Source organism: Balaenoptera acutorostrata, chromosome 15 (assembly GCF_949987535.1).
Source record: "Balaenoptera acutorostrata chromosome 15, mBalAcu1.1, whole genome shotgun sequence".
NCBI classification, from domain to species: domain Eukaryota; kingdom Metazoa; phylum Chordata; class Mammalia; order Artiodactyla; family Balaenopteridae; genus Balaenoptera; species Balaenoptera acutorostrata.
In genome coordinates this window covers 3,571,010-3,842,368 of record NC_080078.1, presented here as the reverse complement: position 1 = coordinate 3,842,368, position 271,359 = coordinate 3,571,010, and the positions used below count along the sequence as shown (strand labels likewise).

The following is a 271,359-nucleotide window of genomic DNA, read 5'->3' as shown; positions in this document are numbered from 1 at the left end:
CTAAAGACATGAAGAAGGAACCACAACGAGACAGTTAAGAGGGGTGGACTTGCCGTATAGTCGGGCCCACATCCCCAGGTGGGTGACCCACACACTGGAGAAAAACTAACATGGCAGAGGTTCTCCCACAGGAGGGAGTTCTGAGCCCCATATCAGGCCCCCCTGCTCAGGGGTCCTACCCTGGAAAATGCGCCCCCAGAGCATTTGGCTTTGAAGGCCAGTGGGGCTTAATTTCGGGAGTTCCACAGGACTGGGGGAAAGAAAGACTTCCCTCTTAAAGGGCACACACACAGTCTCCCACGCTCCGGGACCCGGGGCAAAAGCTGTAATTCCCTGGGATCTCGGACCAGACCTACCTGCTGGTCTTCGAAAGTCTCCTGGAGAGGCAGGAAGCAGCTACGGCTCGCCCTGGGGACACAGACGCTGGCAGCAGCCATTCCTGGGCCTCCGGCGTGTGTATGCTGGTGCTGGCAGGTGCAGTTGTGGGATCCTCCCTCTAGCTCCTGGCGCCAAGACCGGGCCCCACCCCGCAGCCTGTAGGCACCGGTGCTGGGACCCCTCGGGCCGAACAACTGGCTTGGGACGCAGCCCCACCCAGCAGCAGACAGGCCACCTGGAGACCGCCTGAGGCCACAGCCGCACAGAGACACAACCCTGCCCACCAGACGGCCCAGGACTCAGCTCCACCCCCCAGTGAGCAGGCACCAGCCTCGGGCCCTGCCACCCCCACCAGGGGGCACACGCCAGATGCAAGAGAACCACAGTCCCTCAGCCTGCCCACGGCACGCCAGACCTTGCCCCGGGACGAGCTGGGCCAGCACCTTGCCCCGCTAGCAGGCCAGCACACGCTTCAGGACACCCCGCACCCAACTGTGTTAGGGACAACCTGACCGCCCCCAGCCCAGTGATCTTACACCAGCTCTGGGACCTCTGGGTCCTGCAACCAGGCTTAGGACCCAGCTCTGCCTGCCAGTAGTCTGGCACTAACCCCAGGACCCACCAGTGGGCAAGCAACCGCCCTGGAGTCTCCTGGACTCTGACTCCACCACCAGTGAGCCAGCACTAGCCCTGGGGCCCCCTGGGGCTCTGCAGTCAGCCACCTTGTGACCTGGCCCTGCCAAGCAGCAGCCAGCAGCCTCCACGCGAGGCAGAGCCTGGCAACCAACCGGGCGAGGGCCAAGCGAGCCTGCCCACATAGCCCGCCGCAACAGAAAGACCCACACAGCCTTCACAGGGGAAACGCTAGAGCATGTAGCTTGGGTGACGAGGGGAGTGCACTGCTGGGATGTCTGGGATATCTCCTACGAAAGGCCACTTCCCCAAGGTCGGGAAACATAAGCAACCTACCAGATACATAAAAATACAAACAGCAGCTTAGGCAAAATGAGGCAACAGAGGCACATGTTCCAGGTGAAGGAACAAGATAAAAGCCCAGAAGAAGAACTAAGTGAAGTGGAGATACGCAATCTACCCGAGAAGGAGTTCAGGGTAGTGACTGTAACGATCAAAACACTCAGGAGAAGAATGGATGGATGCACAGTGCGAGAAATTCGAAGTTTTTAACAGAAAATATAAAGAACCACCAGAGATGAAGAATAACTGAAATGAAAAATATACTAGAAGGAATCAACAGTAGACTAAATGATACAGAGGAACAGATCAACGAGCTGGAAGACAAGAGTAGTGGAAACCACTGATGCTGAGAGAAAAAACAATGAAAAGAAATGAGGTCAGTTTAAGAGACCTCTGGGACAACATCAAGCATGTTAACATTCGCATTACAGGGGTCCCAGAAGGAGAAGGGAGAGAAAGGGGTTGAGAACATATCCGAATACACAATAGCTGAAAACTTCCCTAACCTGGAAAAGGAAACAGTCATCCAAGTCCAGAAAGCACAGAGAGTCCAACACAGGATTAACCCAAAGAGGAACACACCAAGACACACTGTAATTAAAACAGCAAAAATTAAAGATAGATTATTAAAAGCAGCAAGGGAAAAACAACATACAAGGGAACTCCCATAAGGCTATCAGCTGACTTTTCAGCCGAACCCCTACAGGCCAGAAGGGAGTGGCACAATATATTTACAGTGAACGAGAAAAACCTACAGCCAAGAAGACTCTACCTAGCAAGGCTCTTGTTCAGACTGGATGGAGAAACAAAGCTTTACAGACAAGCAAAAGCTAAAAGAGTTCAGCACCACCAAACAAGCTTTATAACAAATGTTAAAGAAACCTCTAAATGAACAAGAAAAGGCCACAACTAGAAACGTGAAAATTATGAAAGGAAAAAACTCATCAGTAAAGGCAAACATACAGTAAAGGTAGGAAATCATTCACGCACCAAACTAGTAGGAAGGTTAAAAGAAGTAGTAAGGCCACCTATACCCACAATAAGTAGTTAAGGGATACACAAAATAATTAGATGTAAAATATGATATCAAAAACAGTAATCGGAAAATAAAATAAAATAAAATATATTTAAATAAATAAATAAATAAATAAAAAACAGTAATCGGGGACTTTCCTGGTGGTGCAGTGGTTAAGAATCTGCCTGCCAATGCATGGGACATGGGTTCGAGCCCTGGTCCAGGAAGATCCCACATGCCGTGAACGAAGCCCATGTGCCACAACTACTGAGCCAGCGCATTAGAGCCCGCGTGCCACAACTACTGAGCCCGCGTGCCACAGCTACTGAAGCCCGTGTGCCTAGAGCCTGTGCTCCGCAACAAGAGAAGCCACCGCAACAAGAAGCCTGTGCACCGCAATTAAGAGTAGCCCCTGCTCACTGCAACTAGAGAAAGCCTGTGCGCAGCAATGAAGATCCAACGCAGCCAAAACAAAAGATAATATAAATAAAAATAACTTTATAAAAAAAATCAGTAATCGTGAGGGGAGGAGGGTACAAATGTAGGGTATTTAAAATGCATTTAAAGTTAAGAGGTTGGCAACTTAAAACAATTACGTATATATATAGACTGCTACATAAAAACCTCATGGTAACCACAAACCAAAAATCTCAGAGGCATAACCCTCTCAGACTTCAGAAAATACTACAAAGCTACAGTAATCAAAACAGTGTGGTATTGGCACAAAAACAGACATATGCATCAATGCAACAGAATAGAGAGCCCAGAAATAAACCCACACATTTATGGTCAATTAATCTTTGACAAAGGAGGCAAGAATATACAATGGAAAAAGACAGTCTCTTCAGCAAGTGCTGAAAAGACTGCCACCATACACAAAAATAAACTCACCATACACAAAAATAAACTCAAAATGGCTTAAAGACTTAAATATAAGACATGACACCATAAAACTCCTAGAAGAGATCATAAGCAAAACATTCTCTGACATAAATTGTACCAATGTTTCCTTAAGTCAGTCTCCCAAGGCAATAGAAATAAAACCAAAAATAAACAAATGGGACCTTATCAAACTTACAAGCTTTTGCACAGCCAAGGAAACCATTAAAAAAAAAAAAAAAAAAGACAACCTACAGAACGGGAGTAAATATTTGCAAACTATGTAACCAACAAGGGCTTAATTTCCAAAATATACACACAGCTCATACAACTCAACAACAAAAAAACAATCCAATCGAAAAATGGGCAGAAGACCTAAATAGACATTTCTCCAAAGAAGACATTCAGATGGCCAATAGGCACATGAAAAGGTGCTCTATATTGCTAATTATTAGAGAAATGCAAATCAAAACTACAATGAGGTACCACCTCAAACCAGTCAGAATGGTCATCATTAAAGTCTACAAGTAACAAACGCTGGAGAGGATGTGGAGAAAAGGGAATCCTCCTAACACTGTTGGTGGGAATGTAAGTTGGTGCAGCCATTGTGGAAAACAGTATGGAGGTTTCTCAGAAAACTAAAAATAGAATTACCATATGATCCAGCAATTCCACTCCTGGGCATATATCCAGACAAAACTATGATTCAAAAAGATACGTACATCCCTATGTTCGTAGCAGCACTATTCACAATAGCCAAGACATGGAAACAACCTAAATGTCCATCAACAGATAAATGGATAAAGAAGATGTGGTATATGTATACAACGGAATACTACTCAGCTATGAAAAAGAATGAAATAATGCCATTTGCAGCAACATGGATGCAACTAGAGATTAGTATACTAAGTGAAGTCAGACAAAGACAAATACCATAATGATATCACTTATATATGAAATCTAAAATATGACACAAATGAACCTATCTATGAAACAGAATCACAGACATAGAGAACAGACTGGTGGTTGCCAAGGGCGAGGGGGTTAGGGGAGGGATGGAGTGGGAGGCTGGGGTTAGCAGATCTAAGCTTTTATATATAGAGAATGGATAAACAACAAGGTCTTACTGTATAGCACAGAGAACTATATTCAATATCCTATGATAAACTATAATGGAAAAGAATATTTTAAAAATGTATATATGTGTAAAACCGAGTCACTTTGCTGTACAGCAGAAATTAACACAACACTGCAAATCAACTATATTTCAGTAAAAATATTAAAACAAAAAAACACATAAAAATCTATAATAGATACACATACAAAAAGAAAAAGGAATACAATCAACACTAAAGACAGTCATCAAATCACAAGGGAACAAAAGAAGAAAGGAAAAAAAGACCTACAAACACAACCCCCAAACAATTAGCAAAATGGCAATAAAAACATACATATCAATAATTACCTTAAATGTAAATAAATGGACTGAATGCTCCAATCAAAAGACAGAGAGTGGCTGAATTGATTAAAAAAAAAGACCTGCATATATGTTGCCTATGAGAGACTCACTTCAGATTTAGAGACACATAACAGACTGAAAGTGAGGGGATGGAAAAAGATATTCCATGCAAATGGAAATCAAAACTAAGCTGGAGTAGCAATACTTTTCAGACAAAATAGACTTCAGGATTTTTTTTTTTTTTTGGCCACACCGTGCAGCTTGTGGGATCTTAGCTCCTTCCCTGACCAGGGATCAAACCCAGGCCTCCTGCAGTGAAAGTGTGGAGTCCTAACCACTGGACCGCCAGGGAATTCCCCAAAATAGAGTTTAAATAAAGACTGTTGTTACAAGAGACAAAGAAGCACACTACAAAGAAGGATCAAGGGATCAATCCAAGAAGAAAATATAACAGTTGTAAATATATATGCAAACAACACAGGAGTACATAAAATACATAAGGAAAACATTAACAGACATAAAGAAAGAAATTGACAGTAACATAATAATAGTAAGGGACTTTAACACCCCACTTACATCAATGGACAGATCATCCGTTGATAGAAAATACACCCCACTTACATCAATGGGCAGATCATCCATTGATAGAAAATCAGTAAGGAAACAATGGCCTTAAATGACACATTAGACCAGATGGACTTAATTGATATACATAGAACATGCCATCTGAAAGCAGCAGAATACAAATTCAAGTGCACATAGAACATTCTCCAGGATAGATCACATGCTGGGCCACAAAACAAGCTTCAGTAAACTTAAGAAAATTAAAATTATATGAAGCATCTTTTCCGACCACAATGCTATGAAACTAGAAATCAACTATAAAGAAAAAACTGCAAAAAACACAAACGTGGAGGCTAAACAATATGTTACTGAACAACCAATGGATCACTGAAGAAATCAAAGAGGGAATAAAGAAATACTTAGAGACAAGTCGAAACGAAAAAAATGATGATCCAAAATCTATGGGACACAGCAAAGGCAGTTCTAAGAGGGAAGTTTATAGTGATACAAGCTTACCTCAGGAAACAAGAAAAATCTCAAACAATCTAACCTTACACCTGAAGGAACTACAAAAAGAAGAACAAACAAAACCCAGAGTTAGTAGAAGGAAAGACGTCATAAAGATCAGAACAGAAATAAATGAAATAGAGACAAAAAAAAGAAAGAAAGAAAGAAAAGAAAAAGAAAAAGATCTAAAAGCTGAAACTAAAAGTTGGTTCTTAGAAAAGATAAACAAATTTGATAAACCTTTAGCCAGACTTACCAAGAAAAAAAAAAAAAAAAAAAGGGGGAGCAGGCCCAAATCAATAAAATCAGAAATGAAAAAGAAGTACAACTGACACCACAGAAATACAAAAGATCTTAAGAGACTACTACAAGCAACTATATGCCAATAAAATGGACAACCTAGAAGAAATGGACAAATTCTTAGAAATACACAATCCCCCAAGACTGAACTAGGAAGAAATAGAAAATATGAACAGACCAATTACCAGTAATGAAACTGAATCAGTAATTTAGAAACTCCCAACAAACAAAAGTCCGGAACCAGATGGCTTCACTGGTGAATACTATCAAACATTTAGAAAAGAGTTAACACCCATTCTCCTCCAACTATTCCAAAAAATTGCAGAGGAAGGAACACTTCCAAGTACATTCTATGAGGCAAGCATCACCCTGATACCAAAACCAGACAAAGCTATCTCAAAAAACAAAATTACAGGCCAATATCACTTTTGACACACATGCAAAAATCCTCAAAAATATTAGCAAACCAAATCCAACAGTACATTAAAAGGATCATACACCATGATCAAGTGGGACATCCGAGGAATGTAAGGACTTTTTTCAATATCTGCAAATCAATCAATGTGATACACCAAATTACAAATTGAAGAATAAAAACCATATGATCATCTCAATAAATGCAGAAAAAGCTTTTGACACAATTCCACATCCACTATGATAAAAAAACTCTCCATAAAGTGGGCATAGAAGGAACATACCTCAACATAATAAAGGCCATATATGACAAACCCACAGCTAAAATCATTCTCAATGGTGAAAAACTGAAAGCATTCCCTCTAAGATTAGGGACAAGAATGCCCACTCTCGCCACTTTTATTCAACATAGTATTGAAAGTCCTAGCCACAGCAATTAGGCAAGAAAAAGATAAAGGAATCCAAACTGGAAAGGAAGAAGTAAAACTATCACTGTTTGCAAATAACATGATACTATATATAGAAAATCTTAAAGATACCACCAGAAAACTACTAGACCTCATCAGTGAATTTGGTAAAATTGGAGGATACAAAATTAATATACAAAAATTGGCTGCATCTCTAATCACTAACAATGAACTATCAGAAAGAGAAATCAAGGAACAATCCTATTTACCATCACATCAAAAATAATAAAATACCTAGGGGAAAAAACCTGTACTCTGAAAACTGTAAGACATTAATGAAAGAAATTGAAGACAACACAAACAGATGGAAATATACACTGTCTTCTTGGACTGGAAGAATTGATATTGTTAAAATGCCCATACTATCCAAGGTAATCTACAGATTCAGTGCAATCCCAATCAAAATACCAATGGCATTTTTCACAGAAATAGAACAAATAATTTTAAAATTTGTATGGAAACACAAAATAGACAAAACAGTCTCAAAAAAGAAGAACAGAGCTGAAGGAATCATGCTCCCTGACTTCAGACTATACTACAAAGCTACAATAATCAAAACACTAAGGTACTGACACAAAAACATACAAATAGATCAATAGAACAGAATAGAGAGCCCACAAATAAACTTGTGCACTTATGGCCAATTAATCTATAACAAAGTAGACAAGACTATACAGTGGAGAAGACAGTCTCTTCAACAAGTGGTGCTAGGAAGACTGGACAGCTACATGTAAAAGAATGAAATTGGAACACTCTCTAACACCATATACAAAAATAAACTCAAAATGGATTAAAGACCTAAATGTTAAGACCGGAAACCATAAAAATCCTAGAAGAAAACATAGGCAGAACACTCTTTGACATAAATCGTAGCAGTATTTTTTTGGATCTGTTTCCTAAAGCAAAGAAAATAAAAGCAAAAACAAACAAATGGGACCTAATTAAACTTAAAAGCTTTTTGCGCAACAAAGGAAATCATCAACAAAACGAAAAGACATCCTACTGGATGGGAGAAAATATTTGCTAACAATATGACCAATGAGGGGTTAGTATCCAGAATATCAATATATAGTTCATACAACTCAACATAAAAAAAAAAAAAAACCCTGATTAAAAAACGGGCAGAAGACCTGAATAGACATTTTTCCAAAGAGGACATACAGATAGCCAACAGGCACATGAAAAGACGCTCAACATCACCAATCATCAGGGAAATGCACATCGAAACCACAATGAGATATCACCTCATACCTGTCAGAATGGCTATCATCAAAAAAAACATAAATAATAAATACTGGCAAGGATGTAGAGAAAAGGGAACCCTTGTACACTGTTGGAATGTAAACTGGTGCAGCCACTGTGGAAAACAGTATGGAGGTTTCTCAAAAAACTAAAAATTGAACTACCATATGACCCAGCAATTCCACTCCTGGGTATATATACAAAAAAAAACCCCAAAACACTAATTCAAAAAGATACATGCAACCCACCGTTCACTGCAGCATTATTTACAACTGCCAAGATGTGGAAGCAACCTAAGTGTCCAACAACAGATGAATGGATAAAGAAGGTGTGGAACATATATACAATGGATACTACTCAGCCATAAAAAAGAACGAAATGTTGCCATATGCAACAACATGGATGGACTTGGAGGGCATTATGCTAAGTAAAATAAGTCAGACAGAGAAAGACAAATACTGTGATATCACCTATATGTGGAATCTAAAAAATACAACAAACTAGTGAATATAACGTAAAAAAAACAGATTCACAGATAGAACAAACTAGTGGTGACCAGTGGGGAGAGGAAAAGGAGGAAGGGAAAGATAGGGGTAGGGGAGTAAGAGGTACAAGCTATTAGGTGTAAAATTAGCTACAAGGATATATTGTACAACATGGGGAATATAGCCAATATTTTATAACTATAAATGAAGTTCAATCCTTAAAAACTGTGAATCACCATACTATACACCTGTAACTCATATGATATCGTACATCAATCACACTTCAAAAAAAAAGGAGGAGAGTGGAGGAGGCTACAACTGGGATTGCTGCTAAGAAGAGCAAGGCAGTAACAGAACAAAAACACATGGAGCGGAGCCCTCCCAGCCTCTCCCACGCTGGAAGAAATGACAGCAGTGCTGCCGGTCTGAGTGGCCCTGAGCCAGTGTGCAGTGGAGGGGCGGCGGCCCTGCCGGGACTGAGGAGGCTGGGCCCAGGTCCTGGTGTTGCCACCCGCCCCCTACCCAGGGCAGCTCGGGCCGGACCCCACGGGCACCTGCCCAGCGACCCAGCGCACTGGGCGTGGATGGGACACGGATGGCCATCCGGCTTTGCTATTTGAGGGCGGTGTGCGGAGGGAATGGTGAGGCCATGACGAAGGCAGTCAGCTCAGAGTGTGCCCGGGGAAGGGTTCGTACGGTCCTCCCGCTTCAGAGAAACTGAGTCACGAGGTAGTGCGTGCCCCGCCCCCCCATACCCGGAGTCTCGGAAGGAGTGGCGCGTTGGCGCCACCAAGCAGCCCCTGTGGCGGCGCCCCGCGTGGTCTTGACCCAAGTGGCTGCCGGGGGCGGTGCCTGTCTGGAGGTGGGTGGGGGGGTCCCCAAGGTCGCGGGCCTGCCTGGAGCACAGGCCACCCTCAGGCAGCCGGCCCCCTCCTCCCCAACCCTCCTCCAAGGAACCCACGTCGAAGAGCGGAGCAACCCCTGTCTTGGGGAAACTGAAACACAGGATAGTGGAGGAATTTGTCCAAACCACACACATCAGCAACAGAGCCGGGCCGGGACCCCAGAACGCTCAGCCTCCGGTCCTGGCTCTGATCCCTCAGGGCAGGGGGCAAGCTGTCTCCCCTCCTTTTCTCCCCCTTCAAGTGGGCGCGATGCAGCCACTGTCTCTGACTGTTCTGAGGGCCAAAGGGGCACCAAGGTGCCCTTCAAACCCCAAATGCTTCCTCTCCCCACCCCGACCGTCCGCCCCTCCACACAAATCTGTCCTGGGCCTACCAGGTGCCTGGAGGGAAGACTGGGTTCCCAGTCGTGGGCCGTGTCCCGCCAGGACCCGTCCTCCCACCCCAGGGGCTGAGATGGCGGCACAGATGCAACTTGGAGGCGGCGGTGGGGCAGTCGCTCTGCCTTCATCTTTAATGGCCAGTGCGGTACAGTTAGTGGACAGACGGGTGGACACCGGACGCAGAGGGGCAGGGTGGTCACAGCGGTGCCGTGGGTACCTGTCCTCCCCGTGGAGAAGCCCGTCTTTGGCAGGATGCTCTGGGAACGCCCCCAGCTCGGGGCACCGAGCTAGCCTGGACCTCTGGGGGGACCCCACCCCTTCCTACTTGCCAGGGACTCCGGTATGTCTGTTCCTTCTTGGGCCTCCCCGGACAGGACTCAAGGCCTAGGTCACAGGTTGACTTTAGCCAGGGTGTGGGCCCTGCTCTGTGGCCCCCAAACTGTCCCCCTCCTGTATCACAGGTGGAGAATCCGGAGAAGTCATCCGGGGTCCCCAGGCAGGCACAGACCCCCAGGCCTGTGGCATCAGGTGGGTACCAGGGTGCACGGGGGGTGCTGGCGTGGGGTGGGTGCACCCAGGCCAGCACCAAAGCTGGGGCTGCAGAAAGGCCAGCGCAGACCGTGGTCTGAAACCATTCAGACGTAGAGCTACAGCTCCTTCACGGCAAACGCGTTTTGCTGGGGAGACCCAGCGTTTAAGAACGGGGACAGGGGAGGCCTGGGGGCGAGGGGTCCCCAGTGAAGGAGGTGCTGAGGACGGTGTGGTTGGGGCCATGGGGCCCTCAAAGCAGAGCCAGGTGAGGGTCACCAGAAGGGGACACCAACTGGTGGTCTGTCACTGTCCTGGCTGGCGCTGGGGCCACCAGACACACGCAGGTGGCAAAGGGCGGCGTGAGACGCAACGCGGAGCACAGTGCTGGCGGGACCCTGTGGCAGCCACACGTCCAGGCCTCCGAGAACTTGGCAGAACCTTGGGGCTGGAGTGAGGGCAAGTGGGCCCAGAGAGGGTGGCGGTATTGGCACGGGGAGGAGGCCGGGGCCCCGCAGGCACTGCAGGCAGGGGTGGGGAAGGGCCCCGGCAGCCCTCCCTGGGCAGGGCTGGGGGCCCAGGCCTGGCTCAGAGGCCAGTGGGGAAGGAGGCGTTGGCGGCGGAGCGGTCGGGGCAGCTGCCGTGGGCATCCCGTGTGAGGCTGTAGGTGCAGTAGGCCACGGCCGAGCCCAGCGTCAGCCCCGTCATGTAGGACACGGTCATGGTGTTCCCTGCGGACAGGACCGGACCTCAGCTGGCGGGAGGGGCCCTGGGGGGAGGGGGGCCACAGCGAGGGCTGGAGCCGAAGCCCTAGCTTCTCAGGTGTGAAGCAGTGACCACGGCCAGCTCCCGCCTGGGAGGTGGCCGCCCCAGGACTGTTCCACCGACTAAAAGTGCCGGGCGCTCCAGGCCTCACCTGCTTCTCTTTCTCTCCAGCCTCCTACCTCCAACTGCTTCCTCGTCATGGACCACTTAGGATGTCTACTGGGCTTCCTGAACCTACTGTGTCCAGAACCCCCCTCCAGTGCCCCTTCCCACACGGCCCCCTCCCCATCTCACTTGACGGCAATCCAACCTTCTTGCCGTGAGCAGCAGGCCCCCCTTGGGAGTCCTTCTTGATCTCCCCCCTCGCCACACCCCCCATCCTTTTCTCACACTCCGTCTCCCAGTCCATCAGCTGGCCCCGTGGGCCCTGCAGTCAAAACGGATCCAGAATCCAGCACTTTCTTCCAGGTCCCTCCCACCTGTTTACTACTCCACTGCTGCCCCCTGCCCCAGGGCCTTTGCACATGCTATCCCTGCCACTCCGAACACTCTTCCCTTGCATTGTCACGTGGCCCCTCACTACTTCCGCCAGGTCTCTACTCAAGTCACCTCCTCAGTGAAGCCTTCCCAGACTGCTCTGCTTCCATTGTGAACCCCCTACCGCGACTCCCTCGTCCCATTACTCTGTTTTACATTCCTCAACCACGCTCATCACCATCCAACACATTACATCTTTTTGTTGTCTCTTTGTCACCTCTGGACTGTCAACCCCACAAACATAGAGATCACTGTTTTGTCACCACTGTGTCCCCAGAACGTAGAACAGTACCAGGCGCACAGTAGGGGCTCGCCAAGTAGCTGTGAGATGAATGAGGGGATAAGTGGTTGGCGAACGTCCCCAAGCTACGAGCTCCGAGGCTGACTTGACCCTGGGACCCAAAGGTAGCTTCTCGCTGTGTGATCTTGACTTCTACGGGCCTGGGTTTCCCTGCCTGGCAGCGGACAGTCCTGCAGACAAGCCGGGCGCGGGCCGAGCAGGGCCTTACCTGCTAGCTCCCGCTGCTTGGGGCTCACTTTGCCCGCCGCCAGGATCATGGGCACGCTGCCGAAGTAGCCGTTGCTGATGCCCATGAGTAGGGAGAGGACGCAGGGCCAGGCCGGGTGGCGGAGGGCGGGCGTGCTGCTGGGGTAGACGCACAGGATGAAGAGGGGGATGAAGACCACACGGAGGCAGGAGCAGGCCAGCAGGTGCGTGCCCCGCCATTCCACGGGCAGCGCCGCCAGGATCTGTGGGGAGACAGACGTGTGGGCCCCTGCCACTCCCCGAGCCCTCTCCCCAAGCCCACTCCCCTCGCGTCTTCCCGGCAGCCTCCAGACACACCCCTATCCCTGGACACTCCCGGCTCAGGCTGTGTCCCCGTCCTTTCCCACCTTTGTCCACGAAACCCCACCAAACCCCTCATATGGCAACACATAGTCCTTGCTGTTTGCCCAGCACCCAGCGAAATACGACACACGTGCCCCTGTTCAGCCTGCACGGCACCCTCGCTGGGTGGGGCTCTTGACGTTATTTGAGAAACGAGGATACAGAGGCCCAGAGGATCAGGCCCACCTGCATCAACACGTATGAAGTGGCAGCAACTGAACCCATTAACTAAGCTTTGCTCCCTTGGGAAGCACAGACTCGAGTTTCTCAGACCTCCCAGCTGTGTGACCCCAAGCAGATGGCTTTCCCTCTCTGAGCCTTGCGTTCTTCTACAGAAGACCAACGACAGGCCGGCCATTTCTGGGTGCCCTCCTTCGTGTGCCCACACCTGTGCTCAACTAGTGAGTGTGGGGCAAGCGCCGCCTCCCCCCACTCCTCCCAGCTGCGGTCTGGACCATGGCCCGGCTCCCGCCCTCCCCACCAGGAGCCACGTGCATCCTCAGCTTGGGGCCTGCGCCTCCCCGGGGACCCTCCCCGCAGCTCCCGCAGTGACCCTGGCGTCGGCTGCCCCCACCCACGGCGTCCTCCCCCAGGGCCGGGAGGGTTGGCGGGGCGCCCACCTTGCCCACGAAGTCAGAGAGGTTGAACACGGCCATGATGAGAATGGGCAGCCACTCGCCCAGGATGCAGTGGCGGATCTCGGACTCGAGACCCGGAAACAGGCACAGCGTGATGAAGTAGGTCACGGCGATGGAGAGCATGTCCGCCCAGATGACGCGGGCCACCACGTAGCGGTGCAGCAGCAGGGCTGTGGGCGGCCGGCGGGGTCAGGGGGCGGCACCCGTAAGGGGCCCCAGCCCGCCGGAACACCCCCTGCCCTCCGCGCGCAGCCGAGACACGGGACGCCGGGGCCCAGCCCGCCCCACCTCGGAAGGAGGGCCAGCTGCGCCTGATTCTCGGCCGAGGCACATCAAAGCGCGTGTAGGCTCCGCCGCCGCCGGCCACCTCGTGGGCTGGGCTGTCCTTCGGGGACCCGCCGTTGGCCAGGCCTGGGCCCTGGTGCTCCTGGAGGGGGACCGGGTGGGACGCGTTTGGGTGAGGGCCCCCGCAGGCTCCTGCCGGCCGCTTCCTCGCTGTCCCGCGAACACGCCAAGCTCCTCCCACGCCGCGGAGCCTCTGCGCGTGCGCTCCCCTTTGCCCCACCCCACGCCTTTCGTGTGGGTCCTCACGCCCCTCCGCACGGCTCAGGTCTCAGCCCAGAGCCACTCGCGGACCCTCCGTGAGCATTAAGGGGGCCCCGGTTTCTGACGTGGGCCTTGTCACAGCCGGCCTCCCTTTGCCCGGTCTCTGGCTCCGCGCAGTGTCCCCAGCCGAGGGCCCAGCGAGGGTGACTCGCTGGAACGTCTTCGAGAACATTCTGGCTCCCCCTGCCCTGCCCTCCTCGTGGCCCGGCTCCCCGGCGTCTCAGCCTCCACACCTGCGCTATGTGGTCCTGCCGCCACCAGAGGGCGCCCCAGCTCCCCAGGATGGCTCCGGGCGGGCCTGCGGGGAGGCCACAGGTGTGGGCCATCACAGCGGGGGTGGGGCGGTTAAGGCCTCAGGTGTGGGCTGTCACAGCCAGGGGGCCTCAGGCCTCAGGTGTGTGGTGCCACCAAGGGATGAAACCTTGGTCCACAGAACGAAGGAGGGCCCGTGGGTAGGAGCCTCGGGCCACAGGAGGAGCTGGAGCCTGAGACGACAGCGACAGCGGGGCGCGGCTGGAGGAGCTTGGCTGGGACGGGGCGGCGGCCGTGCCGGGCCTCCCGGCTCCCTCCGCCGACCTCGCGACTTACAAAGTGCACGTCCTCGGCGGCCACGTCGTGGTGCACGCGGTAGCCGGCCCTGCGGCCGGGGCGGGGCCGCGCCGTGTGGTAGAGCACGAAGCGGCTGCCCCGCACCAGCAGGTGCAGCAGGAAGCAGAGCAGCTCCAGGCCCGCGGAGACCAGGAAGAAGATGAGCGTGCCGGCCCGCTCGTCGGGCAGCAGCAGCTTCGTGAGGATGCGGCTCAGGGAGACCATCACGCCCGCCGTGCCTGCGGAGGGAGGGGCCGTGACGCGGGCGACCCCGCCCACTCGGCCCCGCCCCCGCCCCGCCCCGCCCCGCCTGGCCCCCCAGCAGCCCTGGGACACGGACACGGCGTGGCTGCCCACAGGATGCGCCCGCGCAGACCGCCCCTCTCTGGCCCCTGCGCCGGCACACACACACACACACACACACACACACACACACACACACACACACACACACACACACACACACACACACACACACACACACACACACACACACACACACACACACACACACACACACACACACACACACACACACACCGCCCCCAGATGCACTGATCGCATGCCTGCTGTGTGCCCGGCACCGTCCGCCCTGAGGACCCAGTGGGGACGACGCACGCGGGCCCTTCCTTCTGGGGCTCGTTGGGGAGAGGCCCCAAACAGATCGCAGAAAAACACCAACGATTGTGCAGGATTTGGGGGGACAGGCAGAGACGAGGGGGCGAGCATCCATTGGCAGGGGGCGGGCATGAGCTCTACGTGTTTGTGTTTGCGGAGCTGAAAGGAAGTGGTGGGCTTGGAACCAGGTGGGTGGGGTCCTAAGGTCACAGGGGAAGGTGGTGGGGGTCACGGCAAGCGGGGTACCTTCCTGGAACCAAACTCCACAGATGCGAGGCTTGGAGCCTGGTCGGCCTCACCGTGTGTAGAGGGTACAGAGTACCCCAAAGGGGAGAAATGGGGCCCAGAGGCCACATGAGTCCTGCCCCACGGCACGGCTGAGCCTGGCCCATCCAGGCCCGGAAGGAAGACTGAGGACATCTGGACGAGGTGCTCCGAAGTGCTTGCGGCTGGGCTGAGGGTGGGGCGGCCCCTGTGCTGGAGGGCAGCAAGACAAGAGGGGGAGTCGGCTGCTCGGACCGGGGCTGGGGCGCAGGGAGCACCCCGGAGGGCAGGTCCACACGACCTGCAGGGTCTTGGAGCACTGGGTGTCGGGTAGGTCTCAGGTTTGAGCAAGGGGGTGCCCTTCACTGAGCAGGGGCCGGTGGGATGACGTGTTGGGCTTGGGAAAGGGAGTCTGAGTTGCCAAGTGGGGTGGGGCTCTCAGGAGAGCTTGATGCTGAGGGCCGGCACTTGGCGTGATCACGGGTGTAGATGAGCTGCCCCTGCACACACGTGCACACACGAAACGCGCGCCTTGCACACACGCTGCGAGACACTCGAGACCCATGCTCAGAGTGTGGCATGTCCTCCTCACGTCACAAAGGGCTCTGCACCCGAAGAGACCACGCCTATCACAGCCCCATCCCTCCTGTCTGGGAGTCCGGCCCCCCACCAGCCAGGCGATCCCCAGCCCCGCATACCCAGGGCTCCTGAGCCCCGCCTCGGTCCCAGGAAGAGGGTCCCAGAGCCCAGGCAGCCCGGCGCCCCGCTCCGGGGGTCTGCAGATACTCACTCTCCCCCGTCATCACCCCCTGCGTGTACCTCTTGGGCAGCATCCCCGTGTACCCGTAGAAGCTGGATTGCTGCACTTGAGAGAGAGAGAGAGAAGTGACCGTGAGACACCACTTATCACCTGTTTGCTTGGAGCAGAATTCAGAAGTTTGAGAACACTGTTGGCAAGGGTTGCTGGGAAAAGACATTAACACCACTGGGGGCAGAGGGACCTTGTCCAGTCCCCTCGCGGGGCGTGGTGGAAACAGCACCGCCCCCTGCATAGCACAGTCCTGCCTTCCACGTCCCCGCCCCGGGGCTGGCCAGGCTCCCCGACCTCCTCTGGTCATTGACACCCAAGCAGAAATGACACGCGTCACTCCTGGACCAGGGAGGAAAAGCCCACATGGTCTTCCGGTCTGTCTTTCCCCAGGGGCGGCCGCAGAAGAGGCCACGTGTTACAGACGGGGAACCACCGTCAGTCCGAGTGAGTGTGGAAATAACCCCACCGACACGCTGGACGTGCAGCAAGAGCCAGAAATAAGGCTGGTTCTGAGAAGCCACTGAGATCTCTGGGCTCGTTTGTTACCACAGCATAATGTCTCATCCTGACCAACAAGACAGAAGTGCAGCAGTATCTGGGGAAAATGAAAACGTACTGGCTCAAGCCCTACGGTCTAGCGACTCCACGCCTAGAAGTAAACCCTGAGCAGGGCTGACAAACTAGGATCTCCCGGTGGTTACCAGCATTTTTTTTTTTTAAACGGAATAGAACAGAGCAGACCTGAGTACAAAGCCTGGATTGAGAATATTATTTCACGAAGCCTTGATTTCATTTACAAACACACACACATACACATGCACACATGTGTGCTGGGTCATAATGTGAAATGTATCTCTTTCTGGAAGTCACGATCAACAGAACAATTGGCCTGGACCTTTGCAAACATCATTGCCACAAAAGACAGAGAAAGGCTGAGGACCATTCGGATTAAAGGAGACTAAAGACGTGACTAGTGATGCAACGTGTGATCCTGGGCTGGGTCCTGGGTCAGAAAAACCAAACGCTGTACAGGACATTACCACGACAAACAGTGAAATGATTATGGATTGTAGATCTGATAATAGTATTGTATCAATGTTAAATGTCCCGATTTTGGCAATTGTAAATGTGGTTCTAGAAGAGATGCCTTAGGTTTAGCTGTTAAACACCCTGAACTGTTACCATTTAGGCAAAGAAGCATGATGATGTCTGCAAGTAATTCCCAAACGGTTTAAGGACAAAACATACATTTTCTATTTATATATATTTAGGGGAAATTTTATATATATACATATACTTTAGAAGGTGGAGGAGGGGGACATCCCTGGTGGTCCAGTGGTTAAGACTCCACGCTCCCAGTGCAGGGGGCCCGGCTTCAATCCCTGTTCAGGGAACTAGATCCCACATGCCGCAACTAAAGATCCTGCACTCAGCAACGAAGATCCTGCATGCCACAACTAAGACCCAGCACAGCCAAATAAATAAATACATATTTTTTAAAAAAGATTCTTTTTAAAAAAAAAAAAAAGAAGGTGGCGGCAGGGAAGGGGAACAGAGAAGCCAGCGAAGGAAAGAAAGCGTATGTGGCAAAATGTTAACAATTGGTGAATCTAGGTGAAAGGTATATGGGAACTCATTATATTATTCTTAACTTTCCATAGGTTTGAAATAGTTTCAAAATAAAAAGTTAAAAAAAAAAATTTTGAAAGCTACCGCCCAGGAGAAACACAGTGACACAGTGACATGGGCAGGAGAGGTTGTGAAGTCCAGTTTATACCTGAGAAAACCAGGGAACTGCCTCGATGTCCACATGGCATGTGGGCATGTGGGCATGTGTGTGGAGTGTGTGCTCTGACACTGTGTGTGACCAGCGCACGCAGCCCTTTGGGTGTGCAGTGTGTGTGCACGTGTGAAAGTAGACACGCCATGTGCACATGGACACGTACTGGCACTGAGTCTGGCTCACCCTGCATTAACATGCCCCCAGCACACGAACAGGGCCGGTGGGACGGCCCGCAGTGGGCACCCAGGGGCTCAGCCCACCCCGGGCCCTGGCCCTACCTGTGCAGCCGAAGGCCACAGTGCCCACCGCAGCCAGGTTGATGGCATAAGCCTGGTCACGAGAGAAGAGCTGCAGCCACACGTCGCAGATGCTGATGAAGAGGAGGGGGCCCAAGGCTAAGAGGTAGCCTGTGTGGAGAGAGGTCAGAGAGGCGGCAATCGGTGGTGGGCTGGGGGAGCCCCCCACCCCCCCAACATAGAGCCAGGTCTGAGGTGCCCTCTCTCTGCCTTTTTCCCCTTAATACTGGGAGGGCGGGGACATCTTAGAGTTCTAGGAGGGGCACCCAGAAGGCTTCCTGGAGGAGGTGCCTCTTGAGCTGGGTTTTGAAGCTGAATGTTACCATGGAGACAAAGGGGAGAGGAAGAGCAGGGAAGAGCAAGGGCCCCGGGACACATGTGGGGCGCACAGCAGCCTCGCCAGGCGCAGGCATCATGCCAGCATGTGTTACACGCACATGGGCCTGACACTGTTTTCATAGTTGAACCCCATGACATTCCTAGGAGGTGCGCCCATCTTACAGACAAGGAGAGTGCGGCGCACGCAGGGAATGGAGGGGCATGTGACGGACAGGTGTGAGGGCTGGGAGCCGGGTGGGCAGCGGGCAGCGTACCCGCGGTGATCCTCGTGTGCAGGCTCAGTCTCTCCACCAGCGCGTTGTTCAGGAGCACAGCCACCAGTGCCACCAGGATGTAGGTGAGGCTCATGTCAAACACAATCGAGGTCCCTGGGGGGGGGAGGGTAACAGGGGTTCAGGGGAGCCCCACCCTCTGCACCTGCCCCCACCGGGCACTGCTTCCTCCCTCTGCCCCAAAGGGGCTGACAGCCCAGAGAGGGTGAGTGGCTGCCCTCGGGGTCACACAGCAATTCACAGCCGAGCTAGGGTTTGCAAAAAATGGGCTCCCCGAGTGGGGTCCTGCCCCAGGGGTTTCTGGAACGTGGCAGGCCAGAGCCAAGTGTGCAGGGCAGCACGCGATGGCAGGATGTGGCTGCGGGGGACCCACCTGGGTACTTGTGGTGCAGGAGGGTGGCAGGCCTGAGCCAAGTGTGCGGGGCGGCACGCGATGGCAGGACGCGGCTGCGGGGGACCCACCTGGGTACTTGTGGTGCAGGAGGGTGGCAGGCCTGAGCCAAGTGTGTGGGGTGGCACGCGATGGCAGGACGTGGCGGCGGGGGACCCACCTGGGTACTTGTGGTGCAGGTAGTCTACGTCGGTGATGAAGCTGTTGTACGGCAGCAGGAAGCCCACGCCAGCCAGGAGCATTGCAAAGTAGATGGCGTGGTAGCGGTCATCAGGCACCGGCTCCTCTGCCAGTAAACCCAGACACCAGGTGAGACGTGGACAAGCCCATTCACAGCCACGACCACCACATCAGGGCTGCAGCCCGCCACCGTGGCCACAGCCCACCACGGCACCCTCCGTCATGACCACCCGTAGCCACAGCCACGCCGGCTGCCACCCGAACCACAGACACGGCATCCCACCATTCATCTGTCACTGCCACCGGAAGCACTGCCACCTTAGCCACCATCACCATGGCCACTCTCACCATATCCAAGCCACCAAAGCCATCATGACCGTGGCTACTCTCCATCACTATGGCCACAGCTGCCCACGCCACCACCATCATGGCCATTATCAAAAGTCACCAAACACCATGGCCACTGTCACCATCGTACCCACCATCGTGACCACCATCACCATACCCACGGTCCACCATCACTGTGGCCACTGCCACTGTACCCACCAGCATCACGGCTGCCGTCACCCTGGCCACCATCCACCCCCATAGCCATGGTGGCCAAAGCCGCTGCATCACAGCTGGTATCATCACCTTACAGCCACTGTAACCATGGTCACTGTCACTGTGGCCGCTCTCCACCTTCATGGCCCCAGCTGCCCCAGTCACCACAGTCATGGCTGCTACACATACAGCCACCAAGACCGCGGCCACTGCAGCCATCACCACAGCCACTGTCCGTTACCAAGAGGCTGCTGCCACCGTGACTCTCACCACCATGGCCACTGAAGCAGCTGGCTGGAGAGAACAGTGAAATGGCCTTTTGGAGACTCAGCTCCGGGACCAGCTGGGTGGCCAGACCTGGTGGGGCTGAGGCAGTGTCCTCTGGGAGGCTACCTATGCTCTAAACCAGCATCCAATAGACAGGGCTGATTCTCCTATAGTTTGCGTTCACATATCCAGGAACCACGCGCGGAAGTGGGAGTGGGACCACTCACTATGACCCTTAGAGATCCACCAGCAAAATGTCTGCTTCCCACCCCCATGACTTGAGGCTCCGCTGGTCCAGAGGGCTTCGCTCCAAAGGGAGGAATGGCTCCACCCCGAGACACAGTGATTGATCCTGCAGAGAACAGGGTTGCTGCACTGGCCGCGGGGACTGATCCTGACCATCACGGGGAAATCAGGTTGCTCCCATGTGTGGGAATAAGAGAGTAGGTCTGCAAGACGGGAGATTCCTTATGGCCTCTCTCAGGACATCCAATCCCTGTGATACAGTCAATGGAAAACGATACCAACCCAAGCCCAGCAGGACTGCTAGTGATCCAGAGCCTTCAAGAATGAAGGTTGGGGGAATTCCCTGGCGGTCCGGTGGTTAGGAGTTGGCACTCTCACTGCTGGGGCCCCAGGTTTGATCCCTGGTCGGGGAACTAAAATCCCATAAGCCACATGGCGCGGCCAAGAAAAAAAAAAAAAAAAGAACGAAGCTTGGGTCACCCACCGGGCAAAGAACCATGACCAGTTAAGATGCTTGTGGTGGGCAAATGGACTATGGGATGGGTGGTGGGAGAAGGTAGTTATAAATACCAGCTACAATCATGTGACTAGTCACAGACACGAGGACTAATATTGTTGTGAGTACTGCTTCCTCTTTTTGATATGAATATGTGTGTGTATGTATTAATCAAATGCTTTTATTTTATTCACTTTCTCACCTCTGTATCATCTAACGTAGGATGTGTTCGTAACAGTTAACGCTGTATCTCAGTATTGAAGTTCGGGGCATCAAAGGAGAAGTGTGAACATCAACATACAAGGACTTCGCATCCTTTGGGGAAAGGGTTAGTGTGTTTTTGTTCGTATGGGGGTCAGTTATGTCCTGGTAGGTGGGGGGTTGACTGTTAGTGTCTTTATCTGGAGACTAAGTATGGTTTAGGGAGCTGTGTATAGGAGGCAAGCTGGTAAGGGGTGGACTTTAATGGTCAGTTTGTAGGTCAACTTGGAGGCTGAACCACAGTCCTCAGTTGTTCAAACACTGACCAAGGTGCTGCTGTGAAAAGATTTTTCTTTCACAGAAAAATCACACAAAGCCCCTCCTTAGTTACTTTAAGTTTGATCAAAAGGGAATTTACCCTGGGTGGGCCTGACCTAATCAGGTAAGACCTTGAGGCCTTCCCAGAACGCAGGGACCCCAAACGGCTCGTGCCCCTGGGATTCTAGACTGCTTGTGATCTTCCGTCCTGACCACCTGCCTGATGGACTTCAGACTGGCTTAGCCAGCCTCCTCTTTAGTCAGGCAATGTCCTGTAATAAATCCATATGGATATCTATACATCTATATCTGTATTGCACCTTTAACTCTCTTTCTAGCTTTGTCTATCTCCTACTGGCTCTGGTAGAACCTTGACTGATGCAGCCACTGTCACCATAGCCATTACAGCTAAAATCACCACTGCCCTGGTCACCATGGCCACCATCCACTTCTATGGCCACAGTGACGTGGCATCCACTACCTGGCCAGGAGAAGCCTGGGGATGGGCCCCGAGCTGACTCTGTCCATACACACGGGTGCAGGGAGATTATCCCAACCCAGCATGGGTCTCAGCCAGCAGAATCTCCACTCCCCATCTGCAAAGAGGGGACGGAAGCTGAGAATAAGTCTCCATGTCAGAGCCTGAAGTGGTCCTAGTATAACCTGTAGCCGGCCCCCAAACGAGCTATCACTTACAGGGGGCCTCCTGAGTGCCGGGAAACATCTTAAGCCACGTTTTGTGGATCCAGTTGCAAGCACATTAGGGTGGCCCCAGGATCATTCCCCTTTTCCAGATGAAGAAACTGAGGCCCAGAGAACAGTGACTTACTCAAGGTCCCTGAGTGGACAGAGATAGGAGCTTGGGTTGAATCCAAATCTGCCCGACTCCAGACCTGCACACTGCCCACTCTGCAAGTCTGATCTCACAGGCAACTGGCCTATTTCCTCCATGTAGGGAACCTGAGGCTCCGAGAGGTTGAGGCACTTGCCCTAGGACACACAGCCAGGTAGAAAACCGGGTATTTGTTTCTTGGGGTTTTTTTTTTTTTTTTGGGCTGTGCTGTGCAGCTTGTGGGATTTTAGTTCCCTGACCAGGGATTGAATCTGGACCCTCGGCAGTGAAAGTGCAGAGTCCTAACCACTGGACCGCCAGGGAAGTCCCCAAAACTGGGGTGTTTGAACCTCACATCAGTCTTCTTTTCGGACACTTTCCCATCTCCACTGAAGTGAGGCATGGCTTGCTCTGACCCAAAAATGCAGCCAACACAATATGCATCAGTCACAGACAGAAGTTTACATACAGGTCAGGGCATGATTCGCCGTGTGCCCTCCCACCTCCTCAGTGGTCGTGGAAACCCACGTTAAGATGGAGCCTTCCCTGGGCACACGGCATTAGTGAAGGCACTGGGCCGGTGGGCTCGTTTGTTACTGCAGCAGATCTAATCCATCCTGACCGACGCTGCCTCCCGGGTTCAGTGACCCCCCCAAGGTTCCCCATCCCGGGAAGGCTCCTGAGGGCTCCCACAGCCGTCCCTGCTTTGGGGCAGAGGCGTACCCTGGCCGCACCCTCACTCACCAGAGTCCGTGGAAATCGGGATGCCCCTGGCCCTACTGCCCTGGGCCTGGGCCACCCCTGCCACCACCTCCTCCAGCTGGCCGCTGTCGAAGCTGAAGCTCATCACCACGCTCCTGTGCGGCGTGCTCGCCACGCTGGGCTCCTGGAGTTGCTGGCTGCCCACCGAGCCCATGGCAGCCCTGCTGCGGGGAAAGCAGATGACGCAGGCTGGGGAGGCCAGGAGGGGATCCCCGCCCCACTGCCACTCGGCCAAGCCTGCACCCCCGGGGGACCACCACCCTCTCTATCCATCCCACCCACTTTGAAACAGCGCGCAGGAGCACACAAACCTAAGTGGACGAGTGATGTCACGTGACTTGTGTCTTAAGATGCTCCCTGGCTGCAGCGGAGAGCAAGGCTGGAGGCCTGCGTGAGGGCGGCGGCAGTGGGCACAGCGGAGAGAAAGAGACGGGGGGAGAAATATTCTGAACACTTTGTGTGCCAGCACCGTGCTTGAGTGTCCCACGAACCATTTCCCTCTGGGAGGAGGTTCCGACATTCACTCATTTGACAGCCGATGTTAGAGCGTGAACGTCCCCCCGGCCCACCACCCCGATCTCACAGGCAGTAAGGGGTGGGGTGTTGGGGGGGGTCTAGTTTTTTCCCTGAAACATTGATCAGTTTGTTTTTCTGACAACCTTTATTAATTTATCTGATTGCCAAAAGGATACAAATTCGCTGTAGAGAATTTGAGACAAAGATGGGACACGGAAGCACCGGGTACTGAGCGTAGCACTTCTGCTTCCTGGGCCGCCCCCAGCACGTATGGGGGAACCCACGGAAGAAGCCGGGAGACAGACCGCTTCCCGAGGGATCCCACGTGCCTGGCGCTACTCCGAGTCTCTCTGAGGATGGCGCTGGCCACGCCCAGCTCCCCCACCTCTGCTTGTCCTATCTAACGTCCTTCCTGCCTCAGTTTACCTGCTCCCCCGCCTCCAGATGGGTGTGCTAACCAGTTACGGAGTGCCTCCCCTGGGCTTCCCCCCTTCCTCGCTCCCCATAGAGTTTTAGTGGGGGTCTGAGAGCCTGGAACCATCCCTGCTTCCAGGTGGGCCCTAGGGACTGGGTAAATTCCGGTCTTGCCAGCTGGGGGCTGACCCGGCTGGTGGGCACCCAGGAGCAGTGGAGAAGAGGGTTGCAGGCTTCTCCTTCTGGGGCCTGGGAAGCCAGGCGTGACCCCCTCTGGTCTCGGTGGTCTTCCTGTTGCCCCCAGCCCCGGGCGTCCTGCCACATCTGGAGCTGGGGGGCCGAACAAGACACAGGACAGAGCTTGGCCTGGGTTTGAATGACTGTGGCCTTCGGCAGGATCCTGAACTGGAGGCTTGGACACCCTGGGTCCCCAACCACCCAGCGTCCTGGGTGGGGCCGGGGATGGGGCCAGCGGCGGAGCGGCGGTCTACAACAACGGACACTCCTCCCTCCAGCCCTGGAGGATGTGCACCCCCGACCCCCTGGCCCGTGTTCCCCACAGAGACGCGGCGCCCCAAACCTGCCGGGCCTCCCCGCTGAGGTCTCCGCCCCGCCCAGAGGCCACGCCCCCCGGGAAGGCGGACGTGTTCCGCATCAAGCCAGGAGGCCGCCCAACTGCTCCCTCCCGCTCCGCGGTGAGGCGGGCAGCTGCCACCCGCGCTGCCACCCGCACGGCCCCCCTCAGCCACTGTCCCCACGTGCTCCTCCAGTCCGCCTCCCGGGAGGGGCTCTGGCTCCCCCTGCGGCGGCCCCATGACCCCTGATACGACCTTCCACGGTGGCAGGGCAGCGGGTGCCCCGAGGCTGCCCCCCCCCTCTCCTGGGCTGCAGGTCTCAAGCCGCCCCGCCAGAACACCCCCTCCAACTCCACACCCGCGGCCCAGAGCCCCAGCTCTTCCCCCAATCCGCTCCTCCTCCTGCCGGGTCCCCCTTTAATGAAAATTTAAGGACAGACAGGTCAGGGATCTTCTCCTGACCCCAGCAGTCCTGAAGGCCCGGCTCATGCCCCCACTTTGCAGAAAGAGAAACTGAGGCACAGAGAGCCAGGTCCAGGGGTCCAGCTTCTATTGGGAGCCCCGCCAGGCCGACCACCTTTGGCTCCCCCCATTTCAGAGGCAACTGAGTGGACAAGCGTTCTAACTGTGCCCCCAGGGCATTGTGAAGACGCTGGGTGTCTGAACCCCAAGGCCAGCATGATCCCTCTCAGGGGCTGCGCTCCAGCCGGAGGGCACAAGGGAGCCTGAATTCTATCTGGAAAGCCAGCCTGTTGGCTCTCCGCGAGCCTCAGGCTCCTCATGAGCCCCAAGCCCTGGCTGGCTGGACGCCCTTGGATGGCCCTGGCCCCCTGTGCCTGGGCCAGCTTATGAGCTCTGCTGCTCTTTCCCCAGCCAAGCTTTCTGGCCCAACTCCTCCCTGTTGGTTCTGCCCACAGAAAAGTGGGTTTCAAGACCCTTGGGCCACCCGCTTCCTGGATCCCGGGGAGGGTGCATGAATGCACTGGCCACAGGCGCTGGCCACAGGAGCTGGCTGGCTCCTCGGGTGCCCGGCCCCAGGCCCTGGCCCCTGGCCTTGGTGCTGCAGTTCCCCCACCCGCAGGCTCTTTCTGCGAGACCAGCCCCTTCGGCAACAAAGTTGGTTACCAGGCCTGCGCTCCTAGGCGAAGGGCAGACTCCAGGACCACCCGGAGGTGACCGCTGGGCACAGGCCACACCTCTTCCAGACCTTTCCCAAGAGCTGGGAGGGGACCGGCAGGGGGAAGGGGTGAGGGGGGGGCGGAGGAGGTCCCAGGAGGGAACTTCGGATGGAAGGACGCTTAGGGTGTGCCCGGGGAGGAGGAGGCGCCTGGCGCCGAGCAGGGCCTGGAGCCGCCGGCCACTCTCCCCCTTCCCGGGTCTGGGTCCTGCGCTCGCAGATGGGCTGGTGGGGGGCTGCTCCGGTCTAGATGCTGGATAGGGTGGGGGTGGGAGCCCGCTCATTCCGGGATGGGGGTGGGAGGGTGGGGAACTCGGGGTCCCCGGGGTCACGTGCCCCCATCCCTGGACTCGGCGGCCGGAGCCGGCGCGGAGCCGGACCACGCGCGCCTCAGACAAAGGCTCCGACAGGTCCCCGCGTCCCAGCCGTTCCCCCCCCACCCCCGCCCGCCTCCCCCGCGGTGACCGCTTACCTCAGCCCGGTCGGGTCCTGGGGTCCTCCACGCTCCCAGCCCCGCCCGCGCCCAACGCCCCCGCGCCGGGACCCCTGGGCGCCCGCGCCCCACACCGCTGCGCCCCGCTCCCTGCACCCCTCCTCGGGCCGAGCGCGGCCGGCGTCCTCCGCGGGTCCCGGGTCTGCCGGCCCCCGGGTCGGCGACCGCGTCCGGGGGTGCAGCAGCAGCGGCAGCGGCGAGCACAGTGAGGGGCTCCCGCGCTCCGCCCCGGCCCGCCCCCCGCGCGGAGCCCCGCCCCTTTCTCCCCTCCTCCTTCCCCGCCCTCCTCCTCCGTCTCCCGCCCGCTGCGCCCGCAGAGGCGGGGGAGGGGCGGAGGCTGAGGTCGGGGCCCCAGACGCCCCGGGGGACGTGGTGGCCCCGGCGACCCTGGGGTGACCTGTGGCTGATCTAGCCGCCATCCCCCATGCCCACCTCCCCGCCTGGGTGCCCAGGACTACTGCCCCCCTCCCCGCACCCCGTCCACCCCTACCAACCCTTGTCCCCTCGCGGGGGAGACCTGCGGTGCTCGAAGGGTGGGTGGGACAGGTTACCCGGTGAGCTGATCCAAGTTTTGAAGGATGAGTAGGATTCCGCGGACAGGAGAAACGTGTGGATTCCAAACAGGTCTAGGGGCTGCCGCAGCACCCTGTGCCGCTCCTTCGCCTGGTCCCCACCCCTGCCCGCGGTCCCCCTGCTCGCCGCTTGGGATCAGACCCTGACGAGGTCGCTTGCTATCACTGAGCCTCAGTTTTCTCCCAGGAAGGTGGAATTATAACCCTCCCCAGGGCTGTTAGTCCCGGCGCGCACCTCTCCCAGCCTCCGATTGCTCATCCGTAACCTGGCGCTAAGAGAAGAGACCTGTGCTAGGCTCAGAAAACATGCCCTGGGAGGAGTCCACGATGAGGGGAGGGGGTGTTCCTTGCCCGGAAAGGGGTCCAGCCTCAAGCGGAGAACAGGAACCAGGTGGGAGGTAGATGAGCCTGCCCATGGGAAGCCCCCCAACCAGGGCTGAGCCCTCCAGGTGGGATCAACAGAGGTGCCTGCCAGGACTCGTGCCAAGCCCCTACCTGGATGCCCTCCCCTCACTTTCCACCAGACTAGCCCCTCTTCCTGCCTGGAGACCCACCCCTGGTGCGTGAGGGTGGGCCAGGGAGAAGTGGCCAGTTGTTCAAAGTAATTAATCTCAAAGTTAATGAGCCTGATGCTTCCCACGGCCCTAGAGCTTTGAAAGGGCCAGTGCAGGAAACCATGCGGAGCTGCCCTGGGTGTAAATAAAAATTATTCGGTGCCTGTGAGACATTGTTCTGGATTCAGGGGACACATCAGGGTCCCTGCCCCCATGCGGTTTCGTAGGCAATAAACAGGTACAATCATTTGCGGAAGCATCAGATGGCAGACAGTGGTGGGACAGACAACGGCATGTGTCTATGGGAATGGGTGGGCATTATTGTCTAGTGGTCAGGGAAGGCCACTCTGAGAAGGTGACGCTGGACCTGAGAGACTAGCCCCTGGTGGGGAGGTTTGTGGGAAGGGGCTTCTAGGCAGAGGGACAGCCAGGGCAAAGTCCTGAGGCCAGAGAAAGCTCATTCTATTCGGGAACAGAAAGAAGGCTGGTGGATCTGGGACAGAGGAAGGGAGAAGCCATTCCGGGGAGAAGAAGCGGGCAGAGGGCTGGAGCCAGCCTGGGGGAGGGGGTCTTGTTGGAGTCCCTGGAGTGTTTTAGTCGGAGTAGGTTTTTAAACTTAGATTCCAGTTGGGAGTGCAGATTGGAACAACCCCTCTGGAAAGTAAGTTAGCCTTAAAAAAAAAAAAAAAAAAAAAGCCTTTGATCCAGAAAATCTAGCCTAAGGAAATAATTCTAAATACAGAAAGGGCCTTATATACAAAAATGTTCATCATATTGTAATAGCCAAACATTGCAAATAGCCTGATTACCCAAGAAGAGATGATAAGGAATATTCATCACGGTGGGAGACAGATGACATGATTGTTATATTTGAAAAAAAAACCAAGAAAACTAATGGAATAACCTGTCACCACTAGGATGTACAGTTATGAAGGATTGATAATAATGTGGAAAACTGGCAGTGTGAAAGCAAGTGACACAGAAACAGGAAGAAATGGGAAGAAATACAAAAGATACTTTGCACTTTGTGCCCCCAAATTGGAAACACCAGGTAAAAGGATTTTCTGGGAAAATAAAAATGAGCAGACAAGCTGTCATCAGACGAGAAATAAAATCTAAGTAGAACACATACTGGGGAGGAAATAGAGAATTTTGTTAAAGAACTACTTCGCCTCTGCTCCCAAACCCCAGGTGTGAGCAGTTCCACAGAATTACAGAATTCTACCCAACTTTTAAAGAACAGAGAGCCACGGTGCAACTTAATCATTCCAGAGCACAGGAAAAAAGAAAGAACATCCTAAACCTGATAAAGTTTTCTCTAAGAAAACAACAGACCGGTCTGGCCTGTGAATATCAGTATAAGACCCTAAATACAATATTAGCAAATAGTGATTGCTTCAGAGAAAGGAGATGGGGGGCGGGGGCGGGGGTCAGAGAAAGGACACATTTTTTACTGTAGCCTTTTGTACATTTTGAATTTTTTAATATTAAGTGGACAAGCCCGATACACAATTATGCATAGAAGGAAATGTAGCAAAATGTTAAACTGTGGTCGTCATTGAATGTGGGGACAGGAGAGACATCATTATCTTCTCTGTTTTTCCGCCTTTTCTATACAAAGCCCATCGGTTTGCTAAGTCGGCTGAGAAACTTTGGGGTTTAGATTAGGGTCAAGGTCTGGGAGGGTGATGGATTTCTCCCAGTGTCCAAAGGACCTTATAGCAAGGGCTGGTGATGTGATGGGGAGTTCAGGGCTGTGTCCTGGGGGCTTGGAGGGGCCTGGTGGCAGCAGGTGCGTTTGAGGTGGGCTCAGAACTGAGAGGGGCAGGCCACCCCCACAGCCAGCTGTGTCAGGACCCTTCCTCAGGGCCAGTCCAGCCGTGAGCTCCGCAGGGCCACCTGAGATGTGAAAACCACACACGCTTACCGTCTATGCCACTGACCTTTGGTGCGTGTGTGTTACGCAGCATAGTCGTGGCTGTGATAACAGATACACTGGTTGATTGACTTGTCCTGTGCCCTGGTGTTGAATGTCGACTCCTTGCCCTGCACCATGCCGTGGGTCTCATGCACGAGGACCTCGCTTCACCCTCTAAGGGAGATAGCATGCCTTCATTTCCCCACGGGGACCCTCAGCCCTCCGGCAGCTCAGCAGCTGGTAAGAGCTCAGCCTTCCTGCTATGTGACCCTGGGCCACTCCCCACCCCTCTCTGAGTCTCACATGGAAAAGGGGCACTGAAAGGACTATTGTGAGGAGTAAAAGACATAACACACTTCCCAGGGGGGCTGACACTTGCTAAGTCCTCAGGAAACACTTTACAGACATCCTTCCATTGACTTCTCCCAGCTGCCCTGTGCTGGGAGACCGCTCCTGTCATCACCCATTTTACGTGTGAGCAAACTGAGGCCCAGAAGGCCCAAACTGACCTCCCCAGCTGGCAGGTCAAAGCTGAGTCTTGCGGCTCTGCATCCTGCGTATTTGCCGCTAGCCGTGGATTCCTCTGTTGGGGGGTGAGTGGCAGGCCCAGGAAATGGTTCTCTGGGGGGGTGCCAGGGTGGGTGCCAGGCTTGGGGCCAGCCCTGCTGTCACTCCGATGACACCCAAGCCTCACTGACAGCAGCAAGGACTCTGCTAATCGATGCCTGTTCCCCCGTCCCTGTTAGCAATCTTCCCTTGGAGAAAAGCCTCCTGCCAGGATGAAAAACGCAGCCAGTGAAGGCCTCGTGGAATAAGCAGGTGACGGGCCATGGCAGGACTGAGGGACAGGCCTGCAGCTCCCGCTGTTCTGTCACCCGGGCTCACGAAGGCAGCTGGGTTAGCGCAGGGAGGGGCTGGGGTGGGGTCTGCACCATGCGCAGAGTGACCAGGGGGCTGCCAACGCCAGGGACTAAGGCCCCTGCTCGGCCCTCACTTGGCAAGTGCTGGGTGCTGTTCTCAATGGCCTCAGATGCTCCCCCAAAGGTCATCTTTCAGTAGGATGGCTACCGGGGCCTCCTCCTTGGTCTCTTGTCCTCCCCCACTCTGCCCTCTGACCCAGCCCCCTAGGCAGACAGAGCGAGCTTTCTGAAAGGTGTCCTTCTTCCACTAACCCTCTCCCATGATTCCTCAGGGCCTGCAGGGGTCGCACCCAAAGCCCAGAGCTTTCTGACCCCAGCTGACCTCTCCCTGTTTCCTCCTGCACACTCACTTCTGAGGAATGGGCGGGAAGGGTGGGTGGCCTCGTGGGTTCTTATGCCTCAGGTCCCACCAGAAGGGATGTGGTTCAGCTCCTCAGTCCAAGCTGATATAATTGCTTTAAAAACTTTGTGGGGACTTCCCTGGTGGCACAGTGGATATCTCCCCGCTCCCAATGCAGGGGGCCCGGGTTGGATCCCTGGTCAGGAACTAGATCCCACACGCATGCCGCAACAAAGAGTTCGCCTGCCACAACTAAGGAGCCGGCAAGCCGCAGCTAAGGAGCCCGCCTGCCACAACGGAGACCCGGCGCAACCAAATAAATAAATAGTTAAAAAATAATAATAATAAAATAAATAAAAACTTTGTGGGCTTCCTGTGTATCAGATTATAATACAATCCACTAGGTAAAAGCCGCACCCACACATCTATCTGTACTGGGTTGTGGAACAAGGCCCCTATGATTTTTAGAGGCTCTCTCGTCTAATAGAGAAAGTCTAAGATGCATGCTTTTAAGATTCTTAGAAGCCTTTTCATCTAGCCGAGGGCATTTCAAGACACTACCTTAAATATTTCTTAACCATGCCCTTTACTCCCGACAATGATATCTTGAGAGTTTGCTTGACCTGAGACTATGTTTTATCGACAATACTCTACATTTGATCTTTGTCTTAGGGTGACTCCTTTCCTGGGGGCTCTTGGGTTTGTTACTCCTGGTGGCCCCTCTAAGCAACCCTCCAGGTGGGTGCCCTTGTGCACGAATCTTAGAGGAGGCACTTTGGGCCCAAGGTAGACTTTTTAGAATAATTCCCACTGTCGCAGTGACAACAGCTTCCAGCCTGCCCACCCACTGTCCATCCCTTCTCAGGGAGTAGGCACCACCCCAGAGCACCATGGCCCACCAAGGTGACTCTGTGGGGCGACCTGCCCACCCAAAGACCAGCAGGTGTGCTGAGGTATTTTCCTGTCCCCTCCAGCTACAGAGTGGGCTTGGCTTGTTTGAGGGGGAGGGAGGGAGGAAGACAATCTTAAAAATAAACTAAGTGTCCACAAAAAGACATACACAGATTTTATGCATAATTAGAAACCTGGAAACAGCCCAGGGCCCTTCAAGGGGAGATGGTTAAACAGACTGTGGTCCATCCCTACCATGGAATACTACTCGGCAATGAAAAGGAACACGCTGCTGGTACCCCCAAAACTGGATGAATGTCAAGTGCATTATGCTGAGTGGAAAAGACAGACACAGAACACGTGTCACATGGTTCCATTCACGTGAAATTCTAGAATAGGCGAGATGAATCCAAGGTAATCAAGATGGTGATTACCCTTGGGGTGGGTGCAGGGGTGGGGCGTAAGGAGTGAGCAATGCTCTATATTTTGATAGAGATTTGGCTAATCCAGTGTGTCCATCTGTCAAAACTCAGCAAATGTTCACTTCAGATTTGTGCCTTTCACTGTTGGTAAATTGTGTCTAAAAAAATCCCTCAACCCAAACCAAACAATGACCTCTAGCTAACACCATGCAGGTTTAGGGGTGAAGCGTCCTGATGTCTGCAACTGATTTTGAACTGCATGTAGAAAAGGAAGGTGGGCTGGTGGATGGCGAGGGTGGTGGAGAGATGGACTGCTCTCTCAGAGCAAAATGTAGGCAGGGGGCCTCTGGGGGTTCCCTGAATAATTCTTCCGACTCTCCTTTATGTTGAAAATGTTCACGATAAAATGTCGGGGGTAGGGGGAGAAGAAAGAGAGCCCAGTGGTCCGTCCCGCCCTCACCCCACCTCCACCCCTGCTCCGACCGGGCTGTCCCAGGCCACCGTGGCTCTGCCATCTGCTTCCTGCCGAGCTCAAACCTAATTTATTCCCAACTTATTAACTTAAAGCCCATTAGAATCTTCCCATCAACCTGTGCATGCAGCCAAGAGCCAGACAGAGGCAGGAGTGCGGAGCCTGCCTAGGACACAGCCGGGGGGGGGGGGCAGCTGGCTGGTGGGGTCCGGAGGCCCCGGCCGGGCAGAGGTGGGGCACCGGGCAGGGCCAGGCCTCAGCAGATGGTGGAGGGGTGAGGGTCTCCCCCCGGCACAGGGAGCAACCTTCATCTGCGTCACCTGCTCTAATTCTTACAGGGACCGGGGTACCCTGGGAGCCCCCTTTTAGAGCTGAGGAAGCCAGCGGGGGCGTGGCGATGCTGGGATGAGGGGGATGGTGGGTCTCGTAACCGTGACCCTGGTCACAGTCATAGCCATACGTGAACCAGATTTCGCGCTCACAGTGACCCCAGGACACGGGTATTGTCGGTCACCTTAGGGCGGGTGCAGGGACCAGGCTTCTGACCTGGACAGAGAGGCCCCCTGGGAATGCTTGGAGCACCCCCCCCGGCCCCCGCCGCCCAGCTCAAGGGGAGCAGGCCGGCAGCATCACAGGCCAGGATGCCGTCGGCCCCATCCCTGCCTGTATCCCTGCATCTGAGCACCGTGGCATCAAACTCGAGAGAAAATGAGACCCAACCGTCTGGGCAAAAAAAGGCAAATTGCATAAACAAAACCCCAGGATTCTCTCCAAGAGGACACGGATGGTGCGTGAGGTGCTGAGTGGGACGCGGTGGGGGGAGGGGGTTGGCGCTGACGGACACCCGCTGCGAGCCAGGCCCCGGGCCGAGGTCATCAGCGTCTGCTCAGATCCTCCCAGTGACTCTGCGAGGGGAGGGCCCGAGGCTCAGAGAGGTGACTTGCCTCAGCCAAGTCACACAGCAAGGCCAGGCCGGTGCCGCTCTCTCCTCAGCCACCCTGCCTGTCCTGGGGGCCGTGCTGTCCCCCAGAAGCCCACCCCCCAGGCCCCTAAACCTGGAGGTGAGAGGGAGTCGCGCCCCGAGCCAGGTTTCCGGGACTGGGGCCTCCGCCCCTCCGGACACCCCAGGCCAGCCAGCGAGCGGGCAGGAAGGCCCCCAGGAGCCGCTGTGGGAGGCTGGCCAGGACGGCGGCAGCTGCTGGCCTGGCTCCAGGGGCGTTTAGCTGGAAGAGCTCTTCATCACCGCCTTGGAGGATGCGGTGGGGGGATGGGAGCCCCGGGGAACCCTGGGCTGCTGCACCTGGAGCCGATCTCCCTCCCCGCTCCAGGCTCCCACGCGCTCCCCCCACCCCCCAGCCCCTCCCTTGAGGCAGCGGCCGCACCCAGTTTCCTTCGGCTTCCCCTCCCCCAACAACGAGGCGATTCCTCCCAAGCTTTTACCCACATCGTTGCCTCCACCTGGAGGGCCTGCCCATCGGCACACCCTCCCCGGCTCCCACCGACGGCTACTCATCCGCGAAGGCTCAGCACCAGTGTCCCCTCCTCCAGGGAGTTCCCCCTGAGGTTGGCATGCTAGGGGTGGCCCTGGTGCCCAGAGTGGCACAGCCAAGAAGCCTCGAGAAGTCAGCTCCTCTCCGGGCCTCGGGGCCGGGCCAGGTCTGGAGGAGTTCTCGGTCAGTGAAAGCGGCTGGGTGAACCAGCTACCGTCGGGGTCGGGGGCACGGTGGCACTGGACCCAGGGCCACCATGCTGATCTCAGAGGATGGCATTATGGCAGGGTGACCAGGCTCTTACCAATACTCCGATTCCCAGAGCACCCAAATAATAGCTCACGTCCGGCTCCTTTGCAATTAGCGTGCCCATTTCAGAGATGAGAAAACAGATGCCAGAGGCTGGCCCAAGTTTTCCCAGCCAGACTCCTGGGAGCGACAGAACCAGGACTGGAACCCAGACTGGCCGACGCTCCTGGCCACACCTGGGCCACACCTGGGCCACACCTGGGCCTTACCTGAGGCTTACCTGGGACTTTCCTGTGCTCCCTCTGAGGCTTCTCCCCGTGGAGTCAGAATTTGCTGTCAGACACGCGGTGCGAAGGAGCCTTTGTACTCTCTATTTACAAGAGGAGGCTTGTGAGCAAATTAGCAGGGTAACCAGGGAAAATGTTTGGCTTCCGTGGGTGGGAGCTGAAGCCATCTGTTCCCAAGTGCTGAGAGAACACCAGAGCAGTCACCGGAGCCGCCGTGCCCAGCAGAGCGGCAGAGGGCGCTACCGGACCCCGCAGGCTGTGTGCCCCAGGGCAGGGCCCTCACCCTCTCTGGGCCTCAGGATCTGCCCCTGTAAAGCTGAGGGGGCCTGTCCAGCCTTGGGGCTCCAGAACGCTCCCTGCCCCGCCCCTCTCGTCCTCACTGCCCACCCCCTACTGTGTAGACGTGCCCCTCCCCGGCAGGGGGAGGCTGCCAGCCACGAGGAGGACAGCGCCGGCCTCCCCAGCACCGGCCTTTGGGGTTTTATTTACCATTGGACTCATATGTTCTCAAGCTGAGAATAGCTTTATTGTTTCCTCTGATTATAAAGATGATAATTCGCCAACCCAGAAATTTATGCCATAGAATAGTCAACCGAGAGATACACCTGTCCTTGCGGATGGAGAGCATCTGTCCAGAGACCTCTCTCTAAGCAGTGGGGGTCCCTGTAGGGGGTGAGATTGACTAGGATATTTCAGAGATGGAGATGGAGAGAGAGGTTTACCACCCTCATCTGAGGACTCTCGCTCCTTGTCAAGGTCCCCAGAGACTGTGGTCTTGTTCTTGTCCCCACTCGGGAGAGCAGAAAGGTTGAGTTTGAGCCTTGCCATCGGACAAATCTGGGTTTGACCTGAGCCTTCCACCTCCCAGCCGTATGACCTGTGACGTTCCTTAGCCTCGCTGAGCTGAGCTCTGTTGCCTCATCTGTAAAATGGGGTAACAACGGTAGCTGTGTCATTACAGCTAATCACATTAATAACGTGTGACAGTCATCGATCCCGGACTGGTACTCTGGCCGTTGGCCTGTGGTTGGCAGGGTCAACAATCAATGCCCGGGGCATCTTGCCAGTCAGTAATAATTGATCGTTGGGGGGCTGGTACCAGGCGGGCAGGACTTCTTGGTGAGTCTGGACTGTCCCACCTGAGGGTGGACTTGGCCATCCAGGTCGTTTCCCCCGGGCCGCTTTGTTGAAGGGAAAAGCTTCAGCTGCAGGGGGTTCTGTGACAGCTGACCAGTGACCCGCGTGGTCTGGTGGTGGTGGACGCCCCTCCCCCTGGGCAGTTCCAGATCATCCAGCCTGCAGGGTAGGGGGACCAGCGGCCAGGGCAGACCCCAGCTGGGGTTCCCCTCCTCTTGCGGTGGGGCAGGTGGGGAGAGGAGCTGGGGCTCCTCAGAATGCTTAGGGCGTGTGGGCTGGGATGCAGGGCGGACACAGGACGTCTCCACCAGGGATGTGCGTCGGGATCAGGGGGTGTGGTTGGCATCTGGGGCCAGGCTGCCCTCAGGCTGAGAACGAGGCTGGACGTGGCCCTTGGGGGCAGTGGGCACAGTTCCCCCGTATCCTCCCATCCCACGGTGCACTTAATGAGGGAACATTCTAGATGCCACACTCTGCCTTCCCACTGCTGTGTGGGAGCTGTTCCTGCCAGCCCTGAGAGCTGATTATTACATTCTTAGGAAATTTTGCTAGACAGTTGTTAAACTCAGCCATTGTTAAAAATTAAATAAACTTACCAAGGTAATACATACTCAGAACTCACGGCGTCCTAATTATTTTACTATTATCTATGCTTTCGAGGTCACGTCCACTGTATCGAGATGGTGGGAATACCATGTGTAGGTGGGCTACCTCATTTCTCTTCCCAACTCTGTTCCATGACATCATGCTGGCGTCTTGAAATCAGCCAGGGTTGGGAGTATTTACACCAGGGAAATCAGCCGAGGCTACAAATCAGGGCTTTTCCCACCAGAGGGCCAGTTGTTAAGGGCTTACCAGCACACCACTGTTTCTCCCCAACGCCCACTCCACATCTAGGGTCCTGCAGTCCTCTCCTCCGAGGGTCCCTCAAGCACATCCCAGACTCCCGTGCCCTGGACTCCAGCCTGGGGTCACCTCTCCATCCTGTCTCCTTGGCACTGCTCTGCCCCCTCCAACCTCCTCCGCCCATGGTGTCCAGAGGCATGTCTCCCAGCACGGAGCTGACTATGCCCCCCGTGGCTCCCAGCTGCCCTCAGGATAAACCCGAGCTCCTGAGCCAAGCTCCTGAGGTCCTGCAGGGGTGGCTGCCACCAGCTTTGTCTGCCTCACTGTTCGCTCCCGGATTCTGCCAGACGGACACTGCCAAGTGGAACCACTCTTAAGCCCTGGTCAGGGGCCCCTTCCCGAGGCCCCACTCCGGTCCTCCTCGGCACCCTGGGCTTCCCCATCCCAGCAGGCCCAAGCCCCTGAGGGCCGGCCACACGGCTGGCGTGTGCAGCCCGAGACCGAGGGTGACCAAGGGGGCGTGCGTGTACACGCAGGATGCGACGTCCGTGCTCACGCACATGTGACGTTTCCCCCTGCCAGAGTTGGCCGGGATCTGGGACCAGAGGTCAGAGGTCGGCAGAGTGCCACCTGCCACCCCCGCATCCTGACAGGGAGTTCAGCTCATCCCTGGCCTTCCAGGTTCTCAGACAGGTGAAGACAGGACACATTTGCTTAATATTGGCTCTATTTCTAACTCTCAAACATCTAGACCTACGGCGTGTGGGCTTTTCCCCATTTGACCATTGCCCCAGGCCCTGCCAATTTAGGAGCAGATCTGATCCTAAGTTCCAGACTCCACACCTTTGTTCGTGCAGTTTTCCCACCCAGAATCCCTGCCCCCTGGGAAGCCTTCCTGGGCTGTCAGCACAGCACTGATGTAATCACAGGCTGTAGCATCATTAGGTGGAGACGTCCGAGGCCCAGGGGTGTTTGCTGCGGGGCCCACTCTATCCTCCAGGGGCTGGTCCCAGTTCCGGAGAAGCACAGTGCTGGGGGAAGGTGGCTGGCTGTTTCGTCCCTGGAAGGAGCTTATCTTGGCTGAATTCTCCTAATCCTCTCGGAGGATTAAGGAAACAATGCACGTATGTCCTCTGATAATGCGTTTAAGGATTTAATAGGCTTCAGGCTTTCTCAGAGAAAGCCCAGACGACTTTGTTCTCAACGCTCTGGGTGACCTTGATCTGTAGCTCCATTCCTCCACCTGTAAAGGGAAGGAGTTGATGGTGGTCTGCGGGCCCTGAAACGGTGGGGGTGAGCTGGGGTTGCCATAGTGAGTGTTGGTTTGGAAATCCTCCACTGGAACACTGTGGCTGGTTGGGGACGGGCATACGGCTTGAGGCTGGCCTACCAGAGTCTTCCTTGGAACAGACAATAAACATCTGTTGTGTATTAGTTTGCTCGGGCTGCCGTAACAAAGTACTACAGTCAGGGTGGCTTAAATAACAGAAATTTGTGATCTCCCAGTTCTGGAGGTTGGAAGTCCAAGATCAAGGTGTTTGTAGGGTCGGTGTCTCCTGAGGCCTCTCTCCTTGGCTTGCAGATGGCCGTCTTCTCCCTGTGTCCTCCCACGGTCCTCCCTCTGTGTCTGTGTCCTAGTCTCCTGCTGGAAGGGTCCCTCTCCCACCTTCATGACCTCATTTTTCCTTAATTACCCCTTTAAAGGCCCCATCTCCCGATACAGTCACATTCTGAAGGGCTGGGGGTTCGGACTTCAACATATGAATTTGGGGGGACACAGTTCAGCCAGTATGATGTTTTCGTAAGTCGCCCAGCTTGTGGAACTTTGCTCTAGCCGCCACAGGAAACTCATACGTGATAGCTCAGGGCTCACAGGCCGGGTTTCTCAAGAGACCCTGCGTGGCCTTTTCTGACACAGCCTCCGTTGTCATCAATTCCGCCTCGTTCTGTTCTTTCTTATTTTTTATTTTTGGCCGCACGGCATGTAGGATCTTAGTTCCCCAACCGGGATCGAACCCGTGCCCCCTGCAGTGGAAGCTCGGAATCCTAACCACTGGACCACCAGGGAAGTCCCAGGGACGCCCCCTCTTGATGGGCGAATGGCAAAGAATTTGCAGATGCCCTTGGACTCCCACTTCGGGGTGGATGGGTTGGGAGAAAAAGTTGGTGGTAAGAAAGGAAAGAGGGAGAAGGAAGTTTATTAAAAAGAAAGATGGAGGACTTCCCTGGTGGTCCAGTGGTTAAGACTCTGCGCTTCCACTGCAGACGGGGGCGGGTTCGATCCCTGGTCAGGGAACTAAGATCCCACATGCCACGCGGCACAGCCAAAAAAATTAAATTAAAAAAATTTAAAAACTAAAAAATAAAAGAAAGAGGAAGATGGTAGTGAAATGAAATAATATACACAATAGAACATCCAGGGGAAATGCAGAAAGTGCATCGCCTTATGACATACGTGTAAGCCACGTTTTACAGGGCTTCATAAATAAATCTGTAGGGGAAAAGAAAGAGCCGTGCCCTTGGCCAAACGTTCGCCTCTGGGTTCTTGAGCATCTGTCTGTGGAGCCCAGGAGGGTGGAGAATTCGAACGATATGCCTCCTCCATCCCTCCGTGTTGCTGACACGGAGTCACACGTCACAGTGCCCCTGTCCCCAAGGCGTCCCAGGGACGCAGCCTACTCGAAGACCCTCCCGTGGTTTGCAAAATCTCGTTCTCAGCGGGGGTTTGTCCTTCTCCCGGGGAGCCTCAAACTTGGGAGCTCTGGGCTCCTGAGACTGCGGGTTGACACCCCACTCCCACCCCGACCTAATTCTCCCTTTTTAGCCAAAGGCTGGGAGGGGGCTGATGGCTTCCAGCCTATCCCATCTCAGCCCATCTCAGTTTTCTTGGGCTTTTAAGGGATATTTAATAATTGATGGCATGGCTGCCTTTTGAGCCACGGGGAGCCCAGGGAGCTTTGGGTTTCTCCACTTTGACCCGTAAGAGGAGGAGAAGCGGCAGCCATCCAGAAGCTTCTCTGGGACTCTGTCTCCCAACACCCCAGCCGTGTGACCTCGGGCAGGTCCCACCTCGACCCCGGGCCTGGTCATCACGTCCCGTGAGAAGGGCGTGTTGTCGGGCCAGGGCAGGTGGAGTCCTGATTCTCTGAATCACCAACCAGTGACGTCTTACGGGCCAAAAGCTGCTCGTGTGCCCGTGTGCTTTCCACCCACGGCTCCCCGTCCCCAGACGCCTCCGCCGGGCCTGCCCGGGGCCCTCTTCCCTGCAAAGCGCTCGCCCTGCTGGCGGATCGGGACCTGGGGAGTTGCGGGGAGCACAAGCCCAGCTCAGGTAACCAAACTGGTGCCAGGGTGGGGCTGGGCCTCAGAAGCAGCTGGACTCAGGGACAAGAATGCTGGCGGTGGGGGTGAGGGTCTCTGTCTCTGGCCACCCACAGCTCCTGGTCCACCACTACCACTGCCACCTCCCAGGACGCCTGACCCTTCTCCGTCGGGCCAGGAACGCTGGTTGGTCCAGTGCTGGTCACAGGGCCACCGGTGGCTAGGAGTAGGACAGTCAGAGGGTCAGACACAAGGCTGGGAGTGCTGGAGGCTCTCCTCTAGAAGGGGTGCTCTTTCAGGACGGCGGAGGGTGCCGGCGTTCAGCACTGTAGCATCTAGAATCTTCTGCGGAGGGAGGAGAGAGGCTGAAGTTTAGGGGAGAAAAGCTTCTCAGAGTTAAGTGGAAACAGAGCCCTTGAGTCTGTTCTGGTCCCTTTGATCTTCATCGGTATTGTCAGTTCCATGACAACGGGGTCATGAACGCTCTTAAGCCTCCAGTGATTTTTTGTAAGCAACAATGTTTATATTTTTATCTCTATGAATCCTCTCCAGTGGTTGTGTTCTCAAGAGCTGGGGTCGGGCATGGAAGGGTCCCGGGGCCCACGGTGCCCCCGGGGGTGGGGGACACTCTGCCCAGGCTCTGACCAAGGGGGCTGGCTCGGACTCTGTTGTGTGACTTCATTTCTCGTTTCTGCCTTGAGCCTGGCCTCTGTCTGGCTCTCGCACCCTTCCCCCTCCCCACCTCCTGGCTGCGGCCCAGCTGTGTGTCCTTTGCCTCTTCAGGGACATTTGCAAGCAAATTGGAGAGTGTCAGCTACTCGCTCAGACTGGATTTCACTTGAAACTGCAATCTTCAGCTTGAGAGGCGAGATACATGGTGACACGCACACAATGACACACAGTGACACAGACACAGTGACACACACAGTGACACACAGACACACATGTAAACACCCCCAACACACAGAGACATGCACGTACACTCTGACACACACACAGATAACACATAGACACCCACAGACGTACACATGCACACATAGACACACACACTCAGACACACTGACATGCATGAACCACGCACAGACACATGCACAGACACATGCACAGACACAAACCTACAAAGACACCCACGCACAAACACACACACTGTCAACAGTGGGCAGGTGCACAGCCAACAACCAGCTCTCTGATTTGTAGCCATTGCCAATTCCTGTGGTGTAAATGGTCGCACCATGGCTGGTGTCCAGCTACCCTTGTGATGTTGCTGGATGTGGAGCTGGGAAGAGGGCACATAATCAGCTCCTGAGCTGGTAGGAGCTGCTCCTGTACCCCAGTGACACTGATGGACCATCACACACACACACACACACACACACACACACACACACACGCTCCCTTCCTCCCTCTCTCTGCTGGCCAGTCTCTCCATGCTGGTGTCAAGGCAGCCCTGGATTCAAACCTTGGCTCTGCTGTGTGTCTTTGATCACATTTCTCAACCTCTCTGAGCCTCAGATTTCTTGTAAAATGGGAAAAACCCATCTGGTGCTGATGTAAGGACCAGTGGTCACTTGGGAATGCCTCACATGGAGCCTGGTGCCTGGGCGGGGGTGGGGGGGGTGCTCAGCAAAAACGGAGCTCAGTTTGCAAGGAAGAGAGAGCTCTCTGTGAGGTCCGCATGCTCCTGGAGCCCACGGCCCTGGGCCAGTGCCACCCTCAGTCCAACTGCTACAGTCCCAGGGCCATGCTGGGCGTGTGCCCGCCAGCCCCTTCGTGGCTTGGGCTGTGGATCTCTGCTGCTTGTGAGCAGGACTCGGGGTACGTCCAGGGGTGGAATTTGGGGTCCTACCAGCCCCCACAGCCTTGTCCCCTCCCTCGCTGTCCCCCACGCTGCCCAGAGCACCTTACACACCAGTGATCTGTGCCTCGGGACCTTGGCACAGCTGGCCCTCTGCCTGCCCACCCTCTCCTTTCTGGACCATCAAAGCCCCGTCGTCTGCTCCCCCTCGTGGGTGTTAATCCCTGACACCCGCCTGCTGGCCTCAAAGCAGGACCTGGGGCGACACGCACGTCGCAAACTGGGCTGGGGTTGTCTCTTTTGTGTGTGTCTTTCCACGAAACTGCCAGCTCCAGGGCACAGAGGCTGGGCCCGCTCCCATCCCCAGAAACCGACACTCTGCTTGGCATGTAGCAGGAGATCAAGGTTCTCGGGCGGGACCGAATGGGATCAAAGACATGGTGACCTGAGCAGCTGCCAGCAGGCTGCTTTGGAGCTGGCGGGAATGATTTCTTCTGAGGTTTTAGAGGTAAAAGAGATTTCTCACCCTCCCGAGAGGGCGTCCCAGGCCTGTGAGGTGGCCCCAGCTGCCGTGGCCCAGGGTGGGGACCTCGGAGGTGGCCCGGCCCGGCCCCTGGCCCCTGGGCAGGCGGGCATCCCCCATAGCCTCTCCTGGGAGCCCCCGTGATGCAGGAGCCGGAAAGGCCCCCCCACCTCTCGGCTCTGCCCCCAGGGCGGCTGAGAGGCTCATCCTTCTGCAAACACTTCACGCTTCCTGAGACCGTGAACCCTGAGCTCTGCTGGAGGCCAGGCTGCCCGGTAAGTGGCTCTTGCAGACTCTCCACGGGCCCCTGACCTCAGGAGAGGGCTCGGCAGCGCTGGCTCGGGAAGAAATGAGCACGTGCTGTGCAGACGGAACAGCCTGCCGCGGGGGCACGGGGGGCACGGGAGCACAGGAGGCACAGGGGGCACAGGGGGCACATGGGAGCACATGGGGCACGGGAGCACAGGGGACACACGGGAGCACAGGGGGCACAGGGGGCACATGGGAGCACAGGGGGCACGGGAGCACAGGGGGCACACGGGAGCACAGGGGGCACACGGGAGCACAGGGGGAATGGGGGCACAGGGGGCACGGGAGCACGGGAGGCACAGGGGGCACAGGGGGCACATGGGAGCACATGGGGCACGGGAGCACAGGGGGCACACGGGAGCACAGGGGGAATGGGGGCACAGGGGGCACGGGGGCACAGGGGGCACGGGGGGCACACGGGGGCACAGGGGTCGTGTCCTGCCCCCTCCAGCCCGCTGACCTCGCCTCTGCGGCGGGGAGGGAATAGCTCAGTTCGACTGGCTGTGATGAGGGATAACCAGTCTGCTGCCGGCGCCTGTCACGCCCTCCAGACACCTTGGCCCCGCCAGCCCTGGAGGCGGACACCGGGCAGAGGGCTTAGGACACCAGCGGGAGCGGAGGGGACCGGGTGGCTGGGGGTCAGGCCGCCAGGCGACCTCTTCTGCCCACAGACCCCGGGAAGCAGAACTTTGGTCTGGTGGACGGGTGACCAGGGATGACAGGACAGCAGGGTTCAGTGACCAGAGCCAGGGTCAATGCTGGGACTCGGAGGGTGTGTTTCGTTTGCCAGGGTGGCAAACAGATCACCCGCTTCTGTCTCTCTCCTTGTCTCTCTCCCCCTCGCCCATTCTGTCTCCTCCATCTCTCCACCGTCAACCCCTACAGCTGGGGGTACAAGCCCCCTACATCTTAACTTACCTATCTACCTGCAAATGCCTGCACCCTCCACCTGAGGGCGCTCCCGGCCCAGACACACAGGAGAACCTGCTGTCCCAGGAGCCGCCTGTCCTGGGAGGGGCCCCAGCCCGAGATGGGTGGCAGTTGGTGGATAAATCTCCCAGGTTCCTTGTCCCTGGGGTGGGAGAGCTCAGAGGCCCCCCCAGGCTGAGCTCTGTGGCGCTGACACCCTCTAGCCCCCAGGGACATTCTTCTCTCTGGTTCTGCCTCTAGGGCAGCCTAAGACAAGCCGCAAGTCACTCTTACAAAATGTTGAAAGAGGGAATTCCCTGGTGGTCCAGTGGTTAGGACTCTGAACTCCCAGGTTCAATCCCTGGTTAGGGAACCAAGATCCTGCATGCCGCGTGGCGCAAGAACAGGGCAGTGAAAACCTATAGGCCCTTCCCCTCGAGTCACAAGTTGTTAAGATCACCATCTTGCATTATTGATGTCCAGTGTTTTATTATTGGGTGCACATCAATTTTTTTTTTTTCCGCACCGTGAGGCTTGCAGGATCTTGGCTCCCTGACCGGGGATTGAACCCAAGCCACAGCAGTGAAAGCATGGAGTCCTAACCACTGGACCACCAGGGAAGTCCCAGGTGCACATCATTTTAAATAATTAATTAATTTATTTATTTATTTATTTTTGGCTGTGGCGGGTCTTTGTTGCTGCATGCGGGCTTTCTCTAGATGTGGTGAGCAGGGGCTACTCTTCCTTGTGGTGCACAGGCTTCTCATTGCGGTGGCTTCTCTTGTTGCGGAGCATGGGCTCTAGGCACGGGCTTCAGTAGTTGTGGCACGTGGGCTCAGTAGTTGTGGCTCACGGGCTCTAGAACGCAGGCTCAGTAGTTGTGGCACATGGGCTTAGTTGCTCCGCAGCATGTGGGATCTTCCCGAACCAGGGTTCAAACCCGTGTCCCCTGCATTGGCAGGCGGATTCTTAACCACTGCGCCACCTGGGGTAGTCCCCAGGTGCACATCATTGTAAACCATCCCCAACAAATTATTACTGTTTTTATTTTTCTGTAATCATCAGTATGTCTTTATATCCACCAACAGATTTTCCATGTCTTTGCTCATCATTCCTTTTTTTTTTTTTTTTTAGAACATAAGCTTTTTTAGTACCGGGAATTGAAATTGAGTTGGTAGTAAATGGGATGTCTTTTTTTTTTTTTAATTTATTTATTACTTATTTATTACTTATTTATTTTTGGCTGTGTTGGGTCTTCGCCTCTGTGCGAGGGCTTCCTCCAGTTGCGGCAAGCGGGGGCCACTCTTCATCGCGGTGTGCGGGCCCCTCACCATCGCGGCCTCTCCCGTTGCGGAGCACAGGCTCCAGACGCGCAGGTTCAGCAGTTGTGGCTCACGGGCCCAGCCGCTCCGCGGCATGCGGGATCCTCCCAGACCAGGGCTCGAACCCGTGTCCCCTGCACTGGCAGGCAGATTCTCAACCACTGCGCCACCAGGGAAGCCCCCCCCCCCCTTTTTTTTTAATGGGATACATTTTTTTTCGTTTATTCTTGTTTTTTTTTTAATATCTTTCTGGAGAAATATATAATTGTTCACTCACTCAACAAGGATTTCTTGGGCAGCTCCAGACATTGTAGCCCTTTCCCTAGAAATCCTACTCATTTCTCATCACATTAAATTAATTACTCAGTGTTTTATATCTTTGCTGCTACTGTGAGTGACAGCCTATTGTAGTGGGTTTCTGTCACCGTTCTATTTTCTAACTAAGTATCCCCCGGTCTGTAGAAAACCACTGACTTGTGAGTATTCCTTTCGTAACCACACACCTAGTTGAACATCCTTATTGGTCCTAACACATTCCCATGGTTTTCCAGGTAGACAGTCACATTGTTTGAGGATAAAGATAATTCTGTCTCCTCCTTTCCAATACTTTTTGGCTTTTTTTGTTTTTATATTTTATAGTAAAATATACATAACAGAATTTCCCACCTGAGCCATTTTTAAGTGCACCGATCCGTGGCATTAAGCATATTCACACGCTGTGTAACCAGCACCGCAATCTATTTCCAGAACCTTTTGATCACTCCACACAGAAACTCTGTCCCCCTTATGCAGTCACTCCCCACCACCCCTGCCCCGGGCCCTGGCACCCACCCCAGGCCCCCTGGGCGTTGCAAGCGTCCTGAGTCTTCCTCAGGGCTGGTGGCCGGGGCTGTCTTGTCCCTTTTCCCTGGGCAGCTCCTAGTGATTTGTGTTTGGGAAAGCAGCCTCTTTTCCTGTCTCCAGGCTCAAACGGATTCAAGGTCCAGCCCCGAGTGGGGGTCTGCCCCTGGGGTCCGTACCCCAGGCCCCTGTCCCGGAAACCCAGTCTCACTGCTTTGCCTTTGAATCTCTCAACCTGAGAATTTCTCCGTCTTTCTTTGGAGCTCAGTTATGCATTTGCGTTTACAGCAGGGAGCAGGGGTGTCTGTGTCCACAAGTTTATTCCTGTTGCTAAAACCCTCCACCGGACCACACAGCCTCCTGCTGCCGCCAGCCTTCCATTCACGGAGCAGGACCGACGGAGCCTACATCCCCGCCGTCCGTACACCCCCAGGACACGAGCTGAGGCTCTCAGGGCCTCTCTCTGGACAAGTGAATAGTGTATCTATTCAACGACCCGTCTAAAAACAAAGTAAGGCAAACCCTTGAGAGGATTTGAGGGCCGAACACGAATTCTAGATGATGCCGGCTGGGTAATCACACCTCTTAACAGGCCTGTTTCTTTACCAGGTTTTATTTTAAGCGCGTCAGAGCATTTGTGTTGCTATTGCGAACATTTGCTCAGAGCTCGTTGGCGGCCCAGCCCTCCCCCAGCTTATGCAGATATCAATCCCCCCACAAGGCGGCTCCCACGAGACTGCAAAGGACAGAGACAGCACATTCCACAAAGCTCTGGGTCCTCAACCGTCGGGGGCCATGGCGGGGGTGGGGGGTCGGGGGTGGGTAGTCAGGGCTTGGGGGCGGGGGCAGCCTCTCGCCGGCCCCAGAGCCTCGATTCAGCTCTCCTGCAATGGAGTTGGTGCAGACTTCTGGACACAGGGCTGCTGTGAAAGGCTCCTTTTCTTGTGTTTTAAAAATATGAATGTATCACAGATGTTCAGCGTAGTACGGGGTTGGGGAAGATGTGAATCAATCAAAAGTCTCACATGCTGCAAGTGAGAATTGGTGCAATCCTGGGGTTTCCTCCAAAGGCGTTGACCATCACCCCTTCCTTCCTGCAGGTAACTGCCGGTCAAGGGAGTGGATTTCCCTCCCTTAAACCTGCCCTGATCTCCTGACTGGTTTTGGCCAAGAGAATGAAGTCAAAGTGACACTGCCACTTATTATACTATTATGATTATTAATTTATATTTTTGGCCGTGTCGCGTGGCATGCAGGATCTTCATTCCCCCACCAGGGTTCGAACCCGTGCCCCCTACAGTGGAAGCGTGGAGTCCTAACCACTGGACTGCCAGGGAAGTCCCTATTATTACTATTTTTAAAGAAACCTGGCAGCTCCCACTTCCACTCTTGGGAAGTCAGCCACGGGGTAAGAAGTCTGGTGCCTGGGGCCCGCCATGCTGTGAGGAAGCTCAGGCAGCCACGCGGAGGGGGAGGGGCTGGCATCTCAGGGCTATTCCAGCCAAGTGGGTGAAGATGCTTCCAGGATGTTCCGGAGAGTGGGGAGCGGCGGGGCCCAGCCAGATTGCAGAGAAACAAGAAATCGTCTTAAGCCAAGTTTGGGGTGATTCGTCATGCCACAGGAGAGCTCTGCGACAACCATTTTGGACAACAGTTTGGCGCTGTCTTCTAAAGCTGGACATTTGCATACCTCGTGCCCCAGACCCCCCACTCCTCGGCATTAACCCCACAGGAATGCCCCAAAAGATGAACACAAGAATGTTCGCAGGGACACAGTTTGTAATAGCCCAAACTGAAAAAACCCACCTGTCCGTCCACAGGACAAACGCTGCTGCTTTCACACGACGGAGAAATACACAGCAAGGAGAACACGCAAATTCCTGCCACGTACCAGGATGGGCCTCACAGATGTAACGCTGAGTGAAAGAACCAGACACAAGAGCGTGGCGTTGGGTCTCAGTTTCTAGCAACCGGACGCAGTTCCTCATGGACCGGGGGCAGCATGCAGGCGGGGAGGCGGCCCCAGAGGCCTCTGCAGTGCCCAGGAGGGTGGAGAGGAAGGTTTGCCAGGACGAGCCTGTCTGTCACTACCCCCTGGAGGCCTTCCTGGCCACTGGGCCCCCACCGCACCCCGCATTGTGGAGCACCGGGCACGAGGATGAAGGTGCCCATCCTGAAGAGTTCGGGGGGCCGTGAGCACCTCACTGGCGCCAGAGCCGGCCTGACCCCCGACTGTGTCCAAAAGCTGGCCCTGCCCCCCGACTTTTCTGAGCTTAAGGCTCGCTCTCTGGCCCGAGACCGGCAGCGTCAGCATCTCCTGGGAACTTGGCTAAGGCACAGGCTGGGCCCCAGGCCAGCCACGGCATCAGACTCGCTCGGGTGGGGACTTCCCCGGCGGTCCAGTGGTTAAGACTCCGCGCTTCCACCGCAGGGGACGGGGGTTCGACCCCTGGTTGGGGAAGTAAGATCCCACATGCCGTGCGGCGAGGCCAAAACAAAAACCAAAAAAACCCCAGAACTCTGGGGTGGGTTCTGATGAGCCCTCTGGGCGGCTCTGGTTCATCCTCACCTTCTGAGGTCAGTCTCGGGGGCGGGGGTCCCACAGAGAGAAGGAAAAATGCAACCAGCTTCCCCCGGTACATTGTCTTGGTTCAGGAAGCTTTGTGGGAAAGGAAAGTAACGTTTGCCGAAAGCTGAGGGCCGAGGGCTGGACCAGGTGCTTTCAGTAAGTTATTTCGCCTAATGGATGAGCTACAGGTGTGAAGGAGGTCTACTACCCTCGTTTCACCTGTGGGGAAACCGACGCCGCGGGGTTAATAACCTCCACAGCAACCTATGGGAGGGGTTTGGATAGTGTCCTCCCCCAAATCCATGTCCATCTGGAACCTGAGTTTATTTGGAAAAAGGGTCATTGCAGATGTGATTAATTAAGGATCTTGAGAAGGATCATGCTGGACTTAGGGCCGGCCTTCTCTCCAGCGACCAGTGTCCTCAGGAGAAGAGGAGAGGACACAGACACACCCAGAGAAGCCATGTGAGGAGGGAGGCGGAGGCTGGAGGGACGTGGCCACAGCCAAGGGACGCGGGGGCCACCAGAAGCTGGAAGAGACAGGCCCCTCCCCTAGAGCCTTTGAGGGAGCGTGGCCCTGTTGACACCCTGACTTTGGACTGCCGGCCTCCAGAACCGCTAGAGAATAAACGTCTGTGGTTTAAGCCGCCCAGTCTGTGGTGCTTGGTTAAGGCCACGCTGTGATGCCACCCCAGCTGGCAAGCGGCCCAGCTGGGATTTGAACCCGGGTTCGCCGCATCGGAATAGACACGAGTCCTGCGCTGCTAAGAAAGGAGATGCCTGCCTCCTTGGTACTTCGTGCAAAGTTCTCCTCATTCTCCAAATAGCCCAGGGCCCCCACTGGGCACGGTCCCTCAGGGCACAGGCCCGGGCGCCCAGGGTTGGGGGCTGCCTAGGGCCCATCTGGGCCTGTCTTTACTGGCAGGGGCCCAGCCTGGACAGAGGGGCGGGGAGGCTTGGGACATGTTTGGTTTTTCTTTGCAATTCAGACGAAGGTCTGGATTCCCCCTGGCTGCACCTGTGATGCTGTCTGCCACAGGCCACGTGATGGGGCCAGTGGGCTGTTAGGTGGTCCTTCAGTGAATGATGGAGAGGACATGTTTTTCGATCCCGCCTGTGGCCTGACTGAATGGGAACTTCTGGGAGCTTGGGGTGCTGTCGCCGGCCTGGACCCAGACAGCAGCCACGGCAGGGAAGCCCCCAGGCCCCGGCGTGCTTGTGCTCAAGCCACCAGCCTTCCTAGCCCGACGAGGTTCCCCCCGTGCTGTCTTTTGCAGACTCAGAGCACAGATCAGCGGCCCTGCTCTGCCCGGCTCTAGGACAGCCCTCTCCAAGCGGGACCAAGCAGGGAAATGCATCCCTGCCCTTTCTCGTTCTTTTTTTTAAAAATTTATTTATTTTATTTATTTATTATTTTTGGCTGCATTGGGTCTTCATTGCTGCACGCGGGCTGTCTCCAGTTGCGGCGAGCGGGGGCTACTCTTCATTGTGGTGCGTGGGCTTCTCATTGCGGTGGCTTCTCTTGTTGCGGAGCACGGGCTCTAGGTGCGCGGGCTTCAGTAGTTGCAGCACACAGGCTCAGTAGTTGTGGCTCGCAGGCTCTAGAGCGCAGGCTCAGTAGTTGTGGCGCACGGGCTTAGTTGCTCCGCGGCATGTGGGATCTTCCCGGACCAGGGAATCGAACCCGTGTGCCCTGCACTGGCAGGCGGGTTCTTAACCACTGCGCCACCAGGGAAGTCCCTTTTTCTCTCTTTTTAAGAAGAGCTTTATTGAGATGGAATTCACACACCATGCAATTTGGTGGGTTTTTTTTGGCGTATTCACAGATATCAGCAACCCTCGCCAGTTGATTTTAGAGCTTTTTTATCATTGCAAAAAGAACCTCCCTCCCTTTAGCTGTCAAGCCCATCTCCCTGCTCCTAGGCAACCACGGGTGTACCTTCTGTCTCTGTGGATCTGCCCCTTCTGGACTTTTCCTATAAATGGGATCACACCGCACATGGCCTCTGTGTCTGGCTTCTCTCACTTTGTAGCGTTTTCAGGGTTCATCCACGCTGTCAGTACTGCCTGCCTTTTGACGGCTGAATGATACTCCTGGCTGCGGATGGACTGCATCTTGTTGTCCGATCATCACTGACCCGCCCGCCGGGCCACTCACCGTCCTCCTCCCTCCCCCTCCATCCTCCCACGGCGCCAGAGGCTGGCCTGAAATTTATCCTTGCGAGGCTCAGGCCACACCTGACTTTTCTGGCTCCATTTTGACATTTACGTATCTGAGCCTAGCAAGGCTCTGCTTTCCTGCAGGGAACATTATTATGGGAGAAACAGAAAGTGGAAACAGAAAGGGGAGGAACTGAGCGTCTGTGGGGAGCTGCCTGGCAGGGCCGTGGACCAGCCACGGTGACCTCGAGTTTGGTCTTTAGAGTCCTACTGAGCATTGGCTGGTCTCCACTAGGATGAAAATGTAATCGAATCACCATTTATTCAACTATTACCTCCCTATATGGGTGTCCCCAGGCTCAGAAAAGTCAAGGGGAGCTAAATATGGAAATAATGCGAAGAAACACAAATCAGGTGTGGTCCCTGATGATTTGCTATTAAACAGAGTGAGACCACAGGGCATGGAGGGGGCACCCATGGGGGTCGTGTCCTCTATTTTCTCAATAAGGAAGGTTCAGCCCAAACAGAAGATGCAGAAAATTCCCAGGGTTCCCGGGCAGTGACTGCATTCAAAATAAAACAAACAACCCTGGTCAGAAAAGAGGAGAGAGGGCACTGGATAGGGCCGGGCTTTGAAAGGCAATGAGGAAAGCACTTTCAGAGTTTGTCTGAGCAAATGGATGTGAGAATTTATAGGCAAACTGAGTTCATTTGGTTCTATATGGCAGATAATAGGACTTTCCTGAAAAGCCCAAGAGAAAAATGTACTTAGGTGTCATTTTCCAAATTTATCCTCTGAGGTAGCATGGCTGTGTCTGCAAAACCTGACAAAACCCTTTTAATTCCTTTCATCCACTCTCGGAACCTACCGAATGTTTACGGACCGTAAAGGAAATAGCCTGTTCTCGAGGAAACTGCAGGCTGCAAGGGAAGCAGCAGCGCGCAGGGCGGGAGGCCTGAAGCGGGACTGGAGGAAAAAGACAGCAAACATGTCCCCACAACCGGCCATTAGCCCTGAGGCTGCTAAGGGGACCCGCCTGACTTTGGGGACATTGACCAGGTGATGGAGGAGGTGGCCTGCCGGCTTCCACGTCCAACTGCCCATGGCCACACGGCCACTGAGAGCCCAGACCAGAGTCCCAGTGGCTGGGACACCACACATGCAAACGCACACGTGTGCAGACGGACACGCACGGCTACCCACCACGTGTCCCAAATTCTCCTACGTTCAGTCCTAACCCCAAGCAGGTGGGGCTCTGGGAGGTGATTAGGTCACGTGGGCAGAGCCCTCATGACGGGATTAGTGCCCCTAAGGAAAGAGACCCCAGGGAGCTCCCCACCCCCTCCGCTGCGTGAGGACACAGTGAGAACCAGGACGAGGGTCCTCGCCAGACACGGAGCCCCCGGCGCCTTCCAGCCTCCAGAACTGTGAGTAGTAAACGTCTGTTTATGAGCTGCCCGGTGTCTGGTATTTTTTTAACAGCAGCCTGAATGGACTGACCCATAGACATGCACACATGCACGCACACGTGACTCACACACACATACACACAGGTGCACAAACACATCCCTCACACACTTTAATCACATACATCACAGACACGTTACACATGTGTGCGCACACACCATGCACACGTGAACCACACACAACGCGCACGTGCACGATCGTGCACACACCCAGCATCACTCGCACGAGTCCCACCCACATGCATGCACACTTGTGGTTTCAGACTCCCCACCCCTGCTCTGTGGCCCCAAACCTCTGAACGCCCTGTGCGCCCACCACAGAGAAGGCACTGTTTCCAGGCCTTGGTGTCCAACCCACATGTCCTTTGTCAGAGAGCACATTCCAGTTTGGGCGGGGCTGGAAAAATAAGACCCCCACTACTAATGCAGGGAGAACATGGGGTTGCTGCAGAGCTGCACGGTAATTTAGAGAAATCAACTTATAAAGTGACCTCTCCGTTGGAAGGAAACACACTACAACGTTAGCCCTGAGTTACCTGGGGGGATTGGAGGTGACCTGGATCCTCTTGATGGCATCCCTATTTTTTCGGAATGTTCCACGTTGAGCCTCTACGTTTATAGTCAGAAAATGGTTACTGAAGTTTATGTTTGAACCAGGGATCAGCTGAAATGTGCTTGTCTTCAACCAAGACGACCCCTCGTGTTCCTTGTGAATCTGTCCCTACGTGGCCCCCCTGCCCCAAGTGTTCAGTTGGGAACCTGCTTCAAATCAGGAGGCGGCTGGAGAGGCACATTGCTCCGGGACGCCAAGACCAGCACGAGCCGATCACGGTGGTCCGGAGGCAAACTGCCCCAGTGGAGGTGGACAGACCGGGAGTCAGAGCCCTTAGAAGCCCTCACGGCGGCTTCCCTGGTGGCGCAGTGTTAAGAATCCGCCTGCCAATGCAGGGGACATGGGTTCGAGTCCTGGTCCGGGAAGATCCCACATGCCATGGAGCAACTAAGCCCATGCGCCACAACTACTGAGCCTGAGCTTAGAGCCCGTGAGCCACAGTTACTGAACCCGCGTGCCACAACTACTGAAGCCTGCGCACCTAGAGCCCACGCCCTGCAACAAGAGAAGCCACTGCAATGAGAAGCCCGCACTCAACAACGAAGAGTAGTCCCCACTCGCGGCTACTAGAGAAAGCCCGCGCGCAGCAACGAAGACCCAACACAGCCAAATGCTAAATAAATAAATAAACAAATAAACAAACAAACAAACAAATTTTAAAAATAAATTAAAAAAAAAAGAAAAAAGAAACTCTCACAGCCTCAGATCTCGTCTAGTCCAGCTGGACCCAAGCCTCATGTCACGGACTGAACCGTGTCCCCTTCCTGCAAACTTGCACGTCGAAGCCCTAACCCCCACATGATAGTATTTGGACATGGGGCCCTCGGGGTCGATCAGGTTCAGATCAGGTCAGGAGGGGGGGGCCCTGGTCTGATGTGATTAGTGCCCTTATTAGAGGAAGAAGACACCAGAGATCTCTCTCTTTGCCACGTGAGAATGTAATGAAGAGGCTGGCCTGCAAGCCAGAGTCCTCCCCAGCAACTGAGTCGGTGGGCACCTTGATCTTGGACTCCCAGCCTCCAGAGTCGTGAGAATAAATGTCTGTTGTTTAAGCCACCCCCGTCTGTGGTACCCTGTTGTGACAGCCTGAGCTAAGACAGCCCATAGAGTGAGTCATCCCCACCAGGGGTCACCCAGCCCTGCTTGACCCCACCAGAAATGGGGCCTCTCTGTCTCCCCAACACTGGCTGTTACTTATTAACATCGAGGTGAAATTCATGTAACACAAAATGAACAATGTTAAAGTGAACAATGTAGTACTTTCACAATGTTGTGGAACTGCTATCTCTTTCTAGTTCCAAAATGCTTTCATCTTTCCGGAAGGAAATCCATCCCCATCAGCAGTTGTTCCCCACCCTCACCCCACCCCCTCAGGCCCTGGCAACCTGCTGCCTGTCTCTGGGGGTTTCCTAAAAATGGAATCACACGATATGCAGTCTTTGTGTCTGGCTTCTCTCTCTAGCATCGTGTTTTTGAGGTCTTTTTTTTTTTTTTAATTTATTTATTTATTTTTAGCTGTGTTGGGTCTTTGTTTCTGTGCGAGGGCTTTCTCTAGTTGCGGCGAGCGAGGGCCACTCCTCATCGCGGTGCGCCGGCCTCTCACTATCGCGGCCTCTCTTGTTGCGGAGCACAGGCTCCAGACGCGCAGGCTCAGTAATTGTGGCTCACGGGCCCAGCTGCTCCGCGGCATGTGGGATCTTCCCAGACCAGGGCTCGAACCCGTGTCCCCCGCATTGGCAGGCAGATTCTCAACCACTGCGCCACCAGGGAAGCCCTTGAGGTCTTTTTTTATGGCTGAATAATATTCTATCGTGTGGATGTACCATCTTTTGCTTACCCATCCATCCGCCTGCGGACATGTGGGTTGTTTCACTTTTGGAACATTGTGAATAACGCTCCCGAAACCGTTCGTGTACGACCACCTGAGTACCGGTTTCCAGTGCTCCGGGTACACACGCATGAGTGGGGTCGCTGGGTTGTGTGATCCTGCGTTGTGCGTGTTGAGGAACCGCCAGGCTTTCCATGGCGAGGGTCCTGCCTGGCGCTGCCCCCAGCCCTGCATGAGGGGTCCCGTGTCTCTGCATCCTGGCCAGCAATGTCACCGTCACTGGTTTTGATGACCGCCCTATCCCAACACGTATGAAGTGGTTGTTTTTAAACGGGTCAAATTATCAGGATTCCAGGACTGATGAGAAAAACGATGGCTTACTGAACCTCTTCCCGCCAGTGGGGTGACAGGGGACCCTCTTGGGACAGCCCTTTGGGTCTCTGACGGGAGGGTGCAGACGCCTCTCGGCTGCGTCTACCTTCCCCGCCAAGTTCCGGTTCCCTCATCACCTTCGGGGCTTGCGTTCCGTGTGAGGACGGCCCGTCTACACACAGGTATGACCAGCCCGGCAGCGCAGGCCAGCGCCTACCCCTCAGCTCAGCCCCTCACTCGGCGGCCGGCAGGGCTGAGTCACGCGCTGTCCCGCTGGGTTTCTCCTGGGTCTTGGCCAGCAGGCCTGCGACCACACTTGGGGATGCTGGCCCAGGACCCAGTCGGTCACAGGCTTCCTAGGGACCCCAGCTCGCGCTCTCTGCTGTCACCAGGCCCAGGAAATCACGTCCCAGGAGTATCACTCTGCTCCAGCCTCCACCCAGCCCCAGGCTCCTGGCCTCCCCGCCCCAGGCCGACTCAAGGACAGACTCAGGACAGAGGCGACCACGGAGCAGGGCCGCAGAGCCACTTTCCTGGCCCCGGGGGGCACTGAGGCCCCTCCCCACCAGCAATGACATCTCCCTTCCACTCCCCCGGCCCCAGGGATCCTTCTCCTGCCATGGGCTGTGGGCCGTGGTGACCAGTTGGAAGGCTGACGGGCCTCTTCCCTCCCCGTCCCCACATCAATCCTGCCAGTGGGACAGGAGGGTGGAGAAGGGAGGCCCCACACAGGCCTCTGAGTGCCCATTGCTGCCTCTCAGGGGCTAACTGGGGAGAGTGGAGGGGTCTTCCAGGGAGAACCAGCCCCCCGAGGCAGCCACCTGCTGCCTTTGGGGAGGGTGGGATTGGGTTCTGCCCTGGGGGGTGGGGTGAAGGGAAGCAGGGCTGGCAGGGAAGGAGAAGTGGTGCCCAGAGGAGGCCTGGCCTTACAGACCGGATCAGCAACCCCACCTGGCACTTATGGCTGTGTGTCCTCACACAGGTTGCTCAACCTCTCTGAGTCTGTTCCCACAACAGGGACAGCAATGCCTCCCGCTCGTGACAGCTGAACGAGGAAACATACCTAGTGCCAGCAAGTGCGTTGCACATAGTAGGTGCTCAGTAAGTGGAGGCTGGTGTCGTCGGGGTGTCACCGGTTGGTCCCTTCAGTCCATGCTCAGTCCAAGGTCTTGCTGGGGTGGTCGGGGCAGTGGCCCTGCGAAGGGCAGGGTGGGTCCTGGGTCTCGCAGCCGGGCTGGGCTGCAGGGGCCTCTGCGTTCAGGGTGGGGCAGCCCACGTCCCCTGCCCAGGCTGTGTCTGGGGAGCTCCTGACGGTGGCCCTGCAGCGGTGCCCGCCCGCCAGCTGGGTTGACTCAGCTTCAAGGCACACGCAACCCCCTGGCCCCGGGACGGCTCTCCGCGTTCCCATCCTCTCTGTGCTCCTGGGGCAGATGGGGCTGGTCATCAGACCAGCCCTGAAGCAGGTGGACGGAGACGCCCACACCCAAATTCCTCACAATGAGGCCGAATTCTCATGGGCCTCTGGGATAGAAATTACCCAATTATCATGTCACGGCGTCATCATCTCCCCCAGGAGCCTGGTGGCTTTTACAGATTTAGGAACATTTCCTCCACCCCCGCCAAGCCCTCCCTCTATGTGTGGGACCCCAGAACCTGGGAACTCATCCCGCCTGCTGGAGATGGGAGGGAGGGGGCTGATCACACACTCGGATCATGGGCAAAAGGAGCAGGAACTAACCTACGCTAACCAGAACTGAGCTGTGTAAGAGAAAATGAACCAGAAAAGACTCCCCACACCCCTCAAGCAACGGGACTTGGAACAAAGCAAAGTTTCTCCGCTCAACGGGTGAGGCTCTGGCTTCACCGCCTTCCCAGCCCACCTGCTGTGCCCGCTTTGCTGGCACTGCGACAGGTTGCACCTCAGGAGCTGGCAGGATGGACTGGAGTTTCCCAGGATGCATCTGCTCACGGAACCCAAGATGTAAATGACCACCGAGCCGGCGAGGAGCCAGGATGCAGGGCTGGCGTCAGGCTCCGTGTGGCCAAGCTGTCTCCTGGGGCCTCTCATCAGCAGCCAGAGGCAGCACAGGGCTGGCTGCGAGGGGGAGCCTGGACCTCGGCCACGCTGAGGCCTCACCCTGGGAGAGGGTGCAGCTGGCTGCGGGTCCCCGGGGGGTGGGTGAGCTGGGCTGGGGGCGGACAGCAGAGGCTCTGCATCCTGTAAGGGGCTCAGGGAAGCCCGAGTGGGTGGGGAGTGGGGAGGGTGCCTCAACTAAGGCTCTGGCCTCCTTCTCCAGACACTGCACCCCACTTTCCCAGGGTGCCCGGCCCCCCAGAACAGCAGCAGGGGAGCAGCAGCGGAGCCCCAGAGGGAGGCCCCCTGCTGGGGGCACTTCACACAGCATTTCCTGGGGGGTTTGCACAGGGCAGGGGGCGCGCTGTCTGCCTCCAGTCTGAGGTCACAGCAGCCAGCCACGGTGACAATTGGAGGTGTCCTCCTTCATCTGAGGGGCTGGGACCCACGCACCACATTGCATTTTTAAGTGGCAACAGATCAGGTCCTCTCTCGGGAAGGGCAGGAGTGGAGACAGATCACGGTGACGTGAAGGCCACCACAAGCTTCCACGTGGCCCCTGCCAGCTGCAGGGACAAGGGCGGGGGTGGGGTAACAGCCAGTGGAATGAAGTGACCCTCTCTCAGCCCCGTGGGGGAGGGGAGGGCCGCCTTCAGGAGTACGGTGATGCCCAGGCGGCAAGGAGAACAAAGCCGGGTTTCCTCCTGCACGTTGGAAAGCCGGGCACCTCCCGTAGCTCCCACTGTGAGTTCTCCCAAACAGGCACCCCGCCCAGTGCGTCACCCCAGGCAGCCCCACAGACGGGCCACCCCGTGTCCCGCAGCCTGGGGGCCGAGAGGAGGAGGAAGGTGGCGAGGCGGCCTCCCCCTGTGCTTCTCGTGTTGGGATCTGCACCGCGGAGGACGTAAGGGCGAGCGGCTGGGAGATTGCATCAGGCCCAGCCTCACCGAGGGGTTGGGGGTCCACGGGGTGCCGGGCGCGGTGGCTTCTGTTGCAGCCGCTGCCCAGAGGATTCCAAGGAAGAGCCCTTAACTGTAGCCTAACTGTGAACCAGGAGATTTTCATAGTTTCAAATATATTCGCACTTTTTATTTGGAAAAGAGCACAGCAACCGCAGAACTAGAGAACTCTGCACGCTGCCCTCGCAGGTGAACGGAGCGGGCCGAGGGGGGAACTGCGAGGCTGCGGGACCCCTAAACACACGGGGGCGCAGCCGAGCCCCAAACCCACAGGGTAAGGACACGCGTTTCTCCTCCTGTGACGAGGCCCGGGCCCGGTGGAAGGGAAGGGAGGCAGAAGCAGGTTCCCTTGGAAAGCACGGGTGGCGGGGACCTGCCCACGGCAGCATCGCTCCTTCTGCTTCCCGCACTGGCTGTTCCCCCCGACGGGTCACAGCCTCCAGATCCCCACGCCCTCGCGGGCCCAGCTGGTGACAACGCCCACCTGTCCTGGCACCGCCTCCCGGGAGGCCACGCGACGAGCAAGAACGAGCTGGGAGAGACGGTGACCAGCATCACGGGGGCTGCACGTCGGCGGAAGCGCGGCTGCTTGAAAGCCGCCCTGTTGTTATTCCCGTTACTGCGGGAACCGCGGTGATGACGCGGGCAGGGGACCTGCCAAGGGCTTCTGGCTTAAAACTCACTTGATTTTACTGAAGGGCTTATTCTAGAGCTCTGTCTCTGAAAAGCTGGTTTGAACAGAGCATCCCAAGGGCACCATCTCAAAAGACGGTGGTTGGAGTTCGTAACACCCTCCGCTTAGGACGCATTCGCCTTGTTGTGCCAGGTGCTCTATTCCCTGCAGGCCCAGCTCCCAGCCGTGTGCAGATGGCAGTGGGACCCCCACCGGCCCGTGCCCATGGGGATGAGGCGCTACCTCCATCGGGGAAGGTGCACAGTGGGGGCAACGGGACCTCCTCCAGGGAGAAGGGCGCCCTCCTCCCCCCTCCCCCCGTCACCCGCCTTCACGCTCCCTTGAGGAAAACACCTGGCTGGTCTAAAGGAACTCGGGTACCTCTTTGTGTTAAGCCTCTAAAAAAAATAATTTAGTACAGTAGGAGGAAAATCACAAATGCTCTCCCTTCGACAGGAACCAAAATCAGCACATCAGGAAATCAGGAAAGACTCACGGGGTCTCGTAAGAAGTAAAGGCTGCCCCCCGTGTCTCCTCCAAGAGGATGGCGGCCACGAGGGCAGCCTCGAAGGTCTCAGGCACGGACGCAACTCCAGCAGCTACGAGCAGCTGGCCTGTCAATCTCCCCGGCTGGTGTCACTGATGCCTTATGCAGTAACGGACACGACACACAGACGTTTCTTGGTTTTGATATAAAAGGAATGGATTCTCCAACCCGGAGGGAGATTTGTGACAGAGCAATTCCGTGACATAAGGATCTGCTCCAGGGACTTCCCTGGTGGTCCAGTGGTCAGGACTCGGTGCTTCCACTGACAGGGCCTGGGTTCAATCCCTGGTCGGGGAACTAAGATCCTGCAAGCCACACGGCACAACCACACAAAAAAAGGATGTGCTCCTAAAGGAAGCCACCAAACCAGCCCTTTTAATCGTAACACAGACGTGAGCAGAGCGGGTTCATCTTGTTTCCGCCCCATCACTCACAGGCTGATGATTTCCACCAACAAAGTCACGCTGCCTCAGGGACACCAGGAGCACATACCTGCTTAATCCCACCATCCTGTGAGACTCGGGTTGGTTTTTTTTTTTTTATCATCTTTCAGACAAGGCCAAGAATTCCAGTAGAAAGCAGCCTATAACCTATTTCACAGAGGACAAAAATCAATTCTGGATGAATAACTTTATAAGATTTCAGTTGGGCTGCAGGATTCTGCTATTTTGCTATAATATTCTAGGTAGAGTGACAGTGCATTTAAATATGGTACAAATGAACCGTATGGCCTGTGAGTACGCAATGAATTGATGAAAAAAAACAACACAGGTTTTTTTTTTTTGAAAGCCAAGAATGACAGTCAAGTCATTCCTGCCTTTTTTAAAAAAAATATTTATTTATTTATTTATTTGGTTGCACTGGGTCTTAGTTGCGGCATGCGAACTCTTAGCTGTGGCATGCATGTGGGATCTAAAGTTCCCTGAGCAGGGATTGAACCTGGTCCCCCCGCATTGGGAGCGCGGGGTCTTAACCACTGCGCCACCAGGGGAGTCCTAGGTTTTAATTTCTTAATGCAGTTATAAAATGCTACCAGCATTAATGGGCTTTCTGGTCCAAGTGGTATGGAATGTTATCAGTAAGCACAACTGTGGCTTAGACACGTACAATCGCACACATATAAACACACACACCCCCCTCCCCCATACATACTGGCAGTGCATACGACAGGCTCACTGATAAAGGAAATGTAAGAAGGAATAATTAAATTACATCTCAGGAAAGAAGGAAAATACAGGGCTGAGGAATCAAAACAGTCTCTTTAAACTCTGAGCTTCAAAAAGATTTAATTCTCCCAAATTAAAGACTTTTCTGGTTAGATACCTTAGGGAAGGCTAAGGGCTGGTCACGTCTCAAAATCCAATTTTTTTTTGTGCTTCACAAAATCCACAGAATAAAAAGGTACAACACGGGCGAAGGATTTTGACCTGTTAAGAACTAAAATATACAGCAGTGAAATCTGTCTGCTTGGCTATGAGCGATCATTACATATTTTCAGTAAGAAATAAGTTACTCACGAAGAGAATCCTGTGTAAAGCGTCCCCCCAAACCCAATGCCAATGGCTTGCGTGCACTTTGTTTTCACATTTCTGACACCCAAACCCAAGCCCAAGTTTTCAGCCCACCCACCTTGAGTTTAAGAATGATTAAGTACACTTGTAAAATAACGTATTTGGATTTTCAGCTGTGTCACCTACGGTTTCACATGTACGTTTAAAACCAGAGATCCCGTCATTCCCTGCATGCAGAAGAGGATCTACGGAGATTGTTTTTTGGGGGGGGGGGACAAACACCACCCCTAAGCATGGCTCGCGGGCAGCCCTGCGCCAGCGCGTCACTGGAACAGCAGCTGCCGGCAGGCGACAGGCCGGGAAGATGACCCCACTGCTGGCCGTCCTGTGTTCCTTTGCTAAGCAGGGACCTGGGCACTTCGTCTCTTCAGCACGTGGTCACTGTTGGCCGTGGGGGAGACGAGATTCTCTCTCTTCTCTCCTCCCCAGACGAACCCGTGAGCAGGCAGGGCTCGGTCGCCCACTCCTGGGCTGGGAGCCCTGACAGAGGGCAGGGCTGGAGGCTCCAGGCGACACCAGGAAGGCAGGCGTTCACGTCCCGTCTGGGCCGGAAGGGGGTTCGTGCTGGGACGAGCGCGCAGGCCCCAGGGTCTGGTGGCGAACTGTAGCCACAGGGGTGGTACCAGCGTCCGAGCCTCAGCAAGTCTCCAGGCCGCTGCCCACGCCCCCCACTGCTCTGGGCGTCCAGGGGACGAAAGGGAACCGCACAGAGCCCGGTGTGTGAAAGTGGTTTATACCGATTCCCACCAGCTTTGTGCTCAGGAGCCAGAGCTGAAGGAAAACGACGCGTTCAGTTCCGTAAGACGGGTTTCTGTTTCAGTGCTGGCTGGGTGCCCACGTCGAGTTACACTTCACGAGAGCTGTGAGGCAGGGACGGCTCCCGCTGTCCAGCCCAGAGCCCGAGGCTCCAGGCGCCACCGCCAGCAGTGGTAGAATCGGGGGCTGGATTCAGTCCTTAACTCCAGGTTCAAGCTGACGCTCGGCCCCATCACTTAGAAAGTACAAAAGATCTGGTCCCGATCCACGCAAGTCCATTAAGTTTCCCGGCAGTGACAAGTAACCTTAAGTTTGGAGAACTATGACATAAAAAATTAACACTGGTGTGTAGTTTGGGGGTTCAGCCAACCAGGACACGTGCTCTGCTGGGTCTGGCTGAGTCCCCTCTCGCCCTGGCAGAGTCCTGCCGTTGACCACTGAGCAGCCTCTGCCCCTCCTGTCCGAGCCTCCTGCAGGGGCCTCAGGCTGGTGACGTTGGGACTCAGGCCCACGTGGAGCAGAGGGAGGACGCTCGGGCAATGGAACAGGCGAAGGGAAGTGCAGGGGCGCTCACGCCTCCAGAGGCTGCTCAGCAAACACCCACCCGTCCTTTCAGTTCTCCTCAACCAAGAGTCCTCGGACCCCCTCTCGGCGGCGCGCAGGTTACAGTGACCCGGGCGAGCAAAGGGCTCTCACGTCCGAGAAGACAGCGCCTGGGCCGGCCGGGCCCCACGGCAGGGGGAAACTGACGCTGACCCCGTCTGCTGGGATGACTGACCCCAGAGAACGACGAAACCACGTGCCTTTCACAAGAGAAACTCGGCGAAGCAGATCTGACTCCCCCAATCACCCCAAGCGTGGAGTCGACCAGCGGGGCCGGGACCAGTCGACAGGGAGGCGGCTCTCTTCCTGGGCGTCACAGAGGCCACAGACGCTCCTGACGCTACGGAGACGGACCCCGAGCCCGCTTCCAGAGACACGGAGAGAGGGAGCTCCACGCACGGCCGGGTGAACGGGGCTGCCGAGCGCCTCTGTCCTCGCTCAGGGCTCAGCAGGGGCCCGGGTACCAGACCCATCGCAGGGGCTCCTGTTTAGTCAGGGATCCAGGACAGATGCACGGAGGCTTTGGGGGAAAGCTATGTTCCCACCTTCTCCTCTAACATAGCACTCCACATCGCTGCCACAACGAGCGTTTCTGCAGATTTCTGCTGCGGTCACATGCGCCCCGGGCACCCCTTGCACCGGGCAACCACTGGGCGAGCAGCCTGAGGCTCGGGGACTGACCTTGGAGCTGGGCACTGGAGGGGGGCAGTTTGACAACTGCTTCCCCGTCACGAGCCACTCGACCGCCACAACCCAGGTACACACACAACCCGCAACAGACACCGCAGACCCTTCCTCTGTTCAAAGAAAAGGGAAGGCAGATACTGTCGCTTTTCCGCTTCCATCCTTAACCGTCACCGTCCCCAAGAAGCCAGAACCAACTTTCATGCCGCCAACTCCTCTTAAAATCCCTCAAAACTTTAACTGCTACGTGTCTTGGTTTGGAATGCAGAGTTCGAGGTATTTGAGGTTGTTTAAATTCTATGAGAATGAGAAGGGAAGCCAGGCAAACACTGAGCTTGTGACCACCATCTCTCGTCACTTTTGCTGAACAATTTTGAAGATGAAAACAGACAGGCCCAGGTCACCCTGTAAGCGAGGTGTCCCCAGCCAGCTTCCTCTCTCCTCCTCCTGACACAGGTAAGAAGGCCCCCCCCACCGCCCCAGACAGTGGAGCTCGAGCTAAGAGCACAATTCAGGTGCCTATCACATTTGAATTCTGTGCTTTATGGGCAAAGCAGCAGCTACAAACGTTCCTTAAAAAAACAAACACAAAAACACACACACAGTTGTTCAACAGGAAGATCAGCGAAGACCAGATGATTTACCTACACGGCCTTCCCTCACCCTGCTGTTCCTCGGCCGTCTTTCAAGCTCATGTGCTATCAGAGAAAAAGGTTTTCAATGTCGGGGAAGAACCTCTCTCTTCTAACACCCACATGGAAAACAAGACCAGAAACAAAAATCCACCGCAGAAGAAACCCCAGAAAAATCCAATTTGGAAAGAATTTAATTAACAAAATAAAACGGGGAAAATGGTCCCGGAGGGGCTCTAGGGAGAGAGGACCCCCCCCTCCAGGTCGCCACCCGGCCCCGCCTGACCCGCTCCGCTCGCTGCTGCCTTCTCGGGGCCGCTCATTCTGTACAGACTGAAAACCCAAACGCCTGCAGGTTGTTAGGAAGTGGCTCTAGCTCTCCCAGGCTGGATGGGCACATTAATACATGCAAAGCAAGGCGGTTTCAAGGGCTTCACCAAACAGTTAATTTTGGCAAAATGAGAAAACCAACAAAAAGCTAAAATTCATAAGCAGGATTAAAAGCCGCTGAAGTGAAACCAATGTATTTCTCGACAGTATGGAATGAGACCACAGCTACAGTCTTTTTTTCGCCTCTTGAAGTCTCTGCCACTCTCTCCCCCAGCTCGGGTCAAAGCTCACAGCAGCACGGCGCGCAGCCCTCTGTCAGCCAGCGCGCAGCCCGGGGCCCGAAGAGCTCCCAGGCCGCGGTCAGTCCGTCCGGAGAATCATGGGGGGGTGCTCGCTGTCCTCCAGCCGCAGGGCGCTGGCCTCGTCCTCCAGGCCCGCGCCGCCCGCCGCGCCCAGCTCGTCCGTGTAGGCTGCGGAGAGAGCGGGCGCTTCAGCGGGCAGGAAGACCCCGAGGCCGCGCCCAAGGCGGAGCTCAGAGCCCACAAGGCTGGGGACTCTCGCCTCTCCCCCGACCAGCAAGCTCTCTGCAGCCTCAGGCACCTCAAGAGGAAGTCGCTGACCTTCCAAGACCCACGAAGGTCAGAAGGGAGCCGGCACAGTAACAGGGCCCCGGTGGGCAGGCTGCAGACCACCCCTGGTGAGCGGGGGCGCGCTGAGGACAGGGCCACTCAGCCTCCCGGAGCTGTAAGAGGCCTTCCTCTCCAAGAGCAGAGCAGTGAGCAAGGGCACCGCCAGACGGGGGAGGTCCCGGCGAGCCCGGGCGGGGACAGCTCACAGGGTGCCCGCGGTCTTGCCCGAGGGCCTCCCCACTCCTCCTGCCCCCTCCCGGCAGGGCCAGCTTGCTGAATGATTCCACAGCCGGGACGGTGAAGACTGAGGGTTGAGGGCAGCTTTTCAGCTGAGGGGTGGCAAGCGGGGAACAATCCACATGCATCCAAAACCACGAGGACTGCTGCTTCTTCAAAGATGAAGAAAACGAACTCAGCCTCGAGAGGTCTTGAAAACCGCACTTTACAACAGCTGGCCTGTCTCAGTGCCCCTGCCCTGTCCCCGCGGCAAGAGGCAGGCGGGCAGCCCCGGTGAGAGTGACAGCAGGAAGCACGAGACCCACGGGCCTGGCGCGATCTGCCTTCCAGGCCCGTCCGCAACCCTTACCCAGTGCCGTTGGGGACGAAGGCACGTGAGGACCCTTGGCCACAGCCGTGCTGTACGTCTGCGTCACCAAGGGGCAGTCGTGGGACGTGGAGTCTAGGATCTCGTTGGTCGTCTCCATGCTGCCATCCAACCTGGAAGGGGAGAGAAACAATGACAGCAGGGACAGTCGGGCACAAGGACAACACAGCCCGTGGGCCAGCTGGGATGGACCTGCAGCCACAGGGCAAAGGCCCCTCACGGGAGGGACACACGTGCGCTCGTCACGCTGCGCTGACCGCGGAGTGATCCCCGCCAGTCTGTTCACGGGGATTTCTACACGTTGAGTCTGATGAAAAAGGTTGTACCCAGGAAGGCAATCTCATCACGTTTTTAAAGACTGAACATAAACAGAATACACTATGCAAAAAACAAAATCACCCCCATGTTCACCCTGACTGTAAGAGTATTACGGTATCGCTGTTTAAGAAAAAAAGCAAAAACAGAAAATCCAACTGCACTACCTTCCAATTGACTAATATTAATTCCTTCTTTTCAAAGAGAAAAGCTGCATCTCAGTGAGACAGCAGGCTCTCAGAGAACATGCCCTACGTTGTGGACAGCACCCTGGGGCCATCCCTTTCATGCGCAACACTGAGCTGCGTCCTCAGCGGATCTGGTTCCAAGGAAGAGGGCCCGCAGGCCCCTCCACAGGGAGAACAGTGCCCACTGGCCGCTCCTGTCTCTGCCCGGCTACTGAGCCGGAAACGGGCAGAGGCGTGGAGAGCGGGGTCCGTACCCACAAGGAATTCTGCCTGGCAGAGAGAAGCTCCCACACAGCGCAGGCGGCTGCACTGGGACACGTCCCTTTGCGTCCCCAGCTTCCCCCCAAGAGGCGCCCAGCAGCGGCCTGACCACTTGGAGGAGGTGTGGCCGGGGTGTAGCCGACTCACTTGTGCTGTTTCATCAAGGTGCACTCGCCTCCCTCCTGGGGGTCCAGATTGTACATGTATAAGTACCCGTCCGAGGCTCCCACCAGCAATCGGGGAATCTTCTGGATTCTGGTGAGAATAAAAAGCAACCGAATTCTAAGACTGAAACTTTCACAAAGTTCTTATTAAACTAGCAGCTTTTAGCCTGGCCAGGGAAGAACCCCCCTGCCCAAAACGAGCAGATTTAGTTTCATAAACTCGACATACTGTCCATGCGTAAGAGAATAAGGATCGCTTCTGCTGTGCTACCTGAGGCCGTAACACCAAGGCCAAGGGGAACTTGGTGTGAATAAACACTGAGGCCCACAGGAGAACAGGTGGAAACAAAATCAGTTTCGTGGTTTCTGTGATTACTAACAGTAGACATTTTCATAAACTTTTCAACGATGCTAAGTGGATAAAAAGGATGTAGAAGATCGTTTCTAAGATCCGTGGAATCGTGCAGCTGTGCCCTCACTGAACTTTCAGGACCGTCTTTCCTTGCATGGCTGTACTTGGCCTATCGCACTGAGGCTCAGGGAGGCCCTGTGCGGCCTGTGGCTGACTCGGCTGCACGGGGCCTTGAGCCTCGCCAGGCTGCTGGCGTTGGAGGACCCAAGGCTTAAACACTGGCACTCTCACGTGGTCTTGACCTAATGATGTTTTTCTAAACATTCTCAACAAAAACAGAGAGAGGAAGATGTGAGGATCAGACACCGCAGAGACAGCACCGGGGTCCACGAATGGCACAGGCCCACCTACGGTTCCCTCCGCTCCTGTGACTCTTGCCTAAACCCAAGGTCTAAGTTTGCAGGTTATCCCGGCGCCAGGCCGCCACAGTCCCCGGTGCCCCGCAACCTGGCTCCCAGCTGCATGCGCGGGGGATGGCGGTGGGCCCAGAGGCGGCGCCCACTCTACTCACGTGGCCAGCGCGCAGATGTTCTTGTGGCCACAGAAAGGCAGGCGGACTGTGGCAAAGGCCCTGCCCTGGTTGAACATTTCCGTCACTTGGGAGGGCAGGTAGCTGGTGGACGCCATGAGCACCTTCCCGAAGTAGCCGGTCCAGGTGGTGGGCTCCTCCTGAGGCCTGGAAGGAGGAAACGCTGTCACACACAAGGCTGGGTCCTTCACGGGGAACGACCACGTCCCACTCTCGCCGAGGCAAGGATCAGCCCCCAAACTCAAGAGAAATTTCCCAGACTTCAGGGAAGAGGGGGCACAGGAAGCGACGACCTCTCGGGACCCTGGGGACACTACAGAGCGTGCCCTCCGAGGGGCCCCTCGGCCCCTCCCCAGTGGCCCCCTTAGATGACGGCAAGCGATAACTCCCTGCTCCGCAGCCTATGTGAGGACGCGAGGGACCAGTCCAGCCCCCGCCCCGACCTTTCTGACGGGAAGTCTCCAAAACCTCAGCAGCACAAACCCCAACTGCTACTTCCCCGTAGCCCATCTTTGCTGTTACTCATCTTGTATGTACGCGTGTAAGTCACCCTAGACGTCCCTGAGGGTGAGACCCACTATCAACAAGCAATACTGACCCTAGTGGACGCTCATCCAGTGTAAGAGAGAAGGTAAGGACCACGCCCTGTGCCGTGCACGCCCACTGCAGCAATACATAACTTAAACCAACCGCTTCACCAATGGACGCGGCCTCTGTGCAGCAGCGGGGCCAGCACCCCTCTCAGAAGGGCTGCGGGAAAAGGCGCCGAGGGGACCGCCCTCGGAGCCTCACGGTCGCCGGCCCGCCCACCGCGCACCCCACACTCCACCTGCCCCGCTGCGGAGCCCGGACGTGCGCTGCTCACTCCAGAGCCAGCAGGACAGCGCGCACGTGCCCACCCGGTCGGCGCACAGACTGCTCTGCGCTGCCCTGAACAGATGCACCTCTGCGACTCACTTTTCTTTCACGGTCTCGAGCTTAAAGATGTGCACGGTCTCTGTGTTGCTGGAGGTGGACAGGAACACGCCGTCCGTGCTGAAGGCCAGCGAGCAGATGCTCACACACCTAGGGTGAGGGGGAGGCCCGAGTCACACTGCCTTCTGGGCACAGAGGGCAGCCAGCAGCGCCCCAGGGACTTCACCGAAGTCACAGCGAAGGAAGGGCCCCGTGACAGGCGCATGTGGGGCTACTGGTATCTTCCTTATTCCCTCCTAGTCACCCCCTCAAAACATGTGCTCAAGGAAGGAGAATGTCTCAAAGATGACACCAAGTACGAGTCACCCTTTAATAGATCCTTACGTGGTTAACTCTCTGAGATTTCACGTACCTAAGGGAATCAGGACTTCACTAAACCATTTTTAGCTGAATGAGGCTGGCTTTATAGCACTAAGCTTAGTAAAAGAACCCAATAGTTGAGACTATAGCAATTCTTAACACGGAAGAGGGTAAACTGGCAACATTGATAATGTTTAAAAGCAAACTTTCGATAAACTAAGACTCTACAGTTTACCTTTAAAATCACTGTTAAAATCCCAAAGCCACCAAACAAACCTACATTTCCTCGTAACCCTAGAAATACAAGATGTATTTAGCCCTGTCAATCGTTAAGGGGCTTTATTCAATTCAATACATATTTACGGGAGCTCACGATGCACCCAGCGTTGTGCTGAAGCTCAGGATATGTATGATTCTCGCCTCAGTGGAGCCTGGAGGGAGGTGTGAGCAGGAACTAAATTCACTGCACGCAGGGGACTAAGAAGTTAAGTGGAAGGTGCTACAGGAGCTCGGAGGGAAATGCTATTTCCGCAGGAGGGCGGGAAAGGCCTCCCCAGGGACACTCAACAGGCTCAGAGGTTAAGGAGTCGGCAGGTCACAGCCATGACCTCCATGGAGACAGAGGTTCCGCTCCTGAGGAGCTGGGAGCAACGGGGAAGGGAAACAAACCACAGCTGGAAAGGAAGGATGCTGGGAGGCCTCGAAATCCAAGGCCTTTCGGGGTCTGGAGCCAATCCCAGGGGCAAGAAGACGACCCTGAGAGGCTCCAAACAGGGCTGTGCTCCCATGATACTACCATCTTCAAAGAACGGCAGACGGGGCTCAGGTCTGAAGGATGGAGCCCAGGGAACAAGAGCAGAGCCCAAGGTGAGTGCGAGGCTGGATGGTGACGCCGGTGGGGCTGCACGGGGGAGAGGCCGGCCCTGCTGCCTGACCGGTGCGCCGGCCCCTGAGCCCCTCTGGCCGGGGCACCGGGTCAAAGGCCGGGATGTTCACTAGGACAAGGTGTGTTCGGGATGGTGAGCAGTCGGGGCCACATCCTGGCCGGTGGCTGGAGCACCTGGCACCCCGCGGGCAGGAGAAACGCGGGAGACCTCGGCAGACGGCCTGGGCAACACGGGAGGGTCACCGGTGGCACACAGACAGGCGTCTAGGCTAAGGAGAGCGCGGGCTGCACAGAGCGGGGTGGGAGAGGATCCGGGGCAGACGCGGAGACAGGAGGGAGAAATGAGCAGTGAACGGCGAGGGCTGCAGCGTGTGGCACTGAAGCCCAAGCATCAGCGGTGGGAGGGATCCGGAGGAGAGGGCGCGAGGCCCCCGGAGAAGGGTGGTCCCTGGTCCGAGGAGACAGGTAGGACAGATGGGGAAGCGGACGGACCGCCGCACGGTGACTGTGGCTTGGTGTTTCTTTAGAAAAAAGGAAACTACTTTAAGGGCCAAAGCTATTTGCCGGAGTGCTGGGGAGCCGGGGGCCGGTTACAGGTTTCAGAGCCGAGCCTGAGGGAGGAGCTGCTGACCAGGTCAGGAGCCCCGGGCTGCGCCCGCCCCGCCCATCCCGCCCACCTGGGCGAGCTCATCCTTCCACAACCCCGGGCCATCGGCCACCGCTGTGTTCGGGGGAATCACGGACAAACAAAACCCAGTTTGCTCCGATAAAAATGTCCCTCTAACCTCCCACGACAAGACTTCCAAACCCCACCTGACTGCTCGGCTGGGCTGAAGATGCTGGTCACTGAACTGGGATCCTCAGTGTTTGAGTTTCCATTGTTGGTCACAGAGAGTATAAAACTGAAATCTGAACTGAAGCTCCAGAATCAGTTTTGGAGATTTATGTACGTTACCTCTTCACTCCTCTCCGGAACTCGAAGAGTTTTTGTCCTTCTGGAATGGAAAATACCCTAATCACGGTCCCCTGTGATAGGGAAAGAAGGAAAGAAAAAGGAATTTTAGCTGGGTAGAATCAGGTTTGTATTTCCTGCACATCAGACCTTAGTGGACGGAGTGATGACAGCTGCCCTGGGCCGGGTGGCCTCGGGGGCCCCTGCACCCCCTTCACACTTGACAGGCACTCACCAGAACACGCCCTGTTCCACTGTTCACACGATAATATGACGTCAACCCACTTTAACTCACTACTTCTTCTAAACACTAAGGGCCTTGAAGTCAAAGCTGGAATACAATAGTTCTATTTTCCCTAAGCCATCTGAGGTTTAAACTATTAAAAATCCACCCTGGGAATTCCCTGGCAGTCCAGCAGTTAAGACTCGGCGCTTTCACTGCCGTGGACCTGAGTTCGATCCCTGGTCGGGGAATTAAGATCCCACAAGCTGCGTGGTGTGGCCAAAAATACCCAAACCCCCCCCCCCCCCAAAAACAAAAAGACCAAAAACACCCTTAAGCATTACTTGGAGGCCCCTCTGACGCCCCTTCCTCCCACTTTAAGCAGAGCCACTGATCAAGGGCTGATTAGCAACTGAATACCTGGAAATGTTACTTAATTGCCTAAAAAGGAATAAAGCCAAACTTACAAAATGGAAGACCTACACCAAGAAAAGATCTACAACCAGGACAAAAGAAAATGTGACTAAACGGGGAGCTGCAGCACATCACATCAGGCAGGGGAATGAAATGCTGTTAACATGCAGATCTCCCTACCCCTCCCCCCAAATTCCCAGGGCATGTGTGGATGCGGGGCAGGACCTGGGCATCTGGGAGAGTTGATGAGACAGAACAGCCAAGTTCGTGAAAATGAGTGGTACTTTCAACATCTAAATATTAAAAAAAACTACAAGCTACAGTAATAGACTAACACAAAGAGACACAGTCTGACAGAGCAGAACGGAAACACCTTAAAACAGGCAGCATCTTGAATCTATGGGGTAGGAGAGTTATTAGACATTTAACCTCATACTGTACAAATTTTAGAAGGTTCAAGCTGTTAAATATAAGAACCATTGAGATTATCTGACATGTTTATAAATAGGAAAACAAAAACAAAAACCCCAACCTATAAACAACCCAAATGTACAGCACCAGGAATTGTTAAATAAATTGTGATAAATTCATATAACAGGACACTACACAGCCAGTAGAAATCAAGCTGGAAATAAAATGGGTCCCTTTTGGAAAATATTAATAAAAATGATTCTCTGGACAGAAGGACACCAAGTTTGTAATTTTGGTTATCCAAAAATAACCACGGCAAAGGTTTTGTCCTTTGCAGCCTAAACTTTTAGATTTAGATATATTCTTAATGGCATACCTACTGTGTAAAACTAATTAATTAAGAGCTGTGGGTCACAGCTTGACTGCAGTTCCTCGAGAACAGGATTAAGCCACACACCTCGGCAAAGCCCCAGCACCTAGTACACAGCAGCGCTGAGAAGGCCACCGGTGGTCTAAGGTCACAAACTGAAATTTGTGAAATTAAGCGTTTGCTCTTTAAAGTCCCCCCAAAAAAATGTTCTATTTTTACTAGCCTTGAAATCCCATGAAGTGCTTTAGGGCCTCTTAATACCTAATAAAAGGTCATAAAGATTAAGACTGATTAATCGAGGGATAACAGAGTTTCGTAGCTGTCGTGATCCTCCCAGGGGAGAAGAAAAGGACAAGGTGACGCTGTGATCACCCAGCACAGTGTTCAACAGTCAGGCTTGGAGTCCAGTTCCTCTGTCGCTGCCCAGCTGGGTGACCCTGGACCGACGACTTAACCTCTCTGAGCCCTCAATACGAAGTAGGGAAAGGTTTACCTTAGCGAGGGGGTCCACGCGGTAAATGAACATCAAGGGTCTAGCGAGTGACCCATAAACAGTAGCGTCGTTATCACGGAAAGTGGGCGTGAGGGTCGAGACCCACACGGGAAGGGCAGAGAAGTGAGCCCACGTTTATGTACCTCATTTGGCGGCTGGTTCCAGGGGAGAGGTGACTTAGGAGGGGGCTGCTTTAGGTTTTCAGTGAGAAAGCATCCAAGTAAATTAGGCAGTGGGCACTGAGAAGAGAGGAATGAGCCAGGAGGACGTCGAGCAGAGAAGGGGGGAGACACAGCAGCTGAGCTGGGAGAGGACAAGGGCCCACCAGGGTCCCGGGGCCAAGAGAAGGGGGCAAACGGAAGGGATGCCCAAGCCATTTTGTCCCCCGTGCAGGGAGCTTAAAAAGGGCCACGTCCCCTTACCCCGAAATCCTTCTCACTGGAAACTCATGTTAATGTTTAGAGATGACCGTGAAAAGTTTATATGTAAGACTTACATACACTAACTATATTCAAATTACTACTATAAATATATATTAATACAGCTGAAATACTAGAAACACTAAACCATCCCAGAAGGATGGCTAAAGAAATGACAGCTGAACACGCACAGCACGACATGGGCTCCACTGAGGCGGGCGCGGCCGCGGCGCCCTGCCCTGTCTCTCCCCGCACCCGCCCTCCAGGCCGTGGGCCGTGCCTGGCTGTGAGCTAGCTGGTACAAAACTGCTTGGCTGGTTAGCAAGCTAACCGTGTGAACAGAGGTGCCCTGGTTTCCCACAGGGCTGCAGCAGCCTTACCTTCTCGGAAGCAGTGGCGAGCTTGGTTCCGCTGGCGTCGAAGGCCAGTGCGGCTAAAGGGCTGTCATGAGCCGGGATCATGTTTGCAGCTCTCTGGAAGGAAGGGTAAAGTGACACCATGACCGCCGTGCCCTGCGCTGGCCACCGGCTGTTACCAGAACACCAGCACGGTTAACACAGACGCCAAATCCCCGATTAACCAGGGGTGAGGGGTCTGAGCAAATGCTGCTCAAAACCTTTTAAAAATAAGCAAAGCAATGTCTCCATGGAGTTCTACGGTTTTCTCCACTGCTTCTAGCACTTGTGCCGCTAGGCGCGCAGCACCGCGGGGACAGGAACACGTCCGGAGGCAGGATGACTCGGACCTGCTTGGCCACGGAGAGGGTGGCAGCGGAAACCACGCCCGGGAAACGAGGAGGGCAGAGGCTCCTCGGCCCTCCTTTTAGGAAGAAGGGGTGTTGTAAAGAGCTCTCCAAGGACCAAAGAACCTCACCAGATTGATGGTGTCGAAGACCTGCACCTCCCCAATGGTCGCGCTGCCCGGATACGCCAGGTAACAGTTGTCGTTGCTGATCGACAGCGCACACAGGCCTGCGAGCAACACACGGGGAAGAAACGCAGGTCAGGTCCCCAGGTGTCACCAGAACTCGGTACTTACGCAAGAACACGGAAAGCAAGGGGAGCGCTGATGCGACCTTGGTCGTCGTATCACTGGGTTTTAAGTTCCACATGCCCCAAACCACCACCATAGGGGACAGCAGGACTGTAAAAACAGACTAAAGCCCTTTGGTTGGAACTGGTTAGAAACCTCAAAACTGGAGGCTGACCCAACCAACAATTTATGTGGTCACAAGACCAGCGTCAGGACGGTAGCTTGCTTTAAGATCAATACTTTTAAAATCTGTGGAACCTAAAAAGAGAAGAAAATCTCTCTCACCGACAGCTCTTAGAAAGGCAGACCAGTCCGGTCCCCACGCGCTCACCTGCGGGGTTTGGGGGCGTCTCCCGGATGGTGTGCAGAACCTTCATGTCCCGGATGTTGTGTATGTACAGAGACTCCTCCAGGCACACAATCAGCCTCTGCAAAAGACACAGCAAAGCACGGAAAACCAAACGTAAGGCAGAGCCAGTACGACGCTCGCTCCCGACCTCCGGGTAGCGGACTCCCGCACTAAGACGCCGCGTCCCTTCCGGAACCCTTGCGCCGGGTGCTCATGGCACAGTCCCCGCTCGCCCAGGGTGGCGTCTGTACCCACGACCGCTTCCGCCAGCTCTACCAGGACTTCTAACTGTACGATTTAATTCAACCTCATAGAAACCGGTCTCCAGCTAAGAAAACCATGGTTTGCTTTTGTTGCACTCTCGGCCCTCCCCCCACGAACACCAGGTCTAGAGCCTGGGACAGGTTTGGTGAAGGTTTCAAAAACTGATGCTGTATGAGGCACGGCAGGATGAAAGTGAAAACGAGGGCTTTTAAAAAAGTGTAAAATTCTGCACCCAGACTCCTTCGCAGGTGTCGAAGTTCTCGCTCCATTTTAAGGAGGATGGGTGTGTAGCTGATGCACCAAGGGGATGGTTTATGTAACAGAGACAAGCGGCCGCCCTCGGCTCTGCAGGAGCTGGTACGTGAATGGTCACTTGCATGTTACAAGTATAAAAAAAGTTCAACGTGTTACACTTTGTAATTTACCATCTTAACCCATCTTTCTGTCAACAGACCCAGTTTCCACCACGTCAGTGGTGTCCACTTCACCAGTCAGGACGTTTCAGAACCCACTAGCTGCAGTCATGCATGGGCCACCCGAGGCCACGTAACAACTGGTTGTTGACAGAATGTGGTGACAGCCCTTAAGGACAAGGCTGTATTTTGTGAGTAAGCCAAAGCCATGTGACCATCGCATGGAATAAACTCAAGTGCCAGCCACCAGGTCTACACTCCAGGCCAGACATTCTTGTGGGTTTTGGGAGAGACACAAAAAAGTAATAAATCCTTCATCTTAAAAGTTAAATTGACAGTTAAAGGGACAGAGAATTTCCTGGCCGTCCAGAGGTTAGGACACGGTGCTTTCAACTGCCAGAGCCCGGCTTCAGTCCCTGGTCAGGGTAGCTAAGACCCTGCAAGCCACAAGGGGTGGCAAAAAAAAAAAAAAAAAAAGATAAAGATGCTCACAGATTTTTTTTAAAAGTAACATTTATAAAAAGCAAAAGAAGGTTCATGTCTTGAGGGATGAGTAAAGCAATCGGGAGAGGCCAGGGAATCGTCAGGAATGGGGCTATTTGGGCAAAACTGTTGAGACGAGAAAACAGAGTTGAGTCCAGGTGGGGGCTCAGGTGAGCAGGAGCGTGGCCGGAGGGACCAGAAGCGCCGCCTGGGGACGGTCGCTGTGTCCGAGGGGCGCCACTGAGAACTCGGAGACACAGCCGGAGCCCCCGGCAGCTGAGCGGGGTGAGAGCGCGGCCCACCTGCCTGTTCAGCTTCACAGCCAGGATGGTGTTGGAGTAGCTGTAGTTGCAGATCTCGGTCCCCTTCTTAAAGTGGCAAACCTTCAGCTTCCTGGGGGCTTTGAGGCTAACGATGGCCACTAAGCTGCTTGAGAACAATCTTTCCACGATGCACACATCTTCAGTGTCAGCTGAAAGGAGGAAAAAACCCCACATCTGTGTGTATCCCTGTCAAGAGGCACAACGCGCTCGTGCGTGCAAACACGCGTCTACGGGCGGGCTCCCCACTGCGAGCTCTGGGGCCAGCAGAGCGGGTCAAGTTCGCTGCTTGTGAGGCCTGGACGAGCCGCCGGCAGGTCGCCCTGCACCCCCCGAGGAGGACCCACTCCTCAGAGGCCCCCCCATTCCACACGTGGCACCCTGTCACTGCCCCCCGGGGGGTCACCCGTAACTGCCTCATCTGCTCCCTGGCTGCTCTCTGAACTCACCGGAATGTGAGCCCTGCCCAGACACAGGCCTCATTTTCGGGCTCACAGCTGTAACCCCGGCACTTACAACTGAACCTGACATGTGACGGCCCCCAAGCGTTCCCTGAATGACTGCATCTCTGGAGGCCTTGCTTTCCTGCCTGTAAAGGGGGCTCACGGCTACCCTGGTGTGAGGAGGGACTTACAGACTCCAGCACGCAGTCAGCCCTCGGTCCCCTTCGCTCCCTGCTCCCCACCCCCGCTCAGAAGACGGGGGGCTGGGAACTGAGTGCACAGCAGCCCCCACAGACAAGAAGAGACGGTGGACCCTGCGCGGCTGTTACTCCACCCCCGTCTCCCTGGGAGGCCCCCACACCCGCACTCTCTCCTTACTCCCCCCTTGGTTTCATTGGTAATTGCCTGGGGTTAAGTTCAGATGGAGGAGCAAAGAGAATTCTGGAATGCAGGAAGAGCCCAGAGCCAAGAATCTAGATGATTTTCACAGGCAGCCTGTCTCGACCTGAGCTACGGGAAGTACCGCTGAGCCGGGGTTCAGCACACACCCGTTCACCACCCTAACAATGATCTGAGGCCACACTCTGTCTGGAGCTGAGCGGAGCACAGAGGACAGCGCCACCCAGATGGATCACAGCCCAGGGGACCTGGGAGGCCCGATTAGCCAGAGCCTCAAGAGCAGCTCCACCGTGAACAGGAGCGCCCGCGTGAAAGTCCGCACACCAGACCAGGTGCACGGCCACTCGAGAGGGTCCCTTCCCCTCAGCTGTCGCTGACCTTAACGGTGTAACTTAAAAACACACGTAGGTTAGTTTCGAAACCAAACTACTACAGTGAGCAAGTGAGCTCTAAAGGTCCCCGAAGAAAGACACAAACTGTTCTAGGAAAACGCGTGGTATCAGTCATCTCAATATGGGTTTGACAGCCCAACGTGCTCAGCACAGGGCCCAACTACTGGGTGTCAGCCAAGAGTCATAGCCAAAGTGACGCGACTCACATCTGTGGGAAACAATTAAGATATCGCTATTATATAGACTGGAATAGGCAATAAAATCAAGTGCATGATTCCAAGCTCTTTACAGTAGTTTAATCATAGCTGCTTTTACACAAATGAGAATCACTTCTCTTGCCTGCAGCTACGAACTAACCTTCCTTCGAAAAGAACCACACAAGCCGGAAGCTTGTCTGTCCGGCAGCATCTCAGGGGAGCTGCCTACCCCTTCCAGGATCTGACCCTGGACTGAAGGGCACAACCATGCGTGACCTCCAGCACAGGGAGACGCGGCCTCGGCCTGTTTTCATCGGCTGATTCGACTCCAGCACCTGCACAGGCAGTGTTCCAACATCAGGCCGACCCAACTCGGGAGAGACCAACCGCCACCCAGAACGGCAATGATGTGCAGTAAAGATAACCTCCCTCGGGCCCAGATCCTCACCTTCTCCCGTCAGCCCCCTTCCCGCAGGAAGCCGATGGGGAGACCTAAGCGCAACCTGAGCAGGACCCGTGGGCCGGGAGGGGCAGGGTCTGGGGCCGGGAGGGGCAGGGAGGGCCGTCTCCACAGCCACGCTTGCTCCCACGAGGCTCAGGCCCATCCTGCCCGGCGTCTCACCTTTCAGGCCCCCACCTCCGAGTCACCTCACTCTCTCAAGATCCGACGACGGTTTGGAGGCACACGGCCCTGATGGATCGCACCCTGCACTTCTCACACAGCGCTGTCCTGTCATCCCTGGGAACCCGGACGCCGGCTCAGCAGTGGTGACCCTCCCACCCCCGCCCAGGCCCAGTTTCCAAGGACAGGAGTGTGTCTGCCTGGGCACACTGCCCCCTATCGGGTCTGACGCTGGCTGGCACACTGAATCTGGTAACACGGACGCCGTCCGGAGACCCCGGCAGATTCTGATGGCGAGGCAGAACAAAATGTGACAGGGAGGTGAGTGAGGAAGTGGACAAAGAACTCTGGCAGCTGGCAGGAGGAGCCGTGTAACGAGGAGATGCAGAGATGGGGGAGGGATGGATGGTCACGTGTGGGACACGTACGGCCAAAGAAAGTGCCTGTCTTGAGATAAATGAGCAACTAGAGGCACTGATGGAGAGACAGACAACGCAGTAGAGACAGGATGACGTCTGAGCAACTGGAAGGCATGAGACCCAGCAGGACTGGTTCCAACAGACAGGCACCCCCTTTCCTGCATTTGAAAGGGGGGAGAGGAGAAGACGGCACAGATCGGGGTGAGGGGGGCGGTCATCTGAGGGAGGAAATACTAGGGAGTTCCACGCTGAAAGCGTCCGTTTCTCCTTGAGGCATGCGAGCGGTCATCAGCTCTGAGGGGCACAGAGGCGGGAGGTTTAATGAGGGAGGCCAGTATGAACAATCCCCTCGCAGGGTAAGCAAACAGTTACTAGAAAAACGTCGGATCATCAGCAGGCACCGCCAGTCTCCCGCTGAGGCTGCGGCAATCAATTAAAATTCAACCAGTCAGAGGAAAATCGTATCGATGCAAGCGATGCAGAAGCAGCACGAGAATGTTCACTGCCTATTCACAGTAAAAACTCAGAAACCTAAGGATCAGAAGAAACTTCTTCAGTCAATAAAGGACTTCTGTGAAAAACGTCACAGCTAGCACCACACTTCACGGTGGACTTAATACTGAACTCTCTTCCTTCTAAGACTGGAACCAGGGCAGGGCTGCGCCCTCCTCACTCCGGACTGGAAGCTGGCAGATGGCCACAGGCAGGAAGACACCAAAGGCACAAGGACCAGAAAGGAAGGCAGGAAACTACTACTCTGCAAGCTCATGGACCCTACTAAGCAACTATTAAAAGTAATGAATGAATTTAGCAAAGTCACAGGACACAAGGTTAGAATACAAGAATCAACCATATTTTTATACACTCTTAGCAAACAACTGGGAAGTAAAATGAAGAAATTCCATTTACAACACTCTCAAAAACCAAAACATCAGGACAAAATTTAACAAAAGATGTAAGACCTCCATACCAAAACCCACAGAATATTACTAAGAGAAATTAAGGAAGAGCTTCATAAATGGAGAGATATACCACGTTCACAGACTGGAATACTCAACATTATATGTTAAGATACCAATTCTCACCCAACTGACATCTAGGTCCAACGCAACCCCAATCACAATCCCAGCAGACTTTTTTTGTAGACACTGACAAGCTGATTTTAAAGTCAGAAAGGCAAAGGATCTAGAATATCCAAGGCTATCTTGAAAAAGAACAAAGTTGAAGGGCTTACACATCACGTGACTTCAAACCTCAGTATACAAACAAAGTGACAGGAAACAAGACAGTATGTTTCCAACATAAAAACTAACCAACAGACCAACAGAAGAGAATGAAGAGCAGGGACAGACTCACACTTACAGGACTGTTTTTAGGCACCAGAGCAGTTCAGTGAGGGAAGAACAATCTTTTCGACAAATGGTGGAGCAGGAATTCCTAAGGAGAAGCTTAACGTGACTCATAGCTCATACCACACACCAGAATTAATCTGAGAAGGAACCACTGAGCTAAACGTAAAAGCTGAAACTATGAAGCTTTCAAAGAAAACATAGGAAAAGATCTTTATGACTTGACAGTAGGCAAAGGTTTCTTAGGACAGAAAAGGCAAAAATTGTAAATGAAAAAAATAAATCAGACTTCATCAAAATTCAAAATATTTGCTCAAAAGACAAGTCAAGCCACAGATTGGGAAAAAATATTTACAAAACGTATGTGACAAAGGTCTGGTATCCAGAATATCTAAAGAACTCTGACAACTCGACAATAAAAAGACAAAACGGGGGCTTCCCTGGTGGCGCAGTGGCTGAGAATCTGCCTGCCAATGCAGGGGACACGGGTTCGAGCCCTGGTCTGGGAGGATCCCACATGCCACGGAGCAACTGGGCCCGTGAGCCACAACTACTGAGCCTGCGCGTCTGGAGCCTGTGCCCCGCAACGGGAGGGGCCGCGATAGTGAAAGGCCCGCGCACCGCGATGAAGAGCGGCCCCCGCACCGCGATGAAGAGTGGCCCCCACTTGCCGCAACTAGAGAAAGCCCTCACACGAAAACTAAGAGACCCAACACAGTCATAAATAAATAAATTAAATAAATAAATAAAGTATTAAAAACTATTAAAAAAAAAAAAAGACAAAACAATCAAATTTTAAAAGGGACGAAAGATCTGAACAGATATTTCACAAACGATACACAGAGGGCCAACAAGGACATCAATGTGTCCAACATCATTAGCCATTGGGGGAATTTAAACTAAAACCGCAATGAGATATTATTAGACACACATCAGAACGCCCAAAATGAAAAAGCCCGATATCGCCAAGTGCTGGTGAGAACGCAGAGCCACCAGACCGTCACACAGCGCTGGTGGAAATGCACAACGGACAGCCACTAGGAGGACCTGAGAGCTTCCTGTAGAACGAAACACAGGTTCCACTCCTATTTACCTAAGACAAATGAAAACATGTGTCCACAAAAAGATTTCTACAAGAATGTTCACAGCAGCTTTATTCGTAGTAAATGAGTGATAGCTAAAAACTGGAAAAAGCCCAGATTCCCCTCAATAGGAGAATGAATATACAGTCAGTAGTATACTCATATATTGGACAACGGAGATGCAACAATATGGACAAACCTCAAAAACATTCCTCTGAGCAAAAGAAACCTTACTAAGAGGGCATATGCTGCATTTATATGATGCAGAACAGGCGAAACTAACTGCTTGACTCTTGGCAGGTGGAAGGGAGCTGGGAGTAATGGGGGAAGGGGTATGAGAGAACTTTCTGGAGTGATGGTAAACCTTGATAGGAGTTCAGGTTACACAGATGTCTGTGCATTTGTCAGAACACAGAATGTTGACTTAAGATCTGTGCATTCCACTGTATGTAAATATTACCTCAAAAGGAAAAAATGAAAACAATGCTAGTTACTAATATTCATGGTATGGTATTTCAGGGAATGTGTACTGATGTCTGCAAGGTACTTAGAAATGCAGACACAAAAAATAGGATGGATGGACGGATGGACAGATGGACGGAGAGATGGGTAAGTATGGTAAAGTGCTAACAATAGACTCTAAATGCTAGGTACATGGGTACTGGCTGTAAAATACTTTCAACCTTTCTGTGTGTTTGAAAATTTCGATTAACAAAATGGTGGAAAAAGAAAAGGGATGTATCCTTCATTTGCTTAAACCAGGTGTAGAGAAAGTAAAGAAGATGGGTTCAGGGTGTTGCCATCCAACTATAAGTTTGAAATTTCTTTGTTTAACCTTTAATGGAAACAGGCAGAAGAGACTCCTTTTAGAATTTTAACAACAGGGGAAGTGTGGTGGGGAGGCAGCAAAGCTGTTTTCAGCTGCAAACATTCATAAAAGAAAACATTAGGGCTTCCCTGGTGGCGCAGTGGTTGAGAATCTGCCTGCTAATGCAGGGGACACGGGTTCGAGCCCTGGTCTGGGAAGATCCCACATGCCACGGAGCAGCTGGGCCCGTGAGCCACAACTACTGAGCCTGCGCATCTGGAGCCTGTGCCCCGCAATGGGAGGGGCCGCGATAGTGAAAGACCCGCGCACCGCGATGAAGAGCGGCCCCCGCTTGCCGCAACTAGAGAAAGCCCTCGCACGAACCGAAGACCCAACACAGCCAAAAATAAATAAATAAAGTAGCTATAAAATTAAAAATAATAATAATAATAATAATACGGCATTTCCCATATAATCATTTCTGTAAAAAAAAAAAAAAAAAAAAAGAAGACATTATAATGAACCTCCATAGACCTGCATCACCTGGATTTCACAAATGTTATCTTTCTGCCATTTAGCTTCCGCTTTTTCTTTGCTGAAGTTTCAGAGAGGTGCATCATCTTGACATTTCACCCCTAAATACTTCAGTAAGCCCCTCTAAATAGATCAAGACATAGGAAAAATGTCTTTTCCAGCTCATGAGTAAAGTGGAAAATTTCTTACATCAAAATCAATTGCAAGTAGACAAGTATTTAACGTAAAACACAAACCCAAAGAACCAGAAGATGACACGAGAGACTATTCATGCACCCCCGGAACAGGGAGAGCCTTCCTAGCACTCAGAAGCCTTACGAGAAAAGATGGATACATCTGAATATACAGAAAGTCAAGACGTCAGAATGGCAAGGAGACCATAAGCAAGGTTAAAGAGCAAACAACCCAGAAGAAATATTAGCAACCCACACCAAATGGCTAATTTGCTTTAAATCTGTAAGAGACAATCCAACAGAAGAGCAGGCAAAGGGGGAAAAAAAGCAATCAAGAAAAAAAAAAAGCAAATGACTACCAGCAATTCCACTCCTACAGTCTCTATCTACTCAAAGAGAAATGAAAACACACGTCCACACGATAACACAAACATGCACAGCAGCACTATTTACAACAGCCAAAAAGGGGAAACAACCCAAGTGTCCACTGACAAAACACAGAATGTCCACACGCTGTAACAGCAATGAGCAACAAAAAGAAAAGAAGTGCTCATCCACGCTCCAACACGGGTGAACCCTGAGAACATTCCAAGTGAAGGAAGCCACTCACCCGTGATTCCATTTATCTGAAACGTCCAGAGCAGCGAATGGACAGTGGGAGAAAGGAGGTTAGTGGTGGCCAAGGGCTGAGGGGTTGGGGGTGGGATGCAGTCGCCCTGCTAATGGACTGAGGGGCTCTTTGGGGAGTGATACAAATGTTTTAAAATTAGCTTAAGGTAGGCTGCACAACTCAGTAAATATACTGGAACCCACTGAATTGTACACTTTAAACAGGTGATTTTTATGGCGTCCAAATTACATCTCAAAAAAGCTATTAAAAAAAAATAACCCACACAGGCAGACAACTGAATGGATTTGAATTCTGGCCAATATATTGAGATCTGATGTATGAAGGACAGGGCAGCAGGGCCCTGAGACATCAAGCTGTGCTCCTATGAGCACGTGAGTGATAGAGGGCCCTTCACCGTGATCCCCTCCAAGACCACGCGGCCCTGGGCCTGGGAACACACAGAGGCTTCCAGGGGTCTCTCAAACTGCCGAAATCATACACTAAATATTGGGTTTTCTCTGGGAAATACCTGCAACTTCCAGCAGATGTCCAAAGGAGATAGGAACCAGAGAACAGCTGAGGCTGCCTGCAAAAGGCAGATGAACTGCCGGTCACCCCGGAGTTACCGCATTTTTGTCACTACTTAAGTAAAAAACAACCAACAGGATTCACCTCAGAGACCCTTTAAGCCCGAGGAAGCAATGTGCTTAGATCTTTTCAGGAATACACCTTCATAAAGCAACCTACTTTTACACATTGCTAGTGGTTTAGGTTTGTTATTCTTCTGCTGCATTGTTTCCAGCTCTTTAACGTTTTTACGTTACACCTCACTCCCAAGAGAACTTTTAAAAACAAGCATCCACAGAACCCACAGACCCAGAGCAGTCCCTTTCCATCACACTGAGGCGCGCACAGCTCAGCCCTCCCGAGAAATACCAGCGCACAGGAATCAGGCTGGTAACTGAGGAGCAGGGCGCCCAAGTGAAAAGATGCAGGGCGGTCGCACGCAGGGCGACCACGGAGAAAGCCTGAGCGCAAACCCCAGCGGCCTCTGGCGTCTAAGGCCTTTGCTTCCACGGCCCTTCGATGTGGCCTCGGCCACAGTTTCTGCCACACTTTCTTCCTAGAGAGTGCCTATGCAAAATTTAATTTAAGAAACTACTTCATTTAAGAAAGAATGTTGTTGGGACTTCCATGGTGGCGCAGTGGTTAAGAATCCGCCTGCCAATGCAGGGCACACGGGTTCCAGCCCTGGTCTGGGAAGATCCCACATGCCACGGAGTAAGTAAGCCCATGCGTCACAACTACTGAGCCTGCGCTCTAGAGCCCGCGTGCCACAACTACTGAAGCCCGCGTGCCTAGAGCCCGTGCTGTGCAACAAGAGAAGCCACCGCAATGAGAAGCCCGCGCACCACCATGAAGAGTAGCCCCCGCTCGCCGCAACTAGAGAAAGCCCGCGCGCAGCAACGAAGACCCAACACAGCCAAAAATAAAAGAAAAAAGAAAGAATGTTGTTTTGCTTCTGCTGGTGCTGTTCAGAGCTGGCGATGGTAAAACTTCCCATGGTGGGAAGAGGGGAGGGACAAAGCCATGAACTAACACGGCACACTCCCCAACCAGGCATGTCTGCGGACGCCCGGGGCTCTGAAGAGACGCACGTGTACAGCCCACCCGATCTTCCATCACAACAGACTCAAGCAGAGAGGCTACTGGATTTCTCCCCTGGAAGATCCATTCGTGTAAATCTCACTGAGGTGAATGTTCCAGCCAGCGCAAGGTCTGCCGAATCAGAACCTAGCCGGCCAGCCTGCTTATGCTGAGTTTCAGAACTAAATGCTTTGTGAGGTATGATTTCCTAGCTCAGAAGCATAAAACGCAAAGATGACACACGAAGTAGAATCTGAAAAGGCCAACTTTTCCTTCTGAACTTCTGTGATATTTTATAAGTAATAAAACTACAACCTTTATTTATATTGCCTAACAGGGTAGGATTTCGTTTCAGTAATGTTTCAGGGAAGAGAGACCACATATTTGCACTTGTAAGGACACACAGAGAGGGAAAGAGAATGATAAAACAAACAGGGCACACACAGGGGGCAAAGCACACGTGGGAGTTCCTGCTACTTTCCTTACGTTTGAAACTATAATACAGAGAGTTGAAAAACAAAAATCTTCCAGTGCTGCTGGGCAAAGATTTTTGTTTGTTAAGTAAATGAGACAGAACAAATAGCTGTCAATCTTGCTTCTCCCAAGACCAGCTCTGGCTCATTCTTTCTGTACCAGCAGCAGTGACCGACAGCAAAGACCTGACGTTACAAGGGACAGTCAAGAGTCACGAGGGGGCAAGCCAACTGAGCCGGGCTGAATATGGAGGCGTTAAGTACTCCTCTGCTAGAATCTACATGTAGGAAAATACTGGAAAGTGATCTTAACTCAGTAGCTAACCTGTTTTCTAAGAGATGTTCTTCTATCTACTTAATGATGTTCTAGGGGCAAAAGAATTTTGCAGCTTCGGTGTCACGTGCTAACCCTGAAAGAGTTCTCTGTCCATTCCCACCTATTTTAAGGGCCGAAGCTCACTAACAACAACAAAGAAATCTATATACCACCTCAACATGCTGGTCAGTTTAAACACCCACTCTTTCATGATGCTATCAAGGCATCACATTTTGTTCCATCAAAAACCTCTGAAAAATGAGGCACCAAAACCCACTTGATAAACTTCAAGGAAACAAATTAGTCACTGAACTGATTCAAACTGAGAAGGTGTCAAGACAAGGTTTTGGTATTCTGATACCCTATCTAAGCACTGGGTCTCCATTCTGTGGTTGTCAAACCAGTTGACCCTAATCACCAAAGCAACAATTTAACAGCACGGTTCAGGCGCTCATGGGCATGTAGATTTAATAAATGTTTCAGTCATACATAAAAGCCCAATGGAATCTTGTTTCCAGAGATCAGGCGACCCTTCTTTGAAGGAATTCCCTACAGGAAACAATCCTATGTGCGATCAAGTGAAGGCAGCCAATTTGGGGATTCCAGAAGCACCCTCTTGAGATAAGCAAGCACTGTAGTTCAGAGAGATTTTATCACCCAGATCACCCCTTCCAGCTACACGATAGGAGAAAGGCTTTTTTAGAAGATTTAGTACGCATCAGGAGGCAAGTCTGAGGACAAAAAAGGAGTAAACTCTAAGGCAGGAGCCGTGAGTTAGGGACACTTACTTTAAGAATCCCGCTTCCAGCCATCTCCCCGTAAAGGGCCCGGGTGCTGGCCTTCAGGGGCAGCAACAAACAGGGGGCTTGGTGGGGAATGTCAGACACCATCTGCTGATGGAGGTGAGGGACACCAGAGGGCGGACCTGGAGAGGGGAGGCCAAGGCCTGGAGGGAGCCTGGCGAGCCTCTGAGCCCCAGTGGGCCACAAGAACTCTGCAACCGCAAGTACTGGGCACAAAGAAAGGACTTTTCTCCTGGGTCCTCACCTTATGTTAATGCAGGAAGGGTGGGGGCGGTATTTACATCTGTGTTCGCTCCACACTGTGTCCCCAGCCTAACATCCGACACAAATGTATTTCCTTGTTCTTTGTCTGCCTCCATTTAAACATAAGTGTCATGAGAGCAGAAAGTTTCTCACCACCGTGTCTCCACAGCCAGAACAGGGCTGGCACGTAGCAGGTCCTCAATAAATGTTTACGGAGTGAATGGAACCAGAAATGAATATGAGATGTCTCTTCATATCAGCTCACTGAAACTCTCCCTTCTTAAGAGATATTAACAGGCAAAGGAGAATTCCAAAATGGAACACCAAACCACAGTGAAAGCAAAGTTCATAAGAGTGGAACATTCAGCAAGGAGATACTGGCATCATTAATAAGGAGAAAACTCAATCCCCCCAAACTGCATGCTCATGTAGATAATTAAAATGATAAATATTAAATCTCTCCTTGAATCCATACCCTAGTGTGACTAATTACAAGAATACTGACCTCCTCAATCCTCCGTAACAAGAATTCTTAATTAGATCACGCCACAGGCAGGCTTCAGGGCTATCATTATGTACAGAGAAAATATTTACAAACCACGTATATGACAAAGGACTAGTATCTAGAATATATAAAGAACTCTCAAAACTCAACATTAAAAAACTCCAAGTAATCCAATCAAAAAGTGGTCCAAAACATGAACAGACATTTCACTGAAGAGAATGGCAAATAAGCACATGAAAAAATGTTCAACATCATTAGCCATTAGGGAATTACAAAGTAAAACCATGAGATAGCACTGCACACATCCATAAGAACGGCTAAAGGAAAAAACACTGGTAACACCAAATGCTGGCAAGGATTCTGAGGAACTGGCTCACTCATACACTACTGGGGGGGATGTAAAATGGTACAGCCACCCTGTAAAACAGTTCAGCACTTAAAAAAGACAAAGACAGAACACCACACATACAACCCAGCAACTACACTTAGACATTAATCCCAGAGTGAAAAGTTACATCCACACAAAACCCCATACACAGCAGCTATATTTTTAACAGCCCAAATCTGGAATCAGCCCAGATGTGCTTCGCTGGGTGAGGGTCAAACAGCTGGGCTGCGTCCGCACGTGCAACCAGCTTTAGCAACAGAAAAGACGGCGCTACTGACACCCAGCAACTTGGGTGAACTTCCAGGGAAAGATGCTGAGCGAAAACAGCCAATCTCAAAAGGTTACATACTTCTATTTATGTAACATTTGTGAAAAAACAATATTCTGGAACCAGAGAACAGATCAGTGGCTGCCAGGGATTAGGGACGGTGGGGTGGCAGTGGGGGAGGGGAGGCAGGTGTGGTTACAAGGGCAACAGGAAGGACCCTGCGGTGTCAGACGGCCCAGTGTCTTCACTGTGGTGGACGCGGGAAGCTAGATGGGTGTTCGGACTGTACAGAACTTCACACACACAGGTGGACCACATCCATGTAGCCTTCCCGGCTGTGATACTGTACTGCGCTTCCGCGAAACGTTACCACTGGGGGAAACTGGGAGAAGGGTACAGGGATCTGTACTGCTTCTTACAACTACAGCAATGAAAAAAAAAGATGTATGTGCAGAGAGTCAAAGCTTTCCATCCCATTCTCACTGCGGGAGGGTCTGTACCTACTACTTACTATTTATTCAGCAAGTACTCTCGCTTGCTCTCTCTCTCACACACACACACACACACACACACACACACGAAAAACAAAGAAACTGAGGTCCATGAAGCGATCTATGTAAAGTCACAGTAGGTGACTTAGCAAGGTATCGAAGCTCACGGCCCTCCTGCAACCACACAGGTATCTGACACACAGCCACTCAAACACCATAAAATGCCAAATGGAGAAAATAAATCACTCCTAGGGGGATGTAAACTTTTCAAATTCTGGAAGCCCTCTGTGACAGAAATCTAAGTGGTTTAAATGGCATTAAAAAAGGGGAGAAATTATAGAATAATGCATATAGTATGGTATCATGCATTGGAAATGGCAACCCATAAAGTATTTCCACATGTACATTTATAAGTATGCAAATGCACAGAAAAAGATCTGGGAGAACACATAATCGTTCAGTCATAGCCATCACCTCTCAGTAAGACTAAGGTGAAAGAAGATTATTAGTCAAGGGGTATTTGGATTTTAACCATAATGTGTGAATTTAAGAATGCAACCTAATTCAAGTATAACTTGTCTATTTTAAGAAGGGGGAAAAATAAAGCAAACACTTACTGCATTCATAGATCTGTTCCAGTTTATCCACAGAAGAAAGGGAGAAAAATTTATAACCGGATTTACTACCAACAGCTAGAGACCTGCAAAAAAGCCAAATTCAGAAATAAGAGCTGATACGTGTAGGCAGTGATAACGCACAAACTAGCTCCATGTTACCAAACAGTCACCATCATCTCTACCCATAATTAGCACAAATAAGTTCATGTAGTTTGTACCAGGTGAGTGGTGGCAGAGCAGAAAAGAGAGTGGCGTGGAAGATGCCACACCTCACAGCCAGGACAAGGTGAATGCCAATAAAATAAAGATAGACAATGTTCTTATTGAAAAAACTTTAAAGTTTGACATACAAATAAAAGTAATCAGCCCTAAATTAATGATCCCCTCAAAACACAGTGCGGTTTCTCAGGTGATCTGATATACATGCCTGGTGTACGGGAGAGTCCAAAAGTTAGGATAACATTGTAAATATTAAACAAAGATATTTACACCTTTGGTGGATGATGGCGTCTTTCTGCACTGCAGTAAGGCCATAACAAATGCAGCTCAGTCACTTACGTTATGCTATGGCTCAGCAGTAGGACGGAAATCAAACAGACTAAAGCGCTAACTCAGAGCCTGAAATGGCAAGACTACATTAACATAGTTGGCCTTGTGTGTAAGATTCCGTATTCATCACCCAACACTGCTGCTTTTGCTAAGAGGCTTGGAGGGAACTCTGAGCTCTCCAGATCCCCAGCGCGGGAGAGCTGTGATGCTAAATGAGGTGCTTCCTCATAGAAGATGACTACCGTCCAGAACGTAACTGACCGAGGGGGGGGGGGGGTAAAAAGAAGCAAGCACGGCTTTCAGAAACAGAGAGGACAGAGAATAAAGCAAGAAGTGGTGGGACGTGCAAAGAATCAGATCCTGGGATCATTCTGGTATTTAATGTCTGGGAGAACAAGTGGAAACAGAAGGTAAACCAGAAGCCTAGAAATAATGAAGACTGACATTTCATATGATGAGTACGTGTACGCCAAGATAAAAAATTAGGGCTACTTTAATGACCGTTTCATCTATTAGAAGCTTGAGCTTTCCAACCTCTTTCACACTTACGTAGAAGAAATACATTCCAAGAACAGAGCTGCTATAAGCACTACTAAACACTGAAATTGCAATTGGTTCATCCTAGAAGTATAAACAGAAATGGAACTCCTACCAGTTTATATAATTTTTCTCTAAAAAAATGCTTCACTATATTGAATTAATCACATCAGTGAAGTAATTAGGCATTGTTACCTGTAAATTTTTTGAAAAGCAATAAGGAGCCAACAAAAACACAAGAATATCCAAGAAAGCTAAAAATAAAACAAAATCTCAACAATTCATAACTTCTGGAAAATTGATGTTCAGGAAAATGTTTTCCAGATAACTAAGGGTTGCTATTTTAAGCACCAAAACCTTATATCCCACCATTTCTGATTTAAATAAAAGTCGCCCTCATACAGTTTTCCGTATAGGACGGCAAATCCTCACCATGTGACTGGACTCACATTGTGAAACAACTTTACTATCATCACCAAGCGGCGCTCTCAGACCCTAAGAAGGAGCTGAGGGTGCTGTGCGCCTACGTCAAGCAGCAGTCTGCCGTGCTGGGCTATAAAACACCCTCTACCTTCTGTTTTGCTGACAGCTGTCACGGCTCCCCAAGCATCCTGCTAGCATTAGCAGCCCCTCCCGCTTTCAAATTTGTTGACTAGGAAACCAAGCTTATTAGTTTTATATATAAAATAAGCTTAGAAGGGCTTTTTCTACAGGCAAAATTAATGAGTTGAATTAATTAATGAGGACCTGGATTTTGATACACCCAGGATTTTGGCTGTGCTCCAAACGGGCAGGATTTGTTAAAACTGATCAAATATTAGCTCTCTGATGTTCTTCCAGATATCCAGAAACTGATTTAGGATATTAAATACTTTTGCTAGAGTTTTAATCACATGGCTTCCTACTTGCGCACCCCAATCAGTAGGAAATGTAAGCAAAAATACACCAAGTATTTTTTGATATGTACATGTGGTATAGTGTAAGCATATACTTTATCAATAAAGGCAGACATTTTTAAAGGATGATATGAAATACAAATAGGTTTGATATTTACATCTCGAATATCAACGGTCAGGTTCACACACCCCTCTTTGGAGATTCTGCTTTTGATAACATCTCATGATTTGCCTGACCATATGATATATTAATGGGAGAAGTACAGTAACACATAAGCATGAGATTCCCCTAATAAATAATCTCACTCCCCATTAAGTGTTTATATGGTAAGGTTTGTTTTTTTGTTTTTTAAGGTAATGAGATCTTTTATTGACAAAGGGAAAACCCAGCAATAACAGAAAAAAGCATATATTTACTTAATCCCCCACTTCACTACCATACCCCTGCCTTCAACTGTGCGTGGCATTAAAATCCAGAGACCCTGCTGTACCCTCTGGAGACAAGGCCCAAGTCCTGCACCAGGTAGGAACAGTGACTGCTTCTGAAACATACTCTGGGCCAGTCCTCTTGATCTTCGCCACACGCGACTTCGCTCCACTGCAGAGCTCCCGAGACAGCCCATCCTGAGCCTTTGGGGGATTCCGTGGTTTCAAGTAGGTTGGTTCTCTGCTTTCCCCACTAGCAATGGAGGATCCACTTTCCTTTACCACTTGCTGGCTTCCAAAATTTTGTTGCCAGTGTCTCCTCGTTCTATGGGTTTAAGCCTTTTTAAGTATCTTTTTGATATTTCATTGACTGACATTTTATTAGGGTTCTGAGAGGGAGCCAAAATAAATGCTTGTGTTTAATCCACCATCTTTAACTGCAAGTCTCTGTCACTGAATTTAAACTTGAGTGCTCAGTATCTAAAAGACAGTGATTTCCATTAAAAAACAAAAAAAAAATTTTAAGAAAATTTTATGTTAAAAACATTTTAACAGAAAAAAAATCATTTTCTTAACTCTCTTTTTTTACCCTCTTACCCACGATCAGCCCATTAATGTTCTCCCTTTTCATTATCTTCATCAAAGAGCCATACTCGAGGATAGGGTGAAGTGGAAACAGTCGCACCCATAAAAAGGAAGCCACCTGAACTGCTGCTGAGACCTGGCAGGCCCTGGGGCCCTACTCAGTAAGCTCATGGCCATCCCAGACCTCCACCTGGACATCCCTAAGGCCTTTCAAACTCAGTAATATCCAAAGCAGAGTTCATCTTTCTCCCTAAACTGAATCCCCCTCTCATCTTTCTCCCATAATGTGCTGTCACTGCGCATCTAGAATCTAGGCTGGAGACTTGGGAGTAACCTTAACTTCTCCCTTAAGTGCATAATGCACGTCCCATGGGTCACAGCAAATCCTGATGGCTCACCAGTCTCCTTTCTACTGGCCACTGCCGCTGGACAATACCCTCCCCAGTGACTGCCCTGCTTCCTCAAAACACATCCTCCACACGGCAGGCAGAACAACCTAGAACTTTAAGGTGGAAGAATCCTTACTTCCAAGCCCCTCGATTTACTGATGAGGGAAAAGGAAAGAAGTGACCTTCCAGGACAGTTGCTGTAACCTTAGAAGAAACCCGGTGCAAGAAAGCAATCAGTTCAGACCACTGCCTTACTGTCTCTATGCCCATAACTTTTAGACACTAACAACATCAATGTTACAAACAGAAGACTTCAGAAGTCAAGTCCCTTATTCTACTTCTTTTAGAAATGTAGTTTCTATACGATGTAGACATTGCCCAATCAATGACTTCCACAAGCTGAGTGGGGTCCCCTGCAAGTACTTAAGTCCCTGATATTTCCGTTGAAGGTCCAAGTGATACTCTGCACTTCCATTAGTTTCTTAACTTCGATATCAAAAAACCAAAAATTCCTCAAGATAAGCCTTCCAAAGTGTTACTTTCAGAAACCAGGATTGGAACTAACCAGCCAGGAAGGAGACGACAGGGACCAGCTTTTCTTGATGCCTTTTTCCCAATTCTAATTAAACAAACAAACAAACAAAAACAAACAGTAAAAACAAAGCAAAACAAAAAAACCCCAAATAAAACATTCACACTTTTAGAATAAGAATCACAGAAAAAAATACTACAGTATTTGAAACCATATTACCAGGAAAAACAGAAAGACAGGACAGATACAGTTTGTTATGAAAGGAACACTGTTGTTCAAGCATTACTGTATAACGTAGAATATATATTCTATTAAGTGAAACGGCTTCCAGGTTTTCTCACTGAATACTGTGAATGTGGATCCAATATTCTTTGCCTTGTGAAAAACTGTGTTCCTCTATCAAAGTAAATGCTGGAGATGGACAAGGGAGGGAAAGGAGTGAACTGTCAAACCTCTCCCCAGAACTTCTGTATTTCTTTCAGGTGTAGATTTAAAACAAATTAGTCACTTTAATCAATAAACTTTTAGTATAATCCTAACTTACTATTCCTTACAATTTATGCTCATACTATATCAAGGTCTCTTTAGCAAGTCAAAATTATGACACACAAATCTTGTCTTGAACTAATAACTTCAGGACTCACGGAGGAGTGGGAAAGCACGATTTCCAAGTACAAAAAGACCTTATTTCAGGCCAGAGTGACATTCTTCTATTATATAGGGAAAGTGGTATTTGAATGCCATTTAAAATAAGAGCAAAAGAGAATGCTTTCTCATATTTGATTTCCTTTCAATATAAATGATGAGCAATGAAAAACTTAAAGAATGGCAGAAAATGTTTTGGAAATTCTCTAATTTATACAGGACATAAAAAGCCATAAAGCTACCATTCTCACTGGTCTCAAAATACTAAGGGCATAAAAACGGAATCACAGTTGGTTTGCAAATGTCCTCTTGCCTACTTGGATTAGTAAAACATAGCTCATCTCAGTTATAACCTCCTGCAACAGGTGGTCCAAATTGTTTTTGTTGGACTGGCTTTCGGTCATACAGAACGCTAGTATTCGGTAGTTTTCACCTTTAAAGATTGCTACGGTCTGCTTTCTACATTCACTGTCCTCCAGATCCTACTCTGGAGGTAGAAACAACAGCATGGCAGATTGGAAAGGACACTGGAAGACAAGTCGGGAGAGCTGCCCCCACTCCACTGTCAACTGAGGGTAAGATCCAGGCACTGCTCTGAACCTTCCTCAACTTCGGTTTCCTCTCCCTGTAGTTGGAGGAGGTGATCTGCTCCCTTCCAAGTCCCAACAGAGGCCCACTGTGGGGCTGTCTGCACTACTTCCCCAACTTTGGAAGGTGCTATCAAGCACCCACTGCACGCCACTGACTTGGTGGCTTGCCATTCTACAACTGACTTTTAATTTTTTAAAAGATCTCATGTTCTACTTTGCTGATTCCATTCAGCCAGGAACAACTCAACCTACTACTTGGTACGAAGCCAATGACCCACTCCTCCACCCCTCTTACATCACTTCCTCTTACTCACTTCCCAAGATGGCTTTCCTCCCTTCCAGTCCCACAACTTATCCTTCCTTCTCCAGAAACCTCATCTAGTAACTATCCTCACACGTTCATATAAAGGTTCATATAAACGTTCACTAAACCCATATGGGTTGGGACAAACAGCGTCCCAAATCCAAGGGCTGGCATCATGGGCCTCTCCTACCCTATAAGGATGGCCCATGCCCCGAAGCACCGAGACCTCTCAGAGGGGTTTCTCTGTCACATCCCCCTTGGCTCAGTTTCTCCCCAGGTCAGAGACCACGTTTACTGCTAAGTTTGTTTCTTGCTCGAAGAGGACATCAAAGTTACCTGTCAAAAAGAACAGCGAGACGGGAAGAAAAGGAAATCAAAGGGACCCTAAGATGACAAGGAGATGAGGAGAAGGGCCTGAAGAAAGAAAAGACTGGAGCAAGAGAGCTGAGGAACGAGAGGGAGGCGGGTTATAAGGGAGAAACCCACCCCCACCGCTCCAGAGGCGGCCGAGACAACAGGTCAGGCCACAAAGTTCTGCCCCAACTTTGTGAGAAGTGAGGTCCGAAAAAACAAAGCCTTCCCGTGGTGGGTAAAATACCTCCCCTACCTCCATCGCTCTCCCGGCTCAGAGATCGCAGCTCCAGGGCAGAGCCTGCAGGGTCCCCAGGGAGGGCGCCCCTCCCTCCCTGCACGCGCCGGGCCCGCCCCGAGGATGCCTCCGCCCTCCCCGGCCCCGCGGCCCCCGGCTCCGACCCCGGCCCACGCCCGTCCTTACGTGACGTCCTGGTTGAAGTTGGCGAAGAGCAGCTGGCTGGCGCCAGCCTCGCCACTCTGACTCGCCAGGTTCATGGTGGGCGCGCGGCGGGTGGGCCCGGCCCGGGGCTCGCGCGCGGGAGGGCAGGTCGGGGTGAGCTCAGGGTCGGCGCCGGGCCCCGCTCGCCGCCACTCGCCGCTCGGATATCAACCGCCGCCTCATCCCGACCCCGCTCTTGTTTATGCTCCAGAGCCGGGCTGCCAGGCGCGCCTGCGCGGCCCCGCCTCCTCGGCGCACGGCCTCCCATGGCGCAGGCGTACTGCGGAGGTCCGCCCCTTCACCTCCGGCCTGGCCCCGGGTTCCGGTCGAACACGCGCACGCGTGGGGACGCGCGGGGGCGCAATGGGCTGGCCTTGCGGGCGGGTCAGGGGCCGCGCAAGCGCGTTGTAAAGAGTAGGCGTTCCGTGCCCCCCGCCCCCATCTTTTTATTAATATTAAAAGAGCCCGTCGCGTGCCAATCATTGTGCCAGATACGTGCGTTCTCATTTGGTGCTTGTAGCAATGCTTTGTAGGGAATGTTGCATTCCCATTTTATGAATTTGAGAACTGAGGCTCAGAAATATTAACTTATTTGCTAAGTGTTAGATCTGAGAACGGAAACCCCGTTGTTTCTCCAAGGCCCACACGTTTTGGGTCTCTGGGGAGGATTCTATTTTACACGTATTCATTCATTCAGTAATATTTAGGGAGTGCCTTCCATGTGAGCTAAACAGGCCTCCTCCTTTCCTTCAGCGAAGTTACAGTGGGAAAGGTAAACACAATTACAAAGCCGGGGTTCAGTGAAAGCACATAATGAGGTCGCTTAACCTAGACTTAAGGGACAGGGACTGTGCAGCCCGGAAGGCTTCCTGGAGGAGATGAGGCCTGAAGTTTGAGTAGCAGGTAACCGACCTCAGGAACGGAAGCGTTCTGTATGTCCAAGGTCCACGGATGACAGTGTGACCTGGCCAAAGAACTCTATGGTGTGTGTCTGAGCTTGGAGTGGGACGGTACACATGACACAAGATTTGGCTTGAGAAATAGGAGGTGTCCGGATTAGGCTGGGTGTTAAGGGACTTCCCTGGTGGTCCAATGACTAAGGCTTCACCTTCCAGTGCAAGGGCATGCTGGTTCCATCCCTGGCGGGGGAGCTAAGGTCCCACATGCCTCCTGACCAAAAAACCAAAAAAAAAAAAAAAAAAAAAAAAGAAGCAGTATTGTAACAAATTCAATAAAGACTTTAAAAATGGTCAAAAAACCCCCCCAAGAAAACAATCTTAAAAAAAAAGGTACATTAGGCAAGAGACTGATCTTTGTACCAAGAGCAATATGCCACCATTGAAAATACAGAATGGTGTGATCAAGTTTGTTAATTCTAGCCACGGAGTCAAGAATGCATTGAAAGTCACTGAGGAAAGTAGATCAACTATACTTCAATTTAAAACAAAACAAAACAAAAAAACCTTGGACTGAAAAAATTTTTTTAATCCAAAAAAAAGAAAAAAGAAAAAAAATCATTGAGGAAAGAATGGTCTTTTCCATAAAATATGCAGACCCTCCTACCACATACCGTACTCAAGCATTCATTTGAGATGGATTGTAGACCTAAATGTTGAAAGGTAAAACAATAAAGCTGCTAGAAGAAAACACAGGAGAATGCCTTAATGTCTTTGGTGTAAACAAAGTCATCTAAACAGGTACTTTAAAAAGTACTAACCACAGGGCTTCCCTGGTGGCACAGTGGTTAAGAATCTGCCTGCCAATGCAGGAGACATGTGTTCGAACCCTGGTGCGGGAAGATCCCACATGCCTTGGAGCAACTACGTGCGTGCACCACAACAACTGATCCTGCGCTCGAGAGCCCGCAAGCCACAATTACTGAACCCACGTGCCACAACTACTGAGCCCATGTGCCACAACTACTGAAGCCTGCATACCTAGAGTCCGTGCTCCGCAGCAAGAGAAGCCACCACAATGAGAAGTCCTCGCACCACAACGAAGAGGAGCCCCTACTCACCTCAACTAGAGAAAGCTTGCACACAGCAATGAAGACCCAATGCAGCCAAAAATAAATAAAATTTAAAAAAAAATTTTTTAAAGTACTAACCACAAAATAAAAGATTGGTCTTCATCAAAATTAAGAACATCTGCTCATCAAAAGAAACCATTAAGAGAGGTTGGAATGGGATACATATGTTTGCAATACATATTTTTTTGACAAAGGACTTATTTCCAGAATATTTGAAGAACTTGTACAAATCAATGAGGAAAATACTGACAACTCATTTTTTTAGTGGGTAAAATACTTGAGCACAGACACTTCACAGAAGAGGATATCAAATGGTGAATGAGCACCTGCAAAAGTGGTCATCATCAATACTCATCAAGGAAATGCAAATTAAGAGCAAACAAGATACTACCAAGCATCTGCTAAGTTGGATAAAATTAAAACGACTGACAGTACCAAGTGCAGGCAACAATGTGGAGCAACTGGAACTCTGATACACTGTAAGTTGAAGTCTAAATTGTTAAAACTACTTTGGAAACGTGTTTGACAGTATCTGCTAGTGTTAAACATGCATATTCCCTATGACTCAGCCATTTCACTTCTACGTATATACTCAAAGAAATGAGTGCATATTACCCCCAAAAGACAGGTGTAAAAATATTCATAGCTGCTTTATTCATAACCCCAAACTGGAAATAACCCAAACATTCATCTACAACAGAATGAATAAGTAAATTGTGGTACATTCATATAAAGGAATACTATGCAGCAATGAAAAAGACATACACCCATGGATAATCTCACAGATGTAATATTGAGTGAAAAAAGCTAGACACAATATAGACCATATGAGTCCGTTTATATGAAGTCAAAAGCAGGCAGCATAGTGGTTACTTCTGGTGGGGAATTGTTTGGGAGGGGACATGAGGGGGCTGGAGCTATTTTAGTGGTTGGCTGTATGGGCATATACGTATGTAAATGTATAAATATATGTACATGTGAATGCCTGTCAAGATATAGGGCAGGAGCAATGTCTTTAAGTGGTTCTGTATTAGTTGGCACAGTTTCCTTTGGACCATTATTATTGAACAAAGGCACATAAAGGGGTCCCCAAGTGAATCCCCTGGGCTCTGGACACAGTCCTTGACTTCATTTTGAAATGCCACCCAGTTTCCCCTTGTCTGTCAGAATCTATCTGTCCATTCAGGATAGTAACTCCTTCTCTCTCTACTGGTTCAGCAAGTGAAGATCCCTGAATGGCCAGGGGTTTGACTGTTTCCAATTTACCAGAACCGTGACTCTATTCCCTGGAGTAATAGGTGACTGGATCTCAAAATCTAGTGAACATAGGGTTGCGTGGATGGAAACGAAAATTTCTTAAGTGAATAATTAGATGTAATATGCAAGAAAACACTACCCCTTCCACTCCTAGTTTGCAGCCGTGTACTGCGTGTTGTAGAATGACACCCTGACCTCACAGGGTGTGGTCTCTTAGCTGGTACCACAACTGAACATGCAGTAAGCCATTCCATCTTCTACTGAGTAACAGGGCTCATGATAAGGGTGGTGAATTCCAAGGACAAGAGCTCACTGTCAAGCTTCCTTCACCTGTACGTAAATTACTTGGTCAGAAGACATGTGGTATGGACACCTGAATATCCTTGAAAACAGTAACCTCTGCCCTTCTACACATTCCTTATCTCTTTCCTTGCGTTATATTTCTATACAGCACGTATCACATCCAATGTGTCATATAATGCCCCCTCCCAATTAGAACATAAGCTCCATGAAGGCAGAATTTTTGTCAGTGTTGTTCACTCTGCGTTCCCAGAGAACTAAATTCTAGGCCCCCATTCCTTTTTTAAAAAATTTTTTTATTGGAGTGTAGTTGATTTACAATGTTGTGTTAGTTTCTGCTGTACAGCAAAGTGAATCAGTTATACATATACATATACCCACTCTTCTTTTTTTTAACAATTAGGTGTTAGATTTTATTTTATTTATTTATTTTGGCTGCGCAGCACAGCATGAAGGATCTTAGTTCCCCGACCAGGGATTGAACCTGTGCACCCTGCAGTGGAAGCTCGGAGTCTTAACCACCGGACCACCAGGGAACTCCCCTATCCACTCTTTTTTGGATTCTTTTTTTTTTTTTTTAATTTTATTTATTTATTTATTTATTTATGGTTGTGTTGGGTCTTCATTTCTATGCGAGGACTTTCTCTAGTTGTGGCAAGCAGGGGCCACTCTTCATCGCGATGCGCAGGCCTCTCATCATCGCGTTGCCTCTCTCGTTGCGGAGCACAGGCTCCAGACGCGCAGGCTCAGTAATTGTGGCTCACGGGCCTAGTTGCTCCGCGGCATGTGGGATCTTCCCAGACCAGGGCTCGAACCCGTGTCCCCTGCATTGGCAGGCAGATTCTCAACCACTGCGCCACCAGGGAAGCCCCTTTTTTGGATTCTTTTCGCATATACGTCATTATAGAGTACTGAGTAGGGTTCCCTGTGCTATACAGTAGGTCCTTATCAGTTATCTATTGTATATATAGTAGTGTGTGTACGTCAATCCCAATCTCCCGATTTATCTCTCCCCTCCCCCCACCCCAGGCCTCCATTCCTGATGACTGGGAGGGGCTGGAGCTGAGGGCTGTGGCCCACTCACTCAGTTTTTGTTTCACTGCTCTATTATCTGTTTGGTATTGGGATACGCTGACAAATGTTGTTGGAGAGCAGGCTGGATTTGTGCCAGAGAGCTTGACCCGCGTGTGACTCAGTCATACACCCTCGTGTTCCAGCTCAACTTGGGACAGCATGGGCTGCCATTCCTGATGGCATGTAGGGCAGGAAGGATGCTAAGGGGTTTCTGTCGTCACTTCAGCATTCCTCTAGGTGACTGGCCTGATGCCAACCCCAGGGAGAGGAGCTTCCCTTCCTCTTATCAACCATAGAACAGAACCGTCATCTGCAAGTGCTTAGAACATTCCTCAAGTATTCTTCTTACGTGCAACATTGAGAGATCAGCAATCCTCCCACAAGCAAGTTCCTAAACAAACTCGTAGGATAAACAGCTGGCATGGAGGGGGGAACAAAGGGCTGGAGAGAAAGGATGGTGGAGTGCACCTTGCATGAGGTGAGGCAGTGGGAGAGAGGTCAGGATGTACGGAACACTGAAATCAGACAATGGCTCAGATTCTTACCAGGTATATGCCCTTAGGTAAGTCACCTAACCTCTGTGAGCATCAGTTTCCTCAGTAATCACAAGGGCTAAAATAACTCACCTCCTGAGAATGCTATGAAGAAAGAGTGAATGGATGGGAGAAGCACTTCCAGAATAGTGGAGCGAGAATCTCTGAAAACCATTCCTCCATAAAAGCAAAGAGAACACTGACAAAAATTGTCAAAAATCAACTTTTTCAGAACTCTGGATATTAACTAAAGGCTTGCAACAAGCTAAGAAGCATTTATTCAAGTAACACAACTGAATGTCAGTAAAAAACAGTAAGCTGGGACTTCCCTGGTGGCGCAGTGGGTAAGAATCCGCCTGCCAATGCAGGGGACACGGGTTCGAGCCCTTGTCCGGGAAGATCCCACATGCCACGGAGCAGCTAAGCCCGTGTGCCAAAATTACCTGAGCCTGCGCTCTAGGGTCCGCATGCCACAACTACTGAGCCCGTGAGCCACAGCTACTGAAGCCCATGCACCTAGAGCCCATGCTCTGCAACAAGAGAAGCTACCACATTGAGAAGTGCACGCACCACAACAAGGAGTAGCCCCCACTCGCTGCAACTAGAGAAAGCCCGCACGCAGCAACAAAGACCCAACACAGCCAAAAAAACAAAAAAAAAAACCACAAAAAAACCCAAAGAAAACAAACACCAGTAAACTTTGTGGCATTGTGGTTTGCCCTAACCTCCTCTGTCTTTCTTAGATCCACAGTAGCCTTGAAAACCATCAGCCATGCATCTATGATAGATGTGAAAACAAGCAGCCTAGCAGCTGCTGGAGGGGGCAGGATAGGCTTGGGGCTCCCCCAAATCCCCATCCCCAGAGAATGGTCACTATCTAACCTGTCTGGCAGTTTGCTGAAAAACTCAATTCTCAAAGCTTGTGTTTGATTTGAGTAAGAGTTTACCAGTACCTGTGTGGATAGCTTGATCTGCAGGATATTTGTCTATAACAATCAGTGGCAATTGTTTAATAATTGCAATTGCCTGAGGTAGTGTTACAAACTGGGGCTAAAAAGAGGCGCCCCCCCCCCCCAAAAAAGAAAAACAACAACTTAAAGGAATAACTGGGAAATGAGATGTGCATAGGAGACTTTGAAAGGCTCCTGGAATATTCCTGAGAATCTAGAGGGTTATGTGTATGTGCAGGACTGTGCACATGCCCAAGAAAGACTTGAGAAGGTCCTAGAATCTCACCTATGGCTGATCTTGAGGCCCTGCACAAGTAGGAAGTGAAGGCTAAGGCAGAATTGTAAAATGCCTGCAGCAGTGTTGAAGGCATACCCCAACATGCACATAGAGCCTCTTGGCAAAGGCTGGGAGACATATTGATTCAAGGCACTTAAAGAAATCTCCATTCAATTGTTATCTGACCACTAAGATAAACGAGCAGAGACTTCACTGGTTGCACACAACAAAGAATACAGACTTTACCAAATTAGTACAGAAAAGTCACTAAACAAACAAACAAAAACAAGAACCTGAAAGCTTAGGTTGGGAAAGGGGATCTGATTTCCAGAGTTGCTGTATTATTTTAAATGTCTAACTTTCAACAACAAAAAAAACTATGACACACAAATAAACAGGAAAATACGGCCCCAAAACAGGGAAAAGCAATTGCCTATGAAGGGGCCCATAAGTTCTCATAAGTTCTCTGGAAAACTGGACATTTTATATAATATATCGTAGCGATTTTGGCTACTAATCCTCCCCACACCCCCACCCCTACCCCCTGGGTCGTTGTCATTGTTGTTTGCTTGGTCATTTGCTTATTTGTTCAGTGACTTGGCTGAACTAAGTCTGAGAAGTCACTTCCACACCCCATCCCCCAATCCCACAGCGTGAAACCTCTGATGTCCCTGCTCAGCTTTTTTCCTCTTATTTTTGCCTTTTAACCTGGCTACCTAGGGTCGCCCCTGGATCAGCATAAGCCACTTACAGGTCAAAGGTTGTGCGTAACCCTCTTGGCCAGTTAGATTTTTGCCCTTTACTGTTGTGTGTGTGGCGTGGAAGCTGCCACCGCAGTTTGGAGAGTTTACTTGTTTCTGCCCTTTGTTCAGCCAGACACTAGTAGCTTGGGGGTCTCTCTACGATCTCTCCTGGGAGGGCGCGGCCCTGGCACAGGATCTGTCTTCCAGATGGCCAGGGCTGACTGGGCTGTCATCTTAAAGCCTGGCTTCCAAGAGCAGCCACTGAGTGGGAGCAGCTTGCTGTGCAGTGGCTGTAGGTCAGGAGCTCTGGCGAGCCCCCTGGGCCAAGGAGGCTTCCACCTGTTTGGATGGGGCTGGATGCGCGTGGGGAATGCTTTCAAGTTGACCTCGCCTGTTGCTCTGAATGCTCCTGAGTGGGTACAGTCTTCCTGCCCCCAGGGTTGTCTATGATCCCAGGAGGGCTTTTCTTGGCTGTCTTTCCCTCTGGCTCTCTCTCTTAAACTTCGAGATGTTCTGCACGTCTCCACCAAGATGTGCAAGCTCTCCCTTTAGGTGGGGCATGTTCAGCTCCAGGTTTCCAGTAGAGCCAGTCCCCTCAGCCACAGCAGCCGAGCTCCTCATCCTCAAGTCTTGCCTCTTCCTTCATGCAGATCCCTGGACCAGCCTTTCTTGGAGTGACACGCATGTCACTCCAAGCTCTTCAAGTGAGCACAGGAGGGGGGGCGGTGGCAGCCCCTGGTTTCCTCCACAGGCACCTCTGGGGTGGAGAGTGGACCGGGGTGGGGGCAAGGGGGCCTCAGTGATCTCAGCGATGCCATGCACGCAGCTCCCACCTGGTGAGGACTGGGTGGAGAAGGGAGATGGAGTCCTCTGGGCTGGTCACATCGGCCGGGGCCAGAGCTTCTGCAGCATGGGGTGATGAGAAACGCTGGCAGTCCTCCCCTCCCAGGGTGAAACCATAGCCCTAGACTGAGCTGGCAGGAGAAGGAGCCGGTTTTCTTGACACCACCAGCCCTCGGTAGAGCTTCTGTAACGTGGCGCTGGGGGTGGGTGATATAGGGGTTCCTGGCTCAAAAGCCGCAGACTGCTGCTTTTCCATAGATTTCGTAGATTTTCTTGAAAGAATGTTGCTCTATTTGCTGCATGCCCTGAGGACCATTCCCAGAGATGTTGAATGACTGTTCTGGAATATTTTCACAGTTAAATTGTTGCTTTCCTGGAGAAGGGGTCTGCTGAGTTCCCTACTCCATCACTATGGAAGTACCACCTCTACCTCTTGCTTTTCCACTTAACCATGTACCCTGGGGACATTTCCAGGTCACTTCAGATTGAAGGCATTCTTTTCTACAAGTTGCTCCGGATTCCACTCTACGGCTGTCCTACCATGTTTAACACAGCAATGCCGAGTTGATGGGTGTCTAGGACGTTTCCAGTTTTTCACTATTTCAGGATATGTCATCCCTTCTCTCGTACCATCCTGTTTTTGACTCCCAGATTTATTCCTTCTGCCCTGACCTCTCCCCCGGGGCTCTAGAATGTTGCAGCTAACTCTTCCCTTGACAGGGACTCCACATGGAGCATCTCCAACTTAAAAACTCAAAGCACATTCTGGGTTTCCCTGAAGCCATTCCTCCCCTAGGCCTTCACCACCTCAGTCAGTGGCGCCTGTCTCTCTCTCACAACTGTGGGAGTGAACAAAAACCACGCAAATGAGAACAAGCAGAGGCTATTTATTCTGCACTTGCTATAGCAAGAGAGTTGCCCACCATCACTTGGGTTTGGCAGAGACTCAAAGGCAGGCAGAGGCAGGGAAGCTTCATGGTGAAAAAAGAGAAGGTTTCAGGTGGGTCCTGCCTGGAGGCCATCACCTGGCAAGGCTGGAGGTGGGCTCACTGGAAGTGGGGCATCCCATGTCAGTGGTTAGGGGAGCGTATTTGGTTTTCCCTGGTTGGTCCTAAGTTGGAAGTGGGGACACAACTGAGGGCAGTTGTCAGTTATTGATCAAGTCCCAGTGTTTGGGGCTGATGGCTGCAGGGGTGGTTGTTTGGGGTCCTGGACTTACTGGTCTGGCTATGGTATGTTTGTGTATCCAGTCTGCCACACCCTCAGGAAACAGGGCAGATTCTACTTCCAAAGTACAGTTAGAAACTAACCGCTTCTCCCTCTCCACCCCCATCAATGTCCTGGGTACCATCATCTCTCACTTTAGAGTGAGAATAGGCTTCCGTCTGGTTTCCACATTTCCACCCTCACCTCATTTCAAACTATCGGAAGCATCACTCAGAGGAATCCTAAAAGGCAACGGGATCATAGACACTCTCCCCACCCTACCTCCCAACAAAATCCAATTCCTCACCACGGTCTACAAGGGCCTGTTCTGGACAGCCTCTGCTCACCTCTTCCATCTCGCCTGGGACTACTTGCCCTCTCCCACCACTCTCCAGCCCCATCATTCTTCTTCCAAACCCTTTCTTCTCTCTTTCCCACCTTGAAGACTTTCCCTTTGCCTTGAATCTGCCCCACCCCCACCTCCCATCTTTCAAGTCTTGGCTTAAATGGAACCCCTTGGGACCAAGGCCAACCAACCTCCCTGACTGTAACTGAGCACAACCCTATGAGGACTTCCAGAACAGGACCGGCCCCCCATCCCCCCAACCCCGTCCTCCGCCTGCCTCTTGTCTGTAGAAAAACTTTAGCTTCCTAGGCCTTCCCTGAGTTCCAAAGAGTAAATCTAATCAGAGAAGTGAGAAAATGCAGAAAGAAAGGAAAACAGTCAAACAAGACAAAATAAGATTAGTTTAGCCATTAAACAAAGTCAAAGGTGTGTTAAAGCTGGGCTTTAATTAATAAATGAAAACTGAAAGTAAAAAAAAAAAAAAATAGTCAAGGACCTTTAGTTCCTCCTCAATGGCTGTAGATACTGTTCTGAGCCACGTCCTTGGAGCTGTTTTGCAGAGACTGAAACCCCCAGCAGGTGGGAGAAATTAACTACATGCTGCCCACAAGCACGTAGACCCCAGACCAGCTGGAACCAGAAGTTTGATGATGTTGACCTCAAATTACCTCACCACCAACCAATCAGAAGAATGCCCACGAGCTGATCACACCCCCCCCACACCCCACCTCCCTCAGCTGGTCTTCAAAAACATTTCCCTGAAAGCCACTGGGGAGTTCAGGCCTTTGAGCACTTAGCTACCTGGACTCCTTGCTTGGCACCCTGCAGTAAATGCTGCACTTTCCTTCACCTGACCGAGTGTCAATAGATTGGCTTTACTGTGTGTGGGCGAGCAGACCCAAGTTTGGTGTCGTAACATGACCCTGTCCAGCTGTCTTCTCTGTTCCCCTTTTATTTATTTATTTATTTTGGCTGCACCACACAGTTTACGGGATCTTAGTTCCCTGAACAGGGATGGAACCTGGGCCCTCGGCAGTGAAAGCACGGAGTCCTAACCACTGGACCACCAGGGAATTCCTCTGTTCCCCTTTAAGGGCTTAATTTTTTTTAAAGTTATGGATATTTTCACATACACCAAAAGCAGAGAGGAAAGCACAGTGCATTTCCACACACCCCTAACCCAGCTTTGATGATGATCAACACTTCACCCCTGTTTCAGCTACACTCCTCGACATCTGGTAGAAATACTTGAGAGGTAAATCCCAGACATGATTTCATTTCACCCATAGGTGCCTCAGTATACACCTCAGAAAACCCCTTTTTTTCTTTAACATGGCCGTAAAGCCATTGTCTCACCTCACAAAATGAACGCTTATTCCTTAATATCATCAAGCACGCTGTCCAGTCTCCATCTCTCCTGACTGTCTCACAAAAGTCTTTTTTTACAGTGGTTTCCTTAGAACCAGGATCCAAACAACGGCTCTGCATTACATTCATGATGAGCCTGAAAGTCTCATTTTAATCAAAAGAGTCTTCCCCCTCCCCGTTTTTATGCCAGGGGTTTGTTGAAGAGACAGGATCACTTTTCCTGCAGGCACTCCACGTTCTGGGTTCTGTAGTTTCTTTGACCTCGACATTGAGAATGTTCCTCTTAACTTTTTACTGAGAGCCAGAGGAAGTATGTTTTGGTAAGAAAATATCATCGGTGATTCCCAGAGCTGGGGTCAATGGGTCGAAGAGTCTTCGCATTTCAAATTTCGAGGTGTACCGCTGAGAAGGTTTTCTCAATTTACACTCCCCCCGCGTCCCCCTCACGCCCACTCTCTACCCCAACCCCAATAAGAGTCAACTTCCAGACTGTCATACTTTTTAACGTGTGATAATTCTACTGGCCACAAGAGGCCAGCAAGGCCCAGATTTTGGACCCAAGACACCCTCCAAGTCTGGATCCTGGGCTTTGGATCCTCTTGAGGGGCCCGGGATCAGGGGTGTCCAGTAACCAGGAGGTGGGTAAGTGGGGAGGATGGAGCAGGTATGGATGAGGGGCTAAGCATGTCAGAGAGGCCTGGATGAGAGAAGGGCTGACCTGGCCATCAAGGCTAGTGGTCAGCTCCTGGGAATTTGAGCACTGAACATTTCCGTGGTTAAAAACACATGTAAGTTAAAGTTGATAACCATCAGTTACAGCAGCAAATGGGCGCAAGAGCACCACATATTTGCTCTCTACCTTTCACACACACACACACACACACACACACACACACACACAGCAGGTACAAAGATGTGGTTTTTTTTCCCCCTGTACCATTATATGTATTTTAAAGTCTTTTCAGTCTAATTACAGTATAATTTACATACAGCAAAATTCACTTGCATGAAGTGTTCAGTTCTATGAGTTTTGACAGATTTATACAGTTGTGTAACCACCCTCACAAGTGAGATACAGAACAGTTCCATTGCCCCCCAAAATTCCCTTGTGTCCCTTGGTCATCAACTTTGGCTACCCTTGCCCCCAGCCCCTGGAAACCACTGACACCTATGAGTTAATTTCTGTATATGATGTGAGATATGGAAGCAACAATTTTTTTTGCATATGGATGTCCAATTTTTCCCAGCACCATTTGTTGAAGAGACTATCCTGTGTATCCATTAAATTGCCTTGACATCTTTCTTAAAAATCGAAGGGTCTGTTTTATCCCATTGATCCGTATGTTTGTTCTTTCCTCGTATTCATAATGTCTTTTTAAAAATATTTATTTATTTATTTTTGGCTGTGTTGGGTCTTCGTTGCTGTGTGTGGGCTTTCTCTAGTTGAGGCGAGCGGGGGCTACTCTCCGTTGTGGTGTGTGCGGGCTTCTCACTGCGGTGGCTCTTGTTGCAGAGCACGGGCTCTAGGCACACGAGCTTCAGTAGTTGTGGCACGCGGGCTCTAGAGCGCAGGCTCAGTAGTTGTGGTGCACGGGCTTAGTTGCTCCACTGCATGTGGGATCTTCCCGGACCAGGGAACGAACCCGTGTCCCCTGCATTGGCAGGTGGATTCTTAACCCGTGTGCCACCAGGGAAGTCCTCTTAATGTTTTGATTACTGTAGCTTTACAGTACATGGAAATCACATAGTATGATTATTCCAATTTTGTTCTTCTTTTGCTGTTGCTATATTTTAATTTGACAGTTTTAGAGCTGGAATACCTTCTCCTTCTCCCCCCGCTCCCCCTCCCCATCTCCCTCGCCCTCCTCCTCCTCCTCCTCCATCTAAGCCCCCAGGTCATTGGAGAACATAGGTTTGAGTTTGGCTTTATCCTCTCAGGAGGTCTCTCCAGCCCTAGTGCCCTCTTTGAAAAAGAGACCGGTTTCACTTGAATTAGTGCCCTTGCGCACTTTGCAAACTGAGATGTAATACTACCGAGTCTCTCCTTCTACAGGATTTGGGCAGTAACTCCTGGGCACAGGTACACTGTGCAGAGACAACAGGTGTCTGGAGGACAAAGACCAGATCCATGATGGGATCCAGACCCACGCACCTCCTCCTGTCCTGGTCTCTGCTGCTTGGGAAGTTTGGAGTTTGGATTCCCAGCTAAGTCAGGAGTGGAGCAGATGTGTTTGGAGGAGGTGGGAGTCTGGGAAGAGAGTCAAGGGGACTCAGGAAGAGCCGGACAGCTTGGAGCAGTAAGGTTCCCAATCAGAGGACGCTCTCGGCAGGAACGAGGGGAGTTACCCTCCAGACTGTCGGCCCTCCGAGGTTGCCTCGCCCACCCCTGCCCCTTCCTGCAGCTGCACCCGATGACTGACGGATAGGGTGTAAAGGCCCAACTCCCTCACTCCTGGAGGGTCTCCCCAGCTCCAGAACTCACCTGAGATCTGCGGAAGCCACTGTCAAGAGTGCCCTGCAAGAAAGTGAGGGAGTGGTACGGACACATATACACTACCACGTGTAAAATAGATAGCTGGTGGGAAGCAGCCGCATAGCACAGGGAGATCAGCTCCGTGCTTTGTGACCACCTAGAGGCGTGGGATAGGGAGGGTGGGAGGGAGACGCAAGAGGGAGGGGATATGGGGATATATGTATACATACAGCTGATTCACTTTGTTATACAGCAGAAACTAACACACCACTGTAAAGCAATTATACTCCAATAAAGATGTTAAAAAAAAATAGACTGAGATGCAAAAAAAAAAAAAAAAAAGTGCCCTGCAGCCCAACCGCTCACTCTGCCCCTTCCGGCCTCTTCCCCCGCCCCTGCTGCCCACCCCAAAAATAGTCCCTTAATAAATCCCCTCAGGCTAATCTCATCTCAGAGCCTGCTTCCGGGGAACCCAACCAGCGCAGAGCTGGCTGGCTCCTGGGAGCTGCTCTTTTCCTTTCTGGGAAGATCTGAAGCTGGCTGGTGAGGGAGGGGAGTCAAGGGTGTAAAGGAGGAAGACTCACCCACCTCCCCTCGCCCCCCGACCCTGGCTTCCCTGGCCCAGCAGTTCCATCAGGCTCAGGGCCCTGGCACGTGGTAGCCTGAACAAGGAATGAGTGGTCGGGGTCCCAGCTGTGGGCGATGACAGAGGACGGAGGACCCTGGCCAGACTAATGCTCCAGTAGTTACATACACGCGTATAAAATAAAATCTGGAACATGTACGTGGTTAAATCTGTAATACGTTATAAAATCTGAGAGATATATGTATATATAAACCATTTTTATATAGTTTCATCCATATGCATGTATATACATACACATGTATATATACATATACATGTATATACGCATACATACACATACACACGTACACACACTCATATACATATACACATACATGTATACATACACATGTATACACACATGCACACACATACATGTATATACACATATACACACATACATATATATAGATAAGATATGCGTGGCTCAAAGGTGGCACAAAAGGAAGAAGAAGCTATTTTCCCAAAAGCTCTGGCAGAGCCCTTTGCTCTCAGTCTAAATCTGGAAAAGCAAATAGAGGCCTGCCAGGCAGGCTAGGGTGGAAAGGCATTCCAGGCAGGGGAACAGCATCTGCATAGTCACAGAGTGGGAGAAAGCACGAGTGTTTGGGGGAGTTTAGAGTCATCTACCCGTTGTGATGGTGGTGAGGCCCTTTTATCCTGATTCCACCCTGAGGGCCATGGGGAGAGTGTCTTGATCAGGTTTGCATTTTAGAGAGACTGCTCTGGTAGGGAGGGGGTGGACGGGAGGGAGGGGTCGTGGCCTGGCAGGGACTTTGCTAGGCCCTTGAAGCCCTGGTTGGGGAGGGACAGGTCCCGGGCCCCCTGTTCTTCCCCTGTCTCTGCTCCTGGGGCGCTGGGATGGGCCTGTGAATTCTGCCCCAGGAGGCTTCCGAGTCTTCCCTCCACTCTAGGGCCCGCCTGGCCCACCTGGGGTCTATAGCAGCCCTCATCAGGCCTGGATCTTTGCAGGGCCCTGAGGAAACAAGTGATCAGCAGTGGTGCCCTCTTGGGGTAGGACCCAGGCACACTAGGCAGCCCCACTCTCGCCTCCAGGGCGGCTGGCACAGAAGTTAAGCCCTGGACCCATCCTCCCCGGATTTGACTCCTGACTCCAACTCTGTTTGCTGTTTGACTTCAGGCATGTGATTTAACCTCTTTCTGCCTCAGTTTCCCCCTTTGTAAAATGGGGAGAAACCTACCAAGGGATGCTGGAAGGATGAAATGAGCGAATATGTGCAAAGCACACACCTTGCAGGTAATAAATGCTCAATTCACAGTGGCTTGAACTGTAGTTCCCATCTTAGCCCCGAAATCAGGATGTGTCTTAACATTTGATGACCTCTTAGTGGCAATAAGAGCCAAACACTGGAAACAGCCCAGGTGTCAATCAACAGTGGAATGGCTGCACGAACCCTGGTACGCCCACACGCTGGGGAACGACTCAGTGATAAAAGGAATGAATTACTGATCCACGAAACAACTTGGATGGATCTCAAAGGCATTATGCTGAGGATCAAAGGATATCAAAAGACATCAAAGGCATTATGTTGAATACAGACTGTATGATTCCATTTATAGGAAGTTCTAGAACAGGCAAAACTAACCAGAAGAGTGGTATTCTCTGGGAGTGGGGATGGGGGTTGACTGGCACAGGGCATGAAGGGACTTTCTGGGGTTCTATATCTTTATAGGATTTTGCTTACATACGTGTATGCATTTGTCAAATATCAGTGAATGTGTTTTTTTTTTTTTGAAGTATAGTTGATTTACAATGTTGTGTTAATTTTTGTTGTACAGCAGTGACTCAGTTATACACATATATACATTCTTTTTAATATTCTTTTCCAGGGAACTTCCCTGCTGGTCACGTGGTTAAGACTCCACACTTCCACTGCATGGGGCACGGGTCTAATACCTGGTTGGGGAACTAAGATCCCGCGTGCCGCGTAGCGTGGCCAAAAAATAAGTTAAAAAAGAATTCTTTTCCCTTATGGTTTATCCCAGGATATTGAATAGGTTTCCTGTGCTATACAGTAGGGCCTTGTTGTTTATCCATTCTGTATATAAAAGCTTACATCTGCTAACCCCAGCCCCTCACGCCATCCCTCTCCCAACCCTCTCCCCCTTGGCAACCACAAGCCCGTTCTCTATGTCTGTGAGTCTGTTTCTGTTTGGCAGATAGGTTCATTTGTGTCATAGTTTAGATTCCACATATAAGTGATATCATACAGTATTTTTCTTTCTCTTTTGAGTTACTTCACTTAGTATGAAATATCAGTGAATATTTGCTCAAGACTTGTATTTCACTCTTTGTAGATTTCCTCCTAAAAAATAGAGGACCGTAATAGATATGTACGCTAGTGTTTATTATGATGTCTCCAAGCTACTTTGAAATGCACTCAAAAAAAAAGAAGGTGGAATGATGGATGGATCAAGGCATAGATTCGCGATAGGACCAAATGTTAGCAGTAGATTCCGGGTGGTGTTTATATGCGTGTTCACCGTACAATTCTCTGAACTTCTCTGTGTGCTTGAAAAAGTTCACAATACCATGTCGGCAGACTTAACTGCCAGCGATTTATCTTTCTGAGTGGTACACAAAAGTGCACCTTACATGGATGGCGTCTTGGATTTGATGAAATCTGGTATTGTCATTAAGAAGCTGGGCCTCAGCTGGGAATTGGGGGGCCACCTCCAATGCCTTCCTTCCCCCCATTTCCACTTGAAGACACGTAGATTCTGTCTCCCCGCATCTCTAGTCTCTGCTCCCTCAGCTCAGCTGGGCGTCTCTGCTCCTGCCCTAAATGGCAGCCCATCTTCCGCGAGCAGCAGAGCTTCTGTAGCGAGGAGAGTGCCGCTCGCCTACCCCCTTGCTTAAAACCCTTTGCTTCTCCAATGCCTAGAGGGTAGAGTCCAGTCCCCTCACTCAAGCTGTTCCATGCCACTGAGCCTTTGCAGATGCTGTTCCCTCTGCCTGGAAGACGCTTCCTCCGCTGGCTGCGCCTCGTCCTCCTGGCTACCTTCCAGCCATCGTACAGCCTCAGCTGAGAAAGCTTCCCCCACTTCCTCCCAGCCCTGAGCCCCCAGGCAAAGTTGCTCCCCGTTCTTGGTCCCCAACCCCCCAAGACTTTGTCTGCCCCTGGGTTGTTGCTTTCATCAGGCCTGCCCCCCATTCACCTGTGTGTCCCAAGCAGGGAGGCTGGGATACTGAAAGAGAAATTCTGGAAACAAGCAGGGGGTTTGCTGTGAGGTCAGCCTGGGTTTGAAACCCGGCTCCACCCTTCCTACCTGTCACCAGCCGCCTCTTCAAGCCTTAGCCGGTCAGCTGAATGGGAATCCTCGTCTGGCTGTTGAAAGGATTCATGAGGTGATTTACGTGAAGAATCAGGCACGTGCCATTTACTCAAATTCACCGACGGAGCGAATGAACAGATGGTGCTTTGCAATTGTCCCACGTCCCTTCTGTCACACCAGACCCCAAGCTCTAGGCGGCCAGGCCTGTGCCTCCTTCTGGCTCCCACACCCTGCTAGGCGCATAGTAGGTGCCCATTTCACCCCTACTGTTGGAGATCGACGCCAGCAAGAGGGAGGAGGAGGAGGATCCGGTCAGGGCTTGCTGTGGGGTCCCAGGGAGAGATGGCCCTGTGGGGCAGGGAGAGCCTGGTGGTGTGGCCAGGGCTCCAGGGAAGGGGACAGGAGCATGGGAGGTTGGGCAGCCTTTATGTCGCCCACCTACTTCCCGCTCTGCACCTCCAAAGAGCCAGGAATGCGGTAAGTGCATAATCAACGTCTGTTCAATAGTGCAGGGGCTTCAGGCTTAGACAGACCCGGGTTTGATTTTCAATCTAGCCGTGAGGCTTGCTGCGTGGCTTAGCCTGGCTGAGCCGGTTTCCTCACCTGCATATTAGCAATGCCAACGCCTGCCACGCAGAGTTACAGAGAGGATTAAAGGGGAAGCAAACTTTCCATAATCATGTCAGGCCCAGGCCACCTTTGCTCCTCGGCGATCTTGCAAGGTGGGCGCTGTTACCCCGATTTTACAAGTGACGGGACGGAGGCTTGAGTGCTAGCCCCTCGCCTTGAGTCCCAGGGAGGCCACTTCAGAGCTTCCCAACCCCTGTCCAACTTGGCCCAGTGGGGTGATGCTGGTACCACCTCGGGGAGATAGGGGACCAGGGGAGAAGCAGCAGAGAGGGAGGGGGGAATCGCGAGTGGGGTCTTGGCTGGGTGAGGTCGAGGATCTGATCTTCTCTGCCCAAGAGTTGTCACTGTGGCGGGGCCGCAGGTGGAGATGAGGCATGTCACCCAGTCCCAGGATTGGTGAAGTCAGGCTCTGGGGACAAGGCTGGGCCGAGTCTGGGACCACAGCGCTAGTAGGAGGTGGGCTTGCACCAAAGGGAGAAGATGTTAGAACCACCTGCCATGGTGAGGTGGGTCAGCGGCGAGCGGGGCTGGACTTCCGATCGGGGGGTCGGGTGGGGCAGACCTGGACCCCAGGCAGGCCCCAAGGTCGGGGGCCTGAGGCTTGTCCCCCAGCCCCTGCTGCCCCCGGAGCCCACCTGTCTTCTCTCTCACACGCAGTCCAACCCTGACTCCCGCGCAGGAGTCAGGCCCTCGGTTGCTATAACAACTGGATCCCAGATGTAAAAATAGTAACTTATTTTTTATTCAACTTCTATTGCTCTTGGAGGAAAAGAAAATCCATTTCTAGGGTTCTGTTTCCTTTCAGGGGTCTCCTCCGGGGCCCTGCTGAGCCCACAGCCAAGACCTGCTTGAAGGTCGACCACAGGTGTGGGCTGGGAGGAGGCCAGCGGACCAGGAGCCCGGGGAGGCCCAGGAGCCGGGGGGAGGCCCAGGAGCCGGGGGAGGCCCAGGAGCCGGGGGAGGCCCAGGAGCGGGGGAGGCCCAGGAGCCGGGGGAGGCCCAGGAATGGGGGAGGCCCAGGAGCGGGGCAGGCCCAGGAATGGGGGAGGCCCAGGAGCGGGGGGAGGCCCAGGAGCGGGGCAGGCCCAGGAATGGGGGAGGCCCAGGAGCGGGGGGAGGCCCAGGAGCGGGGGGAGGCCCAGGCCACCGCTCTGTGTGTCTCTGCTTGGCCTCTGGGGAGCTGTGGTTACCTGCGGACCCCCCGAGCCTGGCCTGGCCACCCCAGAAAGTGGGGGGCTCTCACCTTTGAAAAGCCAGCAGGGCTCTTTTTTTGGAAGTTGGGGTTGAGGGCTTTGGAGGAGGTCTGGCTTGTGCCTGGGGACAGGTGTGTCCTGGTGCGGCTGACAGTGTGGCTGGGGGCAGAGTTTGGGGGTCAGAGCAATGGCGATGGAGGTCAAGGTCAGGAAAGAAGCCATGATATGCAGGGCTCGGCCTTACCTGACTCAGTTGGACTTTGGGCTCCTGGAGCTCTAAGAACTCATTAGAACAGGGGTTTTGTGGTGGGCAACGAGCTCAGAGCCTGCAGAGCTGGGTTCTGGGGCAGGCCCTGCTCCTCAGGCTGTGCGACCTTGGGAGGGTGCCCTGGTCCCTCTCAGCCTCACTTTCCCTCCTCTATATGAGGGGACAGGAGGCGCTAGCCACCACAGCTGTGAGCCTCGCCCTTTTTTTTTTTCCTTCGTCCTTCTTAACCACGACTCCCAGTAAGAAATAGATCTTCCATCCCAACCAGGACCCAGATGCATACAAACAAAAGTTTCTTGAACATGACTTGTTCTCATTGCATCTTTTCGACTTCACTTTCTTTTTAAATGCTGCTTACCATCCCCTAGGTTGACTCCGCGATCTTCTGGTGTCGTGCTGTCCCATGGAACTTTCCATGATGTTGGCAATGGTCCGATAAGGTAGCCCCTTGAAATACGGCTAGTAACCAGGGCACTGAATTTTCAATTTTATTTCGATTAACTCAACGCAGATGTAAGTAGTTGCACGAGGCTGGTGGTTATTGTATTGGAAGTCACAGCCCTAGCAAGTCCAGACAGCAATTCGAAACCCACGGCGCTAAGGGATCTTTCCAGCTTGGCCCTCCCAGCCCCTCCTCACCGGCTGCGCTGGGACCCTGCCAGACCCTCTGGCCCACATGTCCATCCCTTGGCCTTCCACTCACGCCAACCTTGACCTCAAGCTCACCTGGCCAAAACCCGACTCGTGATCTCCCCTGGTCCGCCTACTCCTGTCACCGCCCCCCTCCCTAGGTGGCACCAGTACCCACCCAGCAGGGCCAGCCAGAAACCCAGGGGTCACCCCCCACTTCTAGTCCTCCATCAACAGGGTCTGGTGGATTTTTACCTCTTAAGCGTCCCTGGATCGCTTCTCTTGACCATCCCACCCCCGGCCCTGCAGTGGCCTCTGAACGCATCTACCTGCAACCCTTCTGGTCCTCACCAATTCCAGGTGTGTGTGCCCACCATGTGCCCAGCATCTGGAGTGCAGAAATGAATTTGATGGAGTCCTTTTGTCTTTCTCCTTCATCTTGTTCTAGCTACCTTGGGGCACAGGACGTGGGTGGGATTATTTTCTGACTGTGTAGTAGGATCTCAAATAAAGCTTGTTATAAAAAGTAGCAGGGAGCTGGGGCTTGGGAAGGGAAGGGAGGAGAGGGAAGGAGGGGGAGGTGTGTGCGTGGGAAGGAGGGACCTGCCCTTCTATTTGGGGACCTGTCTTTCCACATTAAAGGCTGTCCTGCCTTCCAGCAGCCCCCAGGGTATCACCTTTTCCAGTAGGTGGTTTCGCACAGCCCATCACCCAGGCCAAGGTCCCCTAATGGAGAAAGCTGAATTTTGTAAAGATGCGGGGCAGGGGTTGGGGGCTGGGGTGGTGGTGGGCACATCCTGGGTACCTGGAGACCAAACGCCCAAATGCGTGTGCCCCTGTCTCAGGGTCGCGAGGGTCCCCAGAGTCACAGCCTCTGGGAATTAGGGGGTTCCCCAGAGACTGCACCATCCTCTTGGTGCCGTCGCACCTTGCAGGGACGCAAGGCGAGGGCGGAGGGGGTAGCGTGAGCCACAGGTACCCTCTGGGGCTGGCCACGCGAGGGGCCGCAGGGCGGGCGCGCGGGCAGGGTCCGCCCCCCCTTGCGTCCCAGCCCCCGCCGCGGGGGACAGCGGGGCTCCGTCTAACAGGCCGTCTTCTCGCTGGAAAAACTACGGGAGGAGGGCGCCCGGGGAGCAAGGAAGAAGGGGCTGCTTTCGGAAGCCGCCCCCCCCCCCCCCGCCCAGGCCTCCATCCCTCCCCCAGGGTTCCTTTCCCGCAGCGAGGCTGGGAGGGGTCCGCCCCGCGCGGGGAGGGGGCCGGGGCTGCGGGGACTCAGGCGATTGGCCCGGAGCCCCCCCCCGCCCCGCCCGCCACCAGCTGCTCGGGATTTGGCGTCTGCGGCTCTGGGCTCCGCTCCAGCTCGGCTCCGCGCGCCCCCGGCCGCCCCCGCCCCGCGGCCGCCGACCTGCTGCTCCGGCCCCGCGGCCTCTGCAAGTTGCCGCGGTCGGAGCCCCGGGCTGGAGGCTGATGGAACCGCCGCGATGTTCGCTCCGCGGCTCCTGGATTTCCAGAAGACGAAGTACGCGAGGTGAGCGGGGGCGGGGAGCCCGGGCGGCGGGTCCGGCTCCCTGCGCCGCCGGCGCGCTCCCCCCGCCGCCCCGAGAATTAAGGTGATAAACGGACCCTGTCCCCGGCCGGAAGAAACCGGACACGAGACGTCGTGGTCTTTGTGAGTCTCCGCGCGCAGCTCTGCGCCCTGGACCCGGGAGGAGCGCGGGTTCCCCGCGCCTCCGACTTAGCGTGGTGCCCTGGGGCGAGTCGCTTCACCTCTCTGAACCTCAATTCCCAGGTCTCTAAGGCGGGGATAATGAGAGTCCCCACCCCTGGGGTCCCCGCGAGGATTAAGTGAGATGATCCCTTGAAAGCACTTTGCACGGGCTCAATCGCTATTCGGCGCTTTTGTTAATGATGAAAGGCGTTGGCCCGCACCGCCCCAGCGAACCCCCGCACCAACCGTGTCCCCCCGACCACCCCTGTCCCCCGCACCACCCCTGACCGCCCTCATAGCAAGCAGGAGGAATGGGTAAGGAAACTGAGGCACAGGACCAGGACCTATACATCTTGGCCTTTTCATAGTGTGAAGTCTGTGGTCCCACCTGAATCTCAGTTTCTTCTTCTAAAGTGATTTCAGATTGCTGAGTGGAAGCCAAGGTCTTGTCGCTTTGATTCCCAATTAAGGGGCTGGGGGGAGGGGAGGGAATATTAAGTTTCTCTAAGATTTTGGCGGGGTGGGCTTGCCTGAAAGCTGGATGAAAACCCTTTTCTAGGATTGCCCCTTCACACCCAGGGGTCCTGGGGGAGGACCCACTGCTCTGGGTGTGCAGCCCTAGGCGTCGGCCTCCTGCCCGCGGGAGCCCGCCTTCACCTGCTCTTACCCTCCCGCCAAGCCTCCTGCCTCCGTGGGTGGAGTGGGCAGGTTGGCATTGAGCTGGGTTGGCATCCTTTTTGCTGTCACACCTACACAGCTCATTGTCTCCTGGCAATTGTTGAGGGTCCCTGGTCCCATGAAGTCTCCGCAAGTTGCTGTCAGATGGAGCACAGCTTGTCCCCAGAGGCTGGGCTGAGCTCGGCTTCAGGGCGGGAAAGTGGGGAGGCAGGACTGGGTCCTTTCCCTCTCAGTCTCATCTCTGTTTCCTCTGTGGGGGGGGGCATTGTGTCTCCTTCATGAAGTTGGGGAGCCCCGCTGGAAAAGGGTTGCTGGTGGGAAGGCCCGGAGGAATTCCTGTGGTGTTTCTCTTGGCGGGAAGGTGGGAGGGGCTGGCTGCACAAATCTGCGAGGTCTCGTCTGGTGTGGGCACTTGGACTTTCAGAGGCTTGTTCTCGAGGGTCCTGTGTGCTGGTGTGAGATGTAAGTTGGTGGAGTGTTCACTCGAAGGGAAGGGAGAATCCCGGGGCTGGAGACTTCAGATGCGGGGAAGGAGCTGTGTCCCACACCTGCTGTGTGACCTTGGGTAGGCGTCTCAACCTCTCTGGACTTCTACTGGTTAATCCGTTAGACAGGAGGGTTGGTCTAAATGATCTCTAGATTTAGACACCGGTGCTGCTCCCGCTGTAACTGGAATAGAGCTCTCCAGCTGGGCTGAGGGCTGGACCACGAACCCTTTCTTTCATGCTTGGGCTGATGACGCTTCTACGGGTGATGAGTCCAGTGAGGAAATGGAATGCATTGATTAGAACTATTTCTGTTCCCTTCCTCCTTGTGCGGCCCTTACTACCGTCCAGCCCACATATTAGGTCCTTAATCAAGGCTTTGTGATTGAGTGAATTTAACAGTATGACCCAGATCTGTCCAATAGAAATAGCATACAAGCCACAGAGGTAGTTTTAAATTTTCTCGTAGCCATTCAGGTTAATGTGTGGCTAATTTCCCACCTCACTGTCATAAGAAGGTGAAAAGAAACAGGTGAAATTAATTATGAGAATATATTTTAGTTAACACTTTATAGCCAAAGGATATTCAATGTGTAATCAATATAAACAAATTATTCATAAGATATTTTACAGTTTTTTTTCAACCACAAGTCTTCAAAATCTGGTGTGTTTTATACTTACAGCCCATCCCAATTTGAACTAGCTATATTTCAAGTGCTCGATATACACATGTGGTCAGTGATTGTCGTATTGAACAGGACAAGAATGTCCTCCAGGGTGAGAGGTGGGTGTTTGTCTTAGTCCATTCAGGCTGCCATAACAAAGTACCATAGACTGGGTGCCTTATAGACAGCAGAAAATTATTTCTCACAGTTCTAGAGGCTGGAGGTCTGAGATCAGGGTACCAGCATGGTCGGGTTCTGGTGAGGGCCCTCTTCCAGGTTACAGACTGCCAACTTCTTGTATCCTCATAGGTCAGAAAGAGGCGGAGCTAGCTCTTTGGCTTCTTCATATAAGGGCAGTAATTCCATTCATGAGGGCTCCACCCTTATGACCTAATTATGCCCCGAGGGTTCTACCTCCAAATGCCATCACACTGAGGGTTAGATTTCAACATATGAATTTTTTTTGGAGGAGGGACACAAACATTCCACTCTTAACACTACTCCTGGTTAAATGCTGTGTGACATTGCAAAAGATGCTTTCTATCTCTGAGCCTCTGTTTCTCAGTGGGTGGTTGGACCAGCTGATCTTTAAGGTTCTAACCTCAAGTCCTTGAATGGTTTATCTACATCCAGAAACATACTTATCATCAAGCTATAGGAATTAAAGACTGTAGTGTTGGTTCAGGGCTAGGCAAATTGACCAGTGGAATGGAACAGAGAGGCCAGAAACAGATTCATGCATATAAAGGCATTTGACTTTTGACAGAGGTGGCCTTGCTGATCAACCCAGTTAAGGATGGTCTATTGAATAAATGTTACTGAGACAATAATCCAGATGGAAACAACGAAACTGGAGCCCTACCTCACACCATACAGAAAAAGCATTTCTAGATGGATTAAAGATTTGCAAGTGAAATTTTTTTAAAAAATTGAAAACTTTTTGAAAATTTGAAACAATATCTTTTGGATATCATGCTAGGTAAAGATTTCTGAAGGCACAAAAGGTTCAAACCATAAAAGATTGATAAACTCAACTACATTAAAAATTATGAATTTTTATTTACCCAAAAATGCCAGGAAGACAAGAGAAGACAAGCCACGAACTGGAAGGACATATTTGCAACATATTTAACCAACAAGTAATTAATATCCAGAATCGGGAATTCCCTGGTGGTCCAGTGGTTAGGACTCAGCACTTTCACTGCAGGGGGCACGGGTTCAATCCCTAGTCAGGGGACTAAGATCCCAAAAGCTGCATGGCACGGCCAAAAAAAATTAAATAAATAATAATATCCAGAATCTATAAAGCACTACAATAAGGAAAAGACAACCCAATAGAAAATGTAAAAAGAGAGTCATTTCAGGAAGGAGGACACAGATGAGCAATAAGCATGTGAAAAGTTGCTCACTTGCATTGGTGATCAAGGAAATGCAAAATAAGAGTCCATGGGGGCTTCCCTGGTGGCGCAGTGGTTGAGAGTCTGCCTGCCAATGCAGGGCACACGGGTTCGAGCCCTGGTCTGGGAAGATCCCACATGCCGCGGAGCAACTCGGCCCGTGAGCCACAATTACTGAGCCTGCGCGTCTGGAGCCTGTGCTCGGCAACGAGAGGCCGCGATAGTGAGAGGCCCGCGCACCGCGATGAAGAGTGGCCCCCGCTTGCCACAACTAGAGAAAGCCCTCGCACAGAAACGAAGACCCAACACAGCCATACATACATACATACATACATAAAAAGAATGTAAGCAGACAAGAATAGCATTAAAAAAAAAATAAAAAAAAAATAAAAAAATTAAAAATTAAAAAAAAAAAAAAGAGTCCATGGGACGCCATTCTTGTATTCAATATAGAAGAAGTCTGACAATACTGTTATAACTACTTTGGAAACCAGAAATTGTCATGTAAACTTGGACGCGGCCACTCTCTTCTGGGTGTCTACCCTAGAGAAACTCTCCACATGTGTGCCGGGGGAGATGGCCCAGAATCTTCTCAGCAGCACTGTTCAAGGTAAGCAAGAGCTGGAATCAGCCCAGAGGTCCACGTTGATGGAACAGTATGTATCCCTGCAATGGAGTAGTAATCCTGCAAGGAAAACAAGTCCAGTCCCAGGCAATGTATGGATGAATATTACAGACGTGTTGAACAGTAGCAAAACACAGAAGAAAGCATGACTCCAATCATGTTAACACTCAAATCCCAGTCAACTGTGTTGTTAAGGAATGTAGAGAAAAGTACGTGAAAAGTGAGACAATGATGATTCCAAAATCAGGTTAGTGGCTACCCGTTAAGGGAGGGAGGGAAAGATACACAGGGTGCTTGTGGGTCCTTGTCATTCTTAACTGGAGAAGAAAAATAAACTGGGTTCTACGCGTCCTAGAAGGCAGCGAGGTCTCACGTTTCCTGGGCGAGCCCCACGTGGCGCCGCCTCACTGCAAGGAAGCTGGGAAGTGTAGTCCTCCTGTCTGCGTGTGCCCCTGCTGCTTCCATGTCCAGAACAGCACCTGGCACCTGAGCGGTTACCGATCAAAATCCGTTGCATACAGGGAGATCAGCTCGGTGCTTTGTGACCACCTAGAGGGGTGGGATGGGGAGGGTGGGAGGGAGGGAGATGCAAGAGGGAAGAGAAATGGGAACATATTGTATATGTATAACTGATTCACTTTGTTATAAAGCAGAAGCTAACACACCATTGTAAGGCAATTATACTTCAATAAAGATGTTTAAAAAAAATCGCATAATACTGGCTGTGTGACTTTGGATGAGCGAATTAACCTCTGAAGACGTAGGTGCCCTCTTTTGCTTAATGCAATGTGACCTTAAACACGGGCCATTGTAAAATAACATTATGGTTATAAATGTAGCACATGCTCCTTGGAGAAAAGTTTTTAAATCATGGGAAGTAGGTATAAAGATGAAAGCAGCAGACCTTTAATCCCATGGTCTGGAGATCATCACTGTTAAATGTGTTGACTTTTCTTCCGGTCTTTTTCTGTAGCTACTCTATAGCTAGCGTTGTATTCTAATTTTTAAAAACTGACCTGCCATAATCCCGTCTCCTTTGTCTTTCATAATTGCTTGCAGCCTCAGCTTAAAGGGGGCTTTTGCTTAATATTCCATCTCGTCATCACAGCCTGCTTTATTTTATTATTTCCCACTTTGGGACACTCAGGTTGTTTTCTGGATTCTGCTTCTGTGCACAACGCTGCAGGAGCATCTCTGCAGCACATACCTGATCCATTGTCAGTTCTGGGTGTTGGCCTGGTGCCGTGGGTCACCAGGTCCATGTGAGGCTCACCGCCGGCCCAGACTACAGTGACTTGGTTGGGGACCCGCCCCTCCCAGCGCAGTTCCTGCCATGGTGTTTGGAGTTGCTCCTAAGGCCAAAGATCGGGTCCCACTCCTTCCATGGTGGGGTCCTTAGGAAATATAGAAGGAGTCAGGAGCCTGTGCTGTGATTCCGCTCTCCTCTTTGTTGGCTTCTCTTGTGCAGGGGACTTTTTCCCTGAGCCTTGCTTTCCTCCTCGTAAGTGAGCTTAACAGATGGGGGTGGTGGCAGTGGCCCTGGGAGGCCTTCTGTAGGTTTAGTCCCCGTCCTGCTATCTGAGGTCCCTTCACAGCCACTTAGGGCCAGTCCTGCTCCAGCCAGGACTCTGAAATTCTGAAGGTCACCGGTTTCGTAAACGTTTGTGGTTCTTAAGGTGATTAAGATAAGGTATGTGAAACATCTGGCGAGGTACCTGGTCTACAGCTGGTGCTCCAGAGCAGTGGCTATTTATGTCATAGTTATAGTTATTCAGTCTGTCTCTTTCCAGAGAGGATTTGAGGCAGTTTGTAACAAGCAAGTTTTTCAAGATCCATGGGGCTGTCGGAGAAACCCTTCCATCTTGGCAGAGCTTTCTCTGACGTCAGCAGGTGTCTGCCTGGCTGGAGAAGGGGTGGGAGGGGAGATGGGGCTCATGGGCGCTTCTGCCTTGCTGGGCTACCTGGGACACGGCCGGCCCAGGGCTTCATGGAGGAGGGGGAGATCGATGACCCACACTTCCTGTACATCGGCTCCTCTGATCCTTGGCCGTCCTGGGAGTAGCTGCAGTTTCTAGTCCTGTTTGGTTTGCCCGAGGCCGTAGAGCAGTTGGTAGGATTCACACCTGGGTTTGTCTGGACCCTGCTTGTCTGCCGCCCCACCACGACCCTGGGGAATAATCATCGTCATCACCCGCAGCTGCAGGGTACGTGTCTCACACGCCGAGTCTCTACTCCCCACTGGACGCGGGGATTAGAGTTCCGAGTCCTCCCTGCTGCCTGCACCCTTGCCGAGAACACATCGTGTGTCTGTGCGCCGGCCTCCTTCGTTCATTCACTGACGGCCCCGCCCCAAACGCAGTCGGGCCAGAGCAATGTCCCCGCGGAAGCCCACCTGCCGTATGTCTGGTTATTTCAAGTAAAAAATCAAGCTAACAAGCTTCTCAACAAAATGGGTTCTGTCCTCTTTCCGACAACTATACTTCTATGGTGACAACACTGAACACCCTGTAAAATGGTGGCCGTCATCTGATTGAAGACTGGCTAGCGTCAAAGACAGCTGAGGGGGCTTCCCTGGCGGTCCAGTGGTTAAGACTCCACGCTTCTGCTGCAGGGGGCATGGGTTCGATTCCTGGTCGGGGAACTAAGATCCCGCATGCCGAGTGGCGAGGCCAAAAAAAAAAAAAAAAAAAATAGAAAGGCAGCTGAGTGTAGTTAATTTTTACACACGTCTTTGGCATTTGTTGCTGGGCAGCCTTGCTTGGATGAGTAATAAAGACATACATAGTTTATTAATTATTATGTATGTCATATGATTTATTTGATTGACTTCATTGCAGCAAAATCATTATTTATAGTCAAGATTTTCACTTATATTTGGGTTCTGTTAACAGTAATAATCTAAAGGTGTTCTGTCTGGGACTGTAGCCCTTGCCACCTGTGGCTATTTAAAAGTAAATCTTGGACCTTCCCTGGCGGTCCAGTGGTTAAGACTCTGTGCTCCCAATGCAGGGGGCATGGGTTTGATGCCTGGTCGGGGAACTAAGAGCCCATATGCCATGCGGCCAAAAAAAAAGAAAAAAAGAAAAGAAAAAAAAGGTAAATCTAAATTTATTAAAATAAAATTAAAAAGCTAGTTCCTCAGTCACACCAGCCACATTTCAAGTCCTCTATAGTCACATGTGGCCAGCGCCGCTGTATGGGACGACACAGACATTTAACATTTCCATCATTGCAGAAATTTCTCTGGAAGAGCCCTAGTCTAAAGGATTCAAATGAAAAATGTAATTTGAAAAACCCCACAAATGTAAATTAAAGCAAATGTCAGAAACTGAAAAAAGTTAAATGATTCTTAATTCTAAAATATTCAAAAACTTCTATTAAATTGAAAAGGCAAAATACAAATTAAGATGAATAAGTATAACATTTTAAAGTCGAACAGTATTTAAGTAAAGCTGAAATATTTTATTTGATTTTTTGGAAAATGTAATTGAAATCTATCATATGAAAATGAAACTGCTCACATCTGGAGTTCAATGTCCACCTCGTTGCCAACATAAAGAATAGGTAGAGAGCAGGCTGATGATTGCCAAGGGGTTGGGGGGAGGGAGAGGGATGGACTGAGAATTTGGGGTTGGTAGATGCAAACTATCAACATTTAGAATGGGTGAACAGCAAGGTCCTACTGTATAGCACAGGGAGCTATATCCAGTGTCCTGGGATAAACCATAATGGAAAAGGATATTAAAAAATGTCTATATGTGTAAAACTGAGTCACTTTGCTGTACAGCAGAGCCTGGCACACATTGTAAGTCAGCTATACTGTACTTCAGTTAAAAAGAAAAGAATAGGAATTATGTCTTATGCAAGTTACCTCTGGTCCTGCACATATACAAGTTCAGGAGAGATATGAATTCATTAATATTTCACATGTTCCTCAGCTGCCATGTGCACGTACTGGGAATTCCAAGGCAATTCATGAGTGTCTTTGAAACCTGGAAATGAAACAGGAAGAGAAACAAATTGATGCTTGAGGTTACTGGGCTGTGACTGTTTCTCGGGCATCAGCCTATGGCGTTCATGCTGTCTTCAGAGCAAGGCTTTCGCGGATGAATGACAGTCGTCCCTCGTCCCTCCGTACCCGCGGGGGCGGGGAGCGGGGATCAGGGAGCCGATTTAGTTCCAGGACTCCCGCGAATGCTGGGATGTCCGCGGATGCTCATATCTCTTGCAGGTGTTCCTCCGTATTCGCGGGTTCTGCATCCGTGGATTCAACCATCCTCGGATTCAATCAGCAGCGGATCACGTAGTAGTTTCCATCCGAGGTTGGTCGAATCCCTGGGATGTGTAACCCACCGATGGGGAGAGTGACTGTAGTTTGTCTTTTCTCTTACGCAAGCCTGCCTGCCGCTCGCATCTTTCTGGTTGCCGGTGCCAGCAGTGGCATCACCCACAAACCTTCACAGCATTTGGATGCAGTTCGTTTTTAAAAAATTATGGTAAAATATGCATAATGTAAAATTTGCTATTTTGACCATTTTTCAGTGTACACTTCGGTGGCATTAAGTACATTCACCTTGTGCAGCCATCACCACCATCCATCTCCAGGAGTTTTTCATCTTCACAAACCGAGACTCTGTCCCCGTTAAACACGAACTCCCCCGTCCCCCTCCTCCAGCCCTTGACACACACGCTTCTACTTTCTGTCCCTATGGATATGATTACTCTAGGGACCTTGTATGAGCGGAATCCTGCAATACTTGTCCTTTTTATGTCTGGCTCCTTTCACTCAGCATAATGTCTTCAAGGTTCATCCATGTTGGAGCAAGTGTCAGAATTTTCTTCCTCTTTAAAAAAAATGAATTTTATTGAAGTATTGTTGATTTACAATGTTGTATTAATTTCTGCTGTACAGCACAGTGATTCAGTTATACATATATATATATACACCTTCTTTTTCATATTCTTTTCCGTTATAGTTTATCACAGGACATTGAATATAGTTCCATGTGCTATACAGTAGGACCTTGTTGTTTATCCATCCTATATGTAATAGTTTGCATCTGCTAATCTCAAACTCCCACTCCATCCCTCCCCCACCCACTGTCCCCCTTGGCAACCACAAGTCTGTTCTCTATGTCTGTGAGTCTGTTTCTGTTTTGTAGATACGTTCACTTGTGTCATATTTTAGATTCCACATATGAGTGATATCATATGGTAAATGATAGGGTCTTTCTCTTTCTTTTCTCTTACTTCACTTAGTATGATAATCTCTAGGTCCATCCATGTTGCTGCAAATGGCGTTATTTCATTCTTTTTATGGCTGAGTAATATTCCATTGTATATATGTCCCACATCTTTATCCATTCATCTGTCGATGGACATTTAGGTTGTTTCCATGTCTTGGCTATTGTAAATAGTGCTGCTGTGAACATAAGGGTGCATGTATCTCTTTGAATTATAGTTTTGTCCAGATATGCCAAGGAGTGGGACTGCTGGATCATATGGTAACTCTGTTTTTACTTTTTTGAGGAACCTCCATACTGTTTTCTACAGTGGCTGCACCAACTTAAATTCCCTCCCACAGTGTAGGAGGGTTCTCTTTTTTCTGTGTCCTCTCCAGCGTTTGTTATTTGTAGACTTTTTAATGGTGGCCATTCTGACCGGTGTGAGGTGATACCTCGTTGTAGTACCTTCCTTTTTAAGGCTGAATGATGTTCCGTTGTATGGATTTGCACCCACCTTTTGTTCTAAGGACACAGGACAGGAGATGTGAAGCAGTACTTGCCTGGTCCTGCCCGTGTTATTCACAAAGTGAACATCCAGGGTGACAGCTCACACTGCCAGCAATGAGTGCTGGATCCCCCGTGACCAAGGTGCTCAAAGTCTCCTTAACAAATTAGTCTGCGTTTGTGAGAGCAGGAACTCTAAACGCTGATCCACACATACTCCACAGATCCATAGCATTGGCATCAGCTAGCACTTGTTAGAAATGCAGAATCTTGGGCTCCACCCCAGACCTATGGAATCAGAATCTTTATTTTCATAAGATCCTTCAGTGATTCATGTGTGCATGAAAGTTGGTGGAGTAATGGATCTAAAGGGACAGGCTTAGGGACAGAGTCCCTCTTGTTTAAGGGTAGTACTGCCTGAACATTACTCTAATAGGATTATTAGGGTAGGATACATAGCACACCTACTGTCATCCTTCCCTTGTGCCCAGGGCAGACATCACTAATCGATCATGGGATTCAAAATCATTCTTCCCATTGAGCAGAGGGAGCCTCTGATGCCTCAACCCGGGACTCCTGGCCCACAGAGAAGCAAATCAAGAACACGGCCAGGTATGTGCAATAAGAAGTGTGGATCGAGATTTGGGTGGACTAATTCCCAGTGTCCCAGACTGCCTCTCTGCCACTAATTTTTTCTTGTTAATTGCCACCACAATAACGACATCCACCATTTGCTGAGCATTTTGTATGTTGCAAGCTTTGCTCTAGATGCCGTGTGCATTGATTCTAATCAATTCTGGACCCTGCCAGGTAAGTGTTATTGGCCCCATGTTACAGATGAGGCTGACAGGGAGGCTGGTCTGATGGCAGGTGAGAGGGCCAGCCGGCTCTAAAGTTTTTTTTTTTTTTTTTTTTTTTAACTTTTTGGGTTTTTATTTATTTATTTATTTTTGGCTGTGTTGGGTCTTCGTTTCTGTGCGAGGGCTTTCTCTAGTTGCGGCAAGTGGGGGCCACTCTTCATCGCGGTGCGCGGGCCTCTCATTATCGCGGCCTCTCTTGTTGCGGAGCACAGGCTCCAGACGCGCAGGCTCAGTAATTGTGGCTCACGGGCCTAGTTGCTCCGTGGCATGTGGGATCTTCCCAGACCAGGGCTCGAACCCGTGTCCCCTGCATTGGCAGGCGGATTCTCAACCGCTGCGCCACCAGGGAAGCCCCAGCCGGCTCTAAACTCAGATCTGTCTGACCTCCAGTCTGAGCTTTTGCCGATTCCTCCCTGCGGGGAACCCAGCCCTCCCTGCAAGGATCGCCATGCTGCCAGAGCTCCCAGGCTGAGGTCCAGACCTCTTCAGCCTCCTCCCTGGCAGGCCCGGGGATCCGTAGCCAGATGAGTGGAAGGGCCACTGGAGTTGACCACAGAGTGCTGGCTTAGCTCACAGAAAGTGTGAGTGTGGACGGTGCTCACCGTGACTAAGTGAAGTCGTTTCTTAAACAGCAGGGCACCTGAGCTTGTTACAGAGTTTAGTGCGTTTAGGGCTCCAAGGGAGCCAGAGCCGGAGGCCAGGTGCCCCCACAGATGCCTCAGTGACTCTCTGGGTGTTTACCCCATTCTCCGCGTTCACCATCTCCCTTCCTCACCCTTGTCTCTGTTGGTTTTCTTTGCCTCACAGTTTCTGCTTTCTCATAACCTCAGTTCCTTCACCTCTGTTGCTTGCTGTCTCCATCCTGCCCCACATTTGAATTGCTCCCTTGGCTGTCTCCCCACGAACCTGGGGCAGTGGAGAGAGCAGGTGTGTCCTCTCCACGTTACCTGGGAGTGGATGGCACGTAGTAAATACAGTAAGTCCCTTACGTAAGAATAAGTCCCGTTCCGAGAGTGTGTTTGTAAGTCCAATTTGTTCATAAGTCCAACAAAGTTAGCCTAGGTACCCAACTAGCAATCAGCTACATGGTACCGTACTGTAATAGGTTTATAATACTTTTCACACAAATAGTACATAAAAAACAAACACAAAAAATAAAGAAAACTTTTGAAAATATTTATTTATTTGGTTGTGCTGGGTCTTAGTTGCAGCAGGCGGGCTCCTTAGTTGTGGAATGGAGACTCTTAGTTGCGGCATGGAGACTCTTAGTTGCGGCATGCATGTGGGATCTAGTTTCCTGAGCAGGGATCGAACCCAGGCCCCCTGCATTGGGAGCACGGAGTCTTATCCGCTGCGCCACCAGGAAAGTCCCAAGAGAACATTTTAAATCTTACAGTACAGTACCTTGAAAAGTACAGTAGTACAGCACAACAGCTGGCATACAGGGGCTGGCATCGAGTGAACAGGCAGGAAGAGTTACTGACTGGAGGAGGGAGAGGAGGTGGGAGATGGTAGAGCTGAAGGATCGTCAGCAGTAGGAGACGGAGGGCGAGCTGCAATTTCACTCACGCCTGACATTGATGGCGCAGGTTCTGGTTCCTTGCTGGATTCAGTTCTGTCTACCCCCTTGAAAAAACGATCCAGTGATGTCTGGGTGGTAGCACATTCGCACCTTTGGAAGTTCGCAACTTGAAGGTTCGTATGTAGGGGACTTACTGTACTTGAGAACTGGAAAGTAGAATTTCACCACGGGTGACTTCTGTTGTCGGACCACCTGGGTCTGCCTCAGGGCCCCGCCCCTTAATGGCTGTGTGATCTCGGGCATGTTACATGGCCTCTCTGTGCCTTGGCTTCCTCTTCTGAAAGACGGGAGATAATAGTAGTACTAATCTCACAGGGTTGATTGAGTCTCTGAGCTTCCGTTTCCTCATCTGTAAAATGGACAAAATAATTGACCCTCATCAGAGAGTTGTTGCAGAACTAAATGCCGAGCATGGCAAGTGCTTGGCCCAGAGCCCAGCGTGGACTGAGTGTTCTGACGGTGTATCGTTTGTCTTGGTCCCATCGCTCACCCACCGGGCACCCTTGGGCTGGTCACTTAGCTTCCCTGGGACTCAGGTCCTCCATCGCTGCAGGAGGGGTGGCCCAGGTGCATACACGTGTCAGGGTGTGGGGTGTGTCCCTCTGGCCGCAGAATGAACAGTGAATAAGTCTGAATGAAGCAGAGTCATTAGGGTTAGACTAAGAGGGTGACTTGTCTTGGGACCAGGTCCCTGCACCTTCAGTCCTGCTTTTCTGGGAAGCAGGAGCTGCAAGATGGTGAAGGTCAGACCTGCGGGGTGTGGTCTGCCCTTGAGCTCCCTTCTTCCACCCGATGATGAAGTTCCCCCTCCTCCCCAAATGTCCAACTGAAGGAGTCACCAAGGGCACAAGGGCATCTGGGCTGGGGTTGTCTGGAAGTCGCCGCGACTCTGCCATGTGGGCGGATCTCACCAACCAGAAGGCGGGAGCACTGGAGGCCAAGAGGGGGCTTGAGGGGATCGGGAGCCCTGGGGGTTGTGTGGCTCTGATTTTAATAATTACCGCTTGGGTGGAAGTCTGGAGTTGGAGGTGGGGCAGGAGAGGGAGGGGAGGGAGGTTGGGTCTGTAGTGTGGTGTTGGGCCACAGCGAGGACAGCCAGGAACACGTTCCCCGCCCTTGCCGTGGACACCTGGCTGCACCACATAGAAATCTGTTTCATTTGTTCGTTGATGAAGCAATAATTGCCGCGTGCTGTGGTGTGCTGGGCGCTGTCCTGGGTGCTGGGGATACAGGGCTGACCCTGTCCTCGTGGAGCTCACATTCTGGTGTGAGAAACAGACAATAGACGGATAACTGTATGATAGAATTTCAGGTGGTGACGTGGCCAGGCGAGGGTGTGAGGGGCAGGGTCGGGTGACACAGGGATAGTGATGCTTCCCTCATAGGATTGTTTGGAGGAAATGCATGTAAACTGGCACACAGTGGGTGCCGATTGAATGACAGGTTGGTACAGCGGGATTGGGGTGCCAGCAGCTGTGCTGGGCTCCCAGGGGAGCTGTCCTTTCAGCACCCGCCGGTCTCAGCTTATTGCCCTCTGCCTGGGCTGCAAACCTAAGCTGACAGATGTGCAGGGAGACTTAGGAAGTGACAGTTGTCCAGAAACCCCACTCCAGCAGCAGTGCAGACACGCACCTTCAGATTCATCCAGACACAGCCCACCCCTCCAGGTTTGTCCTAAGTCCCCGTCCCAAGCAGGGGAGAGTCTGGCAGGCCCCGTGTCATTGATCGCCCTTCCCCAGCCAGACCGCAAACTGCTTGGAGCAGACGTGGGCTGGGGGCTGTTCAGACCTCCTGTGTCCCCTGAGGGGCCAGCGTGGTCTGGCATGTGGTGGGCATGCCTGACTTGTCCACTGGTTGGGCACCCACAGTTGTTTAGATGGTTCACTGATTCATTCAGAAACCTTGTTGAGGGACTTCCCTGGTGGTGCAGTGGTTAAGAATACACGTGCAAATGCAGGGGACACGGGTTCGAGCCCTGGTCCGGGAAGATCCCACTTGCTCTGGAGCAACTAAGCCCATGTGACACAACTACTGAGCCTGCGCTCTAGAGCCTGCGAGCCACAACTACTGAGCCCGCGTTCCACAACTACTGAAGCCCGTGCGCCTAGAGCCTGTGCTCCGCAACAAGAGAAGCCACCGCAATGAGAAGGCTGCACACCGCAACGAAGAGTAGCCCCTGCTCACAGCAACTAGAGAAAGCCCGCGTGCAGCAACGAAGACCCAACGCAGCCAAAAATGAGTAAATAAATAAATAAATAAATTTAAAAAACAACAACAACCTTGTTGAGAGCCAGGGCTGGGGCACCAAAATGAATCCTATGCAAAGCTTGCTCCCTCCCCTCCAGAAGCTCATAGTTTAGGGGAGGACTCAGTCTGCTAATAATATGTGAACAAGTGCATAACTGAGATATTGATAAATATGCTGGAAATGTAGGTATGGTTTCTGCTTGAATGCCTGGGTAAGAAAGGGTTTGAGGGTGACTTTGGGACTTTTCAGTTATAAGTAACAGAAGCCTCAGTTTGAACTGGCTTAAAGCAAAGAGTGAGAGAAGGAGAAAGAGGAGGAAGGGGCAGTGGGGGAGTGAAAAGAAGAGAAAAAAGGTCGGTACTCAGAAATGAAAGGTATGTGGGTTCAGGTACAGCTGGATCTAGGGTCTCAAAGACGACCAGGCTGTCTCTCTCCGTCTCTGGGCTCTGTTTCCTCTGGTGGCCCCATTCTCTGGACTGCCCACAGTGCTTACGAATGGAGAGTTTCCTGCGGAATCCTTGGGGATCACCATAGCCCTGGAATTGAGTCTTCTTGTCCTGGCTTGGATTTCATGCCCATTCTCGGACCTGTTGCTGAGGTCAGGGGAAAGACTATGCCAGATCTAGGTCGCAACCCCTCTTTTGGAGCTTGGAGATGAGGAGTCAGGCATGACTTGGGGTCAAGGTGGGGTGCAGCTCCACCTGAACCTGATGGAGTGAGAGCAGGGAAGGGATGGCCCCAAACGAAAGTGGGGCCATTGACTGCGTGAGGGATAGACGCTAGACAGGCAGAAGCCACCCGTACCCACCAGGAGAGGAGAGACTGCAGAGAGGTTGGGGCATTTGGGTGGGCCCTTCAGAATGAATAGGAGTTCTCCAGGGAGGCAGAGGAGGTGAGGAAGGGGGAGGCCATTCCTGGAAGAGGGCAGAGCATGGAGGGGGATGTTCAGGGACACCAGGGAAGGTTGGTGAGGCTGGCCCTCAGGCCATGTGGTGGGGAGGATGCCAGCTCTGGTCCCCAAGGGCCCTGGGGTGCGCCCAGCAGCTGGCCTTTCTCCAGTGGGCTCCATGGCACCGTTGAGGCTGATTTATGCTGAGAGTGTCATGACTTGGGTTCCAGAAGGGGAAGAACTCAAGGGAGGGAGGCTACTTCAGAGAGTGCCGTGGCGATAAAAGTGGGGAGCTTCCTGGGATTCCCAAGGGACTGGGCTGCCGGAGCTCACTGCGGGGGGGGCTGCTCATCTCATTTCCTGGCTACAGGCAGGTTACTCGCCCATATGCCCCTTTACCCCAAAGCCTTGAGTGCGTATTTCCTCAGTCCCAGGGTACTCTCTAATGGAATGAGGTTAAAAAATGAAATCTAACCTTGAAAAGGAAGGGCATTCTTTCTTTTTAAAATTTATTTATTTATTTTATTTTTGCCTGCGTTGGGTCTTCGTTGCTGCACAGAGGCTTCTCTAGTTGCGGCGAGCGGGGGCTACTCTTCGTTGTAGTGCGCAGGCTTCTCACTGCGGTGGCTTCTCTTGTTGCGGAGCACGGGCTCTAGGCATGCAGGCTTCAGTAGTTGTGGCGCGCGGGCTTAGTTGCTCCGCGGCATGTGGAATCTTCCCGGACCAGGGTTCGAACCCGTGTCCCCTGCATTGGCAGGCGGATTCTTAACCACTGCGCCACCAGGGAGGTCCCAGGAAGGGCATTCTGATACAGGCTGTAACATGAATGAACCTTGAGGACATTTTGCTAGTGAGCATAATAAACAAAGTGCTATTACTGCCTTCTGCTAATACGCTAACAAACAAAAGGACAAATCTTGTGTGATTCCATTTACATGAGGTCCCTGGAGTCAGTTTCATGGAGACGGAAAGTAGAAGGCTGGGTGTCAGGGGCTGGGGGAGGGGGCTGGGGAGTCAGAGTTTAATGGGGACAGAGCCTCAGTTGGGGAAGACGGAAAGGTTCTGGAGGTGGAATGTGGTGATGTTTGCACAGCAGTGTGAATGTGCTTAATGCCGCAAAAAGACACCCTTAAAAATGGTTAAAATGGTAAATTTTATGTTATGAGTATTTTACCACAATTAGAAAATTTGTGAAAAATAAAAGCTAGTTGAAAATGGTGGGCTTGGGACTTCCCTGGTGGCGCAGTGGTTAAGAATCCGCCTGCCAATGCAGGAGACACGGGTTCGAGCCCTGGTCCGGGAAGATCCCACATGCCACGGAGCAACTAAGCCTGTGCCCCACAACTGCTGAGCCCACGTGCCACAACTACTGAAGCCCGAGCGCCTAGAGCCCGTGCTCCGCAACAAGAGAAGCCACCGCAATGAGAAGCCTGTGCACCGCAACGAAGAGTAACCCCTGCTCGCCGCAACTAGAGAAAGCCCGCGCGCAGCGACGAAGACCCAAGCAGCCAGAAATAAATAAATAAATTAATTAATTAATTAAAATAAAAGAAAATGGTGACATAAGCAGGTCATTTATTAAGTGTAAGAGGAAACAGAAAAATATAAAGGAACATTAGCATTGATGCAGTGTTATTTAATAAGTGTCCCGCAGACTTTACCAGTTGCCGTATCACTGTTTCAATGGCCGCTTGCCGGCAGCAGGATGACCGTCCTGTCACTGTGGTGTTTGAACCTTGACCCTTGGTTCAGTCGGCATCCACCACGTTGCTCTCTGTAAAGTTACCATTTCTTTGGTGATGAAGAGCATTGCGGGGAGGGGAGTGTTTTGAGATCATGCAAATATTGCCTTCCTCCTGTTATGAAAGCTTCCGTTCAAAGAGTAGAGAGACTAGTATAATGTATCCCATAGCCTAACAGTGACCGACAATTTCTAATTAATAGTTACGACCGTTTTGCCACACTTGCTTCATCTCTTTGCTTTTTCTCTGCCAATAGTTGAAGACAAATCCCAGATGATGCGTCGGTCCACGTCTCTAACTGGCGAGGGTTAATTCTTCCGTAACCACCAGACCCCATCACGCCTGACGACATGGGCAAAACTTCCTAGCGCTGTCGAGCACTTGATACGTGGCTAGCGTGGCTGAGGAACTGAATCGTACATCTTATTTAGTTTTAGCGAGTTTCCGTTGACGTGACCACATACGGCCCGTGGCTGCCAGAGTACCCTGCACAGCTGCAGAGCCTTATGACGCTCCAGATCGGCGATCTTGGCAAGAGAGGCGAGAAGCTTCGCATTGCATCTCCCCAGGAGGCAGGAGACATCTGACTGTCCCGTTTCTGGTGGTGCTGTGGTTGATCTTGGGGCCAAGAAAGCCACGCTGGGTTCCCCGGATTTGACCACCCCCTTGCTCAGCAGCCTCTCACCAGCCTTCTCCGCATCCCTTGGTCACCCTTGTCTGAATCAGTGATTTCATTAGCGGTTACAGTTTTGTGATTTTCAGGAGCCGCTCTTAAGGAAAAAGACCCTCACCCCAAGCACGTCTGCACTTGGTGTACCAAAGTTGTGGGATCTTCATTATTATCTAAGACAAAACCAAGGGGTTTATTTCTTACAAAGAAAGGCCTTGGGGGAAGGAATGGATCAGTACCTGTTCGTAGTGGAGATATTCTTAGGATGTGCGGATGGTATTTCAGGGTTGTGTGCACAGTGTATGTGCGTGTGTGTGCACACGTGTGCATTTTGCTCCAGAAAGGTGTAGGTCTCTGGGGGAATCTGTTTCTCCCTGAAGGCAGCTGCCTTGCTCAAGAGTTGGTCCCTGAATCCTGGTCACGGGAGATGGAGTTGGGCTGGGAACCAGCTTTGGGGGATCCCAGGGCCCTTTGCTTTGGAATTTGGCTCAAACCTGCCCCGTGATGGCACCTTGGATGCTTGGCCATGGGCAGGGCTGGGCTATGCCAGGCTGTGTGTGGCACTGTGTCGGCGGGGATGGGACATTCCCAGGCCTCTTGCACGTTCCACGAGCCCTCGAGCGGCCCCTGCTTTCACGGAGGATAGTACTAGCGTGGAGAAAATGATTCCCTGGGAGAGGATCTGCCATTCCAGTGTGCCCTGCCGTGCTGGCGGACGGATGGAATGGCTCATCTGTTGGGTGGTCCCCCTCGTCTCTGGAGTTAGAGCTGCTTTGGGCTCCTTATGGTGAGCCAAGGGCTGAAGGTCCCTTGGGAGTGGTGGGGGTGGGGAGGGGGAGGTATTTGCTGAGTTTCCCTCCTGGTGGATTCGGGTTCGGGGTGTGTCTCCTAGAAGGCGTGTTCCGGGTGTGGCCCCTGCAGGATGAGGGAGGTGGTTGTAACCCCATCCTGGCATCGGGGAGGGGAAAGCTGCAGACATGAGATGTGGCGGGGTGGCCACGGCGCCCCTGGTTTAGAGGGTCGTGGGTGGACAGGTCAGCGGCCTGTCCCTTTCAGAGGCGGTGGAAGCCAGGGGGTGTGAGTGAGCCTTGCAAACTGTGAAGTGCTGTGCAGATAAGCCTTCTGGGATCAGCAGGGACCTCAGCTGGGACTGGGGTCATTCAGAAACAATGTTGTTTCTTGCCCAGAGCACTTGTGGCTGGTCTCTTCGGGGTTTTACTCTCAGCTGCCGAGAATCTGCCCTCATGTGGGTTTCCCCAGAGTCAGACCCGGGGACAAGGATGCAAGGACAAGGGGTGTATCTGGGAGCTGAGCCCAAGACACAGCAATAGGAGAGTGCGGGAGTGAGAACAGGGAAGGGTGTGCAGCCGCTAAGGGGTTTGTAAGAAGTGGCTTGCACTTTAGGCACTTGGAGCTTAATTAATTCTGCTTGGGGGACAGTGGGGGACATGGCTCGGGGTCATCTCCGCTGGGGGCAGAGGAGCGGGGGCGTCCGTCATCTCCCCCCTGAGTCACTGGTGGAGGCTGATTTCTCGGAGCACTAGCTTCCAGGCTCCTGCAGCTGCAGCGCAAATCCCCCGGGTCAGAGCTCTCGGGCTTGGGGTCTGCACGCTGGGGAGGGGGTTGGACATTCACAGCGTTGAGGCAGTGGGTCGACCACCAGGCTTGCATCAGCCCCTGGTTACAAAGATCGTGGAGATGGAGGCCCACCCCGGGCTTCTGGTTCAGAAGGTCTGGGTTCCCATGGCATCTCCTCATCTTGTTATCTTCTGGGAGCTTCCGGTGAGGCAGGGAGGATGGGGTGGTCCCTGCTTCAGAGGGGTGGACCCTCATTATGCCAGAGGAGAAGTGATTCCCCAGGGAGCCCTGGGGAGGGTGCAGGGCTAGGGGTCTGGCCCCAGCTGTGTTGCGTCAGTACCACCAGGCACGCACCTCCAGGGGGTGCCGTTCACGTGGAATGCCGCGTGTTCTCTGCTCCCGACCTGCCAGAGACCCTGACCCTTTCCCCTCCTTCCTCGGCTTCCCCTCCTGTTCCCCTCCTGTCTCCCCCCTGGGATTTTGATCTCACAACAGTTCTGAGCTGGCCCCAGCCCATGGACTGTTTCTCCCCGACTCTGTTTCCCAAAGACGGAGCCAAGATGCTGTCTGCCGTCCAGGAGGAGTTGTGAATTCGTGAATGGACACAAAGATGTAGCCCGGGACCAAGCTGGAGAAAGGGAGAGGCTCAGAGGGCCCGGGGCCAGCTCTGCCCTTGGCTGCCCTTGCTTCTGTGGGACAGACCCCCCCTTTGTCTCCTGGACAAATCTCTTTAGTCCTCTGTCCTGGGGATTCAGGGCTGCCACTGCCAGGCACTGGCCCAGCCCGGAAGGGGTGGCCGCAGCAGTTTTCCTGAGCCTGGGCTCATTTGGGAGAGCAGGCCTGCTTCTCTCTGGGGGCTATGCACCCCAGCCTGGCCCAGGCCAGAAGGGGAGGGAGAAATTGCAGAAGCTCTGAGCCTGGGCCTGGCTGCTTCAGACTGCAAGCCGGGGAGCAGGAGGGGAGAGGAGCATCTGGGGTGCGCTCGGCTTGGAGGGAGGCCCAGGTGGTGGGGACAGGGCAGGTGGTCAGCAAGCTTAGGCCCTGCCCGGGGCTGCCCATAGAGGCCCCAGGGAGTGGTGTAGGAAGCACACCTTTTACAGACCCCTCCCAGGCCTGGCTGGTAGGGGCCTGGGGCAACTCTATCTTTTAACCTTTTATCGAAGTGTAATTACAGGAAAGTGTGCGCCTTTCCATTGCGGCTGGAAAACTGAACACACCCCTGGCACCAGCACCCACAGCAAATCACTCAGTGTCGCCAGTTGCCAGGAACCCCGTCACACCCCCTGGTCACTGCCTCCCCGCTTCCAAGGGTAGCCACTGTCCTGGCTTTTATCCTCAAAGACTCCTGGTGCCGGTTCTTGAAGTTTATATTAATGGAGTCAGAGAGCCCGTCCTGTTTGGTACCATGGCTGTGATGCACCCTTGTCTCTGAGTGCAGGGCGTTCGCTGCTTCTCTCTGCAGTCTGGTTCCGTGTGGGACCCTCCGCAGTGTGTTTCCTTCCTACCCTGGACGGGCAGTTGGGTGGTTTCCAGAACTCTCTTTGGGACCAGCCTCTCCCCTCTCCCAACTTGAATGCTGTAGGTTGGAGAACGTCTGGTCTCAAATATTGATTTCAAACATAGACCTGCATATTTAAAACATTTTGTTTTATTAGATTTTAACAAAATCATTGAAGTAGTAAATGAACATTGTAGCCAGTCAAGCAGCACAGAAATAGAAAGAAAAGAAATAATATTTCCTCCCTTCTCCCCAGGCTCTCCAGTGGGGTTTCCATTCATACCTCCTGCTTTTCTAAAGCAGCAAACTGGCCCTGCCCCTGGAATCGTGTGACCTTGGGCGGCCAAGGTCCTGGCTGGATTAACCCATGTCTCTGGAGTCTGTCTATTCCAAAAATTCTGAAGGTTTTAAAAGACTGGAACTGTTCCCAACTTGTTACCTCGAGTCTAAACAACTTAGTAAATGCTCGGAGATGATTGATTATAAGGTTGTTTGCCGAGCATCACCTGTTGCGTGCAGGCTCTGCATTGGGTCCAGGAAGATGAAGCAGAATCAGGGCCAGTCCCCTGGTTTGCAGTCTCGGGGCCGAGGCAGACCCAGAACGCCCAAATATGTATAATTGTGCTACAGTAGGGGTCGCACAGGCAGCTGTGGGAGTCCAAAGGGGAGAGCCACTCTCTCTGCCTAGGAATGCTCCAGGAAGAGAAAAGAGGGAAGGAGATTCCAAACAGGCAACTTAAGCAGTGGCGTTGAGGTGAGAGAAGGCAGTTTACAACCCATCTGGATGGGGTGTGAAGGTAGGGATCAAGGAAGAATTTTCAGGGGAAGGGCCTTTTGACCTGGGCTCTGAAGGCTGAATAGGAGTTTGCCACCTGGAGAAGAGGGAAAGGGACTTTTAAGCAGAAGGAACAATGTGTGGAAGGCCCAGAGGTGTGATGACTGTGGGCCACAGGGAGAGCTTTCCTGGGGTGAGGAGAAACTGAAGGGAGTGCGTCAGGGATAGGAAACAAAGGAAGCAGATCCCCCTGGAACACAGGGTCTTTGAGCCCATGCAGAAGCTGCCTGGCATTTCTGTTCTTGGCCTTGGCACAGGCGTTTATGCTCTGGGTCTGCCAGGGCTTTGCCTTGGTCATTGGGATCTGGAAGTCTTGGTGTGGACTGTCCAGCATGGGAGGGATTGACAAAGCCAGGGTTCAGGGGGACTGGGGGTCACGGATAACTTGTGGCCAGGGCTGCTCTGACCACTGGCCAATGAGGTGCGGGTTTCAGGAGCTGGGAAAGGGCTCTGTCCCTTCTCTTCCTTCGCCTCCAGCTCCACAGCCAGTCCTCCATCCTGGAGAGGATGGTCAGATACTTTACACTCTCATGTGAGAGACTGATGGCAGAACCTTTCCCATCAGAACCATGGACAGGGCTGAAAGGGGAAGCGAGTGCACGGTCTCACCAGGAGTCAGAAGGTCTGGGTTGCCATCTTAGCTGCACCACTTCTAACTCGTGGCTTCGCTTCTCTGAATCCCTGTATAAAACGACAAGCGTCATCTCGGCTCTGCTCAGTTTACAGCGTCCTCGTGAGGCTCCGAGAGGAGGAGGGAGTGAAAGCATTTGGGTAGCTCTTACACCAGGGACGGCTGCCTCTCGCCTGCCTGGTGCCCGTGGCAGACATTGCTAATTCATCATCTAGATTCGTTCGCAGAATCCTTTTAGCACTCCAGGCAGCCTCTTATCAGCGGACCAGAATTGCCGTGTGAGTTGAAGCCCGTTTGCTGCCCCTGCTGAGCCCGGTGTTCATTTTGTGGTCCTGGGGTCCGGGGACAGTCCTGCTGTGTACCACCTGACACCACCTGGGGGGGCCCATCATCCCCTCCCTGCTGGGCTCTTCCGCCCAGCCCACTGCTTCTCAGGCTTGCCTGTGCACTGGAATCGCGTGGGAAGTTTAAAAAATACCAATTCCTGGACACCACTCCCCACACCGTGATTCTGTTTTAATTGTCAGGGATGTGGTCTGGCCATTGGGATTTTTCAGATCTCCCCGGTGATCCTTTTTCTTTTTTTAAAATAAATTTATTTATTTATTTATTCATTTTTGGCTGCATTGGGTCTTCGTTGCTGCGCACGGGTTTTCTCTAGTTGCAGTGAGCGGGGGCTACTCTTCGTTGCGGTGCACGGGCTTCTCATTGCGGTGGCTTCTCTTGTTGCGGAGCACGGGCTCTAGGTGTGTGGGCTTCAGTAGTTGTGGCTCGTGGGCTCTAGAGCTCAGGCTCCATAGTTGTGGCACACGGGCTTAGTTGCTCCGCGGCATGTGGAATCTTCCCCGACCAGGGCTCGACCCCGTGTCCCCTGCATTGGCAGGCGGACTGTTAACCACTGCGTCACCGGGGAAGTCCCTCCCCGGTGATTATGTGCAATAACGTTTGCTCTGGCCCCTTTCTCCAACCTGCTAGGTGCCGATGTCGCTGTTGTCCTGGGCAGCGCAGGATTCTGGGGAGAGGGTAACGATTGCACAACCCGAGACTCAGCTCGTGTCACTTTTTTGCTGGCATGTTAACAGAGGGTCTTCGTACGCACGTAGCTTTGCCTGTGGCCTGATTTTTTTTTTTTTTGTAAACTATACATAACATAAAACTTACTCTTTCAACCATTTTTAAGTGTACAAATCAGTGGGATTAAGCACATTCACATTGTTGTGCAACCATCACCACTATCATCTCCAGAACTTTTTCTTTTTCCCAAACTAAAGCTCTGTCCCCATTAAACACGGACACCCCCGTCCCCCTCCCCCAGCCCCTGGCATCTGCCATGCTACTTCCTGTCTCTATGAATCTAACTCCTTCAAGTACCTCGTACAAGTGGAATCCTACAGTGTTTGTCTTTTTGTGACTGGCTTATTTCACTCAGCATCATGTCCTCAAGGTTCATCCATATCATAGTACGTGTCAGAATTGCATTTCCTTTTAAGGCTGAGTCATATTCCATTGTGTGGATGAACCACATTCTGTTTATCTGCTCAGCTGTCAACGGACACTTGGGTGACTTCCACCTTTTGGCTGCTGTGAGTAATGCTGCTCTGAAAATGGGTGTGCAAGTATCTCTTCAAATCTCTGCTTTCAGTTCTTTTTTGGGTGTAGAACCAGGAGTGGAATTGCTGGTCATTCTATGTTCAGTTTTTTGAGGAACCTCCATACTGTTCTCCACAGCAGCTGCACCATTTTACATTCCTATCAGCAGTGCACAGGGGTTCCCACTTCTCCACATCCTCACCAACATGTGTTTTCTGTTTGTTTCTTTTTAAATAATAGCCACCCTAATGGGTGTGAAGTGATGAGGCCTGATTTTTAAAGCAAAGCTTCTTCTTTCCTTACTTAGACATGTCATAGCATCTCTTCCAGAGGTAATGGAGGAGGCAGAGAGGGATCAACATGTACAAGTGCCTACTGTGCGTGGGGCACTTCGCACATCATGTCTTCTCCTCTGTGAGACAGGTGTTATTACCTCCCTGGAGCCTAGGTCTCAAGGTTGGACAATCCCGGGCTGAAATCCTGGCTCCATCCTTCCCTAGCTGTCATGTGATAGGCAGGTGATTTGACTTTTCAGGACCTCAGTTTTTTCAGCTGTAAAATGGGTTCAATAATAGGATGGAGGATTTATAGTAACAGAATCATCAATTTCGGTCATGTATCAACATGTGCTGAGTGCTGTGCACAGATTAACCCATTTCATCCTTTTAGAATCCCCCTGGGTGGAGGCTGATAACATCCCCATTGCTCAGATAAGAAAACTGAGGCCCAAAAAGCTTGAGTAACTTGTCCATGGACACGCGGCTGGTAAGGAGTGGAGCTGGGATTGAAGGAGTATAGACTGGGAGGGTCTTGAAGTTCGTGCCAGAAAAAGCCGAGAAGGGACTTTTAAAGGTGATTCTGGTGTGGACTCAGCAAGAGGAGAGTGGTAGAGAAAGCTTCCATCTTCTTGGAGAATTTGTAACAATCGGTAACAGAATGTTGACAGAAATATGGACCGTAAAGGCCAGTGTGGTGTGGTCTCAGGTGGAAATGAGGAGCATGTTATTGGACAATGGAGAGACTATCCTTGGTATAGAGCAGCTGAGAACTTGCCCGAGTTGTGTTCATGTTCTGGGGAAGGTAGGACTTGCACGTGGTGGGATTGGATGATGCGTTGAGAAGACTCCCTAAGCCCGGTGTTGATGGAGCGGCTTGGTCCTCCCAGCTGCTTATAGTGAGATGCGGGAGGAGAGAAATGAATCGAAGAAGGAATTGTTAAGCAAAAAGGAACTGGAATGTAAAGATTTGGAGAATTCTCAGCCTACCCATAGTGTAAAAACGAGCACGTGTTCAGAAGGGAACATCACGGGTGTGGCCCACAGACCATTCATAAGGAGACTAGTGCTGATGTGGACCATGGACCAAATCAGCCTCCCTCTGAAGCCAGGAGCAGAAATGGGATCATCCCAGCCGGGACCAGAGGAATGGAGGAGGGCTGCACACATGTGCTATTTCCCTGGAAAAGGGAAGGATGATAATGAAGGCAGTTTCTAGATCTCAGGGCGGGGCTGGCTGCTCCTGTTTCAAAGGTTGAGGCCCTGCCCAGTGTCTCAGAGGTGGGGTGACCTGCCGAGCTGTGGAGGTTATGCTGTCGCCCCAGGGGGCCTGGAGGGCAGGGCATCGGACCAAAGAGGACTATTCTTGAGCCTTAAGATCTCGAGGAACTTGCCTTGCTACGTTTTGGACTTCATTGGGACCCATCACCCCTTCCTTCTTTTTGGTATATTTTCTTTTTTTTCAGAATGGGAATGTCTGTATGTCTGTCCTGTGCCTGTCCCACCATTGTATTTTGGAAGCACATAGTTTATTTGGGTTCCCAGGCTCACAGCTGGAGAGGAATTTTGCCTCAGAATAAATTGTACCTTGAGTCTCACGCATGTCTGATTTAGATGATGTTTAGATGAGACTTTGAATTTTGGACTTCAGAGGTAATGCTGGATTGAGTTGAGACTTTTGGGCTTGTTGGGATGGAATGAATGCATTTTACATTCAAGAAGTACATAAATTTGAGAGACCAGTGGTGGCATGCTATGGACAGAATGTTTGTGTTTCCCTAAAATCCGTATGTTGAAGTCCCAACCCCCAGTGTGGTATTTGGAAGTGGGGCCTTTGGGAAGTAATTAAGGTTAGATCAGGTCATGAGGGTGGGACCCTCATGATGGGATTAGTGCCCTTACAGGAAGAGGAAGAGACATCAGAACTATCTTTCCACTTTGTGAGGACACAGCAACAAGGCGGCCGTCTGCACCAGACACCGAATCTGCTGGCACCTTGATCTTGGACTTCTGAGCCTCCAGAACTCTTAGAAATAAATGTATCTTGTTTAAGCCACCCAATCTATGGTATTTTGTTATAGCACCCCAAATGACAGACACCTCCACTCATCTCACCAATCTCCATCCTCCACCCATGCTTCTATCCATCCCAACTTCCCCCATCCCTGATCCATCCATCCATCCATCCATCCATCCATCCGTCCATCCATCCATCCTTCCTTGCTTCCTTCGTTCCATCCATCCATCCAGACATCCAGACATCTATCCAACTATCCACTTATTTGTCTAGAAAGCTATTCGCCTGCCTTCTCTCTACTTACCTACCCCACCTACCCATCCATCTAGTGGCACCATCAATAAATTGGAAGCATATTGGAAAGTATGGCTGTTGTCCTGTGGGCAACGGGAGAGTCGATGAAAAAGCTTAATTGATCATGAAAAGTAGAAAATAAAGTCATATTATTTTCTGCTTTTCATGATCAGTTAAGAAATTTCAAATTGTGGGATCTGTAAAACCAAGGTACATCAATGATGTCTTCAGGGAGTTATGGGCATAAGCTTGAAGTTCCCCTGCTGCCAGAAAGCTCGATGGTCCTACTGTACTTGGGTGATGGTAGGAAGACAGCCTACCTCCAGATGTTTTCCTCCGGCGACTTCCTTTATTCTGGGCATCTGTGTGCCAAGTTAAAGGTCAGCGTTCCCAGGGAAGGAGGGGAGAATGGGTGCTGGGAGATGACTGTCCCCCTGCCCCTTCTGGAAAGCTGGAACCTTGGGATATAGGAACTGGTGTTGCCTCGTGACCCCCTGCCCCTCCCCAGCTCCCACTCCAGCCTCGTGGGTTCCCTCCCAGCCTCGAAACATACCTCCTCCTTCCAGCCACCAAGCTTTTCCTGATGCCCTTCTGGCTTCCAGAAGTTTCCTCTCCGGTCTTCAGTGCCTCTGACCATCATGTCTCTGGGACGCCTCCCACCCCTTCCTTCTTGCCTTTTCTGGCAACAGTCATGTGCGATTAAATCTTTATATTGTAAAAGCATTAGCATAATGACAGGAAAAGAATTCCACCCCCAACTTTTTATTTTGAAAAATTTCAAACTAACATAGAAAGGTTGCGAGAAAAGTTCAGTGAACACCCAGGTGCCAATCATTCACTTAGTCACCAGATGTTAACATTTTGCAATGTTGGCTTTGCTGCTTTCTCTTCTTTTTGAACCTTTTGAGGATAAGTTGCAGACATCTGGACACTTCATCCTTAAACACGGCAGCGTGTATTTCCTAAAGCAAAGACGTTCTCCCGTGTAACCGCAGTATGCTTACTTCTCCCAGAAATTCAGCCCTTGATACGGTACTGTGATCTGATAGGCAGTCCACCTTTATCTCCCCTCAACTCCCTTAAAAGAATTTTTAAGAAGAAGTATGTCATCAAAAATGAATTCTACTAAAAAAAAAAAAAAGAATCCTACTGCCTCACCTCAAATCTGTATTTCATTTATGTGTGTTTTCTTCCATCCACAACATAGTTTGACCTTATAATCATAATGAATTACAGATTCTCTCTTTCTCACTTCGTATTATATGGCAAACATTTCCCATGTCATTATACAGTTTTTTTTCTTTTTTCTTTCAGTTTTCTTTTTTTCCCCTTTTTTCTTCATTATACAGTTTTGAAGACTTATTTTCAGTTATGCAAGGAAAATTTGAATACAATCTCATAAAAAGTCAAACAATACAGGTCAAATTATCTTCTACCTCATCCTGAAAATTAAAATATGAGGGAAGTCCTCTGTGACCAGCACCCCCAAATCCACCCATCTCTCCTTTTTTTTTTCAGGCCTCTTCTTCTGCATTTACCTCTCACCTGTTGTTAAACATTCGGGTCAATTCCTGTTACTAGTTTTTGTACAGGTCTGTGTAACGTTTAGTCACAGACCAGTTTAGCATCTTGGGTTTTTAATGAACCTACCTCAGTGCTTCTCAGCCTGGGAATTTTATTTATTTTTATATATTTATTTATTTATTTGGCTGCTCCGGGTCTTAGTTTTCGGCACACGGGATCTTTGTTGTGGCATGCGGACTGTCAGCTGCCGCATGCGGGATCTAGTTCCCTGACCAGGGATGGAACCTGGGCCCCCTGCATTGGGAGCTCGGAGCCTTAGCCACTGGACCACCAGGGAAATCCCACCCTGGGAACTTTAGAAATATCCATGCCTGGGTTCCAGCCCCAGAGATTCCAGTCTGTTTGGTCTGGGGTGTAGCCTGGGCATGGACATATTTAAAAGCTTCCCAGGTGATTCATTTTCTTAGCTTTTAAAAACATCGAGGTAAAATTGACACGACATAAAATGAACCGTTTAAAAGTGAACAGTTCAGTGGCATGTAGTACATTCACAGTGCTGTACAACCAACATCTCCATCACCCCAAAAGGAACCCCCGTACCCATTAAATAGTTTCTCCCCCTGCCCCCAGCCCTTGGTAACCACTGATCTGCTGTCTGTCTCTATGGATTTGCCTGACTGGATATTTCATATAAATGGGGCCATGCAATGTGGAACCTTCTGTGTCTGGCTTCTTCCACTTAGCGTCATGTGTTTGAGGTTTATCCTCATTGTAGCAGGTATGATGGCTGAATAATATTCTATTGTATGGCTGGACTGCGTTTTGTTTATCCACCCATCCATTTCCCGGATGATTCTTAATGTGTGGCCAAGATTGAGAAACGCTGGTCTGACCTCTTCTCTTCTCTTCAGATTGGAATAATAGTAACTACTTTGCAAGGATGTTGTGGGCTTTAATGGGGCGCTCTTTGTGAAGTACCGGGATGGGTCCAATAAGAAAACGGTGCCTGGGCTCCTTAGGGGAGCTCCCCAGGGAGAGGGGGAAAGAACATTTATTCTCCGAGCACCGCTGTATGTCAGTCATCCCCGTATGGGCTCTTGAACCGTATCATTTCATGGTACCTGCAGGCTAGGTAATATTATCTCCTTTAACACACAAGGAAGTTGCAGCCCAGAGACGTTAAGACATTTCCCCTATGTCACACAGCAGCTAAGTGATCATACAGGGACTTGCCACCCAGCTGTGCCTGGCTCCAAAGCCCTGCCCCCTCCAGTTCAGGGTGGAAGGCGACCTTCTGTCCTTGTCTCCCTGCCAGCTCAGTTTGGGAGCCCTCCACGTGGAGTTGCCCTCCGCACCCCCATCAGATGCAGTGGCCACATGGTTATCTAAGTGGCAAGGGTTGGCCACAGAATGGGGATTCTGTTCTCCAGAAAGCAGGCCAAAGACCCATTTCCCTCCTTTAGTTGAACCAGCGGCAGCTTGCTAGAAATGTCGACTCTTTGAAACTTCCCACAATCTTGAAGGCTGCCTAGCTGACTGTCAGCCCTGTTGCAGACAGTCTCAACTTTCTCTCTGCATGTCAGCTGTTCAGAATGACTCCCTTGTCCCTCTGCCGGGGAATGGATAAACAAGTCATTACACATCCCTATGATGGAACAGTTCTCAACGATAAAAAGGAAGGAACCATTGACCCGGGCAACAGCATGGATGAATCTCACCTGCATTAAGCTGAGTGAAAAAAGCCAAACTCAAAAGGCTGTGCCGGGGCGGGGGGGTGGGTGGGGGGACGGAAGCCTGGGAGGGTTGAGATGACAGCCAAGAATAGTAATGTTAGGAGGGTTCATCATTTTCTTCTTATAGAAAACAAGAGATAATAAGGAAGTCCCTGTTTGGCATTCAAAGCACAGTTTCTTTTCACCTAAGAATACACTTGACTTTGTGCAATCAGTTCTCTTTAGACATTAAAAAAAAGGTCTGTAGAGCTTCTATATGATCCCGTTTATATGATGTTCTGGAAAAGGCAAAGCTATGGGGACAGAGAACAGAGCAGTGGTTACTGGGCTGCGGGAGGGTTAGGGTACCAGGGGGCAGGAGGGCAACTGGGGGGGGTGATGGACCTTTTATTTATCTTGATTAGGGTGGCAGTTATACAACTCTCTCCACTTGTCAAAACTCATAAAAATGTGTAGCAAAAAGGGAAATTTTACTGAATATAAATTAAAAGGAAAATTAAAAACAAACAGTGAATTCATTGTCCTCTTCAAACGCCTGCCTCGAGGTTTATGAAGAAAGAAATTAGGCTACAAGGAGTTAAAGAAAAAGTTCTCCGTTCTTGAGGGCTGTGGGAACTCTATTTCTTGGGCATTTGCCCCTGGCCCTGGGGCCCTGGCCCCCGACCCCTGTCTCTCTCTCTCTCTCTCTCTCATTCAATAGCTGCAGCGCTGGGTGAGAGACAAGGAAAGTTTTGTGGAACCCAGAAATAAATAAATAACTGCCCATCCAGGTCGCCATGGCAACCATGACATCACCCTCAGACCCGAGGGGTTTGGCACCACGGGTGGCTTGTTGGTGTTTGTTAAAGGAGCAGGGGAGAGGGCAGCCCAGTAACAGGTGGAGGAGACTTGGTTTCCCGCTGGGGAGAAAGGCGTCCATTGCACCGCTTCACGGTTGGCCTCAGACCCCCGCCCCCAGCCCTAGTGGAGGGAGCGTAAATTAGCACCGCCTCTTTGGGGGGCTTTTGGGCAGAATCTATCAAAGCTAACACCGTATGTACCTGTGTTAGTGTCTCCGGGGTTGTGGTAACAAACGAACACACACTTAGCGGCTTAAAATAATGGAAATCTGGTCTCTCTCCATTCTGGAGGCCAGAAGTCCAAAGTCAAGATGTCTGCAGGGTTGGTTCCTTCTGGAGGCTTGAGGGAGAGTCTGCTCCAGGCCTCCCTCCCGGCTTCTGGTGGCTGCCAGCATCCTTGGCATGAAGCTGCATCACTCCAACCTCTGCCTTTGTCTTCATTCTGTGTCTCTCCTCTTCTTATAAGGACACCTGTCATACTGGATTAGGGGCTCACTGCCCCCCCTCCAGTATGACCTCATCTTAACTAATTACATCTGCAACGACTCTTTTCAAATAAGTCCCACATTCTCAGGTCCTCGGGGTTAGGACTTCAGCATAGGAATTTTGGGAGGACACAATTCAACCCATGACCCTATTTTTGTTGTTATTGTGTTTGCTTTATTGGCATAGATCCAGCATACAGAAGGTACTCAAGAAATGCTAAGTGGACGGCCCCTAGCACGGACACAGCATACAGTGGGCACTTAATAAATGCTTTGTGCACTGTACTGCATTGTACCCTTTGTTCTGAACCATACACCCATTTCTCATTTGTGTCGGTCTTTATAGTAATAATCGGGTTCCTGGGGGATGGGGGAAGGTTTTTGGTGTTTCAGTGGAGTTTAACCCCACCTGGTGGATGGTTCTTGGCAAAGTCCAAGGTGAACTGTCCACTTACCTGACTCTGAGCCAGTGTGGTCCTGCCTGCCGCCCGAGAGCCAGGTGTTTGCAGATCTCACCTCCCCCACCACCAGCCTGACCTGAAGACCCCTGCAGAGAGTCCGGTCAGCCAGGTGTGGCCATGTCCCATCCCACCTGGGTGATGTCACTTCCTAACTCTGCACTGGAGCTTCCCCTCCGTAAACCCGGCGTGGTGGTGGCTCTGTGGGGCGGTGGAGCTCCCGTGAGGATCAGGTGAGAGAACGGGGCGGAGGCAGTGGATGGGGCTTGGAAGATTCCAAGACACCAGAGCATCAGGAATGCTTATTGTCGGGACTTCCCTGGTGGTCCAGTGGTTAGGACTCTGTGCTTCCACTGCAAGGGGCATGGGTTCGATCCCTGGTCCGGGAACAAAGATCCCTCAGGCTGCACGGTGCAGCCAAAAAAAGTTAAGAAAAAAAAGGAATGTGCATTGTCAAGATAAAGTCACCTGGCCATTCCACGTGTGGATCCACGCACAGCAGAAATGAATGCATATGTTCACTACAATGAAGGCTCATAGCAGAGTTACCATAACAGCTCCAAGCTGGAACGTCCGCGTCCAGTAGACGGGATAAATAACTTGTGGTTCACTCACCCTGTGCAATACTCTACTGCAACGAAAACAGCCAATTACTGAGGCCGGCAAAAGTCATGCTGAGCCCAAGGAGTCAGACCCAGAGGGTGTGTGCTGTGTGATCCCACTGATGGGAAGTTCAAGAATAGGCAAAACTAGTCTACGGTGACAGTGTCAGAGGGGGGTGTCCTTGGGGGGCAGTACCCCTGGGAAGGTGTATAAAGGTGAAATGAAGCAGGACACTATGGTCCTTGCCCCCCCCCACCATGTCCTCTGTCTGCCTTTTGTCTGTGGAAAAAATTTAGCCAAAGAATAAGTTTAATCAGAGAACTGAGAAAATGCAGAAACAGAGGAACACAGTCAAAGGAGACCAAATAATAATAGTTTAGTCACTAAGCAAAGTCAAGGACCTTTAGTTCTTCCTTAGGGGCAATAGGTAATATTCTGAGCCGTATCCTGTGAGCTGGCTTATAGATACTGAAACCCCACCAGGTGGAAGAAGTTAACTACATGATGACCAGACTGTAGCCATGACATAAGCTGCCACAATTCCGAGAACTGGCCCCAAAGAAATGGAAACAAACCGACCCTGGAACTGAAGATTAACTGTACCTAAAATAATCGAGATGACGCTGGTCAGACCACTGATGGCCAATTTCAGGATGATGGTCAGAGCTGACTGCGCTGTTCCTGCATGCAGCCCCTCCCTCTGTCTGTAAAAGCTCTTGCCCCCTGATTGTCGGGGGGGTGGAGTCGGCCTTTGGGCAGGCGTCCGCCCTCCCCGCTGATTGCCGGCCTCCAAAATAAAGCAACGTTTCCTTTCCTACCAACACTTGTCTCTCGAGAACTGGCTTTCGAGCGGCGAGCAGCCGGACCTGGGTTCGGTAACAAAGGCGCTTTCTAGGGTGTGGGAAAGAGGCTCTGGCTCGTCTGGTGGTGGTCACGTGGGCGTGTGTCTACGTCGAAATCCATCCAGCTGTACCTTGGGGAGCTATATTGTATGTCTGTTATGCTTAAAGAAAATTAAAAGTAAGAAATGAAGAGGACGCTGCAACCCAATATTTATTTATTTATTTTGGCCGCACCGCGCAGCTTGCGGGATCTTAGTTCCCCGACCAGGGATCGAACCCAGACCACAGCAGTGAAAGCGCCGAGTCTTAACCGCTGGGCCGCCAGGGAATTCCCTGCAACCCGATATGTAGCAAACACCACTTTGGGGATTAAGCACAAAATGTTGGATAGTCCAAAAAAAGTGTAATAGAAAGAGGGAGGGAGGGAGGGAGGGAGGGGCGCGTGAGGAGGAGGGGAGAGGAGGAGGGAAAGGGGACGGGAGGGGAGGGGGAGGGGAGGGGAGGGGACCCTCTTCCCACCAGCAGGGGCCGACGTCCTCAGGCCTCCTGGGAATTCTGTGGCCCGGGCCGCTCCCGGCTTCCCAGCCAAGCTTCCGGGAATTGTGTGTCTCCCTCCAGGTTCATGAACCACCGAGTCCCTGCCCACCGGAGGTACCAGCCCACGGAGTACGAGCATGCCGCCAACTGCGCCACCCATGCTGTGAGTCTTGGGGGGCTGACAGCTAAAGAGGGGGGCTGGGGACGCAGCCTCTTTGCCCTTGGAGAGATTGTGTGTCCGTTCCATGGCAATGTCCCGAGTGGCCTGTTCTCAAGTCTTCCATGGCCCTTGGAAGAGCGTGTGGGATCTCGAGGGAAGGTCATTTGGGGAAATTGGAGGCGCCGAGCGTGCCTCTCTTTTACTTTAAGAACCTTCAATGGCTCCCTAGTACCTTGTACAGCATCCAGGCTCGGTAGCAAGCTCCCGGATAGGTCTTAGCCTTTGTCTTATGTTGGCCCACCTTCCACTGCCATGATCTTGCCCCCAGGCTCCAGCGCCCTGAGCCACCTGCTGTTTCCGAAATAGAAGGCATGACCCCGTGCCTTTGCACATGCTGTTCCCTCTGCCTGGAATACTTGCCATCTCCCCCCACCCCAGCCTTGTCTAAGAAATCCTTCTCTGGGCAGTGGTCCTTAACCCTTTGGCGCATGGGCCCCTTTGAGGATTTAATGAAGCTCTAGACCTACACTGTCCAGCTTGGTAGCCACTGGCCTCATACAACTGAAATGCAGCTTGTCTGAATTGACATGTGCTGTGAGTATAAAATACACACCAGCTTTTAAACACTTAGCATGGAAAGAAAAGAATGTAAGGTATCTTCTTAATACTTTTCATATTAATTACACGTTGAAATGACATTTTGGATATATTGGACTAAGCAAAATATTAAAATTAATTTCACCTATAAATAATTTCCTTTTCAAAACGTGGTGACTACAAAATCTAAAATTACCTGCGCCACCCACGTTATAGTTCTGTTGGCCGGGGCTGCTGTAGAATCTCTCTCCAGATAAAGTGCTCCTAACACACGAAATTGGGCAAACCCTTGCAGGGACCCTGTACCCCCAGTGCTTTGGAGAGTTCTGAGACTTCTCAGAGGGAACGATGGAGAAACCAAGATTCGAAGAGTGAGGAGTTTTCCAGGTAGACATGGTAGGGAGGGATGCCTTCTTCAGAGAGACCCACAGGTGCAACAGCACAGAGGCATGAAGCTGTGTGCCCTGACTGGGAGGCTGGGGTATCAGTGGACCCAGGGGGTGGGGGGCAGTGGCCAGAGATGCTTCTTGAAGACAGGAGATCTTGGCTTCCTGTTTTACCACGATATTCTCTAGAGTTATGCTGTCCAGTGTGGTAGCCTCTGGCCTCGTGTAGCTGTTGGAATTGAAATTGAAACCAATTAAAATGAAAACTTCAAGTCCTCAGTGGTACAAGTCACATTTCAAGTGCTCAGTAGCTGTGTGTGCCTAGTGGCTCCCATACTGGACAGTGCAAATCTAGAATGTTTCCACCATTGTAGGAAGTTCTGTTGGGCAGTCCAGGGTCTAGAGGCTTCCCTCCATCATGGGAAGTTCTGTTGGACAGTACAGGCCTAGAACCTTCCCACCATCACAGGAAGTTCTCCTGGATGGTGCAGGCCTAGAACCTTCCCTCCATCATGGGAAGTTCTGTTGGACAGTACAGGCCTAGAACCTTCCCACCATCACAGGAAGTTCTCCTGGATGGTGCAGGTCTAGAACCTTCCCTCCATCATGGGAAGTTCTGTTGGACAGTACAGGTCTAGAACCTTCCCACCATCACAGGAAGTTCTTCTGGATGGTGCAGGTCTAGAACCTTCCCACCATCACGGGAAGTTCTATTGGACAGTGCAGGTCTAGAACCTTCCCTCCATCACGGGAAGTTCTTTTGGACAGTGCAGGTCTGGAGAAAAGGCTCGGGTTGCTCAGGGGCTCTGTATTTGCCTGGACCCCACTCCAAAGGCTGGTCCTGCAGCACCTCTCCCCACCCTGCTTCCAGCTCTGGATCATTCCCAGCATCCTCGGCAGCTCCAACCTCTACTTCCTGTCGGACGACGACTGGGAGACCATCTCTGCCTGGATCTACGGCCTCGGGCTCTGTGGGCTCTTTGTGGTGTCCACCGTGTTCCACACGATCTCCTGGAAGAAGAGCCACCTCAGGTACCTGCTGCCTAGCCCATGGGAGGGGGCGAGTGCCTGGCAGGGTGACCAGGGCTGGGGCCCACGGTGGGCTGAGGGGTGAGGCAGGATGCCTCAGGCCATGCTTGGCTGAGCCAGGAGGGGCCCTGGATGGAAGGCCTTGTGCCGTCTTTGCCTCGGGCCGGCAGGATTGAGTCCCACATGGGTGGACCACCTCACCCTCATTTGCCTCGTTTGCTCACTTCTACGAGTCCAGAAGAACAAGCCCCTCGCTCCCAGGGTCATTGTGAGGGACCCTCATAATCGTCATAATAATCGCCCCCTTCTGGGCACCCCCTAGTAGGTTCCGGGCATTCTGCAGATGTCCCTCTGCATCTTTCCAGTAATTCTGCAATGTAGGCATTAGAACCCTGGATTTTAATTTTGATTTGTTTTGTTTTTAATTTTTTAAAAATTGTGATAAATACACATGACATAAAATTTACCATCTTGACCATTTTAAGTATACAGTTCAGTAGTGCTAACTACATTCACATTGTTGTGCAGCTATCACCACCATCATCTCCAGAACTTCTTCATCTTCCCAAATTGAAACTCTGTCCCCATTAAACACTAACTCCCCATTCCCCCTTCCCCAGCCCCTGGCACCCACCCTCCTACTTTCTGTCTCTATGAATTTGACTGCTCTGTGTACCCCATGTAAGTGGAATCGTATAATATTTATCCTTTCATGAGCACAATGTCCTCAGGGTTCATCCATGTTGTAGCAGGTGTCAGAATCGCCTTCCTTTTCAAGGCTGAATCATATTCCATTGTATGGATGGACCACACGTTGTTTATCGCTTCATCTGTTGATGGACCCTTGAGATGCTTCTGCCTTTTGTGACTGGCTTCTTTCACTGACCGTGATGTCCCGGGCTCATCCAGGTTGCAGCTTGTAGAATCCCTGTTTTGTGCCTGATGACACTGAATCTGGAACGTGACTTGCTCAAGGTCACATAGTTGTGTCCAAGCCAGTGTTGATTCTAGGTTTCCAGGGCCCCCATAAAGTGAGGGGACGCTCTGGTCCATTGTAGCAGCTGCAGTGACCACTGGTCCCCATGTCCAATGCCCCTCTTGCCCCCAGAAGCCCTGTGACTCTGCTGTATCCCACCCCCTCCTGTCCCCATTCTTTCCTCTCTGTGGCTCCTGGTTGCTGTAATGAATTACAACACACTGGGGGGCTTGAAACCACAGGAACTTAGCATCTCATAGTTTAGGAGGCCAGAAGCCTGAGATCAGGGTATCAGGAGGGCCATGTCTCTACGGGAGGACCCTTCCCTGCCTCTTCCAGCTTCTGGTGGTTCCCATGGTTCCTTGGCTTGTGGCAGCATCACTCCAATCTCTGCCTCTGTCTTCACAGGCCTTCCTCCCCGTGTGTCTCTGTGTCCAGATCTCCCTCTCCTTTTTCTTCTAAAGACAGCAGTCATTGGGTTTGGGGCCCACTTACCAGTGGTGTGACGCTGCTGCCCTTTCGTGTCCTCATCTGTGACGCGGTGGATGAAAAGTATGGTCCCTCCCTCCTAGGTGGGATTAAAGAGTTAATGCTCGTAAAGATCTTAGAACGGTGCTCTGATTATAGAATGTGCTCTGTATGTATCAGCTGTGGTTATTCCTTTCATTTCTAGGAAGACTTGCAGTTAGCCCAGCATCAGAGAGAAACACGGCCAAATTTAATGAAGGCTGCAGTCGCTAGATAGAATCACAGTTTGTACTAGTTATCCACTGCTGCATAACAAATAACCCTGAATCATAGAGGCTTCAAATAACGGTAAAACCTGATTCTTTCTCAAAGCTTCAGAGAGGCAGGAATTTGGGAGCTTAGATGTGTGTTTCTGGTTCAAGGTCGCTGATGTAGTCATGATGCTGCCCGGGGCTGCCATCACCTGAAGGCTGGACCTGGGCTGGAGAAGCCACTTCCAAGGTGTCTCCCTCCCAGGCCTGGCATGTCGGTGCTGGATGCTTGGGGGTGCTCAGTCCTTCCCACGTGGACCTCCCCTCGGCCACATGGCTCGTCCCCCCCCAAAGTTAGTGATTCAAGAGAACAAGGCAGAGGCTGTGATATCTTTTATGATCTAGCCTTAGAAACCACACACACCATCATTTCTGCAACCTCCTATTGGTTCCATATGTTTGCCATATTTGTTGTGGGAGGGGCCGCACACAGGTGTGAGGACCAGAAAGTGGGGCTCCTTGGGTACCATTTTGGAGGCTGGCTACCACGCTGGTCAGGTGTATTGATGACTGTAATTTGTTCTTCAAGGGGAGGTCATAACGGAAACAGTAACGTTTATGAGCACTTCCTGTTACGCGTTGTGCTGAGTCCTGACCCTCTTAGTCCTCACAGCGACCCCGATAGGTGGCCAGTATCCTCCCTGTTTTACAGCTGAGGGAGCTGAGACCAGGGAGGGTACGTAACTTGCTCAAGGTCCTAGTCTCTCTGTGGTAGGGTTGGGATTCGAACCCAGGTCTTATGACTTCAGAGCCTGGACCTGAACCAGAATGCCAGAACCCAGAGGGTCTTCAGGGGGCACCTAGGTTTGTTAGTTTTGCACTTATTTTTTTTTTAATGAAAGGAGAATAGAATAGAATTAATAAACATTTAATTTTCCATATTTTCTTCTGCTTGCTAGACTTCTCTTGAGTATGCATTTTTAAGTTCATTTTTTCCATTTTTATTTTTATTTTCTTAATTGAAGTATAGTTGATTTACAATGTTGTATTAGTTAACAGGTACACAGCAAAGTGATTCAGTTATACATACATACATATATATGTATATGTATGTGTATTTGTATATATATATATTCTTTTTCAGATTCTTTTCCAATATAGGTTATTACAAAATATTGAGTATAGTTCCCTGTGCTATACAGTAGGTCCTTGAATTTCTTTCATTGTTTAATTGAAGTATAGTTGATGTACAGTATTATATAAGTTACAGGTGTACAACGTGGTGATTCACAATTTTTTTAAAGGTTATATTCCATTTATAGTTACTGCAAAATACTGGCTATATTCCCTGGATTGTACAATACATCCTTGTAGCTTATTTTATTATTTATTCATTTATTTTTTTGGCCATGCTGCACAGCTTGTGGAATCTTAGTTCCCCGACCAGGGATCGAACCCAGGCCACCGCAATGAAAGCGCCGAGTCCTAACCACTGGACCGCCAGGGAATCCCCCTTGTAGCCTATTTTATATGTAATGGTTTGTGCCTCTTCATCCCCTCCCCCATGTTGCCCCTCCCCCTTTCCCTCTCCCCACTGGTAACCACTAGTTTGTCCTCTGTATTTGTGAGTCTGTGTCTCACACTTTTTTTTCAAGCTACTGAATTCTTTATCATTTGAAATCTTTCAAAAAGCCCAGTATATAAAACAGAATGCCGACTTCCTCTGATTAAAGTATGGGAGGAGGCTGTCAGAGGGAGGAGGGTCCTCGGTGGTACCCCCGAGGTGTCTCCATTCAACTCCTAGGGTGACAGGGAGCCTGGTTGGAAAACCATTGCTCTGGTCACTCACAGATGGGGACATCGAGGCCCGAGGGGTCATGGTGGATGGAGGTGCGTCAGCCCTGAGCCCAGGCTCCCCCAAAGCCCGTTGGTCCAGGGCAGGGCCCGTAACCCGCCTTCTCTGCCACAGGGCGGTGGAGCACTGTCTGCACATGTCCGACCGCATGGTCATCTATTTCTTCATCGCGGCCTCCTACGCGCCCTGGTGAGTGTCTCTGCGGGTCCCCGGGAGGGCTGGCGTCCTCTCTCTCCTTTGTTTGAATTTCTTCGTGTTTGGCTGGGTGATATGTCGGCACAAAAGCATGTAGGTAAAAAGACGCCCACCACCCATTCTCCTTCCTAGAAGCAACTACTTAGTACCAGTTTCCTGTGTATCCTTCCGGAGTGCTTTTGTGTAGGAAAGAGCAAACGTGTATGTATGAGTATATGTACAGACACACATTTGCATATATGCATATGTATATATGCAAAGACATGCACAGACATACCTATATTTTATATGTTTATATTTATACTTATACTTTCCTACTTTAATACAAAAGGAAGGATACTGTACAAACTCGGCAGTTTGCTTTCATTCTCTTAGTCATGGACTTGGGGACATCTTTCCATATTAGTACCTTGAACATTTCCCCACTCCTTTTTCTTTCTTTCTTTTTTTTTTTACAGCAGTATAATGTTCCCTGGCCACCCCTATTTATGAATATTTATGATGTTGGCACTCCCCCTTCCTTTGCTATAACAAACAGGGCTGCAGTGAAAGTCCTTGCTGTTGTACCACTCAGCATAGGTGCTTGGTTCTGTTGGCTCGAATCAGGTGAAATTGTTGAGGCAACCTTTTCTGATCTACAGAAACAGCAGGTTCATATGGCCAAGCCTGATCTTTGTGGGGTAAATTAGAGGCTTGGACGGCTGGGGGGCAGGAGTGGGCCTTACTCATTGTTGCCAAGTCACCCTCCACAGATCGTACCAGTTTAAACTCCCCCAGCAAGGGGCTTCCCTGGTGGCGCAGTGGTTAAGAATCCGCCTGCCAGTGCAGGGGACACGGGTTCCAGCCCTGGTCCGGGAAGATCCCACATGCCGCCTGTGAGCCACAACTACTGAGCCTGTGCTCTAGAGCCTGTGAGCCACAACTACTGAGCCCACGTGCCACAACTACTGAAGCCTCCTCACCTAGAGCCCGTGCTCCGCAACAAAGAGAAGCCACCGCAATGAGAAGCCCGTGCACCGCAACGAGGAGTAGCCCCTGCTCACTGCAACTAGAGAAAGCCCGCGCACAGCAGCAAAGACCCAACGCAGCCAAAAATAAATAAATAAATAAATAAATTAAAAAACAAAAAAAAATAAACTCCCCCGGCAAGTGCCTCAGGGTTTTCGAAAGTTCTGGAATAAAGAAACACTCAGGTCACACACGAAAAGCCGGGAAGCCTGCAGAGCCCCTGTGAGGGGAGAAGGGCCGTTCCAGTCACACTTGTTGAATGTGTCTGGGTGGCCGGGCAGTGCTGGGGGTCAGGACGCTAAGGTTCTGGCTGGCAGAGGGGCTCTGTGACAGGACAGTGACAGCACGGTGACACGGGCCTGTGCGCATGCAGCCGTGGAGCTCAGAGGAGGCACCGCCCTGCAGAGGTGGCCTCAGGAGGGCTTCCTGGAGGAGGTGTGCCTCTCTGAGAATCTGCACGTTGGCCTCTGAGGAGTGGGAGCCACAGAGGTTTGTTCCATTTTTGCCTGGGGAATTCCCATTTTTGGCTGTCGTAAACGGAGCGTTCTTTTTCATCATCTCAACTAATCAATGGGTTTTGTCGGTACGCACAAAGACGACTGCTTTTGAAACACATTTTATTGAGACGTGCCTGGGGGATACGCACAGTGAGTTCCCACACGCTGCAGCCAGCACCCAGGTGGAGAAACAAAACATCTCCAGCCCCTCCCCAGTCTGCTGCCCCCCAGAGGTAACCACAGTCCTGACGTCTGCCATCATAGGGCAGTTTTGCCTGATTTCTTACTTCATGTTAATGAGATCATCGTTCTTTCGGATCTTGCTTCTTTCGGGCAACATTATGTGGTGAGAGTCATGGAGTCATGATTGCAGGAGTCACCATCCAGTCTGCTTGCTGGACAGCGTTCTGGGCGAATAAACCACAGGTCTCCACCTCCTGTGACCAGCGTTTGAGGGTGATTATTGCTACACGGTCCTCTGGTCATTGTAGTGCGGGTGTGGTGGTGAACAGGGTACAGACGGGGGCTGCTGGTCTACACTGAGGAGTGGTTGGGGGTTTGAAACAGGATATTGATGTATTTTTATTTTTTGGACTGAAAGGTGATGCCTTGGGAGCAGGGAGGTGTGAGGAGGCTGGTGCAAGGACCTGGGAGAGAGATTGTGATGGCTGGGGCCCTGGTAGTGGCCTTGGAGTCAAGAGGACGGATAGATGGATGGGTGGGTGGATGGATGGATGGATGGAAAATATATTTACAGGAAACTGAGTGGACTGAGTGACTGAAGGTGGGGGAGAGGGGATGTAGAGCGGGGGATGCCAGGGTTTCCGGCAACAGCTTTCCCCAGGAAATCAGTGACTCTCGGGAGTGTTAGGAAATCAGCCCTGCTGCCGTCAGCCTGGAGACATCGTCAGAGGCAGCCCTACGCCCAACTGGGCTTTGCGGGAGGAGGGGACATGCTTCTGTCCTGCCAACCAGGATGCTTCTGGTTGTTGGATGCCAGGTGGGCAGGCGTATGGAGGCTCCGAGAAGAAGTGTTGGTCCTGGATGAGGGGCTGCTGCTGGAGTGGGTAGGTGGGAGCCACGGGAGAAGCTGAGAGCAGGAGGGAGAAGCCAGAAGACGTGGCTGGGCACTCAGTCCACAAGGCCGCCTCCTGATGGCCCCATGTCACCCCCAGGCACCACCTGTAGTTGTTGGGAGCCAAGTGATCTCAGGTTTCTTTTTGGATGTTGCCAATTAGAGTAAAGCTAGGTTTTGTGTTCAGCTGCCGTAACTATCCTTGATGTAGATTTCTAGAGTAGCCCTCTGACTCTCCCCCGCTTGGCTGATTCAGTGCCTGGATTTCTACTCTTTATCCCTGGCTGTGACCACTTGGGCACCAGCTCTGTGCCCATCCCGTGCTGGTGTCTGAGGATACGGCTGTGAGCAAAGACACAGACTCTCTCTCCTCATGGGACTTACAGTCTCACGGAGGATGCAGACGTTGACTGTCCCAAGGATACTGACACAAGGAATGAACCACAACTGTGCCGTGAAGGAGGGGTACAGGTGCCGAGGTGGGGAGGTGTGCCCTGGCTTGCGGGCTTTGTAGGAGGAAGAGTCAGCAGAACTTGGCGGTTGCTTGGATGTGGGGTTGAGAGAGAGAGAATCAGAGGACACAGACGTCATTCACGTGATTCATGAGGCCGGCAGAACCATGTCACGAAGGATGGAAAAACCTGGCAGGATCAAGTGTGACACAGAATCTTCCTTCCCCAGTGCTTCAGAAAACAAACACGATAGACTTATAAACATCGAGGTGGGCAAAAGAAAAATCACCATCTTCTGGAACCAGAGTCCCTCTCTGCAGGAATCTGGAGCGTTTCCGTGCAGTTTCGTTGTGCAGACGGCTGCACAGGCTGAAGACAGTCCGCGTGCTGGACAGGAACGCATGTGTGTGGGGCTGCAGAGAGGGTGCGGGGGCAGCTCCCTGGCCTGGGGCACAGGCCTGCACTGTCCGGGGCCCCCGACTGTGTACCTAAGCCAACAGCTGGAGGAAACACACAGAGGCCAAAGGCTGGAGAAGGCTGGGACCTGCAGACGCCTGGCCCTGGAGACACCACCTGTGCCAAGCAGTGGAGAGAAAAGCCCACTTTCCGGGAGCCTGGGGAGAGAGTCACAGGAATCCGGAAGGAAGGAAGGAATTCCTTCTGCAAAGTCTCCACCACCCTCTACTGACAGACTTGACGCTGTGCTAGCTGCAAAGGAAGAAATTCACGAGGCCCAGCTCTGTTGAAAACCCAGCCGGCAAAAAGGGTGAATGTAGAGCTGAGAGTCAATACGTTAGTAACCAGCCTGGAGGGATACTCACCTTATATTCCCGTCCCCTTTTGGTGGCCAGTTTGAGGGGTTTTCAGGCGTTTCCTACAGGGACTGATGCTGGGACGAAGGTCCTTTTCTGTGCCTCTGTGTGCTCGCAAAACAGCGTTCCTCTGGCCAGCCCCTGAACTTGGAGTGCCCGGGCCACGGGATACGTGCCCTTCAGAGTCTGATACATTCTCCAAACAGGCTTCACTTGTTTATATGCCCGCTGGCTTGAGACGCCCTTTTCTTTCAATGCTTGGACATGATCAGTGGTGCTAATTTTGCTCTAATCACTGCCTGTGGTTTCAGTTTCTCTGTCTCTCCACGTGTCCTCCGTGAGAGGCCACATCCCACACGTGGAGCCATGGGGACGGGGCTTCTCTGGGGTCGGTGTTCCTGGGACGGGCTGGCTGTGGAGGGCTAGATCCCAGTGCCCCCCTCAGGCTGTGCCCGTGGCCCTCCCTCCCAGGCTGAACCTTCGCGAGCTGGGCCCCTGGGCCTCCCACATGCGGTGGCTGGTCTGGATCATGGCCTCCGTGGGTACCATCTATGTCTTCTTCTTCCATGAGCGGTAAGCCAGGGCTTGCGGGAGCGGCCTCAGGTTGGGGGGGGGTGCCTCCTCCCTGCCCCCAGTGAGACGAGACCCCCCGATAACCCTAGAAGCACGAGGGCGCCGCTGTGCCTGGCATCCCTGTGTTCGGGTCCATTGATGGCCACCAGGTCCACAGCCCACAGGATCAATCTGAAGAGTTAAAAAAAAAAAAAAAAAAAAAGGGCATTGTAGGTTCCTAGACCCACTGAATGATGTCAGGTATTACCTGCCTTCCCGAAGCTGTGTTAGCAGATAAGGGGGAGAGGCTCTCAGGGCTGCCCACTCCCTTCCATCCTGCTGAGTGACAGGCTGCGAATGATTAAGTGTGGGAAAGAAACAGAGCTAGAGAAGCCAAAGGGAATAACAGACTCCTGGAATCTCCAGGGACAGCAAACAGGTGTCAGTTGGTGCAGCCACTCAGATGGATGGAGAGTGGCTGCTTGGGCCTTGTGTGGAAAGGTGCTGGGATCGAATAGTAATGTCTGCCCTGGGTTGAGCATGGGAAGCACCCATAGGCATGCTACACCCAGCATTTGCAATCCTCAAATGTCATTTCATGGATGTGGAAACCAAGTCTCAGAGAGGGAAAGAGACCCTCCCATGGCCACCCAACTCTGCCAGCACCTGCTGGGTGTAGCTGGATGAAATCTGGGCCCAGGAGTGCTGAGCAGAGGGCAGAGTCCCTTTCTCTTACGCTTCCGGCCAGGGTGTCCCCTCCTAACCCGAGCGGGGAGCTATCCCTCGTGGGGAGGCTGTCCTGAGGCCAAGATGGCTTGTCTTCCTGGCAGGTACAAGCTCGTGGAGCTGCTCTGCTACGTCGTCATGGGCTTCTTCCCCGCCCTGGTCATCCTTTCCATGGTAAGTTGCCCCCACCCGGCGTGGGGCCTCCCGTCTGGCTGGAGGGGACCCACAGTGACTCTGGAGATTGTCAGGTTGAACCTCCTCCTCTGGCAGACGAGGGAACTGAGGCCCGGGGTCAGTGTGACTTGCGGGCTGAGGCAGCAGAACGTGCAGGTCACCCCAGGGCTCGGCTCCCCGGTTCTACGGCACCTCCTCTCTCTGCTTCACCTCCAATGAATTCGTTAGTCCCTCGGGGCTCCAGTTCCCGCCTATTTAGGGATCAAGTAAGAAAAACCCATGGACAGTGCTTAGAATGGTGCCTGGAACAGAGTAAGTACCCGATCGCTAAATTAAACCTATAATAATAACATAGGTGGCCACGGAGGCAGAGCCGAGTCTCAGACTTCTGACACCCCCTCTGATGCTTCCACACCCTAAACTGCTTCTTGGCACGTGAAGGTTGACCTCTTTACCGTGCGTCCTGACCCCTTGTGACGTGCAGGAAGCTTACTTACAGGACCTTACTTCCCCGCCCCAGGCGTCCTTGGAGATGGATGTGACCACCTCCGTTTTATGAACAAGGATGCTCAGGCTCTGAGAGAGAAGGTGACTGGCCCAAGGACATGCAGCCCTCGAGGGGCTGAGCTGGGATGTGGCCCTGTAACCTCCAACCCCGAGTACTGGGCTCTTTGGGCTGCACCACCTCGCCCTGCGAGCGGGAGAGCCTTGCAGGGAGAGGCCTCAGGGCCCCAGCCATGGAAGAGCAGCAGCTTGTGTGGCCGTGGGTGGATCCCCTTTCCTCTCTGAGCCTCAGTTGTCCCTTCTGTCAAATGGGCACGGTCAACTCAGCCTGCTGGTACCTCCCTAGGCCAGGTAACAGTTTCTTACTTTTAAATGATTATTGTTGGCAGATGTTAAAAATTTATGTAGTCGAGAAGCCACTAGATTGTGAACTTTAAAAGGGTGAATTTTATGGTGTGTCAATTATAGCTAATAAAATTATTTCAAAAGAAGAAAGGACGTATGTCCTATAGATCTTGCTGGAGGAATTTGTGTTTAAATAGATATTTCTTTTTTTTCCCAAAAATTAAAATTGACTGTTATCTGTTTGAAATGACCAATAAATAACTTATCCTATAAATTTAAATGACATTACATTATATATATTTGAGGCATTGATCTTTGTCTAAATTAATCTCTTATCTATGAGTAGCGGTTTATTTTAAAGTTGAAAATATTTTGAAGTGAAAAATTTCTGAGTGTGTTAGTATCCATACATAGCTCTTTTTTTTTTTTTTTTTTTAATTTTATGGCTTTACCTTAAGTGTTATGGTTAGGAAGGTCTTCCCTTTCCCAAGTTTATATAAGTATTTACCTATATTTTCTCCTGTTTCTTTTACGGTTTAACTTCTAATTTTAAACTCTGTATTCCCACCGCCGTTTCTTATGTATATGGTGATTCCTCCCCAAATGATTAGGCAGTTATTTATCTACCATATAAAAATGTTCCTTTTATCGTATGTTAGCTTCACATACGTATATGTGGGTCTGTTTCACAAGTTGGCCTATTCTTATACTAGTACCAAACCGTGTTACTTACTGTAGCTTTTGTTGCATCTTAATACTTGGCAGTGAAATCTCTCCCCATTAGTTTTCCTACTCAACATTTTCCCTGTGATTTGTATTTATTTTTACAGATTAACCTTCCCCCCGCCAAGTTTACTTGTTTAAATATGTATGTTTAAGTTATATCTATTAATTATATAATATCCATCAAATTATGTATTACATAATTTAAATACATATATACATATATTGTAAGTGTATATTTAAATACATACTCACTGCAAAAAATAAGTCCTGTCTGAAAATGTATAAAAGAGCTGAAATCCCCCTCTCACCCCCTCCCCAATGTGATGCCCTAGCTGCAACCACCATTAATGGTTCATTGTGTATCTTTTACATTTTTTTTTTTTTTTTTGGCTGCACCACTTGGCTTTTGCGATGTTAGTTCCCTGACCAGGGACTGAACCCGGGCAGTGAAAGCGCCAAGTCCTAACCACTGGACCGTCAGAGAATTCCTCCATTTTTTATTTATAGGCAAGTCTGTGTGGCTATGCGGACATATTGACTTGTTTGTTCTTCTTTTACAAAAATGGGATCACACTGTTAAACAACATGCTTTTCTCACTTGGCATGTTGTCGTGGGCGTGTGTCCATGCCTGTCACATAGTCATCCTGCCTCGTGAGATTGCTGTGAAGGTGGCATTAGATACCTCACGTACGGCCCCTTGTGCTGTGTACAAGGCCTGGCACATAGTAAGCGCTGGGAAGTGTTACTGTAATATGTCCTTAATACTCAGGTATCACCTCTTGAGAACTGGGTGCGTGACTATATATATGTGCAATGAAATACTACCCAGCTGTTCCAAAGACTGGCGTGGATCTCCACGTGGGGATGTAGTCTGATCTCCACAAGACTGTGTCGTGGAACTGATGTCTCAGGACGGCAGGGATGGTGTGAGCCCCCTTTTCTAAAGTGATTAGTTCCCCTGCACATGTACATGTATATGAAGTGCAGACCGAATATCGTGTGTGTCTAGACAATTCTGGAAGGATACCGTCAGGCACCGTTATTGGTGGTAAGCAGTGATACCTGTGGGAAGTGGGCTCAGGGAGAGGGGGCAGTGGGTTCTTCTTACTCCCTGTTCCCTCTGTCCCTCCTGTTCTTCGAGCCCCCATAACCAACAAAAACCCAGGTGTTAATAATGCTCACCTCGGGGGGCTGGGACTGCTGCTTTTTTTCTTGCTGTTCTTCATTTTTCTCTAAAATTTTTCGCCATGAGTATGTATTACTTTAAAAAATTGTGATAAAATATGCATAGAATTTATGATTTTAACCATTTTTAAGTGTACAATTCAGGGGCACGAAGTACATTCACCTTGTTGTGCATCCATCGCCACCATCCGTCCACAGAAGTTCCTCATCTTCCCAAACTGAAACTCTGTCCCCGTTACACACTAACTCCCCTCCCCCATCCTCAGCCCCCAGGAGCCACCCTTCTACTTTTTGACTATGATTTTGACTCCTCCAGGGACCTCACATACATGGAATCCTACAGGATCTGTCCTTTTGTGGCTGGCTTATTGCACTTTGCATAACATCCTTGAGGTTCCTCCATGTCGTATCATCGTGTGTCAGAGTTTCCTTCCTTTTTAAGGCTGCATAATATTCCATTGTATAAAGTAACATGAATAACACTTTGTTTATCCATTCTTCTCTTGATGGACACTTGGGTTACTTCCACCTTTTGGCTACTGTGAATAATGCTGCTGTGAACTTGGATGTACAAGTACCTGTCTGAGTCTCTGCTTTCATTTCTTTTGGGATACACTCAGATATATTGCTTTTTAGAAAAGATAACAAAGCTATAAGATATTCTTTGAGATTTTGATAGAAACGTGTTACCCTGGAGAATGAATCTGGGGAGAACTGATGGCGTCACTGTGTAGAGACGCCCCGCCTAGGACTCTGGGCTGCCTCACCATCCACATATCTTCTCGCCCCTCTGGGTCGGGGGGGGAACGGCTGGGTGATCCTGGTCTTGCTGGCTGCTCATCTGACCTGTGCTCACCCTTGTCCTTGCCGACAGCCCAACACCGAGGGCATCTGGGAGCTGGTGACCGGAGGGGTCTTCTACTGCTTGGGCATGGTGTTCTTCAAGAGTGACGGGAGGATCCCCTTTGCCCACGCCATCTGGCATCTCTTTGTGGCATTTGGTGCTGGTACCCACTACTATGCCATCTGGAGGTACCTGTATCTGCCCAGCACCCTACAGGCCAAGGTGTCCAAATGAGGTGGCTCAGCCTGCACAGGACATTTAGGCTTTTGGAGCAGAGCATCACAGGGGAGTGTTTCTGCGAACTTGAGCCCAGAGCCCAGCGCCCAGGCCCCCCCGTCTTCCCTCCTATGGGTAGAGCTTTTTGATGGGTCCAAGGTTACTTCTGGTGACAGTCAGACCACCCCTTGGGTCCTAGGTGAGAAAGAAAGCATTTAGTCATTTTTACAGAGGAGAAATTAACCCTGTAATGTGTTTCTATTCTAGACAAATGTTTCCTAATACAACCAACGTTAACATAGTCAGAAAAGAGGGCAGACGTGGTCCTGGCCAACTGAGGAATGATGGGCCAATATGAGCTTCCTAAGGTCCTGAGAAATCTATCAGGGAGTCTAGTGGGTTATTTATACCTGGGTGGCCAGGGCCTCCTTCTCTGCTACCAAAGTCCTGGCTGGGGAATTGTCCCCTGCTCAGGGAAAGTCACCCAGCTTGTAGATCAGGGATGGTGAACATCCACGACCGTGGCAGACATCACCAATCAACTGCAGCATGGTGTGGTATCCGGATCCTTCCCGAGACTGCTCTGGGCAGCCACTACCAATCGACTTGGCACTCACGATGCCACCTCTTTGCCTTGCTTGCCCCGTGTGCTCTGCACTGGGGTCATGCCCAGACCAGTTCAGTGTTTCCATGTTGGGGAGCAGGCTTATCCCCTAGAGGGGGCAGTTTGGGGCCGTGGGGGGAGACCGAGTGTACCCAGAGCAGCCCCTGTCGTTCTACTGCACCGTAGCTGGTTCTCAGTGCAGAGGAATGAGTGGTTGCAGATGGGAAAGCTGTCACTTGGCCATTTCTTCTCATGCCGATAAATCCAGAGAAATTATGAGAGCCATTCATTGGGGGTGGGGTGGGGAGGGGGAGGGTCAAGCAGATCCCAGGAACTTGCCTGCTTGCTCCCGACTTAGGGTTTGTGATTCAGATTCTTACTGGGTGCCAATCAGCGGCCCTTGGAGGCTCCTGCGATGAGCCCTAGAGAGAAGCCCTCGGCTAATTTGATAGGGGTCTGGGCAGAGTGGCTGGGATACCCCAACCTCTGAAGCCCCCAGGAGCCCAAAGAAAAGGCTTCCAAGGGCCTATCCTCGGCCCCCTCCCAGGGCTGGGCCAGCGATCTGTACCCGGCACACGGACATTTACTGGGAGGGATCCAGGCCTAGATCCAGGGTCTGATCTGGAATCTCAGACTCTCTGGGTCAAGATCTGTCTCATTCTACAGGCTTCATTCTACGACTCCCAACCAGAGTCAAGTGGGCAAAGACAAGATGCCTTATGCTTAGTTCTCGTCCATTCCAGGGTATTTCAGGACTCCGGCATCTGGAATCCCATATCCAAGCCGGTATTAAATCATCCGACACATTCCTCAGGCAGGCAGGTTCCGAGCTGGGAGATGCCTTGGGGATGTTTTGTCCTCTTGCGTGCGTGTGCGTGTGTGTGTGTGTGTGTGTGTGTGTGTGTGTCTATACTGACACTCCCAGACCCTCTGTTCTGCACACCTGCCCTGTGGAGCCCACCAAGTATCTCCCATCAGTTGGGGTCAGGGTTGGAGTTGCGGGGGAGGGGAAGCTTTGCGGGGGGAAGGGCAGGCTGGAGGGCAAGGCTTGCCCCTGGTTGGGGGCAGGGACACTGTGACCTGGCCTCTGCCTGAGCCCGAGGTTTGGAGGGGTCACGTGGGTTCTGGGATGCTGTTTAGGAAAGCTCCCAAAGCATGGTACCATGGCAGGCCGAGATGACAGTCCCGTCATCAAGGGGTTGATGGGGACCAAAGCCCTGTGACAGGGCCAATGCTGGGTGCTTGGGACACTGACCCGGGGCTCTCTTTACTGGTCCCCCAGCCCCTGCTGAACTCCTCTGATACGTGCGTCTCCTCGTGCTCCTCCTGGGTGTTGGGTCTGACATTTTCCCCTAGACAGCCTGCCCTGTTATCTCCCACACCTTTTGAGGTGCCGGTTCCTCTGATGGGGACTCTGTTTACCCCTCATTCACCCAACTCGCTCCTACACATCCTTCAAAGCCCTACTCGGGCATTAGCACTGAAGAACTTCCGACCTTCCTCTGACCTAGGGGCTCCCCCCTCTGCTTACCAAAACCCCCTGTGCTCACCTGCCCACACTCGGAGCCCTGTCCTTTGTCACCCTGGTACTTGCACCTGCCACCCAACCCAGGAGCTCCTGGAGGGAGGGACCGCGTCTTGCTAGACTTGGGACCAATTGCGGCATCCCCCCCTTTCTGAGGGCTTGGGCCAATTCCTTAACCTCTCTGGGCCTCAGTGTCCTCTGCTGTAAGATGGGTGTGATTAGGCTACACCTTGCAGGGTTGCTTGAAGATTCAGCAAGATAATGACTGTAAAACACTCGGCCTGGTATCCTAATTAGCTCCCTTGGTTGGAAAGCAACCCCTGATAATGATAATGAGGGGACAGAGCCTGTGCTGCCCAAAGGAATGAATCACTAATGGTGGAATTTCTGACTGTGGACAGGCCGGTGAGGACACTGGAGGGTATTCTGGGTATTCTGTGCAGCCTTGACCACACTCCTCCACCCCCATTCCAATTCAGGACCTGCTTCCCGTGAACTGTCTCTCTTCCCCAGCATCATTCTGAGAGTGAATTTCCCAGGATTCCATTTAATCCAAGCCTAGACCCTGGACCTCCTCCAAATATATCACGAACATTGCAGGAAAGGAAAAGATGTTCCTTAGGCCAGTCTCTTCTTAGGTAAGGCCTTGTCCCAGGAGCATTCTAGGCTGTGCCCTGGGCATGTGGAGTGGAGAGGGCACGACACTGGAAATTCAGATGCCCGCCAGCTCCCTCTTCTTTGAAGCTGTCATGTGCCAGGATGACCCAGCATGGCGGCTGTTTTGCCCCAAGGAGCCAGGGGAGCAGTTGGCAGCAGACTGGCCTGTTTGACACTCCGGGCACTTTAGCGAGTGCTCCTGAGTTGGGCACTGCCGGGGCGCGGTGAGGGGTGGGAGCTGATGCGGAGGCTGGAGGTGAAGCGGGTGGGCAGAGGCTCACATTTCCACAGCGCACCTCCCATAGCACCCCGTGCTGGCGGACAGGCCTGCAGTTGACCCCCTGCTTAGTTAGTCCGTTGGCCATCGTCGGGACAAACCAGAGCAGGCACGCTTGCTGGTGGAGGCCTGGTCCCCAGCTGGCAGGGTTTCCCTGAAAGGCCCAGAGCAGAACTTACTCAGGGCTGTCCCTGGGGCCACCAGCCCCTCAGGCCAGGGAGGGATTTAAACCAGAGCTGCCTTTCTGTCTTGATTGGAAATTGAACGTATGGTGGGAACAGGGCTGAGCATTCTTCCTTCCATCAGCCTCGGGCTCAGGCTGGGGAAGAATCCTAGGAAAGCACTGGCGGGGAGGGGGACAGAGATGGGACTTACAGGTGGGCCTGGATCTGAAGCTCTACGTGCTCCACACAGTGCGGTGATTTAGAAGGTGGCAGTCCTGGGCTTCAGCTCACCCAGCTCTTTTCCATACCTGTCTGCCAAAGCTGAAGTGCTCTGAATGTTTTCCTGCAGCTCTGCCTGAGCCCCGGCATTGGGGCCCAGGCCTCCATGGCGAACACGGGGAGGGGCTGCTCAGGCAGCCCACAGACCCCGCCCTGGCTTCAGGCACCACGGGTGCTCAGAGGGGCAGGTGGAGCTCAGAGGCTGGGAGATGGGTCTAGTGACCTGGTCAGAAAGGCACCTGTCAAATTTGCTGCCACGTACTGTGTAATCAGATGCTGAGACGTGGGCTCTGGGAATAGTATCGTGGTGTCTGTGGGGTCCGGAAGGTGCCTGTGGAAACCCCAGCAGCCACTTCCACATGTGCACACCTGCTCAGGTGTACTCACAGGTGCGGGGGAAGGAGCAGGAAGCTGAGGGAGGCGGGGCGTACCTGCAGGGCGCTCCTCCCGGGGACCGGTCTCTGTGCCAGTGGCTTTAGAGGTGCTCTCTCCACTGACGGACATGCGCCCTCACTCCCACCCCGTGAGGCGAGGATTACTGGCTGGTCTTACAAAGCAGGAAACCAAAGCACAGGGAAGTTTGGCGACTTTCCCAAGGGCACCCAGCTTTGAACCGGCAGAGTGAAGCTTTGAAGCCAGGACTCTCTAACCCCCAACCGTCATGTCCCTTGACCAGATCTCCTGCTTCCAAGGAAACCCACTACCCCCAAGTCTTTCCTCCAGGGAGGAAAGCCACACTCAAAATTTTTAACAATAGTTAAAAACAAACAAAAAACCCCACACCCTGGCCTGCAGCCAATTTCCATGGTGTAAATACCAACCTCCCTTCCCCCACAATGGCCAGTTTCACCCTACCAGAGTGACATTCCTGAAGATGCATTGGGAAGAAATGCGTACAATCCAGGCCCAGCACACCACTGCCCCCTGCTTCCCAGTGGTGCCCCTCTCGGAGGCTGGCCAGGGATGCAGCTCTGGAGGATCCTGGGGTCAGGCCTGTCACCGAGACACACAGAAATTTTGTCTCAGGAATCTGGAGCCAGTCCAGCCCTACACTGGCCTGCGTGCAAGGCCCCCGGCCAGTCCTCATTCTTTCTGTGCCTCAGTTTCCTCATCTGTAAAATGGAGCTTGCGATCGGTGTATGGAACCCCTCTGTCCTGTTCACTGCAGGGCCAAGGAAGGCCACGTCTTTGCTGGAAGAAGTCAGAGCAGCTGTTCTCAGCCCTAGGGTCTGGCCAGAAAACCACCCAGGGCGATGCTAAACTGCAGGTCCCAGATCCCCACCCCCTCCCCGGAATGCTGAGCCAGCGGGTCATGGTGGAAGGGTAGTTGGAACTCTGGAGTCTGAACTTCCAGCAAACTCCCGGGTGGTTTGGACACTGGTTCCAGAAGCCCTGCTCTGGAGCTCATCTTCTCTGAGGCCGGGCCCTGCTTGTTAGTGGTGAGGTTCTCCAGGGGACAGAACTCATGTCCAGGGGCTGGGGACCTAACCACTGCTCTTGCTTTTTGCTGTCTCTTTTTCATGTGGTTTCACATTAACCCCCCCAGCAGCCTGCGTTTATACACAAGGCCATTCCTTAAATTGGGCCCTGTCACTGATTTTTCCTAAGCTCAGTCCCAAGTCCTGTGTGATTTCTGTGGTCTTTACCGTCACTCTGAGAGGTAGGTATGAGCCCATTTTACTGATTTGGAGACTGTGGCTCAGAGAGGTTAAGTAACTTGTGAAGGGAAAGTAAAAATAAAGCATCCCGAATGGACAGAGAAATATGAGACATCGTCAACAGCAACGCTGTCCGGTATGGTAGCTGTTAAATGCAGGTGGCTCTTTAAATTTAAGGCAATTAAAATGAAATAAAACAAAGAATTCAGTGCCTCAGTCACACTACCCGCATCATAAGTACTCAATAGCCCCACGGGGCCAGTGGCTACCTTTTTGGACAGCCTAGCCATAGATCATTTCCATCATGGCAGAAAGTTCTATTGGATGGTGCTGGTAGATCAGTGGTTCTCAAACTGTTTGGTCTTGGAACCCCTTTGAACTCTTAAAAACCATTGAGGACACCAGAGAACTTTTGTTTATGGGCTCTATCTGTGAACATTCATCATACGGGATGAGAAATTAAACCTGACAGTGTTCTAAAATGCCTATTAATTCATAAACTCATTACACATTAACATAAGTAACATTTTTCTATTAAAGATAACGGTATTGTTTCCAAACACAAGAAGATTTAGGGGGAAGAGTGGCATCATTTTATGTTTTTGCAAATCTCTTGAATGTCTGGCTTAACGGAGGGCACCGGAGTCTCCCGTCTGCTTTTGCATTTGGCTTCTGACATCACCCGTCCTGTAGCCTCTGGAGAGCTTTGCATGAAAGCATGAGCGGGAAAGCAGCAAATAATGTCGGATCATGATGAAAACAGGTTGACTTTGGGGACCCCTGGAAGGGTCTTGGGGGGCCCGTGGGCCCAGACTAAACGTTGTTAAGAACCAGGGCTGGATCCAGAGTTGTCCCCTTTGTTTACGTCTGGAGACGCTCTGTCAGCGGTAGTTATCATAGACCGATGCTATCTAATTTTCGCCCATTTTAGCTGAACCTGGAGACGTGGGCAGGACAGAGAGGCAGGAGGGGTGAGAGCAGTGGTCTGGGGTACCCTCTCGATGTTGAGGGCAGGCCCCGTGGCCATCGATTGTTGGCAATGCCCAGTGCCCAGCAGAGCGCCCAGCACTTAGTAGGTGCTCAGACACATGTTTGGAAGGAACGGGCGACTTTGAGCTTGGTCTGGCTTGGTGTCCGCCTCCTCCTCCTCTCTGAGGCTGGGAAGACTTGGCGAGGGAGCCTCCTGTGAGTCTTGGTCCCTTTACATCTGGGGCCGGAAGAGGCAAGTTCACTACCAGGGTCTGCGGGGACACTGACCGCCCAGGCCTTTACTCTTGGTGTCTCTGCACATCGGAAGATACCTCGGAGCGCTCCCGGGAGGCTCTCGGGCTAGTTTTTCCAACTCAAGTTTGTAGCGAGCTTTGCCTCTGCCCTGAGTGGGTCTGCAGCCCCCAGGGTGAAGGAGACGGGACCCCGGTGAAACAGACAAGGTCTTCACATGTCAGGGTGGCCTTGAGGAGGGACCCTGAGACTCATTTGCGGGAGTGTGTATCCAAGTGACTTGGAAGGGGGTTGTTTCCTTAAAGATGTTTTCATTATAAAAATAGATGCTTACTGGACTTCCCTGGTGGTGGTTAAGAATCCGCCTGCCAATGCAGGGGGCACGGGTTTGATCCCTGGTCCGGGAAGATCCCACATGCTGCGGAGCAACTAAGCCCGTGCACCACAACTACTGAGCCTGCGCTCTAGAGCCCGTGAGCCACAACTACTGAGCCCACGTGCCACAACTACTGAAGCCCATGCGCCTAGAGCCCGTGCTCCACAACAAAGAGAAGCCACTGAAATGAGAAGCCTGCAACGAAGAGTAGCCCCTGCTTGCTGCTACTAGAGAAAGCCCGCGCACAGCAACGAAGACCCAATGCAGCCAAAAATAAATAAATACATTAAAACTAAAGTATCAATAAAAGCTTTGGAAAAAATATATGCTTACTATAAAAATTTCAGAAAATGCTAGACTGGTAGAAAATATTTGGCAGTGTCCGCCTCAGGTAACCAACCACTCCTCACCTTTTTCTTTCTGTTCTCTTCACTCAATGTGTACTTTTAAACTTTGGTGTTTTCTTCTCTTGCTATAGACACCTTTACACCCTACCTTTTTTTTAACTTTCTGAGTATTTTTTCTTATTATTTCAAGCCCTTTATAAACATTATTTTAAAAGTCTACATTGAGCGGGTGTACCACAATTTCTTTAATCATGTTTTTAATTCAGGTGATAAACATAGCTCTGTGATGAGGATCTTTCGACATAAAGTTTTCCCTCATATTGAGCATGTTTTCTTTAGGCCACACGAAGACGATAGGTGAAATTTGCTTCCTGCTCTCAGGCTGCCCAATCCTGGCCGCCACCTTCCTGCTGTCATTGGGCTGATGATTTCCTACAATTGGCCACTGTCCCTGTCCCCCAGGGAGTCTGGGCATCCAGGAACCTCCTGCCTGGGTGCTGCCAGAGAGCTGGATTATCTGGGAGGTTAGGAAAAGTCAACGCTGGCGTGAGGTGTGAGGTGTGGAGGAGGGAGGGGGCGTGTGTCTGTCCTACAGGTGGTCTGGTTGGTGGCACCAGAGGGAGACGCATGCGGGTTGTGGGGGGGATGCTGCGGGATGCAGACGCCACCCTGTTTGACACTGTCAACCGCTGGTGGGAGGTGAGACGTCATTGAGGGCACCGGTGTGCTTTACACGCGTGCGGTGTCCTGGAGACCGAACGTTAGGTATTCAGGAACTTGGAAAGTCCTTAAACCATGGCTAGTGTGAGACTGGCCAGGGTGGGAATATTTACACCGTGGAAATCGGCAAAGGCTGCACATCAGAGCTTGACGTTTTTGGAAGCTGGTTTACCAGCGGGCTGCAGCCTTCACCCCATGTACGCTTTTCTGTGTTCCGTCCCCTCTTCATAATTAACAGGTCAGATACACACAGTTACCAACATGTGCTCATTCTCATCCGTGTTCTCGTATATTTCTCCCCGTAAAACCTGGCAAGATGAAATTACTGTTTGCATATTACACGGGGAGACTGAGACTGCTCAGAGAGGTTAAGTGATTTGCCCAGGGCGGTCCAGCGGGGCAGGGCCTGGGATCCAGGTCGTGGTCCTTGGGTGTTGAATCTTCCTCCTCCCATGGTGCTGGGCTGTTTTGCTCCCGAGGGCTGAGCTCTGGGGCAGCAGGTGAAGGCATCCTCTTAATGTCCTTCTGGGGCCTCGTTGCCACCAGGTTTCAAGAGGAATCTGCCTACTTCTGTGCAGGTGTAGATCCTGCTGCTTGTGAAGGCCTTTCTTGAGGGGGAAACAGGAGCTCTGATTGTCTTTCCTACTGACTTTTATATACCTATCATGTCTAGAGTGTTGAGATTGGCATTTGTGGCATGACTTTTAAAAACTGTCCTGCTGGTATTGGACCCTTTCTGTGGTTGTGAGATTGCCGTTTTTGTATTAACAAGATATTTGATAAACATTTGTATTAAGAAGAATAATCCTGCTGGTGAATGTGATTGTCTCCAGTGGAGTAGAAAGAACTTAAATAAATAAAAATTCAAGATGCCTCACGCTTGCCCAGTTGTCTTCTTAAAAATAACATTAGTCGAATCTTTTTATAAAAGCAGCCACTGTTCATGTAGAAAACTTGGAATATTTAGAAAAGTATAAAGTAAAAACCCTGTATTAGCTGTCTATTGCTGTATAACAAATTATCCTAAAATACAGTCTTAAAAGAACAAATCATCATCAATGTCTCTCATGGCTTCTGTCAGTCAGGAATTCAGAATCTGTGCTTCAGCTGGAGCGGAGAGTCATCTGAAGGTGTATCCGCTCACGTGGTGGTTGATGCCGGGAGCCAACTATAGCCCTCACTGGGGAGGTTGGCCAAACACCCTGCTTTAAAACGTAGATTTTACTATTATTCAGGTATGGTGAGGCCAAAAGATCAGGAGATGACTGCCACTGAAAAGATAGTTTGTTACTCACAGATTCCCAAGAGAAGGGGGCCTGTGATACCAGGCAGGGCCACACAGGGAAGCACCAGGGTGGGTCAGGAGGCAGAGGGAGGGGGGAAAATGTGGGCCAGAGCCTTTATTGTGGTTTTCCTGGGAAGGAATGGGAGAGGCAGTATAAGTAGTCTTGGTATTGGCTAGTTTGAATCATTTCAGTGGGCTCTGGGGCGTAGTGGCTGTCCCCAGTCGTGTGGTACTTTTACTGGGGTGATGAGGACAGGGCATACTAGCCTAGGGTATAAAAGTCCAATAGAGAAGGTGGGGAGGTGTGGTCTCCAGGTGGGTTGATTTGCATATGAAAGGTGTGCTCACAGGTGAATTGCTTACTAGCTCTAGGGATGGTTTACCATCTCCACTCTGCAAGGGGCAGTCTCCCCATGGTCCAAAAGGCCCCAGATGTCAAAACATCAGAAGAAAAGACATACTTAATACACACCCACAAGCGTCTTCCTCATGTGGCCTGGGCTTCCTTACAACGTTGTGGCTGGGTCCCAAGAATGAGGCAGGTGGGAGACCTAATGTCTTTTATGACCTAGCTTTGGAAGTTTGCATCGTCCATGCTGCCATGTTCTGTTGTTGGACACAGCCAAAAAGATCCTGCCAAGACCAAGGGGAGGGAAGGCAGACCTCCTGCCCACCACCTGGTTCAGGAGAGTCCTGAGTAAGAAGACTGTGTGGGATGGGGTATGTACTACTGTGGGTGTGTTGACGTGGCTATCTTTGGAAATTGCAATCTGCCACAAGCTCCATCGCCCAGAAATAATCACTGTGAATATTTCCTACTATCCTGCTTGCCCACGTTTTTGAATGTGATATTACAAGGGAGGAATAATCTGTTGTTAATGAAATTCTGTGATCTTGGACAAGTCCCTTAGCCTCTCTTGGCTCCTGTTCCACGTCAGTGCAGACGGTGGATTAAATTAGGGGCTCTCACATTTCTTTCCTTGGGTACTAGAAAAAGATCTCCAGCTGGACCAAGCTCTTTCACCCCAAATTTGAAAAATGGCCACTTGTTCTCAATTCTCAGTTAAAAATAGAAGTTAATATGTAGTATTTTCTCCATCTTAATTATTTTTTGCAGACATACATCATAAGCCAAATGGTACCTTCTAAAACATGCTTCCAGGTAACAAATCAAGTAAACAATAAAAAAATTAATTTTCATGGAAATGTCAGACCCAACCAAGGGTCTGACATTTGGTTCTTCAACAATATGTTTTCTTGAGGCCATATTTGCTCGTATTTGTGATTTTGTGTTTATCACATGGTCATGTTTTTGGCTAATGAAATTAATCCTGATTCCTACATGGCTTGAAATATAACTTTTCAACATACTCCAGTCCCAAGAGCACGAGAAACTAGAACTGAATAGTTTCAGAATCACTGGGGTAGATGATTTCTTAAATCCCACCCAGCCTAAAATTTTTAACAGTTAATTAAATGTGACTCAAGGTTCTTTACAACAGACCTGGCATTAAAAGGTAAAGTAACTTGACGTGATCTATTTTAGTGGTGTGGTCCTGGCAACCTGCACGTTACTCTGTAGCTCTGGCATCCCACACTGAGCTAGGCTGGGACCCTCCGCTGCAGGGCTGGCACCTGGACAAAGGTCTCCTCAAGCAACAGAACACAAAGAAACTAAAAGGGACTAAAAATAACTGCAGGCATGCGCAAATGGGGCAAATTAGGAACAATGAGATACAAAAAGGCCACAAACCACCTGCCACTTCTGAGGTGCCTGGAGCAAAAGCAGGGTCCTGTGCATGATCCCTGCACCACCAAGGGGGTGGGTAGACCCCCTAAGCCGCCCCTTCGGCCGCCCCTCTGCCCCTCCCCCAACCGTTACTTGCTTTCACTCCCTTGTGCTGCAGCCTGGCCTGAACTCCTCGTCTGGCCTCTTATCAATTTCTGTTGATGAAAGAGCCCAAGGCCCCGGGTGGGTAACAATACAACTCTGAAGTCCTGGCATCCCATACGTTACCAGTGCCGGGAGGTACTCACTGTCAACTGGAAGTTGTTCAGCAGAGGACGTGGGACGAAAAATAACACTTGCAGAGCTTTTGGCTGATGAGCCTATGGGGAATGACCAGACCCGAATCACTGCTATTATGGGTAGTGGTGCCGACATCACTGAGAATGAAATCTGAGCGTTAAACTACTTGTTTCCAGCCCCTTCTAGGGATAGGGATGTAACAGTCTCTGAAAGAAAGGCTGGGATCTAACGTCCTCCCTGTGCCTGCTGCCTCCTTCCCTTCCTCTCTCCTGGCCTCCGAGAGCCCAGTCTCTCTGCCCCTGGACCGGCCATCCCGTGGGAACCTGCCCTTTGACCTTAACCAGATGCTTTTCCTTTGGGCTCATTTGGTTTTTTCCTAGAGTGAGTCCCAGGACTCTGCCGCCCTCTGGTGGCCACAGAGGGCGGCTCAACACTCCATTTTTGTCCCATGGATTTCCAAAGATATTTAACCCCCCAGTTCAAAAACTTGTTTTGCTCACCTGCCAGTGGGGCAGGTGCATGAATAGAAAGATGAATAAAATTCAGTACTTGCCCTTGAGAAGCTTCCAGTTGAGGGAGGCGGTGAGAGGTTGAGATGGGTGGAAATCTATTCATTCCTTTGTTTATTCTTATAACAAATATTTATGGAGGCCCTATTTGGTGCCAAGTGTAGCAGTAGACAGACGAGGCGCCTGCCTTTACAGAACTCAAATCCTAGCCTGTGTTAAATACACAGACAAATAGTGATAAAGGCCTGTGAATTAAACGAGACAGGTTATGAGACAGAGAATGGCCACAGGGGTGACCACCGTGAGAATGGTCAGGAGACGATAGCGGAGATGGGTTTTGATGAGAGGAAAATAGCACCATGCCAACACAACGGGACAAGCATTTGGGGAAGAGGACACAGCAAGGGGAAAGGTTTCAGAGGAGAGAACGAGCTTAGAGTGTTCGAAAACAGAAGTTTGTCGTGCTGGGGCTCTGTGGTGGAGGGAGAGAGCAGGTGGAGTGGTCCGCAGGGGCCAGCTGGAGCAAGGGTAGTGATTAGAGGACTACAGCCCAAGCAAGAGCAACATCTGATCTGCATTTAAGGAACATGGTTCGATATAGTGTGGACTTGGTTAATAAAAAGGTAAAAAATAAAAGTCTGTGGGAGCACAGAGGAGGGGCATGTAGCCAAGTCTGGGGGTCAGGGAGGCCTTTCTGGATAAGGGGTGTTCGTTTGTCTATTGCTGCATAACAAATTGCCCCAAAACTTAGTGGTGCAAATCAGTAATAAACATTTATCATCTCACGTAGTTTCTGAGGGTTGGGAATGTGGAAGCAGCTTTGCTGGGTGGTCCTGGCTGAGGGTCCCTCATTAGATGCAGTCAGGATGTTGGTCAGGGTTGCAGCCCTCTGAAGGTTTTGCTGGGGCTGGGGGACCTGCATCCAGGATGGCTCACGCCGACAGCAAGTTGGTGATGTCTGTTTGCGGGAGGCATTGGTTTTCTCACCACGTGGACTTCTCTAGGGCTGCTTGAGTGTCCTCCCAACATGACGGCTGGCTTCCTCTAGAGGGAATGGTCCAAGAGAGAGCAAGGGCAGAAGCCAAGTCTTTTTTTTTTTAATTTATCAATTAATTAATTAATTAATTTTTATTTTTGGCTGCGTTGGGTCTTCGTTGATGTGCGCGGGCTTTCTCTAGTCACAGCAAGCGGGGGCTACTCTTCGTTGCGGTGCGGGGGCTTCTCATTGCGGTGGCTTCTCTTGTTGTGGAGCACGGGCTCTAGGTGCGCGGGCTTCAGTAGTTGTGGCACGTGGGCTCAGTAGTTGTGGCTCGCGGGCTGTAGAGCGCAGGCTCAGTAGTTGTGGTGCACGGGCTTAGTGGCTTCGCGCCATGTGGGATCTTCGAACACGGGATCGAACCCGTGTCCCCTGCCTTGGCAGGCGGATTCTTAACCATTACGCCATCAGGGAAGCCCAGCGAAGTCTTTTATAATTTATAATGACACTGTCATTTTGACAACGTCTTACTGTTTACACAGGTTAGCCCTGTTCAACCTGGGAGGGGACTACACCCAGGTGTGAAAACTAGAAGGTGTGAATCACTGTGGGCCACTTTGGAGGGGAGCAACTACATAAGTAACACCTAACCTGAGTCTTAAAGGATGAATAGAAATTAGCCAGGTGATGAAGATTGGTGTTAGGGGCTGAATTGTGTTTCCTTAAAGTCCGTACGTTGAAGCTCTAACCCCTAGCACCTCCGAATGTGACTGTATTTGGAGATGGGGCCTTTAAAGAAGTGATTAAGTTAAAATGAGGTCATTAGGGTGGGCCCTAATCCAGTCTGACTGGTGTCCTTATAAGAGGAGATTAGAACACAGACACACACATAGGAAAGGCTGTGTGAGGACGCAGGGAGAAGCTGACCGTCTACAAGCCAAGGAGAGAGGCCTCAGAAGAAATCAACCCTGCCAGCATCTTGATCTCGGACTTCTAGGCTCCAGAACCGTGAGAAAATAAATTTCCACCGTTTAAGCCCCCAGTCTGTGTTATTTTGTTATGGCAGCCTTGGAAAAGGCAGAGGGGTTGGCCTGAGCAAAGATAGAGATGTGTGAAACAGCATAGTAAAAGCAAATAGTTGGCATCACTAGATCCTGAAGAGCAGGGGCCCGTGAATTTTTCTGTAAAGGGCCAGATAGTAAATATTTTAGGCTTTGGGGGCTGTAAAGTCTCTGTTGCATGAAAGCAGTTTAGACAATACGCAAACAAAAGGGTGTGGCTGTGTTCCAATAAAACTTTATTTACAGAAACAGCAGCTCAGATTTGGCCCACAGGTGGGAGTTTGCCAACCCATGCTGAAGAGGGATGCTGGGAGGGGTGGGCTTTGTGACGGGATCATGGTGAGGAATGCCTTAGGAGGAAAACACAGGTTTAAACCGAGGCTCTCCTTCCAGCTCTGATATTTGCCTGTTTGGGGTCAGAGTGGGGTAGGTTGTACATGTTTATGGGGAGTCCTGAAAGGATTTTTTTTAATCGCACAGTCCAAGGCTCAATTCTTGGCTCTACCTCTAGCTGTTTGACCTCTCTGGGTGTAACAACATCTGCTTCACAAGAGTTGATGTGAGCTTTAGATGAGATGACCAATGTAAAGCCCCCGGCATAGAGTCTGGCATACAGTAGGTGGTCAATAAATGTCTGTTCCCTCCTCCCCACTTTCCCCTTCGCACATTTGGCGTCATTACCATATAACTTTATACCCCAATCGCTGTCAACAAAAAGATTCACTCTCAGGGTCAGAATTCAAGAATTCATCTTTTTATCCGAGGCCACGTGAATCCCCCAGGTCTAGACCATGAGCAGACAAAGGGAGCTGTCTGTGAGAAGCCTTTCTCCAAGGCGAAACCCCAGCCCGACGACCGGTGCCAAAGTGAGCTCTAAGGACACAAACTTCTTTTAAAACAAGTTACCCGAGGAGGGCCGTTGGGCCAGAGCCCCGGAGCTGACCTGGCCCCGTTTTGCATCGTTTTAAGCAGAAGAGTGCCATGATCTGATTTGTCATTTAAAACGCTGGCTGCTGGGTGGGGGACAGATTGTAAGGGAGATGGAACCTGCCACCCTTGTCCTCTTTCTGTGTTTTGGATGTTCATATATGTCACAGCTCTGTACCGCCCCCTTCTCATCAGCGATTGCCTTACCCTGCTTCCTCTTTTCCTTGGCCTTGTCCGCCTAGGGACTAGAAGGTGGGGACAAAACAATTTGCCAGTCCCCGCCCCCAGCCTGAGGCTGGCACGTGGCCCCGGAGCTTAGCACTGGCCCCGCCCCCTGCATAGGCCCCGCCCCTTGAGCTGAAGCTTAGGGGTGCGCCGCACAGCCCCGCCTCTCCGCAGCCAACCCCGCCCTTCCCTGCCTTCAAGGCCACGCTCACACCCATTAATTGGTTGGCCGGTGGTGCAGGCGCTCAGCCCTACCCCTCATCAGCTCCGCCCCCGATAGGCCCCGCCCCTTCCAGGCCTTGTGTACGTCCGTTGGGTGGCCGCAGGAGGAGCCAGGGCCCAGCCCTTTTCTTATCGCCCCGCCCACCCGGAGGCCCCGCCCCCTCGAGGTCTCATCCACGTCCATTGGGCCTGTAGCTCGTCCCTCGGAGGCCCCGCCCCTCCCCGAGGCCTCGCTCCATCTATTGGGTGGCCGCAGGAGGAGCCCGCGCTCTCCTCTTCCAGCCGCCGGCTCCGCCCAGCACGAGGCACCGCCCACATAGGCCCCGCCCTCCCGAGGGCCCGCCTGGTCTTTTGGGCTGCCGGCAGGAGGCGCCGCGCCATGCGCCGGTCCGGAGCACGGGCTCCAGCTGACGGCGGGTGTGGGAGCCGCTCGGGAACGCGGCGGCGGCGGCGGGCTGTGTTGGAGGTGAGTGCGGGGTGCGAGAGGAGCGGCGGCGGCGGCAGAGGCGGGGGTCGCTCCGTGGCGTACGGGGCTCCCGGGCGCAGAGGCTGGCCGGGCGGGGAGGCCGCGGGCGCGCGCTGGGGCAGCTGGGCCCGCACGGGGCATTTCTCTGGCCACCCAGGCTCCGCTTGTCCGGCTGCCGTGGAAACAGGCGGCTCTCCTGGTGGGGGGGACCCGGGTGCGGCCTCGGGGGGCGGGTCCCACAGGCTGGCTACATGGGCGAGGGCGGCCCAGCCTGCGGGTTCCAGGGGGTCAGCTGCGGCCACCCCCCCTGCGACCCCTGGAGCCTGGCACCTCAACGGCGGGGTCCCCCGGGCCTCAGTCTCTCTGGCCCCCTTGGAGAGAGGTCTGCAGGTGGGCACAAGGCGCCGGAGTCCGTACGTTCCCTCCAGGGTTGGGGGGACATCCCCCGGCCCACAGCCTGTCCCGGTTTTCCTGTTCACACAGCAGCGCGTTCCCCACTCGTGTGCCAGCTGAAAGCGTTGTCTCCCAGCTATTTCTGTACCACTTCCAGCCGCTCGACAAATAGTGCATCTAAGGAAACATGCAGAGCTGGGGCTCCTGGGGACCCCTGCAGAAGAAACTGGATTCTTTCCCATTAGGGACCCAGTCCCTGGGGCTCGGGAGGGGTTGCAGACCCAGACACTCGGGCTCCCAGCACCTGGTCAAGTGTTTGATTAATCTGAATTGCTGAAAAGAACTTTCCGAGTCCCAGCCCACCAGTGATTACAGGTGTCTCTGGTTAGTTACAGGTGTCTCCCGTTAGCATGGGCCACCTCTCCTTCATTCCAGAGAGGAGCCAGCCCTTAATCCTGCTGGCAGAAAAAGTCTGTCCTCTCTCAAGAGTCTAGCATGTCAGATTTAAGTCTGATTAAATTATTTTTGTATTTAAAAGCGTTGCTCTGACTGGAGTTGTCAAGATAGGATTTATGGCCGGTGGGGATAAAGCAGAGCCTGTGAATCTACCCTCTTCCCTTCCTGCCCTGGTGGAAATTCTAATGGATTCCACATTGCTGTGTTGGAATGGCCATGTCCCTCCACCCATTTGGTCAGCCCCACACTGACCTCACTCGCTGCTGTGACTTGAGCTTGTTTTCATCAGAAATCGGACTCTTCTTTGAGAACATGAGAAAAACATTCTCCAGGAGAAGCAACAGCAAGCGACCTACAGCCTTGGGCCCCTGTTTCTCCAAGTATTTGTGTGAAAGAGGAGAGAACTGAGCAGAAAAGGAAAAGGCAGGTCATGCTTCCGAAAAAACAGATCTGGTGACCCCGGGTGTGCTCCGCTCTGTAGGAAACTCCTGCACTCCTCTTGCCCTTTGCACAAACGCATCTGGCCCATTTTGACGGAGAGGCCGTACTCTGCATTTTGTGATTGTGGAGGAAGGGCACACGTGAGCAAGTGGCCACGCTCTGTGGTTACTCTCTGAAGATGGCCACAGAGGGAGTGACCGTGAGAAGAGAGCCTCCTGATAAAACTGATCGAGTAGATCAGGGTCTGTGTTTACTGTGACTTCTTTGGGCTTATGAAGCAGTTAGTGGAAGGGAGTGAGTCACAGTCTGTCCTACATTTTCTACCCCCTTTTCGTGATGCTGCTAACTTTGCCCTAGAAAAGGAGGGAGTGGGCTCTCTTCCAAGGCCCTGGGAGGGGACCTAGCAGCGGTGTATTTGTAATTTTCTATTTCTTTGTTAATTAAAGCAGAATTGAATAAGCTTCAGACCTTACAGAACCTGTAAGGTTCACCCCTGGGTGCAAAACAGCATTTTACTTCTCCGTTGTATCTGAGGGCCTTTTAAATCCCCGTGTTTACTTCGTGACTTTTCTGGGAGTTGGGCTTCTGCTGAGACCTGGTTTTTCTACTGTTTCCGCCGTTTTCCGCATTGTATTTAAATTTACACTCAGCATTATCTCCAAAGGCAGAGGTTTCCCAGCCAGACGCTGCCTGGTGGCAGGGGCTGCCCTGGGGGCCCCTGTGGGTTTGGCTTGGGACCCCCGGGGCTGTGCCTGACGTGAGCCAGGTGTCCGTGGAGGGGTCAGGTCCGCCGAGAATGCGTGGTGGCGAGAGGCACGTGCTGGAAATTTCTGAGGCGGGTCATGTGACTTTCAGACGGCGCCGTGGTTTGAAGCTGCCTTTGCGGTGTGCGAACCCAAGCCATGTGCTTGTCACGTGAGGACTACTGGAAACGCTTCTGTTGTGAGTTCGGCCGGGGCCTTGGACGGGTCCAAGGGGGGAGGCACAAGCAGCTCTGGGCTCCGCAGCGTCTGACGGGGAGGCCTGTGCACCTTCCTCGGGGGAGGGGAAACGGCCTCCGGCTGGATACTCCTTTGTAGCTTGACTCCCCGAGCCCGGAGGCCCTCGTATGCTCCTCTGCTTAGGACACTTGGCTGCTCTCAGCAGGCTCAGGCTTCCGAAGGCTGGTCCACAGTAAAAGGCTCTGCGTGGTAAACGGTGAGCTGCCGGCTGCAGGCACAGGAGGAGTGCCGCCCACCCTCCCCCCACCGTGGGGTGGACCTTAGTGTTTGGAACCGAGTCTTTGGTGCGTGAAGTTGTCAGAGCATTTTGAAGAGTGCAGGGTTCGCCGAGGATGTCTGGTGGCTGGTTCTAGAGGAACTGAAGGGCGGGTCCGCCGCTCGTTCCCGACAGCCCTGGTGGGAGTGATGACGTCGCAGATGTGACCGAGGCCCAGGGGCCAGCCAGGAAGCACCCAGTTCAGTGTCCGTGTCGAGGCTGGGCCACTTGCCCTGTTGGGTCCCTCGGGGTCGGGTCGGTCCTTTTCTTTGGGGGGCTCCCTAGACATTTTTCCCGCCCTGGGCAGTCCCCTCCCCTTCCCGAAAGCCTCTCCCAGTGCCTGTGACCACGAGTGAGTCAGAGCTGAAGAGAGGACCATAGCGGAGTTCAGTGCTGACGTTCGTCCATGGCAGGTGCCCAGAGCTGCTCTCACCAGGTCCTGGGCCACTGTTTCCAGAGCCTTCTAGAGAATGGACCTTTCTTCTTTGGTCTGTCTGCCTGGAAGTGGGGCACAGAGTCGGGAGATGGGCGGTGTTCAGCCTCCAACTCGTTGTGAAGCCTTAGTTTTTGTGAAGCAGGACATCTTCCTTTTACTCTGCCCGCCTGCTCCCCCAGAGCTTTGGGTTGGGGGGATCTGATGAACTATCTCTCCGTAACCCTGCGCCTTTGGGGCACTAAGTGCACGAGAGTCATGACTTTATGACGCACCTTGTTGTCCCAGAGCTGTTTTCTAATTTCCCCGGCAAGACTGCCTCTCCGGCCTGGCCAGCGCCCGACAGCCAGGCTGGACGCTGTGGGTGGACACGTGCATTCCAGCCATGCCTCCGCTGCTTCTGGAAGGGCCCTTTTGTGTGCATTGTGGTCATGTGTCCCTTCTAGTGCTGCCGTCCCAGGGAAGTGGCTCCTCCAAGCCAGGACCAATCATCCGGGAGCAGCGTCCTGGGGGGTTTGTGTTTTGAATGCCTGGTCGCTTACTGCCCTGCTCATGTGGCTGCGACTTGGCCTGATTGCCTAGTTCCACTGCTGTTTGTGATGAATTTTCTGTAGCATAGGCTGTGGTGCGGGGGAGGTGGAGTTTAGGAAGACGGGGCTTTGTGCGCTCTGAGTTGTTTATAACTTTTCTCTGGGTGCGATGGGATAGGTGGGGGCTGACTCAGATGAGGCCGGGCAACCCCGCCGGGACTCTGCCCTGCGAGCACCACCCAGCCCCACCCTGGCCGGCCCTGTTTCTTGGCAGCTTGCTGCGCGGAGTGCGTGGTGCCCAGGCTTCTCGTGTCTTGCTTTTGGGTGACCTCACTGTGCTTCCTAGTAATGGCTTTCCTTGAAGGGTGTTTCAGCCCCTTCAAACCTGCTTTGTCCCCCGCGGTCCCGCCGGCTTCGGCTGTATCCTCACTGTTGTACCCGGCCGAGGTGCTGCGTCCGCGGCTTCTGCTGGGGCTCCGGGCCCTAGACGGCCGGTCCAGGCTGTTGATGTTCCCCTGAGTCTCATGGTCTCCCGCTGCCCTGCTGGTCGATGGTAACCCGCCTTTCGTTTTCTCCCAGGACGCGGCCTCTTCCCTGCCGTTGGCCAGAGCCCTCGGTGCTCGTCCGTGAAGACGGGCCCACCATGTTCTATGGGACCCACTTCATCATGTCCCCACCCACCAAGAGCAAGCTGAAGCGGCAGGGCCAGCTGCTGTCCAGCGTTCTGTCCCGGACGCTGAGCTACAAGTACCGTGACCTGGACGCCACCTGCTCCAGCCTGGGCACCGGCGACGACCCGGCCGAGCTCTCCACCCAGCTCTCGGCCCCTGGGGTCCTGAAGGTGTTCGGGGACAGCGTGTGCACGGGCACCCACTACAAGAGCGTCCTGGCCACCGGCACGTCCAGCGCCCGGGAGCTGGTGAAGGAGGCCCTGGAGCGCTACGCCCTGAGCCCCGAGCGCGCCGGCCAGTACGTGCTGTGCGACGTGGTGGGCCAGGCCGGCGACTCCGGGCGGCAGTGGCAGGCCGAGGGCTTCCGGGTGTTCGGCGACAACGAGAAGCCCCTCCTGATCCAGGAGTTATGGAAACCCCGAGAAGGCTTGTCCCGGAGGTTTGAGCTGAGAAAGAGGTCGGAGATGGAGGAGCTGGCAGCCAGGGACGTGGACACCGTGACGGCAGGTGAGGAGGGGCGAGGAGAAGGCGCGGGCGCCGCTCCGGGAAGCGCTGGGAAGGCGTGTTTGTTGGAGGAGGACAGTCGGCCTCTGCCTCGGCGGCGGCGTTTGGGGACTGACTCTTCTGCCCCCCCCCCCCCCGCGGGGCTGTCTTGGCCGTGCGGTTTGTGTACACTGCAGGGCGCCTGCTGGTGGTCGTTCCGCGCTCCTCATGGCGTCTTGCAGTGCCGTGGGGCGATTTCTCCTTTCGGTTGAAGATGACCGTCCAAGGGTCTGGCAAGTGTGTCATTGGCCGCAGAGAGGACCTTGTCCCCTGCAGGCGGCACACGCGGTACAGAAAGCCCCTCAGTGCCCGAGGCGCCGGGGCAATCTCAGGGGCAAGCGGATGCGAAGCCGGTGGGGGAAGCGGGTCTCCGGAGGTGCGGTGCGTTGGGGGGCGCACCGGGGCAGTGGAGGTCGTGCTGGGGGCAGCGCTGAGTCCCTGCCCTGGGCCGGGGCGCTCCAGGCCCTGCGGGCCGCTGCTCTGCATCTGGCTTTTATTCACTTGGTGGAAAGACACTCATTATCTTAATAGGGAAGCGGCATAAAAAATGGGTTTTTTTCCAAATGCCAAAGACTCTTAAGTGTATCTCGGGTCACACTTGACTTTTCCTTAGTTTCCTAGAGAAAATGGTGGCTTTACATGAGCAAGTGCACTGGTCTTACGTGTGGCTCAGAGCAGAGGACGTTCAGTGGCCTCCGGAGACTTGTCACTCGGTTTCGTGGTGCTGCGGGGTCGAGGGGCTTGAGCCCTCACTGACGTTTTGTGTGTGTCCCCAGGTGTCGCGAATGCTCATGTTCTCTGGTTCTCCTCTGGTGCGAAACCCACCTTGTGCCTTTAGGGTGTGAAGACGAGGTGTGGCAGGCCAGGGCCTGACGGGGCCACTGCGGTTGGCGGTGGGCTCTCGGCGGCCCTTCTGGCCTCAGTCTCGTGATCTGGAGGATCCAGTGATCCCAGGGCTGGTGCAGTGGTGTGTGCAGAGCTCTCTGCTCGGCCGTGTGTCCTGACCGCCTCCTGCACGCGGTTGTTCTGTGCGCTCACAGGCAGGGGTGGACCAAGGATGGGGTTGGGGGCCCTCTTAAGGGGGGGGGGTGGAGTGTTTTATCACCGACGTTGTGCAGAGTTGCAGGCATGGGGGATAAGGAAAAACTGACCAATGAGTAGCTGATGTTACTGGGTTGTTTTTTGTTTGTTTAGGTTTTTTTTTTAAACTATTTTTAAAAAATTAATCTTTTTGAAGATGATTGACTTACAATGTTGTGTTATTGTGTTTTTTTAAAAATTAATTAATTAATTTATTTATTTTTGGCTGTGCTGGGTCTTCGTTTCCATGTGAGGGCTTTCTCTAGTTGCGGCAAGCGGGGGCCACTCTTCATCGCAGGCCTCTCACTGTCGTGGCCTCTCTTGTTGCGGAGCACAGGCTCCAGACGCGCAGGCTCAGTAGTTGTGGCTCACGGGCCCAGTTGCTCCGTGGCATGTGGGATCTTCCCGGACCAGGGCTCGAACCCGTGTCCCCTGCATTGGCAGGCAGATTCTCAACCACTGCGCCACCAGGGAAGCCCTGTGTTATTGTTTTTAACTCTCCTTGGACACGCGTCTGAACGCCCCACGCACAGGCCAGGCTGCAGGGGTTTGGATTTTGTCCTGATCCCTTCTCGCCGTGCTCCGGAGGCCGGGTCCCTTCCCCTCCTCGCTCTCGGAGCCCTGTAAGGGGCTGCGTCACGTGGGTGGAGAGAGCAGGTGTTCAGCTCTCGGTCTCTGTCCTGCCCCGTGTTTTCTCTGCTGAACGGGGAGCAGAGTGCGTGGGCTGGGCCAGCCCTGCCTGTCCTGCGGGTCGCTGTGCCTCGGGTCCCGGGTGGGCCCTGGAAGGCCTGCTCTGTGTCACATGGGTGATTGCTCCAGCCGGGGGGTGGGGGGGAGCAGGGTGACTACGAGGCTGGCCGCCATCTGCGGGGAGCAGGGCTTTGTGCTCCTGTTCACAGACCCCTTTTAGACCTGTTCCTTTTACGTTCGTCCAGGCAGGAGAAGGCCTGCAGCGTATTCAACTTGGTGACTTTGCGAAACCTTTCAGAGAAAGAGTCTATTGAACCGGACAGGTCTCACTGACACACTTCTCTGGGCTGGAAGTGGGTTGTGTTACCTGCCTGGAGCAGGCTTCCCGGGCCCCAGGGAGTCGGCCTTCCTGGCCGGCCTCTGACTTGGGCCTGGCCTGGGTGCTCTGTGCCTCCTGGCCGTGCTGTCCCCTTCGCCAGCTACCGAGGCGCAGAGCCCGGCGCTGAGGACCCTGCAGTGGGGCCCGTCCCGTCCAGCCCTGCTCCACAGGTTGCGGGCGGAGCTTCTCCAGAGCCCGGGACCTTTGCATCAGGGTCTGTCTGGGGATCCTGATGATACAAGGACGCACACACATGCTGTCCCACTCACGCACGTGAACACACACTCACGCTCTGCCTTGTTCCCCTGTGTAAAGAATCCGACGCGGCCCCTCCCGCTCTGCAGCTGCCCCCTCATCTCCTAGCGCACCCCCAAGGTCCCAGACCCCCTGCCTCCTCACGACGGTGGGAACCACAGAGAGACTTGAAGGAGGGGGAGTGAAGGGTGCTGGTGTCGGGTGGGTGCCAGGTGCCTTACGTTGATGATGAGACGGAATCTCAGCCCCTCTGGCCGCTTTTCCCCCGGCGGCTCCCGCCCACGTTCCTGACACCTGTGGTCTTGTGTCCAGGGAAGGGGGCTCCTCACCTCCTGGGCGGCCTGTCTGCGACGAGCCCCAAATGCTGCTGGCACCCCGGGCGGCCTGAGTGTCGCTGTGAGGTGGCACTGGCTGCGGGGAGCTCGGGGTCCACGGGGTGGGGGGTGTACTGTCGCGGAGGATGGGGACCCAGCGCGGAGCAGGCTCCAGGCACCCCGATTCCCTTCTTCTTTCCCCGAGGACATGTGATGTTGTCCCCGTTCCCCTGGCAAAGCGTGCAAAAGCAAGGGACCGCCTGTGCGGGCACGTGTGCGTGTGTGTGCGTGTGCGGGCACGCGTGCATGTGCGGGCACGCGTGCGCACGGGAACGAGTGCCGGCCTCCCCAGGCTTCAGGTTACTGAACAGTCACAGTGATCTTCTTCGTTCCCGCATCATTCCCGCGGCAGAAGACCCACCCCGTGTCAGTGAGCTGGGGCTCGCCGGTCTCACGTTAAAAGCCCACTGCGAGCGTCCTCTAGGCTCTTGGGGCTGGGAGCCCACCGCAGGCCCCCTCGGGTGAACTGGGATATGCCCCAGCAGGGCAGGTGGCAGAAGCGGCTGTACCAGGCACTTCCCGAGGGCACTGAAGGAAGAATCCACCCGGTTCCCCTGAACGGTTTGGGCCATGGTTTTGCGCCCGAGGTAATGCGCTCAGGCATTTTGGCGTTTGTTTTCCATAAATATTGCCTTTCCCAGCTGCCAGCTTCTCAGTGATCTCCAGAGGATCAGAATGTCGTGAGTGAGTGAGCCCCCGGGAGCCGGCGCTGGCGTGGGCGGGGCTGCAGAGCCCTCGCGCGTGTTCCCTGAGGGCTGGCTTGTGGGGCCCGTGCCCCGAAGAGCGGGCTCTGGGCCGGTGCCCGAGATAACGACAGTAATCGCTTCTGCTCCCTCTGGGGAGGGAGGGCGGGCCATGTGGGTTTTGTCAGCGCCTGGGGAAGGGCGAGAGGGCAGGGTTTATTTGTGTTCCCAGGATGGGAGAGAGCTTGTAAACTGGATTCTCAGCCTCAGCCCCGTTGGCACTTTGGGCCAGCAGTTCCTCGCTGTAGGGGACCGCCCTGTGCCTTGTAGGGCGTTTAGCCGTGTCCCAGGCCCGGCCCGCTAGATGCATGCGGCACCCCTACCAGTGGTGACAACCACAGCCGCCTCTGGGCCTTGCTGAGTGTCCTGGAGGCAAGCTCGCCCTCGGGTGGGAACCACCGATTTGGACCCGGTGGCCTGGACCCTTTGGAGGAACTCAGTCTGTTGGCCACGCCCTGCGCCTCCCTTAGGGGCCGGTGGCCTTGTGCCCCGGGACCGGCAGCCCAGGCTGGCTCTCATGGGGACGCCGTCCGAGGCACTTGGGTGCCTTCAGGAGGGGAAGTGCGAGCTTCTTTCTGTGCCGGTGGACGTCTTCCTGGGTGGCCTACCCCGGCCCTCAGAGGCCGGCCTTTTTCCGATGCTGGAAGGCAGGGCCTCCTTGGCTCTGGGTGCCTTTTTCCGAGGAGACAAGCTTAGAGGGTTTCTAAAAGCCGCCGAGGCTTGAGGTTCTCTCTGCAGGGACACCTCTGCATCAGCAGTGGGCTTGTCACAAATTGCCCTTCAGTGTCTGTGTGGTCTGGCATACAGTAGGTGCTCGTTAAATGCCTGTTTAAGGGTGGATGCAAATTAGAAGAGCAAGCTCCTGTGTGAGTCTCGGCTGCTTCTGGGTGCATCCAAGACTCCAGGGTTGGAATTGGTTTTCTTTGCGAGGTGGGGGGGGGATGGGGGAGGGCAGGTGGGAGTGGCGTGCAGACGGCATGGCTGCCCACTAGTGCCAGTGGGGCCTTGAGTGAGGAGGAGCGCTGTTCTGGCGCCGACGGTGTGACCCGCCAGCCTCCCTTCTCTTCCAAGGCCGGCTGGAGCGGTGGCGACAGGTGTGTCGTCTGAGTGCCTGACTTTGGGGGTGTTTGCCGTCATCCACAGACGGGCAGATGGGCCTGAGCCCCGACTACACAGGGATGTTCAGGCGCCTCACGAAGCCTCCGCTGTCTCCGTCTGCTGGTTGTGCGCCGTGAATTCTGTCCCCTTGAGTCCCCCAACCTCTCTGTGCTGTTTTCTTTGGATGTTTTTCTCCTCCCGCCACGAATCTGATTTTTAATAACACTTACCTCAGGATGAACGAGGCGATCTGGATTCTTTTCTCGTTTTATTGAAGAGTAGCTGCCTGTTGAGTGAGACTTCCTCTGAGCATATTCTCAGTGATACCGTCGTTGAGGGGAATGTTTATTTTATGTAGTTTGGGGGAAACAAAACAATGCCCAACTTTTTCCATCAGTCTAAAACTAGAAAACTAATTGAACTTAAAAGACATTTTTGAGGACTTTCAATTCAAAGAGAACATAAAGTTGAATGGTTAGCTGCTAATAGCCAGTTTCATAAAAAAAAAAAAAAAAAAAAGAAACTCCTAGTTTTCAGTTTCACGTAGGAGCGCGGTGTCGGAAGGAGGCCTAGCAGCCCCGTTCTCCCGAGCCTGGTGTTGCCCACCTGGGGCCTGGCTGGCAGCACCCCGTCCTCCCTCGGGAGACTTCTGGCCAAGGAACCTCCGGAGGCTCGGTGCTGAACACAGGGGGAGATCAGAACTGGCATAAAATGTTTGAAAGACACAAAACATAATAGGAATTGGCCAAAGTATGGCCAGGGTGGACATTGCAGGGAAGGAAAAGTCAAGTGGGATCCTTATTCCAAATGCATTAAAAACCTACAAGTCAGAGGTAAAGTTATACAGCCAAAAGAAAGATTTCATAAATAAGGCTTCAAAGGTGCAAACCGTAGGGGGAAAGGTAGATGAATTCGACTGTATCAAAGTTTAAGCTTTGTTTTTAACTAAGAACATTCTGTAGCTAAGATTTAGCTCTACCCATGGTGCTGTATGTAAATCCAGCTCCTTGCTTTTTCTTGAGACATAGTTTCCCATCACTTGCGTATACCCCATTATCCATTCTCCTAATCATGGGCTCTCAGGTTGCATCCAGCTCCTTCGTACTACAGACAAAGGCATGATGACCCTCTCGAGGGCCTGTGCAGAGTTCTCTGGGGGTCATCTCCAGGGAATGGAGTTTCTGGATTATAGATATGTGTGTTTCATTTCTTAGTAAGCACCGCGGGACAGCAGCTTCTCCAGGAAGGCTGCCACGACACTGGCGTGCTTTCTTGTGTGGCCCTTCCACATCCTTAAGCACTGGGTATGAAACCCCGACCCTCGAAAATCTCCCCTGGGAATATGTTAAAAATCAAAAGGAGCTGCAGGATAGTGAGGTGCTGGAGTCACGCAGCCAGAGAAACTCCCTGCAGCCGACTGACGCGAGCAGCGTGAACCGAGTCATGAAATGATTTCCCCAGAGTCACAGTGTGTGGCTTCGAAACTGTCCCTCTACCTAAACTAAAACTCAAGAGATGGGTCTTTTGGATATTGATTAGCCAGTGATTTGAAGGTGAAAGAATTTTCTTTGTTGTGCTTATTCATTTATTTATTTGTCAGCAAATATTTGTTGAGTGTTACTATGGTAGGTACTTGATCAGGTACTGATCAAGTATATAGCAGTTGACAAAACAAATAGATCTTGTTCTCATGGCGCTAAGGGTCTACAGTGGCAAATAAAGACAAAGAAACAATCACTTGAAAAACGGAGACTTATAAATTGTGACATGTTCTATGAAAGAAAAGTACAGGTGCTAATTTAGCAGGGAGGTTAGGGAAATTCTCTGTGAGGAGATGAAATTTAAGCCAATCTCAAAGTTGACAAAACTAAGCAGGTGAAGAGTAGTAGACAGTAAGTGGGGCAGGAAGAGCTTTCTGGGCAGAGGGAACAGCATTGTGCAAAGACCCAGAGATGAGAGAGAATGAAATAAATGCAGGGCACCGAAAGGCGATGTGGCTGGAGGGTAGGTGAAATTGTGGGAGGTGAAGCTGGAGAGATGGTCAGGGGTTGTTAGGTATTTTGGACTTTAGACTAATGAGAGGCCACTGAAGGGGTTAAATGAGAGGCCACTGAAGGGGTTAAAAGACCACTGTGGCTACTGGGTAAAAAATACTTCGAAAAGTCAGTAAAAGATTAATTTATTGTAGGAGTCTAGGTGAAAATTGATGGTAGCTTGGATTAGAGTTATGAGGAAGCAGGTAGAGAGAAGTTGATGAATCCCAAATGTATTCTGGAGGTAGAATCATCAATATTTGTAAATGAACTAGATGTTGAAGATGAGAAAGAGGCGGGGGGGTGTGTGTGTGTCAAGAATGACTCCCAGGTTTCTGATATGAGCAGTTGGGTAGATGGAGATGCCATTTACCAAAGTGGTGACTCCCAAGAGAGAAACAAGTTATCGAGGGAAGAGTAAGAGTTCTCTTTAGACTGTGTTAAGTTTGAGACATCCAAACGGAGGTGGTAGATGGGATGTCAGATGATATGGATCTGGAGCTCAGAAGAGTAAAGTTACATTAAGCTGTTAATAGGTGATATTTTAAGCTGTGAAAATTGATAGATTGACCCGGTAGTAAATATATATACAATGAGAAGAGTTGAAGGCTTAATATGGAAACTGGAAGAACTCTAACTGTAGAGGCAAAGCAATGGAGGAGCAAATGAGACCAAGGGGAGGCCAGAGATGCACAAGACAACAAAGGAGTGTGGTGCTGTGGAGGCCAATGTGAGGCTACTGTAGGTCAGAAAAGGTGCAGATCATTGGATTGAGCAAAATGGAGGTCACCAAATACCTTACTGATAGCTGTGCTGCTGGAATGTTAAGCATGCAAACCATGTTGAAATAGGTTGAGAAATTGGTACTGGCAATATGTGAGATTAATTATCCTAGAAGATCTTTCTATATAAAGTACCTGGAAGTGCTGGCTGAACTATAACAATTCTCCTTTTAGATGCACAGCTGAGTATCCCCCCAAAGTAAAGTAATCCCTAAGGGTGAAAAAACAAAACAAAACAAAATGAGGACCTTGAAACGTTAGAATCTTAGCTGATTATGAAGCTACAATTGCCCCACAGGCTCTTGCCAGTCTTTATAACCAAGAAATTTAAGTTTAATAGCTGTCTGAGAAAGAGACACAGAGCCTTGGGACCTTAGGAAGTAGAAAGTTGGGACTGAGACCCTCACATATATTGGGAAACTGTAAAGGGTGACACATTGAATGAAAAGACAGAGTAGGAAGAATCTGCTACCTGGTAAAAGGAGATGACAAAGAGTTATTATCTCTCTTGACCTGGGCTCTGGGTGGGAAAAACTACTCTTTCCTAGAATTGAAAATCACCTTTCCTCTCAGGTGTTTGGGGTTCAAAATTGCACTACTTAAGTGATCTGGATAAGAAATTAAATTACTGTGTACATAATTTGATAGTGTACAAGGACATCAGATAGAAACAAAGTAAATCCTCTTTGGAAGGACATCTACACAGGCATCCCAAGCCTGGACAGAGACGAGCTAACAATCCAAAATTACGAGACACTTGAAGTGATGCTTCTTGAAAAGAGTCAGTAGAAAACAAACTGTAGAATCAGATTCTCAAGAACTTAGGAATTGGAACCATTAGATATAAAATATTGAGTAAGTATTTTTAAAATGTTTAATGAAATAAAAGGTAGAAAGAAAACAGGAAAGAACAGAATGTCATCCCAAAAGGCAAGGAAGATTTGGAAAAGAACAAGATAATGCTTTTAGTAATAAAAATGCAAGTTTGTAAATGGTTATTACTTCAACGATGGCTTAAACAGCAGACTAAATATAACTGAAGAGAATTAGAGAACGAGGTAGACCTGGCATCACGCAGACAGAAACATGGGTTGAGAGACACGGGGAACAGGATGAGAAGGTCTGTCCCATGTCCACGTGAAGAGGATCAAGAGAATGGGGTGAGGGCATACTCCACGGACATGCCTGAGAGTCATCCGGGAGCATGGGATGAAAAGCACCAGTCTTCCGAATCAGGAATCACAGTGCTTCCTCTGTAAGATAAACGAAAAGTTTACCCCTTGCTGCCTAGTGGTGATGCTGCAGGACACTTCAGAGATTTTTACAGTCGCCGAGAAGAAAAGACAGGCGAGCAGCAGCCTCCCCACCCGGAACCGCAGAAACCAGAGGTCAGCCGATGGGACCTTCAGAGCTGGAGAGAACAGGACCGAAAACCCAGAGTTGCGGTCCTGGCTGCCCCACCACCCAGGTGCCGGGCCACGGAGGATGCCACGGAGCTGCTTCCCACCAACGGACCCTGCCATAGAGGGATTCTGAAGGATGGGCCAGAGGGCAAAGGCCACCTGAAGATGCCACTGGAGAGGAAGGAGACCCGAGGTGTAGAGAATGGCGAGCAAGGAGTTGGACGGTAGGTCTGGGCAAACGTCTATAACAGTTATAACAGGGCCGAACCCCGGGGCGCGGCCGTGCCGGCCCCCACCGGCCAGAAGCCGCGGCGGAGACCTGGAAACTACAGCCCCCATGAGGCTCTGCGTGCGCGCATGCGCCGTGGCATACGTGGCACGCGCGGCGCGTGGCGTGCGTGGCGCGCGGCGTGGCGTGCGTGGGCGTTCTAGAACGCAGCAGCTAGGGCCCCGGCGCCATGTTGGGGCTGAGGGAACGGCGGAGAGGCCCTTGAAGCGGCGGGAGCGGAGCGGGTGCGGGTCGGACCTGGGCTGGTAGGAGCCCCGCCCCTCCCGCCTCAGCGGATCATGACCCGGGCGGCGGCCGCGGAGGTCGCGGTGGCGGGGGACGCGGCGTGGCGGGGCCAGCGCTAGAGATGATGCCGTTTCCGGTGACCACCCCGGGATCACAACAGACCCCGCCGCCGCCCAAGCACTATGGCATCTCCTCCCCCATCAGTTTAGCACCCCCCAGGGAGACTGACTGCATACTTACCCAGAAATTAATTGAAACCCTGAAGCCCTTTGGGGTTTTTGAAGAGGAAGAGGAACTACAGCGCAGGATTTTAATTTTGGAGAAATTAAATAACCTGGTAAAGGAATGGATACGAGAAATCAGTGAAAGCAAGAGTCTTCCACAAGCTGTAATAGAAAACGTTGGAGGGAAAATCTTTACATTCGGTTCTTATAGATTAGGGGTGCATACGAAAGGTGCAGATATCGACGCGTTGTGCGTGGCACCAAGACATGTTGATCGAAGCGATTTTTTCACCTCCTTCTATGGTAAACTGAAACTACATGAAGAAGTAAAGGATTTAAGGGCTGTTGAAGAGGCATTTGTACCAGTTATCAAACTGTGTTTTGATGGGATAGAGATTGATATTTTGTTTGCAAGATTAGCACTGCAGACTATTCCGGAAGATTTGGACCTAAGAGATGACAGTCTGCTTAAAAATTTAGATATTAGGTGCATAAGAAGTCTTAATGGTTGCCGGGTAACTGATGAGATTTTACATCTAGTACCAAACATTGACAACTTCAGATTAACTCTGAGAGCCATCAAGTTGTGGGCCAAATGCCACAATATCTATTCCAATATATTAGGTTTCTTAGGAGGTGTTTCCTGGGCGATGCTAGTAGCAAGAACTTGCCAGCTTTATCCAAATGCGATAGCATCAACTCTTGTACGTAAATTTTTCTTGGTGTTTTCTGAATGGGAATGGCCAAATCCAGTGCTACTGAAAGAGCCTGAAGAACGGAATCTTAATTTGCCTGTCTGGGACCCAAGAGTAAATCCCAGCGATAGGTACCATCTCATGCCTATAATTACACCAGCGTACCCACAGCAGAACTCCACGTACAACGTGTCTGTTTCAACAAGGATGGTCATGATTGAGGAGTTTAAGCAAGGGCTTGCTATCACACATGAGATTTTGCTGAGTAAGGCAGAGTGGTCCAAACTTTTTGAAGCTCCCAGCTTCTTTCAAAAGTACAAGCATTATATTGTACTTCTAGCAAGCGCGCCAACAGAAAAACAACATCTAGAATGGGTGGGCTTGGTGGAATCAAAAATCCGAATCCTGGTTGGAAGCTTGGAGAAGAATGAATTTATTACACTGGCACATGTGAATCCTCAGTCGTTTCCAGCACCCAAGGAAAATCCTGACAGGGAAGAATTTCGTACAATGTGGGTGATTGGGTTAGTGTTAAAAAAGCCAGAAAACTCTGACGTTCTCAGTATTGATCTCACCTATGATATCCAGTCTTTCACAGATACAGTTTATAGGCAAGCGATAAATAGTAAGATGTTTGAGATGGATATGAAAATTGCTGCAATGCATTTGAGAAGAAAGGAACTTCATCAACTACTACCTAATCACGTGCTTCAGAAAAAGAAAACACACTCGATGGAAGGTGTCAGATTGACAGCTTTGGATGACGGCAGCCTCGACTTGTCTGTAGACAGTGAAGACAGCACGTCTGTGTCTTCACTTCCTGGCTCTATGAAGACTGGCCCAGTGACTGGCAGTGCTCAGGGCAGAAGCATTTCTGCCCCGGCTATGATGGCAGCATCTGTGACCAGCGTACAGGTTCCTGAAGTTTCCTCGCAACAAGCAAATCCCAGCGACAGCCCAGGGGGCACGTCCAGCGAAAGCATCCCTCAGACTGCCCCACAACCAACTATTTCTCCACCACTGAAGCCCATGGTCACCAGAGTTGTTTCCTCAACACGTCTGGTCAACCATCCACCCAGGCCTTCAGGGAGCGCAGCAGCAAACATAGCTAATCCTATCATAGGAGTCTAGAGGACATTGTCACGTCACAAAGAAGAAAGGACCAAGGAAACCAAAACAGAAGAGGAACGGTCTCATAAAGAGACAGGTGCGACTCAATTGGAAACTATTCAGACAGCAGCTTCTCTGTTGGCCTCATGGGGAACATCCAGTGAAGACCTTCCCAGTATCCCTGCTCTCCCTGCAAATCTTATTCCTATTATTAAGAATTCAGTAAAACAGATTGAACTGAGAAAAACAACCTCAAGGGTCCATAAACAGTACCTGCCAACTCAGCCTGCTGTCTTCAAATGCTAAAGGAGAAGAATGAAGGGTACCAAACTAGATATGGTTCAAAATAGCTTTGTTAGGCTTATTTGATGACTTCCTTTATTGGGCTAATCTTGATCAGAAGTCCAGGTTAGTATGTGAAGCCAGAAGTATTGTTAATTGATGTGTCAGATTATTTATGTGTCAGCCACAGTTAAACGCTAACTATTTCAAAGGACTCCTGCCCTTAAAGAGGAAAAAGAGAGAAAAAAACCTTCCAGCTATGTTTGTACCCATGACTGACATCGGGACTGGATTGATGTTTGATGCATTGTTGGGGAAAGTTTGCAGTACAAACTGGTATCAGAATTCCTTATGCTGTTGATGCACTTTATATTTTTATTAGACAGTAGAACAAATTTTAGATTTTTCAGCTTGATGAATTTCAGTTTTTTCCTGAAGGGTGTTCTTCATTATTAATCTTCAGATTGGTTACCATTGTGCAGTGGTGACTGTACTTCAGAAAAAGCATAAAGTACATCTAGCTCAGTCCCTGTGAGATAGCTGTAACCCTTTAAAATAGAAATGTCAACTCTTAGGGTATATATTTGGCATTGAAACAGTAATTAGTAAGTGTTTGGTTTTGATGGGACAGGATCAAGAAATGATTGGTTTTATTTGAAGAACTGTTTCAGAGTGCATACAATCAGCTATCAAACAGCAGATACTGTCTTGAGCTAACAAAGCTCCATATTCTCTTGTCCTTAATCATTTGCCCTAAAAGAAAAAAAGCTTTTTGTGTCCCCTGCCTCCGCCGCCTTCTCTTTGCTTGTGTGCACAAGGTATGCTTGTATATCGTTTCACAGAAAACTCAGTATGCTAGTGTTTTCTTAACCATGATGTGGAACCAACAGTCCTGTGGCCACGTGGCTGATATTTTAGTAAAGCTTTACTAAGAGTGATTCCTGTGAAGCATGTCATCCGTCTTGGATGGGCATTGGGTCTCCACATAAGAGAAGATTTGTATACTCCACAGAACACCTGCTTATAGTAAAGTTAATTTCTAATTTAAATGTGTAAGCAAAAAAGCATTTTCTCCAGAATTTTAAACCAATTTTTATTTGTAAATGACTTCCTAAAATTCATCAGTAAAAGTTACATGTAGAAACATCAGAAATTTCTAGCAAGCACTTGACATTTAGTTAGCTTTCTACTCTTTTGTTTTATCCTGCAAAAGATTCGGAATAATAACCTTTCTTTAAAAAAAAAACGAGAGCTCATAATTAAGCAGCAGAACATTCATGTTTCTCAACAGTTGTAGGTGAATGAAAACTTAGTCTTTCCTAATCTGGACACAGCAAACCTAACAGGTTTTCCAAATAGCCTGATTCTGATTCTTCCTTTCTCCCAGCAGTGTTCCTTTCTACCACATGTGCGTTTTTCATGTTAAACTGCAGCTTCTTAAACCCTTTCCCTATCCTTTTAAATAATTTCCCCCAAAGTTGGAATATAGTCATTTCCGTTGTGGGCTGTGCAGTAATTGAGACTTTCTGTTCACCATGACTTTCTGACGCCTAATACACAGCGTTCCCACTACCTGTGCAGTCCCCTTCCACCACAATAAAATCAGGTGAAGTGTGTACAGTACCTGTGTATTTTGAATAGCTATTGTGTCATTGAAATTGCCAGGCACACAGTTAGTCTTGTCATTTTGTTCACACATTGGGGAAAAATTAGTTTATTAAATGTTTCGTGTAACTGTACTTGTTTTACCAAGCTGGAAAGTTGGAGCTTTTTAATTCTAGTTTTCGTTACCTGAATATCAGACTATTTTTTTCATACGGTGTGCGTAGTATCTCATGACTGGAGTTTGCTTTGTTTTATAGTATCTGTACTCCTTGTATTTTTCAAGCACTATTTTGAAAACAGATGATGTATTTCTCCATTAAAAAACACAATAAAAATAAGCAAGAAAGAAGCAAGCAGAGGGGTTTAAATCTGACGATAGCAGTTCAGATGTTCTTACTGTTGTTCTGGTGGGTAAAGTCACCGATGAACTTTTCGACTTGAAGTCTAGAATTCATGTTATAATAGGGAAAAAACATGAAAAGGTTAAAACTTCATATCAATGATGGTACAAAAAAAATGGAGTTAAAAAATCTTAATCCAAAAGAAGGCAGGAAAGAGGTGGGGGGGGGAGGTGGGAAGCATAGAGAAAATGGTGTAGAAAGAAAATACAATCTAAGGTGGTGGAAATGAAACGAAATATATCTGTCACTATATACATAATAAATGGACTAAACTTCCTGAGTAAAATGTGGAGATTGTCAAGAGTCCATGGAAAAACTAAGTCCAGCTGTACGCTATTTTATTTACGAGAGACACACCCAAAACGTGAGACATAAAGAATGGAAAAAAGGCCAATGAAAAGCTGTTACAGTAACAATGTTATCCAAACATTTCAAAGCAAAAATAATTACCAAGGACAAAAGGGACCACTGCATTAATGAGAGAAGAAATAATGCAGCAGGAAAAGGGACCAATTTAATTTTTTTTGCACCTAGTACAATAACCTCAACATAAAATAAAGCAAAGATTTAACAGAAATTGCCAAAAGTGTCATTGTCACAGAAGATTTTTAAACAACTCTTTTCATTAATTGATACTAAACAGACAAAAAAGTAGAGGGGAAACAGTTTTGAACACAACAACAGTGCTTGGCAGACTTTTCCTGTAAAGGGCCGGATAGGAAATATTTTCAGCTTTGTGAGGCTATACAAACTCTGCCTTTGTAGAGTGAAAGCAGCCCTGGACAATATGTAAACAGATGGCCAGGGCTGGATTTGTCACCCATTCCCCCCAGCCGGCATTTGTCGTCCCTGATCTATTGGGCATTTGTTATAGAACCTTCCACTCAACCATTAGAAAATGCATGTTATTCTCAAGCACTTGGACATGTAAAAAAGAATAATAACCTCATGCTAGATCCAGAAAGTAAGACTCAACATAGTTCAAGTTATCTGATTCATAGAACATGTTCTCTGACTGCAGAACAGTAAGTTAGGAACAATGACAAACAGCATAGAGAGGAACTTCCTAAAGAAGACACAAAAAAGCTCACACCATGAAGAGACTGATGAACAGAATCTCTTAATTGTATCGAGTAATGAACAGTGAAAATTGAAAAACAGGCTGTAAGCAGGGAGATTTCATAATACATAAAACAAATGATTACTATCCAGGCTATATTGGGAAGAAGAAAAAGTCTATTTGAAAAGATGAAACAACCCAATAAACTGGCAAAAGAGATGCGTAGGTATTTCACAGAAGAGGAACTAAGAATGGACAATAGACATGGAAAGATGCTCAATCTTGTTAGTGAGGAAAATAGGAATTAAGACCACAGAGCTATTTTTCTTTTACAAAAATGAAGCCTAACGATATTCAGGTTTGGCGAGGAGGAGGGGGAGTACACGCTGTCTGGTCCCTTCAGGAGAAGGTGGGTGTTGTCTAGTGTTGCCCACGTGCCCCCACCCTGTGCTCCATTCCTTCTGCCCTGGGGGCTCCACTCCCACACTGGGGGGCACTGGTGGGTTTAACCTTACCAGTCTCTTTATCCCTTGAGGTGGCCAGAGTTTGTGGGCCACCGCTGCAGCCGTGTCCAGAGCCCTGCACACCCTCTAGTTTACCTCCAGCGTGCCACGGGGATGTCATCGTTTCCCGCATATGCCATGGTTACAGAAAAGTCAGGAAGCACTTTCCTAGAAAGACCGTCCCACGGGTCACCAGGAGATGAGTAGGGGAGTGTTTGTGGCAGCATTTTGTAATAGCCTGAAGCTCGAAATGACCCACATACCCCTAAACGGGGAGTGGAGAGAGAGTGTGTATTCATGCAGCAAACAATGTAAAGCTGTGAGATTAAATGGACCAAAGCTTCATGCATCGAGGTAGGTGTGTCTCATAATGTTGAGGGGAAAGAGACAATCACAGAAAAATACACAGTGTGGCACAATCTACATAAGGTTTTTAAAAAAGCAAAATAGGGCAGTATAATTTAGGGTGGCAAAAATGTGAGGTATAACTATAAAGGAAAAACAAGGGAATGTGAAATCAAATTCAGAATAGCAAGGGCGAGAGGTGGGGAGAAGCAGGGGAGGTGCAGCTGCAAGAATGCAGACTGGAAATGTTCTACTTTTTGCAGGTTGGGTGGTGGAGGAAATGGTGTTCATTTTATTATTAGTCTCAGTTGTAAATGCTTTCGTGTGTGTGTGAAGTATTTTGTAATCAAGAAACCAACATCAAAGTGATATCTTAAAGACTTCTTTATCGGTTAGAAATTGCATTGGCCAGGTAACAATTACTGAACCCGATACAGGGTGATTTTCTTTCACATTACAGAGGGAGTAAGTTCAGGGCTGATGGGGGAGCTTTCCTGGTCCCCAGGGACCCAGGCTTCTGCACTTTCAGCCCCACCATTGTAGTCCATGCCTTCCATCCTCAAGATCACCTCAAGGTGCAGGATGATGGCGGGGCCGCTGCCATCATAGCCATCATGTCTTCATTTACGGCAGGAAGAAAGAAGGAAGGGGGGAAGGCCGAAGGTGTCCCTGCAGACTGTGTCCTCCTCCTATGGAGCTTTCCTGGAAGTCCCTAGAGGATGACATTCCCTCGTCTTTCACTGACTGGAACTTAGTCACAAGGCCCTGCCTACCTGTGAGGGAGACCGGAAGTTGTAGTTTGTATCAGCTGGTTACACGACCACCATTCCCCACCATTATGCGATGGGAGAAGGAGAGGATGGGTGTTGGAAGGCAATGGTAGAGCGAATTACACAGAACTCATACGTTTACACATTCAAACGCTCCCAAATAAGTCAGGATCAAAAAAGACACTTCAGTGTGAATTAGAACTGAACAGTAGTGAAAATGCAACTTGTGGGATGCAGCCAATGTGGTATTTAGAAGAGGAGGGTTATGGCTTTAAATGCTTACCCTAGAAAAGAATAAAGGCTGGCAGCTGATGAGCTGTGTGCCTACAGAACTAGGTTAAAAAGGATATAAATTCAGTGAGAGAAAAAAGGAAATAATACAGAGCAGAAAGTAGAGACAGAAGATAAACATGCAGTGCAGAGGATCAACAAAGTGAAGAGTAGGTTCTTTGAAAAGACTAATGAAATAGTCAAACTGGGAAGATTGTCGAGGAAAACTAAAGATGGTACACAAGCAATATTAGGAATTTAAAAGGGGTTATAGCTACAAATACAGTAGTTTTTTTTTTTAAATTTTCATTTAAAGGATCTTATAGATAGCTTTATGGCAGTAAATTTGAAAACTTACACGAAGTGGACAATCTCCTAGAAAAAGATAACCTACCCAGACTCACTGAAGGATAGAAAACCTGAATGGACTTATAACCTTGAAAAGAAATGGCATGAGTAGTTTGAAAATGTCCCCACCAAAACCAAAGTAAAATCACAAAAACATAAGACCTAGAAGGTTGTACAGGCCAATCTTACTGATATTCAGTGACAAGATGATTCCAATATTTTACATCAGACTATTCCAGAAAACAAAAAAGGAAGAAACATTTTTTACAACAAATCTCACCTTCATATCAAAACCAGAGAAAGGGAACATGATAAAAGTTATCAGCCAAATTCACTTATGAATGTTGATTATGAAAACTAAAACCAAACCAGAAATGTATATAAAAACCATCATGACCAAGTTTGTTGAATCTCTGGAATGCCAAGATGATTTAACGTGAGATGTCAGCTGGCATGTTGATGCTGGCTGTTGGCAGGAGGCCTCAGCTCTCTGAAGGGCTGACCGAGTGTCCTCAAAGCATGGCGGCTAACTTAACCCCAACACGTGATCTGAGAGAGCCAGGCACAAGCCGCAGTGTCTTTCATGACCTGACCATGGAAGTCACACTGCCACTTCCGCCATGTCCTTGTGATTAAACGGGCTCTATTCGTGGTGGCAGGAGACTACAAAAGGGCTTGAAAAACAGGATATCGCGAGGGACCATCTTGGAGACTGACTTCCTCATTGATCAACTGGAAAAATGGGTCCATTTTAATATATTACAATGGAATACCATACAGCACTGAAAACGAATGAGCTGGAGATACACATAGCAAGTGGGTGTGTTCATATCGTATGATACCGTTTCATCAGTTTTTTAAAAAATTGCAAATTAAATATATTTTTCAGAGATATTTACTATGTATGTATATAATATCTTGGCCATACTTAATACATGGAAAAAAATATAAATATACACATGGGAATTATGACCCCAAATCGGCATAGCTGTTATTTCTGGATAGGAGAGAGAAAGCTCAGCCATATCTAGAATGTGCTTTATTTCTTCAGGCTGCAATGGGTGCATTATTTTGTTCTTCATACCCTTTTGGATGCCTGAAATGTTACCTACTTATACAAAAGGGTGACTAGGAGAAAAGAGAGGAAGCCTGTGTGTAGACAACTTTCCCACAAAGTTTGGCTGACAAAGCAGAATTCAGTTCTTTGGGGTTGTAGGACTGAAATCTCCATGTTTTTTTTCCTTTCTTTTTCTTGCTAGCTGTGGACCAGAGCCCACTCTCAGCTCCTTTTCCTGTAGCCCCTCCCATCTGAGCAGGGGGAACCCCTTGTTCAGACCCTTTTCTTCTGTGACCAGCTGGAGAACACTCTCTGCTTTGGAGTCACTCACATGATTAGGTTGGGCCCACTGGATAATCTCTGTATCTTAAGATAAACTGCACAGTTACCTTAATTATACCGGCAAAATCTCTCTTGCCCATGTACTTAATCACGGGAGTAACCCCAGGGGCAGAGATCATGGGGTCACCTTAGAATTCTGCTCCCACCATGACCTTCCATAGTTTTTCTGTGCTCAGATGCTCCTGTACAGATCTATGTAAACATGTACACATGCAGACTTTTAGTCAGTTTTTTTTTAACTTATTTTTTAAAAATTTCATTTTGTCTTTGGCTGCTTTGGGCCTTCGTTGCTGTGTGCGGGCTTTCTCTAGTTGCGGCGAGCGGGGGCTACTCTTCGTTGCGGTGCGTGGGCTTCTCATTGTGGTGGCTTCTCTTGCTGCGGAGCACGGGCTCTAGGCACGGGGGCTTCAGTAGTTGTGGTGTATGGGCTCAGTAGTTGCAGTGGGGAGGCTCTAGAGCGCAGGCTCAGTGGTTGTGGCCCACGGGCTTAGTTGCTCCATGACATGTGGGATCTTCCCGCACCAGGGATCGAACCCGCGTCCCCTGCATTGGCAGGCGGATTCTTAACCACTGCGCCACCAGGGAAGTCCCAGTTATTATTATCTTAAAATGGGATCACATGCTTAGTTTTCTGTATCTTATAGCTACTTTATTTATTTATTTATTTTTGGCTGTGTTGGGTCTTCGTTTCGTGCGAGGGCTTTCTCTAGTTGCGGCAAGCGGGGGCCACTCCTCATAGCGGTGCGGGGGCCGCTCTTCATCGCAGTGCGCGGGCCTTTCACTATCGCGGCCCCTCCCGTTGCGGGGCACAGGCTCCAGACGCGCAGGCTCAGTAATTGTGGCTCACGGGCCCAGTTGCTCCGCGGCATGCGGGATCTTCCCAGACCAGGGCTCGAACCCGCGTCCCCTGCATTAGCAGGCAGACTCTCAACCACTGCGCCGCCAGGGAAGCCCAGTTTTCTGTATCTTTTCTTAACAAACTCCTTTTGAAAATCTCCCCACATCATCTGTTATCATTCTAATTCATTCATTCTAGGGCTTATGGAATATTCCATGGTGTGGTCAGAACACTATGTATATTTGGGGGTCATTAAGAACAATTTTGCAATACATATTCCTGTATATACCATATTTCACCACATAAAAGATGTTATTGATTGTAAGATCACCATACCTACTTACCACTAACATAAAAAATACAAGTTAAAATAGGACACAATGCCTTATTATTATTACTTGGGATTCTTAGTTTTGTACTTACCTAAAGAGCTCTAATAAACCTGAAGATTTATTTAAACATGGACTTTAATCTATATTGGTTCTGTGCACATGCACACACAAAAAGATAAATAGGAGCGAAATAAATTCAAAGTCTTCTTTTCGACTCGAGCTGTCACTGCACATTTCCACACAGCGCCCTTTTTTGTGCCCTCAAGAATATTTCTGATGCCGCATTTCTTGAAAGTGCTCCACTGTTATCCCTGGGATTTTCTCTCAAGCTGTTGGCCCAAAATTCTGCAAGTTTGCACATGACAACCAGAACTCATTCATTCTTCAAATGGCCCTTAAATGACTGAAATGTTGCAGAATCTCGCCCCCCAGGAACAATAGCCAAGTTCTCACATGACAGCTGCTGCCTGGGACGCTCCACAAGAACGCAGGATGCGTTCAAAGATGTTAAAATGTGCAAGAAAGTGTGTAGGAATTGACGAAATACATACCATAAGTGCGTGCATTCATTCATTCGTTTGTTTAGAAGGTTGAAAAGTATGTACGTTTAAAAACTTACTTTCACCAGTTATATATACGTGCACAGTTAAAGCGATACTTTCTCATTGCTGATTAGGAATAACAAAACAAAGCAAAAAAGCTGAAGCAGCAGGTCCCTGCACTAGCCTTCCCTCTTCCCAATTTGCCCTGCCCAGAGGGAACCAGTTTCAGTTGTGAACTGTTCCTTATTTGGCATTTAATTCCACAACTTAAAGTAACACATTTATCCCACTACTGCTTGGTTTTTACTTTCTGAGGGTGATCTAGTGACTTCTTCCATGAAGATGAGAATTCAGCTCTGTTCGCCACCCCTTTTAAAATATCAGCTTCCCTCGCCCTGTCCTCTCAGGACAGTTGTAAATTTGTTTATATTAGTAATCAGTGTTTACATTTTTAGGACCAGAGACGGCTTTTTACAGCTGAGGCCTGGTGTACACAAAGATCACCTTTCCTTCAAGTCCAGCTTCCAGTTTCTTGGAAATTAATTATTGGTATTATTTTTTGCCCTTTTTCTTGGTACTTTTCACTAATTCAGCATTTCTCCATCCTCTGCCAGTAGCTCTCTTCCAGATGCTCAGGTGTGTGGCTGGTTTTATCCAGTTTGGGCGCCTTCTGCCTGCTCAGGTCGGGCCGGCTGCTCTCGAGCCCGCTCTCAGCCGTCCTCGCCCTGGTGTCTCTGCAGAGGAGACCCCTGTCTCCGCTCCCTTTTCCCTGGTTCTCGCTTTACAACTGGTTGAGGTGGACCAGCTCCTCCCGTGGCCTCCTGGGAAAGTGTCCATGAGAGGTGAAGTTGCTTAAAAGATCTTTGCTCCACATTAATGCTCGATTAATAGCTTAGCTGGGTGTAGAGCTTTAGATGGAAATACTTTTCTCTCCTAGAATTTTGGAGGCCTCAGTCCATTCCTTTCAGCTCCCAGTGCCTCCGGGAGAGGCTGGGGCGTGTTGGGACGCTCACTCCTTTGGACGTAATCTCTCTCTCCTCCCTCTGGAGACGCAGGTAATTTCTTCATGCTGCCTCATTCTGCAGACTCTCGGTGTGTGTCCTGGTTGGGGTGTGTTTGCACCCTTTCTGCTAGACTTTTGTTTTTTTATGTAAAAAATTATGGTTGTATATGTTACCGTATTTGTTTATAACGTCCATATTCTCTTATCGTATTAAGGTTATTAAAATTTGCTGTTTGTGTATTTTGACCCCTTATGCGTTTTTTAATTTTGGCCGTGTTGGGTCTTTGTTGCAGTGCGCGGGGCTTCTCATTGTGGTTTGGCTTCTTGTTGCGGAGCGTGGGCTCTAGGCACGCAGGCTTCAGTAGTTGTGGCACGTGCGCTCAGTAGTTGTGGTGCACGGGCTTCAGTAGTTGTGGCTCACGGTCTCTAGAGCACAGGCTCAGTAGTTGTGGAGCACAGGCTCAGTAGTTGTGGCGCACGGGCTTAGTTGCTCCGCGGCATGTGGGATCTTCCCGGACCAGGGTCGAACCCGTGTCCCCTGCATTGGCAGGCGGATTCTTAACCACTGCACCACCAGGGAAGTCCCCCCTTATGCGTTTTTAACCTCTACTGTGTGTCAGACTTTTAAGCTAAAAACGCATGTTCTTCAGTTCTGAAAAATCACATCCCTCCTTGGATCATTCCTTCTGGTTCGTCTGTTATCCAGGTTCTGCGTCTCCTGGACTGACGTGTTTTCCGGATCTTTTCTCTCCTAGTTTCTCTTGTCTTCTTGCCCGGTTTTCAAAGCGGTTTCCATGGCTCTCTCTTCCAGCCTGCACGAGCGTAGGGGGTTCGCTGCAGGGCAGCGGGGCGTCGGGCATCCTCGGGATGCAGCCTCCGGGGCAGGGAGGCTCCTCACCCTGGACGAGAGAGAGGAGGTGCTGACCTTCGCGACAAGGCTGGTTCTCCAGGTGGAGCCGGGAAGGAGCCTCGGCGGCCCCTCCCGTGTGGGTCCTTGAGGCGTGTGAGCAGAGGCGCCGGCTGGGCTGGTGTTCCTCAGTTTACCAGGAGTCTCTCCAAGGGAGGGCTCGAGGCGTCTCTGGGCAGTCAGACGGGGCCTTTGGTTTCAGCTAAAGAAAATTCCTGCTTCTGCCACACTGCTCTCTCGTTGGCATGGTTCTGGAAGGCTCTATTTCCATCTGTGACTGGCTAACAAATGGCCTAAGCATTTTATCTCCTCAGTTACCTATTATCTTAATTAGGTTATTAGTTCCTTCTAGAGAGGGCTGCTCTTCCCTGATTAAGGCCCTAATTGGCAGGAGAAGGTCCAAGTTTTACCACGGAAATAATGCTGCTCGGTACTTGAAAATGTGACTTCCCCCCCACTTAAGAAAATAAGACATATTCGTTATTGAAAATTTGGAAAATAAGAGAAAGTATTAGGCAGAGAGTAAAAATCACCTGTAAAGTCACCACCTAGAGAGAATTGCTTTTAACATTTTGGTGACTTTCATTCTTTTCTTACTATTGCATTACTTTTCTTACATAATTTAAATCAACCTATGTACATAGTTATATATTCTTTTTTTAACTTAATATACTTATTTACTCATATTGCAAACATCATATTTAATGCCAGTGAATGGGTGGTGTGCCTAACCATGTCTTTATTGGAATTTTAGAATGTTTCCCTTTTTTTTTTTTCTATTTATGAGTAATGCTTATATAAACATCTTTGTACAGAAGTGTTTGATTCCTTTCTGATTATTTCTGTAGGATAGCAACTTAAAAGTGGAATTCATTCGTGGAGAGATGGAGACTTTTTAAATATAGATGTGTCCAGGTCTAATATGATGTAGTTGGCACTATCCCGCGGGCTATTTTTAAATTTGGGGTGGACCAGTGCCAGTTAACATTCCCACAGGCAGTTTCTGAGTGTGTCCGTCTCTCCTTATCCTCGCTGTCATGTGATTCCATCATTAAAGAATCTTTGCTGATTTGAAGGGAAAGCGTACCTCATTATTTAGCTTGCATTTCCTTTGGTATTTGCGAGGTGGAGCAGATTTTGGAATGTTCACAAACATCTCTGTTTGTCATCTGTCCCTGCTTCTCATTGCTTTCCTAATCTTTCTTTTGAAATACTTCAGGCACGCAAGAAATAGATACGGCGTAGTGTAATGAACTGTTGGCGCACCCATGACCCAGCTTAAGAAATAAGATGTCACGGGTGGAGTACAGAGGGTGGGGAGGGGACGCAGTCCCCTTGGAGGTGTTCATGGCTCTCCTCCAGGCCCGTGGAGAGGAGGCTTGGGAAGCTTAGGACATCTGCACTTTGCCCGGGACTTGAACCCCTGGGCCACTGGCGGGAAGGCGGACGTCGGGCAGCTCCGTGGGTGGGGGACAGGGATTTGTGCTGGGGGGACAGGGCCGGGTGGAAATGGAGCTGCAGAGCTGGCAGCGGGCAGTGGCCACTGGGGGCGCCTCCTCCCGGCAGCATCCAACTTTCTCAGCGGCTGGTGTAGGCAGTGTCCTTATTGCTGGTCGGAGCTCAGGGGCCACGGCAGCCTGCGGCCGCTTCCAGGCGGGAGAGCCCTCGGCGGGATGGGCAGGGGGCTCCGGTCCCCACCCGGCGTGTCCTCAGGGTGCCCTCCACCTGGACAGGTATGGCAGTGGGTTGTGAGGCTGTGGACGGGTATGTAACTGTAGAAGGGACCGTGTGCAGGAAAGGGCAGAAGACCCGCCTGCCTGGGTTGGTAGGTCATTACCAAGCAAGCCGCCGACCGGAGCCTCGCTGCGGGCACATGGACTCCGGCGCGCTGTCCCCCTGGGGTCACTCTGGGCGCCACCCTCTCCCTCCCCCTCGGAAGGAACCACCATCCTGACTTGGTAATGACTGTTTTCTCAGTTTCCTTTTAGTGTTATCACCTGTGCATTTTTGCCTACGAGAGTTTCGCTTTGCCTGTTTTGAGTTATGCGGGTGGATTTACGTCTCCTTCGTGCTGTGCTTGTGGGGCTGACGCCCGTGCTGCTTGGAGCCGTGTCCCGCCACGTGGGTGCAGTGATGCTGAGCGACTCTGCAAAAGGGTCTGGGGATCGTGCTGCGCAGAGCATCCTGGTCCCTAAGCGCACAAGTCCCTCGGGGCTGCACACCTGGTAGGGATATTGCTGGACACTGAGTGTGCATATTTCTACTTTACCTGGTGGGGTCAAACAGTCTCCTATTTACCATTCCACTGGAAACGTCAAGTGCCTGGTCTGCTGTTTTGCATTTTCTATTGTTTGGTCTTTTTCTTATTGATTTGTGGGCATTCTTTATTCTAGATTCTAGTCTTTTTTTTTTAATATATTTTTTAAAATATTTATTTATTTATTTATTTATTTATTTTGGCTGTGCCGGTCTTAGTTGCGGCATTCGGACTTCCTAGTTGCAACATGCAAACTCTTAGTTGCAGCACGCATGTGGGATCTTGTTCCCCTACCAGGGGTCGAACCTGGGCCCCCTGCATTGGGAGCGTGGAGTCTTACCCACTGAACCACCAGGAAAGTCCCTAGATTCTAGTCTTTTATCAGTAATACGTGTTATAATGATTTCCTCCCAGTCTGTGAGTTGATTTTCTAAACTCTACTTATCGTGTCTTTTGATGAATAAAATTGTTAATATAGTTGAATTTGTCGAGTCTCTTCCTTATGGTGAATGCTTTTGATTCTGTTTTGGTTTTGTCTCGTATAAGAGACCCTTCCCTGCCTCTGAGGTGGTAGAGATAGTCCCTGCATTCTCTTACGAAAGCTTTACAGTTTTGCCTTTCACATTAGGGTCTTTAAAGCCTGACTTTTAAAATGGAAATAAAATTCATATAGCATAAAATTAACAATTTTAAAGTGTCTAATCCAGTGGCACTTAGTACCTGGCCATGTCATTTTGGTCTTTTATTGTATCAATACGGTATATTACAGTGATTGACTGTTGTATGTTAGATCACTCTTGCATTCCTGGGATAAATCCCACTTGAACATGGTTTGCTACTATCTTGGAGACTTTTACATCTCTATACATAAGGGATATTGGTTGGTAGTTTTCTTGTGATGTCTCTCTTCTTTCTTTTATTGGACTTCATGAAACTGCAAATTGGTTTCTTCAGTCAGTTCTGGAAAATTCTCACTTCTTTTCAGATATTGCCTTTGCCCGCTTCTTACTGCTCTCCTCCAAGAGCCGTCTTTTTTTTTTTTGTCTTCTGGCCGCGCTGCGCGGCTTGTGGGATCTTAAGTCCCCAACCAGGGATTGAACCCAGGCCCTCAGCACTAAAAGCGCTGAGTCCTAACCACTGGACTGCCAGGGAATTCCCCCAGAGCTGTCTTTAAACGTGTGTGAGGCCTCTCACTCTCTCTTCCCTGTCTCCTAATGTCTTTCATATCTTCTTTTTTCTTCTTTTTTTGGTCACTTTGTACCACATCCTAGACATTTTAGACTTGTCTTTTAGTTCTCTGATTCTCTTTTCCGTTGTGTCTGATATGCTGCATAGTTTCCGTCACTGTATTGTTTCATTTCTAGAAGTTCTAATTGGTTACTTTTCAAAGCTGATGCTATTGTTTATAATTTCCTGTTCTCTACATATATTTCAAGGGATGTTTTATCTCTTTAAACAGTGTAAGCATGATCTTATAATTTGTGTATGGTAATCTTAACATCTGATGTCCTCTTCTTTAAAAGGAAAATTTTCATTGAAAAATAGCATACAGACAGAAGCGTGCCCACATTGTGAGGGTACAGCTCAACGAGCTTTCAGAAGATGGGTGCACCTGTGTGGCAAGAACTAGAACATTATCAGGACACCTGCAGCCTCCCTCACACCCCTTTTTGGTCCTTGGCCATTGAGCCAACCTCTCTGACTTTTAAAACCATAGTTCAGTTTTGGCTCTAAGTAAATTTCCTATAAATGGAATCATTATTTGTACCTTTTTGTGTCTGGCTTTTTGGTTTTTTGTTTTTGTTTTTGTTTTTTTTTTGCTTATTCTTGCTTTTAGAAGAGTCCATTCATTACTATTGCCGTGCAGGATTCAATTATGTGAACGGACCACAGTTGATTTGGTCGTCCTGTCATTGGTAGACACTTGGTGTTGCCAGTTTGGGCCCAGTAGGAGTGATGCTACCGTGGGCGTGTTCCTGTGCGCGTCCTGTGGCCCCACGTGTGTTCCTATCGTGTGTACGCTGAGGAGTGGACTTGATGGTCCAACGGTAGGAGACACCAGCACACGGCGCTTTCCAGGCCGCTCGTGCCGGTTGACACCCCCCTCCCCCAGCAGTGTGCAAGGGCTCTAACTGTCCCACTTCCTCTCTCACACTTGGCCTGTCTGTCTTTTTCACTTAAGCTTCCTTGCTTTCTGTCAGTGGTGCTGTGTAGTTTTCAGTGACATGGTCTTGCACATCTTTTGGAAGATTTATTCCTTAGTTTCATGTTTCTTGACATTATTATAAATGGTATCTTTTTTTTTTAAACATACTCTTTTCTCTGTTTCTAGTATTTTAAAATAGTATTGAATTTGCATACTCACCGTATCTAGTCCCCTTGCTAAACTCATTTGTTAATTCTAATAATTTGTCCATAGATTCTTTTGCATTTTCTGTATACACAATCACATCGTCTTGAAAATCATCACAAATTTCTTTCTTTCTTTTCAATCCTTCTACCTTTCATTTGTTTTTCTTATCTTATTGTACTGGCTGGGACCTCCAGGACCTCCAGTACAATGTTGAACAGAAGTGGTCAGCAGGCATCCGTGTCATGTCCCTAGCGGGGGAGGGGGGGTACAATATACATTTTTTTTTTTTAGAATTTTATTTGCCAATGGTAGGATCGATCCTAAAAAGCTAGGTAGCATATTCCCATGTCACTGCAGTCCCTTTGAAGGGTTTATGGCGAGAATGAAATGGAATTGAATGCAAAATACTCAGAATAAAGTTGGCTATGTAGCAGATAGATGCTCACCAAATGGTCCTTAGGTAGTTTGTCGTCGTTGTTGTACATTTCAAATACAGAAAACTTCAAATTAACGTCGAGGATTGCTTGATTAACTTAGGGCTTCGTTCTACATCTTTTGCTAACCCGGAAAAGGGCATTCTAGTTTAAAAGGACTTGTTTAAGGCAGGTCTGACCTCCGAGTTTTGCAGAGTTTATGTTGGCAGCGCCTCTCCAGCTGTTATTAGGGATCACTAAAATAGTCTCAGTTCCCCCAATTTTAGCAAAATTCCATAATGCGGGAACATTTGCCTCATCCGTCCCCGAAGAAAACCACATCTCTGAGTTCTCCTGCAGCCGTGGTAGTGGGTGTGAGCAACAGGGGCTTCTCCGAGTTGTAGACACTGTTTCAAACCCTCTGATCCTGGGAGAGAAGAGCAAACAGGGCCCGGAGGTAAAACCTACAGCTTGAATTTATTGTCCTGAACTTACTGACGTTCAGGAAAAGAACTGTGCTGTTCTTTCCAGTGCTGTTCTGGAGCCCATGACGGGAGCTCTGATGACAAATGCCAGCTGCTTTCAGAATTAACGTCCACCCGCCACCCCCACCCCCCCCACCCCCCCTCGTATCCAGGGTCCTTTCCTCTCTCCCCGCAGAGGGGACACCTGCACCGACACATAAAACACCGTGTGGCCTGGGGTGTCATTCCTCCACCTCTCCGCCCCTGCCCGACGGCTGCCTGGCCCAGGAGCGTCTGATGGAGGGAATGAGGGACCGCAGATCCCTGCCCTGCAGAGCTAGCTGCTCGCAGGCTTGATTGCGGTGGCGGGAGCTGGGGCAGCTGCCAGGAGAGGGAAGCTCCGCGCTCCTTTCTTTAACCGCGTCCGTTGTGAAGGACGCCGCCGTCATCTGTGTCACGGTTACACCTCCTGCAGGTTAGGGCCCCTTCCCCAGTTCCCCTGTGAGAGACACACAGTCCAGGAGCGGGCAGGATGGGCCCTGAATGTCCAAGCCAGGGCCTGTGACTTAACTGTGAGCCTGTTAAGGGGCAGCAAGGGTTGTTTCAGAATCTCTCCTGGTTGTGTTATCCTCCTAAGATGTGGGAAAGTGGTCATTGTGCTTCTGGGTCTGGGGCCCAGTGTTGGGCGGTAAGGTGGTCCCATGTGTGTCCTGGGGTGGGGGGGGGCACAGAGGCCTCTCCAGGTTCTGGTTACCCAGACCCCTCCTTTTATTCCTCTGCTGGGTGTGCTTCTGCCTTTTCACCAGGGAACAGACACAGGCGCAGCTCTGAGATGTGGCGGGTTCAGGTCCAGACCACTGCAAGGAAGCCGGCACGTCGGTAAAGAGTCCCAGGAACTTTTTGGTTTCCCAGTGCCTAGAAACGTGATGTTTACGCTCTACTGAGGTCTATGAAGGGTGCGATAGCATTATGTCTAGAAAAACAATGTACATACCTTAATTTTAAACTACTTTGTTACTGTGCTCGCTTCGGCAGCACATATACTAAAATTGGAACGATACAGAGAAGATTAGCATGGCCCCTGCGCAAGGATGACACGCAAATTCGTGAAGCGTTCCATATTTTTCCGATAAAGATGTTTAAAAAATAAATAAATAAATAAAAATAACATACTTTATTACTAAAAAAAAGTCAAAATTACAATAGTAACATCAAAGATCATTGATCACAGATCACCATAACAAATATAATAGTAACGGCAAAGTTTGAAATATTGCGAGAATTACCAGAGTGTGACGCAGAGACACAAAATGAGCAAACGCTGTTGGAAGAAATGTGCCAATAGACTTGCTCAGCCAGGGCTGCCGCAGACCTTCAGTTTGTAGCACACCGTATCCGTGAAGCGCAGTAAGACGAGGTGTGCCTTATATAAGAGGGAAGAGGGGAGCCTCATGTCTGCCACCTTCCTGGGAACCGACAAACGTTTTATCTAGAGAAAAGAGTTAGAAATCCAAAACGCAAATAAAAACGGTAGGTGCTCGAGTATGTTTTCCGAGCGCTCCGTGGGTTTCCCTTTCTCCCCCTGTGGGTTTTCTGTAGACAAGGCACTGGGGGAGGGGAGTGCCCTGGCAGCAGTTCCTATCCTAGCTGAGTTCCAGAACCTTCTGGGGAGCTTTTACAAAATACAGATTCCCGGGTGTCCCTCAGACCTGCAGGACCAGATAAACCTCTGACCTCACTGACTCGGTCACCCCTAGCGTAGCGGGAAATGTCCAGGGCTGGGCCGTCCAGCCCAGCTCACGGGGAGGCGTGATCCAGAAATAGAGCACGTCTTCTTCACCCAGTGGCAAGGTTGGGCGTTTTCCTCTAAGATGAGTAACTTGGTGTGTGAAATCACCGCCGTACAAGGCCTGGCCGCTCTCGTCACTTTATTCCGTCAGCGCCGCTCCCCCGTGGGCCAGGGCGTCTCCATGCTGTGTCTGTTGCCGAATCTCCGTCATGGTGGCGATGGAGGGGCCGTGGGGACGACCGTGCTCTGGACGCGGGCTCCACTGTGACGCCCAGATCCAGTGCGCAGAGCCTGGACCACGAGGCTGCGGGTCTGCCTGGACCGACCAGGCTGAGAACCCCAGGCCGCGCCCCGCAGGCCGCCGGCTTGTGGGTGATGCTGCCCACACGTCCCTCCGCTCGCCGCCCAGCCTCCACCCCAGGCTTAGAGCCGGGCAGACGCGCCCTGGGTTTGCGCGGCGTTGGGCTGCGTGGACTGTGGGGGCGAAGCTGAAGTGGGATCAGACGCGGGGCGGCACCCTCATCAGCACCCGAAGCCACGACCCTCCTCAGGCAACTGGCCGAACGGTCTCCAGCGGCCTCATCAGGCCCCCCTCCCAGGCCGCCAGCCCACCTCGGGGCAGCCTACACACGTGCGAGGACCTCAGAGCGTTTATGGGTTTTTTTTTTTTTTAATTTATTTATTTTTGGCTGTGTTGGGTCTTCGTTTCTGTGCGAGGGCTTTCTCTAGTTGTGGCAAGTGGGGACCACTCTTCATCGCGGTGCGCGGGCCTCTCACTGTCGCGGCCTCTCTTGTTGCGGAGTAGAGGCTCCAGACGCGCAGGCTCAGTAGTTGTGGCTCACGGGCCTAGTTGCTCCGCAGCATGTGGGATCCTCCCAGACCAGGTCCCGAACCCGTGTCCCCTGCATCGGCGGGCAGATTCTCAACCACTGCGCCGCCAGGGAAGCCCTGTCCATGGTTTTTACTTTACACCTGAGTACTTGCCTTCCAGAGTTGACATAAACATTTTTAATGACATTTATTTAGAGTTTTAAAAAATAAAACGAGTAAAACATCACACAGAGTTATCCATAAAGTATGTCCTATCACGTGCAGTATGTGATATCACACGTGTTCTAGTAGCTCCAATATGTTATGCAACGTACCTCCCCGGGCTCAGACCCCCACCTGTAAGACGGCCATTTCTTGAACTTACTGTGTGCCTTTTCTATCCGTTTTTCAAAACAGCTTTACGTGCACATATGTGCACACCGTGAGCAGTATGCGGTGGGGTTTCATGTGCTCTTTTCAGCCTGTAAATAGAGGTCTCACACCCCACCCATTGCTCCCCATCTGCCTCTCCACCCGCCACTGGGTGCAGGCTGGGCCCAGCTTTCCCTGCAGCATCTCTGCCCTGGGCGAGGATAGTCCCCATGCAGGGTTACGTGGGGTTCAGGGGCCTTCCTTGCTCAGGCGTCCACACGTGTGAGGGTCCTCCTGGCTGTGCTGCCCGCAGGGTGTGCACGGATCTGTCTGCTGGACCTTGTGGGTTGCTCTACACGCTGGCCATGCTGGTGTTGGCGGTCCAGTGGCCCCGACCTTGAGCTGCCGCCACTTCCCTCCCGACAGCCCTGGCCCTTCAACCCTGAGGGCCCGTGGATGAGCCCTGGGCGCTGTTCCAAACTCCCCAGGCGGCCCTGAGCGAGGGCGGGGTGAGAGCCCCTGCTTTAGCCTGGGAGGGGTCATCTGCCGGGGACGTGGGACCCCAGCTGGAGGAGTGGTGTCCAGTCGGCCGAGAGCGCACGCCCACGCCCGTCTGCTGCTGGCCCTGGTCGCTCGGGCCTCGTCCAGGCCCTCTGGGGGCCCCCGGGAATCGAAGAGGAAAGGGTGACCTTCTGGGCTCTGCTGCTGCCTGGGAGCCCCAGCACTTGTGGAAGGTGGTTCTGAGGTGCGTCCTCTCCTGCAGCCCCGTCCTAGAGGGAGGAAAAGCCTGGGCTAGAGCGTCGTTTTGGACTGGTTTTTAAATGTCTTCTTTCAGGCAGGGCCCCCGCTTGTGCCGTGGTGCCCCAGCCATGAGAGCGGGGTGTGGGACAGGTGAGGCTGGGGGCTGCCTCCCCGCCTGCCCCCACCTCTGTCCTCCATCCCTGCCTCCTGCCCTCGCCCTCCTCCTTCCCCTGACCCGTCCCTCTTCCCCCAACCCCTTCCCCCCGCCCCACTGCCCTGCCTGACGGTCGCTGGCCCGGCTCTGCAGCAGGCGGAGAGCCGCGGGCGCCCGGCAAACGGCTCGCACTGCGGCTGAGCGGCCTCCCTCCTGCAGCCCCGGCTCCCTGTGGGCTGCTGGGGACCGGGCTCCCTTCTCCTTCTGGAAGGCAGGTGGGTCTTCCCGGGCGCCCCCGGCCCCCGCTTGCCCACCTCACCTCCTCTGGCTTTGTCTGGTTTTGTTTGGAACGGTCATAGGAAGGGATGCTGCAGACAGAGGCTGTGCGGAGGGCCCTGGGCAGGGGGCTCAGAGAGGAAGGCCTGGGTCAGCCGGGGAACCGAGACGGTGACAGGAGACTGGCCCTCTTGAGTTCCATGTGGCTTCTCAGCTTTCACGCGGCATTAGTTTAAAAGAGCGCTTCCTACGTGTAGAAGGGTAAGGCTTTCGTGGGGTGTGCACGTGTGTGCATGTGTGCCTGTGTGCTTGTGTGCATGCGTGTGCCTGGCCGTGTTGGAGGTGCCCCGGGAAGGAGCAGCCGTGTTCTGGATGGAGACCAGCCGGCCCTGTGGGCTGGAGTGACGTGGCGAGTTGACTGCTTCCTCCTTGTAAAACGGGGGGGTGATGAACAGTTCTCATCTAATCAGCACACGCACGCACACGCACGCACACGCGGGCTGCCAGGACGGGGCAGGGGATGGGCAGGTTTTGGGGTCGGCGTGGTACCCACGAAGCCCCCAGCACGCTGACTCTGCGGGGGTTGAGGCTGCGGTGGGCTTGGTATCCCGCGGGGAGGCCGTGGTGCTGGCTGGTCTCGGGGCTGGGCTGTGCCACGGGCTCCTGTGGGGCGTCTGGGGCCTCGGACGGCCCCGGGGACGAGCCCCGGAGGAGCTACGGCCTTCCGAGGATGCGGTCTGTGGGCAGAGTCCTGCGGCCGCCTGCAGGCCTGCTTGACGGAGCCGCGACCCGTGTTAGGAGCGGCCTCGAGCCATCTGTTCACCCCTCGCTGCTTCTGCCGCAGGGATAAACGCCCAAGCCCGGAGACTGCAGCGGAGCCGCGCCAAGGGAACCCCAGCCCCGGCCGCGGGGGGAGCCTGGAGCCCGCCTCCGCCCCGGCTGCGCCGCACGGTCAGCGAGACCAGCCTGAGCTCGGCCACCGCCCCGCCACCCGCTGCCCGGGGCCCCGAGGAGCCCGGCCAGGACGCCATGTGCTGCTCCGTCTACAAGTCGCCCCACCTGCTCCTCCTGCAGGGCTACAGCCAGCAGCACGTGAGCGCCGCCCTGCTGGGCCCGAGGCGCGGGGGGGATGGCGGCGTGCAGAGCGTGCAGGAGGCTCTCGGCTAGACGCGCCCGCCCCTCTGGTCCTACTGACACGTCAGAGGGGGGCTCGGGGGCTGGAGAAATGGGCTGGGGGGGGAGCACCCCATTGGGTCCGCCCTAGACGCTGGAGGAGGGTGGCAGCTTCCCCGTCCTCTGCTTCCAGAACATTCTTTCATCCAGGCTGCAGTGGGCGGCAGCAGGGCCTTGGGAGGGGGTCCCCCCAGCTCCTCACTGACTGATCCCAGCGTGGGTCTTACCTGGTACTGGACCCCCTTCCTGCCCGGCCTGGTGGGCCTCTGGGGAATGGCCCCCGTGGGCTGGGGCGCAGGCCCTCCGCGGCCTCGAGCATGTGCAGGGCGGCTTTCTCTGAGGAGTCCCCCAGGCCCCCGCCCCGCGCCAGCATTTTACACCACTTTTGTCGGAGGCCTCTTGGCCTGAAGGGTCTCGCCCTTGGCGACCCCGCCGCCCCCGCCCATGCTGCCGCCCCGGGCAAGTCTGCTGTTCCTCCCGGCCTCTCGCTCACCGCGTGCCCCCCGCTCCCTTCCTGCTCCACCTTCCCCGCACACTGTGTGACCTCGTCAGGGCTTTGGGCTCAGGTCCTGGGAGGCATCTTGCCTCCCGGAGCCGGAGCCGGCGCAGCAGAGGAGGGGCGCTTCCCCAGCTTGTCTCTGTCACCTGGCAGAGCAGGTGGGCCTGGCGTGTCTGTAGACCAGTGTCCACGTCCAGGTCTGCCCTTGTCTGGCCTCTCACGTCTTGAAGCTGGAGCCCCCACCGGGTGTCTGGTGTGTCACCGAGGCTGCTCTGGGAGATGGGATGGGCACCCAACGTGGGCAGGCTGGGGGCAGGCAGCGGGTCAGGAAGGGCTCCGGGGGGGCGGGGGGGTGTGCTGCCCAGGGCGGCTTAGGTACCAGGGATGGAGCTGCCCGAGTGGCGTCCTGCCCCTGAGGTCTGGCGTCTGCCTTTCAGGACAGCCTGGTCTACGTGCTCAACCGGGAGCGGCACACGGTGGGCCAGAGGACCCCCTCCAGCAAGCCCAGCATCAGCCTCTCGGCGCCCGACATCCTGCCCCTGCACTGCACCATCCGCAGGCGCCAGCCGTCGGGCCGGGCGCAGGCGGGGGCACAGCTGGTCCTGGAGCCCATCCCCGGGGCGCCCGTCTCGGTCAACTTCTCGGAGGTGGGGGGCCGCGCCGTGGTGCTGCGCCACGGGGACCTGCTCTCCCTGGGCCTGTACTACCTGCTGCTGCTGAAGGACCCAGCGCAGGCCCAGCCCCTGCCCGCCCAGGCCCTGGCCCGCCTCCGGGCCGTGCCGGAGAGCTGTAGGATGTGCGGCACCCCGCTCCGGGCCCGGGGCGCCTCGGTCTCCGCGAGGCCCGTCCACCCCCGGCCGCGGCCGCTGCACCTGGAGTTCGAGCCCGACGCGGAGGACGCGCTGCTGCAGCGGATCATGACGCTGGTCGAGCCGGGCGGCGACGACCACAAGCTGACCCCCGCCTTCCTCCTCTGCCTCTGCATTCAGCACTCGGCCACCCGCCTCGAGCCGGGCTCCTTCGGGCAGCTCCTGCTCAAGATGGCCAGGATGATCCGAGAGACGGTCTGGGTCAGTGGCGGGGTGGGGGCGGTTTGCTGCCCGTGGCCTCGGCCGGGAGAGGAGCGGGTGGGAGCTGCAGCCGCCTGGGTGGAGGGCGCGAGCTCCCCCGTGACCGAGACCAGGCTTTGTCGCCGTCGGGTGGGCAGGATAAGCAGGGCCACCGAGGGAGCTGGGGTATCTGCTGAGGGTTCGGCTTCGTGAGCTCTGGTCCTGTGTCCCTCCCCACGGCCCAGCCCTGCCGGCACCCAGACGGCCTGGGAGCCCTGCGCTTTCTGCCGGGAGCAGGTCGAGCCCCTGCCAACACCCCACTGCAGAGCCCTTGTCGGGTGCGGGGGAGGCGGGGGCACAGGACCGGTCGATGCTGTACATTGAAAGTTCCCCCAGGACGGTCTCTGGACCGCAGTACCACGCACGTCCGGGCAGAATTCCTTGCTGGGGGCCCGACCCCTGCGCCCCAGGACGTTGGGTAGCATCCCTGGCCTCGCCCCTCCCCCCTCCGGCTGGCAGCACCCCTCCCCCACCCCTCACGGAAGCGGCTTCAGGCACCGCCAGATGTCCCCTGGGGCCAGAGCACCCGGCGGGCAGCCCCCCCATCCTCTCCTGCCCCTCCAGAGGCTGGACTCCCTGGGGACCCAAAGGATGGCTGGTAGTTAACATGCAGTCCTTCAGAGAGACCCCCTTAGTCTCGGCCATGCTCACCCTGAGGCAGACGTGGGAAAAGGAAACCAGTTGGCCGTGGAGACACTGGATAGGTTCCTCAGATTAAAGTCTGCATTTGAAACTTTTTAAAAGCAAAAGCCATCCTGGCCTGCCGCATCCAAGCGTTTGTGCCAGCGACCTGTGTGCACCGCGGGTATCTGAGCCGCGTCCCCCAGCGTCCCGAGTGGCATTTGGAGTGTGTGGTCGCTTCCCTCTGTGCAGCTGAAGTCCGTGCCGCGTGGACTGAGCGGCCTGACGCTTAGAAGCTCTGAATTTCACATGAATCACCGTCCTTTTCCGAGTCTGTTCTGTGCCACTTACTAGTAATCAGATGCTGTTGGACTTAATTCTCACAACCACCCTGACGGCGCAGGTGCTGTGTCCCACGTCACAGCTGAGAACAGCGGGGCAAGGAGGGTGCTGGTGACTCCGGGCAGAGAACCGGATCCCCCCGAGCCCGAGCGTCGTCCCTGGCTCCCCCACCGTGCACGTGGGATCAGCCCTGCGAACCCCCTCCCCCGCCCCCGTGCAGGCTTGGAAACAGGCTCGTGGAGGTGGGACCCCCTCACCCCAGGTCCCGGGCCCGGGTGTCCCCCGTACGGCTTCCCCTCTGGGGTGTGAGAAGCCTTGGCTCTGGTCTGTCTAGAGCCTTGAGGTTCATTTGTCTGTTTCTCGGGCATCAGCAGCTTCCTCTCCATCCCACTGTGCTCACGTGTCTCATCAACTCAGGCCAGTGTGAGCCTCTAAGAGAACACGTGAGGGAGTTGCAGTTAGGACCAGGCTTAGCCAGATAACATCACTAAAGCAAGAATGCGTTCTTGATTAAAAGGGACAGAAAATGTTGGCTAGACCTGAGTCCCTATGGGGACGTTTAAACATACTTGTGTGCACTCAGGCCCACGTGCATCTGCTCCGCGTTACTGGGGCTGACTTTTAAAAGTGCATCTATGAAGCTTAACCGTAAGAGTGTTGCTAGAACGTTCATTCTGACATTTGTCACACGTTTGACCCATCTTTACTGCTCCCTAAATGGCCGGCTGTTACGTAAGAGAGATGGCTGTGAAATAGTGCTCTTGTAGGAAATGCGTGGATGGTACGCGGTAACGGAATGCCAGGAGGTCAGATCGAATGGAAAACAGTCTTCCCAGTGTAGCTTGGAGCGAATCGCCCAGTACGGGACGCCCGGAGCAGTGACGCCATGTTTCGTGTAGACGAGAGCCTGTGTCAGTGGCATCCTCGCTGCACGTTGCCCGTGCTGTCCTGCTTGTCTCATCTTTGCTTTTTTTTCCCTTTATGATTGTAGGAGAAAACCAAAGAACTCGCCGAGAAACAGGCACACCTGTAAGTACGGCCCCGTCTTCGTACCCGCCCAGCAGGCCACTGGTTCCCCAGGAGCCAAGACCCGGCACCCCTCACCCTGCAGCCTCTGGGGTCAGCTCTGTGTCTTTCTGTCTCAGGGTGGCTGTTTCCATGTCTGTAGTCACCACCCTGGGCAGCTCTGTGTCGGGGAGGTCTCACCAGAGCATCTGTGAGACGAGTGGGCACGACCCTCTAGGAAGCCTTCTCCTTGCCCTCCCGTAGTTGCTGTGTTAATGCGAACCTGCTGCTTTGGGGAAATGGACGCCTCCCGGTGTAGAGGTGGGGCAGCGGGTCTCCACTGTCCAACGTCGGTTTTCATAGAAAGTACGGGTTCTACTCTTACGCGCCGCTGGGGGGACTTGAGGAAACCATTTGGCATTAACGGTAAAGACGTGCGTATCCTGGGACACCCCCCGCCCGCCCTTGAGCGGACACCACGGAGAACCGCCTTCGCAGAAGGTGGCGGCGGCACCTGAGTTTGTGCTGCGGACCCCTAGCCACGGTGAAGGCGTGAAGGCCACGGCTGTCCGTCCTCTTGAAGGAACACGCACATGTGGTGACAGCCCAAGCACAGGTTGCCTGTGGTCCCTGCCCGTCGTGGACGAAGGGCTCGCGGGGCCTTAAGTCATGCTGCGGTCCACGGGGTTTGCCTCATTTCTGTTTATGTGAGGATGACACGTGGAGAAGATACTCCGTTTATAAACCACGTGTGTGCTGTCCGTGCCTGCGGGGTATCGTCCGCCCGTGGTCCTGTAAGCCAGCGGTCCCCAGCCTTTTCGGCACCAGGGACTGGTTTCATGGAAGACAGTTTCTCCACGGACGGGGCGGGGAGTGGGAAATGGTTCAGGTGGTGATGAGCGTGATGGGAAGCGGCAGGTGAAGCTTCGCTCACTTGCCCGCCGCTCACCTCCTGCTGTGCGGCCCGGGGCGGGGGTGGGGGGGATTGGGGACCCCTGCTGTGAGGGAGTAGGGAGGAAGCATCATCATCCCCTCCTTCCGAAGTCGGGAGACGGCAGCTGGGGTCTGAGCAGCGAAGTTCCCGCCGGGCTGAGCTGAGCAGAGTCCCCGTGGCTCACGGATGTGCTCTGCTGGCTGCCGCCCTGCTCGAGGGTAGTGGGTAGCGGGGCGCTGTTACAGGCCAGGCCCTGGGGTGGGGGGCCCACGGAAGACAACCTACAGCTGGCCCGGCACGGAGGGACCAGCTGAGGCCTAGGTGGCTCGGAGGAGCCCTGCATCCTTCAGGTTCCGCGCGGGAGGGGATGTCCGCGGGAGGGAGCTGGCCTCACCCACGGCTTTGCTCCCGGATGGGACAGCCCCGTCCCCAGGGTGAGGCGGGCCTGGAGGTGAGGAGCCCTCAGGAGCAGCCAGCCCTCGCCCTCCAGAGCGCATCCTCCCACCGGCGCCTGTCTGCTGGGGCCTTGGCCCTTAGACGGGAGGGACCAGGCCCTCCTTCAGCAGCTCCTTGTGTCATCAGGGCCTGAAAACAGCCCTGGGTCCATCCCAGCAAATGCTTTCTTTTTTTAAATTATGAATCACTTTCAAAATACAGAAGAGTACGGCATGTATCAGTTACCCCTGAACCCACACCTGAATTTAACATGATTCACATTTTGCCCCATTTGCTTCAGGTCTGTCTTGTGTGCGTCTTTTAAAATTGTAAGTGGCCATTAACTCTTCCTGAACGCTTTTTCCGCTTCTGTGATCGTCACACATTTTCCCCTTGAATCTGTGAGTGTGGGTCCTACATCAGGAGGTTTTCTGAACCGTGATTGGATTCCCGGGATCGAACCTCTCCTAACTATTGATTTTGTTATTAGCAAGGCGAGATGCGGTTTGTTGATACTTTAGGATTTTCCCATCTGAATTCATAAGTAAAATTGGCCTGTGAATTCACTTATTGTTTTGTATTGTCCTTGTCTGGTTTTAATGGCAAAGTTCACAGAAATGAATTGGGCAGCCTTCTCTGCTTTCAGTTCTTTGAGTCGATTTGTCTGAGGTGAGGACTCTGGGCCGCGGAGGTTTCCTGGAAGCAGCCCAGAAAAGCGTCTGCGCGGTGCCTGTGTTTGCTGATTCCATTTCTTTAATGTTTATGGCTTATTTAGTTTTCTGTTTCTTCTTGTGTTGATTTTGGTAAGTTTTGCTTTCCTAGGAAATTATCTGTTGCCGGTGTTTTCAAAGTTATTGGAATAAAATTGTTCGTTATATTCTCGTAGGACTTCTTTCGTCTCTAATATATTTGTAGTGATATCGCCTTATTTAATTCCTGTTGTGTTCCTATTTTTTCTCTCCCCACCCCCTTTAATTTATCTTCCCAGGCATTTGTCTGTTATCATCTGTTTAAAAGAACCAATTTTGTTGTTTCTGTTTACTTTTTCTTTGATTTCTATTCCATTTACCTCTTTATTATAATTTGTTTTAATTTCTTCTTTGACTCATGAATTGTTTTGAAAGTTTTTTGAAATTTTTTCATTTTTATATTTACTAACAAAAATGTGTTTAATTTTATTTTCAGTAATCATATAATAATATATTAATAATAATAATTGATATAGAAGAGCAATAATTTCTCTTGTACAGGTGTCCCAGATGATTTTTATTTTTATTTTTAAAAATTTTTTGGGGCTTCCCTGGTGGCGCAGTGGTTGAGAATCTGCCTGCTAATGCAGGGGACACGGGTTCGAGCCCTGGTCTGGGAAGATCCCACATGCCACGGAGCAGCTGGGCCCGTGAGCCACAATTGCTGAGCCTGCGCGTCTGGAGCCTGTGCCCCGCAGCGGGAGGGGCCGCGATAGAGAAAGGCCCGCGCACCGCGATGAAGAGCGGCCCGCGCACCGCGATGAAGAGCGGTCCCCGCACCGCGATGAAGAGTGGCCCCCGCTTGCCGCAACTGGAGAAAGCCCTCGCACGAACCGAAGACCCAACACAGCCAAAAATAAATAAATAAATAAATAAATAAATAAATAAATAAATAAATAAATAAAAGAAAATCCTTTAAAAAAAAAAAAAAAAAAGTAAACGTTAAACGTTTACACCGATACATCATTATAGCTTCGTATTAAAAAAAAAAAAAAAAAAAAAATTTTTTGTCCGCACCACGCGTCATGAAGGATCAGTTCCCCGACCAGGGATCAAATCTGCACCCCCTGCCGTGGAAGCGCAGAGTCTTAACCTCTGGACCACCAGGGAAGTCCGCCAGATGATTTTTTTAAAAATTTATATCAGAACGTCATTGACTTGATTTGGTTTATTTTTATTTATTTTACTGTGGTGAGAACACTTAACATGAAAGCTACGCTCTTAAACTTTTAAGCGTGCAGTACAGACAGTATCGTTACCTGTAGGTACCCTGTCGTACAGCAGGTCTCTAGTACTTGCTCACCCTGCATAATTGAGACTTCACGCTCATTGATGAGCAACTTCTCTCTTCTGCTCTCCTGCCCCCGCCCCCTGGTAACCACCACTCTCCTCGCTGATTCTGTGAGTTGGACTATTTTGGGTCTCTCGTGTAAGTGGAATCACACAGTATGTGTCCTTCTGTGATTGGCTTATTTCACTGAGCGTCATGTCTTCAGGGTTCATCCGTGTTGTTGCATTTTGCAGGATTTCCTTCTTTATTTAATGCTGGATAATGTTCCATTGTGTTGCAAACCAGATTTTCTTTATTCGTTCATCTGTCAGTAGACCTTTAGTTTGAGTCTGCATCTTGGGTATCATGACTAGTGCTGCAGTGAACACTGGGGCGCTACTATTTCCCGGAGATCCTGATTGCAATTCTTTTGGATAAACACCAAGAAGTGGAATTGCCGGATCATAAGGTAGTTCTATTTTTAGTTTTTTGAGGAACCTCCATGCTGTTTTACACAGTGGCTGCACCAGTTTGCATTCCTACCAGCAGTGCAAGAGGGTTCTGATTCTTCCACATGCTCACCAATACTTGTTGACTCTGGTCTTTTTCATGAAGCCATTCTGACAGGTGTGGGGTGGTAGCTCCTTGTGATTTTGACTTGCATTTCCCTGATGATTAGGTATGTTGGGAACCTTTTCATGCTCCTCTGGCTGGCTGTCTACTTTGGAGACATATCTATTCCAGTCTTCAGTGCATTTTTAATAGGGTTATTAGTGGTTTGTTTGGTATTTTTTGGGGTTTTTTTTTTTTGGCTTTTGAGTTGTAGGAGTTCCTTATATGTATTGGGAAATTCACCCCTTATCTGACATGTGGTTTGCAAGTGTTTTCTCCCATTCCGTAGGTTGCCTTCTTATTCTGTTAATGGTTTCCTTTGCTGCACAGAAGCCTTTCCGTTTGATGTGACCCCACTTGTCTACTTGTGTTTTTATTGCCTGTGCCTTTGGTGTCATGTCCCTGAAATCGTCATCCCTACTCGGTGCTTGCCTGGACGGGTGGGCCAGGCCGCTGCGCCTTGTTTGTGCCCCACGGTACGGCAGGGCTGGCCGGTGGTGCGTCCTCAGCGCTGACCTCGCTGGGACCCAACACCAAAGCTCCACTTGGCAGTAGCTGGTGGATTGTTTTTCCGTGGAGGCCTGTCTGTCCCGTTGAGTTCTGGGCGGAATTGAGAAGGGCAATAAATGTTGAAAACAAAATGGAGCTAGGCTGGGACGAGCAGATTCATCCTTTGTTGACGACATAAAGCTCTTCGTGCGTGCATGTGTGTGTGTAATTCAACCAGCGAGGAGAACGGAGGAGAGGAACAAGATACGCAGTGAAAACAAGGAGACGCGTCTGAAGCCCGTCCCTCCCCAGGAGCAGGACAGAGGGAGGTCATGTTGTCTGTGGACAAAAGTGAAGTTACGTCAGAGAGAACAGCAAACTGCAGGCGCGAGGAGAACGTGGGAAAGGGAGCCCGAGGCCCGTGGGGCACGGAGGAGGCTGAGGCTGCAGCCCGCCCGACGCTTCCTCGCCGGCCCTGCCACTGATATGCCCCTCGGCTTCTCCCGTGGGCCTGATCGCCAGGACCCCCGGCACGACGGTCACTGCGACAGGCGGAGTCCCTGAGCTGCTCCGGGCGCCGGCAAGCCCTCCAGGCAGGACGAAGCGCCTAGAGGCAGCACCGTCCTCGCACGATGCCCGCAGATGCCTGCCTTGCCCCCCGGAATCCGCCAGTAAGATGCACAGCCCAGCGTCACCCCCAGACAGACCGAGTGACCTCTGGGTGGTTTGGTTTGCTTGTCAGTGGATCTCTGCTCACCTGTCAGAGCACCTGGCAGGTGTGGTCAGGGACCCTCCGGTGTGAGGACACTCTCAGAATGCACAGCCCACCGACGGGCTTGCTGCCGGGATGAGGAACCGTGCCGGAGAGACACGGACTGGCATTCAGATGGAGGAATCGCCCGGAGCTCTGCTCGCCGCACCCGCCCCTCGGCCTCCCCAGGAGGCTGGTGAGGACGGCGCGGTGGCTTCTGTCACATTGCGGGCGACTCGGACACCAGGTCCTGGATGCTGGCGGCTGGGGCCCGGGAGACGTGGGAGGAGGGGCTTGAGATGGGCGGAGCTGACCTCGCAGGCTGCCATCGACGGAGGCAGGCGGCCCCCACGTGCCCAGTGTCCCCTGGAAAGGGAGTGCCACGGGCCCTCTACCCCAGGCGGCCGTCCCCCAGGGTGGGATGGGATTGGAGGGCCGGGAAGGGCCTAGCTCCGTGCCGGCGCCTGGGCGCTCCTCCTGCCTCGCTGCCCGGGGGACACGAGCACCTCTGCCCGCCGCCTGGCCCCGGCCCCTGCCTCAGACACGGCCAGGCAGCCTCCATGAGTGGGGCCGTCTGTGGGTTTTCTAACGGTATCTCTGAGTCTTCCAGTAACGCCCGCGATCCCTGCCTCTGCCCTCGTCTTCCGCTTCCTGCCGTGATGAGGTAGCACTCAGCTGCCCTTGTCCGATCGCCACCCCAAGCAGTTGCGCCTCTGCTTGTTTTCTCTGTTAGTTACGTTCCTAACGTAAGACGCCCCCCCCCCCCGTCTCTCTTGCTCTTGAGTACGAGGGGCAATTCCTGTTGCTTGTCCGAACGGTCATAGCCGCTCTGTTCTCTGATTCTCAAAGAGAAGATGTGAAAAGAAGCCATTTACCAGAGTCCTTTTCCAGCGTGGCCTCTGGCGGTCCTTCCCGTGAGGGTTCGTAAGCGATGTACCTCTCACAGGTTGTGGATCTGAATCCAGTTCCCAGCCTGACGCCGGCAGGCTGACAAGTCGTGGTGGTGTTTTGGAGCGTGCACTGCTCTCACGCACGGAGAGCGGCGGGTTCGGCGTGACTCGTGGTCTCTGTCTTGGCAGCCAGGAGCCCCTCTCCACGGCCAGCTTCACCATGGCGGGCCTGGTTCCGGACCTGCAGCACATCCTCTTCTGGATGTCCAACTCGGTCGAGCTTCTGTACTTTATCCAGCAGAAGTGCCCACTCTACATGCAGAGCCTGGAGGAGGAGCTGGACGCCACAGGTATGGCCGTGCCGCTGCTCCCAGGTGGTGAGCGTCCCCGGGCCATCCCAGGGGAGAGGTGGCCCCCAGAGCAGAGATGGGTGTGTGTCGGGGGCGTCCCCCGAGAGGGAGGTGACCTGCTGGTCGGGCTAACCCGGTGCCTCTCGTCCGTGACGCGTCGGCGCTCTCCGTCCCCGTCATTTCACGCAGCCCCACCGTGTTCCGCCTGGGGAGGCCCGGGAGACACAGGCCCCTCACTGCATTCTGTCAGCCCTTGGCCGCCAGCCCCTCCAGAATGCACCACAAATCTCAGAAAGGAGGCGCGTTGCTCGTGAGAGTTATGAGACTGTGTGACGCGTGTTGACTTCAGAGACTAAAATGTAGGAAAACGTGCCTCGTAGAGCTGATGCAATGCAGCGTAAAGCGCTGAAAACGCTCAGTGAGAGAGTGACTCTGACTGGAGCGGTCTAGGAGGGCTTCATGGAGAAGGTGGCGTTTGGCCAGGCCCTGAGGGGGTGTGAGATGTCAGCTGGTGTGTGTCTGATGGGGCCGTGGCGGGTCCTGGCACGGAGCCAGGACGGAGCAGCGGGTTTGCGTGCAGCAGGACCGGGTGTGGCGGCCGGGGACCAGGGGCTCCGTTTCGCCCCGCGCAGCCTCTCTCTGCCCTGCGAGGACAGAGCCGCCCGCTTCGCTCCCTCCTGTCCGGGCCTCGCCGGGGCTGAGGGGTTCCCGAGCAGGCGTGCGGTCCCGCCCCGGGGGCCTGGCTGCCTCGGGGAGCCGTGGGGAAGCCGGGTGGCAGGACGGGCGCAGCCGTGTCTCCCGGGACACGGGCTCACAGTCGGCCTGAGGCCCTGGGCCCTGCTGGTGCCCCTGATGCCGACCGGCTAGGTTCCTAGGGGAGGGGCTCGTGGTGGCCGCCGGCGAGGGGGCTGGTCTGCCCGGGGCCGGCTGTCCCACTCTGCGCTCAGTTGGCCACCGGGGAGCCGGCTGCGGAGACGGGTTGGCGGGGCCGAGGCCCTGGGGCGTCCCGGCCAGGCCTGGGGAGACGGGGTCCGCCTACCTTCCTCTCGTCAGTTGTGGTTTCTGAGTCTTTTCTCCCCCCGACTTCCCAGGGAAGGGGCGGCGGGGACTGTCTTGGGCTCCCAGGGCCGGGGAGTCTGGGCCTCCGTGGATACGTGGCAGAGGCAGTGGCCCCTCCGTGTCCCAGTGGTCATTCATTGCAGGCCTGCTGGCCTGTCGCTCCAGCCCTTGTCCCCCTGGGCGGACATTGTGAACACCGTCCAGTAGACGCCCAAGGTGGGGCAGCTGCTGTCTGTCACCGAGCCTGGGTTGGAGGCAGACTGTCACCCACCTTTCCCCCGAACGTGACGCGGGGACTACACCTCCCGAGTCTCGGTCGCCAGCCCGCCTCGCTCTGCCCAGCAGCCCGGGCCCACCCCGCGCTTGGTGCTGCTGGAACCCAGCACCTGCAGAGCTGCTGCCCCTCCCTGCGAGACTTCCTGTCACCTCTCTCCCCAGACCCTGCTGAGCTCCTTTCGGCGGGTGGGCCTCCAGCCGCCCAGGGCCGAGGCCGCAGCGCTCAGCGGGCTCTGAGTGGAGGGGACTCTTGTGCACGCGGCGTCGGCCGGCGAGCACCCGGCCTCCGGCTGGTCCTTCCGTGCAGAAGCCAGGAGGCCGGCACAGGTCGGGAGACAGCACCCCGTCACCCCGACTTCGGGCACGGTGCTCACAGGCGAGTCCCGCCGGTGCCCCTCCTTGTCTGGACGTATTTCAGACGCTGTGTTGAGAGGCTGCAGGCCTGGGGTTAGCGTGTCCTTCACAGGGACCCTGAGTCAGGCTGATTTTCATGAAAAAAGCTGCTGGGGGGGCTCTGCTCTTAGGAAGATATTCTTGGTCCAAGGCCCAGATGTCGTGTGGCCCAGTCGACGTCGGGAGACTGAGCATATGGATGGCTGGGGTCCCTCCTCTGCCCGCCCCGGGGACCGCAAGGGCTGGGGAAGCCACGGCAGCGCCTGAGCGTCCCGGAAACAATGTCCAGGGCGGTGCAGGCTCTGTTGAGCTCAGAGGAAAAAACCATCAACCAGGGGGCGAAAGAAAGGTCAGAGCTGGCGTGTTTGGCCTCCTGACCTTCAGCAGGAAATATCTGTGGGAAGAATTCTAAAAACAGAGATGTCATGTCCTGAAAACTGGAAAAAGAGCTTTTTCTTCCCCAAACAACCTTTTCTGTCTGAAGCTCTTAGCCAGGAAGCCCATTCACATGGGAAGATAAAAGATTAGCCCATCAGGGGGGGCTGTTTATTTTATTCATTTTAAATTCTCCTGTAAGGCTTTGAGGCTCTGCCTCAGCGCCTGCAGACGTGGGGTCCCAGGGGGGCGGTCCTCAGTCCCGGGGCCTCGGGAGGGAGGGGGGACGAGGCCCGGGTCCTCTGACAGGCGCGTGTGGGCGTCAGCTGAGTCGGGAACCCCAGCAGAGCCTGCGCCGCGGCTAGGAGGGTTTCAGGGGGTTTCTGCGGCGTCCGCTGGGAGCCGCCCCGTGGTTGTGTTCTGTGGGTCCCCAGCCTCCTCCCTCTGTCCGTCCCCTCCTCCCTCTGTCCGTCCCCTCCTCCCTCTGTCCGTCCCCTCCTCCCTCGCTCCAGAGCCCCCAGGCCCACATGAGGGGTGTGGGTCCCCAGCCTCCTTCCTCTGTCCGTCCCCTCCTCCCTCTGTCCGTCCCCTCCTCCCTCTGTCCGCCCCCTCCTCCCTCTGTCCGTCCCCTCCTCCCTCTGTCCGTCCCCTCCTCCCTCTGTCCGCCCCCTCCTCCCTCTGTCCGTCCCCTCCTCCCTCGCTCCAGAGCCCCCGGGCCCACATGAGGGGTGTGGGTCCCCAGCCTCCTCCCTCTGTCCGTCCCCTCCTCCCTCTCTGTCCGTCCCCTCGTCCCTCTGTCCATCCCCTCCTCCCTCTGTCCGTCCCCTCCTCCCTCTGTCCGTCCCCTCCTCCCTCGCTCCAGAGCCCCCGGGCCCACATGAGGGGTGTGGGTCCCCAGCCTCCTCCCTCTGTCCGCCCCCTCCTCCCTCTGTCCGCCCCCTCCTCCCTCTGTCCGTCCCCTCCTCCCTCTGTCCGTCCCCTCCTCCCTCGCTCCAGAGCCCCCGGGCCCACATGAGGGGTGTGGGTCCCCAGCCTCCTCCCTCTGTCCGCCCCCTCCTCCCTCTGTCCGTCCCCTCCTCCCTCTGTCCGCCCCCTCCTCCCTCTGTCCGCCCCCTCCTCCCTCTGTCCGCCCCCTCCTCCCTCTATCCGTCCCCTCCTCCCTCTGTCCGTCCCCTCCTCCCTCTGTCCGTCCCCTCCTCCCTCGCTCCAGAGCCCCCGGGCCCACATGAGGGGTGTGGGTCCCCAGCCTCCTCCCTCTGTCTGTCCCCTCCTCCCTCGCTCCAGAGCCCCCGAGCCCACATGAGGGGTGTAGGTCCCCAGCCTCCTCCCTCTGTCCGCCCCCTCCTCCCTCTGTCCGTCCCCTCCTCCCTCTGTCCGTCCCCTACTCCCTCTGTCCGTCCCCTCCTCCCTCGCTCCAGAGCCCCCGGGCCCACATGAGGGGTGTGGGTCCCCAGCCTCCTCCCTCTGTCCGTCCCCTCCTCCCTCTCTGTCCGCCCCCTCCTCCCTCTGTCCGTCCCCTCCTCCCTCTGTCCGTCCCCTCCTCCCTCACTCCAGAGCCCCCGGGCCCACATGAGGGGTGTAGGTCCCCAGCCTCCTCTCTCTGTCCGTCCCCTCCTCCCTCTGTCCGTCCCCTCCTCCCTCTGTCCGTCCCCTCCTCCCTCGCTCCAGAGCCCCCGGGCCCACATGAGGGGTGTAGGTCTGCCTTCTCAGACAAGCTGGCGTCGTCAGAGCCTGCGGCCCCTCCAGTCACCCGACTGGCTTCTCCCCCAAAGCCCAGGGAGGCTGCAGGGAGCGGCCAGACCCTGCCGGGCTCCCAAATGAGAGCCTGCAGGCCAGGCTCTGGGAAGGACCCTGGGGAGGCCCCGCAGGCCTCTGGCTTCCTGGTCGGGAGGGTTCTGGGGTGTGAGCCCTGGGGGGTCAGGGAGCCCCGAGCCCTTGATGGGGCATCCTGGCGCCTGCAGGGCGGGTCTCTGACGGACGTGCTCGCCATTTCCGTTTGCCCAGTAGCCGGGCGGCCCCGTCCCTGTGCTCCTGGGAGGCCCAGCTTAGCGCTCAGGGCGATTCCCGGCCTCCCTCCCTCCCTGAAAGGAGGTTCCCAGACGTGGGGCCCACTCTGTGCATTAAGCAAAAGGCTGCACGGGACGGGCAGTGCAGGAAAGCCCTGCTGCCGGCCTTCCGTCCTCGTCAAGAGAAGCGAGGGGCTGAGTGAGCGAAGGACGGAGGCGGGCGTCCCGTCCGGTCCCTCCCCAGGTGCCACTGGGGCCGCTGGCAACAGGCACCTCATGCCTCCCGAGTTCAGGAAGGCCCCTCGGGATGGCCCCTCCCTGTTGGGCCTCTGGTCTTGGGGACCCCGTGGCCAGCCTGGCCTCTTGGCCGTACAGGAGCCCCACCCAGGGGGAGGGAGTCACCTGGCGTCGCTCACACCCCCCAGTCCCAGCCGCAGCCGCAGCCCCCTGGCCGCTGCCCAGCCTGGGAGGCCCATCCCCCGGCCTGTTGTCCCGAGTGCCCGTCTCCCGAGGTGCTGAGCGCCCGGGGTCTCCGCTCTGTGCCTGAGACACGGCAGCGTCTTCCCTGGGGGGCGCTAGTGGGGGGGAACGGGGCACGAGGGCCATCTGGGCTTCTCGGGAAAGTGTCGTGACGGTCTCCTTAGGACCTCTGGCCAGGTGTCCCTTGACCTGTGTCCCAAGTGAGAAGTGACCTGCGGGCCAGGATCTGCCATCGCTGGGCACTTGGTCCTGACCGTATCCGGAAGCTACTAGCACGCGAGTGTCTGCTGTGCTTGGTATCGAGTCCGTGTCCATGGGTTTGGAAGCTCGGGGCCAGGGGTCCTGGCCACCTCAGCCAGCACCCCGGGAACCCTAGGCCCGGGGGCCCCGTGGCTTTGGTTTGTCACATTTTCCAAACCCAAGAGGAGGGTGCTGGGCGGAGCCCTCAGGAGGCGTCGGGTGGGGGTTTGAAGTCGCGGCGGTTCCAGAAGGTTCCTGCCCGAGTCCCGCCTCCCCCGGCCCTGCAGTGACGGCGCCACGTCCCCCCGCAGGCTCGAAGGAGTCCCTGTTCTCCTGCACCCTCACGGCCAGCGAGGAGGCCATGGCAGTGCTGGAGGAGGTCGTCCTGTACGCCTTCCAGCAGTGCGTGTACTACGTCTCCAAGGTACGGCCTCTGCGTGCGCGTTCTCCCGGGGGACCTGAGTGCCGGCCCGGCCGCCTCTGCCCGCCCGGACCCCGGCCTCGGGCCCTGTCCCCCCTCACCCGCTGTTGCTCTCGTCGAGCGAGTCCTCTGCCCCAGCGCGGGGCCAGCGAGCGAGAGAGACGGGGCCGGCTGCTCTGGGGAGGCGACTCGGACACGGGACAGCCGTGCGGTGGTGCCGGCTGCCGCGGCCCCTGGCTGCCCTGCCCGCACCGTCCCACAGCGTCCCGCACCGTCCCGCACCGTCCCGCAGCGTCCCGCACGCCGGTGGGGGCAGCCGTGCGGCCACGTCTCGGGACTCAGAGCCGAGCGGGGCACCACGGGGCTCTGCCGTGTCCTTGGGTCAGCGGGACGCTGTCTGGCAGCTCACCCGCTCCCCTCCGTCCAGTAAAACCCTTCTGATAAAATAAGAAGAGGGCGAAGCCCCTGCCCTCAGGGTCCTCTGGGTGCCGTCCGGCCCCTTTGCCGGAGCCCCTGCAGCCCGTGTCATCTGCGCCTTCGCTGGGAGCTTTACTGGCCCCCCGTCCCCCCCGCGGCTCCCAGTGGGGAGCCCGGCGCTCACACGTGGGTCGCTGACACACGTGGTCCGGCCGAGGCAGGAGCTGGACGGGTCAGGCCCGGGGCCCCTGCCCACAGCAGCCGGTGTTTTCCTCTCGCCCCAGTCCCTGTACGTGTGCCTCCCGGCCCTGCTGGAATGCCCCCCCTTCCAGTTGGAGTGCCGCGAGAGCTGGTGCTCGGCCCCTCGGCTGCCCGAGGAGCTGCACCGCGTCGTGTCCATCTACCAGGCCACCCTGGACCTCCTGCAGCCGCTGCAGGTGCACCCCGAGATCGCCGCCCAGGTGCTGGCCTACCTCTTCTTCTTCTCCGGCACGCTGCTCTTCAACCAGCTCCTGGACAGGGGTGAGGGTCCAGGGGCGGACAGCCCGCAGGGCCGCTGAGCGTGTCCTCCCGGAGGCCGGCGGGCTGAGCCGTCCTGCTCCGTGGGGTCTGGGCGGGTGCCGCGGGGGGAGGACGTGCTGCAGAGCCTGTCCCCGTGGGAGCGGGAGCCGCCCGTCCGCGTCTGCACAGGGCCCCTCCGGCCTCTCCCGGTTCATTTTATCCCCACGTGGCCTAGGGCCCCCGTGAGCGAGGAGGCAGCAGGCTCAGGGAAGTGACGTGTCCTTTGACCCTGCCTCACTGCCACCCAGATCTCCTCCATCGCCCTGCCCAGCGCTCAGGGCCGAGGCAGTGCTGGGGCGCGGGGCAGGGAGAGCGGGGCCAGCCCACAGCACGTGCGAAGCCTGGACCACGGCCCTCTGCACTTGGGGTCGCGGGGCTGTCACCGCCCCTCCCTGCCCTGCCACCTTCACCTCCCACCTCCATACCCACCCACCCATGCCCAGAGAGGGGTCTGGAAGCAGGTAGTTGTCTTAGAAACTGACGTAAGGTCTTCTGTCTGTCCAGAGGCCTGGCGGGGGGGGCGCGGGAGGAGGACAGGGCTGGGGCCCAGCCGGGCCTGGCTCCCTCGGGGGCGGGCGGGCGGGCAGCATAGCTGCCCTGCGAGGGCTGCCCGACATCACCCTCCTTCCCTCCCTCCGTTCCCAGGGCCCTCTCTGAGTTGCTTCCACTGGCCCAGAGGCGTCCAGGCCTGCGCCCGCCTGCAGCAGCTCCTGGAGTGGACAAGGAGTGCCGGCTTTGGCGAGGCTGGAGAGCGCTTCTTCCGGAAGCTTTCCTGCACGCTCAACCTGCTGGCCACGCCCAGTGCCCAGCTCGTCCAGGTGGGAGGGGTGCAGAGGGTGGGGGGCAGCGAGGATGGGGCGGCGCCCTGGGTGGTTGCCCTGGGGTCAGCAGCTTGCAGACCGGGAGGGGCTCAGTGGGCTTGCAGTGGCTTAGTCCACAGCTGTTCCCACCTGCAGGCAGGATAACGGCCCCAGGATGTCTGTGTCCAGTCTCTGACCTGCGGCTGTGGCCACAGGGGCCCTGCTGATGTGGGGAGGTCACCCCCAGGCACCTGGTAGCCGCGTTTAAGCACACGAGTCCTTAAAACTGGGAAGATATTTGCGAACGATGAGACCAACAAGAGCGTAATTTCCAAAATCTACAAACAACTCATACAGCTTGATATCACAGTAAAAAAATGGGCAAAAGACCTAAACAGACATTTCTCCAAAGAAGACGTACAGATGGCCATAAGGCACATGAAAAGATGCTCAACGTTGCTGATTATCAGAGAAATGCAAATTGAAACTACAGTGAGGTATCACCTCACACCAGTTGGAATGGCCATCATTAAAAAGCCTACAAATAACAAATGCTGGAGATGGCGTGGACAGAAGGGAGCCCTCCTACACTGTTGGTGGGGATGTAAACTGTACAGCCACTATGGAGAAGAGCATGGAGGTTCCTCAAAAAACTAAAGCTAGAGCTACCATATGATCCAGCAATCCCACTCCTGGGCACATACCCAGAGAAAACTCTAATTCAAAAAGACATATGCACCCCAGTGTTCACAGCAGCACTATTTTCAATAGCCAAGACATGGAAGCAACCTAAATGTCCATCGACAGAGGAATGGATAAGAAAGATGTGGTACATATATGCAATGGAATACTACTCAGCCATAAAAAAGAATGAAATAATGCCATTTGCAGCAATATGGATGGATCTAGAGATTGTCACACTAAGTGAAGTAAGTCAGAAAGAGAAAGACAAATACCATATGATATGACTTCTGTGTGAAATATAAAAATATGAAACAAATGAATTTATTTACAAAACAGAAACAGACTCACAGGCATAGAAAACAAACTTATGGTTACCAGAGGGGAAAGGGTGGGGAAGAGATAAATTAGAAATTTGGGATTAACAGATACACACTACTATACATAAAACAGGTAAACAACAAGGTCCTACTGTACAGCACAGGAAACTATATTCAATATCCCATGATAAACCATAATGGAAAAGAATCTGAAGGAGGATCATATATATATAAAATCACTTTATATCAGTAACTAACAGAACGTTGTAAATCAACTATACTTCAATAAAAGAAAAAAGAGGGAAGCAGAAGAGTGGGTCAGAGAGACAGGAAAGAACGAAGCAGAGGGTTGGCTCTGAAGGTGGAGGACGGGGCCACGGGGCAAGGGGTACAGCGGCCTCCAGGAGTTGGGAATGGCCCGTGGCTGGAGGCCAGCACAGGAACGGGACCTCAGTCCTACAACCCCAGGGAAGCAGATCCTGCCCTGGAGCCGCCAGAAGGAACACAGCCCTGCAACTCTTGATTCTAGCCCGTACGACCTGTGCTGGACGTCCGACCCCCAGAACTGTAAGACTGCGCTCCTGTTGATCTCACTGCCACCTTCATGGTCATTTGTTAGAACAGCAGCAGGAAACAAAAGATACCAGCTCACCCGCCTCCCTCACCTGCTGTGTGACATGGTTGTCACAGGTAATGAGTGAGACCAAGCTACCCAGGCCCTTTCCTGCCTGGCAGCGACACGGAACCCGCCCAGGTGATGGCCAGCATGTTTGCAGGGCGGCCCCATGGACTCTGCTTCTCACGCCCTGGGGAGCTGCTCCGTGTTTGAACCGCGTAGGGGACCGGCTGCCCTGTCCGCCTCCAGGTGAGGTCCCAGCCGACGTGAGCGCAGCCAGGAAGCCCCACACGGCAGTGACGGCGTCCGCACGGGCAGCTGCGAGCCACTGCGTGGAGCTCAGACGGGCAGAGCATCCGCCTGCGGAGGGGAAGACGAGATGGGGTCGCCCCTGGGGCGCTGCTGTGCACGCTGCTTTTGCCCTGGGCCTGGCGCACGCCCTGGTGAACAGTTACCACAGGGGTCCCCAACCCCCAGGCCACGGACCAGTACCAGTCCGTGGCCTGATAGGAACCGGGCCGCACAGCAGGAGGTGAGCGGTGGGTGAGCGAGTGAAGCTCCATCTGTATTTACAGCCGCTCCCCATTGCTCGCGTTACCGCCTGAGCTCCGCCTCCTGTCAGACCAGCGGCGGCATCAGATTCTCATAGGAGCGCGAACCCTACTGTGAACTGCGCGTGCGAGGGATCTAGGTGTCACACTCCTTACGAGAATCTGATGCCTGATGATCTGAGGTGGAGCTGCTAGCACTGGGGCGCGGCTGCAAATGCAGATCGTCGTCAGCAGAGACGTGTGACTGCCCAGAGGCCATCATAAATCAACTGCTTGCAGACTCCTATCAAAACCCTATCAGTGAGTGGCACGTGAAAACAAGCTCAGGGCTCCCACTGATTCTGCATTATGGTGAGTTGTGTAAGTATTCCCTTATATATCACCATGTAATAATAGTAGAAATAAAGTGCACAATAAATGTAATGTGCTTGAATCATCCCAAAACCACCCCACCCCGCACCCAGTCCGTGGAAAAATTGTTTTCCACAAAACCGGTCCCTGGTGCTGAAAAGGTTAGGGACCGCTGAGTTACCAAGCTGGGTGCTTCGAGTTTGCCTGGTTTTCTGTGGTTTTCCGTGGTGTTTGTACTTCAGTACAAAACGCACAGCAAGGAAGGAGCGGCGTGGCACTGGCTGCTCGGCTGCGCCTCTCCCTGCACAGCTCGGGGCTGCCCGCTTCTTCCTCTGGCAGGAGACTGGGGTCTATTCCTAGAGCATTTAAGACTGAGGGTCTCCAGGCTGGGACACGGGATCTCATCCTGAAGGAGGGGGCATCCCGGCGGCAGAGCGCCCATCGCGTGCTGGAGCCCCGCGCTCTCGCCCACCAGGCCCGGGCCTGTGCCCTCCAAGCAGGGGGCGGCCAGCTTGGCAGGGCTGGCGGTCAGCGACAGCCCAGGGCAGGACGGAGGGTGCTGACCCTGGGCCTCCACAGCCACCCAGCCAGGAGAGGGAGAGGGGAGGCAGGGAGTGAGGCAAGGAGGCCTCAGGCCGTAGTTTGCCTCCCTCTAAACGGACCATTCAGGGAGAAGGAACTTACTTGAAAAACCATTTATATCCTCAAAGATAAGGGAAGATATAGTATCCATAACATAATAACAGGATGCTATAAATAAGAGAACAAAGAGAATTCTTGGAAGTTAAAACTACGACAGCAGAGATGAAAAGTTCAACAGCAGGATTGGATGATAAAGTCCGGGAAATCACTCAGAAAGCAGAGCCAGCAAGACGGAAGAACAGGTGTTCGCTCTTGCTGGGTGACTGCTCAGCGCCGTCGGGGAACCCGCCAACAGCAGCCTCGGAGGAGCACAGACGTGGCGAAGCGTGGCTTCTAGGAGGAAAGTCAAAACCACCTCCGGGCAGACGAGGCTGTCCTACGCTGGCATGTGCTCGGGGTGGCGGTGTCAGGAAGAGGCCGCTCCTCCCCCCTCCCCCACATAGCTTAGGATGCTGTCTGTCCCTTCAGTGTAGATACTCGATAACCACCGCCCAGGCCTCTTGATATGGGCAGTAAAATCAAACGTGGGAGAAACAGAGAGGAAGGAAGAAAGAAGGAAATTAAGGGACCGGTCAAGTGAGGCCCCGCATCCGAGCAGCATGATGCCGGAGAGGGCAGAGCAAACGGGGAGTAAAGATAAACCAAGACAGTTCCCGGCCCGTTCAACCCGAGTGTCCAGACTGCAGGTGCAGCCGGTGGGTGAAAAGCACAGTGACTGAAACAGACCTGCACCGAGACCCGCTCGCAGGATTGCAGAGACGCCGCTGAGCTTCCAGAGAAGGAGAGCAGCTCGGGTCCTGGAGGTCAGCGGTCAGGATGGTTTCCGACTTCTCAGGAGCAAATGCGGGAGCTGCCTCCCAAATTCCCTACGAGGCCGACTGCAGCCTGGGGTCCTGATGGCGGGGACCGTGGCCTGAGGACGCTCTCCCACGCCAGTCCCCCAGCGTCCCCCTGGCACAGGCCTCCCTGGGGAGCTCCTCCAGAGCAGAAGGAAGGGGTCCCAGGAAGCAAGACGGACGGAGACGTTTCACTCAGTGACCTGAGTGCACCTTCTCCTACGGCTGCCGTTTGTCTTCTTCCAGGGCGCTGTCCCTGCCCCCGGCTCCCAAGCCAGTCTCGTGTGGCACCTAATGCTACAGTTGTGCCTTCGTGCAGGTCTTTGACCTGCTTGATTTCTTTCACACGGTACGAGGCAGGGGTCCTATTTCACGGCCCCCTAACCTCCCAGTAGTCTTCCCCCGTTTCTCAGCCCCTCGAGGTGCTGTGACCGGGCTTGCTCGGTGGGCAGGGCACCCGGCGCGGTGCCTGCTGGCCTCTCCTGGGAACGCCCCCCCGCCACCTGACCCGGCTCTCACCCTGGACGCCCACAGGCATGGGGTGAGCTGCCCTCTGCACCGGCCTTGACCTTGGCCTCGCTGACCTCGCTGTTCCGCACGGATGCCCCAGGGCGGAGCGTGTGCTGGCGTGGGGAGCCCTGGGCCCCTGCCCCCCCCCCGGAGCTCCCAGAAGGCAGGCCCTCCCCAGGGGGGGCGGGCTGGGCCCCCGGCCTTTGACCAGGAGCTCCTCCTTGTCAGCAGATGAGCTGGGCGAACCTGCGGGCCGCGTTCCCTGCCCTGAGCCCCGCACAGCTGCACCGCCTGCTGACCCAGTACCAGCTGGCCTCGGCCATTGGCCCCATGAGCGCCTGGGAGCCGGGTGCCCAGGACAGCCCCGCGGCCTTCAAGTCAGGTGAGGCCTGTCCTCCGGGTGGAGCTCGGAACTCGGGCATGGCCCGTGGGCTCCTTGACCCCCAGGTCCCTGGGTCCCCAGGTGGGGGACAGGGCAGGACACCCGAGGAGGAAGACGGCCCAGGGTGGAGGCTCCCCTTTGCCCCCAGGCTCTTGGTTCAGGTCAGAGGTCCCCACTGCCCCTCACGGGGCCTCGCCGGGCGCACGGCCGCCAGGAAGAGAGCAGGGTCACCACACCGGGCGCCATGGCGCAGCCCGTCGGGAATCGGTGCTGAGCACGCTCGCCCTGTGTGTATCACGTGTGGAGACAGACAGACAGACGTGTGTGTGTGGTTTTTTATGAGTTAGTTGTGTATCTCCTCATTAGCAGTATGTACATTATAACGCAAGCAAAAACGGAAAGTAAAGGACGGGGGAAGATCCAGATAGAAGTAGGGCTTCGACGCCTGGTCACCTGGGGCTTGGACCCTGGGCGCTGTCCCCCGCCCCGTTTACTGGTTCACGTCCAGGGCCTTCCACGGAGGGAGGGGTCTCTGTGCTGGACGCCGGGAGCGAGGTGGGGGCCGCCGTCTTCCCTCCGTGTGGAAGGCGCGTGTGTCCTCGTGCAGAGGTCAGCACGCAGGCAGGCTGTGCCCAGCCCGGTGACACGTGCGCGGTGCAGGCAGCGTGGCCGCGGGGCCCGGCAGGAGCAGGTGGCGGCCTGGGGTGCCGGCCTCCGGGCCGAGTGAGCTGGGCTCCAGGCGTGGGTGTGCGGTGGGCCCGGGGGAGCCGGGGCCGCAGGCGGGGCGGGCGTGGAGCCCAAGTGCCGAATGGTGGCGCCGGGGCTTCATCCCGGGTGCTCGCTGGGACTCGGGAGGCGTGAGAGCGCCGTACGGGCTTGTGCGGCCCCTCCCGTGTCCCCGGGGTCCCACAGCATCAGGCAGGGGGGGTTGGCCGGGCAGCTGCCTCCTGGCCGGGGGTCACGCCGCCCTCGCCCCTGCAGAGGAGGTCCTGGAGTCCTACGAAAACCCCCCACCCATCGTCTTGCCGAGTGAGGGCTTCCAGGTGGATCTGGAGGCCGACTGCCTGGACGACAGCCTCCACCAGCACCTCCTCTACATCCGCCACTTCCTGTGGAGCCTGCGGACCAAGCCCAGCCCCGGCGGCAGGCCCGCCCGGCCAGAGTGTCTCCAGGTACCGGGGTGGGCGCAGCAGCGGGGGCTCCCGTGGCCCTGGGAGTTGGCGGTGCTCCCGAGGCCGTGGAGGCTTGGGGGCCCCCTCTGTCCTCCCAGCACGTTGGGCTGCTCGGTGCTGAGTTCTGTCCCCCCTCCCCCAGGGCCCACACCACACCAGCCCCGAGGGCCACCCTGAGGACCAGAGCTGCACCCTGGCTTCCAGGGACCCCGGCAGGGGAGCCCACGAGGCCGGCCCGGAGCGCCCTCCTCCTTCCGCGGGGGACCCCCAGGCACAGGGCCCTCTGGGAAGGCCGCCAGGCCGCGTGAGCCGCGGGGGGCCCCAGGCCGGGGACCCACATGGGGACCCCTCATGCCTGCTCACGCCCCCCGGCACCCCGCTCAACCTGGAGCCCGCTGTCCCCGACTGGCCAGGAGGCAGCAGTGCCTGCGGAGAAGCGCTTCCGGAAGGGAGGAGGAACGGGCCGGGCGGCCCGAGGTGCGCAGCCCCGGAAGGTGAGCCCCGAGCCAGGCCCGCGCCCGCACCCCAGTCCTGGCCCTGCTGGCGCCTGGGCAGCTGCCTCGGGGTCCTTCCCCTGCGGGGTCCTGGTGTCGCGTCTAGCCTGGGCTGTCAGAGTTGCCCACGAACGCCTGTCGCCCTGGACACAGGACAGGCTCCTGGGGCAGCTGGGGAGGGCACCGCGTGGCTCAGGCCCGGGCAGCTGGGGACCCAGAGAGTCACTCCGCCCAGGGGAGAGGAAGGATGTCTCCATGACGTGTGTTGAGCCCCAGAGCCGATGCGAGGCCAGCGGGATCGGGGCGGGGGGCGTGGGGAGGGGGGAGCCAGAGCCCTGGGCGTCCTATGGGCAGTGTGGGCACTGGGCTGGCCGGGCTGGAGGGCAACGAAGGGCAAGCATCCTCCAGCCCCGCCCGGCCCCGGCGAGTCCTCAGTGCTCTTGCCAAGCTTAGAGGGTGCCCTGAGGGCAGGGGTCACTGGGACCGAGCTGGGCTTGAGGCAGGACACCTCTCAGCGACCTGGGTGGCGCCCCAGGAGGGCACCACGACTGACCTCGTGGGGAGAGGGCGCAGGACCCTCAGGGTGGGGAGCAGCAGGACCCAGCTGAAAAGAGCCCCAGCTCCGGAGGGGGCCCTGGGAGCAGGGGCCGACACTCAGAGGGACAGACGTGGGGTCACCACTGAGAAGTGTGGTGGGAGAGGGCAGGGGGAGGGAAAGCAGAGCCCCCTTCTCAACCTTCTGGAAGCAACCGGCCTCTGAGAGGGGCCGGTGTCGCGGGGCAGCACAGGGTGCCCTGACCCCCATCGCCCTGATGGTGGTCCGGGTCTGGCTGTTCCCCTTCTGCCCAGACGGGCATCTTACTGGACCTTTGTGAGCACGTGTCCCTTTGGAGCTGCCAAGCCAGGATGTCCCTGGGTCTGGACTCCTGGGCAGGCGCAGGCCCCCGGGGCAGAGTCTGGACAGAGGACTGAGCCGCTGGCCCCTTACCTTACTCTGCTGCACCTTTGTCGCCCGCCCAGGAGACTGTGCGGCCCCGGCGGCCGAGCCCCCTCTGGCCCCCTCCAGCCACAGCTCCAGCACTGACGACTTCTGCTACATGTTCGCGGTGGAGCTAGAGCGAGGCCCCTCTGGGCTGGGCATGGGCCTGATCGACGGCATGGTGAGTGATCCGCCCTGCCGCTTCCTGCAGGCCCCCAGGCTCCTCCTCTTTCCCAGAGACGGGCCCACAGCTGGGGTGGTCACAGGCAGGCGGCGGGCGGAGGCCCACGGCCCTGGGGACCAGGGGCTGGTGGGGGCGTCTCCTGGGATTTGTGGGAAGGGAAAGGGCCTGAGCAGCAGCTGCTTCCACCGCCTGCACCCTCAGGCCTCGGGGCGTCTGTCCTGGGCCTGCGGGGACTCTGATGGCGTCCAGCGCTGTGCTTGAAGACACACTGATGACCACACAGTGAGCCCCACAGGGCCAGGCCGGGGGAGGGGCGGAGGTGGCCCCGCCTGGAGACCCCTGTGTGTGAGGGGCCCACGGAGCCCTGAGGCTTCTGCTTCTCCCCCAGCACACACCCCTGGGCGCCCCAGGGCTCTACATCCAGACCCTGCTCCCGGGGAGCCCCGCGGCATCCGACGGGCGGTTGTCGCTGGGAGACCGCATCCTGGAGGTGAACGGCAGCAGCCTGGTGGGCGTCAACTACCTGAGGTACCGCGCCCTGCCCCCACGCGCCCTGTACCCCGCGTCCTGCCCCCCCGCGCCCTGGCCCCCGCACCCTGCCCCCCACGCGCCCTGCCCCCACGCGCTGTCCCCCCCAGCGCCCTGCCCCACGTGCCCTGCCCCCCACGCCCTGGCCCCCACTCCTCAGCCTGTGGGAGGCCACGTCCACCCTTGGGACGTTGGAGCTGAGTAAATAGAGGCACAGCCTGGCTCCCCACGGCCACCTCCCGCCCTTCCCCCCATTGGCCCTCCAATGACACGCCAGTCCCCGCAGGGGCTCAGGCACCTTGGGGTGGGGCGGGCTCTGGACCAGGCCGCGAGAGCGCAGGCTCCGTGATCCCGGAGCTCCGTCCCAGCTCAGGGGGCTCAGGGTTACTGACTGTAACTGTACACTTGGGGTGACGGCTGGGGGTGGGGGGTTGGGTCGCCCCCCCGGCACCTCCAGGAGGCTCTGCCCGCCGGACCGGCAGTGAATCCTCACCCGGAGGGCTCTTCTGCACCGTCCCCATCCCTTCTCTGCTTTCAGAGCCGTGGATCTGATCCGACACGGGGGAAAGAAGGTGCAGTTTCTGGTTGCCAAGTCCGACGTGGAAACGGCCAAGAAGATCCGCTTCCGCACGCCCCCGCCCTAGGCGCCGTGCAGGGGCGGCCCGGGCACCTACACCTGCGGCTCCCAGGTTACGGCCCCTTCTGCCAGGCTGTTCGGTGTGGTGCGTCACCCACAGGACACTAGCCGCAGTCCCTAGTGTACACTTTATTTTATTGATACGACAGATAACACTAAGTTGTGATGCTTGTTACAGAGCCTTTATGTTTGAAGATTTGAATGTTAAAGTATAGATTCAATAAACTATCTTTCGTATTGTAGAGGGTGGCGGGGCGTGGAGTCTGGGTGGGCACCGTGCTGGCCCCCTAGAGGGGCTGCCGGAGGTGGGGCAGTGCCCTCCGAGGAACGGCTCCCTCCCTGCCAGCGCGGGAGAGCCCGGGGGGACACGGGGCGCGCTGGGGTGCCGGCATGGCTCTGACTCGCTCCTCGCCTGCCCTCCACCCTGCCCGCAAACAAGGAGCAGCGAGGGAGACGTGGAGAGCCCCCAGCCGCCGAGGGAAAGGGCCGGAGCCGCCCTCCATCAGAGGGGGCTGCGCCCTCGGTGATGCCACGCTCAGCACGGTCCCAAAGAAGGGGTCTAGAACCCCCCAGAAGGTTATAAAGTGAGAGTCTTGACCCACTGTGGGTATCCAGGCTTCCTCCCCCGGACTCACACCCCTCCTGATGTCCTCTTTGGTCGCTAAAGCCACGGCTGGGCCCTAATACCAGGCTGGCCGATCCCAGGCTCTCAGTCTGCGGCCCGGCTGGTGTCCACCTGGTGGCCATTGCTTCACCCTGGTGGGAGGCCCGCCTGACCGTGCGCAGGGCCGTGTTGGTGTCACGGTGGCAGCGGGCGCGGGCACCTCCCGGCTGGGTGTCTTTGGCAGGTTCGGCCGTGTCCGCCTCCCTGGGTTCTGGGCTGGGGTCCTCCTCTTTGACAGGAACAGAGACTCTGGGGACGAGAGGGTCCCGGCCAGGCAGCTGCAGATACACCCCTTACGTGGAAAGGGGTCTCGTGGAGGGACCAGCGGCCGGAAGGTGTGTCCCAGGCACTGGGCCTCGGGCAGCTGTGGGCGCAGAAGAGAGTGCAGATGGGGGCCCGGCCCTGCGGGCGCTCGGTACCAGGTGTCCGGATTCCACCTGCCCTGAAGCAGTTCCCAAAACGCTGGATGAAATGTACTTTAAAAAGTCAGTTAAAATGTGCAGTTGAACCCCCCCCAAATTCCGAAAGCCCTAAACTGAAATGAGGGCACAAGTTCAGGGAGGCTGGCCGCTGACCCGAGGCCTGCCGAGCACCACCCCTCCCCCCCCCCCCACAGAGCTGCATGGAGATGGGGGACCCCGCGTACCGCAGAGTTCCCGCAGGGAAGGGCTGGGGCCCCGGGGAAGGGGGAAGACCTCCGAGCTCCGCTTCTCGCCGGCAGGGAGCGGGTGCTGAGGGCCCTCCGAGCACTCTGTAGGGAAGGACACACTTCATGCCCGGGACGTTCTTTGAGGTCAGCACTGTGATTATCCCCATTTTGCAGACGAGGAAAGTGGAGCACAAGGGGACTGTCATTTTCTACATCAGTCGGCCAGCGCCATAAATGCGGTGAGGACAACCCGACCTGACCCCACCTCTGGAAGCAGCCACCCTCGTCCGCCCTCGGCGCGGCTGCAGTGGGCGCCCGGCCCAGGTGAGTGCGCCCTGCTCGCGCGCCATCCTCCGGGCCGCAGCCCTGCCCGTGTCCTCACGGCCTCCGAGGCCCCGGCGGCTCTGCCGCTGCGGCTCACACGCCTGGGACAGCCCGGCCCCGCCGGATTTGAACTCGGGTCGTTGGACTGGACTTTCAGCCACCACATAAGTCTACCCTGCAAAGACAATGGTAAGGGAACATTTCTAGAGCGGCCTTGGCTCTGTGTGAAGCAGGGGGAAAAAGTCCCCTCAAAATCCGTATTTTCAAACTGGTTCGTAGGCACGTTTGAGAGTCAAACTTGCAATATCTGAACGAACGACGTGAAAAAACTGAAAGCTGAGCATTAATTGGCATCTTGGCAAATTGAAAAAAAGCATTTTCTCTAGGTGTCACATCCTCAACCCTGGCCTCCCTGGACCCAAGTCCGGAGGGCCGGGTGGGCCGGGCCGGCAGCGCGGGCGGGTGAAGGGCGTCACCGGGGCTCGCAGGGCTGGGTTGGTCCCATCCCAGGAGGGTCAGGTGTCCTTTGGCACGCCCCGCACCGGTGCCCCACGGCTCTGCTCCGTGCACCACCTGTCGCTTCTCGGAAAGCATCCTGGGGCCGGGAAGCCAGCCAGAGGTGTCCGCCCCTGCGGCGCCCACCCGGCCCCCATCAGCCTCCTCGGCGGCGGGCGTTTCTTAGGGCGTCTGGGCGGGGAAACCGGCCGGGGCCGGAGCCTGGGGGCGTGGCTAGGGGCGTGGCCGGAGTTGGGGCGTGGTTGAGCCTGGGGGCGTGGCTAGGAGCAGGCCTGGACATGGGGCGCGGCGGAGCGGGCGGGCTGGGACTTTCGGAGCAGCAGCACCACCTGGTGGCCGAGCCCCGCCAGGTGCCCGGGGAGCTGGGGCGCAGCCTTGGGGGCTGGTTTACAAGCGGCGCGGGGCCTGACTTGAACGGGACAGCGGTAGAAAGCGCTCGACAGGAGGGGGTATGTGTCTCCCCCACTTGGTGTAAGAGCAAAGCGCACCTGGACTTGCTCCCAGTAAGGCTTCTGGAGGCAGGTATCGTGGTCCCAGGGAGCGCTCTGCTGGGTGCCCTGCCCTTCCTCCTGCCCGTAGGAGGCTGCAGGTCTGCAAAGGTGACAGCACCTCCAGCCCACCCAGGAGGGGCCCCAGAGCCCCAGCCTTACCGTCTTCAACTTAGGAGCGGGAGAAGGTCTAAAAAATGTCACTGACCAAACCCATTTTCCCTGGTGGCAGCTGCCACCTCGGGGAGGTTGACACTGCTTCCTTTCTGACTGCATGTGTTTGTTAGCGATCTGTGGTTTCTGGACCATCTGGGACATGGGCTGAACGGGGCCCGGCCCTGACGCGTGGGGACTAGGTGGGAAGGAACAGCCCCAGTGGAAGGACCCCGCCCAGCAGCACTGCGTCCCCCGGACGCCGCAGCAGCTGCGGGGCTGCCTGTGGGGCTCCCTGCTTCCTGCATGGAGGGAAACAGAACAGACCCCGCCTTGTTCACACAGGCATTTTGCAAAGGAGATTTATTTTCGCCGTCTCTCTTCTTGCCCCCAAACAAGGACCGGCAAGACACAAACCAAGCAGCTTCCACCCCGTCCCAAGATGGGCTGAAGCCGAGAATCAGTGCTGTGTCACCACACAGCTCAGTGTGGTCACGAGAGAAAGGGGTTAAGAGAAAGACAGAGGCCAAAGGCTGAGACTGTGACAGCCTCCCTGACCACTGAAGCCACGGCTGGTAATACCAGGCTCCCAACCCGCAGCCCGGCCTGGCGTCTCCCTGGTCCCTTCACCCTGGCAGGAGGCCCGCCTCCCTCTCCACCAGCCGGCTGACCGTGCGCAGGACCAGGGGCAGGGCCGTGTTGGTGTCACGGTGATAGCGGGGCTCGGACACCTCCACGCTGGGCGTGAACACGAACTGGGCCACGCTGGGCATCTTCAGCAGGTTCAGCAGCTCGGTAGCCCGCGTGCGGATGGCTCCCACGTCCTCCTCACCGGGCATGGAGCCCGTGGCTGGGCTCTGGGCCAGGCTCCTCATCTTTGACAGGAGCAGGGAGACCCTGGGGACGAGGGAGTCCCAGCCCGTCAGCTGCAGGCGCACCCCTCACGAGGGCAGGGGCGTCGTGGAGGGACCAGCTGCCAGGAGCACCCAGCTAGCGCGGTTTTAGCTGGGAGAGGTGAGGCGGCGGTGCTGACACAGCCCCCGCCACCTGCATCCAACCAGAAGGCCTGTGCGGCTCTGGGGGACGGAACAACCTCCGAAGCCGTTCCCTTTCCCAACGGGAAGCCTGTAGCTTTCCCTCTACCCACCGGGAACTGGTACCTGGGAATCAGGTCTTGGCTCCGGGAGGCCAGCTTGGTCAGTGTGGTCATGAGCACGGTGATGACCTGCGGAGGACACTTGGGAAGGGTGGTGGAGGGCCGCGACTGGGTGACCTCGAAGAGCAGGGCCTCCAGGGCTTCGAAAAAGTTGTTGATCTGCTCCACGGTGCACCGCCGGTCCCAGGACACCGACAGGTACTCGCCGATGGCCCACACCTGGGTGGGGGACAGCGCTTCAGCCCTGTGACAGGCCGCACGTCAGGCGCGGGCCGGGGCGGGGCAGCGGCTGCCTTACCACGGACGTGAGCACGTGCCCGCCGCCGCGGGGGCCGCCCACAAACTCTAGCAGCTCCTTCGCATGCTCGACCACCAGCGGGGGATGCAGCTTGCACAAGGCCGGGAACTGGGAGCTCAGCACCCTGCCAGAGAGGACACGCGGCTGTGCTCGCCCCGCACCGACCCCAGCCCCACGGCCCGGCCCGAGAAGAGCCCCCGAGCACCAGGTGGAGGTAAAGGCAGCCCCGGCCCCGCCAGGAACCTCTTGCCCCGCCGGGCAGGAGGCTGGGCTGGAGCGGGGTGAGCCCGCGTGAACTGGGCCTTCAGCAAGGGGGACAGATGCTCTGGAAGGCTCCGTGGAAGAGGGGCTTGGGTGGGCAGGGGGGGGTCCGTGCAGTGGCCTAGGAAGTGCCGAGGCTGCGGCGGGGTCTGTGGCAGCTGGGGAACCGTAGCCGTGAGGGGCGGAGAGCACAGGGTCAGCGAACCCGTCCAGGGCTGGGCCGTGGAGCCACAGGAGGGGCGAAGCCCGCCACGAGGGACCCACCTGTGCACACCGGCTTCATACCCCGGGACCTGGTAAAGCGAGTCGCTTCGCTCCAGGAGCAGCAGTGCCAGCTGGCTGGCCAGGGTCCCGTCAGCAAACTGGGGGGAGAGAGAGAGAGACTGCGTCCCACCCCCAGGGAACACCTCTGCTCCGGACCTGGCTGCTGCCCTGGGGGCTTCTCTCGGCCCCAGTTCTGGGAGGCACAGGAGCCGGGCCGCGGCTGGTGTGAGCAGCCCTGTCTGCTGTGACGGACCGGCCCCTGGGCCACCAAGGAAGCTGGCGCCCTGTGGGTCCTGGCTCCGGCCGGCCCTCTGCTGCAGGAACAGAGGCCCCAGGAAGCGGGCTCACCTGCGTCACCGCCGAGAAGAACGCCTGGAGCAGGGTGGGCACGGCCTCGGCGCACTGGACCACCCGGGCGCAGCCGGCCAGGGGCTGCAGCAGCCGGTAGAGCGGCGTCAACCTGGGGATACACGGCCCGGCCCTGAGCACACACCTGGTCCCCGTCTGTCCGGGGACCCGGCTCTGGGAGCGCCTGCTCTGCCCTCATCAGAGGCCACCCTGCGCATCTCCTAATCCACGGCCTGCTCCCTCCGCGGCCAGCCCTGCTCCCGTGGCACACGGAGGGCGGGAGTGCGGCTGGGGGCAGGAGGCCGTGGTCCAGTCCTGGCCCTCCCGCCCCTAGGATGTGCTAAGCCTCCCTTTCCCCACCTGTGGAAAGGAGTCAGCACAGCGCCTACCCAACAAGGCAACAAGGACGGGATTGGGAAACTGAACAAGCAGACTGCAAGCCAGGTGCCCAGGAAGCACTTGGCCACGTGGCCAGCGCCTGTTGGGTGGGGGTCACCAGAGCTGTCTCTCCAGGTCAGAAGGCACCAGGCCTGGGGTGGACGCCAGGGCCCAGCCTCAAGGCCTCAGGGAGCTCTCGTGTCCCGCGTGGGGCCTGGGACGCCCGGCAGCGAGCCCTACCTCTCCGCGGTCCCACTGGCCTGGGCGCGCAGCAGGTGCTGGAAGAGACCATGGACCTGCGAGTCCCGGAAGGCCTCCAGGCAGCCGGGGGCCCTGATGGAGATGTCCCAGGGCGGCCTCTCGGATGCAGCCTGCAGCGACCTGTGAGCAGAGACTCTCCCGAGGCCGGGCTCTGGCCCAGGCCAGCCGAAGCTGGACTCAGCCCCTGCCCTCGCGGTACCCACTGGCCAGGGAGAGACTAGAGCGGACGTCACCGTAACATCACTGTGCCCTGACCCAGCCAGGAGCTGCAGGATGACCCGAAAGGGCCTGGGAGGCTGCGCGGCTGAGTGAAAGACAGGCTGGGCTCCGGGGCTGCCGTCAGGGGGAGGCGAAGAGGTGCAGAGAGACACTCTGCTTGGGAGAGAGGAGGGGCGGGGACAGGGCAGACGCGGTCAGAACAGGGGCCCACCTGAGCTGCAGGTCCAAGGCTGCGGTCAGACAAGGCAGGTCCAGCAGCAGGTGGAGCATCTCCACGGCCGTCCCTGCGTCGACCAGGGACGGGAGGAGCGCCACAAAGTCGGAGGTGAGGGGCGGGCTGTTCCAAGCCAGGAACTGCGGGGACAAGCAGGGCAGCTCAAGTGGGAGCCCGGAGGGCGTGACGCCAGCCCTGCCACCTCCTCCTGTTTCATTGTGACCCAGGAGTTGGAAAATATGCCCTTCAACTTTCTTCCCCCCTATTCTTTTTGCTTCTGCACTCACTTTTGTACCAACCATCAAATCACTTTCCATTTATCATCGTTTATTTTCCTGATTAAAGAACTAAGTCTCTGATTTTAGAAAGGCCACGCAGCGACACGCCAATCACAAAAGACACATCAGGGCTTCCCTGGTGGCGCAGTGGTTGAGAATCTGCCTGCCAGTGCAGGGGACACAGGTTCGAGCCCTAGTCCGGGAAGATCCCACATGCCGCGGAGCAACTAAGCCCATGTGCCACAGCTACTGAGCCAGCACTTAGAGCCTGTGAACCACAACTACTGAGCCCGCGTGCCACAACTACTGAAGCCCACATGCCTAGAGCTGTGCTCCGCAACAAGAAGCCACCGCAATGAGAAGCCTGCGCACCCCAACAAAGAATAGCCCCTGCTCGCCGCAACTAGAGAAAGTCCGCGCGCAGCAACGAAGACCCAACGCAGCCAAATATATATTAAAAAAAACCCCAAAACCCATCAAAGACAAAGGTGCCAAATGGCTGCACACACCCGGCAACGCCCCCCAGTGAAAAGATGCTAACCTGAACCAATCCTGTGAGCTCAACCACCAAGCCAGGCCCGACCTCGCCTTCCCGAGGGCACAGGCACGGGCGCCCCCCACCCCCAGCCCATGCCAGGACACTGCCCCAGGGGCCCTGCACACCCCAGGCCCCCAAGCCCCTGCTCTGGCTCAGGGATGACCGAGCGTGCCTTGAAGAGGTTGGGGAAGCTTGTCCTGAGAACGCCAAGGTTTCTGCCGAACAGAGGCAGGCTGTCCCTGCAGAACTGGACGAACTCGAAGGCCAGCATCGGGCTGTGGAAATGTTCAGCGGGGATCCTGGTGAAGAGGTGCTGGTAGACAGCTTCTGCGTCCACTGCGGCCGCCTCCCCTGAAAGGCAGCGGGCTCCGTCAGGGCAGAAGGCCTCGGGTGCTGGCGGGGGCCCCCCGAGCCTCGGGCCAAGCCTCCAGGGCCACACGTGTCTGCGGGACACCAAAGGCAGACGTGTCCGCCCTTCACAAGCACGAGAAGAGGCAGCTGAGCCGGATCCGGCTCTTCCCAGGTGTCTCTGGCCACACACCCACCCTCTGGTTACGCTGACGGGGACCGTTCCTCGGAAGGGGCTGGTTTCACGGCACCTTCCAGGAAACTCGTGGCAAAGAGGGTTCACGATCAACACAGAGTTGGTAACGTTTTCATTTGCTACTTAAATCCATTTAAAAGTTCCCACCATCGAAGTGCTCACCGCTCACCAGAGCAGTGCGGCTCTACGGACGAAGGGAGGGGAGCAGCGTGCAGGGGAAAGCCGCCCGCCCCGCGCGCGGGCCTGCTCCCACGGGAGGGCGGAGGCTCACCGTGGTGCAGGAAGAACTGGGCCACGGGCAGCAGCGCCCGCACCCAGGCTGGGTCCCCGCGCAGGCGCGTGTGCAGGGCCTTCAGGCAGGAGAGGGTGCGGTACAGGAAGGAGGGGTCCTGCCGGCAGAGCACGTCCAGCACCAGCACGGCCTCCACCAGACACTGCGGGGACCCGAGGAGGTCGCTCAGATGGAGCTGAGCGAGCGAACAAGCGCCCGCCCGCCCGCCGGGCACTCACTGCTTTCTGCAGGTCTGAGTCTGCCTTCCTCAGGGCTCCTGGGGGAGGGAAGAAAGCCACCTGGTCTCTGCGTCCCCATCAGAACAGCCGAACAAGAAGGTGCCCTGTGTTCTGGAAGCTTGAGGAGAGGCCGGGGAGCCCAGAGCTGGGAGCGACCCCAGCGCAGACGCGAGGTGGGGACGGAGCGCCGTGGGCCGCGGAGGGGCAGGGTGGCCCCGGGACTCACGCCGGTTACTCTGCTCGAGCAGGCGCTGGCAGTACTCGAAGGCCTTCTCCCGCAGCCACTCCTGGGGCGGCAGCAGGTGGCTGGCGGTGGACGTGGCCGAGAGCACCGACCGGGTGGAGCCTTCCAGCTCCGACTTGTCGTCTGGAAGGGAGAACGAGGGCTCAGCAGGACAGAGCAGGGCCATCCGCAGGGCGCGAGGAGGGCTGCTGCGCCCTGTCCCGCCTGCTGCCACCCCAACGGGACACGGTGGTGTGGGTGAGCCCGGACTGTCTAACGGCTAGTGGGCTTGCAGAGGAGGAGGAGGTGGGAGAAGCTGTCTGAACGGTCCTGTCGACATCTGGCTTCTCAGCACGTCTGGGAAAGGCCTTCTGGAGACCACGGGGCTCAGCCAATGTCGCCCAGGGGCCCACCACGTCCTGCCTGCGTCCTACCTGCATCCGGGGCGCCGGAGCCCCCAGGCTCGCTGTCCAGCAGCCAGGCCCGCAGCATGGAGAAGGCCTGCACATTCAGCCACTGGTCCTCCGTGAAGCGCTGGCCCGTGGACAGCACGGTGAAGAAGTCCGTGGCCACTGCCCCATCCACCTCGGTGACAGGGCCCAGCTGCAGGAGGCAAGGAAGGTCAGCCGGCGCTGCGGGGCCCGGGAAGGGCCGAGAACACGCGGCCTGGGGCGCGAGCCACTGCCCTGGCCGTCCACGCTCCTCCGGGACCACGGGCACCCCACCCCCCCCCCCAGGGTGCGTGAATGCAGGCACTTGAGTTGAAAACACGGCCCTCGGTCAAATACGATCCCTGCCTGCGTGTTGGGGGCCTCAACCCACAGAGCGCGTCACAGGCTCGGGGCTGTGACCCAAAGCGCCCCCGCGTGCCCGAGTGGAGCAAGGAGAGCGCTCGTTCTGGAACCGGGGAGGAGGCGTGGGCGGCAGCCTGAAGGCCAGGCCGGCTGAGGCGGCCCGGGGACAGGGAACCCCGAGTCCCCCAGCCTCACCTGCCGGGCTCTGGGCGTGGAGAAGAAGCCCCCGGAGGAGTGGGCGACCCCCTGCTGGACGCTGGCGTAGCGGAGCCAGTCCCCCAGCCGCTTGCTGAGCGCCCTGGTCTGCTCTGTGCAGGGCGGGGGCGACACCGTAGGAACCGAGTTAAGTCCCGCAGGCTCGGGCTGCCTGGGCTGCCGCAGGTCTTCCTAGGAACCGGCAGCAGCCCCAGCGGCCCCTCGCCCCGGTGGCGGGGTGTGTGCAGACCTTCGTGGAGGGCGTCCGGGGCCAGGCTGGTGACCTTGGACACGACAGGGAGGAGGTGCCTCAGGCTGGGCCCCTCGGGCTGCCGGCTCTCCAGGACCTTGAGGACGCGCTGGCCCAAGCTCCTGACCTGCTGCTGGTCACCCTGCAAACCCCACAGCAGAACATGTTCCTACGCGTCACGAACGCCACCTGGGTCGGGCGTCCGGAACGTCACGAGGTCAGCCCCGGCCCTGCGGCCTGAATCAGCCTCACAGCCCTGGCTCATCCCCCAACGTGGAATGGGGGCGGAGGGGGGAGGCGCCCAGGCAGCGCCGAGGGCTGCTGGGTGACAGGGGCCCAGCCGAGCCCGCCCGCCCCATGGGGAGCATGCGGCCCACTGGTTCACTGAGGCCCCAGGGCCACCAAGGGCAGGGCGGCGGCAGTCACGTTACCTGGGCCAAGAGCACAGAGGCCACGAGGCCCAGCTGCCGCGTGTTCTGGATGTGGTCGCAGGAGAGGCTCAGGCTGTCGGAGGGTGACATCTCTCTCAGGACAGCGGCGCAGAGGAGTTGGAGCTGCTCGGGGCAGGTGGGCGAGCAGAGGGTGGTCTGCAGCAGCGCCACGCAAGGCTTCTCCAGCCTGGGGGGAGGGGGTGCGTCACCCCTCGGGGATGGGCCGGGAAAGGCAGCGCCCCCCTGCCCCGCCATGCCCCAGGGACACGTGCGCGCACCTCCTGCTGTATTTTGTGGCCGAAACAATGAGGAAGAGCCTCCGCAGGGCGTCCAGGGCGTCGGAACCCCAGTCCTCCTTCCGCAGCAGCGCACAGACCCGGGTACAGAGCTTCCCCAGCTCCTCGTCCCTGATCTCCCTAAACAAGGACGACAGCGTCAGCAACCCAGCGACGAGGGACCCGGAAACGCCGCCCTGAGCTGTGACAGGATGGCTCTCGGGCTGGGGACCAGCCCTGCTGAGCAGAGGACAACCCAGGTGTCGTGGAGGAAGGCGGTTCCAGCAGCACTAGGCCTCTTGTGACGAACCCACTGACCGGGTACCTGACCTGGGTCTTTGGCCCCCCCACCGGCCAGGCGGGGGACCCTCACTCCAGCAAACCTCCACACATTCGGATTGTTATTCCAGGACCAGAAACACAAACCGATTGGTTTAGGAGTAAAAAGTAAGGGGGATTTAGTCTGAAACCAGTTGCTTTTCAAAAGATTCCTTCAGTGAACCTTTAACTTCTGGGAACAAGAATTAAAAATGAAAGGTCAAATATTATGACACATTACTCTAATACTTAATTTAAAAATTTATCTATTGAGCATTTATAACAGGTAAGATGCTGAACCAAGTCTCAGAACGAAAGCCTGGTTCTGGGCTTACTCCAGCCCAAAAGGCAAGAAAAAGCAACATGGCCACAAGTCACCGCGCTGGGAGCTGCTGGGGGGCTCTTGGCAGGGCTCCCTACACAGCTGGGCCCCCGCCGCGTGTCCCCGCCCCCAAAAGCCGTGGCTGAAGACCACCAAGTCCACTCTGCTCGAGCTCGGGGTCTGCAATTTCGACCTGAGAGAGACGGCGCATCCCCAGGCTGTGGGGCTGAGGAGAAGGTCCGAGAACCATGTGGGCTGGGGGTCCCGGGCGGCGGCTTGGGTTTCCTGTTCTTACCTGAAGGCTGGCAGACAAATCCCAATGGCTTCCCCACCACGCCTCACCTCCCACCCCCGTTTCCATTTTTTCACTTAATCCAGCCAGAGTGGGATTCAGCCACCTACAAACACAAGCAAAGGCGCGTGTGGGACGAGGAGGAGGAGGAGACAGAGTTGAGAGGCCAGGTCCAGGTCTGCTTCTCACCGGGGCGACGACTAACGGAGAAGCTGCCAGCCCGTCTCGCAATTATAACTGAAACTCTTTCCCAGAACGGTGGTGCCCCTCACCCGTACCCCAGATCAGTCCCTTCCAATGTATTCTCCAAATCGCAGGATTCTTTCTAAAAGGCAGTCTGCCTACACCCTTCAGTAGCTCCCCACTGCTTTCAGACCCGAACTCCCAGGTGCTAGCAAGGCTCACAAGGCTGTCTCGTCCTGTTTCTCCTGCTTCCGCCCCTGGCACGGACCCTCTGCCTGAAACGCTCTTGACTGCTTCCCTCGCTGGCTGACGCGTCACACACTCTGAGCTTCTGTTTAGTTGTCTTGTCCTTCAGGAAGCCCCCCCGGCCTTGCTGCTCCCCCACCCCTTACCCAAGTCCCACTTTCTTCACCTACTCTGCAGTTCACAAGTCATGCTTCTGATAACCTTCCCCAGCCTTGCTTTCCATCTCTGAAAAATACAGAGAGAAACTAAAATTTACTCCAAATCCTAACTCCCAAACTTTAGTAATTTGTTTTAAAGTGCCACCAAAATTCACCGGCTTAATTAAAGAAAAATAGTGAAACCCAGTAAGACGCAACTGATAGTTATTAACTTTCCTCAAATCCCAACAGAGAGGAATTCCTACCCACCAGAGACAGAAAGACAGAGAAATAGGAATTAAATAGTGAGGGCTATTCCTTCTGCCTTTCAGCCTATACATTTATGACCTTGAATAGAAGATGAGCTGGGTGTTCTGAGTGGGTCTCAGTTCTTATGTGTCCCCTGGCAAGAACTCTAGGCTAAGCATGTCGCATGCTGAGTGAGATGCTAGCATTTAAAGATAATCTGTTTTCAGGGAGAGGAGCTCAAGATGGCAGAGTAGGACGCAGAGCTCACCTCCCACCACAAACACATAAAAAATACGTCCACACTGAAAACAAACTGGAGACTGGCAGAAACACTCCCGTGCAACCAAGGCTGTGAGAAAGATCCGTACGGACTTGGGGAGGAGGAGCGATCGGTTGCGACTTGTGCCCCTAGTAGGGGACACAGAAGAGGAAGGGAGTACTCGGGCTCAGAGACCTTACTGGGGAGGTAAGGGGTTCGAACCACATACTGGGTGTCCCAGCCTCAGGGTCCGACACCAGGAAGATGAGTTCCCTTGGCTGGTTTGAAAACCAGTGGGACTAACAGCAGGGCTGTAAGAAACCTCGACTCCATTCGTGAAGCATGGGCGCAGGCTTGCTTACTCCTGAAATAAGGCAGAGGAAGCAGACTGAAACTGCCCGGGGCTCTGGCTGGTTTCCCGTGATCACCCCAGCACGCGCCCCAGCCCCAGCCCGAGCTGAACACCTGCTCCAGCCCCTCTTGCTCCAGCACTGCTTCCCCTTTGGGGGCAAAGACGCCGCTGCTGGGAGCGGGGAGAGCGCACACTTGGAACAGAACCAGCTTGGACCCGACCCTCAGGACAGCTGCTAAAGCAAATCGGGACCCGCCCTGATAGGGCAGTGATGGCCACTGAACAGACGAGAAGCTCCAGCTCGCACCTGGCTCTGGCTCCAGCCCCTTTACGTCTCCAGCCACACCTCCTACCGAGGCGACAGCTGCCAGCACACCCTGGAAGAAGATGTGACCCCTGCTCACTGCAGCTCCTGCTCCCCCACCAAAGCCAGTGGGCACATGCAGACTGTACAGGGACGCTCCCACACGAGGACACCCCTTCGAGACCATGACAGGTGACTCACCTAATTTCACAGAGACAGAAAAAACCAAGCAAAATGAGAAGACAGAGGAATTTGTTTCAAATGAAAGATCAAGAAAAAAAAAAAAATGGAAAAAAACAACCAATGGAACAGAGATAAATAATTTACCAGATAAACAGTTGAAAGCATTAGTAATAAGAATGCTACTTGAACTAGGGAAAAGAATAGACAAACATGGGACTTTCCTGGTTGCGCAGTTGTTAAGAATCCGCCTGCCAGTGCAGGGGATACGGGTTCGAGCCCTGGTCCAGGAAGATCCCACATGCAGCAGAGCAACTAAGCCCGTGTGCCACAACTACTGAGCCTGCGCTCTAGAGCCCACGTGCCACAACTACTGAAGCCCACGCGCCTAGAGCCCATGCTGCACAAGAGAAGCCGCTGCAAAGAGAAGCCTGTGCACCGCAACGAAGAGTAGCTCCCCTCACTGCAACTAGAGAGCCTGTGCGCAGCAACGAAGACCCAATGCAGCCATAAATAAAATTAAATAAACAAACAAACAAACAAATAAATGGGTCCACCTGCCAATGCAGGGGACCCAGGTTCGAGCCCTGGTCTGGGAAGATCCCACAGGCCATGGAGCAACTAAGCCTGTGTGCCACAGCTACTGAGCCTGTGCTCTAGAGCCCACGAACCATAACTACTGAGCCCACCTGCCACAACTACTGAAGTTCACGTGCCTAGAGCCTGTGCTCCACAACAAGAGAAACCACTGCAATGAGAAGCCCACGCGCCACAAAGATGAGTAGCCCCCGCTCGCCGCAATTAGAGAAAGCCTGCACACAGCAACAAAGACCCAACGCAGCCAAAATAAATAAAACTTTTTTTAAAAAAGAGCAATGAGACTAAATCCATGCTTACCTACAATTTCTCACCTTTGATATTAAAAACAAAAAAAAGAATAGATAAACAGTGAGAATTTTAGCAAGGAACTAGAACATATAAAAAAATAACTGGAGCAGAAGAATACAATGATTGAAATGAAAAACATACTGGAAGGAATTAATAGCAGACTAGGTGATACAGAACACTCAAGTGATCTGGAAGACAGAATAATGGAAATCATCCAATCAGGACAGCAAAAAGAAAAACACATTAGGGCTTTCCTGGTGGTGCAGTGGTTAAGAATCCGCCTGCCAACGCAGGGGACACGGGTTCGAGCCCTGGTCCGGGAAGATCCCACATGCCACAGAGCAACTAAGCCTGTGCGCCACAATTACTGAGCCTGCGCTCTAGAGCCCACGAGCCACAACTACTGAGCCTGCGTGCTACAACCACTGAAGCCCGCGCGCCTAGAACCAGTGCTCCGCAACAGGAGAAGCCACCGCAATGAGAAGCCCACGCACCGCAACGAAGAGTAGACCCCGCTCGCCGCAACTAGAGAAAGCCCGCGTGCAGCAACAAAGACCCAACACAACCAAAAATAAATAAATAAAAAATAAAGTAAAAAAAAAAAAAAAGAAAAAACACATTAAAAAAAATGAGGACAGTTTAAGACATCTCTGGGACATCGTCAAGTGTACTAACATTCACATATAAGGGTCCCAGCAGGAGAAGAAAAGAGTCAAAAATGTATTTGATGAAATTATGACTGAAAACTTCCTGTGCCTAAAGAAGGAAACAGATATCCAGGTACAGGAAGCAAAGAGAGCCCCAAACAAGATGAACCCAAAGAGACCCACGCCAAGACATACCGTAATTTAAAAATGGCAGAAGTTAAAAAGGGAATTCTAAAGGCAGCAAGAGAAAAACAATCACATACAAGGGAACCCCGATAAGGCTATCAGTGGATTTTTCTGCAGAAACTTTTCAGAGCAGAAGGGAGTGTTGTGAGATATATTTAAAGGGCTGAAAGGAAAAACCTACAATCTAGGATACTCTACCCAGCAATGTTGTCATTCAGAATTAAAGGAGAGATAAAGAACTTCTCAGACAAGCAAAAACTAAAAGAGTTCATCAATACTACACTGACCCTAAGAGTTAAAGGATCTCCTTTATGTGGAAAAGGCTAGAACAAGAATTTACAGAAAAAGAAAAAGTCCCACCAGTAAAGGCAAATATATAGTAAAGGCTGTGGGTCAACTAATTAAATAAACTAGTACAAAGATCACCATATATGAACCCCATGGTAACCACAAATCAAAATCGATATCGTGAAAATGACTATACTACCCAAAGCAATCTACAGGTTCAACTCAATCCCTATCAAGTTACCAATGGGATTTTTCACAGAACTAGAATAAGAAATTTTACAATTTGTATGGAAACACAGAAGACCCCATATAGCCAAAGCAATCTTGAGAAAGAAAAACGGAGCTGGAGGAATCAGACTCGCTGACTTCAGACTATACTACAAAGCTACAGTAATCAAGACAGTATGGTACTGGCAGAAAAACAGAAATACGGATCAGTAGAACAGGATAGAAAGCCCAGAGATAAACCCACACACATATGGTCACCTTATCTTTGACAAGGGAGGCAAGAATATACAGAGGAGAAAAAACAGCCTCTTCAATAAGTGGTGCTGGGAAAACTGGACAGCTACATATAAAAGAATGAAATTAGAACACTCCCTAACACCATACACAAAAATAAACTCAAAATGGATTAAAGACCTAAACGTAAGGCCAGACACTATAAAACTCTCAGAGGAAAACATAGGCAGGACACCCTATGACATAAATCACAGCAATATCCTTTCTCACCCACCTCCTAGAATAATGGAAATAAAAACAAAAATAAACAAATGGGACCTAATGAAACACAAAAGCTTTTGCACAGCAAAGGAAACCATAAACAAGACAAAAAGGCAACCCTCAGAATAGGAGAAAATATTTGCAAATGAAGCAACTGACAAAGGATTCATCTCCAAAATATACAAGCAGCTCATGCAGCTCAATATCAAAAAAACAAACAACTCAATCCAAAAATGGACACAAGACCTAAATGGACATTTCTCCAAAGAAGATATAAGATTGCCAACAAACACGTGAAAAGGATGCTCAACAACACTAATCATTAGAGAAATGCAAATCAAAACTACAATGAGGTATCACCTCACACCACTCAGAATGGCCATCATCAAAAAATCTACAAACAATAAATGCTGGAGAGGGTGTGGAGAAAAGGGAACCCTCCTCCTGCACTGTTGCTGGGAACGTACATTGATACAGCCACTATGGAGAACAGTATGGAGGTTCCTTAAAAAACTAAAATAGAACTACCATATGACCCAGCAATCCCACTACTGGGCATATACCCTGAGAAAACCGTAATTCAAAAAGAGCCATGTACCACAATGTTCACTGCAGCACTATTTACAATAGCCAGGACATGGAAGCAACCTAGGTCTCCATCGACAGATGAATGGATAAAGAAGATGTGGCACAGATACACAATGGAATATTACTCAGCCATAAAAAGAAATGAAATGGAGGTATTTGTAGTGAGGTGGATGGACCTAGAGTCTGTCATACAGAGTGAAGTAAGTCAGAAAGAGAAAAACAAATACCATATGCTAACGCATACATATGGAAACTAAAAAAGCACTAATTATGAACCTAGTGGCAGGGCAGGAATAAAAACGCAGATGTAGGGAACGGACTTGAGGACATTGTGGGGAAGGGGAAACTGGGATGAAGTGAGAGAGTAACATTGACATATATACAGTACCAAATGTAAAATGAATGGCTAGTGGGAAGCTGCTGAATAGAACAGGGAGATCAACTCGATGCTTTGTGACCACCTAGAGGGGTGGGATAGGGAGGGTAGGAGGGAGGCTCAAGAGGGAAGGGATATGGGGATATATGTATACATATGGCTGATTCACTTTGTTGTACACAGACGCAACACTGTGAAGCAATTATACTCCAATAAAGATGTGAAAAAAACAAAACAAAAAACAAAGCCTCAAGGTAAGAAAGAAAAAGAAGAATGGAGAAGAACTATAAAAAACGACTAGAAAACAAACAACAACATGGCAATAAGTACATACCCATCAATAGTCACCTTAAATATCAATGGACTAAACACTCCAATCAAAAGACATAAGGTAAGAGGAAAGAAATATGGGAACATATGTATATGTATAACTGATTCACTTTGTTATAAAGCAGAAACTAACACACCATTGTAAAGCAATTATACTCCAATAAAGATGTTTAAAAAATAAAGATGCTATGATGATCCATGTAAAAAAAAATAAAAAAATAAAAAAATAAAAATCCCACCCAGTTCTCTCAAAAAAAAAATAAAAAAATAAAAAAGACATAAGGTGACTGATTGGATAATAAAACAAGACCTATCTATATGCTGCTTAAAAGAGAATCACTTCAGAACTAAAGACACACACAGACTGAAAGCAAGGGGATGGGAAAAGATATTTCCTGTAAATAGAAACAAGAAAGCTGGGGCAGCAATACTCATATTAGACAAAGTAGACTTTAAAACAAAGTCTGTAACAAAAGCCAAAGAAGGGCATTATGTAATGATAAAGATAGTAGGGGACTTTTTTTTTTTTTAAAGGTTTGCATTTTTTTTTTAATTTATTTATTTGTGGTTGTGTTGGGTCTTCGTTTCTGTGCGAGGGTTTTCTCTAGTTGTGGCAAGCGGGTGCCACTCTTCATCGTGGTGCGCGGGCCTTCTCACTGTCGCGGCCTCCCTTGTTGCGGAGCACAGGCTCCAGACGCGCAGGCTCAGTAGCTGTGGCTCAGGGGCTTAGTTGCTCCGCAGCATGTGGGATCTTCCCAGACCAGGGCTTGAACCCGTGTCCCCTGCATTGGCAGGCAGATTCTCAACCACTGCGCCACCAGGGAAGCCCCAATAGTAGGGGACTTTAACACCCACTTACATCAATGGACAGATCACCCAGACATAAAGTCAGTAAGGAATCAGTAGTCTTAAATGACACATTAGACCAGTTGGACTTAATTCAACTGGGCATCAATATCTACAGAACATTCCATCCAAAAACAGCAGAATACACATTCTTTTTAAGTGCACATGGAATGTTCTCCAGGATAGATCACATGCTAGACCACAAAAAAAGTCTCAACAAATTTAAGAGGATAGAAATTATATCCGGCATTTTTTCTGACCACAACCGTACAAAACTAGAAATCAATTACAGGAAGAAAAATGGGGTAAACACAAACACATAGAGACTCAACAACATGGTACTAAAAACCAATGGGTCAATAAAAGAAATCAAAGAGCAAATAAAAATACCTCAAGACAAATGAAAACAAAAACACATTCCCGGGCTTCCCTGGTGGCGCAGTGGTTGAGAATCTGCCTGCCAATGCAGGGGACATGGGTTCGAGCCCTGGTCTGGGAAGATCCCACATGCCACAGAGTCCGCAACTGGGCCTGTGAGCCACAACTACTGAGCCTGCATGTCTGGAGCCTGTGCTCTGCAACAAGAGAGGCCACGATAGTGAGAGGCCTGTGCACCACGATGAAGAGTGGCCCCCACTTGCCGCAACTAGAGAAAGCCCTCGCACAGAAACGAAGACCCAACACAGCCAAAAATAAATAAATAAAAATAAATAAATAAAAAGTTATTAAAAAAAAAACACATTCCCAAATCTATGGGATGCAGCAAAAAAAATTCTAAGAGGGAAGTTTACAGCCATACAGGCGTACCTCAAGAAACAAGAAAAATCTCAAACATCCTAACTACCTACCATCTAAAGGAATTAGAAAAAGAAGAAGAAACAAAGCCCAAAGTCAGCAGAAGGAAGGAAATAATAAAGATCAGAGAGGAAACAAAATAGAGACCAAAAAAAAAAAAAAATAGAAAAGACCAATGAAACCAAGAGCTGTTTTTTGTTTGTTTGTTTTTAATTTTATTTATTCATTTTTGGCTGTGTTGGGTCTTCACTGCTGCATGCGGGCTTTCTCCAGTTGCTGCGAGCCGGGGCTACTCTTCGTGGTGGTGTGCGGGCTTCTCATCGCGGTGGCTTCTCTTGTTGCGGAGCACAGGCTCTAGGTGCGCGGGGTTCAGTAGTTGTGGCATGTGGGCTCAGTAGTTGTGGCTCGTGGGCTCTAGAGCGCAGGCTCAGTAGTGGCACACGGGCTTAGTTGCTCCATGGCATGTGGGATCTTCCCAGACCAGGGCTCAAACCCGTGTCCCCTGCATTGGCAGGCGGACTCTTAACCACTGCGCCACCAGGGAAGTCCCCAAGAGCTGTTTTTTATAAATATAAAATTGGTAAGCCTTTAGTCAGGCTGATCAATTAAAAAAAAAGAGAGGATCCAAATAAAATAAGATACGAAAGAGGAGAAATTAAAACTGATATCTCAGAGATACAAGAAACCATAAGAAAATACTACCAACAGTTATATGCCAACAAATTTGACAATCCAGAAGAAACTGCTACATTTCTAGAAACATACAAGTCCAAGACTGAATCAAGAAGAAATAGACAATCTGAACAGACCTACCACTAGTAGTGAAACTGAATTAGTAATTTAAAAAACTCCCTGGGCTTCCCTGGTGGCACAGTGGTTAAGAATCCGCCTGACAATGCAGGGGACACAGGTTCAAGCCCTGGTCCGGGAAGATCCCACATGCCGCGGAGCAACTAAGCCCATGTGCCACAACTGCTGAGCCTGCACTCTGGAGCCTGAGAGCAACAACTACTGAAGCCCGCGCTCCTAGAGCCCGTGCTCTGCAGCAAGAGAAGCCACCACAATGAGAAGCCCGCGCACCACAACGAAGAGTAGCCCCCGCTCACCGCAACTAGAGAGAGGCCGCGCACAGCGATGAAGACCCAACTCAGCCAAAAATAAGTAAATAAATTTGTTAAAAAAACAAAAAACAAAACTCCCAGTGAACAAAAGTCCAGGACTGAACAGCTTCACGAGGGAATTCTACCAGACATATAAAGAAGAGATAATACCCATCCTTTTCAAACTATTCCAAATAATTGAAGAGGACAGAACACTCCCAAATTCATTCTATGAGGCCACAATTACCTTGATACCAAAACAAGACAAAGACACTACAAAAAAAAAATTACAGGCCAATATATTTGATGAATATAGACACAAAAATCCTCAACAGAACATTAGCAAACCAAATTCAACAATAAAAAAAAAAAATAGGTAATTCCCTGGAGGTCCAGTGGTTAGGACTTTGCACTTTCACTGCTGAGGGCGAGGGCTCAATCCCTGGTCAGGGAACTAAGATCCTGCAAGCCGTTCAGCACAGACAAAAAAAAAAAAAAAAATCATACACCATGATCAAGTGGGATTTATTCCAGGGTCACAAGGATGGTTCAATATCTGCAAATTAATCAGTGTAATACACCACATTAATAAAAGAAAGGATAAAATTCACATGATCATCTCAACATATGCAGAAAAAGCATTTGACAAAGTTCAACATCCATTCATGATAAAAATTCTCATCAAAGTTGGTATAGAGGGAACATCCCTCAACATAATAAAGGCCATTTATGACAAACCCACAGCTAACATCATACTCAACAGTGAAAAGCTAAAAGCTTTTCCTCTAATATCAGGAACAAGATAAGGATGCCCACTCTCACCACTTCTATTTAACACACTATTGGAAGTCCTAGCCACAGCAATCAGACTAGAAAAATAAAAGCCATAAAACTTGGAAGGGAAGTAAAACTGTCACTATTTGCAGATGACATGATACCATATATAGAAAACCCTAAAGTTTCCACCAGAGAACTATTAGAATAAATAAATTCGGTAAAGTTGCAAGATACAAGATTAATATTCAGAAACCTGTTGTTTTTCTATATGTTAGTAAAGAACTATCAGAAAGAGAAAGCAAGAAAACAATCCTGTTAAGATCATGTCAAAAAGAATAAAATATACCTAGGAATAAGCTTAACATAAGAGGTGAAAGACCTATACTCTGAAAACTATAAAACACTGATAGAGGAAACTGAAGATGATACAAAGAAATGGAAAGATATCCTATGTCCATGAATTGGAAGAATTAATATTGTTAAAATCTCCATACTACCCAAAGCAATCTACAGATTTAATGCAATCCCTATCAAAATACCCATGACATTTTTCACAGAACTAGAACAAATAATCCTAAAATTTATATGGAACTACAAAAGACCATGAATAGCCAAAGCAATCTTGAAAAAAAAGGACAAAGCTGGAGAGAGGTATCATGTTCCCTGATTTCAGACTATACTCTACTACAAAACTACAGTAATCAAAACAGTATTGGTACTGGCACAAAAACACACACATAGATCAATGGGACAGAAAAGAGAGCCCAGAAATAAACCCACACACTTACAGTCAATTAATCTATGACAAAGGAGGCAAGAATACATACATACACACACACAATGAGGAAAAGACAGTCTCTTCAATAAGTGGTGCTGGTAAAACTGGACAGCTACATGTAAAAGAAAGAAATTGGTTGGAACATTCTCTAACATCATATAAAAGTAAACTCAAAATGGATTAAAAACCTAGATGTAAGATCGGAAACCATAAAACTCCTAGAAGAAAACACAGGCAGAACACTCTTTGACATAAATCACGGCAATATTTTTTTTTGGATCTGTCTCTTAAGGCAAAGGAAGCAAAAGCAAAAATAAACAAATAGGACCTAATTAAACTTAAAAGCTTTTGCATAGCAAAGGAACCCTACCTAATGGGAGAAAATTTTTTCAAGTGATATGACTGATAAGGGATTAATATCCAAAATATATAAACAGCTCATACAACTCAATATTAAAAAAACTCAATTAAAAAATGGGCATAAGACCTGAATAGACATTTTTCCAGAGAAGACATACAGATGGCCAATAGGCACATTAAGAGATGCTCAACACAGCTAACTGTCAGAGAAATACAAATCAAAGCCACAGTGAGATAACACCTCACACCTGTCAGAATGGCTATCATCAAAAAGACCACAATAACAAATGTCAGTGAGAATGTGGAGAAAAGACAACCCTAGTTCACTGCTGGTGGGAACGTAAATTGGTGCAGTCACTATGGAAAACTGTGAAGTTCCTCAGAACACTAAAAATTAAACTACCATGCCATCCAGCAACTCCAATCCCAGGTACATAACCTAAGAAAACAAAAACACTAATTTGAAAAGGTACATGCACCCCAATATTCACAGCATTATTTACAATAGCCAAGATATGGAAGCAACCTAAGTGTCCATCAACAGATGAATAGATAAAGAAGACGTGATTATATATAGATATACACACACAATGAAATATTACTCAGCCATAAAAAAAAAAGTGAAATTCTGCCATTTGCAACAGCATGGATGAACCTGGACAATATTATGCGTAGTGAAATGAGTCAGACAGAGAAAGACAAATACTGTATGTTATCATTTATAATGCAGAATCTAAAAAATGGAATTAATGAATACAACAAAACAGAAACAGACTTATAGATATAGAGCACATACTAGTGGTTATCAGTGGAGAGTGGGAATTGGGGAGGGGCAAGATAGGCGTAGGGGTTTAAAAGGTACAAACTATGTATTAAACAAGCTACAGATATATTGTATAGCACAGGGAATATAGCCAATATTTTAGAATAATTTTAAGTGGAGTATAATATATAAAAATATTGAATCACTATGTTGTACACCTGAAACTAATATTGTAAATCAACTATACTTCAATTTTTGAAAAAAGATATCTATTTTTCTTTAATACAGCTCTCGTAAATTCAAGTGAACTTGAATTGGAATACTGGAACTTGAATATTGGAATATTCGTCCAAGATTAAAAGAAATACAGACTTTTTTGGACTTGGTGGGGAGACGGTGCTACAAATCCTCAAAACACTTGCTTTACAGACTTTCAAGGGTTACTCTAACCATATCAAACGTTTACCCTGTTTACAGCCTTCAGAAACTAATATGCATTCAAGATCTTGCTTCCCTAAGATCAGAGGAGCCTCAACCAGCCTAATCTTTCCCACCAACTGGTCCAGCTCCGAATCCAGTTTTTTTTTTTTTTAAACCATGGTTCTGGCCGCATTTTCTTCTCTTAAAGTAGCATCAAGTCTTACATTGTCTGATGGACTATGGGGTTTGAGTCCGAGCTTACATCTGCTTTCTCCCATGAGTGGCTAGTTGGTGAGGAAAGGGCTACCGACTTAGTGAGAGTCCAGAGCCAGCTCGGGGTCCTAAGACGCTGGGTAATTTCTCAATACATCCAATGCATCCACAAGAGAGCGGATCTTTCTATACAACAAAATCCTCCATGGCTCCCCAAAGCCCTCGCAAGGTATCGAACTCATGGGCTTTGCACAGGGCTCGCCATGGCTCAATCAAACAGGCTCTCCAGCGTCTTTGTAGCTTTCTTGACCCTGAAGCAACTGACAGCTCTGGACCCCACTTCCTGCCAGACGTGGGGTCCGCACCCGCCAAGCCTTTGGCCAAACCATCAGCGGGGTCCCACCCCACTTCATTTCCACTCATCCTTCAGAGCGCGCTCAGGAGCCACCTCCTCCGGGGACCAGCTCGACCCTCCTCGGACCTCCTCACCCCGTGCCTGGACCGTGTGGCCTCCCCGACCTCAGTCTCTAAAGTGGGTTCAAAGGGGGCTCCTTCGAGTCGCCGCGCGCGGGCCCGGCTCTGAGACCCACCACCAAGCGACCGAAGGGAAAACCTCGGGCGCACCTGGCCTGGAGGAGCAGACTCTCCGCCCCCGTCGTGAACATCCTGCCGCTGCCGCCGCTACCGCCACCGCCGCTGCCGCCGCCGCCGCCGCCGCCGCAGTCCGGAGAGCAGGCCTCACAGTCCGCACGCTGGCGACTCCGGGAGAAAAGCCCGCAGCAACGCCGGCTTCCGGGTCGCGTCACGTGCAGCGTCCCGTGGCGCATCACGTGAGCAGGGCGCACAGGCCGCCGACCAATGGGCTTTGACGGAGCGTCTCTGCCGGGGGCGGGGCCGGCAGCGCGAGGGCCGCCGGTCAGGGCTGGCTTTGGGTCGCGTTCCGGCACTTTGGACCGCGGGATTCCGGGACCTCGAGACCCCGGAACCTCCGCACCCCGGAACCATGGTACCCGGCACCCCGGTGCAGCTCCGGGCGCTGGGCGCCCGGGAGCCGTTAGGAGCGGCCTGTCACCGCTGGGCCTCAGCCCGTCGCCCCAGTTCTAGGTTCTGTTCCGTGAACACAGTCCGCTCCGCCGCCTGCAGGTCCCGTGTTCAGTGCGGCCTGAAAAATACTACACAGACTGCGGTCGTGGGCTGGGTCCGTGTCCTGCAGTTTGCAAGGAACAGCTGCAGCTCTCAGAAGTTCTTTTTTAAAGCTCCCATTTCATTTTGCACCCAACGTAGGCTGTACCTGCTGCTTTCAAAAATCTTATTCAATCCCCACCATAATCACAGACTATCGGTACCTCGTTTTACAGATAAGGCAACATGCTCAGAGAGGGAAGGTCAATTTCTAGTAATTCTGAGAGGTGTGTTGGCCACGGTATTTCCAGCCTGCAGACTGCGCGGGGACACAGGGCCGTCCTCTGGGCAGTGACAGTCCAGCGTGATAAATGCTGTCACAGCCTAAAACAGGAGGAATACTCCGGGAGGGACAGGTGCCTAAGATGAGCCCAGAGGGTGTCAGACCAAGGGGTGGGAGGGGAAGGCCTAGGCGAAGGTCCTGAAGGCAGCACGAAGGCCTGCTTCCTGTGGCTTACATGCACCTCAGGGGAAACCTGCTGTTTGGCAGGAGAGTAGAGAATGGACTGGGGGGCCGTGGGGTGGGTGGGTGGAGAGAAGGGGCTGGTGCAGGAGAGGGAGGGAGGTTCCCTGAGCTAGGTAAGGGCCACGTGAATGGAGACGTAGGCTGATTCAGTAACCGTTCAGGGGGGATTTGTAGCACCTGGTAACACGGATTTGGGTGAGGGGAAGAGCAGGGAAAAACCAAGGGCGGCAGCAGGTTTCTGCTTATGGGGTGGTACCATTCACTCGACCTCGGGCGGGAGAGGATGAGGAGGTTTGTGGAGTCATTCGTTCAAGGAACAAGCCATGCCTGAGCCCCTGTGCTGTGCGCCTAGTGTTGTAGGTTCTGGGGAATGGGGACCGCGAGAGGCCAAGTCCCTGCCCTCATGGAATTTACAGCCCACGAAAACGACCACTATCAAATATACAATCACACACGTAAGCCTAGTAGTGAAATGCTCTGAAAGGGTCATAAAGCAGAGTAAGAGAAGAGGGTTGAGGGAAAGTTGGATGCTCTTTGGATAGGGAGGGTCAGGGAGGCCTCGGAGGGATGAGCAGTGGGGAAGACCCAGAATGGAGGGGCGGGGGCGGGCTCAGCACTCATCTGCAGGAATTCCGGCCTCGGGGCGGTGAGATGCCCTTACAGCGCCCAGGTGGAGATGTTGCGGGTGACTGGTGCTGAAGGTGAAGAGCCGGGAGCCAGTGGGAGCGGGTGAGGCGGTGAGAATGCATCTGCCCGAGAGCGCGTGGAGCGAGGCAGGCGCGCCCCCCCCCCACCCCCGAGAGCCCCGAAGAGCCCCAGGGTGAAGAGGAAGGGAACTGGCTTGGTTACAGGCCGTCCTCCTGGGAAGCCTGCTGAGCACCGTACCTCGGCCATCTCACCTAACGTGGCCGTCTCACCCTGAGGGAGCGTTATTGTTACCATGTGAAGGATGAGCTGGCTGAAGCTAAAGGACTGGCTAAGGGCCCTCGTACGTGTAGGCGGAGGAGGGCTCGGAACCAGCACCTGGACCCCAGGTCAACGCCTGTAGCCGCTCTGCCCGCTGCCTGCCGAGCAGTGGCCGACGAAGCGGGAGTCCCAGGTGCTGCAGGGAGGCCTGAGCGAGGGCAGCGCGGACTCCGTGCACCTGGCGTCCGACGGAGGCCCGTCTGGAGATGGAAAGCAGGTATCTCATTAGGAGATTCAACATAAAGAATTGCAACCAGGTGGGGAAGAACGGAAGGGGCACACGGAGCGGCAGCTTCTCCTAATGCCCGGGGAACAAGGGGAAGAGGGTGGAATGGTGAGAGCCTAGGGCCGGGCCGAGGGGTTCCGCAGAGCTGAAACTGACCTGGGAGGAGGCCCCCATGGGCTGGGACAACCCACCGCGGTCAGCTGCTGTTGCCAGGACGTTTCCTGGAGCTGAAGAAAGCCGCGGAGAACGGGAAGCAGCCTCCGGCCTTCCGGGCCCCGCCAAGGCCCCGCGTCAGGCCGCCGGGCTGGGAGGAGCCGGCAGAGCGGAGATGGGCTTGCAGAGGCCCAGCCCTGGAATCATGAAACAGCACAGAAAGTTGGGTCTGAAGCTACCAGACAGTAGCTTAATAACGACACGTGGTTTTGGTGGGAGTTTGCTGGTTTACTTGAGCGTGGCCTACAAATCAAATCCAAACGTAACTGCCTTTGGACCTACAAAATGTGAGACTTGGAAAGGAGTTCAAATACCAGTTTCACAGCCACACACACAAAAAGTTTATTAAAGTAAAACATATATAAAGCACACAAATCTTAAATGAACTCAGTGATGTCTTACATTTCTAAAACTCATTGGTATGCTGGTAAACCTCTAACTGGCTCTGCTGCGGGTGTGGGGAGGCTGATTTGTAGTGTTTGATAATTTCCGTGGTGTGAACACTCCCACAGTGGCGGATTTCAAGCTGCCGACGTGCTGTCACTGGACACTTGGGAGCAGATACACGGTAAGCAGCGCCCCATTGGACAGGCTGTTCACCACGCAGGCCCAATCCACGCGAACAACCTCAAGAGCCTCGGTAAGAGTAAAATAATAGTAAGCTGTGAATTGAGTATTTATTACCTTGGGTCTTAACGTAATTTTTCACGTTATTAAGTTTACGTAACTAAAATTTTAATAATGGTTTTGGTGAACAGCTCTCAGAATTCCTGAAAATTGGACATGCAGCTCTCGCAAGCTGGCGACAGCACACGCTGCTGTAAACCTGAGCGGCCACGGCCAGGATTCAGGATTCAGGACGCCTCCCCCTCCCCGCTGGCTCCCCGTACCCCCCAGTCCACACCCACTCCCCTCCCCAGAGGCAGCCGCTAGCCTCGCTCTCATCACCAGAGATCAGGTTTGCCTCCTTTTACACTTCATACAAATGGAACCCACGGTACTGCATCTTGCCTTCACGGTGATGCCGTGAGGCTCATCTGCGTTGTAGGATGACAGCAGCTCTTACTGCCGTGTACTAATCAGTGTGTGACTGTATGAGTTTACCACAACTTCTCCATTCTCCTCTTGACGAATATTTGTTTTGTTTCCAAATTTCAGCAATAGTGATTACAGCTGCGATGCACAAGCTGGCTTTTGGTGGGGATATGCACTCACTTGTCTTTGGTACTCACCCAGGTTCATAGGGCAGCTTAGCTTTCACGGAGAACTATGTGCTCTCACACACTCACACACACACCCCAAGTGATATTACCAAGGGTAATACTTGACTATTTCTTACAAAATGTACATTTGTGTAAAATGCTATTTTAAGGTCTTACTAGTGAGAAATGATTGTCTTAATCAAAAACAAACTTAAAAAACTTAAACGGGGCTTCCCTGGTGGCGCAGTGGTTGAGAATCTGACTGACAATGCAGGGGACACGGGTTCGAGCCCTGGTCTGGGAGGATCCCACATGCCGTGGAGCAACTGGGCCCATGAGCCACAACTACTGAGCCTGCACGTCTGGAGCCTGTGCTCCGCAACAAGAGAGACCGCGATAGTGAGAGGCCCGTGCACCACGATGAAGAGTGGCCCCCGCTTGCCACAGCTAGAGAAAGCCCTCGTAGAGAAACGAAGACCCAACACAGCCATAAATAAAATAAATAAATTAATTTAAATAAAACAAAAAAAAAACAACAAAAAAACTTAAACAGTTAAAAAAATACTAATTAGGGACTTCCCTGGTGGCGCAGTGGTTAAGAATCCGCCTGCCAATGCAGGGCACACAGGTTCGAGCCCTGATCTGGGAAGATCCCACATGCCACGGAGCAACTAAGCCCGCGAGCCACAACTACTGAACCTGCGCTCTAGAGCCCGCAAGCCACAAATACTGAGCCCACAAGCCACAACTACTGAAGCCCACACGCCTAGAGCCCGTGCTCCACAACAAGAAGCCACCACAATGAGAAGCCTGAGCACCGCAACGAAGAGTATCCCCCTGCTTGCCGCAACTAGAGAAAGCCCGCGCGCAGCAACGAAGACCCAACGCAGCCATAAATAAATAAATAAATAAATAAATAAAAGAGGAAATTGTAAAAAAAAAAAAAAAGATGCTAATTAGCCAATGTAGCTCCTAAAACTCATTATTCTCATTCTTGCTTGCTCTCTAGCTAAAATCCTAACCTGTGATTAATCTGTTACTGTTGTATGAAGGCTTCAGCTGGAGCGGTGATGGAGCACCAGAGGGAGGAAGAGAAGTGCTCAAACCTTAGCACCGTGGACCACTGTGAAATCTGAAAAAGGCACGTTATCAG

At 52.8% G+C, this 271,359-nt stretch overlaps 6 protein-coding genes and 1 non-coding gene across 19 annotated transcripts; 4 read left to right on the top strand and 3 right to left on the bottom strand.

Moving 5' to 3' along the window:
* Positions 1 to 10,080: 10,080 nt before the first annotated feature.
* On the bottom strand, positions 10,081 to 26,527 carry SLC29A4 (solute carrier family 29 member 4). Of its 3 annotated transcripts, none has more exons than XM_057529241.1 (12): positions 26,295 to 26,527; positions 23,452 to 23,527; positions 23,123 to 23,304; positions 19,456 to 19,581; positions 18,887 to 19,000; positions 18,276 to 18,404; positions 16,194 to 16,268; positions 14,522 to 14,760; positions 13,616 to 13,754; positions 13,310 to 13,497; positions 12,310 to 12,550; positions 10,081 to 11,229 (listed from the first exon to the last, which is right to left on the bottom strand). In XM_057529241.1, exons 3-12 carry the CDS (start codon positions 23,292 to 23,294, stop codon positions 11,087 to 11,089), a joined length of 1,566 nt encoding a protein of 521 aa, XP_057385224.1. In that variant the 5' UTR covers positions 23,295 to 23,304; positions 23,452 to 23,527; positions 26,295 to 26,527; the 3' UTR covers positions 10,081 to 11,086. The 3 variants fall into 3 exon arrangements, with proteins under 3 accessions (XP_057385224.1, XP_057385223.1, XP_057385225.1); XM_057529240.1 differs by having other exon boundaries at positions 23,123 to 23,301; XM_057529242.1 differs by lacking the exons at positions 19,456 to 19,581; positions 23,123 to 23,304; positions 23,452 to 23,527; positions 26,295 to 26,527 and adding an exon at positions 19,278 to 19,291.
* Positions 26,528 to 63,116: 36,589 nt separating this feature from the next.
* Positions 63,117 to 93,940, bottom strand: WIPI2 (WD repeat domain, phosphoinositide interacting 2). Of its 2 annotated transcripts, XM_057529237.1 has the most exons (12): positions 93,684 to 93,940; positions 87,456 to 87,538; positions 74,659 to 74,828; positions 73,179 to 73,275; positions 72,689 to 72,786; positions 72,196 to 72,288; positions 69,489 to 69,559; positions 67,330 to 67,437; positions 66,355 to 66,519; positions 65,415 to 65,522; positions 64,486 to 64,616; positions 63,117 to 63,740 (listed from the first exon to the last, which is right to left on the bottom strand). In XM_057529237.1, exons 1-12 carry the CDS (start codon positions 93,755 to 93,757, stop codon positions 63,631 to 63,633), a joined length of 1,308 nt encoding a protein of 435 aa, XP_057385220.1. In that variant the 5' UTR covers positions 93,758 to 93,940; the 3' UTR covers positions 63,117 to 63,630. The 2 variants fall into 2 exon arrangements, with proteins under 2 accessions (XP_057385220.1, XP_057385221.1); XM_057529238.1 differs by lacking the exon at positions 87,456 to 87,538 and having other exon boundaries at positions 93,684 to 93,939.
* A 21,186-nt stretch (positions 93,941 to 115,126) lies between these two features.
* Positions 115,127 to 183,476, top strand: MMD2 (monocyte to macrophage differentiation associated 2). Of its 6 annotated transcripts, XM_057528404.1 has the most exons (8): positions 115,127 to 115,271; positions 125,522 to 125,642; positions 148,842 to 148,923; positions 150,775 to 150,935; positions 154,597 to 154,671; positions 158,993 to 159,094; positions 159,904 to 159,973; positions 163,609 to 164,674. In XM_057528404.1, exons 3-8 carry the CDS (start codon positions 148,846 to 148,848, stop codon positions 163,810 to 163,812), a joined length of 690 nt encoding a protein of 229 aa, XP_057384387.1. In that variant the 5' UTR covers positions 115,127 to 115,271; positions 125,522 to 125,642; positions 148,842 to 148,845; the 3' UTR covers positions 163,813 to 164,674. The 6 variants fall into 6 exon arrangements, with proteins under 6 accessions (XP_057384387.1, XP_028023374.2, XP_028023371.2 ...); XM_028167573.2 differs by lacking the exons at positions 125,522 to 125,642; positions 163,609 to 164,674 and adding an exon at positions 183,412 to 183,476; XM_028167570.2 differs by lacking the exon at positions 125,522 to 125,642.
* On the top strand, positions 183,476 to 242,922 carry RADIL (Rap associating with DIL domain). 2 transcript variants are annotated; one of them, XM_057528402.1, is made up of 14 exons: positions 183,476 to 184,010; positions 216,505 to 216,752; positions 217,770 to 218,402; positions 220,396 to 220,433; positions 226,729 to 226,889; positions 232,030 to 232,142; positions 232,841 to 233,078; positions 233,763 to 233,935; positions 238,656 to 238,806; positions 239,788 to 239,978; positions 240,121 to 240,472; positions 241,493 to 241,632; positions 242,024 to 242,163; positions 242,702 to 242,922. In XM_057528402.1, exons 1-14 carry the CDS (start codon positions 183,476 to 183,478, stop codon positions 242,805 to 242,807), a joined length of 3,219 nt encoding a protein of 1,072 aa, XP_057384385.1. In that variant the 3' UTR covers positions 242,808 to 242,922. The 2 variants fall into 2 exon arrangements, with proteins under 2 accessions (XP_057384385.1, XP_057384386.1); XM_057528403.1 differs by lacking the exon at positions 183,476 to 184,010 and adding an exon at positions 207,705 to 207,764.
* PAPOLB (poly(A) polymerase beta) lies at positions 193,331 to 197,328 on the top strand. Its single transcript, XM_028167568.2, has one exon. The coding sequence runs from the start codon at positions 193,519 to 193,521 to the stop codon at positions 195,445 to 195,447; it is 1,929 nt and encodes a 642-aa protein (XP_028023369.1). The 5' UTR covers positions 193,331 to 193,518; the 3' UTR covers positions 195,448 to 197,328.
* Positions 212,538 to 212,644, top strand: LOC114238469 (U6 spliceosomal RNA). The gene has a single exon (XR_003623821.1). It is a non-coding gene; the product is annotated as a U6 spliceosomal RNA (small nuclear RNA).
* Positions 242,923 to 243,480: 558 nt separating the features above from the next.
* On the bottom strand, positions 243,481 to 266,793 carry AP5Z1 (adaptor related protein complex 5 subunit zeta 1). Of its 4 annotated transcripts, XM_057528398.1 has the most exons (20): positions 266,576 to 266,793; positions 253,035 to 253,172; positions 252,757 to 252,943; positions 252,326 to 252,467; positions 252,076 to 252,188; positions 251,521 to 251,689; positions 251,090 to 251,230; positions 250,864 to 250,901; positions 250,625 to 250,787; positions 249,982 to 250,160; positions 248,991 to 249,133; positions 248,540 to 248,680; positions 247,922 to 248,033; positions 247,574 to 247,671; positions 247,049 to 247,172; positions 246,755 to 246,969; positions 246,266 to 246,491; positions 244,379 to 244,612; positions 244,111 to 244,215; positions 243,481 to 243,828 (listed from the first exon to the last, which is right to left on the bottom strand). In XM_057528398.1, exons 1-20 carry the CDS (start codon positions 266,776 to 266,778, stop codon positions 243,481 to 243,483), a joined length of 3,219 nt encoding a protein of 1,072 aa, XP_057384381.1. In that variant the 5' UTR covers positions 266,779 to 266,793. The 4 variants fall into 4 exon arrangements, with proteins under 4 accessions (XP_057384381.1, XP_057384382.1, XP_057384383.1 ...); XM_057528399.1 differs by lacking the exon at positions 244,379 to 244,612 and having other exon boundaries at positions 243,481 to 243,906; XM_057528400.1 differs by lacking the exon at positions 244,379 to 244,612.
* Between the last annotated feature and the right edge of the window lie 4,566 nt (positions 266,794 to 271,359).

Coding starts and splice junctions, on each gene's coding strand:
- SLC29A4 (XM_057529241.1), bottom strand. CDS start 23,294: ATGGGCTCGGTGGGCAGCCAGCAACTCCAGGAGCCCAGCGTGGCGAGC. Junction 13,755..14,521: donor CCGCCGAGGACGTGCACTTT/GTAAGTCGCGAG, acceptor GTCCCCCTCCAG/GAGCACCAGGGCCCAGGCCT. Junction 11,230..12,309: donor CAAGCAGCGGGAGCTAGCAG/GTAAGGCCCTGC, acceptor TCCTGTCCGCAG/GGAACACCATGACCGTGTCC.
- WIPI2 (XM_057529237.1), bottom strand. CDS start 93,757: ATGAACCTGGCGAGTCAGAGTGGCGAGGCTGGCGCCAGCCAGCTGCTC. Junction 87,539..93,683: donor AACTTCAACCAGGACGTCAC/GTAAGGACGGGC, acceptor GCTTTTTTGCAG/GTCTCTAGCTGTTGGTAGTA. Junction 66,520..67,329: donor CTCGAGACCGTGAAAGAAAA/GTGAGTCGCAGA, acceptor TCCTCCTTCCAG/GCCTCAGGAGGAGCCCACCA.
- MMD2 (XM_028167570.2), top strand. CDS start 115,225: ATGTTCGCTCCGCGGCTCCTGGATTTCCAGAAGACGAAGTACGCGAG. Junction 150,936..154,596: donor TGGAAGAAGAGCCACCTCAG/GTACCTGCTGCC, acceptor TCTCTGCCACAG/GGCGGTGGAGCACTGTCTGC. Junction 159,974..163,608: donor CCCTGGTCATCCTTTCCATG/GTAAGTTGCCCC, acceptor CCTTGCCGACAG/CCCAACACCGAGGGCATCTG.
- RADIL (XM_057528402.1), top strand. CDS start 183,476: ATGTTCTATGGGACCCACTTCATCATGTCCCCACCCACCAAGAGCAAG. Junction 232,143..232,840: donor GCGTGTACTACGTCTCCAAG/GTACGGCCTCTG, acceptor CTCTCGCCCCAG/TCCCTGTACGTGTGCCTCCC. Junction 239,979..240,120: donor CCCGGCCAGAGTGTCTCCAG/GTACCGGGGTGG, acceptor CCCCTCCCCCAG/GGCCCACACCACACCAGCCC.
- PAPOLB (XM_028167568.2), top strand. CDS start 193,519: ATGATGCCGTTTCCGGTGACCACCCCGGGATCACAACAGACCCCGCCG.
- AP5Z1 (XM_057528398.1), bottom strand. CDS start 266,778: ATGCGCCACGGGACGCTGCACGTGACGCGACCCGGAAGCCGGCGTTGC. Junction 252,468..252,756: donor CCTCTGTGCTCTTGGCCCAG/GTAACGTGACTG, acceptor TGGGGTTTGCAG/GGTGACCAGCAGCAGGTCAG. Junction 246,492..246,754: donor AGCCAAGACCTGATTCCCAG/GTACCAGTTCCC, acceptor CCTCGTCCCCAG/GGTCTCCCTGCTCCTGTCAA.